Source organism: Globicephala melas, chromosome 10 (assembly GCF_963455315.2).
Source record: "Globicephala melas chromosome 10, mGloMel1.2, whole genome shotgun sequence".
Taxonomy (NCBI): Eukaryota; Metazoa; Chordata; class Mammalia; order Artiodactyla; family Delphinidae; genus Globicephala; species Globicephala melas.
Genome location: NC_083323.1, coordinates 91222412 through 91510769, shown reverse-complemented (window position 1 = coordinate 91510769; position 288358 = coordinate 91222412). Strand labels below are relative to the sequence as shown.

At 37.8% G+C, this 288358-nt stretch overlaps 2 protein-coding genes and 2 pseudogenes across 4 annotated transcripts; 1 reads left to right on the top strand and 3 right to left on the bottom strand.

Moving 5' to 3' along the window:
- Positions 1 to 20563: 20563 nt before the first annotated feature.
- On the bottom strand, positions 20564 to 21221 carry LOC115844327 (small ribosomal subunit protein uS5 pseudogene; annotated as a pseudogene).
- A 52265-nt stretch (positions 21222 to 73486) lies between these two features.
- On the top strand, positions 73487 to 200969 carry ATF7IP (activating transcription factor 7 interacting protein). Of its 3 annotated transcripts, none has more exons than XM_030841349.3 (15): positions 73487 to 73636; positions 123219 to 124768; positions 131919 to 131999; positions 139584 to 139729; positions 141407 to 141544; positions 151946 to 152011; positions 172310 to 172383; positions 172935 to 173023; positions 175270 to 175908; positions 181117 to 181181; positions 189340 to 189418; positions 190996 to 191151; positions 193327 to 193509; positions 195119 to 195231; positions 196352 to 200969. In XM_030841349.3, exons 2-15 carry the CDS (start codon positions 123226 to 123228, stop codon positions 196772 to 196774), a joined length of 3795 nt encoding a protein of 1264 aa, XP_030697209.1. In that variant the 5' UTR covers positions 73487 to 73636; positions 123219 to 123225; the 3' UTR covers positions 196775 to 200969. The 3 variants fall into 3 exon arrangements, with proteins under 3 accessions (XP_030697209.1, XP_030697208.1, XP_060162122.1); XM_030841348.3 differs by lacking the exon at positions 73487 to 73636 and adding an exon at positions 91532 to 91634; XM_060306139.2 differs by lacking the exon at positions 73487 to 73636 and adding an exon at positions 111264 to 111301.
- PLBD1 (phospholipase B domain containing 1) lies at positions 197023 to 269768 on the bottom strand. The gene is made up of 11 exons (XM_030841358.3): positions 269562 to 269768; positions 250838 to 251057; positions 238817 to 238900; positions 237338 to 237476; positions 235055 to 235195; positions 234502 to 234646; positions 209522 to 209722; positions 209274 to 209414; positions 204748 to 204933; positions 203961 to 204067; positions 197023 to 201939 (listed from the first exon to the last, which is right to left on the bottom strand). The coding sequence occupies exons 1-11, from the start codon at positions 269668 to 269670 to the stop codon at positions 201772 to 201774; spliced, it is 1641 nt and encodes a 546-aa protein (XP_030697218.1). The 5' UTR covers positions 269671 to 269768; the 3' UTR covers positions 197023 to 201771.
- LOC115844359 (hyaluronan synthase 2 pseudogene) lies at positions 253704 to 255494 on the bottom strand (annotated as a pseudogene).
- Positions 269769 to 288358: the final 18590 nt, after the last annotated feature.

Here is a 288358-nt window from a genome sequence, read left to right as displayed (position 1 = left end):
AATAAGAAGGCCGATCTAGATTACTTGACCTCCAGTACAGCATACACTACTGTTTTTCTTCCCACAATAATTACTTAAGATGTGTAAATCTCATACAAACAAATTCAATTGATGGATTCACCTTTTTTACATACGTTTTGAAGGCTACCTTAGCCCAAACCCAGTTTTTCTCAGGGTACTGAGTCACTACACAAAGCCAGATGCCCTCTCGTGCAGATAAAAATAGCTTTTCCAGATCTACTGTTATAATTGGCTTTTTTCCAGGGCTTTATGCTCTACTGAAACTAAACACTTAAATGAGCAATATAAATCTGGTTTTTAGCCTAGGAGAAATGACAACGTTTCTGGTTCTGCTGTGAGATGTAGGGGTGAATTTTAAACTGCTGAGTTATAATTAATCCTTTGTAACACTGCAGAAGCAAAACATCTGTGATCCTCGTGCAGTAAAAGAGCCCTGTACCAAGCACGTAAGTAAGTAAAACAAATAAAATGCACACGAAACAAGGCACTGAGGACGATTCTCAGTAAAGCAGCCCGGGATTTGTGCTTCGACATATAATTGAGACAGGCTCAAAAGGCCTTGCGACGTCTTGACACGTTGCTCACTTTGGCCAGCAGAGGGAGACCAGTGAGTCGTCAAGCACCAAATAGAGCCACACCCCGAAAATGGTTGCTTATTATCTGTCTCTGATTTTTCAAAAACCACAAGAAAATGAAAAATTCTTGTCCAGAAACGCTTCAATTTTCAAAACTGAGGTAAAAAGTCACGTAACATAAAATTAGCCATTTTAGAGCGTACATTTAATACCTTCACAGTATTGTACAATTATTCCCTGTCTAGTTCCAACACATAAGAAATGCTTAAGTTTCATACAGAGAGAACTTACAAAAGCCCAGCCCTGTCCTCTCCTCATTCCCTCGCATTCCCGGTTTTGCCTCCACCGGCATCGCGTTGGGAATGGTTCCCGCGCATTCTCCGAACAGCCTTCTTCACTGAACAATCCACAGAACCTGATCCAGGGTTAAAATTACATGTTCGAAAACCAAAACCATCTCAAGTTTTCAGTTCTTTCTCTGGGAATCGCGCAGTTGCAACAGCCAGTATGAGTAACTGTGTAAAAATTCTATACATATTATGTTTTGCCCTTTCTCAACAAAGAAATGAATACATTATTTTGATTTAAATATAGTTACAAAACAGAAATTAACAATGTAATGCACCAACACCTTCCAGCCTTTGATGTGAAATTTAAATTTACTTCCAACCAGAGTGAAAATTTAAGATGTTTCTAGGTTAGAACGAGAGCCAAGATTTTAAGGGCATCATGTCAACTGGTTAGATAACAAATTTGAGAAAAACAGAACTAAACAGTTAATGTAACACAAGCTGAAGGTTTACAACCTAAATCCACTATTTTATTAAAGAATTTAATCTACTTCATGGGGCCTTGGCCCAGGGAAGGGTAAAAAAATGCCAAACTGGAGAGGCAGGGGGGAGGGGAATTGCTGGTGGTGACTGGGAAAACAGGAGGGAGGGAAACTGAAGAGCAAATGAGGCCGGATCCGCCCTCACAAAGAGGCAGAAACTGTCTCAACAGCCACCAAATCCAGTTCAGGGCGGTTTGAGCCAGTTTCTGAGCTGGATTGAGAACAACAGCCTCGGCTGAGACTTGACGAGGGTGAAATGGAAAATACAAAATGGACTTTGCAGAAAGAAGTGGAGTTGGCCTGGGCCCGAAGGAGCCTAAAGCTGCTTCCTGGAGTGGCAAAGTCAGATAAAATATAAGGCCTGGAGCCGGAACAGCGGCCTATTGCAGAAGGAAAAACGACAGAGCAGTGCCTCTGTGCCTGGATCCAGTCCGCATTTTCCCTCTTACTGCCCCTAATTGTGGCTGGTAAGGGAAAAGGGCCTCAGGGTATCAGTTTTCAGAGAAAGCTGGCTCGGGTGTGGGGGAGGGGAGGATTATGTGTCCGGAGGTTTAATGAGGGTGCTGGGGGGGGAGGGGGTAGAATGTGTGTGAGGGTCTGAAGGAGAGGGAAGGACACTTCACACCCTGCAGTTCACACCGCCTTTTCGCACCTCTGCTGCATTATTGCACAACCTCTGTACACACGGCACAAAGGTGTCCTGGGAGCACCCTGCGTACACTTGGCCCTTGTACATATAATTACCAGGCTCCTGCGGCCCTGTGCGTTAACGACAGTGCCGTCCACATGCTCTTTTCATTCGTGCTCTAAAATACATACAAGCTGTACATACCTTCTCAACTGAGGGACATAGCAGTATTAGGTAAGCGTGGAATGACGCCCCTGACCGCGCTTCCCCTCCCCCAGGTGCCGGAACCTGGGACATCTCATTAGCCCCACCCTCAGGTGGCTCCTCTGAGAGCCCAGTCGTCTGAGCTGTGGTCCACATTTGTCGAGGGTGTGCACATCCTGCGGCCAGGTTGGGCTCGGAGCCTTCCCGGACCAGTTACATCCCCTGACCACCCGCCCCACGCCTTGCCAAACTCCAAAGGCTGGCTAGGAATTCTAGCCCAAGTCCCGACCTAGCTGGGGGGGCGGGGCAGGGCAGGGCAGATTTCGGGGTGTGGGGTGCTGAACTACCTTTCCCCTGAGTATCCCAAGGATGTTTAGAATCTTCCAGAGGCACAAGATAAGTGTCTCCAGACCCCAAGGCTTGTTTGAATTGGAAGGCAGCCCTGGTGCGGGGAGGGCTGTGAGGACCCCTGTGAGCGTACGGATCTCTCTCACACACACACACGAACACACACGAACATGCACACTCAATCAAAACCGGCTCTGTGGGGTTTCAAAATGCCCTGACAGATTGGGGGAGGGGAGAGGGAGAAGGTCAAACTAAAAGATGTCTCCGTGCTATCTTAATCTTTATACCATAGACGTATGGGTAGACAATTGGAACACATCCGCTGTGCATTATTTATGTGCAACAATCTTTCATAAACGAAGCTTGTCACTAGCATGTCCTAGTTGACGCTATTACACAAATAAATAACTTACGCAGCACTTTTACATTCATTTCATTAACTGTTAGACTGGGGCTGCTATAGACTCTGCTGGAGGTTTTTTTGTTGTTGAGGGTTTTTCAGTTTGTTTTTTAGTAGGGGACAGTGTTTCTCCCCACAAGAACATGCAGGAGGCTATAGAAGCGATGGCGATAACAGTAATAATCAGAATCATAATACTGAGAGCTTACTATAAGCCAGACACAGTACCAAGTGTTTCATACATTAAATTATCTTATTCAGTACTCACCATATACTCGGAGTTAGACGTTATCGCTCCCATTCTAGAGATGAGGAAAATGGAGCTTGGAGAGATTAGGTATTTCATCAAACTAAGTGGCAGACCAAGATTCTGGTTGAATCTTTGCTTTTAACCCCCTGCTAAACTGCCACCTCACTGGCAAATAGTTACAAACTTTTTTCCAGACCCTACTGTGTGTCAGCCTCCCTTCGGCTGGGGGGTAAGATGGTTACGTGAGAGGCAAGGATTGGTTCAGCGATGAGGACGTGGTTCCTGCCTTCAACAAGCTTTCAATCTAACGGCGGTTTTTTCAAGGACAATTCAGGGCTGCCGTACAAGGGATTATTTTTTTTCTGCCTCTGGGTTCCAGAGGCCATCTGGGAATTATAGTTTGGAATTTCCCTGCCATTTCCATGCTGTGCGGGAGGAACATTTGAAGTCAGGACTGCCCTGGTACTAGCAGACAGCACCGGCAGGCCGGGTGGAAAGGGGCAGGGCGAGGCCTCTGGGGAGCCGTAGCCATGGCAACCCAGCCTGCTTTCCAGAACAAAGTATCTAACCAGGAAAACAGCTCCAGAGAGCTTTCTCTTCATAATCCCCGCGGCCCGTCGGGCCAGGGAACGCACAAAGGGGATCCTTTCTTTGTAGAGAAATGACTCTTTACAAGGCCCAGAACAAAGGAAAACATTTGTTGTTATAAGGTCCGTCTTTGTATTTGGCTGGAATAAAATCAACAAAGCGCAGTTACTTATTTCCTCTCCACTATTCACAGGAAATGAACACAGCTTTGTTGCGCAAGCTTCCTATTTTGGGGTAATATTTGTTTAACTTTTGTTTTATCCCCATTTTACAGATGGGAGATTAGTAATCATGAATGAACTGGCTGTCTGTAAAACTATAATTAAAACACTGTTGCGTCCTTTAAGAACGCCTTGTGAAGCTGGCCCTGCCTTTTTGCCTATTTTATAATAATTCTACAGATAATGTGAAACAGGGTTGATGTCCACGTGCTCAGGGGCCTGGGAGCTACCAGGTCTCCCTGGGCTCAAGTCCTCCCACTCTGGGCTTCCAGCCACTCGCCACCCTCCCCCAGCCAGCAACCAGCAACCGCAGCCTGGAGGGGGAGGTGAAGGAGGAGGCGGCGCAGGGGGAGGGGGAGGAAAGTGAGAGGGGACAGCAGAGGAGAGGAAGGGGGAGGGGAGGAGGAGAAGGAATGAGAAAGACATTCCAGCCCCACCCCTGCAAGTCTCCACTCCAGCAGTTCAGAAACTCCTGCTCAGAAGGCTGAAAGACAGTGTGCCGACCAGTGACTGTACTCCTCCGGGCTTTCAAGTGATCTACAGCCAGACTACACCCGTAGCATTGAAGACTGGCTGTAGCTTCGCTGAGCCAGGGCGTGACCTCCCTAAAGATGACATCAGGACCGTGGTGTCAATCCCTAGCCGCAAGACCAAGAACAAAAGTTACTGTAAACTCAATAACAAACGATCTTCCATAAAAGCCCACACCTATAAATAATGTAATTTGTAAACAGTTATGAACCAGAAAGAGTAAGAGCTCAGCTACCTCACGGTAATGAAGGCCCTGCTACCTGATTCTGGGTGCCCCAAGGGAGCCCAATCCATCATAAAATCTCCAAGACCAAAATCAGATTGGCCTGCCTCAACATTGCCTCTTTGTGCAGTGATGGGGGAGGAAGGAAAATGGGTCACGTTCTCCTCCAGGTGAATTTATAGGAATTGCCTGAGGGTCTTCTTCAAACTACACCTTCTGCCCCATCCCCAGAGATTCTGCTGCCAGAGGATGACTTCATGATAGGTGTCACCCCCCCACCCACCCAACTTGGAACAAAGTTGAGAACCACTGCCAGTGTCACCCTTGTACAGAGTTAATTGGATGAACTATTGATACTAAATTAAGGCCTAAATTTGTTGACCTTTCCCCTGTTAATAATATTTCAGCAGATACTGTTAGCTTACCCTGCTTTAGGAAGTGCAAACAATGGATCTTTACAATGAATTTCTAAAAACTCTGAGAGTGTTGGAAATTCCTAGAACTCAGGGACTTAAAATCCCTCTCCCCAAGTTTGATCCTTGTAGTATCAAATATTCGTTCAACATTCATTGAACACTTCTTAATGATCAGGCACTATGTTACTTTTCACTACACTAAACCTGTGAATTTAAAAAATCATGTAAAACATGAAACTTACTTTCAAAGAGCTTACAGGATGGGAAGGAAGATACCCAGGAAGTCAGCCATTGCAGAATGGTATGATACATGCTTTGTAAAGATGGGAACAAGAAGGTGTGTGTGGGAGGAGAAAAGGACATGAAAAACAGAGTAAGCCTGGGTGGAGCAGTGAGATAATTGGAGAGCTTCTTGTCAAGAGCTGAAAAATGAGATTGAGTTAGCTAGAGTGATACCAGAGCTCAGAGTCAGAAGTTAGTTTTAGCTCCAGATTATCAGTCAGTCAGCTATCAGGCAGACATAAAAAAACTCAAAAGAAAAAGGAATCCAAATTGGAAAAGAAAGAGTAAAACTGTCACTGTTTGCAGATGACATGATACTACACATAGAAAATCCTAAAGATGCCACCAGAAAACTACTGTTGCTAATCAATGAATTTGGTAAAGTTGCAGGATACGAAATTAATGTACAGAAATCTCTTGCATTCCTATACACTAGCAATGAAAGATCAGAAAGAGAATTTAAGGAAACAATCCCATTTACCATTGCAACAAATAGGAATAAACCTCCCTAAGGAGGCTAAAGACCTGTACTCAGAAAGCTATAAGATAGTGATGAAAGAAATCAAAGATGACACAAACAGATGGAGAGATATACCATGTTCTTGGATTGGAAGAATAAATATTGTGAAAATGACTATACTATCCAAAGCAATCTACAGATTCAATGCAATCCCTATCAAATTACCAATGGCATTTTTCACAGAATTAGAACAAAAAATTTTACAACTTGTATGGAAACACAAAAGACCCTGAATAACAAAAGCAGTCTTGAGAAAGAAAAACAGAGCTGGAAGAATCCAGCTCCCTGACTTCAGACTATGCTACAAAGCTACAGTAATCAAGACAGTATGGTACTGGCAGAAAAGCAGAAATATAGATCAATGGAGCAGGTTAGAAAGCCCAGAGATAAACCCATGCACCTATGGTCACCTAATCTATGACAAAGGAGAAAAGACAGTCTCTCCAATAAGTGGTGCTGGGAAAACTGGACAGGTGCACGTAAAAGAATGAAATTAGAACACTCCCTAACACCATACACAAAAATAAACTCAAAATGGATTAAAGAGCTAAATGTAAGGCTGAACACTCTAAAACTCTCAGAGGAAAACATAGGCAGAACACTCTTTGCCATTAAATCACAGCAAGATCTTTTTTGACCCACCTCCTAGAGTAATGAAAATAAAAACAAAAATAAACAAATGGGACCTAATTAAACTTAAAAGCTTTCGCACAGTAAAGGAGACCATAAACAAGATGAAAAGAGAACCCTCAGAATGATAGAAAATATTTGCAAATGAAGCAGCTGACAAGGGATTAATCTCCAAAATATACAAACAGCTCATGCAGCTCACAAACAACCCAATCAAAAAAGGGCAGAAGACCTAAATAGACTTTTCTTGAAAGAAGACATGCAGATGGCCAAGAGGCACATGAAAAATGCTCAGCATCACTAATTATTAGGGAAATGCAAATCAAAACTACAATGAGGTGCCACCTCATACCAATCAGAATGGTCATCATCAAAAAATCTACAAACAATAAATGCTGCCGAGGGTGTGGAGAAAAGGGAACCCTCTTACACTGTTGGTGGGAATGTAAATGGATACAGCCACTATGGAGAACAGTATGGAGGTTCCTTAAAAAACTAAAAATAGAACTACCATATGACCCAGCAATCCCACTCCTGGGCATATACCTGGAGAAAACCGTAATTCCAAAAGATACATGCACCCCAATGTTCAGTGCAGCACTATTTACAATAGCCAGGACTTGGAAGCAACCTAAATATCCATCAACAGAGGAATGGATAAAGAAGATGTGGTACCTATATACAATGGAATATTACTCAGCCATAAAAAGGAACAAAACTGTGCCATTTGTGGAGACGTGGTTAGAGACTGTCATACAGAGTGAAGTAAGTCAGAAAGAGAAAAACAAATACCATATGTTAATGCATATATGTGGAGTTTAGAAAAATGGTACAGATGAACCTACTTGCAAAGCAGAAATAGAGACACAGACATAGAGAACAAACATATGGACACCAAGGGGAGAGAGGGGCTGGGATGGATTGGGAGATTGGGATTGACATATGCACACTACTATGTATGAAGTAGACGGCTGGTGCGTGCCTACTATATAGCACAGGGGAAAAAAAGAAGGTACAATCTGTTTGCAGGACATATATTAAGTTAGCCTTAAAAATGCATTCCAAAAAAAAATGCATTCCAATGTGCATTAGGTGCAGACAAATATTGTTTAATTCCTCTTATATGAGGTACCTAGAATAGTAAAATTCATAGAGTCAGAAGTACACTGGTAGACGCCAGGGGGGTGGGGGAGTGGGGAGTGGGGAGCCAGTGTTTAAAGGGGACAGAGTTTCAGTTTAGGAAGGCGAAAAATTCGGGAGATGGATGATGGTGAGAGCTGCACAACAATGTGAATGTACTTAGTGCCACTGAACTGTAGAGTGAAATATGGTTAAAATAGTATGTTTCATATTATGTGACTTTTACCACAATAAAAAAAAATAAGGGAAAAGAAATACTCAAAAGATAAAGGCAAAGAGGGGAAGCTGAAGTCCAGTAGGTCAGGACCTTTGCAGGACTGGAACTAGAGGACTAGCCTCGCAGGAGAGCTGATCTGTTTCCTTGCCCAGAAGGCTTCCCTGCATCTTGTTAGAATAAGAGCCACTTCACGAGCATGAAGAATCCTGCAAAAAGTGAGCTACTGACCTGCAGATCTCAACACTGCAGCACTTTAACATTTCAACATGTTATTTATAACTTTAGGTTTATTAGCACAATTACACATTATTGGACCTGATATCAGAGTGCAGTTAAATACCTGATGCTGAGTCAATACTGTTTTCACTGAAATTTTCAGTTAGTCTGCTAAGACCTGTTCACACATGCTACGCTAAGATCTAGCACCAGCACTTAAGTTAGGATCTCTCCTGTACCACGTACCTAACATCTGATCTATTCGACCACTTCAGCTCTTAAAGAACAGGAAAGGAGAGATTCCTTAAGAGGTTTGTGAATGTCGGAGGGTAGAGTGTGGAAAGTCTGTTTTCATACTACAACCCCAGTTTCTGGTCCCTCCAGCAAGCAGCTTTTTCAGACACTGCTTTTCTCCTGGTAACTCAACAGTGATGTTCACCAAATATCTCTGCGTTTCCAGTTTCTGGTCACAACATAAGATTGAATTATCTGATCACTGTGAAACTAGGTATACATACTTTGGTCAATAAGATAGGAGAGGAGGTGGTATGTGTCATTTCCAGGAAAAAGCTTTAGGACGCAGTAAACCATTCACCACTTTCCCATCCTGTCTCTGGGAGATCACAGGAGCAAGTGTTGAGCTGAAAACCTCTTTCAGCCGGAGTCTTCTAGCCAAACCACACTGGTAGGTAGGATGAGAGAGAAATGAACTTCTGGTGTGTTAGGCCATTAAGAATTGGTGGCTATTGGTTACACAGCATGCTCTAGACTACCTTGATTGAGTCGCCTCAATATCCATTCCTCGACCCTACTTCCTTCCTAACAGAAGTCACTATCTCTATACAGTCTTCTGTTTGCAGAGACGCTGACTCCAGCTCCAGCTCAGGGTGATGGATCTTGTTCAACATAAGCCAATCATGGTAATATTCTCTTACCAGTCAGTGATTGAGAAATTGGAATGTGACCTAAGTCTGGCCAGTGAAATGTACAAAGAAGTCTGCTGGGAAGCTTCAGAAAAGTTTCTCAAAAGAATTTAAAAAAAGAGAAAGAGAAGAGTTGCTCCTTTCTTCCCCTAACTGTTGTCATATATAGATATGACACTAGTTATCTAGCACTATGTTGCAAGTTACATTTATTATCTCGAATATTTAGTATTCCACAGTGTAAGCAGGAATTCAGGAGCAGCTTAGCTGGGTGGCTCTGGTTCAGGGTCTCTCATGAAGTTATGGTTGAGATATTTGCTAGGGCTGCAGTCTTCTGAAGGCTTGACCAGAGCTAGGAGATTTACTTCTAAGATGGTGCCCTCACATGGCTGTTGGCAGAAGGTCTCAGTTCATTGCTGGTTCTTGGCAGGAGGCTTGTTACTTGCCTTGTGGACCTCTCCATAGGGTTAATTGAGTGTCCTCATGACATGGTAGCTGGCTTTCCCCAAAGTAAGTGATCCGAGAGAAAGTATAAGGAGGAAACCACAATGCCTTTATGTCCTAATTTCAGGAGCAACACACTGTCATTTCCATGACATTCTGTAAAAAGTGCATCACTAAATGAAGCCCACATTTAAGAGGAGGGGGATTATGCTCCACTTTTGCAGGGAGGAGTATTAAAAAATTTGTAGGTATGTTTTAATCCAACACAGATGTAACAGCAGGAAGGCTGTGCTGAGATTATGAGGGGCTCCAGCCTAAGGGTCCTCTCATGCTGAGGAAAACAGAGCAGATATGGAAAGGCCCTTGATGGCATTACTAAGCCTGCAACCTACCCTGGACTACTAGTTATGTGAGAAAAAGTAAATTTCTTTACTGACTATTTTAGCATGTTTGAGGTGAGGTTGGCTGATATTTGCAACTGGAGCTGATATTCAGCATATTTGATCATCTATATGTATTGTAAATTAACATATATATCAATATATAAATGTAAAAAAATTAAATATAATTTCCATTTCTAAATTATAAAAGATATATGTATATATGCGTGTGTATATCTGTATAAAACTTTTTATTTATAAAAATATGTGTGTATATGTGTGTGTGTGTGTGTGTGTGTGTGTGTGTGTGTGTGTGTATCTGTATAAAACTTTTTATCCTTGTATGGATGTGGATGTGTCTGTGTAGAACTGTGCACCATAGGATAAAAGCTGGGTGCAGATTGTTCTTCAAATTATTCTAATTTCCAAGTAATTTGTTGATTTTTCAAAATATTTGGTGTTACTCTTTGATGCAGCTCTCACTAGCTAAAGGATGCTCCAGTATGAATCATGATTCCATGGACAGAACTGCCATAAAATTTTTCCAACATTTTAATTGAATTGATAGACCTCAAGTGGCTTGTAATATAAATAAGTTTCAGTTTTTCTTAGCACCAGCAGTGTTTTTCACGGTGCTGATTTCTCAGTTTCTGCTGAACTAAAAGCCATTCCATTCAAAATTTTTCTAGTAAAACATTTTTAATAATAATTAATTTTTATATGATCAATATAAATATTATCAAAAGTCAGATAGGCAACACCATTTAAAAATAAGACAAAGCTAATCCTTTAGGCCAGATGAAAGGTGGCAATTAATGTGTGCTCATGTGCCAGGTTACGTTGCCCGGGTTCAAATGCTGGCTGGTCAAATAAATCTTAAATTATTTTCTATGCCTCAATTTTCTCATTTTAAAAATATGATAGGGGACTTCCCTGGTGGCACAATGGTTAAGAATCCACCTGCCAATGCAGGGGACGTGGGTTCAATCCCTGGTCTGGGAAGATCCCACATGTCGTGAAGCAACTAAGCCCGTGTGCCACAACTACTGAGCCGGCTCTCTAGAGCCCGCGAGCCACACAACTACTGAGCCTGTGAGCCACAACTACTGAAGCCCGCACTCCTAGACCCCGTGCTCCACAACAGGAGAAGCCACCGAAATGAGACGCCTGTGGACCGCAATGAAGGGTAGCCCCTGCTAGAGAAAACCCGCATGGAGCAATGAAGCCAAAAATAATAAGTAAAATTTAAAAAAAAAAAAGAATTATTTAAAAAAAATATGATTGATGATGATTTCTTAAATGAGTTAATATACTTTTAGACTAGAACCTGACACAGAGAAAACGTATTAGTTAACATTTTTATTGATAAAATTAATGTTCTTGATCAATGGGCAGTCCATGAGTTTTAATGAATTCATCACCTTTAAATGGATATGAAATTCAACATGAATATTAAAAAGTGGTTTCTATGCCTCACATCACTCTTGGCTCCAAACTGACTCCAAGAGCCTTGTCTTTTCCTGCATCTTCCCCTCTGTTTTGAGGGTATCTGCAATGCCAGCAGAAAGTACAGACCTCTATCTTTCCATGGCTACATTTGCCCCTGCTATGACATGCCCACTGCATTTTCCCTCCTTTTTTCGCTCAAAGCTAAGATTCTACAGAGACTACAGCTCCCAAAAGCAGCTGTATGAGGGTCACTCGGGACCATCAACAGGGGATTCTTAGGTGTATCCTGGGTCTTGGATGCTGGAGTGCCAGAGCCACATCTGAGGCCCAGTCTTCCCCACCGGGTTTAGGATCCAGCTCTCACCAAGGCATGTGCCTTGTAGATGTGGACTAGACAAGTGGTGCCAGAGCCCAGCCCAGTAGTGACTGGCATGGACATCAACCAATCAGAAAGGACACTGGTCACAGTTCTGAAGCAGCGTCATTTACCCTTTAGCTGCTTGAATTTAGGAAGGTCTGGGAGGTTCCAAGGCGGGGGCCAGGCTGGTCAGGGCTGCAAGGATGGGGAGAGACTCATGGGCTTAGGGCATTATTCTTATTGCCAAAGAAGTATTTAAAACAAAAAGAAAAAACAGTGCTTCCACACCAGCGCATAATGACTTCATACAGAGCGAAACTCGTGTTTGAGAATGACAGATGTTAATTTACCTTCACAACCCTTCACCATAACTCAGACTACTGATTGGGAAAAACCTGTGTTATGGGAGATATTCTGGAAGACCTCCACATGGGGCTCAGCCCTGGTAATGATTTTTTTTAATGTTTATTGTTTATATTTTTAAAATTTATCAACAAAGAGTACTAAGATGTCATGAATGTTATTCTTAAGCAAAGTAGGTCAAGGTCATGAGAGTCTTTTTATGAAATATGTTTATGTATCTGCACTAAGAAAGAATGAATAATCTATGCAAATCCACTGCCTGAGGTTCTTTCTCTAAGGCAAATATCTTCCCAAAGAGATAAGAGGGAAACTTGTCCCTTTATATCCCAAAGAGAACAAAAGAAAGATGCACAAAGACTTCACTTTGGGCAGAATTCTAACTGAATGTCTCCACTGACGACCTTTACCATTATTACGCAGTTAGGAAAACAAGAACCAATTTAGTTATCTCAACCAGAAGATATTTATTCCTTAAATAAAGGAATTGGTTAAACTTGTTGGGAAGTCTGGAGAGGGGAAGGTGACCTTTGAGTAATCAACACTACCATTCCCAGGCTAGGAGAGCAAAATCATTAAGCAGAGGCCAAGGGTGTGTGCAAGTGAGGTTTCTGTTATTGGAGCCCAGCTGCCTGAGCTGCAGCCCAGGAACCCGCAACCATCAGCCGCTGATTGAGTCACTGCAGCTTTCCCTGCCCCAGACATCACTGCTACTGTTGCCTCTGCCACCAGTACTATTGCCACCTCCATTCTTTTATCACTGGTGCAGTCTTTGTTGTTTCAACCACTGTTTGAAACTGGAAAAAGAGAGTTACATCTCCCTTCCTCTTGCTTTTAATCTCCCTCCATTGGCAGGATCTGACCAAAAATCATCAGCTATATGTAGGTTACAGAATATAAGCACCTTACAATGTCCAGCAGAGCACACAAGTGTGAGAATGAGGGCTGAGAACAAATAAGTAAATCACCAGTCTGAGAGGTTGTAAGGCAGTTACACCACGTGGACCTAACATGGTCGAGACACTCTCTCACCTCCCTTGGAAGCTTCTCTGAAGACACTCAATAGTAAAGCTGCAGGCAGCCACTCAAGCGTCTTCAGCCTTCAGACACTGATGGTGCAGAACTATATTAGGAGACTAGGAAACTTCACACAATTGTAGATTCCCACCTTCAAGCAAAGGATAAGGGACAAAAGCAGTACTGGTAAAATCTAAATATTGTTTTTGTGAGTAAATCTGGCGGGAAAAGGACATGTGAAATCCCATGACCTTTTTCTCTTGGTGTCCTAAAATTCTGTCTCGCTGAGATTAAAGTGCAATCTTATCTAGGGATGAAAAGCATCATTATATTTGGAAGTTTAAAACTGCAAGCCATTGATATTAGGGCAATATAGATGGAGAGGATAAGGAATAACTTCAAACACTAGCCCCACATAGAAAGTTACAAGGGTGGGCATTCTGTGGAAATAAAAACAAAGACCTATAGCAAGGGAGTCAGCCACTATCACTCGTGTTTTGGCAAAGACTCAAAGGCAGGCAGAGGAGTGGGAAAACTTCATAGTGAAAAAAAAGGAAGGCTTCAAATATGCCCCAAATAAAGGCCATTGGCATAGGGAAACTGTAGGCAAGCTAACTAGAAGTGGGGCATCCTCCATGATAGGTTAGGGTGCATATTGGCTTTTTCTGGTTGGTCCTAAGTTGGAAATGGAAACAAAAATTAGGGAAGCTATCAATTATTAACCAAATCTTGGCCATATGGGGCTAGTTGTCACAGGGGTTATTGTTTGGTTTCCTGGACTATCACTAGAGATAGCAATCTGACTTCTTCAAGTCTGACTTGCGAGCTGGCTTTCTGAGCTGGTTATTGTAAATAATGGATTGGTTTCTGGGACAGGTAGCTTCAGGTTATGGGTGTAGGGGAGAAAAGACTTTTCTCCTACCCTCTTAGGTTCAGTGCCTGTGCTCTGAGAATTAAGCTGACAAAAGACCAATCAAGAGGAGGCGGGCTTCCCTGGTGGTGCAGTGGTTGAGAGTCCGCCTGCCGATGCAGGGGACACGGGTTCGTGCCCCGGTCAGGGAGGATCCCATATGCCGCGGAGCGGCTGGGCCCGTGAGCCATGGCCACTGAGCCTGCGCGTCCGGAGCCTGTGCTCCACCATGGGAGAGGCCACAACAGTGAGAGGCCCGCGTACCGCAAAAAAAAAAATAAAAAAAGATAACAAATAAAAAGTGTTGGTGAGGGTGTGGAGAAAAGGGAACCCATGTGCAGTGTTAGTGGAAATGCAAATTGGTGTAGCCAATATGGAAAACTGGACGGAGATTCCTCAAAAAATTAAAAATGGAAATACCATAGGATCCAGCAATTCCACTTCTGGGTGTTTATCCGAGCAAACATTATGTTCATTATTTATAATAGCCAAGATATGGAAGCAACCTAAGTGCCCACCAATAGATGAATGAAGAAAGAAGATGTGGTATATTACTCAGCCTTAAAAAAGAATGACATCTTGCCATTTGCAACCACATGGATGGACTCAGAAGTTATTATGCTAAGTGAAATAAGTCAGACAGAAAGACAAGTGCTGTACGTTATCACTTATACGTGGCATCTAAAAAACAAAACAAATGAACATAACTAAACAGAAACAGAGTCATATATACAGAGAAGAAATAGGTGGTTGCCAGAGGGGAGGGGATTCAGGGAGGAGAGAAAGTGGTGAGGGAAAATAGAGGCACAAACTTTAGCTCAGGTACTCCAAACAAAGTGGTATTGGAATAAGGATAGCACAGATCAATGGAATAGAACAAAGGGTACATCAATAGAACTGCACATATCTGCTCACGAAAAAGGAGTAAGCGTAACTCAATGGGGAAAGGGTAGTGTTTTCTACAACTGATGTTGGAAAAAACAGACACAAGGAAAAGAACAAAACCATACAAAAACTAACCTGAAGCATAAACCTAAACAGAAGAGCTAAAATTAAAACAGTGCTATCCAATACAATTATAATTTGAGCCACATTTGTAATTTGACATTTTCTAGTAGCCATGTTTTAAAAAATAAAAAGTAATGGATGAAAATAATTTGAATATTTTATTTGATGAAAAGATTCAAAATATTATAATTTTGACATGTAACCAATAAAAATATTATTGGGGAGAAAAAAATATATAACTTATTTCTGTCTCATCTAAAAACAGCCTATCAGTAGTCAGTCCACAGCAACAAGAATCTAGCTCTTCAGCTCTTTTTGCACTGCTATCCACAGCAGAAAACTTTATAGTGTAATACGGGTAATAAAACTCCAAAACTCATGTCCTCATTCCAGCCAGCAGGAAGGAGAAAAAAAGTAAAGTAGCGTTTGTTCATTCTTTTTAAAAACACTTCCAAGAAAAGTCACACAGCTACAAGGGATTCTGGGAAATGAAATCTTTATTTCAGGAAATCTTATATTCAGCTAAAACTTGAAGGAGTGAGAAGGCAGGTATCAGGGGGCAAATAGCTATCCTTGCCACAGACCACTCATCCACACGCTCCTTCTTTCCACATAGAGACCTTGTCTCTTTGAGATATAAGTGCAAAGTGCCATTGGTTACTGCATTAAGCTCAAAGTCTGCAAACTCTGGGTGATATCCAGTCATCCCTATCATGGCAGGTTGCAGCCACTCACAGTCCAGAAATCCATAAACTAAAAGTCATTTTCCCTCCCCCCTCACTCATACTCGATATATTGATATAATGGTAAAACAGGAATGGAATAACCTTAATTAAAATTCCAATTGGGGGCTTCCTTGGTGGCACAGTGGTTAAGAATCCGCCTGCCAATGCAGGGGACATGGGTTTGAGCCCTGTTCCGGGAAGATCCCACATGCTGCAGAGCAGCTAAGCCCGTGCGCCACAACTGCTGAGCCTGCGCTCTAGAGCCCGTGAGCCACAACTACTGAGCCCATGTGCTACAATTACTGAAGCCCGTGCGCCTAGAGCCCGTGTTCCACAACAAGAGAAGCCACTGCAATGAGAAGCCCACGCACTGCAACAAAGAGTAGTCCCTGCTCGCCGCAACTAGAGAAAACCCGCGCGCAGCAACAAAGACCCAATGCAGCCAAAAATAAATAAATAAAATAAATTTATTAAAAAAAAGAAAAAATTCCAATTGGATAAGGAAAAATAGGAAACAGCACTCACTCGCACCTGTCCATAGAAATGATCAAACCCTGTTGGGCAGGAATTAGGAGATTCCCTGGCCTGGGAACGGAGTTCCTTGATTAGCCTACTGGTATTCCCTGGTTCTGCTCTTGGTGATGAACTACTTCACTTGCTATCCTTGTTATGCACTGAGCTGTGTTTTCCCCAAATTTGTATGTTGAAGTCTCCCAATGTGATTGTATTGGAAATAGGGCCTTTAAGGAGGTAATCAAGGTTCAGAGGGTGGTGCCTTAATCCAATATGACTGGTATCCTTCAAAAAAGAGAGAGACACCAGAGGCAAGGCCACGTGAGGACACAGCAAGAAGGTAGCTGTCTACACACCAAGGAGAGCTGCCTCAGAAGAAGCCAAACCTGTTAACACCTTGATCCTAGGCTTCTCGCCTCCAGAACTGTGAGAAAATACATTTCTGTTGTTTAAGCCCCCGTCAGTGGTATTTTGTTATGGCAGCCCTAGAAGACTAATACCGTCCTCATGGCCCCCAGCTTTGCTCTCTCAGAAGTTCCTCCTTGCAGGCAGTATAATTCTTTCAAATAGGAATTCCTTTTTATTTACTTTCAGTCATTCCCTGTCCTTGTAATCACAGCCAAGATCTTGTTTAGACATTGTTTTTTTAAGCCTGAATACTGGTCTTTTACTTATTGGTTGTATTATTCTGCCCATCCATTTCTCTCTAAATTTAATGGAGTTACTGCATAGTCATTTAAAACAGATGAGTCAGAAGAAAGAACCCTTAATCTGCTGTTCGCTAGCAATTGATCTGCTAAAACTGCTGGATTTTAGCCACTGCTTATAACTGGCTCAGTTTGGGGTGCAGAAGTAGTTTTATCCCTGCAAAGTCACATACTATCAACTCAGATTGCAGGCCTCAGACAGAGAGCAATTCTTTTAGCAAAGCTGTAGTCCCGTCAATCTCTGTTTCTATACTGCCCATCTCTAGCCTGTAAGGCTTTGCTCAAAGTGTCAAGAAGCAGTCAAGACACACAGAAGCATTCATCTTTCCTATCATTTCCCCTAAAGCTATAGCCTCAGTCAGTACATGGTCTCCTTTTCAGGCTAAAGCAGGGGAATGTTTGTCACCAAAGGTCAGCCTCTGCCATACTGAGTCTATAGCACCTGCTGCTCACCTTCTAAGCCAGTACCATTTATGATATTTATTTTCTGTTCGATTCAGTACCCCACTTCTAAGTATTTAATCCTGTGTTTATTGTGAATCCATTTAGCATGAAACACAGAAACCTAAAAACAATAGATAGTTCAGTCAGATGGAAGTTTTTTCTCTTTCATGTATATTATGTTGGAAGTAAATGGGGCAGGGTCTGAAAGCAGTTCCAGTCCTCAAGGACCCATTCTTCTATCTTGTTGCTCTTCCATCCTCAAAACCTTCTCAAAATCTGGAGCTTTTAGGGCTTCCCTGGTGGAACAGTGGTTAAGAATCCGCCTGCCAGTTCAGGGGACACGGGTTCGAGCCCTGGTCCGGGAGGATACCACATGCTGCAGAGCAACTAACCCCATGCACCACAACTACTGAGGCTGCGCTCTAGAGCCCGCGAGCCACAACTACCGGAGCCTGTGATCCTAGAGCCCGTGCTCTGCAACATGAAAAGCCACCGCAATGAGAAGCCCACGCACTGCAGTAAAGAGTAGCCCCCGCTCGCCGCAACTAGAGAAAGACTGCGCACAGCAACAAAGACCCTATGCAGCCAAAAATAAATAAAATAAATTTAAAAACTTGGAGCTTCTAGTGAGTAGAAAAAAGAAAGGTGTGAAGAAGATCATGCCTCCTCTTTTTAAAGACGATTTTCCAGAAGTGTACGTGAAACTACTTTTGATGTCAAAAACTTGGCCTCTGTGCACCTGTCCTAAATCAAATCTTGGAGACAGAGTTTTGGATGAAGTAGAAAAGAATAGCTTTATTGCTTTGTCAGGCAAAGGAGGACACAGCAGGCTCATGCCCTTAAGAACTGTTTGTCCCCACCTGGGGGGATCTGGTGAGGAGTTTTATAGCAATGGTTCAAGGGCAGGTTTGCTGATAAGGATCAAGGTGTGTGCAGGGCCTGCATTCCCTTAATCTGGCCTCAGGTGGCCTCCTGATGAGCTTGTGTGGTTTTTGAGGTTATTAAACTGTGACCTCTCTGGAGTGAAGAATGGTTCATCAAGTAGTTAACATCTTCCATTTGTTGGGGGGTGTTTTTTTGTTGTTATTTATTTATTTATTTGGTTGCACCAGGTCTTAGTTGTGGCAGGTGGGCTCCTTAGTTGCAGCATGTGAACTCTTTTAGTTGCGGCATGCACGTAGGATCTAGTTCCCTGACTGGGAATCGAACCCCGGGCCCCCTGCATTGGGAGAACGGAGTCTTAATCACTGCATCAACAGGGAAGTCCCTGTTGGGGGTTTTAGTTCTGCAAAAGAGCTCAAAGATATTGTTATGTGTATCCCTTGAGGTGGAACCAGGACCCTGTCCCAAGACTGCACTATTGTTTCTTGACAGCTCCTCCCTTGTCTCTGCCCCCCCTCCCTTGCCTCTGCCTCCCCTCCCTTCCCTGATTAGCGACTGTTTGAATCTGCACTTTGGAACACAGGGAAGGTCATAGAGGCTGAAGCCGATTTCCTACAAAAAAGAAACAGGGACACAGGAGGGCTTCCATGCCCAGGAGCCCCACAGGGTCCTGCTCAATTTCACTTTTGCTTATAACTATTGGTTAAAACTCAGTTCTGTGCAACACTATGAAAGCATTCCTTTCAGCTAGGTGTGGGAGTACGGCAGAATTGCAAAGCTATTAAGAGGAAGAGGCAAAAAGGTATGCTCTCTTCCTTTGAGTACACTGTCCAGAGAAAAAAGTACTCACCAATTCTAGTTGTGCCCTATGGGTAGGCATTTAGTTACTTGGCACACCTACTTGCAAGGGAAGCTAGAAGAAAATAAAGGCTTTATTCAAGGGAACCAAATACCCGGCTAAAAACTGAGAAGAACATATGTGGTGACCAGCTGCAGTCTTGGCTATGGCATGTGAATCACACAGCACAGCATCTATCATATAGTTAAAAACTCAGTAAATGTTAACTATTATTTGTGTCAAAATGTGGTCCAAGGAAGACCCTACATGGGTACCTTGTTTTACTCCTACTTGGATATATTTTTTTAACAGACTTTTTTTTTTTAAGAGAAGTTTTAGGTTTACAGAAAAATTGAGCAGTAAGTACGAGAGCTCCCATGTACCTCCTGCCACACACAGGCAGAGTCTCCCCACCGTCCATGAATAATCTTTAATGTTCACTCTACAGAAGTGAAACCCAACCTTCCACTTTTTTTAATTTAATTTAATTTTTTTATACAGCAGGTTCTTATTAGTTATTTTATCCACATCAGTGTATACATGTCAATCCCAATCTCCCGATTCATCCCACCACCCCCCCCTCCACTTTCCCCCCTTGGTGTCCATACATTTGTTCTCTGCATCTGTGTCTCTATTTCTGCCTTGCAAACCACTTCATCTGTACCATTTTTCTAGATTCCACATACATGTGTTAATATATGATATTTGTTTTTCTCTTTCTGACTTCACTCTGTATGACAGTCCTAGGTCCATCCACGTCTCTACAAATGACCCAATTTTGTTCCTTTTTAGGGCTGAGTAATATTCCATTGTATATATGTACCACATCTTCTTTATCCATTCGTCTGTCGATGGGCATTTAGGTTGCTACCATGACCTGGCTATTGTAAATAGTGCTGCAATGAACACTGGGGTGTATGTGTCTTTTTGATTTATGCTTTTCTCCGGGTATATGCTCAGTAGTGGGATTGCTGGGTCATATGGTAATTTTATTTTTAGTTTTTTAAGGAACCTCCATACTGTTCTGCACAATGGCTGTATCAATTTACATTCCCACCAACAGTGCAAGAGGGTTCCCTTTTCTCCACACCCTCTCCAGCATTTGTTGTTTGTAGATTTTCCTTTTTTTTTTTAACTAGTTTCATTCACTTTATTTTTCTCATAGAAAACTATGGGGTGGCTACAGCTGGAGCCTGGGTCCTCTGCATGGAAACTCTGTGTGGGTCTTTACAGGATGGTCAGTGGATTCCTGATATGGAGACTTGGTGAACACCATCTCTTTCCAGAGATCAGGAGTGAGATAACTGTAGGTCTTGGAAATGGCATTAGAAGTGGCCTTGGCAAAGTTGCCCAGCGTGGCAGTGCAGTCCCTGGCAGAGGTGTAGCAGTCGTCAATTCCAGCCATCATCAGTAGCTTCTGGGGCACAGGGGCTGAGACAATGCCAGTGCCCCTGGGGGCAGGGATGAGGCGCACCAGCACAGAGCCTCAGCGGCCAGTCACCTTGCAAGGGACAGTATGGGGCTTGCCCATCTTGTTCCCCCAGTAGCCTCGTCGCACCGGGACCATGGAGAGCTCAGCCAGAATGACGGTCGCACAGATGGCAGTGGCTACTCCTTAGAGCAGGTCACACCCAAACCAACACGTCCGTTGTAATCCCAGATGGCAACAAATGCCTTGAACCTGGTCCGCTGGCCAGCAAGTGTCTGCTTTTGCACAGGCATGATCTTCAAAACTTCCTCCACGAGGGATGACCCCAAGAAAATGTCAGTGATCTCAGATTCCTTGATGGGCAGAGAAAAGAGATAGATCTCCTCCAGGGATTGATCTTCATGTCCTTGACCAGGCGGCCCAGCTTGGTGACGCGGAGACACTCCTTGTCCTCGGCCTTGCCTCCGTGAGCTCCGCGACCCCGGCCCTGGCCATGGACGCCGCTGCTGAAGCCTCCGCGGCCTCCCATTCCAGGGCCCCTGGGGCCTCCGGGCCCTCTGGGCCCTCTCACAGCACCGGTGTCACTTGCCATTTGGTGTTTTTACAGAAAAAAAAAAAGAAAGCTTTACAGAAAAAATTAAAAAGCTAGATTTTCTGATGATGCCCATTCTAACCGGTTTGAGGTGATACCTCATTGTAGTTTTTTTTTTAACCTCTTTATTGAAGTATAATTGCTTTACAATGGTGTGTTAGTTTCTGCTTTATAACAAAGTGAATCAGCTACACATATACATATATCCCCATGTCTCCTCCCTCTTGCGTCTCCCTCCCACCCTCCCTATCCCACCCTTCTAGGTGGTCACAAAGCACTGGGGCTGATCTCCCAGTGCCATGCGGCTGCTTCCCACTAGCTATCTATTTTACATTTGGTAGTGTATATATGTCAGTGCCACTCTCACTTCATCCCAGCTTACCCTTCCCCTCCCCGTGTTCTCAAGTCCATTCTCTACGTCTGCGTCTTTATTGCTGTCCTGCCCCTAGGTTCTTCAGAGCCATTTTTTTTTTAGATTCCATATATATGTGTTAGCATACGGTATTTGCTTTTCTCTTTCTGACTTACTTCACGCTGTATGACAGACTCTAGGTCCATCCACCTCACTACAAATAATTCAATTTCGTTTCTTTTTATGGCTGGGTAATATTCCATTTTATATATATGCCGCATCTTCTTTATCCATTCATCTGTTGATGGACACTTAGGTTGCTTCCATGTCCTGGCTATTGTAAATAGAGCTGCAATGAACATTGTGGTACATGACTCTTTTTGACGCATTGTAGTTTTTTTTTTTTTTGTGGTACGCGGGCCTCTCACTGTTGTGGCCTCTCCCGTTGCAGAGCACAGGCTCCGGACGCACAGGCCCAGCGGCCATGGCTCACGGGCCCAGCCGCTCTGTGGCATGTGGGATCTTCCCGGACTGGGGCACGAACCCGTGTCCCCTGCATCGGCAGGCGGACTCTCAACCACTGTGCCACCAGGGAAGCCCCTCATTGTAGTTTTGATTTGCATTTCTTTAATAATTAGTGATGTTGAACATCTTTTCATGTGCCTCTTGGCCATCTGTATGTCTTCTTTGGAAAAATGTATACTTAAGTCTTCTGCCCATTTTTTGATTGGGTTGTTTGTTTTTTTAATATTGAGCTGCATGAGCTGTTTATATATTTTGGAGATTAATCCTTTGTCCATTGATTTGTTTGCAAATACTTTTTCCCATTCTGAGGGTGTCTTTTGGTCTTGTTTATAGTTCCCTTTGTTGTGCAAAAGCTTTGAAGTTTCATTAGGTCCCATTTGTTTATTTTCGTTTTTATTTCCATTCCTCTAGGATATGGGTCAAAAAAGATCTTGCTGTGATTTATGTCATAGAGTGTTCTTTCTATGTTTTCCTCTAAGAGTTTTATAGTGTCCGGTCTTATATTTAGGTCTCGAATCCACTTTGAGTTTATTTTTGTGTATGGTGTTAGGGAGTGTTCTAATTTCATTCTTTTCCATGTAGCTGTCCAGTTTTCCCAGCACCACTTATTGAAGAGGCTGTCTTTTCTCCATTGTATGTTCTTGCCTCCTTTGTCATAGATTAGTTGACCATAGGTGCGTGGGTTTCTCTCTGGGCTTTCTATCCTGTTCCATTGATTTATATTTCTGTTTTTGTGCCCCAACTTTCCACTTCTTAATATTCTTCTATTGTCATCACCAGCACAAAAAAATTCAGCTGATATCTGCAGTGTGAAGCTACTTCACTACAACTAGAAAAAATCTTGGATTACAAACCACACACCCAGTTTAAGGAATAAAACCAATCTTCTCTATAAGTTTAACCAATCTTCTCTTTAAGTTTATATTGTTAGCATATTTCAGGAATGTTGAAGAATGAAAGCAAAGCACAGATCAATAGTACATTTATTGTACCTCTGAAAATATGTGCAGTGTGAATAAGTATATTCCATATTATAATTTTCTATTTGGAGAGCAAATAAAAATTAATATTGCTTTAATAACACAAAGAACAACATGTTAAACTTGACCAAATCTTTGTTAATGATAAAATGGAAGATTTAGTGATTCTCAACTGGGTACAATCACAGGATGGAGACAAGTAACATTTCAGGGGCCATGGGAGGGTTACCCTGCTCACTACTCCACTCCTCAAATACTCTTCTCCCTCTCCCTTGACACCTGAAATTCCTTTGAAAAGAGATAAAAGAAAAAATAAATATTATTAGAGACCAAAGATTGAGAGCTCAGTGAAAGAGTGTTACTAAATGGGATAATATTTGAAGTCAAAAGATCATAAACTATATCTGCCCATACTAGGAAAGGAAATACTCTGAGAGATATCATTGGCTACTGATTCCTAGCTCTATCAGCTGTATAAGCACTGAGCTGGTTGGAAATGATCCATTGTGCCTTTGGTACCCATCTCGAGATTACAGCATCCAGCTGCCTCTGCTGAGCCCTGCTCTCCTGAAACCCCACTGTGGGATTAGAGTGTGTAGCTTTCATTTGGCATGAATCAGGATTATTTTCCTCAGTCAAGTCTGTATCAGGGTCATGGGCTAGGTGTCCAGGTCTCTTAGATGAAGGTTTATCAAAAGTAAAAGGTAAATGCAATTAAATCTGGGCGAGGCAGACAATGTAAATAAGCTTCAGTTAAGGTATAAGTAATTGATGATAGATCCTGACATATTTTGCTTGAAAGAGAAGAAAGGAAAATAAGAATGTAACAAAATTTCAATACTTTAAATAGTGAGTCAGTAGCAATTGCAGTTGTGTGGTAGTGAGTAAGTAAGCATATCTCAGTAGAAACAAGAGGCAGAAAGGAGGATCGCTCACGAATTAGAATATGTATTCAGATAGAGCTATCTCTCCTGCAGGCTGCCATGTTGCCAGAATTCCACCATTTGTCTTTCCTTCACCTCTCTAAATTCCTAGCCAACACCAACTGCAGAACTCTTCATTTGATTCAGTTATTAGAAGACAATTTTAAGTATGTTAGGAACTTGAGTATATGAATTTATTTTTTCAACTATAAATTTTATGAAATCTAAATACAGATCAAGTCTTTCTCATGAAAGGTTAATGTTCATACTGAGACTCTAAAACACTGGATTTTGAAGACAACACCAAAAAAAAAAAGTAAAATATCTTATTGTTAAAAATATTTACTGGTTGAAATAGTATTTTGTATATAATGGATTAAATAAGACATTAAAGTGAAAAAAATCCACTTTTAAATTACTAATAACTTAAAAAGGAATAACACAAATAGAAATTAGCTAACTGAGAAGGACATGGAACATAAAAGATGTTGGATAGTAAAGAAACTTGAAAGAGGTGAAAGCATTAGAAAGGGAAAGATGGCCAGACATAAGCTTCACCCACTTCATGACCCAATCTACAGCATTCCTAGTAGTTAAGTTACAGTCTTGAATTACTAAGTTTTCCTTTGCTACAAAATCACACAAAATACAGTTTTCCTGTTATTCAAGTATCAGGTAGTACCAGAGTAATTTCTTTAGTCACAAAAAATAAGGTCTTTTCTGGACTCCAAACTGAGTCCCCTTTGTCCCAAAGGAAAGTGCTCTTCTGATTATGTACTCAGAGCCCAACTTCACCTCAGTTTGTGAGGAATCTCCCATATAACTTAAATGAAATTCTCATATTACCGGGCAAAATTTCCCAAAGTTAGCGTTCTTTTTTTTTTTTTTTTGCGGTACGCGAGCCTCTCACTGTTGTGGCCTCTCCCATTGCGGAGCACAGGCTCCGGCCCGTGCAGGTTCAGCAGCCATGGCTCACGGGTCCAGCCGCTCCGCGGCATGTGGGATCCTCCCGGACCGGGGCGCGAACCCGCATCCCCTGCATCGGCAGGCGGACTCTCAAACCACTGCGCCACCAGGGAAGCCCCACTTCAATATTCTTGATCAACAAATGTGTCTGTTGTGTGGATTCTCCTTTGAATCTGTTGTAACACCTTGCTGGTTTCCCCATTTAACTATAGAGTTAGTAAAATCTTCAATACATGTTATTTTTATATTTGTAATGAGAATCATGATTTTATCATTAGAAAATTACCCTTAAACACTAGACACAAAATCTACTCAAACTAACTTGGGCAAATGGGAAAATGTAAAGGGAATACACAGGTGCATTTCAAGGAAAACCAAAGCAGGATGTATAAGGGCCTCACTAGGTCTGGAATAGGAAAATCTTTAGGAGTCCAAAGTGGTTATCTCACCATCCTTCCCAATCCATGCGATCATTTTGCCTCTGCTTCTCACTTTTTTCTGTTTTCCATGTATATGGGGAAATGGCCCTCTCAAGCCCTAAAGTTACAGAAACCTCTTTCATGTAGTCATTCAACAAAAATCTGTTGGGTACTTACTATGCCAGATACCTCCTGTGGTGTGCTCCAAGGACAAAGAACGAGACAAACTCAAAGGGCCAAAATTGCCGGAACAAAGGGTTACAGGACTCCTATCACTCTGTCACAATGAGACCATTGCTATGTCCCAGAGCATGCCCTGTCCCTTTCCCATCCCATATAAGGAAAGACATTTGCCCCGTTTTTCTCCCACTCAGCACACTGAAAGTATACATACTCTGCCCAGTCAGCAGATGACTTGCAGGTTCCCTGGCTATAAAAACAGACAAGCAACCCATGCTCATTGTCGACCTTCCCTGGCTACCGGGAAGTTGGCCTGCTGTTCTTGCAGTGACCCTTCTCTTCAATAAACTCTGTCTTCCTTACATTCTGCCTTGTGTCTGGAAATTCTTCTCCAACCCGTGCTTGGACCCGACACCTCCTGCTCCAGCACCACCACCACCAGATTAACATTTCAGTGTTTCTAGACACATTCCATGCACATGTCAATAAGACAGACTCTTATTGGTTCATATAGTTCATACACCCACTCTGATCAGATCAGCTGTACTCAAAAGGCAAAAATCACATAGTCCACTGCCATGGGAGAGAATTCCTGAGAAGACGGCTGGATAAAGCAGACAAATGTATTAACATGCTTTCTCCATACATGAAATGTCAACTATTAACATACAGTGTTAGATATACACTCCAATCCCAACTGGGGTATACTGCAATACAGTTCTGACACTAATCACCACCAGTGTCAGTGCAGATTCCAAAGGTTAAGAGTTCAGTCCTCCACAGACTGCTCTTACTAGAGCCGCCAGCCACAACTTCCACTTCTGACTGCCTTGGCTATAAATTCAGGGGTCCCCATAGCCTCCTCAGATTTGATAATTCACTAGAACAACTCAGAAAGTACTCTATTTACAATTAGTTTTATTATAAAGGATACAACTCAGGAACAGTAAAATGAAGATACGTATAGGGTGAGGTCTGGGAGGGAATGCAGAACTTCTGTGCCTTCTCCTCATGGAATCCAGGCAAGTCATCTGCCCAGCACATCAATATGTTCACCAACCAGCAAACTCCACTGGGCTTTGGTGTCTAGAATTTTTACTGGGGATTCACTATGTAAGCATGATTTAGTAAGTCATTGACCATGTGATTAAACTCAATCTCTAGCCCCCTGCTGCCTCTCTGGAGGTCAGGCTGGCTCAAAATCTTTTTTTTTTTTTTTTTGGTGGTACGCGGGCCTCTCACTGTTGTGGCCTCTCCCGTTGCGGAGCACTGGCTCCGGACGCGCAGGCCCAGCGGCCATGGCCCACGGGCGCAGCCGCTCCGCGGCACGTGGGATCCTCCCGGACCGGGGCTCGAACCCGCATCCCCTGCATCGGCAGGCGGACTCTCAACCACTGCGCCACCAGGGAAGCCCTGGCTCAAAATCTTAAGCATCTTATCCTCTAATCACATGGTCGGTCTTCTTGGTGACCAGTCCCCACCCTGAGGCTATCTAGGGGCCCATGATGAGTCACCCATTGGTATAACAAAGATACTCCTCTCCAAGAGTTTTTGAAGCTCTGTGGCAGGAACCAGGAACAAAGACCAGATATATCTTTATTACATCACAGTATATCTTTATTTATGTTGTGTTAAACACTGTAAGAATTCAGGCATTCACTTTCCATGGGGAGTTAATGGCTGACATAAAATGAGCTGGCTTGCTGAAATAGAAATTACAGAGGGGAGGAGGACAGATAAGGCAATTCAGATGAGATTTTTTAATCTCACTGTTTTAATATGACATATTGGTTTTTAAAAAAGTACTATATTTTTGTTTGACTGGAATGAGAGTTTGTGTGGAAGATAAGGTGCTAAAGGCAACTGGAACTCAACAGTGAGGGATTGTGAATAGCAGGCTGATGACTTTTGGAAACTTATCCTGTTGGTAGGGTGTTTCATCAAGGAGGGGAGTAAGTATCATAAATGGTATTTTAGGAAGAGCAGACTGACAGCAGAATGTAGTTTGAATAAGAATAGGAAAATCAGAGAAGCTATTAGGGAGTGTCAAAGTATTATTTTATTTTAGTTTTTTAATTGTCATTCTCATTTAATATTGTTCTTGAGGTATTAGCCCAAGGAAGCATTCAAAAGGAAATTAACAGGGCTTCCCTGGTGGTGCAGTGGTTGAGAGTCTGCCTGCCGATGCAGGGGACATGGGTTCATGCCCCGGTCTGGGAAGATCCCATATGCCGCGGAGCGTCTAGGCCCGTGAGCCATGGCCGCTGAGCCTGCGCGTCCGGAGCCTGTGCTCCGCAACGGGAGTGGCCGCAACAGTGAGAGGCCCGCGTACCGCAAAAAAAAAAAAAAAAAAAGGAAATTAACAGATATAAAATAGGAAAGAAGGTAAAGTTATCATTATATTCAAACAATATGATTACACATCTGGAGCACCCAAATAAACTGTATTACAAAAAATAAGAGAATTTCATACAATATCTAGGTACAAAATAAATATACAGAATCAAAAATCTTCATGTATACAAACAACAAGCAGTTAACAGATATGGAGATGGGGAAGTCCCATTTACATTAGAAACAAAAAAGGAAAAAGAAAAAACCTAGTTACCAACATAGCAAGAATGTGAAATATTTATTGAAGAAAACTTTAAAATATTACTGGAAGATACAAAAATAAACTTTAATAAATATAAAGGCATACCATGAACTTGGATAGGAAGACTTAACATCATAAAATATAAAGGTCCTAAAATATATATATATATATACACATATATATATGTATATATATATATATATATATATATATAAAAGGCTCTTAAACTAATCTATAAATTTAACATGATGAATAAAATCACCAATGAGATTTGGTGGAAGAGGATATGGAATTAGATAAGCTGGTTTTAAAGTTCACATGAAATATGAACAAACTTGGACAGCCAGGAAACTTCTGAAGAAGAAGGCAATGAGGTGGGACTAACTCTACTAGATATTAAAAGCTAATATAAAGCTACAATAATTCAAACAGTGTGGTACATTAAATGGACAGACAAATTTATGGATCAGGCTAGGGAGTCCAGAGATAGAACTAAATATTTGTGAGAATTTAGTATATGCTAAGAGATGTGGGGAAAAAGAAAGTAGATGATATACCAGATCTGTCTCTCCATGGGAGCACAGAGGAAAAGGCCATGTGAAGACACAGCCAGAAGGTAGCCATCTGCAAGCCAAGGAGAGAGGCCTCAGTAGAAACCAACCTTGTTGCCTCCTCAATCTTGGATTTCTAGCCTCCAGAAAATAAATTTCCATTGTTTAAGCCACCCAGTCTGTGGTATTTTGTTATGGCAGCCTGAGCTGACTAATCCACCAGTGTTCAATGCAGTTCAATAAGTGGTATATACTGAGTACCCACTGTGTGCTTGGCACTGCCATGCATGTTGTGAATTCAAAAATGACTGAGACATGGTCCTTGCCCTTGGGACCTGCCCTGTCTTTGAAGAGCTCATGGTCAGGTTAGGGACACATATCTACTAATAATTTGAATGTCATATAGTAAGGTTAGAGGTCAACGCAGGATGTAATGAGAGCTTGAATGAACCAGTAACCTCTAAGGAGAGGATCTATGAGTGATGAAGGAAGGCATCAGTTGTGTCTGAACTGATTTTTGAAATGGTTAGGTCAGCAAAGAGGGAAGGAAGCGTTTTCCCAGGAGAGGAAATAGAATGCTCAAAAGCCTGGAGAGGAGACACAGGATGGTGTGGGTGGAGAACTATGATGCCACAGCTCCTTCCATGTGGAATGTGGAAAGCAGAGCACGACCCTCTCTCCCATTTTGGAATCTTTGGTCAGAATGAATATTGGGGGAATTTCTTCTCTTAGTTTTTGAAGTTGGCAGGATAATCTTTCTAAAACAGGACCAGGACTAGTGTGCACAAGCAGGAAATTCATCCTAAGTTTGCTCCTTCCTGACTTTTGCCCTGGAGCAGGAGTGTGGTGAGGATGGGGCAACTGCAGGTTGGCAGTTATGGATTAGAGCAGGACACTGCAAACTTTTTCTGTAAAGGGCCAGATAATATATTTTTTTCACTTAGTTATCATTTTTTGTAATAGTTTTGCCTGGCCAGATAATATTTCAGACTTTGAGAGCCATATGGTCTCTTTTTTTTTTTTTTTTTTTTTTGCGGTACGCGGGCCTCTCACTGTTGTGGCCTCTCCCATTGCGGAGCACAGGCTCCGGACGCGCAGGCTCAGCGGCCATGGCTCACGGGCCCAGCTGCTCCGCGGCATGTGGGATCTTCCCGGACCGGGGCACGAACCCGCATCCCCTGCATTGGCAGGCGGACTCTCAACCACTGTGCCACGAGGGAAGCCCCATATGGTCTCTTTTTGCAACTGCTCGACTCTGCCAATATAGCAGAATGCCAATCTACTGACGCTGGGTTGTGGTGAAGGAAAGTACAGCGTTATTGCAGGGTGACAAGGAGAATGGGCAGCTAGTGTTCAAAACACTCATTCCCTAATGGCTTTCAGTGCAACATTAGGGTGAGGGTCCCAGGGTGTGTGATCAGCTCCTGGACATTCTTCTGATTGGTTAGTGGTGAGGTAACAGGGTGAAGTTTCAGGAATCTCAGTCATCAAATCTCTGGCTCCAGCCAGTCTATGGTTTAGCGTTTATGGTCAGCAGTTTCCATCTGGTAGGGGTCCTGGTTTCAGTCTTTGCTGAAGTTATGGTCACTGAAGCTCAGCCAGTTCTGGTCCTGCATTGGGTGCGTAGGCGGTGGGAGGGTGGTGAGAGCAAGTTGAGAAGGGTGGGTCACACAGGGCAGAGCGCACAGCCTCCCCATGTAGGGTCAAAGGCAGCGCTGTCACCCTGGTGACGGTTTCCCAGCTCCGTGCCACCAGGAGCTAAGCCTTCTTCAGGAGAAATACAGGGCCAAGAAGCTTAGGCCATGTTGGTCACCATGTCCTTCTCTAGGGGTGTGCCCTTCTCTGCGGTCGAAGGGTTGTCTGAGACTGAGGAGAACGCTGGGGAGTCTGAGAATACCTATATTCTGTGGCCCATTTTCCAGCAAAGGCGGGAAGCAGACAGGTTGTGGCTGGTCCCACCTGTGAGACTGCTGCTTCCCGCAGGCAGAGCTTGCCTGATAGCATGCGCATCCAAAGTATAATTTTAAAAGAGCATAATTTCTTAAGATATGACTTTTATACAAATATAGAATGAACACGTGTCAATGATTATTATTTAACTCATTAATGAGTTATTTAACTCATTAATGAGTTAAATGGTAAGTTAGTTAAAAGAAGAATTAGAATAATGGAGGATATATAACAGTCCATCTGAAAAGTCATACAGAAATGCATTTGTTAGGTTTGGGAATAAATTTTGGAGTGTTTTTGGGTTTTTTTGTTTTGTTTTTTTGTTTGTTTTCGTATGGGAAAGAAATAATTTGCATCTTTCCCTGAAAAAAATTTACAACTTAATGAGCAACTTCACAAAGTCTGGGGTCTAATCAAGTATTAAGTCACACAAAAGCATATTCCCTAGAAAATTAAATAATCCTGGATGGGGGGGCTGGGGAAGTTTGTTAGACATTAAAGGGACATGCAGTCATTTTTTAATCTTGTTTCTGAGTTTTGGATAATTTTTTTCAATAGTCCTCCTTATGATCATAAAAAATTCTGAAAATTAGACTTGATAACACATATTTTTAAAAGCTGGACTCGTATTGCAACCTGATTCATTTATGTGTATGGTTTCCACAGATTAAGAACCCTACCAGTTTCTTCATGGTAGGCTTTTCATACCTAATGAAATGAGATTCATTCTGTAAAATATACTCCAGTATAGACCTGATAGGACAATTGATGTAACTGTATCTTCATAGAAAGTAGGACAGATTCTTATTGAATGTATGCAAATTATTATGTTGGCAAGAAAAATAAAGTGACTCAGCAGAAGTATTTATTCTTGAATGCCAAGGCATCAGGGAGAACAAAACACCATTTAAAGAATGTTTAATTTCAGTTTGCAAAAGCATAGTCTGCAGGGGGTGGGGGTGGGGGGGTGGGATGAACTGGGAAATTGGGATTGACATATATACACTAATATGTATAAAATAGATAACAAAATAAAAAGCATAGCCTACTATATTTAGGGTTGGAGATAGAATTTGAAGAAATAGAAAAAGGGCTTCCTGATATATCTATCAGAAAATAGAACACTATGAGTAATACAACAATATACTCCCCACCCCAAATAAATGTCCATTATTATTATTAGTTTTTTCTCATCAGTTCACTCAGTTCTATGTAGATCTTGGGTTACTAGGTTTTCACAAAGTCATGATTTTTGATCTGAAAATCACAGTTCAGTCCTCCAGCACAGTATGACAAGGTATAAATAACGCTGGCTCAGAAGCCAATACTGATGAGTCTATTCATTGTTGACAGAGTACCTGGTACAGTCCTGTTCATGAGGCTCTAAAGCTGTCCTTTGCTGAAGATTCAATTTGTACTAGGAGTTTATGGCAAGGCTCTTAGACAAGCATGAGAGGAAAGCAGAAGCCACATGCTGATAATGCTGAATGGCTCTGATTAATAACACTAGCCAATAAAATGGAGAAAAAAATTCTTTATAGGATAAAATACATAACAATTTTATTAAATATTTATCAGTGTTTTCCTGAAGATAACATATTAGGGGCAGTAAGAACACTGACAAATCTTCCTCCAGATAAAGTATACACAGTATCTGAAACATATTTATATTAATAATATTTTACCTGTTCAAAATTAATCAAGTGAAAGGCACTCAACAGCACTACTCAGGAAAATGCAAATCAAAACCACAATGAGATATCACCTCACACCTGTTAGGATGGCTATTACCAAAGACAAAAGATAATAAGTGTTGGCAAGGATGTGGAGAGAAGAAACCCCTGTACACTGTTGGTAGGAATGTAAATTGGTGCAGCCACTATGGAAAACAGTATGGAAGTTCCTCAGAAAATTAAAAATAGACCTACCATATGATTCAGGAATCATTTTTCTTGATATATATATATATATATATATATATATATATATATATATATATATATATATATATATGTAGAATGAAATCAGCATCTCAAAGAGATATCTGTGATCTCATGCTCATTACAGCATTATTCACAATAAGCAATATACGGAAACAATTTGTGTCTATCAACAGATAACTGAATAAAGAAACTGGCATATGCACACACACATACACACAGAAAATAGACTATTATTCAGCCTTAAAAAATTAAGAAATCTTGCCATTTCAACAGTACTATACAACATGGATGAATCTGGAGGACATTATGCTAAGACAAAGAAAGAAGCTAGACACAGAAAGAAAAATACCGCATGATTGCACTGATAAGTGGAATCTAAAAAAGTCAAAATTTCAGAAGCAGAGAGTAGAATGGTGGTTACCAGGGGCAGGGAGGTAGGGGGCAGCGGGGAGATGTAGTCAATGGATAACAAGTTTTTGTTGTACAGATGAATTAGTTCTAGAGATATAATGTATTACATGGTGACTATAGTTAATAATACTGTATTGCATACTTGAAATTTGCTAAGAAAGTAGATATCAGGTATTTATAATACACACACATACACACATAAAAGTAACTGTGTGAGGAGGTGGATATCTTCATTAGCTTGCTGTTGTAATAATTTTATTATGTATTGTATATCAAAACATCATGTTGTACACCTTAAATATATACAATTTTAATTTTAAAAATGTTTAACTACAATTAAACAAGGAAAGTTATGTTTCTATATTGACTGGGAAGTTCTTTCTATGCACCTCTTAAAATAGTGTTGAAATAATTAAAAAATATAGAGCATACCAAACAAACTTCATTTTCAGCTTTTTATTTTTTTTTAATAAGGTAACAGAACAAATCATTTTGATCACCAAGGGGATCTCTGGAAAACCCCTAAGTGTAAAAGATATCTTAAGTTTTATCCCTAAATTTAAGTTCTAATTTTGGATGGAAAAAAATAAAAAAACTATAAGAGGAGATATGGTCATGATTAAGATAGGATCATACATGCCTTAGAACAATAAATTGTTAGAGCTTAGCTGTCTATTAATCAAAATGTCAATAAGGTAATTTAAAAAACATACCAGACAGTAACACAATTACAAGGAACCTTACCTTTTTCAGAAGTGAAACCCTGAAAAATAAAGTACAGTAGAAGGCACAGAACATTATTTTAGTGAGAAAACAAATCTTTTCTATATGAGCAGAAAGTAAAATATAATGTTCTATTTTTGCAGAAATAGAAAAAATTCCATCCTAAAATTTACATGGAATCTCAAGGGACTTCGAATAGCCAAAACAATCTGAAAAAGAACATAATTGGAGGTCTCACACACTTACAGATTTCAAAACTTATTACAAAGCTACAGTAATCAAAACAGTGTGGTCTTGGCATAAAGACAGATATATGAAACAATAGAATAGACAACTCAGAAATAAACCCTCACATATTTGCTCAAATGATTTTTGACAAGGATGCTAAGCCATTCAATAGAGAAAGGACAGTCTTTTCATCAAATAGTGTTGAGGAAACTGGATATGCAAAAGAATGAAGTTACACCATACACAAAAATTGACTCAAAAAGAATCAAAGATCTGAGAGCTAAAACTGTAAAACTCTTAGAAGAATATATGGGGAAAAAGCTCATGACGTTGGATTTGGCCATAATTTCATGGATATATACCAAAACATAGACAACAAAAATAAATTGGACTACATCAGAATTTTAAACATCTGTGCACCAAAGGAAACAACAGAATGAAAAGGCAACCAATGTAATAAGAGAAAATATTTGCAAATCATATATCTGATTAGTAAATACCCTGGATATATAAAGAACTCCTACAACACAAAACCAGCCATAACAAAGCAAATAACTCAAAAAATAGGCAAAGGACTTGAATAGACATTTCTCCAAATAAGATACACAAATGGCCAACAAGCATATGAAAAGACACTCAACATCACTAATCATTAGAGAAATGTAAATGAAAAAATAAAAGCCACTGAGATATCACCTTACACCTATTAGGATGGTTACTATCAGAAATAAACAAAAAACTGAAAATAACCAATCTTAGCAAGGATGTGGAGAAATTCGAATTTTTGTGTTGGTTGGAATGTAAAAAGGTACAGCTGCTATGGAAAACAGTACGGTGTTTCCTCAAAAACAGTTATCATATAATCCAGCAATACCACTTCTGGGTATATATCCCAAAGAATTGAAAGCAGGATCTTGAAGAGAAATTTGTCCACTCATGTTCACAGCAACATTATTCACAATAGCCAAAATGTGGAAGCAACCTAAATATTCACTGATGGTGGAATTGATAAACTAATGTGGTATATACATACAATGAAATATTATTTAGCCTGGAAAAGGAAGGGAATTCCTACATATGCAACAACGTGAATTATGCTAAGTGAAATAAGTCAGTGACAAAAAGACAAATACTGTATGATTTCACTTATATGATGTATCTAGAGTAGTCAAATTCATAGAAACAATAATTAGAATGGTGATTGCCAGGAGGTGGGGAAAAGGCAGAAGGAGGGACTTTTAATGGGTTTCGGTTTTGCATAATGGAAAAGTTCTGAAGATTGGTTACACAAAAATAGGTTATATTTAACACTACTAAATTACACACTTAAACATGGCTGATGAGGGACTTCCCTGGTGGTGCAGTGGTTAAGAATCTACTTGCCAATGCAGGGGACACGGGTTTGAGCCCTGGTCGGGGAAGATTCCATGTGCCACGGAGCAACTAAGCCCATGCACCACAACTACTGAGCCTGAGCTCTAGAGCCCATGAGCCACAACTACTGAGCCCATGTGCCACAACTACTGAAGCCTACGTGCCTAGAGCTCGTGCTCCACAACAAAGACAAGCCGCCACAACTACTGAGCCCGTGTGCCACCACTACGAAGAGTAGTCCCCGCTCACCACAACCAGAGAAAGCTTGCACACAGCAAGGAAGACCCAAGGCCGCCAAGAAATAAATAAACAAATAAATAAATTTATTTAAAAAAATGGCTGATGGTAAATTTTATGTTATGTGTATTTATCACAATTAAAATTTTAAAACATTAAATAACATTTTACTACCTCTCTATCTGCCAAGACTAAACTTTGCCATTTTAATAGAAAGAAAACCAAATTCTACGTTCATTAATATTTGGCAGGAAATGAGTAATAAGCTCTTTTAAAAATTTTGTTTATGGATAGGTACATCAAAAGTGAGGAAACGGGCTTCCCTGGTGGCACAGTGGTTGAGAGTCTGCCTGCCGATGCAGGGGACGCGGGTTCGTGCCCCGGGCCGGAAAGATCCCACATGCCGCAGAGGGGCTTGGCCCGTGAGCCACGGCCGCTGAGCCTGCACGTCCGGAGCCTGTGCTCCACAACAGGAGAGGCCACAACAGTGAGAGGCCCGCGTACTGCAAAAAGAAAAACAAAACTGAGCAAACTTTGTAGAACTTTAAAAAATTTTTTCATTTTATTTTTTTATACAGCAGGTTCTTATTAGTCATCAATTTTGTACACATCAGTGTATACATGTCAATCCCAATAGCCCAATTCATCCCACCACCACCACCACCCCCCGCCTCTTCTCCTCTCTTGGTGTCCATACATTTGTTCTCTACATCTGTGTCTCAATTTCTGCCCTGCAAACTGGTTCATCTGTACCACTTTTCTAGGTTCCACATACATGCATTAATATACGATATTTATTTCTCTCTTTCTGACTTACTTCACTCTGTACGACAGTCTCTAGTTCCATCCACGTCTCAACAAATGACCAAATTTCGTTCCTTTTTATGGGTGAGTAATATTCCATTGTATATATGTGCCACATCTTCTTTATCCATTCATCTGATGATGGGCACTTAAGTTGTTTCCATCTCTGGGCTATTGTAAATAGAGCTGCAATGAACATTTTGGTACATGACTCTTTTTGAATTTTGGTTTTCTCAGGGTATATGCCCAGTAGTGGGATTTCTGAGTCATATGGTAGTTCTATTTTTAGTTTTTTAAGGAACCTCCATACTGTTCTCCATAGTGGCTGTATCAATTTACATTCCCACCAACAGTGCAAGAGGGTTCCCTTTTCTCCACACCCTCTCCAGCATTTGTTGTTTGTAGATTTTCTGATGATGCCCATTCTTACTGGTGTGAGGTGATACCTCATTGTAGTTTTGATTTGCATTTCTCTAATAATCAGTGATGTTGAGCAGCTTTTCGTGTACTTCTTGCCATCTATATGTATTCTTTGGAGAAATGTCTATTTAGGTCTTCTGCCCATTTTTGGATTGGGTTGTTTGCTTTTTTAATATTGAGCTGCATGAGCTGTTTATATATTTTGGAGATTAATCCTTTGTCCATTGATTCGTTTGGAAATATTTTCTCCCATTCTGAGGGTTGTCTTTTCGTCTTGTTTATGGTTTCCTTTGCTGTGCAAAAGCTTTGAAGTTTCATTAGGTCCCATTTGTTTATTTTTGGTTTTGTTTCCATTACTCTAGGAGGTGGATCAAAAAAGATCTTGCTGTGATTTATGTCAAAGAGTGTTCTTCCTATGTTTTCCTCTAAGAGTTTTATAGTGTCCGGTCTTACATTTAGGTCTCTAATCCATTTTGAGTTTATTTTTGTGTATGGTGTTAGGGAGTGTTCTAATTTCATTCTTTTACATGTAGCTGTCCAGTTTTCCCAGCACCACTTATTGAAGAGACTGTCTTTTCTCCATTGTATATCCTTGCCTCCTTTGTCATACATTAGTTGACCATAGGTGCATGGTTTTATCTCTGGGCTTTCTATCCTGTTGCATTGATCTATGTTTCTGTTTTTGTGCCAGTACCATATTGTCTTGATTACCGTAGCTTTATAGTATAGTCTGAAGTCAGGGAGTCTGATTCCTCCAGCTCCGTTTTTTTCCCTCAAGACTGCTTTGCCTATTCAGGGTCTTTTGTGTCTGCATACAAATTTTAAGATTTTTTTTCTAGTTCCATAAAAAATGCCATTGGTAATTTGATAGGGATTGCATTGAATCTGTAGATTGCTTTGGATAGTACAGTCATTTTCACAATATTGATTCTTCCAATCCAAGAACATGGTATATCTCTCTGTCTACTGGTATCTTCTTTCATCAGTGTCTTATAGTTTTCTGCATACAGGTCTTTTGTCTCCCTAGGTAGGTTTAGCCCTAGGTATTTTATTCTTTTTGTTGCAATGGTAAATGGGAGTGTTTCTTTAATTTATGTTTCAGATTTTTCGTCATTAGTGTATAGGAATGCAAGAGATTTCTATGCATTAATTTTGTATCCTGCAACTTTACAAAATTCATTGATCAGCTCTAGTAGTTTTCTGGTGGCATCTTCAGGATTCTCTATGTATAGTATCATGTCATCTGCAAACAGTGACAGTTTTACTTTTCCAATTTGTATTCCTTTTATTTCTTTTTCTTCTCTGATTGCCATGGCTAGGACTTCCAAAACTATGTTGAATAACAGTGGCCAGAGTGGACAACCTTGTCTTGTTCCTGATCTTACAGGAAATGCTTTCCATTTTTCACCATTGAGAATGATGTTTGCTGTGGGTTTGTTGTATATGGCCTTTATTATGTTGAGGTAGGTTCCCTCTGTGCCCACTTTCTGGAGAGCTTTTATCATAAATGAGTGTTGAATTTTGTCAAAAGCTTTTTCTATATCTATTGAGATGATCATATGGTTTTTATTCTTCAGTTTGTTAATATGGTGTATCACATTGATTGATTTGTGTATATTGAAGAATCCTTGCATCCCTGGGATAAATCCCACTTGATCATGGTGTATGATCCTGTTAATGTGTTGTTGGATTCTGTTTGCTAGTATTTTGTTGAGGATTTTTGCATCTATATTCATCAGTGATATCGGTCTGTAATTTTCTTTTTTTGTAGTATCGTTGTCTGGTTTTGGTATCAGGGTGATGGTGGCCTCATAGAATGAGTTTGGGAGTGTTCCTTCCTCCGCAATTTTTTAGAGGAGTTTCAGAAGGATGGGTGTTAGCTATTCTCTAAATGTTTGATAGAATTCACCTTTGAAGCCATCTGGTCCTGGACTTTTGTTTGTTGGAACATTTTTAATCACAGTTTCAATTTCATTACTTGTGATTGGTCTGTTCATATTTTCTATTTCTTCCTGGTTCGGTCTTGGAAGGTTATACCTTTCTGAGAATTTGTCCATTTCTTCCAGGTTGTCCATTTTATTGGCATAGAGTTGCTTGTAGTATTCTTTTATGATGCTTTTTATTTCTGTGGTGTTGTTGTAACTTCTCCTTTTTCATTTCTAATTTTATTGATTTGAGTCCTCTCCCTCTTTTTTTTTGATGATCTGGCTAATGGTTTATCAATTTTGTTTATCTTCTCAAAGAAGCAGCTTTTAGTTTTATTGATCTTTGCTATTGTTTTCTTTGTTTCTATTTCATTTACTTCTGCTCTGATCTTTATGATTTCTTTCCTTCTGCTAACTTTGGGCTTTGTTTGTTCTTTCTCTAGTTCCTTTAGGTGTAAGGTTAGATTGTTTATTTGAGATTTTTCTTGTTTCTTGAGGTAGGCTTGTATAGCTATAAACTTCCCTCTTAGAACTGCTTTTGTTGCATCCCATAGGTTTTGGATCGTCGTGTTTTCATTGTCATTTGTCTCTAGGTATTTTTTGATTTCCTTTTTGATTTCTTCAGTGATCTTTTGGTTATTTTGTAACATATCGTTTAGCCTCCATGTGTTTGTTTTTTTTTTACGTTTTTTTCCCCTGTATTTTAAAAAACATATTCATTACTGGTTTTTCAGACTCATTCCTTCTTTTCAGATATTGCAGGCATTAGAAGCCACAGCAAATAAAGTCCACATTCTGCATATCATTTACAATTTTCTATAATCATTTAAGTTTCATCATTAGCTCTCTTTTTATAGTCTCAATCAACAAGGGACATTAGCCCACAACTATTCACAATTTCCCTTGATAAATAAAATACAACCCATTACCTTGCATACCTGGTTATATTTCTCTGCCACTATTGCCTCTAGAATCGTGCACCAGTTATTAAGTTACTGTCTTCTAGCTCCAAACCCACCATTCCATATTTTGCACTGTGATAGTAAAGCTAAGGTTCTTCATACAACATATCTGCTTTGCCAGATGGCTCCATTTTATGCTCTCTCCATAAGGGATGTTAGAGGGAGACTGCAAGGCTAGAGGACTGCATCCTGTCTGCGTCCTGTCTCCTTGTGGTTCCTATAAGCATCGCCCTGGCAGTGCTTCTTCACCATGGCAGCAGCAGTTCCTTCTTGTAGCAGCAGTTGAATATAGTTTGCAGTTTTTCCACCAGTGGCCGGATGAACTTTAGTGTGCCTTCAATACCCTTAGAGACACCAGCAGTGACTGATGCCCCCTCAGGACCTATTTGATTCCTCAGAAGTCTAGATTTTAGTGTCACGGGAACTTTCCTCTATATTTCTAAGTTTTAATCATTCCAACTGCTTCCCTTTGTTGCTATAGTACAAAGGAAGCGTGTTAGCTGCTTATTGCAAATTGCTACTTCCATGATATGCACAGTGGTCAGTCACCGATAGACCTTGAAAGAAGTGACATCGGTCGCTGACCATATTTACATAGTGATTTTTGTGTTAAAAGATGAACTGAATCATATTAAAAATTTTAAGAGTTTTTTGAGCAAAAACTGATTTGAAGCAGGCAGCGTGCAATTTAGCAGGTAAAAAGGAGATCCGAGGACCTGTATTTGATGAAAGACTTTATAAGCAGAAGAGAGCAGAAGCAAGGAATTTATACTTGGCAAAAAAGCAAGTTGGTTATGGCAAAGTTGCTTTCCTTTAGAGGATCACAGGGGTCTATCAGGCAGATTAGTAACTAGTGCTGATGAGGTAATTCCTAATTGACTAGTTTAAGATTCCATTTCTGGGAGAGCAGAAACTGTAACCCGAGGTTTATTAGCATAAGTGACTCCATTTGGGGTCTGTTGTCTTGTTTTTTAATAAGACCTATAGCAAAGTTTTTACTTTATGCAATTACTTACAATTAATATACCATGATAATTGAAATTTGAAACATGTTATTGGGGGATTGGTGTTATTTAACTAAATGATGGTGTTATAAGTTGAATGATGATCCTAAAAAATAATTTGAAGTCATAACCCCTTGTATTTTAGAATGTGACCTTATTTGGAAATAGGAGTTTTTGCAGATGTAATTGATTAAGATGAGGTCATACTGAAATTAGTCCAGTATGACTGGTGTCCTTATAAGAAGATGACGTGAAGATAGGAGGGAAGAAAATCATATGAAGATGGAGGCAGAGGTTGGAGTTATGCAGCTGTAAACCAAGGGACACCTGGGGCTACCAGAAGTGGAAGAGGCAAGGAATGACGGAGCTGCAACATCAGACTTCTGGCTTCCAGAATAAATTTCTGTTGTTTTAAGCCACCCAGTTTACAGTACTTTGTTACAGCAGCCCTAGGAAACTAATACACATTGTAACTATATTGGAAAACTACATTTCTCCTCCTGCGTCTTTCTCCTTTACTTTCACACAGAACATATCATTTCTGACACTTCTGGTCACCAAATGTTTGGGTTTTTTTTGTTTGTTTGTTTGTTTGTTTGTTTTTTCTTTTTTCCCCACACCAAGCAATTCTGCAACACCAGCTGGGTGTTGTCCTGCAGTTTAGCTTAATTCTGACACTATGGCCCTGGAGATAGTATCACATCCCATAGGTTCATCACATAGGCATGATCGATTATTGACTCCGTTTTCAGCCTTTCTCTGTTCTCAAGAGAATGAGGTGGGGTGGGACAGAGCCGACAATTCCAAGCTTCAAATCATGGCTTGGTCTTTCCAGTGACCAGCCCTCACCTGGGAGTCATCACATTAGAACAAAAGACACTTATCACCCAGGAAATTACAAGGGTTTCGGGAGCCCTGTGCCAGGAACTGGGGGACAGAGACCAATACATATTTTCTACTCTCTCACAGTAACTAAAATTATAAAATGATACACATGGTAAAATAAAATGTGGTAACTAAAATTCATGCATGTCAGAACTGTGCAAAGTGGGGACTACCTGTAGTCTTAATTACCCATATTGCATATACATTTTAAACAAATTAACTAACTGCTATTTCACAAAGAGACCCAGGAGATAGGATGTTGATACTTGTCATATGTAAGCATTTTAGCACGTCATTGGAGCGTATCTATGATGACCCTCATAACCACATACACACATCACTTAAACACTTTCTTAAGGTTGCAAAAATGAACACTTACAGCTGTTTAATAATGTATAAACATAAGAAGGAAAAGTATATATGAAAATACATGTATACTTTATATATACATGCATACTTAATATTATATATATATATTTTTTATATAATGACCAATTTTCAGTATTCTATCATATTTAGAAATTTTCCATGTAATCAAAGATGAACCTTTAATTAGCCAATATTAGCATCTTAAAATTAACTAGGGATCTTGGAGATTTTGTTTAAGTTGACATGCTATGGAACATAATTATTATTGATATGAAGAACTTTATTAGAACTATAATTCAATTTAATTGAATATATAATTTTACATATTTCATAATCTTAAATTCTTATATTATACTCTCTATTGATTAAATCAAGAAGACAGTTTTTTTTTAAAACCAAAACTATCAAACTAGTCCCATATGTCCAAGGACTCACCATAGTCCTGTGAACTTGGATTTTTATATATAAATGCATCTGAGTTAGAAGTTTTCAATGAGAAGATTTGTTTCTTCTTGAAAGGCCAACACATTTACAGTCTTAGAAATTCAGGGGTTTTCCCCTGGAATTCTTATGCTCTTTATAGGTTGTAAGATTTTTTTAGTCTGTATAAACCAACAAAATTGGAGCTCCTTTAACTTTAGAGGCTTTATAATCTAATTTGTGAACAGATTCCAAAAGTAATATATTACCTTGTACTCATGCAATGGGATGTGTATGCTATTTTTAATAACAGTCATAAAGACACACTGAGAGCCCGAAGATTCTCTTCTACAACCTTACCCATGGGCAAAAAGTAAACCCAGAACACAAAAACGCACCAGTCCAGATAGCCAAAGACACGTCTTCTTTCCAGTGGGCACAAAACATTTGCTTAATTCATTTGGATTCACAAAACGTCAAATAAGTGAGCAAAATGACGAATAAGCCAAAATTCTCTGCCATGTCCCATTAAACAAAGAATAGATTCCCACCAAATCAATAGAGATCACCAAAGACTCATATCATAAAATCAGATTTCTAATTCTTGTTGCTACCAATGGGAAACAATTTATCAGCTATGTGCACACCAAAACTGGAACCAAACCTGGCCAAGAACCAAAAATAAAAACAAAACAGGGCTTCCCGGGTGGCGCAGTGGTTGGGAGCCTGCCTGCCGATGCAGGGGACACGGGTTCGAGCCCTGGTCTGGGAGGATCCCACGTGCCGCGGAGCAACTGGGCCCATGACCCACAACTACTGAGCCTGTGCATCTGGAGCCTGTGCTCTGCAACAGGAGAGGCCGTGACAGTGAGAGGCCCGCACACCGCGATGAAGAGTGGCCCCTGCTCGCCGCAAACAGAGAAAGCCCTCGCACAGAAACGAAGACCCAACGCAGCCAAATAAATAAAAAAAAAACGAATTAAAACAAACAAACAAAAAAACAAAACAAAACAGAGTCGCACAAAAAAGGAGATACAGGAGAGTCAATGAAAGTAAAATTATATTGCTGCCTAGAATTCACTCCAAAGGCCAAAAAGAGAAATGCCTTGAGTATTCCATGTGGTATACTTCCTCAATTTCACTGGCTGTAGTTGGGTGAGTCCAGGTTGGCATCTAGGTAGAATAGCTTCCATAACTGTGAAAGTATAATTTTATTTCTAAAACGTTTAAAATGACTCAACCACGCATAGAATGACACCATCAACAATTTTCATTAATGAGGGGACTAGCAGGATTGTAAAGTTGATTTAAAGGAGAATTAGAGAAATTAAGGACTATTAAAACCTTCAAGAAAGACATACAGAAAAAAATGTTACATTTGGTACAAAAGTGATTCAAATCCGACTGGTCCATAATGCTATAACCTATGATGATATCTTTTTATACAACATTTATTACTTATATATCTGCCAGAAAAAAAAAATCTGCATGGTGATATGTACCTCTACAGTCCTAAACCATAGTACTTAATCTTAGAACTAGAGACAACCTGTTAACAGGATGAAGTATAACATTGAAAGGACATACATTAACCTTTTGCTTTAGTTCCAAGTGTTGGATAAATTTTCTTAACAAGAATGAGAGTAAAGTGTGAAAAAAATTAGTTCAAATTTACTTCTTCTCTAGACTTTCATTTATTTCTGTTACTTCTGCCACATTTTTGCATTTTGCTGCGATCCCAAGCCAGGGGGCCCTGCAGGTCACCTAAAACTGCTTTCACTGAGAATTTTTCCCTAATTTATTAGCAAAAGCAAGAATTGTAATACCTTTACTTTCCTTTTAAGCAAATAAATGCTAATATTTCTTTAATAGGAACACTTTTAGCTGAATTTCTAAAAATGGAGAAATGGAGTTTGAAGCAGATCAAGTTCTAATATAACTTCCACATTTCAGGCCGCCTCACAAATAATTATGAATAATTTTTTTACATTTATTTATGCCTGTATAATATGCAAAACTTACTTTTGGCTCTTCCACTCAATTACAACTTAGTTATATGTTTTGAGGTATTTATTCTGTGGTCTACTCCAAGACCTTATGTCTGTCGCATAGGACAGGGGTTTAAGAAAGCAGCATAACTCCTTCTAGCTTGTGATCTTAGATAAATACATTAACTCTTTTTGCCTCACTTTCTTTATCTGGTTTTATGTTGAAAGGAAATGTAAATTCTTTCCCAAGAAGGAATATTTTACTGGTTCTTCACTGTCCCAACCAATTCATCAATCAAGATTCAATTATCCACCCCTCTCTCTATCCATTAGGATTCAATTGATAACAGAAGGCCAACCAGGCAATGGTTCTTATTGTAGACTTACCTAAGAAGCTTGTTAAAATGAAGATTCCTGGCCTTGTACTCAGATATTCTGATTCTATAGAACTGAAATCAGCTCAGGAGTCTGAATTTTTACTCAAGACCTCCCAGGGAATTCTTAAGCACAAGGTCCTTAGAACACATTTTGAAAATAGGCTTTGAAAGCTAATTTTCCATACCAACTGATATGGAGGCAAAACCCAAAATACAATTGGTAACTACAGTGTTAGGCGAAATTGGGGTTGACCTAGACCAAGTGGCAACTATTAAGAAAATAAAACGGGTGTAGTGGTCCAGGCACAGCAATCGCAGAAGTTAAAAGAAAAGCAGTGGGTAATTAGACACTGTAATATGAGTCCTGCCAAAAGATGCCTCACTCCAGATATCAATGGTTTTAACTTTAGAGCAGTGGGATTTGCAAGAAAAATCTGACAACCAGCTTACTAAGAGGTTGCTTAATGTGTACTTCAGAAAAACACTAGACATAACAAAGAATGGTTTAAACCACAGTAATAGAATTACAGGCAGTTGGGCAGTTCTCTGACAAGTTTAAAAGTGAAATATCTGAATATATGTGAGATGAGAAACCCCACAGAAAGGATGATATAACATCACACAGCGGGAGAGGGCAAATAGCAAAACTTTTTGATATTGGCTGTGACCTAACATACCAAGTTCTTAGGACCCAGGACATCACTAATTCCACTTGTCAGAATATGGGCTTAGAGATATGAGAGTTAGCAATGAATTTGTTGCCCAGTTGGCTCAGTCTGATTCTGAACTCATTCTTCCTTAAAACATGATGGCTAATTATTTAGCTGGATGATACGACCCATATTGTGATTGTCAATCATCCTTGGCCTTGTTCTTGCTCAATGGGCCCATGAGCAAAGCAGCAATGGTGGCAGTGAAGGAGGCCATCATGCGTTTATCACCTGGACTTCACTTCACCAAGGCTAATTCATCTGCTAGCACTGCTAAGGATTTAATCGGCAAGCCACAGTGATCAGTGAACAATTAAGAGGAAAATAGAGAGAGAGCCCATCCATGCTTTAAGGGGAAGCAGTCTACCTGATTATAAGTCAACTTCATCAAGCTCTCCTGACAAGTAGAGGACAATGTCTTGTCCTCACCTAGACTCACTCTGGTTGTGTATTCAGTTCCATAGTTATAGTGACATCATATATAAAGTTATTGGATGCATTATGCATCATTATGACACTCCATCCACATTGTCTCACATAGTTCTTCACAGCAAAACAAATGAGGCTGAAGCCCAGAGTATTGTTATCATACTTTGTTGTGCCCACAAGTTGGCTTTAGAAGAAAGAAGAATATTTTATTGAAAATCCAACCAGGGTATCAAATTGGGAACCCCATTTTGAAAAGTTAGAGTCCTGTCTTGTAGAATGTGATAAATGTACTGAACCAGTGACCAACAAAGATACTTTCTCTCCTATAAGGAAGAATGAATCTAGGAAACAAGCAGTGTACTTGAGAGTGGCACTGCTCATCATGGCACCTAATAATTGTTTCAGAATTTTTGTTTCCTGAGCTTGAAACAATGGACTTCTCAGCTCTCAAGCCTTAGTAACCAAGAAGATGGGATGTAGTAATAGTGGAAATAAGTTTGAAGAAGAAGCTACCATCTGGCTAATTCAGGCTCCTATGACACCAAAGCAAGAGGCAGAAAAGGAAGTAATGGCTTTAGCTGGATGATGGATCATGATTATAAAGGAGAAATGAAGAGTACAGCAAGAATCCTAGGGAACTCCTGGGGGCATCTCCTCTTACTGTTACCTAGTGGTACCAGAGTACCAGAGGCATGCACAGGCAGGATCACAAATGATTCATTGCTCTCAGAATTAAAGCTTTGAATCACTCAACTGTGGGTTGGGTGAGTAGGCGAGGGAGGAGAGGGAAAGGAGGAGTAGACTCCTACAAGCTGAGGTGCCGCCAGAAGGCAAAGCACACACAGTCTAGGTAAAGGGAGGGGTCAGTTACTAAGCGTCAACACTACCTAGTGCCTCATGACCAGTTGCAGACGTGACAGCTTTAGCCATAGTCTCTACATCATATTTATTATTATTGCTACTTTGTCTTTTTACTAATTGTAATAGAAATTACAAATTTTCCTTCACTATTCCTTTCTTCCTTTCTTCCTTTGTAACAGAACATTCAGTTTTTATCTAGGTACATGACTACTCAAAATAAAGACTGCTTTTCCTCATCTCTCTTTAAGCTAGGTATGTGCACGTGACCCCATTCTCACCAGTGGAATATAAGGAGAAATGCTGTTTGTGAAAGTCCTTAAGTGGGGGTAGTAGGGACATACCATTTTCACTTCCTTCTTTTTCCTGCTGACTGAAAGAATGTATGTGTGTCATCTTATTTGAGAATATTCAATTCTTACATTCAGGATAAGACAAACAAATGAGATATTTGAAACTCCTAAGAAGTACTAAGCGTAAACACCAGGTAAGCTAGTAGCCTATGAAATACAGGTGAAACTTGTGGAGGGTGTTAACTACAGATAATGTGTAAGCACGTAGCTTGTGAGACATGGGCAGAATTTATAAAATGTGTTAAATATAGATTTTAGGTAAGTTAGTAACTTGTAAAACATGTTGAAGTTACATATAATAAATGGAGTATAGGGACTTCCCTGGTGGTCCAGTGCTTAAGACTCCGTGCTTCCACTGCAGGGGGAGCGGGTTCCATCCCTGGTGGGGGAACTAAAATCCCACATGCCGCATGGTGTGGCCAAAAAAAAAAAAAAAAAAAGGAGTGTATGACAGGACAAACAAGAATGCTAGTCACAGGTAGAAAGGGGTAAAAAGGTCAAGTCACGAGGTGTAGATACATCTCTAGGCTAACAGCGAGGCCATCCTTCAGGCGGCTGCTGTGGTAGGCGGAATTGTAAAATGGCCCCCCAAATTTCTGGCCCCTGGTTATCTACACATCTTCACTTAGTTATTCATCAAACATTGATTTAGATGTTGCTGTGAAGGGATTTTGCTGATGTATTTGAGATCCTCAATCAGTTGACCTTGAGATAGGGGGACTATTCAGGTGGGCCTGACCTATAACTACTAGAGCCCTTTACACACAGGCCTAGAGATCAGAGACGGAAAGCCAGAGATTCAAAGCAAGAGGAATTGATGCACCATTCCTGCCTTGAAGATGGAAGGGGGACACGTTGCCAAGAATGTCAGCACCCTGCTGGAGCCAAGAGCAGCCCCTAGCTCACAGTCGCTGAGGAAAGGGGACTCCAGTCCTGCAACTTCAGGAACTGAATTGTGTCAACAAGAAGAATGAGCTTGGAAGTGGTTTTGTCCACAGAGCCTCAGACAAGAACTCAGCCCAGCTGAACCTTGACTTCAGCCTTGTGATGCCTTGAGCAGAGAACCTAGTCATGCGGTGCCAGACCTCTAACCTACAGAGCTGTGACTACTAAATGGGTATTGTTTTAAGCTGCCAAATTGGTGGTAATTTGAGACACAACAACAGGAAAGGAATACAGCTACTCATTAGTGATATTCATTATGGTATCATTCTGGCCTCACATGTGCTCTACCCTACAAACATAGATAACACACATAATTGTTCAGCAGGCTAATTAGGGAGCTACACTGGTAGCCAGGCATACTCACCCATTTCTTGCTGATAGAACACATGAGTGTGTTGGTTCCAGACACCTCCTGTCTGCCAAGCTCCCTTGCTCAAATCCTAGCTCTGCTCGTCAAAATCACACCATCAAAGGGGAAGATATGTGTGGTAGAGAGAAAAAGAGAATATATGAACGTTATGTAACCCAGGGTTCAGATAATGTGGTCCTTCCATCCCACTTGCATCCTATCTTAAATGTGCAAAATTGTTATCCCATTTCATTTTCCTTGTTTTTCATTCTGTTTTAAATTGATTTAATAAACCATATAATTTGAGCATCTTTACTTGGTCTGCAGACCTTTTTGTTTCATGACTTCTGTGACAGCTTGCATGGTAGTGTACTTAAAGTCTACTGTTGCATCAAGGTAATTTCCCATAGGACAAATGTGGACATAATGGCTGGCACTCAAGCAGCCATTTTGGTCCCATGAGGCAAAAGGTCCATGCTGAGGATGATATTGCTGTCAGATACAAGGAGAAACAATTAAGAAGAAGACTGAATTTCTTATATAATGGAGGGCTGTGACAGCCCTGGATTGCCTACCTCTGACTATTTTTTATGTGTGAGAGAAATAAACTTCTATCTTTTAAAAGTCAGTATTATTGATTTTCCATCACTCACAGCTGAGCCTGACTTTATGTAGTAATGTTTCATGTTTCCTCCACTATTTCAAATAATTGGTTTTTTAAATGTGGTCTGGGCTTCCCTGATGGTCCAGTGGTTAAGACTCTACACTTCCATTGCAGGGGGCATGGATCTGATCCCTGGTCAGGGAAGTTCCGTGTGCCGCGAGGTGTGGCAAAAATAAAAATAAAAATAAAATGTGGTCCAAGGCCTATCAAAATGATCTGTGCTACTTGTCAAAAAATTTAGTTTCTTAGATGCTTAGGTTCTTAGATTCTAAAGACTACGGTAGAGTCCAAGAATCTTTATTAGTGATGAGTGAAGATTGGGTATTCCTATGCCACCAGTATTTGTAAACCACTGATCAACAGGGAATGTTTGTGGTATTTACATTTAGAATTTAGTCCAAAGACTAAAGAAGAGCAAGGAGTAAAACTTGGAGAGGTCCCCAAAGGAATCAGAGGGCTAACATAAAATGCCTGGAGATTTTGAACTGAAGGGGAAAAACCAACTTTGAAAATTACCCCGTGTATTAGTTTAGTGTGGCTGCCATAAAAAAATCACCACACATTTGGTGGCTTAAAACAAACACACCTTTATTCTCTCATAGTTCTGGGGTTCGGAAGTGCAAAATCAAAGTGTTAGCAGGGTCACACTCCCTCCAAAGGCTCTGGGGGAGATGTGATTCCTTGCCTCCTTTCGCTACTTGTGGTTGCCTGCCATTCCTTGGCATTCCTTGGCTCTTGGCCACATCACTCTGAACTCTGCCTCTGTTTTTACATTGCCTTCTCCTCTGTGTGTCTTTCTAATATCTCTCTACCTCTCTCTTATAAGGATACATTTGATTGTATTTCAGGCCCACCCAGATAATACAGGATAGACTCTTCCTTTGAAGATCTTTAATTTAATCACATCTTTTGCCATACATGGTAATATTCATTCTTTGGTCATATAAGTTAGTATTAACAGGTTCTGAGGGTTAGGAAGTAAATACACCTTTTAGGGGAGGGGACATTTTTTCTCCTACTACACGTCTTAATATCACTTTTAAAAACAAATTAATTAATTAATTTATTTTTGGCTGTGTTGGGTCTTTGCTGCTTCATGTGGGTTTTCTCTAGTTTCTCTAGTGGCCAGTGGGGGCACTCTTCATTGTGGTGCGTGGGCTTCTCTTTGCGGTGGCTTCTCTTGTTGTGGAGCGCTGGCTCTAGTTGTGCGGGCTTCAGTAGTTGTGGCACGCTGGCTCAGTAGTTGTGGCTCACAGGCTCTAGAGCGCAGGCTCAGTAGTTGTGGCACATGGGCTTAGTTACTCCACGGCATGTGGGATCTTCCCAGACCAGGGCTCTAACCCATGTCCCCTGCATTGGCAGGCGGATTCTTAACCACTGTGCCACCAGGGAAGTCCAATATCACTTTTTGATAGAGTAGTTAAACCGTGTATTAACAACAATTTGAATACATTTATAGTTTTTCACATGATAGATCATAAGGAGACGTTTCATGCATTACACCCAAAAAGTGAAATATACAGGACATAAAGTCATACTAGCTACCATCCCCACTATCCTCTTTTAACTCAAGCCCTACTCAGGGAAGCCACCTTGAATTGCATTTCAGGATTAATGATTAGATCAGGGTAGGTACATGATTGGAGGGAAGCTAGTTTATAACCTATGAGATTACCTGTTAAACATGTGATTGTAAACATCTAAGACAAACACCCTAGCTTCCTCTGTAATTTTGACTAAGGAGTTTGAAATGTGGCGAAGATTACCAGTTAGCAGAGAGATTTGGATTTAATAGTCTGGGGGCGGGCCTGCGATTTTTTTCTCTCTCTTTTTTTAATCAGCTTTCTACTAGTTCCTATGTACTTCATAATTGGAGACCTCAGTTGTATTGAAAAGATTATGGTATATTGAGTCAAGTATTTAAATCTTGTCCCTACCACTTACTAGCTTTGTGGTTGTCTCTTAATCTCTCTGATTCCTAATTTCCTGCACTATGAAGGTTATGTCTACCTATCATGGTTGTAAAGACTGCATGACACAAAATATTTAAAATACCTGGCACAGTACTAGGCACACTGGAAACCCTCAGTAAATGGAATGTACTAAGGGCTTTAAGGCAGTAAAGAAACAGATAAGGTGACTAAAACTACAAACATGGTCAAGTCACAAATTTTAAGGAATTTGACAAAGTTCTCACGGTCTTTTGCATCTCTCTATATGAAATGTTATCAGGAGCCCACTGGATACCTGTACACCAGATTCAGTCTAGCTTAACATATGTAATTTTGTTAAAATTTCTCTTCCTACCATATGTGATTATATAATGATAATAAGGGATAATTAACTTTTGTTCAGAAATCTCTTTATCTCTGGTTAGAAATTTGCATTTCTGACCATCTGTAGATTGCAGGCCCCATGAGACTGTATCCTGGTCCTACTGGGGCATTTCTTGTTTATATATGGTAATGATGTTATATTTCAACACTAATTGACATTAACAAGACTATTTTCATATAGTGGGAAGGTATATTCACATGAGTCTGGCAAAATGGAAGTCTTCAAAGATAGGCAGAGTTCAACATCACTAATTATCAGAGAAATGCAAATCAAAACTACAATGAGTTATAGCCTCATACCTGCTAGAACAGCAGTGCACTGTTGCTGGGAATGTGAGTTGGTACAGCCAATATGGAAAACAATATGGAGATTCCTCAAAAAATTAAAAATAGAACTACCATATGATCCAGCAATTCCACTTCTGGGTATTTATCTGAAGAAAACAAAAACACTTGAAAAGACATATGCACCCCATGTTCACTGTAGAATTATTTACAATAGCCAAGATATGCAAACAACCTAAGTGTCCATCCACAGATGAACGATAAAGAAAATTTTGTATGTACAAACAATAGAAAATTATTCGGCCATAACAAAGAATGAAATCTAGCTATTTATGACAACATGAATGGACCTCAAGGGTGTTATACTAAGTGAAATAAGTCAGACAGAGAAAGACAAATACCATATGATCTCTCCTATATGTGGAAGCTAAAAAACATAAAGAAAATGAAACTTATAGATATAGGGAACAGATTGCTGGGTGCCAGAGACAGGGGGGTGGAGAGGGTGGGCTAAATGGGTGAAGGGAGTCAAAAAGTACAAACTTCCAGTTTAAAAAAAAAAATCGATAATCCCTGCCTCCCTTTTCCTCCTTTTGCCATTTGTTTGCTTAAAAAGCTGGTTTATTTGTATGTAGAATTTCCCATTTTATAGATTTTGCTAATTGCAAACATGTTCTTCTATTCCTTGTATTTCCTGTAAACTTGTTAAATCTAGAAATTTTATTAGATTAGGGTTCAATATTCTTTGGCAAGCATGTGTCAGAGATGATGCTGTATACTTCATATTGTATTGCATCATGAGTCAAACAATGCCCTTTTTTGTGTGGACAAGATTGGCTTTGAGTTCAGGTATTGCTAGCCTAATTCATTCATCATCAAGTTTCCTAACAATATTTCAGCTAATGCCATAGTTTTCAAATTGTAGTCCATAAACTCTGGGGATCTCTGAAATTCTTCCAGGGAGTCTGCAAGGTCAAAATTTCAAAATAATAATAGACATTATTTGCTTTTCCTCTTTATATTCTCACAAGTGTACAGCAGCGTTTTTCAGATGCTACGTGACATTCTTGTGTTTTAAATTTTTCTCAGTTTTAATTTCTAGTGTAATTAATATTGAGATATATAACTTTCAAAAAGAAAACCTCCTTGTGGTGTCCAATAATTTTTAAAAGTGTGAGGCATCCCTGAGAAAAAGTTGGAGAACAACTGAGCCTATGAATTTAGTAGCCATTGATGATTATTCCCCGAATTTATTATTTCATTAGAGGTTGTAAAATATTAATATTAAAATGTAAATCTGATCTTCTCCCTCTTCTGCTTAAATCAGTTCTGCTTGTTCTTCAGTTAAAGTGAAACATCTGAGGGACATGATAGAGTATCCTATTATAGATTGATGATGTCTATTGGTGCTTTTGCACTGAGGAAGTTTCTATTTCTGGACACAAAGCAAGAGATTGATATTCCAGGATTTACCCAGAGAGACAATACTGGAGAACAGAGAAATTAACAGAGCTTTGTCACAGTTTTTGCTAGAGAAACACAATTGAAGGCATGAGGAGCTAAGATGCCAGTAAGAAGAGAGGAATGGAGAATTGAGGTTGACATGCAGACAGTTTCCCCTTGTCGTTTGCTAAATTCTTAAGTTGTAAAATTCTTAAGCTAAGAAACAAAGTAGAGTGCTTCCAAAAATTAGAGTGGAGAGTTTTGCAATCTCAAGGTACTAAGGAGGTAAAGATTAGAATTTAGAACTTTCTGGGGAAGGGCTCAGGGTAACATATCAGGCATTTCGTTGAAAGCTCTGGAGAAGTATACCATAAGCATAGGGGAAAAAACAAGGGCAGACAAAAATCCTTACCCAAATGATGACCCCTTGATTAAAGGAGCACCTATTGTCTTCAAAGAAAAAGGGAGGGTAAATCTTCTCTGAAGGAAACAATATCATCTGGAGATTTTACAACTTCTATACATGATATCTAGCATCCAGTCAAAAATTACTAGGTATGCCAAGAGACAAGAACATAAAATAGATAAGTGAAGACAAAATAGAGGACAGAAATAGATCCACAGCTGATCCAGATATTGAAAACAGCAGACAAGAACTTTAATGTGTTCAAGAAAATCACAGTAGAGATGGACAAAACTGATGAAAGAATGGAGAATTTAATCAGAAAACTGGAATCTATATAAGGGAATCAAATGGAATTTCTAATTCTAAACTGTAAAATCTCATCTCAGTGGTAACTGAACTTAACAGCTTAATGGAAGGGTCCCACAGTAGACTAGCACAAAAGAGATCATTAGTGAACTGAAAACAGAAAAATTTTCTGAAGCACAGAAAGAAAAAAAGAATGAAAAATACAGAAAAGAGCATAAGAGAAATGTTAGCATAATGAAAAAGTCTAATATGAATCTAAATGATGTTTCAGAAGGAGAGGAAAAGTAAGTGTCTGAAGAAATATTTGAAGAGATAACAGCAGAGAATTTTCCAAAATTCTTCCAATTGTTCTCTTCTCCTTTACTTCTTCCCACTCTCTCATCTTTTTTTTTTTTTTTTTGGTGGTACATGGGCCTCTCACCGTTGTGGCCTCTCCTGCTGCGGAGTACAGGCGCCGGACGCACAGGCCCAGCAGCCATGGCTCACGGGCCCAGCTGCTCCGCGGCATGTGGGATCTTCCTGGACCGGGGCACGAACCCATGTCCCCTGCATCGGCAGGCAGACTCCCAACCACTGCGCCACCAGGGAAGCCCTCTCATCTCTTTTTTCTTCTTCTTTTCCCTGTGTTTTAGCTTGGATAATATATATTGATTTTCTTCAAGTTCACTGATCCTTTATCCTACATCCAGTATGCTGCTAAGCCTATACAATGAATTCTTAATTTCAATTATTGTATCTTTCAGTTCTAGAATATATACTTGCTTGTTTTTTAGAAATTTATTTTTATTAAGTTCTCTATATTTTAACTGTTTTTTTTTTCTTGTGGTACGTGGGCCCCTCACTGTTGTGGCCTCTCCCGTTGCGGAGCACAGGCTCTGGATGCGCAGGCTCAGTGGCCATGGCTCACGGGCCCAGCCACTCCGCGGCATGTGGGATCTTCCCAGACTGGGGCACAAACCCGTGTCCCCTGCATCGGCAGGCAGACTCTCAACCACTGTGCCACCAGGGAAGCCCTATTTTAACTGTTTTATATGTCTTTTCCCCTGTTTTCCTTAACACATTCCTAATAGTAATTTAAAAGTTCTTGTTTGCCAGTTCCAACATCTGGGTAATCTATGGTTCTGCTTTTAATGGCTATGTTTTCCCTGTTGACCAGTCACACTTTCCTTCATATTTGCATGTCTCATTTCTTTTTTTTATTGTACACTGAACATTATATATCTAAAAATTTATGGGAACTGAAATATTATTTTGTCCCAGAGAGTGCGTGTCTTTTCTACTGTCAGGAAGCTAGACTGAGAAACATTACTTTGATCCAATCAGGATTATGCTCTGTTGGGTTTAGATTACAAGTTTATTTTGTTTGAGTTCACCTCAGGTTTCAAACATCTTGAGGGTGAAATCTGGAGTTCTCTCCTGTGTATATAACATACCCATTCCTCTGGCAGGACTTTTAGACTAGGCATTGTGAGACTGGCTACATCTTACCTGGAAGCATAACTCCTACAATTAACAAATTTATTATTGCTTATGAAAGATAATTTGGAAAATAATTCCAAATAGAAAGACAAAACTCAATCAAAATGCCATCACTTCAATAAAGCTACATCATTATTTTGATGTATTTTCTTACAGAACTTATCCTGGGGCTAGATAGTTTACAATTATTTCATTATTTAATTGAAATTCTAAAAGTAAGTATATATTTTGATTGAGGTGAGGTTACCTGAAAAATATTTTTTTTTGTCAAATCCTAAAGCAAAATAATATTTATAATGAGACTGCTTGCTTTTAAATTTTGTCCAATTTTCTTTGAGAAGGAGGCATCCACACTTTTGCATTCTTGCAAGATCATTAGGATGGTAAAGTCAATTCATTATGGCTTCTTAAATTATTATTCTCAGAATTTTTGTTGGGAGTTGTGTGCTGTGCCTATAAATAGTTCTTTTAAACAAATCTTTTTAACTAATACCCAAACCTTCTAATTATGGAGGTATTAATTTTGGTGACTCTCTTAGATAAATAGGTCTATAAATGTCAGTAGCTCTTCTAAAAGGGTAGATAGGTCATATATTTTCTGAACCTTTGCGTATCAAAGAATAAAATTTGTTACTTTTCTACATGAAAGACAATTTAAACATAATTTCTAATGGCCCATCCTTTCCCTCCCAAAACTCTTACGATATTGCTCAATTAAGTATTTGGTATTTAATATAACAGAGGAGAAGTCTGATGTTAATTTGATTTTTGTTCTTTGAAATATAGCATATTGTATCTCCATTTTTCACCCACCCACCAAATACCCACCACGGCATATATACCCTCTTAAGCCCATACCAAGCTGAAGTGAAGCACTGGCCATTGCTCTCTGAAGGTTATCTTAGTCAAATGTGGTGATGAACAGACAAAGAGGTCATATATTGACCTTGACAAGTTCCAGATGGTCCTCACTCTCCTTCACTTCACCTCCAACTTGTCTTCCTATCTGCCAAACCTGTTGATGAGCAACAGACACTTGGTTTAAACACAGAGGCAATAACTAACTACACAGAGGCAATAGCTTTCCCTTTGCAGTCCCACTTAGGCAGCTACATATGCTTTACTTTTCTGATTAGTTAGTTGGTGACTCCTTCTCTGTTCCTTCAACTAGCCTTCTCTGGCTGTTACTTCCCCAGCTCCTACTACAGGTGTAGAAGGTTTAAATCCTATAGTAAATCTCTTATTCCATAAGACTTATTAAGATCTCTGCTTCTCTCACTAAATTCAGCTGATATTGTTATTGGTACTGAAAATTGTTCCAGGGGAACAGAAACATGATGATGGGACTTTAGAATTGATTCTCTGATCTACCTAAATTTGGGATTAATGACCCTGTTGCCAGTAATAAAATGGTAGCCTATTGCATGAAGTGGCAAAATAGTTACTTAAATTATAACACATGGTCATGAGAAATCAACTGCCTATAGAAATAGCTGATACCATAGATTATCTTAGGGGAAAAACAATAGTGTTGGTTGATTGCTTCCAGATGCATTATAGAACTTGAAGAAAGAAAATGATTAGTTCAGAACTTTAAATTCCCAGTTTTAGATCCAGGTAAGGAACAAGATGGCTTCTATGACTGCCCTAAAATAAACCTTTATTTCTTTTAGCTGCAGTGTCAAGGTTTCTGACCAAGCCCAAAGTCTAGTCATGTGGATGGCTAGGTTACAATGCAAATTAAAATTATAACATCAAATGATCTCTTATATTAATGTTAGAACATTGATTGGAAGGAGTGAGAGAATTGGGGTGGGAACATAGAGGAGACTCCATTTAGGCTAAGAACCCAAATTTTGTCAAGCATCTTTTGCATCAGAAATAGCCTTTTGTACTCTGTCTCTGTAAATTAGTCTCCCCCTGTCTGAAGAACCAGTAATGACCTTTCCTGAACTGGTTGATTTATAGGGTCCAGTGATCCAGGGTATGGACTTGGAAGGTACCCCTTCCAAGATAAAGTGCAAGTTGTTTCATCTGATTCTTCCTACCAGTAAGGATGCCTATTGGGCCTCTTTGGATTTTAGAGACAACATACTCTGATCCACTTACTGGATAACCCAAAAGCCTGCTGGTTTGGTGTGGATCCTGGAAGAATCTCAGCATCAGATTGAGGCTTCTGCACAACCTGCTCTGTCATTTGGGCCATATAACTCAGCAGATACGATTGTGCTTGTGCTTTCTTTGGTATGGATAGGGATACTGTATGAAGCCTTTGGCAGGCTCTTATAGGATTTTGAAACAGAGCTATGCCATCTTCTGCAGATGACTACTGTCCTTTGGGAAATAGCTCTGTCCTGCTATTGGCCCTAATACAGACTGATAGCTTGACCACAAGCCACTAAGTTACCATGTGACCTCAGCTGCCCATCATGAACTGAGTATTGTATGACACATAAAACCCTAAAATTAAGTATGCACAGCAGCACTCTATCATCAATCTAGATTGGTCTTGAGAAACTCCTACAGAAAGTAGTAAGTTTTATGAGTCTGGTTCCATCTCCTGCTACATTGCCTCTTCTCTCTCTTGCACCTGTGAATGCATTGAAAATTCCTATAACTAAGAAAAATTTGGGACTGGGTTACAGATGGTTCTGAATTCTATGCTGGCACCACCTGAAATTGGATGGCTGCAGTCGCACAGCCACACCCTGGGGTGGACCTGAAGAGTACCGGTGAAGGAAAAACCTCATTGGGCAGGATTTCAAGTGGTACATTTAGCTGTCTACTGTATCTGGACCAAATAGTTGGCCAGAAGTATGGATCTACATTCATGGGCATTTGCTGACATCTGGCTGGATGGTCAGGGATGATACAGAATTGGAAGACTGATGACACAGCGTCTGGGGTAGAGGTATGTGAATGGACCTCTCCAAATGAGGACAGGGTATGGAGATATTTGCATCCCATGTGAATATCACCAAAGGGCAACCTCAACAAAAGAGGATATTTATAATAAGGTAGAAAAGATGACCCATTCTGCAGATGTCAGGCATCATTTTTCCTCAGACATCCCTGTCCTTGTTAAATGGGCTTTTGCACAAAGTGGTCATGTGGTCAGGGATGGAGGTTATGCATAGACTTAGCAACATGAATTTCCACTGACCAAAACCATTGCAGTGAGCCCAAGCTACAACAGTAGAGATCAACAATGACCCTCCTGCTTTAGAACCATTCCTGGAGGATAAGCCAACCTTGGTAGGAGGATGATTACATTAGATTAATTCCATCATTCAAAGGGTACACACTGTTCTCACTGAAACAGACTATTTCAGACTAATATAATTTGGAAGCATATTTACCTTCCCTGCCTACAGTACTTCTGCCAAAATCACTACAACCTGTGGATTTACAGAATGCCTTCATCATAATATTCCAAAGAATAGCATTTCCAACCAAGGAACTCATTTTACAGCAAATGACGTATGGTGATATGCTCATCTCATAGAATTCACTAGTCTTACCATGTCCCCATCACCTAAAACAACCGTCCTAATAGAATGGTAGAATGGCCTTTTGCTTTAAAGACTAAGTTGTCTTTTAGAGTAATTGAAAATATTTTCTTTTACCTTCATTTATTGATTTCTGATACTCTTTATTGCTTTATGTTGATCCATGTTTCTCACCTAATATTCTTTCTCCCTGAGAACTTCTTCAACATTTCTTTTAGAGTAGTTCTATTGACAGTGAATTCCCTCAGTTCTGATTTGTCTGAGAACATTTTTATTTCCTCTTCATTTTTAAGGATACTTTTGCCAGGTATAGAATTATGGGTTGATTTTTTTTTTCTTTCAGCACTTGAAAGATGTCACTTTATTGTCTTCTTGCTTGCATAGTTTTTTTTGTTTGTTTTTTTTTTGTTTTTTGCGGTACGTGGGCCTCTCACCACTGTGGCCTCTCCTGCTGCGGAGCACAGGCTCCGGATGTGCAGGCTCAGTGGCCATGGGTCCTGGGCCCAGCCGCTCCCTGGCACGCAGGATCCTCCCGGACCGGGCCACGAACCTGCGTCCCCTGCATCGGCAGGTGGACTCCCAACCACTGTGCCACCAGGGAAGCCCACTTCCATAGTTTTTGATGAGACATATGTTATAATTCTAAGCCTTGCCCCTCTGTAAGTAATGTATCTTTTTCTCTGGATGACTTCAAGATTTTTGTTTGTCTGGTTTCCAGCTCTTTCAATATGATATGTCTAAGTTGTGGGGTTTTGGTATTTATCCTACTTGGTTCTCTGAGGTTTTTGGATATATGACTTATTGTCTGTCATTAATTTTGGAAAAATTTTGCCCATTATTTAGTCAAATATTCTGCCTTGTTCTTTCTTCTCCTTCTGGGATTATAATTATGTATATATCACACCATTTGATACTATCGCACATCTCTTGGTTATTCTGTTCTGTTTGTTCATTCATTCTTGTTTTTCTTTTTGCATTTTACTTTGGGTAATTTCTGTTGGCTTATCTTCAAGTTTATTGGTTCTTTGCTTACCTATGTTGAGTCTACTGATAAACTCATTTACAGCATTCTTCACCTCCATTACTGTGTTTTTTTTTTAGCTCTCCCAGCCATATTGTAATGTTATTTTAAAAGTCAAATCATTTTAGCATGAGGTGGTGGGGAAGGGTGGGGGATATAATGTGGCGATTAAGTCATAGCTTTAAGCAGGCACTGTAAACTTGGGTCTTGGGGTATGGATTTCATAAGTGTTCTGTGTCTCTTGCAAATATATACTAGGCCTAGCATGTCTTCCTGTTCCTCCTATAGGGGTAGAGCATTCTTTTTGTCCTACAGTTAGTTTTTGTTGCTTTTTTCACTGCAAATTAAGTTTTTTGTTCCACAGAGGAGATAGGAGAGACAGGTTTCAGCAGTGGCTGTGTTCCCCTCTCCCAGCCGCAACTGTGAAGCAATCTTTCTCAGGATTCCCCCACTCTTCCTCATGGGAGTGGTTGGATTCCTGGAGGAAAAGCCTGAAAGAGTGTGCAATCCCCTGCATGTCTATGTCCCTCAGGAGCCTCACACTCATTTTAGCCCATACCTGGACTTTAGCCATTTGGTAAAAAATTGCTAGCTGCATCTTCTTACTGGCTTAAATGATATCTGGAAGCATCTGCCAAGGTAAAAAAGTGCTCAGACCTTGTTTTTCTCTGTCTCTCTCCAGATTTCAGGTTAGTTGTTTGCCCTATAGCTGCAGTTCTCAAACAGGTTCAAGAAAAGTCATTAATTTGCACAGATAATTTATTTTGCTGTAAGGGTGACACTCTTTTCAGCTTTCTGAGCTAAATCTGGAAGCCAAGAATGGCCTTTTGAAGGCTTAGTTATGATGTCAACTGGGTGGCAACACTTTGTGGGGCTGAGATAATGTTCTTCAGTTTGTAACATATACTCTGATTCAGTGACAAAAGTAGGATTCATGAGTCTCAAAATCAAAGGCTGGATATGCGAGTGCCGCCTTTTGCAATTACACTTAATGTTCCACTAGTGAATTCTTTGCTTCCTATCCCACAACTTTAGGCTCTGCTGATCTGGAGGTATTTGTTCCCAAGTGAAGACTGTTCCACCAGCGAATACATTGATTTTATTAAACGAGAAATTACCTGGTTTTTAGGCAACTCGTGCCAGTGAATGATACTGTACTGGTTGGGGGTAATTAATACTATTAAGGAGAAATTAGGTTGTTGCTACATAATGGACATAAAGAGAAGTATGTCTGGAACACAGGAGTTACTCTGGGGGTGTCTCTTAGTACACCCATATCCTGTGATAAAATTAATGGGAACACTACAACAAACCAGTAAAATCAGGACCATTAATGGAACAAACCCTTCAGAAACAAAAGTTTGGATCATCACAGGTAGGGAAACAGAACCATTTGAGGGGAATAGCAACATGTAATGAGTAGTAGAAGAATTCAGTTATAAATACCACTTACAACCGTGTGATCAGCTGTTATCACTTGAAAGCATGTGACCAATTGTTATCCTATTCTAACACGTATTAGTGATTATTCTCCCTTCACTGAACCCAGAATGATGTACTTCTCTAACCAGAAGGAGGAGAAATGTCTGTGGACAGACAAAAACAACTATTGTGGGGCTTCCCTGGTGGCGCAGTGGTTGAGAGTCTGCCTGCCGATGCAGGGGACACAGGTTTGTGCCCCGGTCCGGGAAGATCCCACACGCCGTGGAGCGGCTGGGCCTGTGAGCCATGGCCGCTGAGCCCGCGCGTCCGGAGCCTGTGCTCCGCAAAGGGAGAGGCCACAACAGTGAGAGGCCGCGTACTGCAAAAAAAACACAAAAAAACAAAAAAAACAACTATTGTGAACTTTAGGAACTTTCATTAGAAGGGATATGGACTGGCTGGCTTTGTGCTTAATATCTCTAATTCAACCTTACAGTCATACAGATTCAAATTACCACATTAATGCTTATGTTATTTTACCTTGGAAACTAAATGTTTATTATTTAAAATTAGGATAATATCTATTATGTATAATTTGTTATAATTTTTAAAAGCACCCTATATAGGGCCCAGCATATAGTATATTATTTTCTTCATTGCTTCCCCTTTCTAAAAATACTTCCTTGGGCTTCCGTGGTGGCACAGTGGTTAAGAATCTGCCTGCCAATGCGGGGTACACGGGTTCGTGCCCTGGTCCGGGAAGATCCCACATGCCATGGAGCAACTAAGCCCGTGCGCCACAACTACTGAGACTGTGTGCCACAACTACTGAAGCCTGCGTGCCTAGAGCCCATGTTCCACAACAAGAGAAGCCATGGCAATGAGAAGCCCGCACACCGCAACAAAGAGTAGCCCTTGCTCCCCACAGCTAGAGAAAGCCCGTGCACAGCAACAAAGATCCAACGCAGACAAAAATAAAATAAAAATTAAAAAAACTTCCTTGATGAATATATGTATTACCGTCTTTAACATCCCCAAAAACCTTCTTTTTCCCCCTCTAGTTTCCTTTCTTCTCCAACAAACTTTAAATACAGGTCTTCTTCTTCTTAGAAAAAAATATTAATTTGGGTCTTGTAGACTAGAGCTTCCTAACTGATGTACCAAGGTACAATGATATGCTAAGGTTCATTGATGTGCCATGTGTGGGTTACAGATGTATAGATACACTGATCCCCTCAGCTATCAGTACAGTCGGCTTGGGTCTGGGGCAGCTGGAACCCCAGTTATCTTTGTTCTTCACAGACCATAAGCAGCTTCTTTCATTTATCACAGTGTTCCTTCCATACAAAAGCAGTACTGTCATTTTTAAATTTATACTGTGACTGAAAACACTATAATTCTACAAAGGGGGATTAGAGAGATTGATTTCAGGAATTAATTTTCTAAAAGTGATTTTATCAGTACAGATTGAATGAGACCTGGCATATGAAAATTAGCGACAAGATGCTTTGATAATTATTCTATATTCTTTTTTTTTTTTTTGCGGTGCGCGGGCCTCTCACTGTTGTGGCCTCTCCCATTGCGGAGCACAGGCTCCGGACGCGCAGGCTCAGCGGCCATGGCTCACGGACCCAGCCGCTCCGCGGCATGTGGGATCTTCCCAGACCGGGGCACGAACCCGTGTCCCCTGCATCGGCAGGCGGACTCTCAACTACTGCGCCACCAGGGAAGCCTTATTCTATATTCTTCAACTCAATATAATTAATCAAGAATACTGCTTAGCATGTATAAAAGGAAAGAACTAGAAAGATTCTGCTTTAAGAAATTCTTCCCACCAAAGGGTAACTGCTGCATACATAATTTACTGCAGTGCTGTCATTTTACTAGTGATTGTAGAAGCTCTATATTTGTTGATAGCTGAACATTTAATAGTTTTATTCTTTTTTATTCTATCCTATTTATTCTTTTTATCCTATCCTATCCTATCCTTTTTATCCTATCCTATCCTTTTTATCCTATCCTATCCTATCTTTTTATCATATTACCATATTTATCCTTTTATTTGCTGAAGTTATTTATTAACATATTCATTTTAATTTTTACCAAATACAGGTCTATAGTTTAAAAAATCAAATAGTGTTAAAAGTCTTATAGTAAAAAAAGCACTCTTCTATTCCTCCTTTCCCTACTCTAACCCTTTCTCCAAAAACAACCACTTAAAATTTTGATGCTCTATTCTTCTGTTTTTTGGCCACATGTTTCTAAGTGACATTCATATATCACTATCTCTTTGTTCACCCATTGACTTATAACCTACTGGTATGGTAGATCAGAATTTACCTCACTTATACCCCATTCCTCCAAACTACCCTTCCCTTTATTCTCTCAATATAGCTAAAGCATTATGAATTGAACATCCAGTATTTACATTATTAAGACCAGGTAAATATTATTTGTTGTTGAACCAAATAGTACCCTATGATTATATATGCTTGTCTAAGTTAATTTTTCTTATGAATAGTAATTGCCCTGCTTTTCATTTGTTGGTGAGCAGTTTTTTATCGAGGATTATCTTACCCCATCTTTTTTTTTTTTCTTACCCCATCTTTAAACATCCTCTAAAGATAATTTTTCACATGGTTCAATGTATCAGATTATCTAATATTTCCAGTATTTCTCTCTCAAGACCTCTCTCAAGCAGTCTCCTGTCCTGCTCCTATCATGACTTCTTTTCCTTTTTAATTCATCCTCTGAATTTTCTTTGTCTCTCCACTATATTGGGATCTCTTTCCTGGAACCTACTCACTTCTTTTTGGTTAATGTCCTCTTTTTGGTAGATGGCATCCTTGATTAAGATTCCTGTGTAATTGCATATGAGAGGTAAAGTTTTGACATTTTGCATTTCTGAAAATGTCTCTATCCTAGCTTCATATTTGATTGATAGCTTAGTTATAAAATTAAATGTTGAGAAGCAGTTTACTCAGAAATTTTAAGATAATACTTCAAAATTTTCTCTGGCTTCCAATATAGAAGAAGACTAATATCACTTTTATTTATTTTAATATGTGGCCTATTATCCCCCTACACCCACCCTGACATAAGCTTTTACGATCTTTCCTCTCTTCCCAAGATCTTGACATTTCAAAGTGAAGGGCCTAGGTACATGTTCTATGTTTTGTACTGAATTGCAATGAACACTATGAATTAGGACTCTTGTATCGTTTAGTTCTGGGAAATTCTTTCTTCATATATCTTGAAAATTTCCTCCCCTCTCTTGGATCTTTTCTCTCTTTTTTGAACTATTAGTTAGATGCTGGACCTTCTGGAGCAGTCCTTTTTTAAAGAATTCTTCTCCTATTTTCCACTGTTTTTCTTTCTTGAACTTGACAACTTATTCCAAAAATACTTTAATTTTAAAAGTTTGGTGATGATATTTATAATATCCAAGATCGTGTTTTGTCCTCTGTTCTTTTATTTTTTCTATCATGGGAAAATATACATAACATAAAATTTACAATTTTAACCATTTTTAAGTATACAATTCAGTGGCACTAAATACATCCACAATTTTGTGCAACCATCACCACTATCTATTCCCAGAACATTTATCATCATCCCCAAAGAGAAACTCTGAACTCATTAAATAGTAACTCTCCATTCCCCACTTCCCCAAGTCCCTGGTAACCCTTTATTCTACTTTCTATCTCCATGAATTTGCCAAGTTTAGGTACTTCATATAGGTGGAATTATACAGTATTTGTCCTTTTGTGTCTGGCTTATTTGACTTAGCATAAAGTTTTCAAGGCTTACCTATATTGTAGCATGTATCAGAGTTTCCTTCCTTTTTTATAGGTGAATACTATTCCACTGTATGTATATACCATGTCTTGTTTATCTGTTAACCTGTTGATGGACACTTTTTTTTCCCCCACCATTCATCTATTGTGACAAATGCTACTATGAACATGGGTGTACAAACATCTCTTTGATTCCCTCTATCCATTCTTTTGGGTTTATGTCCCAGGAATGGAATTGCTGGATCCTATGGTAATTCTACGTTTAACTTTTTGAGGAAATGTCAACCTGTTTTCCACAGAGGATATACAATTTTACATTCCCACCAGCAATGCATGAGAGTTCCAATTTCTTCACATTCTTGTCAACGCTTGTTATTATTATTTTTTTGTTTTTGGTGATAGCCCTCCTAATTGCTATAATGTGGTATGTCATTGTGATTTTAATTTGCATTTTCCTAATGATTAATGGTGTTGAGCATCTTTTCACGTGCTTATTGGCTATTTGTATATCTTTTTTGGAGATGTGTCTATTCAAGTCCCTTGCCCATTTTTGAATTGGGTATGGTTGTTGTCATTGTTGTGAGTTATAGGAATTCTTTATAAATTCTAGATTTTCATTCAGATTTTCAAAGATTTTGTCCCATTAGGTGGGTTGTCTTCCTATTCTCTTGATATTGTCCTTTGATGCAAAAAAGTTTTAATTTAAAAACATTGAGAAATAATTGACATATAATATTTCATTAGTTTCAGATATACAACATAATTCAATATTTGTATATCTTGCAAAATGAACACCACAATAAGTCTAGTTAACATCCATCACCACACATAGTTACAAATATCTTCTTATGGTGAGAACTTTTAAGATTTCTCTATTATCAACTTTCAAATACATAATACAGTGTTTTAAACCATAGTCACAAAGCCATACACTATATACACATGACTTATTTATAACTGGAAGTTTGTACCTTTTGACCCCTTTCAGTCACCTCCTTACCCCATACCTTTGGCAACTACTTTTTTTTTTTTTTTTTTTGTGGTACGCGGGCCTCTCACTGTTGTGGCCTCTCCCATTGTGGAGCACAGGCTCCGGACATGCAGGCTCGGCAGCCATGGTTCACGGGCCCAGCCGCTCCACGGCATGTGGGATCTTCCCAGACCGGGGCACAAATCTGTGTCCCCTGCATTGGCAGGTGGACTCTCAACCACTGCGCCACCAGGGAAGTCCTACTTTGCTTTTTTGTTGTTTTTTAGATTCCACATGTAAGCGAGATCATATGGTATTTGTCTTTCTCTGACTTATTTCACTTAGCCAAATGCTCTCAGGATCCATCCATGTTGTTGCAAATGGCAGGATTTCATTCGTTTTTTTTTTTTATGGCTGAATAATATTTTGTTCTCTCTATATATACCACATCTTCTTTATTCATTCAGCCATTGATGGGCACTTAGGGTTGCTTCCATATCTTGGCTATTGTAAATAATGCTATAAGGAACATGGGGGTGCATATATCTTCTTGAGTTAGTATTTGAATTTCCTTTAGATAAATACCTAAAAGTGTAATTCCTGGATCATATGGTAGTTCTATTTTTAATTTTTTGTGAAATCTCCATACTGTTTTTCATGGTGGCTGCACCAATTTACATTCCCAGCAATAGTGCACAAGGGTTCCCTTTTTCTCCACAACCTCGTCAACACTTGTTACCTCTTGTCCTTTTGGTACTAGTCATTCTAATAACAGTGAGGTGATATCTCATTGTGGTCTTGATTTGCATTTCCCTGATCATTAGTGATTTGATCACCTTTTCATGTACCATTGGCCATTTGTATGTCCTCATGGAAAAATGTCTATTTAGATATTGTGCCCATTTTTCAATTGGATTTTTTTTTTTTTGGCTATCGAGTGTATGAGTTCTTTACATATTTTGAATATTAGCTCATTATCAATTATGAAATTGCAAATATTTTCTCCCATTCTGTAGGTTGCCTTTTCATTTGGTTGATGGTTTCCTTTGCTGTGTAGAAGCTTTTTAGTTTGATATACTCCCACTTATTTATTTTTGCTTTTGTTGCCTTTGCTTTTGGTGTCAAGTCCAAAAAAATCATCACTAAGACTAATGTCAATGAGTTTAAAACCTATGTTTTTTTCTAGGAGTTTTATAATTTCAGTTCTTACACTTAAGTTTTTAATCTATTTTGAGTTAATTTTTATATATGGTGTAAGACAGTGATCCAGCTTCATTCCTTTGCATGTGGCTAACCAGATTTCCCAACACCATGTATTGAAGAGACTTTCCTTTCCCCATTGTATATTCCTGGCTCCTTTGTTGTAAATTAATTTACTCTATATTTATGGATTTATTTCTGGGATCTCTATTCTGTTCCACTGACCTATATGTCTGTTTTTATGCCAGTACCATACTATTTTGATTACTATAGCTTTGTAATATAGTTTGAAATCAGGGACGATGATGCTTCCAGATTTGTTCTTTCTCAAGGTTGCTTTGGCTATTCAGGTGTGTGAGTGTGTGTGTATGTGTGTGATTCTTTGTGACTCTTTAGGGTTTTCTGTATATCATATCATGTCATCTACATAAAACTGTCATAATGACAGTCTTACTGTTTTCTTTCTGATCTGTACGACTTTTATTTCTTTTTCTTGTCTAATTGCTCTGGTTAGGGCTTCCAATACAGTGTTAATAAAAAAGGCCAGAGTGGGCATTCTTGTATTGTTCTTGATCTTAGAGGAAAAGCTTTTAGCTTTTTACCCTTGAGGGTGATAGTAATTGTGGGCTTGTCGTATATGGCCTTTATTATGTTGAGGTATGTTCTCTCTACACCCACTTTGTTGAGAGTTTTTATCATAAATAGATGTTGAATTTTGTCAAACATTTTTTCTGCATCTGTTGAGCCAACCATATGATTTTTATCCTTAATTTTTTTAATGTGGTGTATCACATTGATTGATTTGCAGATGTTGAACCATCTTTGCATACCTGAAATAAGTTCCACTTTATCATGGTCTATGATTTTAATGTTGTTTGCTAATCAAATTCAGTTTGTTAATATTTTTTTGAAGATTTTGCATCTATGTTCATCAGGGATGTTAGTCTGTTATTTTCTTTGCTGGTGGCATCCTTTTCTGGTTTTGGTATCAGGGTAATGCTGTCCTCCTAAAATGAATTTAAAAGTGTTCCTTCCTCTTCTATTTTTTTGGAAGATTTTGAAGAGAATTGGAATTAGCTTGCCTTTATATGTTTGGTAGAATTCACCAGTGAAACTATCTGGTCCTGGACTTTTGTTGTTGGAAAATTTTTGATTACTAATTCAACCTCCTTACTAGTTAATTGGTGTGTTCAGATTTTCTATTTCTTCATGCTTCAGTCTTGGTAGGTTGTAATTTCTCCTCTTTCATTTCTGATTTTACTTGTTTGAGACTTTTCTCTTGGTGAGTCTAGCTAAAGGTTTGTCAATTTTTTTATCTTTTCAAAAAACTACCTCTTAGTTTCAGTGATCTTTTAAATATTTCTTTTTTAGCCTCTATTTTAATTATTTTTGCTCTGATCTCTGTTATTCCCTCCCTTCTACAAACTTTGGGCTTCATTTGTTCTTGTTTTTCTAGTTCCTTGTGGTATAAAGTTAGGTTGTATGAAATTTTTCTTGTTTCTTTTAATTAATTTATTTATTTTTAACATCTTTATTGAAGTATAATTGCTTTACAATGTTGTGTTAGTTTCTTGTTTCTTGATGTAGGCATTTATAACTATGAATTTCCCTCTTAGAAAATCCTTTTGTTGCATTCCATAAGTTTTGGTATGTTTTGTTTCCTTTTTCATTTGTCTCAATGTATTTTTTGATTTCTCTTTGATTTCTTTTTTGACCCATTGCTCAGGAATGAAGTATTTTTATGAAAATAGAATTACTTATAATTCTAGAACTTAGTGTAATTTAGTTGCTAATTTAAAAACTGAATATCATGTTTCATATATGTTCCATCAACATCTACACGTATGGTATACAAATATAAGAATAACATGGATTATTTAATATTAAATTTTTTCCCCAAATGTTAGGAATACTGCAATAAATTCTGAGTATCTACAGAACCACAAATTGGAACATTCAAAAAAGCAAGAAAATGGAGGTTTGACACTATTGGCAAGTGAATTCACTGTGCAAAAATCTATTAAGTCTGCACTAATAGCAGAGAAGCATCTGAGAAGTTAAAGTTTTTTTCTTACCTATCTTGCTGCTCAAATATTTGCATACTCTAAAGCTGTGTGTGTATCTCTACTCCCTAACCTTCACAACATTCTGATAGTTTCCTTTTGTTTTTGAGGACACAGAGCAAGAAATATGGGGAATCATTCCCCTGAGGCCTTGAAAAGTATTAGGAGAGCAGATATTTAAGATCACAGTTCCCCATGTGGTACTGCTGATTGTCATATTCTGAGTGACAAAGGCATTCATGTGTTCTTTTAAATGTGTGTGTGTATGTTTATTATATGTAGGGGCCTTCTAAAATATGAGGACCCAAACACAGGTCCCTCTTGCCCAGCTATAATTGCAGTACTAGTTCTAGCCTTTTTACGAATGCCAGGCAATATCTTTTACTTAGGACCCATTTTATCCATTTAGGTCACCTATCTACCTTTGAAGATTTTAAGGTATCCCTTCCCTTCTTTGATGACTTCCTGTATTCGTTTTCTATTGCCAAGTAACAAATTACCACAAATTCAGTAACTTAAAATAATGGCATTTATTATCTCAGTTTGTGTGGGTCAGGAGTTTGAGTCTGACTTAGATGGATCCTCTGCTCAGAGTCTCATAAGGCTATAATCAAGGTGTTATTTGGGCTGAATTTTCATCTGAGAGCTTGACTGGTAAAGAATCTACTTCCAAATTCATTTGGTTTGTTGGTAGAATCCATTTCCTTATGGCTATATGATTGAGAGTCTTGGCTTTTTTGCTCACTGTTGGCTAATGCCCACCCTCAGGTTCTAGAGGCTATCCAAAGATTCTACAGGCCACTTGTAGTAACTTTCCATGTGGGCTTCTTCAACATGGCTGCTTACTTCATCAAACCATTAAAGAGAACCTCTCTCCTCAGGGAAGGCCCAGTTCCTTTTTAAAGGGCTTTTTCCAGTTTAGGTCAGGCCCATCCAAGATAATCTCTCTTTTATTTATTCATAATCAATTTTTATGAGACCTTAATTACATCTGGAAAATTCATTCACCTTTGCCATATTCTATTGGTTAGAAGTAAGTCATGGGTTCTGTCCACAGTCAAGGGGAAAGGATTATACAGGGTGTGAATGCAAAGGGGTGGAGATCATCTTAGAATTCTATTTATCACACTTCCTATTCCAGAAAGTTATTTCTTAAGTTTTCCCAGGTTTGCCTACTTAACACCTCAGTAAACTTCTCTGAGAAATGTAGGATAATAATAAGAATTATCAGGTTATGGTTAATTCATTTTCTTTCTTAATGGTAGTATAGGATGTACAGATAGAAACTGCTCAAGCTGATCTATGCCTGTACCGTTACTACTCTGACAAGTACTACTAGTACTAGTACTACTATTACTACTATGATTACTATTAGCTAACACTTATCAAAGTATTACTATATACCCAGTATTCCTTGAAGTGTTTTACCAGAATTTAATCTTTGTAAAAACCTTACCAGATAAGGGCTATTTTTTTCATGTGCATTTGATATTTCTGGAACCATTTGGTTAGAGAAGTTTAGAACAGGCAGTAAGTAAGAAGTAGAGAAAAACTTTTAATTCAGGTAGTAAATCTTCAGAGCCCATTTTTGTAATCACTAAATTAGACTGTCTCATATTATAGTACTTAGAAACTTCAGTTTTCCTCTTCAGTTGTTCCTTTTTCAAGTTTATACTGTTTTTCAAAAGTTCAGTTTTCCTTGCTCAATTGCTACAACTGAAATTCATTTAAAACTGTTTATTATTTTAGGTTTTTTTGCTTTTTGTTTTTGGATTTTTTTTTTTTTGTGATACTGCTTTACTCCAGCACTTTTTTTCTGGAGTCTATTCAGCCTGTATATATAAATAAGCCCACAATGGTGGGTAAAATATGGAAATCCTTCAGTACTGATTGGTAAGTAGCCGCCCTACCGTGAATACCCCTCCTACCAGCCAGTCTGTCTTGGTGCCCAGCTGAAGAACCCCTGGGTTCTCCACAATCCTACAACTAGAGGATTAACATTTGATAAAATAGGGGGTCTTCAAACCTTCTTGTATTCTAATGGACCAGTGTCTGGTACCACAAGGATTGATAAACATTCTGAATATCATCCCACCTATAAATTGAAGCCATGTCTTTTTCTTTTTTCAGTGTCTTTGCATTTCTGTTTTACCTAATTTGGATTCTCCTTCTTTTGTACCTATTCTGACAGCCACTTTAAGTTCTACATTATAAGTCAGATCAAGCATCACCTGTTCTGTGAAATTTTCCTATATTCCATGAGGAAGTTTTAGGTTCTTTTGTTTTACATTTCTTTTATACTTAGTATATACTTAGTATATACCTCCATGATAGTAATGATCTCATAATGTATATCTGTATATATGACTCTTTCCCTACCAGAGGCAGTGTCATTTCCTCTGGGCATCCTCAATGTTTAGAACAGTGTGTGAATAAATAATAAAGGCTGTACTTGTTGAATGAAACAATGAATGATTGGTTAGATTAACCAGCAGGTAGACAGCTAAAGAGACTGTAAACACATGGTTGAGGATATTTGAGGAGATTCAAACACAATAAAACTGTCTAACTGGAGTTTTAGGGAGGCAAGTCTAGAATATGAGCAAGAAAGAAAATTGATCAGTTGGAGTTCATGTTCAATTACTTTCCCTTTGCCATTAGCCAAGACAATTGAGAGTGAACTATTATAAAAATGATTCCTTTCTATTTGCTTATAGAAGACAAAGAGAAACCTAATGAACTCTGTTATTCCTATCCCATTTCTCTTTTTATAGAATGGAATTTTAAATATTGATATTATTTATAATTTGCTGAGCATCTATTTTATAATTGAGCACTACGTACTAAATAAATTACAATACATAATTTGTTATAACTGAGCCTCTATTTGTAATTTATTGAGCACCCATGTACTATGTTCTGTGCTAAGGACTTTACAAAGCTTAGCAATTAAGCAATGCAAATCTAATTGTGTTATTTCCTAACTTAAAACCTTTTAAGTGATTCCTCATTGCTTTCACAATGAAGTCCAGCTTTTAGGCAAGAAATCTATTAAATCAGTTCTCATGTTAGAGATTACTTCTTCTAGGAAGGCATTACTGATTCTCCAAGTCTAAATTAGGTGATCCTCCTAAAAGCCACGCAGTATTTCAACTAAGTTGAAAGCCCCAAATTATAGAAATAAGTATTAACCACCCTGCACTAATTTCTTATTACTTACAAAAATTTCCTGTTTACTTTTCTGTCTCCTTCACTGTAGTAGAGATTTCTTGAGGACAGGCACCTAATATAGGTCTGGAACACCAGCATTGCTAAATAAATATTGAACGAATAGATTAATTTAAGGGAGAAATGATGTTAAAAAACGACAACCAAACCTCACCATATATTTGCCAGGCTGCTTTTGCTTTGCAAAACACACTAATATTTATCCTATCATTTAGCCCTCTCAACTGATTTGAATTATAGCCATTATCACCATTTTAGAGAAGAGAAAACTGAGTAACACACTTATTTCAAGGAACAGGCACGTAAGCAGGAGTCCTTGGACGTAAGCCCAGATATCCCAACAAATACAGAGGCACCTTTTTCATTACACTCTGTGGCCTTCATGAAGGGTTGGCTCCCTAAATAAAACTGAATAACAGGGATACAACAGGTGGAAGGGTATGACTGGAAGCGCTTGCTCTGCCACAGGACGGAAAGAAAAGATGTGTTTGTGCCACTCCCTCGTGACTTACACAGTTTGAGGTATATTTTCTGACTTTTTAATATAAACGATAAACAACCTAACATACTCCAGCCTTTTTCGAAAATCTTTACCTCAGCTCTTTAACTTTCACCTACCTATTTCCTTCCTTCCTTCCTTCCTTCCTTCCTCTCTTCCTCCCTTCCTCCCTTCCTTCCTTCCTGAGGCTCATAGAGGGCGCTCACAAAGCGCTACTCCACTCAAAAAACACACCTCACTGCAACTGAAAGGCGCAGCGCCACCACCTCGGACTTCCTTCTCTTTTCCACGGCAGGAGGCGGGGCCAATTTTTCTCATTCAAATAAAAAACCAGAAGATTTGCATGGGGAACGGCCAGTCCGTGAGCCCATTGGCTAAAAGCATGGTGGGCGTGACCAATATTACGACCGCCGAGCCCCGCCTACGATAATTTGCATAACGGCCCCGGCGCGTGCAAGGGAGAAGCGGGTTTGTTTTTGAATCTGCGGAGGCGGCGGCGGCGGCGGCAGCGGCGGCGGCGGCGCGGCGACTGGAGCGCGCGAGACTGAGGCTGCAGCGGAGGGGACGGAGGCGCGGGACGGCTCTGTAGGAAGGAATTTGGTTCCCCCTCCCTCCTCTCCCACCTCGAAAGGTATATGTGAGTCCCAGGGTCTATTATAACCACATTTTGTTAAATTATTATTGTATTTCTTTAGAGTCGAGACCGCATTATGGCGGCTGCGGGAGCTGTGTTTGCGCCTGCGCGGTTGCGGAGCTGCGGGCGGGCGCTGCATGGGAGCACGTGATCTTGCGGGGTCGGGCTCTAGCTGCAGTTGTGCAGCTGGCGGGGCGGTGGCTGCGCAAGCGCAATATTCATTTTCAAGATAGAATGTTCTTGTTGGACGCCATTCGGGTTCTAGATTTAATTTTCCTCATTCTTGAGGGGTTTCGTTTTGTTACGCTCGAATTCCTATATTTTAAATGGAAAACATTTCTCTTATGTTGTATTCCCGTACCGACCTCAAACTCCTTTCTTGTATTTCTCCGATTCTCTGAGAAGCTGTGGACTTAATTTTGTGTAAAAATGATTCTCCCCTTGTGGTTCTCGATTTTTACTTCACTTTAAGGGTATTGCTGGATTCAAGTTTATATTTAGGGAGCGGAAGATCAGCACCTAGTGGTGTTCTCACGGGAAGTGCAATTATTTGAACTGCATATTTGCAAATACATTTTTAACCCTATCTTTACCAGTTCTGTTGGAATGTTTTCAAACTAGAAACAATTTGAGTTTTGGAAAAATGAAGGGGAGGGGGCATTGGAAGAATCTGTATAATGTCATTTAAAAAGAAATCTCAATCTCCTTGGGTATTTATTTTTTTTAATAAAAAACACCTCAGTCGGTGAAGTTTTAATTTAATCAATGTGTGCCTCTGATCTTGCTTGCATTTGAGTTTTACATTTTTTCTGTTGCTGATCACTTGTCCATTACTGCTTCAGTTAGATTATTTTTGGTACCTTGACTTTTAAAATTAATCATTTCCTTACCATTTTGTTTGTAATGGTATATAAAGTATAGTACTTAAACTTGGTAAATTTTTCTGATAAAGAATTCTACAAAGAACTCCCAACTACACTGAGGCCTTTATGAGGAAATTGTGAATCATTGATAAATCAGTTGATTAAAAAAAAACAAACTGCCATATATACATGTGTGTAAGATACAATTGTGTTAGATTTTAAAAAATTGTATGTTCCTGGTTTTAGTTTCTTAAAGTAGTTATAAGTATGTTACTGATTATTTTACTTTAAAATGGTAGTGTCACTATATTTAAATCTTATACAAACCCCTGGGAGAAGTTTTATACATTTGATATAATTCTACCATTGTGTAAATTATTTCTTACTGAGCTGAAAACTTGTAAATGGTTGTCATAAATTTCATCTGTGGTTTGTATATACAACAATTGTTTTCTTGGTTGGTTATGTAACTCTGAGTTTAAGTCAGTCACTTGTCAGATGAAGAAGTGGCTGTTGCTTTATAATCTTGGTTGGTTTAGGGACTTTATTGCCTACAAGAACGGTTAAGTATCAAATAGATGTAATTGAAGGGAGTACTTTTTGTTGGTGGAGTTTTAAAAAATGACATCACAAAGGAGATAGAATGAAGTGAAGGGAATAATTCTTTTTTTCTCAACAGAAAATATGTTGATATAATTTTTGAACCCCTGAAGTCTTCTACAGAGAAATATATTTAGAGGGCAGTTGTGTAATCTTTTCCCTTTTATGCTTCCAGGGTAATTACCCAGCACACCGCCTCCACCCTCCAGACATTATTTCAGGTGTTGTAGAGTTGGAAATACATTGTATTTTCTGTATCTACGTCTATGTCTGTGTGTATGTGTTAGGTTAAGAAAAGAACTTTGATCATAGGGCATGGTTCATTCTGCACTTCCAAAAAAGTGAAATATTTTGGTTTATATATTTAAGCTTATGTTTTCATTTGCATATACAAATGATTGCCTCTTAGGTTAATGTGGAAGATCATAAGAGGCACTTGAAACACTGAAGAACATAATGTACTATGTAAATATGTATTGGTAGGACAGTTTTGCTGTTACATTTGTTAGAAAGGCAAATATAGTTCTATAAATTTAAAACTAAGATTAATGAATTGTCTGAACATCTACTGTTTGTTCATTGGTACTCTATCAATAACAAGCATGTTGTGGAATTTCAGTTAATATTAAGACTAGGTTACCAAATGAATACCAAGTTACTGGGAGTCATTTAAAATCTTTTTCACTATAGCACATTTGGAAAGTATTGAAAATTAATTAGAAATAAACACTTTTTTGGTGATTTTTGTGACATTTCCATTTATTGATTGATCAATTAGTTTATCATTTGGATCATAATTTCATTCCTGCCCTTTTAACTTAGTATTTTATTGTGGATATTTATCCATTTCGTTATTCTTTTGAAATTTTTTTTAATGATTACATAATAGTTATTTTGTGAAAATATCCCAAATGATCAAATGTTCTTGAAATATATTTTTAAATGGCTATGTAATATTGGTGTCTTTAATAAGAATGTACTGTGACTTACTAAATCTTTCTTTCCATTTTGTTGCCCATTTCTCTATTATAAATAAAGCTGCAGTGAACATCCTTGTACATGAGTCATGATCTACATCTCATAATATTTTTTTGAAATTACTGTTACAAAGGACTTTTAAAGTAATTTACAAAACTGATAAAACCTTAGTTTTATTGAAAAGCATTTCCTATACCACCATCAATTTGGTGGTTAGCATTTTTTTCTGATAACTAGTGAAATTGAACTTTTAAATATTTAATATATATGCAACTTTCTCATTTTTTGTGACTTTGCTGTTTGAGGTTATTTTGTGTATCTTTTTCTGTGGTAAATGTTAATGTCTTCCTTATGTGTAAGTTATTTATGGATATTAGCCCTTTGCTTTTCATATTTTTTGAAGTTTTTTTTTTGTTTGTTTTTGTTTTTCGGTACGTGGGCCTCTCACTGTTGTGGCCTCTCCCGTTGCGGAGCACAGGCTCCGGACGCGCAGGCTCAGCGGCCATGGCTCACGGGCCCAGCCACTCTGTGGCATGTGGGATCTTCCCGGACCGGGGCACAAACTCGTGTCCCCTGCATCTGCAGGCGGACTCTCAACCACTGTGCCACCAGGGAAGCCCTGAAGTTTTTTTTTAGTTAAGATTTTTTTTTTTAATTGCTATGGTTTTACATATTTAGAATTGTTACATTTTTATGAAGTCAAATGCACTGCTTTTTCATGTGTTATTTCTTCCAGGACTTCTCTGCATAAAAAATATTGTAAGATGAACTAAATGTTCGTCTGTTCTGTTTATTTTTTCTAGATGTTTTAATTATCTTAAAAAATACCTTTTGGCCTATATGGAGTTTATTTTGACATTGCGTAAAGATGGGTTGCTAGTTTCCATCTTTTCCTAATTTTCTTAGAATTTTATGTTGATGATACATTTCTTCGTTTGATCATAACTTACTAAGTTTGAGCTATCAATTCTGCTTCATTTACTAGGGATATTTAACTTGAGGTCCATTGACCTTTGGGGGTTCTAGAGATACTTAAAAAACTTCCGTGGATTCCATGATATACGCAATTTTGTGTGAGTGTACATATGTGCTTTTTTTTTCCTGGGGAAAGAGTTACAGTTTTATCAGCTTCTCACAAGAATATGTAATGTAAAATCTAAAAGCAGGTTAACAACCCTGGAACTGGGCCTTGTTTATATAGCAGTACTGCATTGTCTTATTTGCTGTAGTGCTATAGACTATATAAATATATGAAGGGGCAGTAGATATCATTCCTTTTCACAATTTTCTAAGCTAATTTTCCCTCCTTTTGTACATACATTTGGCAAAGTTTAAAAACCAACTATTTGAAGTTTTGTTTAGAATTGCATAAAACCTAAATTAGGGTATGTTTACATCTTTATACTGTTTTTTTTTTTTAATTCACGAATATGATGCATTTTCTGTAGATCCCACAAAAATGTATTGTTTTTAGGAACTCTGAGAAAAATTGTGGTACTGTTACTTTCTATTAAGGTGTTATCTTACTGGTTTCCTATAATGGTATAATGTTAATAGGGATGACATGATAGAGGATATAGGACAACATTTCCAGTTTTAATCTGCTTTAGAATATAGCATCATGAAAATAGTGCAAGTATGAAGTTAGAAATGAGAAAAATAGGTTACCAAGATAGTGTTCTGCAGTATTTGAAAACAGAATTTTTCTTGTGTATTTAACGTAGACCTTTCTTTTTTCTCCAAATTTATTTATTTAATTTATTTTTGGCTGTGTTGGGTCTTCATTGCTGTGTGTGGGCTTTCTCTAGTTGCGGCGATTGGGGGCTACTCTTCATTGTGGTGCACACGCTTCTCATTGTGGTGGCTTCTCTTTTTGCGGAGCATGGGCTTGGCGCATGGGCTTCAGTAGCTGTAGCATGCAGGCTCAGTAGTTGTGGCTCGCTGGCTCTAGAGTGCAGGCTCAGTAGTTGTGGTGCGTGGGCTTAGTTGCTTCGTGGAATGTGGGATCTTCCTGGACCAGGGCTCGAACCCGTGTCCCTTGCATTGGCAGGTGGATTCTTTTTTTTTAACATCTTGATTGGAGTATAATTGCTTTACAATGTTGTGTTGGTTTTTGCTTTATAACAAATTGAATCAGCTACACATATACATATATCCCCATATCTCCTCCCTCTTGCGTCTCCCTCCCACCCTCCCTATCCCACCCCTCTAGGTGGTCACAAAGCACTGAGTTGATCTCTGTGTGCTATGTGGCTGCTTCCCACTAGCTATCTATTTTACATTTGGTAGTATACATAAGTCCATGCCACTCTCTCACTTTGTCCCAGCTTACCCTTCCCCCTCCCCATGTCCTCAAGTCCATTCTCTATGTCTGTGTCTTTATTCCTGTCCTGCCCCTAGGTTCTTCAGAACCATTTTTTTTTTGGACTCCATATATATGTGTTAGCATATGGTATTTGCTTTTCTCTTTCTGACTTACTTCACTCTGTATGACAGTCTCTGGGTCCATCCACCTCACTACAGATAACTCAACTGCATTTATTTTGATGGCTGAGTAATATTCCATTGTATATCTGTGCCACATTTTCTTTATCCATGCATCTGTTGATGGACACTTAGGTTGATTCTATGTCCTGACAATTGTAAATAGAGCTGCTGAACATTGTGGTACGACTCTTTTTGAATTATGGTTTTCTCAGGGTATATGCCCAGTAGTGGGATTGCTGGGTGGTATGGTAGTTCTATTTTTAGTTTTTTAAGGAACCTCCATACTGTTCTCCATAGTGGCTGTATCAATTTACATTCCCACCAACAGTGCAAGAGGGTTCCCTTTTCTCCACACCCTCTCCAGTGTTTATTGTTTGTAGATTTTTTGATGATGGCCATTCTGACTGGTGTGAGGTGATACCTCATTGTAGTTTTGATTTGCATTTCTCTAATGATTAGTGATGTTGAGCATTCTTTCATGTGTTTGTTGGAAATCTGTATATCTTCTTTGGAGAAATGTGTATTTAGGTCTTCTGGCAGGTGGATTCTTAACCACTGTGCCACTAGGGAAGCCTGACCTTTTTTTTTTTTAAACAGAGAAAATTTGAAAAGTTATCTGATTCATTTTTTGGCCAGTGTGGAGCCTAATAAATAATATATAATTAAGGTAAAAAATTTTCATTTTAGTCTCTTTTGGTAACATTAAATATTCCTCTCATAAGGATGTTTCCCTAAGTATTAGTATACATTCATTCTCTATTAAATCTATTCTTTGTGCTGATTGCAGTGAAAAGTATAATCTTGATTGATAGTGTATTTTAGTTGTAATCCTACTTTTTAAAAATTATTTTTATATTAGGTACAGGAAAGAATGTCAGATTATTGTAAAAATATTTTTGTTGAATATAGTTAAACTTGAAAAATTGGTGGTTGTATGTAAAGAAGAAATCAAGGAAGTTAAAGATAGAAATCAAATGGTAAAATATTATTGGCTTTATAAAAATAACTCTAGGAAATAGGTAGAAATTGTGTTAAGATATTATTGGCTTTTCTTCAGCATTTTTTTCTAATGAAAAAATTTTGTCTTTGGATATTTTTCAAGCAAATCCACTTATAGCAGTTTGCATATTTTTATTTTTTTGTGTATGACCTTTGCCCTTACCTGAGAACTTTTCATAGTTCTGATGTATTGTGGTATCTGTGTTTTCAGACTATAATAGTTAATTAGGGACAGGAGAAGTGCTACTAGAAAAATGCATATGGATAGGGGCAAGAAGAGATGGCTGGCATCTTGATAGAGAAGAGCTGTCAGATTCCAAGTGTTAGAACAAGAATTAAAAAACTTAGTTTTGAGGTTACTTAATTTGGGAATTGTTATTCTTAAAGACACATTATTTATAGCATGTTCATTATGGTAATAGATGATCTTATTATGATTCTGAATTATAGGAATATTTAATTATGCTAAATTTGTTCAAGAAGACAAAGAGATGTATGATTTGGTTTAGAAAGATTTCTATTATACTTTTTGTTTTTAAGTTTTGAGGTATATGGAAAATTCATACATTATCATACCAAGTTTTTCAAAGGAGTCACATGTAGAAAGAAGTTTGAGAGTAAAGTTCTTGCTTTTGAGTTCCTAACAGCTGTAGGGCATTATAAATAAAAATAAGGTGATATTTTAATAGTAGATTATAAAAAATATCAAGTAGCTCTGGGGAGCATTGTCCTTGTTAGTTTCCTAGAGTATCTAGAAACTACCTATCCATTAGTGGAGCTTCTTTTTTTAAAATCCTTGCCCATTTGATCTTGTTATGTTCTTTAGAGAGTCCAAGACTAAAAATTACTTCTCAGAGTTCTTAGATTGTCATGCAATCTGCAGAGGAAATCAGTGTTTTTTTTCTGTTATTTTACTTTTTTCAAAACAGAGAAGTGAATTCCACAAAATTAAACCGTTTATATATGCTTCAGGTTGTACGGTGGAATCCATCTTGTATCGGAGACACTATGATTGCTGGGCAGCATTTCCAGTTTTTTAAGTGCTGCAAAGTGAGAAAACCAGGGCGCTAGTGTTTATTTATACAATGTGAACGTTTTCAGTTTTGAATTTTGATCTTTGGGTTTTTGAGTCTTTAAGAGAATGACCCAGGCATCTCCTTGGTCACCTTCCAAAAAATGTGGCAGGCCTAAGGGTACAGTTGATATTATCTTCCTGAGAGTCTTTATAATTGGGCCTATGTAAACATGAATGTCTGGGAAATGAAGATGACCTTTACCATCAGAAATATTAACTTTACCATCAGAAATATTCACTTATTCATGTCTGCAATTTTTCATTGTTTAGAATATTATTAAGAATTTTGTGTTATTTTTTGTTATACAAAAAACAATTATCAGTTATAGTTCTAGTAACTAGGAATAACTAGATATATTCCCTTTAGTTTGGGAGAGAGACCCCTTTTTATGATGATGATGTGAGGTAGTAGTGTTATTATGTCAAACCGTATACTCCTTTCTCCCTTTCTTTGTTGTTTGTGTAGCCCTGTGTTACTTTGGGAACTGTTGTCTTGGTAGGTACCCAGGAATTATGTATATGGCACTTTTACATTCTAATAAGGAACTTGAATTTTATGTTGGAATAGTGGTTCTGAGAACTGACAGGGCTGTAAAAGGATCTCTCCTTGAGCCAGTAATTGTCCAAGATGATGTCTTCCATTTTGTGGAAAGGTAAACTTAGAAGGTAGGAAGAGTTTCTGCTGTTTTGAGGACCAGGAGCAAAAGAAAAAGAGATTTTGGTGAATCAATAACGAACGACTTGACTGCTTCAGCTCATTTTCAACTAAGACTTGCCAGCTTAGGAGTGTACCTGCCCTGTTACCATTATTAGATTAAATGTCTCAAGAGAAGGAAGAAATGGGGAAGAGTATGGAAAAGAGACTGTTTTTGAACTTCTTTTATTTCCTTTTAGGTAGTCAATGTCAGGAGCTGATTGGATTACAGTAAAGGCTAAACTGCTCTGAGACACTCTGTCACTGTTAAGGATGATGTTTATTTCTCTTGTGTAATAATACAGAGAAAAACTCTTCAGGTTTGTAAGTGGCTTTGGCTTAATGTATGGTTTCCATATGTTGAACATGGTTTCTGGGTTGAACATGGCTGCTTTCACCAGCCAGGGGCAAGGGAGAAAGAACAATGGGAGTGCACGCTCATTGTTTTGAGAGCCTCATCTGGAAGTAGTACTATCATTTAGATTCATGTGTTATGGGTGAGAATTTAATCATTGGAACATACTTAGCTGGGAAATGTAGTATCTGGCTGGACAACCATGTGTTCAGCTAAAATTAGAAAATTTTATAAAAGAAGGAGAGAAATGGGTATTAGAGAACAGTTAGCCTTTTCTGCTACTAAAGGCAGCTGGAGAAGTGGTCTCTAATTAATTCATAATTTGATATTGAAAACTGGTTTTCTGTTTTAAGAATTAGATCCAGTTGTAACTATATATCTTCCTTTGAAATGGAATTTTGAGAGCTTTGTAATCATGATTCCTGACAGATTGTAGTTACTATAAATATTTACCTTATTAGGCAGAGTTTTTCCTCTTTCTGCTTGCTTTTGAAAACATTAAATCATGATTAGTTTTGCAAGAATTCAGTGTACTATCTTTGAATCTTGCCAGTTAACTTACTTTAAAAGGATGAAGGACTGTAGGTAAACTCTGACAATTGTTTTAACTGCTTCTTTTAATTTCAAAGTTGAGTTTATGATTTCTCAAGATGGAAAATGTGATTTTTGAGGGCCTTGTAATATACACAGGTAAAAAATAACTGTGGTCATAAATTCTTTGCTTACAAGTAAAACTTATCTGATAAGTAAGTAATAAGTAACTAATTAAAAACAGCTCTTTGTAGATGATAAGTGTAACACAATAGATATCTGTGTAAGGCACAGAAAGTGGGACTCTGTTGGGGGGAGGTCAAGGAAACCTTAGAAGAGTTGTATTTAAAAAAATTTTTTAAAAAAATATTTATTTATTTATTTGGCTGCACCGGGTCTCTGTTGCGGCACGTGGGATCTTCAGCTGCGGCATGTGGGATCTAGTTCCCTGACCAGGGATCAAACCTGGACCCCCGGTATTGGGAGCTTAGGGTCTTACCACTGGACCACCAGGAAAATCCCAGAAGAGTTGTATTTTAAAAGAAGAATTACAAGGATATTCTTAGTAAAGGGAATAAAGAGGGTATTCAAAATCTCAGAGGTGGGAAAGAAAGTATTATGTTTAGGAGAACATATTCTGATATAAATCCTTGATTTTTGTAAATAAAAAATCATTGATGCCATGGTGCCTACATAATGTACCTAATAAAGGATATTGTTATCCTCAGCTGGAAGTTCTCTACTTTCTCTTTTTACTTTGTATCTCTTTTAAAGGCATTTATTCCTTTCAACTTTTATGTTTATAGTTATTTGTGTAGTACTTTATAAGCTTCCTGCAGTTAGGAATTTTATCTTACTGATGTATCTGGCAAATGTCGCATTTTAAGGACAAACCCTTTCTAATTAGGTATAATAAGACTGCTAATAAAAGTATAAAATTGCATTCCACAATACCTACCTTAATATTCAATAAATATTTGCTTATTGAAAGAATAGAACCCCTTTGTTTTAGGTACAAAAAAAAAAAAAGGTAAGATGTTCTAGCTCCTTTCATTTAATGCATGATAATCTACATGTCAGAACTTTTAGTTGTTGTTGTTTTTAAATAATTAACCATGAAGTTTACTTAAGCAAGCATCCACTGGGTAAATTGTCAAAAGATTTGACAGACACTTTGCATCTGGAAAATTATAAATAGTAAAATAACTTGGAAAAAATTCTTCAATCCCATTCATTAAGAAATAGAAAAAATTTAAAAAACACCATTGCTTACCTATTAATAAGAAGTTTCTAAAATATAATTCTGAAGGACATATGTATGAAATTAATAAGGGTTTGATGAAAAGATGGAATGACATAATTATTTTGAGTTGTGTAATTCTCTTCTCCATCAAACATATTTTAAGTGATATAATAGTTGGCAGATTAAAAATATGCAAGCAAATTGACAGAAGAAAAAGAAAGAACAAAAGAAAAGACAAAGAATTTTCCTAAAACCAGTTAGTAATATCATGAAGTGGAAAGTATAGTAATTTTGTATTGGAACCTGGCCAATTTGTGTTTCCCAGCAGTATTTCTTACATATAAAATGGTGATACCACCTACCTGGTAGGCTTATTTTGAGAGATTAAATGAGATTAATTATATAAAATGTTAGCATTTGTTCCTGACACACTTTTAATCTCTGGCTTCAACCAATTGATGAATCTATTAGTAAGACATGAATATTTACTAAGAGGCAGCTACGTGAAGCTTTAGGGAGCCCTGCAGTACAAGGAGATATATGGAAAATGACAGTATTCTTCCTTACTGGAGTTAGAACTTATATACATTTAAAAAGCAACTTAGAAAAGTAGGTTTAATCATGCCCCTTACTAGTAGGAAAAATATGAATTTAGAAATGTAGTTTATTTGCAAAGGTTTGTGAGAGAGTCCAGCTTTAGGACTTATTCATTAAATTAAAACAAAAACAAAACCAAAAAACACTACCAGAGTACTTAAGAATAAAAACCCCTCAAAGATTACTAAATCTCTGAGTCTCATCATGGTGAAAAAGCAGCCATTTTCTCACATTAATTATTTATCTTCAAGGTTTGTCATAATTCTTCAGACTGTCATTATTGCCAAAGTTAGAGATGAAGTCATTTATTTTGGGAGCTAGATCCACATAGAATTATCCTGTTTTCTTTTTGTAATTTTAGGGTGCAGGGTGATCCCTCACCCCTTATTTACCCTTCAGCTATGGAACTTGCTGGGCATGCTCACTTAAAATTGAGGCAAAACAAAGTGTCAGTTTTCTTCCATAACCCTTCCCGTGGCCAAGTTTCTGCCCCTTAAGGTACAGATTTGATCATATAAGTTTGTTTAATAATTTTCTGATTCTTTATTTCGATGTTTTGTTTGACTCGTTTATTGAACTAATGACGTATTGTTAAGTATAGAAAGGCTTCTCTTTGTCTGCTTAACAAAACTATGTCCATTTGATATAAGAGTTAAGTTCTGTCTAGTTTTATAAAGCATAATAATTTACTTATTTATTTGCTTGGTTACAAGATTAGGAACCAAGAGCCATTTAATTTATCTCAATGAGATTTTGCCTGCATTACTTAGAACTGTATGGTATCATGGTTCTCTAAGAGTCCCACATTTGTCAGTGTTCCTTGTCTGTCAGGAAGTGATATTCTTTATTCCTCTTAAAGCTGGGAATCCATAAGTTATGAAAGAGATACTGTATTGATTTCCTGTGAAGACCTAGAAGGCATCATTTCTACATTTGAGATGCAGTCCTTTTTCCCTGTCATAGCTAATTAAGAGAGATTTGTTTTTAAACGTTGCATTTTTCTGTGGTCATGGTTACAAATTTGATTTATCCATTTTATTCTGAAAGGAAGGAAAACAGATTCTCATTGAAACTATGTAAGTGGGTTCATAAAAAGTAGAGAGACTCAGTTATGATACTTTATACAAGATTTAATCATTCTTCTAAGTAGTTTTTAAACAAGGCCAATCAATATATTCAGTATTTTTTTATAGAATTGTTCTTAAAATATTCTCATAGATTATTAACTTAAAACCTGTAGTAAGGTCTTTCATAGGATATTCTGCCCCCCCCCCCCCGGAATTCTGAGGGTGTTGGATCAAGATACTATTTAAATTACTATTTATACAAAATATATCTTAAATTGAGGGTTAAAGGTAGATTAAGAAGAAAGTATTTTTCTTATATGACCATTAAAAAGAAAATGTTAACCACAATTAAATCATTTCATTTAGTCCTAAATAATTCTTATCCTCCTGATCTAGAGTTAAGTAATCTACTTACACAAAGTTGTCTGCCCTGAACTATAACAGAATTATGGAAATCATGACTCATTCTCTTGATACAGTTATGACAGAGGTCCATCCATGAAGGTAATTTTATACCAGGCTGCCTGTATCCATGAATCTCATCCATGTAATAGTAATAGTTGAGATGATTTGGTACAATCCTTTACTAAGGATTTTTTAATGTTTATTTAGAAGACACTTTTTTTCCCCCTCAGGTACAGTGGCAGCAAGGATCGTGACTCATTTTTGTTTCTTGATTTTCATTTTTCCAGGCTAGCCTACTTGCTTTCTATATCTGGTATACCGCTTTCATCCTTAGAATTTTATTCACCATTGTGGGGATTTCTCTCACCCCTCTTCTGTGTAGGACCTTTGTTTTCCATGTGCTATGTCTTTTTATTGACTTATTCTGTCATTAGGGGGAGTGGACCACATTCTCTAGTAGCTTTTTGAGAAAGAATATATAGGAGATATGTTCTTTGAGACTTATGTGTGTCTGAAAATTGTCATTTTATATTTTTAATGCTTGATTGATAGTTTGGCTAGGTATACAAAGCTAGGTTGGAAATCATTTTTCTTTAGAATTTTAAAGGCACTGCTCCATTAGCTTTTTGCTTCTGTTACTACTGAGAAATCTGAAGCCGTGCTTATTTTTGATTTTTTCCCTCAATGGAAGCATGTAGAATCTGTTATTAGTTTCCAGGTGTTCTGAAATTTCACTTTAATTCCTTCATATGGATCTATTTATTATTGTTTGCTGGAATTCATCAGGCCCTTTCAATTTAGCAGCTGTTGCCTTTCAGTCCTGGAATTTTTCTTAAATGATTTCATTGGTGATATTTTCTGCCATTCTATCATTCCAATGTGAATTTTTGGATGGATACTCAAATTTTCTTCTCTCTCTTGTTGACAGCTTTGTCGTTTCGCTCAGGTAGATTTTTTTTTTTTTTTTTTGCGGTATGCAGGCCTTTCACTGTTGTGGCCTCTCCCGTTGCGGAGCACAGGTTCCGGACGTGCAGGCTCAGTGGCCATGGCTCACGGGCCTAGCCACTCTGCGCCATGTGGGATCTTCCTGGACCGGGGCATGAACCCGTGTCCCCTGCATCGGCAGGCAGACTCTCAACCACTGTGCCACCAGGGAAGCCCTCAGGTAGATTTCTTATCATCAGGTCCTTTTATTGAGTTTTTCATTTTTTTCTATCATATTCCTAATTTCTGTTTTGTAATCCTTGCCTGTAGTATTCTATTCTTGACAAATGAATGCAGCATCTTTTGATATATATAGATATTAATTTATTTTTGAAGTTTTCTCCCTGTGTAGTCTGTTGCTTTGTGTTTTTTTTTTATTTCTGTCTTCCATCTTAGACTCTTAGACTTTTCTTAGTTGCCTTTCTCTTCCTTGCCTGACTGTATATAATATGTTGTGGAAGAGTAAAAAGTTGATTAGCATATCTAAATTTGTCAGTTTTGGACTTCATTATAGAGGCTGATCTGGATGGGCTGTTTTTGGAGAGCTCCCAAGACCTTAAGGCCTTGTGTCTTGTGCTTGTTAACTACCCTCAGAGAGTAGTCTTACATTTTCATACATAGTAAGGATCGGATTGCTAGCATTCTGGGAGATTAATGGAGGAAGAGGATTGGATTCTCTTCAGTGAGCACTCAGTCCGTCTTTTTGGTATGCTACTCTCATTTTTAACTGTGGATATTGTTTTCAGACCTCTGCTAGGATTTGGGAGAGCAGGCATTCAGTGGAATGTGATGAGGGACATCTAGGGTATCTTACTGCTTTACAAACAGCTTTCACTGGTATTCTCTTTTTTAGTCATACAATCCTACTATTTGCTCCCTTCACCCCAATTTCCAAAGCGCTTAGTTCTTCTAGTTTCTATGTCTTTTGAAGTTTCTGCCATGTAAATCAAACTGGTTCTTAATTTATCCCCAATGCAGCTTAGAATATAGTGTTTTGGGAACTGCTGACTTAGTTACCAGTGGTTCTGCTTATTTTCCAGCTCCGCAAATCATGTAGCTATTGTCCCTTTTACTTTTCTCTTTGTTCTTGAGGATTTATGCCTTCAAGAAATACCTCCACTGTAGTTTTAGTGGGATTTGAGGGAGTGAAGTTAGGTGTTTTCAGTTTATCATCTTAGTAACCTTCTAATGTTCCTTTTCTCTTTATATATATATATATATATATATATATATATATATATATATATAATGTTGATAGTAACTTGTGTAATTAAAGTGTATCAACTAAATTAATGAAAAGTGTATTTACTTTCTACTTAATACGCTGAAACCATTTTTTTAGGTTCCTAGGTTCCATGGAATTTTCAATATTCTGCATGTGCAAAGTTTTTTTTTCTCTTTTTAAAAAAAAATAAATTTATTTATTTATTTTTCGTTGCATTGGGTCTTCGTTGCTGAGTGCAGGCTTTCTCAAGTTGCTCCAAGTGGGGGCTACTCTTTGTTGTGTGCGGGCTTCTCACTGTGGTGGTTTCTCTCCTTGCGGAGCGCGGGCTCTAGGGCACGTGGACTTCAGCAGTTGTGGCTCGTGGGCTCTAGAGCACAGGCTCAGTAGTTGTGGTGCCTGGCCTTAGTTGCTCTGTGGCATGTGGGATCTTCCCAGACCAGGACTCGAACCCATGTTCCCTGCACTGGCAGGCGGATTCTTAACCACTGCGCCACCAGGGAAGCCCCAGAGTTTTCTAATAGTGTGATATATGATATATAAAAAGTGTAGTAGTTGACTAAACTTAATTCTCCTATAGTTCTTTTTCATTACTACTTGTGTGACCCCTGGCAAATGATTACATTCTCTGGTCGTGAAAAATTTGAGATTATAGCACTATTATTTTACATGGTCATTGTAAGAGTGAAATGAAAAAATTATATGAAAAGGGCTAGTTTTATTTAGGAAGAGGTAAAACATTGAGTAATCATGGAGATGTTTACCTTACATTAGAAATGCCTTCCAAATGTGTTTTGCTTTCACAAATAAGCAATGATTGGGTTTTCTGACTAACCCTTCCAAAACCAAATTTCTTTTAACCTATGACATTATATAATCAAGCTGTACTCTTTCTTAGTAATGTTAAAAACTTTTTAAAGTAAATAATATATTTCTATAATTTTTATAGACATTTTTCAGACTTTATTCTAACACATATTAGCTCCTATGTAGTGCCTCTAAAAACACTTTAAAAACTGAAAAATGCCCTGCAAAAGGTATTTTTTTCCACCTTGGGTTTTGAAGTACAGAGCTGTTTAGGTCAAGACTAAAAACTTAGCTGACTTCTTCTTCTTGCTAGAAAGTAAGAGTTGAGATCCTAAAAATGAAGGTTCCTAAGGATGTAGAATTTTCGGAGATTTTTGTGGTAGAAATGCAAACACAGGGAATTACTTTCAACTCACCATCTATTGAGCAAATACTATTTCACATTATGAAAGTGAGTGGAAAGTGAATTAAGTTGTTTCTGTCCTTTAAGAACTCATATATAAAGATATAAATAGTGAAATATGCTAAGTATAATGATGGTGTATATGAAAGACCTTGAGAGAGCAATTACACCTGGTTTGTGGGTTGGGCATAGTAAGGGGAAAGGAGAGCAAGGAAGAGATTGTCAGTGATAAGATAATTTAGGTTGAATCATGAGTAGGGTTTATTGGGTGAACCGGGATAGTCTCTTTGGGATAAAGAGTGAATGAAACATTGGCAGTGACACCACTTACCTGACTAACAGCCTAACCGTTATTCTTTCCTAAGTTGTTTCCGTGATGCACAGAAACAGAACCAGTGTGGGAAGGGACAGACAAAGCTCCAGTAGGCTTGGGCTGAGTGTAGTCTAGGATGTATTTTAGCTATTAGCACTTTCGTGAAGTTATTTAATTTTTGAGCATGTTTCCTCGATCACGAATTGGAGATAAAACCTATCTTGTAGGGTTAATGTGAGAATTAGTTTAAACAATGTATATAAAAACTTATATGAAGCCTTGATTTATATTAATGGACTTCCCTACTCCTTTGTCTTCTAAAGCCCCTTGCATGAAATAGGCAATCATTATATTGATTTGACTTACGTGCCTTGGGATAATAGAGAGGATATAGTAAATTAGTAGTAAAATGATTGTAGTGGCTGGAGGAGGATTGGTATAAGGAGGGAACTTAGATTATGTCTCTTATTTTGAAGTCTAAATTGGGTGAAAAGGTAGATCTTATAGCCAAGAGCCAGCATCTTAGCTTGCCCGGGAAAGCTTAGACTGAGAAGAAAGTATTTAGTATTTACATTGGAAGGTGTCTGGCGAGACGGGGGAGGCTGAGGGAGGTGTGGGGAGCACCGCACGTTTGAAGGTATATTACATAATTTAAACCTTTGTGGAACAGGCTTCCGAAAGAATCTGCTTTTTGAATATCAGCTGCTCTTCATCAGGCAGCTCTAAATGTTTTGGTTGGTTGTCTCTCCGTTAACCTTAGCCACATTCTAGTGCTCCAGTAATGTCTATCCTGTTCGAATCTTTCCCAGTTTACCTCTTGCTTTTAACAAATAGATTCGGGCCACCCTCAGAGAATCCATTATATTTTTGAAGAATTAATGTGGCTTAGATCAACTATAAACTTTTTTTTCCCTCATACAGTACTTAAAGCAGTTTACGTTATCTGGTTTACCTCAGGGAGAATAAATAAAGACTTTTTAAAAGCTGAGTATTTTTTTTAACTTTTATTATGGAAAAATTTCAAATATATACAGAAATAGAATGAAATAATGAGCTCCATGTGCCCATCACTCAGCTTGAACAATCATCAATTTATGGGGCCAGTCTCCTTTTTGCTGTACCCCTACCACCCCCTTACACCCTTAACGTGTTTTAATAAATACCTACATCTAGTGGTGGATAGAGACAAAACAGCACAAGGCAGCTAAATTTTAGGATGGTAAACCAAGTAAGACAAAAGGAAAAGATGGATTTCCTAGCTGATGTGAGCTATCAAGCAAACAGGTTCTTTCTGTGCTTTTGTCCTTCTCTTGATGGTTGGTTACTGTTAAAACAAATTTGTCTTCTTAATACACCCACTTTCAGACTGAATTTTATTCTTTTGTTCTTCCTATTTGTTTTTTCCCCCGGGGGTGTCTACATTCTTTATTTTATTTGCTTTTCACCCATGTCAGAATGTTGGGAGGTCTGAGCCACGGCATGAAATTTAATTTGCCCTGGGACCAACCACTCACCTGGAGATGTCTTTGTGACCATCTGGACTACAGAAGAGAAGAAATTGTTTTTTATCTTTATGGCAGATTACTCAAAATAAGCTTTGTTGCCACTGTAGCTCTAATGTCTCTAGTCTTCCCCAGCAGTTATTTAAAATTATTGTCAAGATTCAATAATTTGATTGCAAGCTTTAACCATTCGGCTAGATTTGAGCACTTTGGGGCTTAGATTCTGTGGGAAAAACCTTTAATTAGCCTTCTATAAATGGAAATTGATTATCAGGATTTAAACAACTTAACTTTCTAGAAATTATAAAAATTGGCACTCTTTTTATGTAAAAAGTATTATAAAAGAGTAAAAAAAAAAAAGGACCTTGAGCATAGTTTGACTTTTTTTTTTTTTTCTGGACTGAAATGGAGGCTTTCTTTCAAGCAAATTCCCTGATGTTTGCTGTGTGTGATTTGGCTCTATCTCTGTAACTGCTAATATGTGGCATGGACTTCAAGCTGTCTGGGATCAGGATGTGCCCAAACTCTGTATTGCAAGTCGGGATTCACAGGCATTATGTTACAAAACTGGCTTGCTGCCTTCTCTGTTTGCTGTGTTGTGAGTAGCTGCATTGTTTGTTGCAGTATATGCATTAGCTGTTGTCAGTGTTCAGTTTCCTGCAGGCTGACAAAGTGGGAGGGGCTTTGTTTGATACATAGCTGAGTTTCCACTGTGTGAGTTCTTGAGTGCACACTGGAGCCATCTTAATTACACTTTAGTGCAACTGAGACAGTGCAGCTGTCTCAAAATGGCTGCTAACCTAGTCTTTGTAGCTGCTTAGGCAGCTACTATGCCACTGAGGAGGTTTGTCACATGCATCAGGACCAGAGGTAAGAACCACATTACTCTTTATCTCTGAACATTTTAATTAAAAAACATTTGAATTTTACTAAGTTTATATAGGAAGGCGAACTAAGAGCTTGCTTGCTAAGAAGTTGAAATGTTTGCTGATAGAACATTGAAGCCTCTGTTATGGAAACAGTACATAGGATGGTGAGGTCAAAGGTTAAATTCCTGTAATTTCTCACCGTCTTATGTTCTGACATTGCCAGAACAATTGATCACCACAGTAGTGCTTTTCTGGCCCTGATTAACTTAATGTTCCTTTTATGTTGGATATTTTAGTTTGCTTGATATTTATTTGTAGAAATTAAAAACAATATATTATCTCAGTAGATTTTTTTAAAAAGAAGCCATAAGTAAGCCGTGTTTTGCATGAAGATTGTGATTTTTCTGTGTGTGTGTGTGTGTGTGTGTGTGTGTGTGTGTGTGTTTTGGAGGTATTGTTTGGTAGCTTTTTGGGAAGAATGTTAATTCTCTGGATGTAAATCACAGTTACAAAAATAAACAAATTTTTAACATTGTTAGATTTTTTTTTTTTTTTTTTTTTTAACTGGGTTTCAGTTCTTTCTCATTATGCTGCCTCCTCCCAGCCATCCAATTTTTTCACATTTTTGATGGGGCTAACTTTTCATCCTAACTATTTTTTGCTTAAATTGGCATTCAGATTCAGATTTTGAATTTAGAAATAATTCACATCTTCTAGGTCTGGATACCCTTCTTCTTTGTATCTAATGTATGCTTATACAACAGGGCTGAAGTAAATCTCGGTTTTTTAGTTAAGTGATATGAACTGTTGATGTCCACCTTATCTTAGTTAAAATCTGTGATATATTTAAAAGTAATGACTCAATAATTTTGTAAATTTAGTTTCAAAATTTTCAAAAAGCTTTCTTAACATTGTTCTGAAGTATCAATAGAAAAGTTTAGATATTGTAAGTCCATAGTGACCCAGAAAGTAGGAGAATGAAATTTTTATTCACGTATTATTTCAGATAGCAGAACAGTTAGTTATAATTAAAGCACTGATGTTTGGATCGCAGTACTTAATAAAATTTTTTCTAAATAGTATTGTGCATTCCTCTAGCTTTGTCAATAGAGTATTATGAATATATCCCTGACTAATATGACATAGAACAGTAAGTTTTGATCTTTCTGAATACAGAAACTTTTAAAAGACAGCAACTTTTTGCACCTTAAATTCTTATGAAGGACCCCAGAATATTAAAGGGATATATGTATGGTATTTTTTTATTGTGTAATTATTTTATAATGTAAAATTATAACATTTACTTATTAATTTTCTTAATAAAATGAGAACAATTAGGCTGTTACGATGAAAATAAAGGTTTGAAACCAGATCATGTATGACAATTATGATCTTATTATTAGTGTCAGGATCTAGGTCACTTAATTGTAGACATCCAGGCGCTAAGGGACTATGGAATTCAGTTTGAGAAGTATTCTAGAACATATATTCTTCATGTTCTTTTTTGACTTACAAATTTTCATGAAGGTAGTATATAAGTTCTATATTTACATGATTTAACAGTTTAAAATTGCTGCCTTGCCCCAAAATTGTGTTTTTACTTGTTCTTATTTTAAAATTCTTTTAGCAACATTATTGTTTTTCCTAAGTTAATCAGTATTTATTTGTTCGGTGGCCTAAAATGTTTTTGGAATAATTAGCTCAGTTTTATCAACAGCTGTAGTATGCTTATTTTACTTCCATTAACTTATTACTTTGTGACATTGTTAGGACTATTTTATGTGATATAATGGATTCTCATAATCTGAACATTTCTTTATGTAAATGTATATAGGAGCTTGCTCCTGAAAGGGAAAAAGAATAACAAATCCAATATGCATGACAAATCCAATATATGTGAGAGGTTCTATCCATCGTGCATTTCACTTCAGTAAGGTTGTGCCCTAGAGTGAGTATGACATAGGAAAGTGAATGTGCTGTGACTCTAATCACTCTTATTTTTTTTGCCTCTCATAGTATGAACAGCTCACTGGATTTCAAAAATTGCATACCATGTAAACCAGCTACTTGGTTTGATATTCTTTATTGCTGGAGAGAAACTGGCCAGGTTGAAATTATTGATCAATTTATGTTAACCTTCAGAGTAGGACCTCAGGGAAATTTTAATGATCCATTCTTCTTGCCTTCTATTGTGGACTGTAATATTTACATCCACCCTCCCCTCCACAAGATGAATCCACTGATTATTACTTATACATGGGGAAACACCAACACTCTGTGTTTACTCAGGATGTTATTGCTAATTCTTTCAGTGCCATGTTGCATTTTTGCAACTATAAACATAAACTAGACCTCACTGGGATTATTACTTTTGGGGTTGGTGACAGTTTTCAAATTTTCTATGCTGAATTCCAGGTTAGCTATTATGCTGAATAATTGAGGGCATAATAAATCTGGGTGCTGGGTAATTGAGATGTTATGTTATTATTTTGTCACTTCTTGTCCTCCCCATTTGTTTACCCTTTTTCACAAGCCATTTCACTAGCATAAACCTTTAAGAGAGATGTTGAGGTAGTGAAAAGAACACTGACCAAGAGTTCAAATCAAAATTTGAATTCTGTTTTTGCTACCCTTTTCTTATATTGGCCATCCATTTTCTGACTCTCATTTCCTTATGTACAAAATGGAGGAAAAAAATCCTGTCTATTTGGCAAGGATATGTTGATGATTAGTTTATATAATGTTTCTGAATAGTACCAGGAAATACCCTTTTTCACAAGCCATTTCACCAGCATAAACCTTTAAGAGAAATGTTGAGGTAGTGAAAAGAACACTGACCAAGAGTTCAAATCAAAATTTGAATTCTGCTTTTGCTACCCTTTTCTTATATTGGCCATTCCATTTTCTGACTCTCATTTCCTTATGTACAAAATGGAGGAAAAAAATCCTATCTATTTGGCAAGGATATGTTGATGATTACTTTATATAATGTTTCTGAATAGTACCAGGAAATACTCTACAAATATCTGGCATGCTAATTTTCCAGTAGTATTTGAATGCTCTTCAGTTTCTTTGCTTCTCAGATGTCATATACTTTATCAAATGTGATTGGATCAGGGAATGTGGTATGTTTAGAAAGAATGGGAAATTTCTCATAGAACTCATGCTCAGAAGCAAGAAGTAGCAAGAAGCAGAACTCAGGCTTAGAAGCAAGAAGTAATTACCAAGCATCCACTTGGTAATTGATATATTCATGTTTGCACTCCTGGGTTCTACTCTGTTAAATAAATTAGCCATCCTTTGCTGTATGTGGGTAGTGGCAGATGTGTTTATTAAGTAAAGCCAATATAGAATGTTGTCATTACAGAATCAGAGTAGGAGAAATGTTTCAGTTCTAGTCTGGCTGAGTAGTCCAAATATGCAGTGAGAAAATAACTTCTCTAAAGGGATGATGTGAATTCAGGGCCTAGAGTTTTATATGTTTCAGTACAAATGAAAGTCTTTACAGTATAGTTCTCTTTCGCTGGCCACAAACTGGCAGCCAGCAGACTTCTTTGGTCCTTTAACCACTGCCGTATTTCTCTAGTTAACATTTAAAGTGGTCAGATTTTACACAAAAATCTGCATGTCTCATCTTTCAGAAAATAGAATATTGGGCAGTGCTAGAAATGTATTTTTGCTTGAGAAAAATAACCTACAGTTGAGTAGCTACTGTCTCCTTCAGATAGGGCCTACTCCACACAGCTGGTCCTCTTCATTGATTCTGGGCCCCTGAGAGCTGTTCCTTTTCAATCCCTATTCTACTTACTTGACAGATTGTTGGCAACCTTTAATATCTAAAATACAGCTTCTCATCCAGAAGAAAGTAAACATAAGTAAAATCTAACCTACTTCACTTGGTAGGAGAGAGAGCGTATATAAAGTCAGCCTACTCTTTAGAGATACGGCACATTGCTAACGTTTTTCTTGTCCTGATTTTTATATTAGAGTACCATTGGTGGCTGATTGAAGGAGATCCAGTGACAACAGGAAAAACTGACAATTGGTTGAAAGTGAGGCGATTAAAAAAATACAAACTAGAAACATACAAGTTCCTTGAGGTCTTTTAATGTGGTAATAAATTCTCATTTCTTTACATGTTATCACTATTAAAGACATCACTATTTGTTGACTTGATGTTCATAGTGATGATATTGAATAAAAAAATGTTAAATTATATTCAAGATGTGCAGTTTCCTGAACAGGTAAATGAAATGAGCTTTATAAAAGATTTTTGCCTAAATTGATTGAGCTAAGAAATTTTAGCACTTAAAATGAGTAAGTTCCTAAAAGAAAGTGTTCTTAACTGCACTAGACTAGATAATTTCAGAGGCTGTTATTTTTGTTAAAATATCACTCCTGTTTACAAAACATTGACCATCTCAACTACGTGAAGACTACCTTCATGATCCGTGAAACGTTGGCGGTGTATAATAATGATCTGATTTAAATTTGAATTCCACATTTTCCAGAGTAAAAGCCAGCTTCTTAGCATTCATGTAATACCATGACATAGGTAACTCTAGGGAAGTGCTAAAAGAAATTTACTCATTTTTGGAAAATGGCTTTCAAATTAGAGAGAAAGCTTTAGCGAAAATTGAAAAACCGGTTAACTTGCATAGGAAACACTGATGGGCTCCCCTGTCTTCCACTTCTTACACTCCTGAAAGAGAAAGTGATTTGGGAGAAAGCTTAAAGTTTATTCAAAGAAGGGATTTTTAATAAATTGCTCAGGTTAGAACTTTCACTAAGTGTTCTCATTAGTAATTTGTAACAGTCTGTTATTGGACATTAATGTGTGAATATGGAGATGATGAAAATAGTGCTTATTGACTCAACGAATCTTTGAGTTTAATGAAGGAGGGAGTTTTCTTTGAGTTTAATGAAGGGGGGAGTTTAACACCAGAGAAAAGAGTTGCTTCTGCATCTTCCTGAGGGCTTCTACCTTTCCTGCTGAAGTAAACCAGGCACTGCTGCCCAGTGGAGTCATCTGACTGGCGTTTCTTTTGCTGACATACAAGTATCATCGCATGCAAAGTGGAAAGTATTAGTATAGAAGTGATAGTTCTGGTGCTGCTAGTGAGTAGTTGTATAGTTTGGATAAATTATTTAAGCTCTTAATGCCATTCTGTGACCATTAAACAAGGGAGGTGGTTAGACTACAGGGAAGAACACGAACTTTGGAGTCAAGGTGAATTCATGTTCTTCTACTCACTAGTTAGAAGTTTATATGAAAAGCGTATAATAGTGCTCAAAGTATAATGGCTATTTACAGTAAGTGCTCAATAGGTCTTATGCATTATTTTTTATGGGATGAGGCTAGTTGCTTATTTTCAGAACTTTAGCTTTCTTATCTTTAAAATGGGAATAAAGTACCATACAGAGTTGATACTGGGATTTAAATGGGCATAACAAAGTACCTAGTGTATGTGTGATACAAATTAAGTGTGAGTAAGATTGGTTATTCTTCCTCACAAGGTTTCCTCCAGCACAGATTTTTTTTTCTCTGTTTTTTTTCAATCATTATGAAATTTCAATCATTAGGAAATCTGGGGTACTGGATACTTTAGAAAAGGATCTTTAGGGAGAGGGGATTGTTAGGGACCTGGCTGATAATACAGTAAAAATGCCCGAGAGCAAGGTGTTTAAATCTCAAATTGAAGACTTTAAAGAACCTAAAGGGGACAAAACAAGCATTCTTATTTGTGCTAGGGCAGCATGATAGAGTGAGAACAAAAATGGACTGTGAATTGATCAGTTGATTCAACAGATTTAACAAATATTTATTATGCCCCTGTTATTTGCCAGACACTGTTTTGATTGCAGGCACACAATATCCCTTGCCCTCAAGGAGTTTACATTGGGGCAGGGAAAAAAGGACGAGAGAAATAAATATGAGATGCTTAACATGCTGAGAGATTGAGAATGCCGGGGGTAGGATGGGATAAGTAGTGCCTAGGTGAGCCCTACTCAGAATGTGTTCTGTGGATCAGTTCAAGGTCAGTTCTCATCAGTTCATCTGTTCCTGGTTCTCCAGTAGATAACTGAAATTAAGAGTGTCTAGAAAAAAAAAAAGTGTCTAGAAATTTCACATCAGTCTAATAAAATAATTTTATATCAGATCAAATAAGAAAAAGGCTTAATTTATATGCCTTTTTTTCCCCAAATAATTCATTTTCATTGTATTTTACAAGAATATTGGTATGTAATGGATTGGAAATAAAACATTGGGTCTTTACCATTGTTAGTTTGAGAAACGCTCAGCTAGATTGGTAACTTCCATTGTTGGCACTTAAGCAGGCTGTAGAGAATTTGAGCTTCTTATGATTAATTCATTGTGAGGGGATTGTTTAACTTATTTGACTTTCAAAAACAATATCTAAATACTTGTTATTAACATTATATTTTCTGATGGACTAAAGGATTTTAGGTCCTTTGATTTTAAAGTACTTTTATTCAAATAGTTGGGTGTATAAAGTAGAAAGAGAGGAGGAAGCAAAATTAAAAATGGAAGGAATACAATACTTAGATGATTTCCAGCTCTGAGATTTTATGATCAATTGTTGTTTTGGTATAAGACCTTTCCTCCCACAAAGTGTTGCTTATACAGGGTCTACTATGTGAAGTTACACCGTCTTATTATGCATTTGTCCCTGTACCTTCATCTGCTGCTGGTGGGGGCACAGATCCTAAGAAGAGAGTATAGTTGTTTGAGGAAATCTACTACTGCTTATCAAAGATAATGTGGGTAACATTTAAGATTATCCACATATTAGAAGTCCACCAATTCCTGTTGGTATGTAACTTTATCATTCCCCTATCTAGGGCCTTATTATCCTTATTGTGTAATAGGGATAATTTAAGACCTATGTTTTAAGACAGCTGAAAATAAGATTAAAAAATAAGGAACATATTTTGGATAACCCGTAGTTAGCGTATTAAATACTTTTCATTTTATTACCATTTTAGATGTGGCACTAAACTAGTTTCGCATTTATTATTTGAAAATGAAATTTAATATATTTAAACTCAATAAAGTAGTGGAAAAATAGAAGTGGAGGTATAGAACTATTTATTAGTAGGTCATAAAGTAACTATAAAAAAATTTTAAACAGAGGACTTTCATAGATAATGATTCAACTCTTGCCCAGTCAGATCTGGCCAATTAAAACAATACACAAATGATTTAGGTTCAAAAAAGAATATGCCAACAAAATATGTTCTTGTGTAGATATTTGTAATATAACATGCCTGAGTTTTGATATTCAGTGCATGCTTTAGTAGTATTAACTAGTGGTAAATATGTTGAATTATTTAAACATCACAACAGTGATACCTGAAGATGTATTGTCCTGTTATATTTGGTGAAACATAAAGCAATTTGGTTCTAAGAACACATCTATTTAATGATCATTTACTATTTTAGTGATTAGTTAAATTTGAAAGGCAGCTGTAGAGTAGAATGAGGACAGCTTTTAGCTAATATGAATTATAGTTTATATTTTTAATGATTGCTAAAAATAGCGGTCATTGGATTTATGTAATTATATTGGCCCATGCCACAAATAAACTAAGGCTTTTGAATATCTCTGGGGGTTAAAAATATTTTTGGTGGGGTGGAGGTGGGATTTCAGTTATATAAGAGCTACAAGTTGATTTTTTCTTATTACCTGGATTTTAATCATATTAATAAATAGATAACTAGATATATTCTAGAACCAGTCAGTGCCTGTTGGGGAACGAATGGGGGAGGGTTCACTCAGCAGTATTCTTCTTTAGTTTGGTCATGAAATGAGGACTGCTTTATGTAAATTGTTCTTTCTGGCGCCAGCTAGCTGTAACTGCAGTCTGGCTGTACTAGGGCAGCAAATAATATGTGTCATGGATTTTCTGTTTGGAATGTATAAGAATGCAGCCTTTTGGACTGAAAGAGCAGAGTTGATGCATTAGAATAGGAATACTGAGACCTGAACAATTGCCAGTGAATATGTGGAATAGTAAGAAGCTATAAGACTTTTAAGTTTCTATTCTGCTTTTACAGATTCATGCCTATTGATACTATTGGGTAATATGTGGGAGGTACCTAACTGCACACAGTTGCTGCAGACCTAATAGTTGGCAGCATAGAAAGCCATACAAAAGAATTCTGATTCTAGGCATCTTCACTTGCAACAGTCCTTTGGAAGATGTATGTTGAGTGTTCTGTGAGCTTCATTGACACGCTGTCTGATGTCTTCTGGCTTTTGTGGCTGATGGGATGTTTGCTGCACAAACTACATAACAGATGTGAACCACTGTTTGAAAGGAATTTTAATATGTAGCCAATCTACTGTATTCCTATTATTATTATTATTTTTAATGAATATGTACCAAAAGAGGAATTCAGGCTCAAAAAGGCTGATCTAGAAATCTGCATTAGCTTTTAATGCTTATACAGATGAACTGAGTAGCAGTGGTTAACAGAAGAGGAAATCTTTTTCACAGTATCAAGCTGCCCACAGGTAAGAGATTCAGGTCCTTTTTCTGTGATAACCCTTCTGCTCCCCTCCCTCCTCAGGCCTTACATCTGTCTCTCACCTTTGGGAAGTTTTTCTTTGTTAGTTTTAGTAATACCAGGATTACTAGATTGTTTAATGTTAATTTTCAGGAGATTCTGAATGTCATATTTGGATTTGATTTTTAAAAAAATATTATTTTCACCTTCTCTAATTTTCCTCGGGTTCGAATTGAAATTAACAGTGGGTGTCATATGTGAACATTACTCATGCATACAATATATTCACATTACATAGAAATCAGTTTTAGGTCTCTCATCATTATAGTCCTGTTACTGTGTTCTCCGTTGTAGTGACACCAACTGGTACATACGGAGCGATGACATTTTGTAACCTTACTAAACTATAAAGTTTTAGTTTAAATGTACCCCTTTGACTTCATCAAAATCAGAATGCTTATGTTTTTACAAGGGGCTCATTGGCATACATTAGATAATGTGTATTTATATATATATATATATATATATATATATATAAAACATGGTCAAGTTTTCTCTACCACCCTCATCGTTTCCATTTCCACATATTTAAATGTATCACCATTTTACAAAGTGAATTTAAGAATTTAAAACTAACATGAGTGTATTAATTAGAAATTCCATTGAATCTAATATTTTATTTCTTAAGGTAGGTGAAAGGTACATAGGCATTTGTTATATTATTCTTTTTTTGTATGTCTGAAAAATTGCATACAAAAAAATCTCATTGAAATAAAAAACTATATAAAATAAAGAATATATAATTGTTACTGTAAAGATATGAAGATTTATATTTATAAAGAAATGCATACTGATATCAGTATGGCCAATGATAAAATATATTACTGATTGATCTAATAATAATTTTAGGGGGATGAGAGTGGGGAGGTGAGGAAGTTGGATGAAATGAAGGATGGTAGTTTAGAGGCTACCACTCTAGTGGTAGTTTAGAGAGGCTAGTTTAGAGAAGTGGAGGAAATGAATTAGATTAGGCAGTTCTCTGCCTTTGCCTTCTGGGAGTTAAATAGCAGGTTCTTTCTGCAAACTGAAAGTGTTAGTTTTAGGTGGGACTTCAGTTCTCTAGATTCTGAAAGGTAGCTCATCATTTGTTACTACTGTGTAGTTGAGTACTTAAAAAAAACTAGAGGCCAGCTGTGATAGAAGGCACACTCATGTTTCAGGGGCATGAACTATTTCCTGTCGCCCTTTGACAATATTGCTTGGGATTTTTAAAATGATTGTTTTAATGTATGTTCTGTTGAAGTATAAAAATGTATGTTTGTGGGTGTATTTCCTCTAAGTAAACAAATTCACTAGGATTGGAGAAATGCTGATAGTAGAAATATATCAATTTCGATTAATGTGCTTGAGGTTGGATGGAAGAATGAGGTTGGATGTGTTCTCCTGGTGTGGAGAGCATGGTTGGGAAATATTTTCAGACTTTTCTTGAGCCATTGTTTAGGAGAATATTGGGCTGGGAAGATGGTGGAAATAGACTGACTGGTTTATATATATAGGTAAAGAGGCAAGGAGTTGTTAGACCAAAAAACAGAGGAATTTATTGATTGGTATTAGAGTTGGGGGTCATGGAAGAGAAAGATGATGGAAAGTAAGACAGAGGAGTATTCTGTCTATAGAGAAATAAACCTAAAAGGAAGCAGGTAAGACAAAAAAATAAAGGCCATGAGCATAAAGATGTGTAATCTTTGAGACTGCTGAGGTTGAGTGTGCGTGATCCAAAAATCTGGGGGATAAAATTTGCATTTTTAGTTTTTGTGTTCCTCTTAGGCAACAAAATTTATTTAGCAAGCAGTGTAGACTTATGAAATCTTCAGAGTGAAATGGGCCTAAGTGATCTAGTAGTTCTAACATCACACTTTGCATGGGAGTCTACTGTTTGGTATTTCTGACAGGTAATTATCTAGTTTCTGCGTCAACCTTTCTAATGACAGAAGAGAGAGGCTCTAATTTCTTAAGGCAGTTCCTTCTTTTGTTGGATATCTGAAAAAAAATTAACATTTGCAGATTTTGAGACAAAATTGGCCTTTCATTGTTTTGTTCCTGCCCTCTACCTTGTGTATGTCTCTTTCTCTGTGTATCTATCTTTTTTACATGACAGATCTGCACTATTTAAAGAAAGCCATTAAAATTCCCTTGTGTTTTCTAGGCTAAATATCTTCTGTTTTCCAACGTTTCCTCATACACTACATTGTTCGAGGTCCTTCTTTAGCCTGGTCATCCTGCTGTTCTTAAAAGTCTCTCTTTATCTGTGATGCTCATAAGTAAATGTATTACTAAAAAATATCCCTTTCCTCTGACTGTGTACTTCTGTTCTGCAGTTTAACTTTGCATTGACATTTTTGGCAGCCTCCTCCCACTGTTGGATTTTACTGAGTTTGCGGTAAGTTAAAATCCCTCAGTCTTTTTCATGTATTCCATTGATAACATTTAATATACTTAAATATTTGAACCAAGAGTATTACCTTATATTTGTAGTTATATTTTCTTCATGATTTCTAGTATTGTTTATTATGCTTTCTTTAGATTCTCCTTGCTATATTTTCCCCCTTTTAGTAGTCTTTTCAAAGAACTGGCCTTTTGGTTTCATTGATTGCTTGCTGTTTTATTGAGTTTCCCATGATAATTTTCCATTTTTATTGTAATTACTTGTTTTGGGTTTATAACTTTTACTAGCATTTTTGAGTTTGTGCTTTTTTATTAATACGTGCATTTAAGGTTTTCTCCAGAGTATCATTTTAGTTGAATTCCCTGGGTTGTATTTTGTTAATACTTTGTCGTTTTTATTATTTTTACCACTGATTTCCTCCTTAATCCAAAGTTGTTTTGTTTTTCTTTTTAATTTATAAGGAGATAACTTTCCCTCTCATTTCATTTTTGTTTATCTAAATGTATTATGTTATGGCCCAAGAATGTGGCCTTGTGGGAATTTTTTTGGGGGGGGTGGTCTTGGAATTTATAATTTCCTTGTCACCACATGCACAGTCAATATTAATGTATGTTGGTTTTGTTCATAAAAAATTCATATTCTGGGTTTTTTGATATACAATTCTATTTATTTTTCTGTTTTTCTAGCATGTTAATTGAGAAATGCATTTTTTAATATTACTTTTGTTTTTATCTGTAGAGTTTAGAAAAAGGTGTGTCTTTGTGGATTTATTAGTCTTTTCCTGAATTTTTAAAAACGTGTTTTTTCTTTATGTTATTCGAAGCGATATTATTTAGATATATCAAAGATAATGTTTCTAGTGGATTGTACCATTTATTAATTAGAAATATCTTTTTTGTCCCATTACTTGATCTTCAATTTGAACTTTTTTTTTTAATATGTTACATATAGGCTTTATATGTATACTTAACTTTTTTTTTTGTATTTTTGGTTAGCATTTGCCTCATGTATCATTTTTCACCTCTTAGTTCTCAACGTTTTATGCTCTTTTAAGGTATGTCTCTTTTTTATAGCACATATTTGATGATATTTATATTTTACCCAGCTTGAAACCTAAGTTATTTTTAGATGATAGTTTTTTTTATTTTTGTGCCATATTCCACAATCTCTAAGTCCATCAACTCCCATTTTGTAATTATCTTGGATTTTGATTCCAGAATATTTGTTTTAAAGATGGTGGGTCCTCAGTTATTTCAGTCTGCCCATGAGTTTTACTTGTTTTATGGAGCATTGCTGTTTCCCTTATCTGAGTTTCTTCCTAGGGCCTTTTGCTGTCTTGAGTCTGTAGTATATCTTTATATAATTATGTTAGCAATAATCTGTTTCCTCAGACTTTGCTCAGAAGTAATACCTTTAGTTTTTCTATCCTTGTTGATTTTCTGGCAATAGGATTCTAGGCTAAAAATAACTTTTCCCCTGAACTTTGGATATTGTTGTTTCTTTTAGCATTCAGTATTGCTGATGACAAGTCTGATGTCAGTTTAATTCTTACTCCTTTGTAGTTAAAAATGATTTTTTAAAAAATTCTAAGATATTAGTATTTATTCATATTGTTTTTCTGAAATCTTAACACAGTATGTCTAAGTGTTAAAAACTTTTTTTTTCTTATTTTAATTTAGTCTGTTTTGGTAATTAGTAGGCCTTTTCTATGGAAAACTTTTTTTTGGGAGGGGGGATCTGTGAATTTTTTTCTTCTCTCCTTTTTTTCTCAGTTCTTTTTTTCTATAAATCCTCTTTGGTGAAAGTTGTTGCTTCTGGGTGTATCCCCTATGCCTCTTTTCTTTCTGTTTTTCCTTTGTATAATCCTTACCCACCCCCCCGACCTTGAATTTTTAATTGATTACACTCATTTTTGTGTTTGAGTTTTCCTATTTTATGTTGAGTAGATGCTGACCCAAGTGATTGTGAAGGAGGTGGTACTTGCTGCTCATGGCATATGCTGGGAATTTGTGTTTTGAATGGTAGCCTTCCTTTCCTGTCTCTTCTGGGTTTGTGTGGGTCACTACCCTTTCCACATTCATAAATGTCACTGCTGCCCTGGTTTAGCATTAGCATTAAAGAGATTGGGGGAAGTGGAATGAGCTTAACTGTTAAGATAAAAATCACATGAATGTGTTTTCATTTTAAAATTGAAACTGATATAGCAAGTCTAAGTGAAAGTCTATATATTCGACTGTCTTCTCCCTAAGTGAACTGCTGTAACTAGTTTGGCATTTATCCTTCCAGACTTTGAAATATCACTTGAGATATTTCAGAGATTATATATTGAGATATATAAATGTTTAGAAATATATTATTTTGCATTTTAAAACATAATTGCATAAAAACTGGAAATACTTATTGACTACTTATATGTCTGAGAACTTTCTACTTACATTCTCATTTAATCCCCATAACATTTTTATGAGGACAGGCATTATAATAGTCTCAATTTCGTAGATGAGGATACTGAGGCAAGGAGAGAATAAGTATCTTGGACAGGTAACTTAACAAGGAAGTGATCATACCATATACAAAGAGGTATGTCTGGCTTCAGTGTTTGTACTGTTAAGTACTGTGAATTCTGTAGCTGCTTGTACACTTAATATTCATGCCTTTAAAAGAGATCTACCACATTCTTTACTTTTCTTAGCGTTCTTTATTCTTTTTTTTTTTTTTTTTGCGGTATGTGGGCCTCTCACTGTTGTGGCCTCTCCCGCTGCGGAGCACAGGCTCCGGATGAGCAGGCCCAGCGCATGGCTCACGGGCCCAGCCATTCCGCGGCATGTGGACCTTCCTGGACCGGGGCATGAATCCGTGTCCCCTGCATCGGCAAGTGGACTCTCAACCACTGCGCCACCAGGGAAGCCCAGTGTTCTTTATTCTTTACTGTGGATGCTGAAGTTTTTTTTTTTTTTTTTTAACTATTAGTGATGGCTGTTAAATTTGATTGTTTGCTAGTACAGTGCAGCAGTAGGTATCCTGATACATTACCTTTTTAAAACATATTATTAGTGTATTTAAGATACATCTCAAAGTGTCTTTGGTGTGTCAAAGTGATGCACAGTTCCTGCTTATTTGCCCCTGAAAATAGTTATGACAGTGAAGTCTTCTACCAGCAGTGTATGGTGCTACTCATTGCTGTACATTATTGCTAACAATAAGTAGTTGCCAATCTGATGTAAAAAAAAAAAAAAAATGTATTTTCTCTTTGTTTTGTCTTTCCCTGATTATTTTGAAGTTGAACATTTTTTCTAACTTATTTTAATGAGTTACTTGTTTGATTCTTTTTTTACTTTTCTTTTGAATTTTTTGTCCTTTTTATTCACTAATAGATGTTCTTTTTTATTCTGGGAACTAATTCCATACCACTACGCTTTTTTTTTTTTTTTTTTAAACTGGGAGCGGCTCCTCTGTCACTGCGGCTGTGCAGTAGACCCGCCTCCCAACCCCGGGCCGCGAGCCCCGGCTATTCGGTGGCGCAGCCTGGAGCTGGCCACCTGCAGCCCACCAGCACGTGCGAGGCACCCTGAGTGCAGTGCCCGGTGTGCACGGAAGATCTGAAGATCTGAAGATCAGCAGATCAGCACTCACAGAAGACAGGGCGAGCAGAGAGGGAAGGAAGGTCCAGCTGGGAAGGGCTGGAGTGCAACCCCACTATGTTTTTTATCTTTCACGTATTTCTCAAAACGTGTGGTTACTTGTAGTACTTTTCTGTGCCTTTGATATTTTTCTACATTGAGTCATATACCCAACATAGTTTTAATATTTCACATATTTTCATAGCTTCATGAATTTTTTTCTTATATGTTAATGTTTTTAGATACCTTTTTTTCTTGCTGTTCTGAATTAAATGTTTTCTTCTTTATATCTTTTTTTGTTTGAGCTCTTACTGCTTTGGTCAGGATTTCTAGAACAATAAATGTGTGAATATAGTATTACACTTTTGTTTTTGCCTTTAGTGGAAATGCCTATGGTGTTTTACTACTAAATGTGAAGTTTCCTGTTGGTTTGAAGTAGCCACTATCAGCTAAAGGAGCAGTCTTTATGTTCTTAATTTTCATTTTTATCAGTAAATGAGTCTTGAAACATATTCAGTGCCTTTTTAGGTTCTGTTGAAAAATGACAGTTAATTTTTAGGTTGTTAATACATTTCTGAATATGCTTAAGTTTTTAATTATTAGAGGTGTTTAAAATGGAAAAACAGTGCAGTTTGGGGTAGAAAATTTCTCATTTAGTATTTAACCAGGCCTACAGGGATAGAGTACTTTGATGAGAATGTATAGTTTTTTGTCTCTGGGCCTTCAAGATCTAGCGTAGGAAGTCTCAGTCATTTTCCTACAGACTGGGGCTATTCTTTGCACAGTATGTTATTGAGTCAGTTGTTATGCCATTAACAGTGAGGTGGCTAATCACATTTCTTCTGTTCTCCAGTAGAATAGCTTCAGACTCTTTATTCCAACATTTAAAAGATGATAAAAAATTTCCTAGAGAAATATAACAAATATTTGAAAATACCAAAATAAGGTCTTTGATTCTGAATTTGTGAACCCTTGAAAAGAGCTTGGTGGTATATTGCATTTATCATTGTATTTCTTTGGGCTTTTTTTTTATCCCCCACCTCCTTTTTTTTTCCCCTTTCTTTCCTTTCTTCTTTTTTAAATTCTGGAGGCTCTAGGCTCAGTTAAATATTTTAATGTGGCAGACAGCCAGATTTCCAGTAGCCCTGAACTCAGCATGTTGCTGTTTCTAAGCAACTACTTGTGAAGTCTTGTGGATGTAACTAACTGAATTATAAATAGGGTTATGAGCAGAAGTGCAATTGAAATTGAGATTGGTAAGAAAGGCATACTCTTTTTTTCCCTCCCATTTAAATTTGAGTTATTCTTTATGCAGAGTCAGTTTTTAGAAATCTGGCTCATAAAACTTGGGTGTACTAACCCTATCAGGAAGACAGTAAGGGCTTTGTAGAGGTTTTTTTGTAATCACACATCTGAAAGCCTTTTTTTGATTATTAGGATTGAATAGTCTATACTGGACAGATGGCAGTTAGTGGAAAATAGAGTACTTCTCCTAAGTTTCATGGTCATTCATGTGGAAAGATGACCACACATAGTATTACTGCCTATATTTTTTTCCCACATTTATGTTAAAATCTACATGTTGTAACACTTAAATTTTGGCTATATTTTTATACTTTTAATCACATTGTTTCTTTAGTGTCTTAAAAATTGTCCTTTAATAGTGACCATATAGACATTTGATAAATGCATGAATACACCAAGCTATCTTCGCCATTTCTCAGTAGAGCAGTGGACTTTAGAGTGGAATTTATTAAAATTTTATTTAAGAATCAAAATATAAGTATTCTCTCAGGTCTTCTAATTTGTTTTCCATTTATTCCAGATGGAAAACTTTAGACCTAAAGATTTTAAATGATTTGCCTAACCCAAATCTCTCCAATCTGCGTTTTTTCTGCGTTATTCTCTTACTGATACAGATCTAACAGCTTTTTTTTTTTGCATTCATGTTTCATCAGTTTATACGAAGTTTAATTGTATTCTGTAATTTAAATTAGAAACATACAACTGAATTCGGTAACAAGCACAACTAATATGAACAGATTTAGATGAGAGTAGAAGAACATGAGATCTCAGTATGCTTGTGGTTATCAATTGTATGTTCATAGAATGTGTGGAAAACATCAGCTCATTTGGTCTGATGGTTAAGAGGAGAGAGACTAAGAGAGTTTCCAAAGTATAGTGTTTTTTGGTCAGATCTGCAGATTTTTTTAGGTTCTGAAAGAGGAAACAAAGTGATAATCCTTGGTTTTGGGTAAAGGAACTCTGCATTTTCTTAAAATACATCACAAACTTTTGATAGTAGCTTCTGATAGCCCAACCTGTATTAACTCAGCTTTTTAGGAACATTTGCCTGAAGCAAATAGATTATATTCTCACGTATTGTTTGCCAGAAAGATTTCAGACTAGGAACATAATTTTTCTTTTTTTGCTCCCTGTGGGGGGTGGGGGTGGGTGCTGGTCCATTCTGAGTTGTATGCCCAGGAGAGATCTTGTTATCAAAAGCATAACTTTTTTTTCCTGAAATTCTAACTGAAGAAAGATACAGGTTTGCAGATAAGATCAGCTCAAAAAGTTGTGGTAAATAGAATTTTAGTTAGAGCTGCAAAGGGATAATATACTAGCAATATTGCTTTGCTACAGAAGAGAAAAATTATAGGTACATAGAAGAATTTGAGTTTCCTCTGGGATATGAAAGAAGATTAGGTTTCTTCTTTTAGTTTAGTTATATTTGTTATTAAAGTTAGACTTCTGTACCCATAGGCTAGGGCCACAAGAACATCTGGTTCTCAGCTGACATTTTAAATTCCTGTGGGTTGTTGGAGGGGAGGGTCTACAGATGGGGCAGAGAATGGAGAGATGGAGGGTGATGTTTCTGGAACACATCTAAACTTGTCCAGGGCATTTTAGTTGCTGTACTAATTTTTAACACTAAGGTGCCATTGATTATTCAATCCCCCCCAAAATTCCTATTGGTGTGTGATAAAATGTTTACTTTGAATAATATTCTGCAAACCTCATGCTTTTTCTGTTCTCTTGAAATGAAACTGGCTAGTGTAAGTAAAAATAAAAAGTATTATAACTGCTTTAAATAATACCTAAGAAAATATGAAGTGCTGAGATGTATATCTAAAGGGATATTTGACTTACATATCTGGAATTATAAAATACTTTTTCCCACTTGTTGTGCCTTGTTATCAAATTTTGACCCATTTGTTATATTCTCCCCCACTAATTGTAACTCATAGGTTAATTCATACTGCTTTCCTTTGTGATGAAGATCATAGTTTATTTGTTCAGATAAGTAAACAAGATCTATGTACATATAATATTTAAGTTATCTTAAAGATGTGAATACAGTTGTAGTTAGATCTGTATATCCAAGTCACGTGAATACAACGTTAAGAAAAGTGAAGACAATAAGCTGTTACTTTTCATTCAGACGAATGTTTAAAATAATAGTATTTATGTTTTTAAAAAGGCATGGTTAAACTTAATTTTAAAATCTACCTATCTTTAAATGTCTAGATTAAAAGGATATACTGCTCAATAGATTGCTCATTTGATGTTTCTTCATCCTTCACAGGAGCTCTTTTTGTTACTTAAAACTGTTCTGCGTTCTTATATGTTTTAGAGACATTGTTTCTAAGCTTTATTAAAATAAGTCCTTTACATGTAATTTTCATAATGAACTTTTTAAGACTTTCCTAGTATCAAATATATGAATTCATTTTTTGACCAAAGAAAACATTTTAAAGTTAATTTACTACATCACTAAAACATACTGATGGAGGGTTTGATGTAAGAAATGTATAGAACATGAAATTTGATAAATAGCATTTGTTTTAATATGGTTTGATTGTCTAACCAGCCTTTCATTTCAGCAGCTATAATTTAAATTTTTGAAATTAAAAAGTTCTTTTTCCTTTTCTCTTTACTTTCTTTTTATTTATTTTTAAATTTGGTCATTCCTCAGTAGCCCATAATCTTCATAGTTATTACATTAGACTGCACATTGTTTGCCATCTTTAGGAATTAAAATTTCTCCAAAGTAAATTTGTTATGTACGAGGAAACATGCATACTAAGCATACTTAGGTTGGAAAGTTAGAATGATGAAAAACATTCTTGTATTTGGGTGACAGAATAAGAAAAGTCAAGTGTTGTCAACTTTAATATTATCCCACATTAGACAAAATTGAAAAACCAAAGATAGCAGTATTTTACAGATTATATATTTACCTGTTTAACTTTTACTTGACATATACAATAAGATGGTTTGTTTTCCTCACTGACAGGAATTGTTTTAGTTTGATTGAGGAAACAATTATTGAATGTCTACCATATGGAAGACACTACTGTATGTTGGAACAAGTTTGTGTCAAAAATAAATAAGGCATAATCCCCACCCTATTTAGAGATCTGCTTTGATAAATTATTTAATCTTTGTATTTTTAATACACAGTAAATAGTCTTTTACCCTTAAGTAAGATTCTCAAATGATTGCAGGGGAAAAGTGATAGGAAAAAATGCAGTGGTGTTCAGATTTGAGAGATTTTTAGAGGTTTAGAGATGTAAGAACTATGATTAAAGTGCTTAATTTTTCTCCTGACAAAAGAATGCTTAAATATATATGTACATGCACACACATATGTATATAAGTAAAATAATATGGATAATGGCATGTAACTTGAAAGTGGCCCATTAATTTAGCTTAGCATTCATTTTTCTTTAACTGCCACTTAGTAAGAGAAAGTTGCAAGTTTAATATTCTAGATGATGAAATGCAAGGTGCATCTTTTTTCCCCAAGAAAGTAAAGGTTTTTTGCTGGTGGTTTTGCTCTTATAGTCACATCTATTCTGGGATTCATACTAGCATATTGTTTCTATTTTTAGGCTGTTGCCGGGCAGATTAAAAATTTCTCCCCTTATGATTGCCCAATTTCTAGCTTTCTGATTGGTTACATGAACCTGCTTTCTTTAGCCAACCACAGTGACTATGCAAATTGTATTTCAGTTTCTGTTGCAGTGAGAGAACTGATAAGATGGCTGCAGGGGTTTTCCTTTGGGGTATGTTTATTATTTTAGAGGATTTTCATCATTATGTAGTAATAAGCAAAAGTAGATTTCTTTCAAAACGGTATTTTAGTTTTTGAAATGTAAAATCAACTATCTAAACAAGATTTATGAGCCTTGAAAAATGTCTCTCATGTCAGATTAGATTAATTTTAATGGTGCTATGTATTGCACCCTGTCAGAGGCAGCATTTTGTGTAAGTAGGCATATGTTACTTTTTGTTAGTAAATAAGCATTCTGACTCCTCAAAGGAAGGTTGACCTTTGTATGTAAACCTGCTGTATTTGAACATGCCAGCATGTTAGTTTGCAATTCTGTCAGAAGTATTCTAGATTACTACCTTTGCTTTATAAAGAATAATTTAGTTTTTTCGCTTAAGAATTATTTTTGATTTTAGTTGTATGTATATAGCCTATTATTCTTTTAGTCAGTATTTACTAAGTGTATACTATATGCCAGACACTGTGTAGCTCATAAATATTATTCCAGGTTACTTACTTTATTTTTTGTTCTTTCGTTAAATGACCTCTGAAGTACGTCATAATGATACCAGCATATTTTAAGATGTTTTCTGACAACGAAGCTTGGGCACTTAAAATGTATTAATCTTATACTAAATACATGATGAGATGTGCCAAAGTGTTTCATTAAACATAGGTATTTCAGTCAATTTATACTAATTATTTCTTTTTTTAAAAAACTGAAGTATAGTTGACTTACAATTTTATATATTTCAGGTATAAAACATTCGATATTATATGTTGCACACCAAAGTTATTACAATATTATTGACTGTATTCTCTGTGCTGTGACATTACTTCCCTGTGACTTACTTATTTTATAACTTGTAGTTTGTACCTCTTGATCCCTTTCACCTGTTTTACCCATCCCCCCATTACCTCCCCTAATAATTATTTCTAGAAAGATACATGTAAAGTACTGGTAAATACAGTGGCAAGACACTTCATATTGAATAAAGACAGTATTGATAAAATGTGACAAAGCTTTATGTAACTCCAGAAAGTTCAGTAAGTATACCTCATTTATAAATATTATCATTAATTACGTGTAAGGCCTTTTGATTATAGTGCCAGTTTATAATAAAAGGGAATGCTCCTGCTTCACTTAAGACTTCCTAGTCCTTTTGGTAAAGATGGTTAATTGCATTTTCCGTGTGTGGAAGACTTTATTCGTATATGTACCTGGAGTGTTCATTTGCACCATGCTCAGTACTGTTTTTGTTGATAAAATTTGTTTTGTTCGTTTATCTTATATGAGTATCTCATGCCCATTATTACCATCCTGTGAGATAAACATCATAGAATTATGTCCCATTTAGGAAAGGGAAAAAAAGTAATTGGCTTATCTAAGATGAACACGTGGAGAACAAGATTGCTGTTATTTTCTGTATATTGCCCTTTATCACTAGTATAATTACACGTATACTTGTTGGCCTAGAAATGTAAATTCCCTAAAGTAGGAACCGGTACTCAGTTCTTTTGGTATAGTTGTTTTGTCCATCATGAAAGTGTGACTCAGTAAAAGTCATAGGTTAAAAATAAATGAAAAAATACTCAACTCTAGTTTGCTATTTTAAAAAAACAGGTTTATTGAGATGTAATTCACATACCATACAATTCACCCGTTTAAAGTATATAACTCAGTGGTTTTTGAAATATTCATACACTTGTGCAACCATCACCACAATTAATTTTAGAACATTTTTATTACATTATAAAGAAATCCTGTACGCTTTAGCAGCCATTCCTCATTTCTTCCCCAACCCTCAACCCTAGCCAAGGCTTTGCCTTGAATCAGTAGATCAGTTTCGAGAGTAGTGACATGTTAATATTAAGACTTTTGATTCAAGAGGTTAAGTTATCTCTCTGCTTATTTAGGTCTTCTTTAATTTCTTCAATGTTTTGTAGTTTTTTAGAGTATTAAGTTTTGTACATTTTATTAAATTTATTATTTTTGATGCTATTGTAAATGGAATTGTTTTCTTAATTTCATTCTTAAATTGTTCATTGCAAGTATATACAAATACAACAGATTTTTATATTTTATTTATTTTTTTTGTGGTATGCGGGCCTCTCACTGCTGTGGCCTCTCCCGTTGCGGAGCACAGGCTCCGGACGCGCAGGCTCAGCGGCCACGGCTCACGGGCCCAGCCGCTCCGCGGCATGTGGGATCTTCCCAGACTGGGGCACGAACCTGTGTCCCTTGCATCGGCAGGTGGACTCTCAACCACTGCACCACCAGGGAAGCCCTACAACAGATTTTTTAATATCTTGATCTTATATCTTGCAACCTTCTAGACTCATTTACTGGTTCTAATACAATTTTTAGTGGATTCCTTAGGATTTTCTATGTACAGGATTTTATCATCTGCAAGTTGAGGTACTTTCACTTTTTTGTTTTCAAGGTGCATGACCTTTATTTCGTTTTCTTGCCTAATTGTCCTGGCTAGAACCTCTAGTCAGTGCCAAATAGAAGCGGTAAGAGCAGACATTTTGTCTTGTTTTTGATCTTAGGGTGAAGGCTTTCTGTCTTTCACTATCAAGTATGATGTTAGCTGTGGGTTTTTCTTAGATGCTCTGTATCAGATTGAGGAAACTCTCTGGTTTGTTGAGTGAGTTCTGTTGTTATTTGCTTGGGTGACTTAATGAAAAGTTACTTTTAAAAAGATACTTGAATGTTTAAGAACCTCTTGGTAATCCTGTTGGAGCTAATATATGAACCAGTCTGCAGGGTGGTTAAATTGAGTGTGTACTGTCAGAACTCATTTACTGTGTGGATGGGCCTTAGCAATTCTATCAAATGACTCTTCCATTTCAAAGAGATAGAGAAGAAAATTGTGGCAAATACAGTATAGTTTATCGCTTAGCATTTTGAACGCTAGAACACTCCCTGGTTGCAAAATTTAAAGGATGAAATGCATAAGAAATGTTCATATGCAATGGAGACAACTCCATGCTGAAATTGGGTGTCTGTTGACCTTATTAAGTTAATTATTATCTGTGTAATGAGATGAATGATAGCAGCGTGGTTACTGATGTATTAATTCAGATGTAAAGTTGAATTTGTATAACTTGTCACATAAATAAATGGGAAAAGAATATGCCTTGGTTTAGGGCTTGACATATAATTACCCCTTGATAAATGTCAGTTCCTTTTATCCCTTTAAGGTGTGTTGTTTCATTAATGAAAAGGGGAATTTATAGAAAAAGTATAAGGTATGCCTGGGACTAATAAACATCAAATTCAAGAGTATGCTTATCTTTGTGTTAAGGAGTTGGGGATGGGGAAGGAGGAGCATGCTATCTGGTAGTGTTACACAGAGGGCTTTGTATTTAATTTATCTGGATAATGTATACACATGTGTTCATTATATCAGACTTTATATCTTGCATGTTCACTGTATTTCATAATGAAAAATTAATTATAAAAGAGCATCAGTATAGCTAGACATTAGTAAAATAATACAAAATTTGAGCTAGAATCAAACTTAGCACCCATCTGGTCTAACGTCAGTTTTACAGTTGAGCGACGTGAAATCTAGAGAGTTTGGGTGATTTATCCTATGACAACTGTTATGGTAATGCTGGAACATGGAGTAGATTCAGTTTTGTTAGTTTAGAAATCTTTGTTGTGCTAAGCTTTTATAATTATGTATTTTTGAGGTGTGGTAGATTATATAGCTCACTGTTATTCTTGTTCTGGTAAGATTATATATCCCTGCCTTTGCCATGTGACATGAAGTCTTTCCCCATGAGAGCTTTTTTCTTCTCTACCCTCTTAATGTCTAACTTGGCTTTAGCCAAATGGAATGTGAGTGAAAGTAGTGCTATGTCTAAGAAAGTAAGTACTATGTCTAAGAAAAAGCTTTAAAACCATTGTATACTGTATGGTTCTGTCATTGTGGATTTTCTCTCTGCCACAAGACCTAGAATTGCAGGGGGTGGGGGAACAGTTGCTGCTCCTTCAGCCTATGACTTAGAATGAAGAAGAATCTTAGTTATTAGCCAATAAAAATTTTTTTTTCATACTGCATTATCACCTAGTGAAAGCTGACTGACACAGAAAGTAAGCTCTCCGTTCTTTCAACTTAGGTTGGGTCAATAAGAAAAGTAAAAGCTATTTCCTGGCATTTGAAGGATTTACATCTTTCAACTTGTCCTAAATCATTTTGGGTGTTGTAATTCAGCCAGATAAAGTGTGAAAAATTTTGGACAAGTGGTTCTTAAATTCCTGAGGAAATAAAATACATGGCCTTCTGTAACTTTACTCATTGCTGGTGGAATTTGGTGAGTGAGATAAGCTAGTGGGTAGGGCTCTGATGGATAACTGGCTAATTTTCTAAGGGGGTGTAATTTGGTAAGTGTGTTCTAAAATTGCATTTGTTGGATCAGGTCAATTAATTTGACTTTGCCTATATAACAGAATGATCCCCAGAATGCACTTGGAGAAGTGATTTTAAGGTATCTTGCATTTTTTCATGTAGACTACCTTAGAATTTCTCAAAAGATCAATATCAGTGAATGCAACAAGTTAGACTGTAGTGACCATTCTGGTTTGATGTGCATAACCAATATTGATTTGCTCGTGCTTTGTCCAAGGAATTGTTGGTAAAGCAAACTCCCTGTTTCCTAGGGGATATTCCATTACATATTTTTATATCATTAGCTTGATGACAGGCAGAAGGGGTTGTTTGTTGTGTCAAATATTATGAACATTCAATACTTTACTGAATTTGTGAGTATTAGGTAAGGAACAGATTTCACCAATTAATGTTTTTTAAAGTGTGGTAGGATAGCTATTGACAGTGTTTTTATGCATGTGAGAGAAGAACCATAGCATAGTAGAAATGAAGAATTGTGAACTATAAGGGACTCTGGATCCTCAAGTAAATATTGCCAGTGCTTTGTGAGTGGCTGGGAGAGAGAAGTTTGGAAACAAGATGAAAATCTTTGCGGGATTTTTAACAGAAGTAGTGATTTTGTTTCACTACAGTTTTAGAAAAATAATTATTGACAGAGATGACAAGATATCCAGTATTTAAGAGAAAAATTTAGGAAGTCTGTATACTAAATTTGAGCAGATAAGTATCAAGAGGACGAATCACTGCACTAGCAGTTTCACCAGTCTTCATTAATGGGCAGTAAACACACGCAGATTATTAACATTTGCTGTGCAACACACTGATTATTCTTTATGGTTTTATTGCCAGGACTATTGCAGAATTCTCAAGTAAAATTTAGGAGTGCAAAGTAAAATCACACAGCTCTCAACTGACAGTGGGATTCTCAAAGAACTCAGTAGCAGAGCCTCTACAGAGGCTAGGAATCCTCAGCATAAAGTGATTCTTTAGGAGTAAGCCATTATTAGTCAAGCCTATTGACTAATATTTATTTAAGCCATTTAACAAACTCAGATCTGAATAAAAATTATTTTCAGCACCCCATTATTCAGAATAATGTTATACTAATGTCAGTTAACAGCATGAATTTAATTGGAGTAACTGTGTCAAAGATAGAAGTGTCAAGTCCACTTAAGTAGCTTTGCTTAACATTTTGAAAATTTTTGCTAAAGTTTTATTTTTAAATACACTTCATCAAGTATCCATACTTTGAATTAACATAGTGTTTATGTGTGTGCGCGCGTTTTGATCCAACAGTCCTGGTACATTGTTAGTTAAGGCAGTTCTTGGAAAGCAGTAGTATAGATCCTTGTTTATTTACTCAGAAAAACCCCACCATAGTCCTGTTATTGAAGCAAAGAATCTGGGGGTATATTACGAATATGTGTCAGTTTCATCATTCACCTTTAATTTCACACCGTTTGGATTCTTGGTAGAGCACTTGCCCTCATCTGCTTCCCTTGTTGCCGGGCAAGGTACGTGATGCTGATGTCTGATTGGTTTAGGCAACTACGGCTTTGAGCCAATCAGACAGTGAATTTCAGTTCTCTCACAGGACTGAAGCATTCAAGCAGCTGCTGATTTATTTTTCCTATGGGGAGACTATATAAACTAAGAGTATGGCTGCAGCAAGCTCCCTCTTGGGTGTGTTTGAAAAATTACAGGGTTTATCTGTAATTGAAGGAGAAAAACGTGAGGTTTATTTAAAAAACTTGTTTATTACTAAGAAAATTTTATAGGTAGTAAATTTGAGAAAAAAATTCTGATGACAGATTTCCTATTTTTATTTTATAATTTTACATTTAAAGGACTGTAGAATGATGTAATATAGGAAAAATTTGCCTTTAGTTTACATGAGTATTTACTATGTAATATACACATTTGCTTTATTTCTTCAAAAGGGGAGAGCTCATAACCTTTTTGTAACCTGCTGCCAAGGGCAGTTAAGGAGAAAATAATGTAGTAATTGTACTTACAACACTTAATACAGGTTATCAAGAATCACATTTTAATTTCATTAGATGAATCAAACTAAATCAGTTCAGTGCAGTAGACAACAAAACACTTTATAATGCTATCCATAGTAAACCTTTTTTGGGTCCAGAACACAATTAATTTTTGGAATTGGAAATCTGTAACAATAGAGGTAGGTGAGTGTGAAAATAATCTTGTTAGTTGTTTGGATTTAAGGTTTTGCTGGATTTTTAGTATAAATGTTTTATAAACATTAAGGACTATGGAATTTTAAAAAGAAATTTACATTTGAATTTTGCAGATTCTAACCCATTGTGTAGAAAAGTATGTTCTTGTTATGCATTGTCCATGTTTGACTGATTCCCCAGGTAGGGAATGGATTTATATTTCTGGAAACATTCTTTAAATGAAAATAAATAAGATTTATACCTTTTATCTTATTTTAATTTATTTATATGATATATTTAATATATATTATGGACTTAGAATTCTTTGCAATTATGTTCTAGATTACTTTTATCAGACAAAGAACCTCACTGAAGTGTTGTGAATCCAGGTTTTAACTATGTTTTTCTGACCTTATTGTCTGTCTCCTGTTGCTGGGCAGGAATCAGAATGCTGGCTACTGATTGGCTGAGTTTGTGACCAGCTCTTGAATAGCCACTTAAATTCTTGAGCTTTTTGAGCAGGCAGATTGTAGGCTAAGACATTGCAGCTTTTGGTAATACTTCTCTTTGTTGTTTCATAGCTATAATCTCTTTGCTAGAAAGAAGAGTGTGAAGGGAGTGGGTGGAGGGGGATGAAGCAGAATAGAAAATAATGGTTTCACTTAAAGAAGAAGAGGCTCATTGGGCTTTACTTAAAAATAATTTACACAAATTTCAAAAAAAAATTCCAAGCCATAGAGACTTATTTGCAGGTAACACATCCTTCTTGGTTATTTAAATATAAATTCCTTAAGTAAAGGTGAAATCCTTGTTAATGCTGTAGAAAAAGATTCTTTTTTTTTATAGTGATAGTATTTCCCTAGAGTTCTTGAATCTGAATATATAGAGTAAGGACCTAAAAGCACTTTTTTCTTACTGTCTTTCTCATGAAAAAATGTTTTCAGGAGAAAGTAGTTCATCACGTTTTACACATTTACTTCTAGATATGGCAGACATTTTCTGCTGTAAAATATAAATGCTTTTTCCTGTGAAAATAAATTACAGTCTTGTGAGAGCTTCATGATTCTAGTGTTGCCACCTAAAAAAGTAGTATTTCTTTTGTCAAATAGTTTTGTGAATGGCGTCTCAGTTCCAGATGATAGTATTTAAAATGATCTTTAGAAATGTTTTGTTCCGGTACTACAGTCATGGAGACTTGTTTTCAGGTAAACACTTGTTTTCAGGTATCTTTCTTAAATATACATTGCTCACGCAAAATAGATTTTTAAAAACTTAACTGCTGATTGGTTTGCATAGATATGGCTGAACTAGTTTGAACTGGTTGTTCATGCTACGGTTGTTCATGCTACTTCCTTATTGCTTTGTCTGTTATTCATTATACTTAGAACCCATAAAAAATCTTGTAAATGGCTGTAGTGTGCACCCTTGTGGGTATAGGTGGTAGTTATTCTGTAATTCTTTGTATAGGTAGTCCTTTAGTGTACTAAAGGAATTGAATGGCAGTTTTGTTGATAAAACCAGCTTGCTTCAATAACATTTATTTTTATTAAATGTTACTTGGTGGTGGCTATTAACATTGAACGTGATGTTTGCGTGTTGGATTTTCTAATTCATATACAAAAAATCCCAGAAGTATTTAAGAGAAATTTGTTTCGGATTCTCTAGTTTATGCCTAAAGCCATTGTGAATATACATAGACAATTATGATAATAACATTTATTGAGTGCTTACTACCTTCTAGGTGCTTAATGTATAGAATCTCATTTAATCATTATTACAACCTCTATGTCAGGTACTGATACTCCCTTTTTAAGGTGGCTGAAACTAAACATTGAAAGGCTAGGTAACTTGCCGTCTGTCACATAGTATATCGGAGAGCTAGAATTCAAATCCATGTTTCTGTTTGCAGAGTTCATGTTCTTAATGGGATTACTAAAAATTATGAAAATATACTTTTTTTTAAAAAGAGGAGTGTTTGCTTTTACTGCAACTGGCAATAACGGCCACTTCTGCATAATGGTTGAGAAATGTGGCTGTTATGAGGTCAAAGTCCCAAAGAATTGCAGTTCAGTATTTGAAAATATTTAAAGGGTAACCATACTCCTTGTGCTGTAAATTTAATCCTTTTGTATGTTTGGAGTCAGCAAGGAAAAGTGACTAAAAAATTTGCATTGTATCTTTGCAGAAAATTTTTCAGTTAGTGTGAGTTTCAAATGGATGGTAGATGGGAAAAATTTTGAAGTTTAAATTTTAGCTGCAGTTAATAACCCTTAAAATAGTGCCTATGATAATTTTGCGTTGACGTTTCTTCTCAATTTTAAGGTAATTTCTGTAAATTGTTTCACTCATCTCCATAATTTAAATTAAAAACCTAGAAAGACCAAGAAACATAAGTAATTGGCTTAAAGTAAGAGAATGAATGCAGATTTTATACCACAGTCTAGAAGTACTGTGACAAAATAGTTGGTTCTCAGGCTTTATTGGCCTCCAGCAAATAGGCTGGGCCATAGTTTTATGCCTTTCAGCTAGAGGAACAGTGGAACACCAAGAACACACCTGTAATTGAACAAGTTGGGTTTATTGTTGCAGTGAGAGAGAATGTTCACCATGGGGAAACAGCGAGGCATATCGGTAGGAGGATGTTAGAAAAAAACCTGGTAAAAGATTCAGTTATAGTATAGTTGGGGTTTTGGGGGTGGGGGTTGAGGCAGTAGAGCCTTACTCTGTATTAGGTGCTATCAGAAAGCAGGGGCAATTCTATGCTTGTGTATCTCAGCAACTGTTATCTATAGGGAGGACAAACTATAGTGAGGATAAAGCTGCAATTGATAAAAAAGTGTAGCTATCACTTAGTCAGAGAGGGAGATGTTTAGTATTTTACGGGATGCTGGGTTGCACAGTGACCTTGTCTAATTTGAATGGTGAAGTCGTTTTATGTCCAACATGATTTAGCTATAAGCATCAAATCAGTTTATAACAACAGTGAGCTTTGAGCCTTAGATAAGTTCCCAGACTTCCGAGGCTGCTTTTTTCCCTTCTCCAACCAAAGCAAGTATATCCTAACATCATTCCTACTGGTAATGGTGATGTTAAGTGAATATCCAATGTAAAATTAATATTCTTGATTCTGTATATCTTAGTCCTTAAAGGACGTTTGTTTTATTCCACTATAGACTGGCAACATTGTCTTTCTCTAGGACCAAGTCTTTTGTTTGCCTTACTGCACTGACCAGATGTTAACACAGAAACAATGATAGAGAATATCCTTATCTTAGTTCTGATCTTATTTTACCATTAAGTATGATATCTGCAGTTTTCTTTGTAGATAATCTTTATTAGATTTGAGTTGTTTCCTTCTGTTAGATTTCTGAGAGTTTAACTATGAGTCAGTGTTGAATTTTGTCAAATGAATGAATAGTATGCGTCTGTTGAGATGATCTGTTGTTTATTTTCATCCTATATTCTGTTTTTGTGGTAAATCACACTGCTTGAAAAAAATGTTTTTTCTTAAATAACAGAAATGTATTGTCTTACATTTCTGGAAGTTAGAAGTCTGAAATCAAGGTGTTGACAGGGCCATGCCCCCACTGAGGAAGCTAAGGAAGGGTCTGTTCCACACCTCTCTCCCAGCTGTGGCTTGTGGCTAACTCCATTTTTCACACAGCGTTCTCCCGTGTGTGTGTGTGTGTGTGTGTGTGTGTGTGTCCAGATTTTCCCCTTTTTATAAGGCCACTGATCATACAGAATTAGGGCCCACCCTAAAGACCTTATTTTAACTTGATTATCTCTGCAAAGACCCTATTCAAATAAGGTCACAATTTGAGGAATTAGGGCTTAGGGCTCTAATGTATTTTTATCAAGTGGACATCTTGTTTGGGCCTATAATAAAGCTATAATGCTTCGTGTCTCACTCGTAAATCTACATTGCTTAATTTTTTAATATGAAATTGACCTTGTATTTTTTTTAATGAGCTTCATATGGTCATAGTGTATTACCTTTTAAAGAAACATACTTTTAAGTAACTCACAGATGAAAGAAGAAATCACAATGGAAATTAGAAAATATTTTAGTAGAACAACAATGAAAAATATGACACATTAAAATGTAAGATGCAGCTAAAACAGCACTTAGAGGGAAATTTATAGCTTTACATGGATACACTTACAAAAAAAGGGAAAGATTAAAAATTAATGATTAATGTTTAGCATGTTGAGGACCTACCAGACTGTTTTCCCAAAGCAGTTGCACCATTTTACAATCCCATTGCCATTGCAGGAGAGTTTCAATTTGCCCACATTCTTGCCAACATTCATTATTTTCTTTGATATAGCCATCCTGGTGTGTGTGAGCTATTGTCTCATTTCGGTTTTGATTTACATTTCTCTGGTGACTAAATGATGTTAAGCATCTTTTCATGTTTCTTGCTTATTGGCTATTTGTGTATCTTTTAGAGAAATGTCTGTTCAAGTCCTTTGCCCATTTTAAAATTGGTTTTTTTGTTGTTACTTTTCAACTGCAACAATATTTTATATTCTATATTTTCCAGATGCAAGTGTCTTATCAGATACATTATTTGCAAATGTATGATTTGTAAATACAGTTGACCCTTGAAAAATGTGGGGGTTAAGGGGGGCCGACCTTCCGCACAGTTGAAAATCCTCGTATAACTTTATAGTTGTCCCTTCGCATCCACAGATTAAACCAACTGTGGTTCAGGTAGTACTGTAGTATGTATTTATTGAAAAAATTCCAAGTTTAAGACGACCCATGAAGTTCAAACCTCTGTTGTTCAAGGGTTGACTGTATTTCCTTCTATTGTGTCTTTTCACTTTCTTGATAGTAACCTCTTATTAATGTGTTTACAGTTGTTAATTTAGATATTCCTGGTTGCAAATGTAATCTTTCCTTATGTTCCTTAATTCTCCCTTCTTTTTTTCCCCTTATCGCTATACCTCTCTCCCATTCCCCTACTACTTTCATTCTCTTATAATTTTATCTTTCCTTTGACAGCTACTTTTTTACTTCATGTATTTTTTTTAATGCTATCTCCTCCGGACTCTGTGAATCGATTAGCTTACTGAGAATGAAAACTAGAAATTAGTCACTTTTTTCCTAATACTGCCTAGTAATTGATCTCCTGTGAACTGTATCTGCTATCAATTTTATATTATATAAATTCAATAAATGTGAAAATTAACACACAGCAAGGATCATTATGCTTTCTATATGTAATTATTTCAAAATTACATAAAGGGCTGCTTGCTTATAAGATCAGTTTGCAGTAAGTCTGTAATTAGGTGGTTTCGGTTTCAATTGTTAAACTCTGTCTTTCTCTTTCTCTTTTTAAAGATTCAAAATGGATAGTATAGAAGAACCTCAGAAAAAAGTCTTTAAGGCTCGAAAAACAATGCGAGTGAGTGATCGTCAACAACTTGAAGCAGTGTACAAGGTCAAAGAAGAACTGTTGAAAACTGATGTCAAGCTGTTAAATGGCAACCATGAAAATGGAGACTTGGACCCAACCTCGCCTTTGGAAAGTATGGATTATATTAGTGACAAGGATGAGGTGAATGGCATTGAAGAGCTTTGCTTTGACTCCGAAAAAAGTAAATCAGAATGGAAAGAAACACCCTCTACCTTAAACGTTAATGTAAAAAACAAGCAGGATGATGATTTAAAGTGTGAACCTGTGTCTTCTAATAATATAACTCCTGAACTAGCCTCTAAACTGACTGCAGAACCATCTTCCGCTGATACAGCCTCTGGTGCACTAGCTGCTAGAGGTCTGGTATCTGGAGATTCTGCCTCTGGAGACTTGGCCTCTGAAGCAGTAACGTCTGGTGATCCCACCTCTGGTGATCCTGCTTCTGTTGATCCTGTCCCTGGTGATCTTGCCTCTGGTGAACTGGTCTCCAGTGAACTGGTCTCCAGTGAACCGGTCTCCAGTGAGCCAGTCTCTGATGAACTGGTCTCCAATGAACCAGTCCCTGTTGAACCAGTCCCTGGTGAATCGGTCTCCACTGAACTGGTCTCCAGTGATTCAGCATCTGATGATCCAGCCTCTGGTGATCATGCTTTTGAATCACTGGCTTCTGATGATCCAGGCTCTGGTGATCTGGCTTCTGGTGATCCAACTTCTGGTGATTCGGCCTCTGGTGATCCAGCCTCCGATGAACCAGTTTCTGATGAACCAACTTCTGAGTCAGTCTTTGATCCCACCTTTGAACCAAATTCTATACCAGTCTGTGAACCAGTTCCTGAAACTGATAGCACAGAGCCTAGTAGCAATAAAGGTGATGATTTTCTTGAAAAAAATGGAGGTGATGAAAAGTTAGATCAAATTTTCCCATTTGATGAGAAAAATAAAGCTGATAGTAATGTTGATGTTGATGCAGAAGCTCTAGAAACAGATGATACAATTATTTGTTCAGATGTGTCTCCTGAAAAGAAGATAGAAGAAGATGCTATCACAGAATCTGCTCTTGGAGAGGAAGCTATATCTAGCAGTATTGAGATTGACCAAAGTGAAAAGACTGAAGAAGAAAATTCTGCAGACCTTGCAGAAACCATTAGTGAAAATGTTATGAAAGATGACAAAAATGAGAATGTCTTAGAAAATACAGATTCTATGGAGACAGATGAAATCATTCCTATTTTGGAAAAGCTTGCACCTGCTGAAGATGAACTTACTTGCTTTTCTAAAGGTTCTCTCCTTCCAGTTGATGAGACAAATCCAGATTTGGAAGAAAAGATGGAAGGTTCTTTTGGTTCACCATCTAAACAAGAAAGTAGTGAGAGTTTGCCAAAAGAAGCCTTTTTGGTCCTCTCTGATGAAGAGGATATTTCGGGTGAAAAGGATGAGTCTGAAGTTGTATCACAAAATGAGACATGCTCTCCAGGTTAGCATATTATTTAAATTCTAAAGATTTTGATTAGCTTTGATAAACTGCTTAGTAAAACATTCTCTTAAAGTTTAAATTTCTTTTAGTTACAGAAAAAGTGGAGAATGATGGTGACTAGAATGATCTCTTAACTTCACAGCTTCTTAACTTCACAGAATTTAGAATTACAGAGAACCACTCTGAGAGCAGCATTGTGTGAAGTGCTGAGAAGGGAGATAAAATAAGTAGAAAATTTTGCACTTGCCCGTAAGGGACTTATAGACTGGGAATAGAGATAAGATGGACCAGTTTAACACCATGATATAACAATTTCCAGTACATAATTGATCAAAATCCTAGCAATTGTTCATGCTATCACTTAGCAACCAAATAACTTTGAATCTAAAAGCCTACTAGTTTATTTGCTTCAAGTGTAACAAATTCCATTTTACAATTAATTTTCCAGTTGAAATCTGATTCTTTTAATATTCTTTGTCCAGGGAATAGCACCACCATTGCTGGAAGCCAAAAACCTAGAGGTCTAATTATATGTTTGATAAAGACTTTATCCATTTGCTTCCTAAGCCTTCTTGATTCTACCTAACGTACTCCCCTCATTTTCTGAATGATCTCTCAATAACTTAAATCTCTTTTATTTGATTGTGTTCCTCTCTTTCATTAGATCACTGTTATTGGGTTGGCCAAAAAGTTAGTTTGGTTAGTGAATACACTGTTCAATAAAATTCTTGGTGAAAATGAATATTTGTCCTTTATTTTTAGTTAGAATTGAACAAACTTTTTGGCCAACCCAATACTTTTAGGGTAATTTCAAACTCCTTATATAAAAGCTATATAAACTTCATGATTTGGTCAATGCCTGTCTTTTCCATATCTTTTATTATTACTAGAGAAAAAAGAGCGAATGAGAAAAATCCTACTTTGCTTTCATGGTCAAACTCAAACATGTGTGAAACTTGTTTGAAACTTTGTGAAACTTTCTCAGTTACTTTCAGACTGGTGTGAATACCTTTATGTTCCCATCGTGTCACATTCTCTTAGCCTTAGAGCCCTGTGAGTGGAGTGACCTTGTAATAAGAAAAGCAACATCTGGTTTTTAGTTTGTTCAAAGAAAAAAAAAGCCTAGAAGACACAGAGGATTCCCTCCCACCCACCCCCACCCCCAATATGTCATACCTACTTTTGGAGATAGAAACGTTTTCTTATTAAAAAATGACTTCACTTCCAAAGAGCATTCATTCATTTATTAAACCTGTATATGTAGAAAGGCCAAGCTTTTCTTGGCTTGGGGATTTAAAGATAAAGTTCATTACTTGCCCTGAGGATTCTGACAAGAATTAAATTGCAAGCCATTAAATACATGGTTGTGAATACAGTAGTAATGTTAAACTGGTATGCTGGGAGTGTAGAGGAGAGTAACTTTGAGAATATAGATGTATTCAGGGAAGCACTTTCCTTTCACTCTCCGTGTAACATAGGGTTTTAAGGAAGATAATCCCTCTTAATTGCAGCTCCATACTACTTGCTCAGGCCAAAAATCTTGGAGCCATTCTTATTTTTTTCATTCATAGTCCATATCCAATCTGTCAGGAAATCCTGTTGGTGCTACTTTCAGAACAGATCTAGAATGCAGTCTCTTCATACCATCTTCACTGCTGTCACCCCTGCTTTGAGCCATCATAATCAGGCCAAAAAAATGCTTGGGTCACAGTTAGTGCTCAGTAAATGTTTGTAGAATTAATTAATTGGTAATAGAAGAGTGTTATGGAGGACCTTGCTTACAATGCTAAAACATACTAACACCGGGGAGCCATTGAATGATTTCAAGCAGAGAAGAATGACACGATGAAATTTACATTTTGGAAAGATAATAAATAACAATGTTTAAGGAGAACTTCACTCATTTTTCAGTAAGAATATAGAGAGTAATATTGGAGTAAGTCCTTAAAAAAATCTTTTGGTAGTGTGTATAAGAAAGTCATGGCAAATTGAAGCTTAATTATTTAATGAGTTTATACATTTTACCTTTATGTCAGAATCTTGGAGATTGGAGACCATCCCTCCCACCCAGTGGTTAAATGCAGAAAGATGAATATTAAACCATCCCCATTGTATACTTTGAAAATTCAGAGTTCGGTTTATTTTTGGTTACTTTTAGACTTTTATTTGATTGTATGCTGTTAGAGTAGGTTTAGTGATAGATTTAATTTCTTAGCTGGTAACTGAACTTTTATTTTCTGTCCCCTGACCCAAAGGAGATTTTGTGTATTGTAAGTTGAAGTATGGTTTCTTCATTGGTTCTTAAACGGTTCTCTGTTCTGTTTATATGGTAGTAGAATCTGTTACATGTCATATTTGCTGTTGTTCATCTGTTGAGGTATTACTTTCTTCAGATTCTTTATTCTTGAATAATTTTTAATGTTTTCAGAACACAGGATTATAAGTCTGGCTTTTCCCTCTAAGTACTAACATTTATGTGCTGTACTAGTAGGAAAACATAAACCTCTATTATTTCAGATACTTTAGCAAATTTGTTTTAAATATAGCAGTTATGGATATGAGCAGCAGCAAAAAATAATGAAAGGTATCTGAAAACAAATGGAAAAGCGATTTCAGGTTTACAAAGATAGATGAAAGACCTAAAAAACGATTGCAGATATTCCTTAGTAGGCCTGAGGATGCTGTCATATTGTTGCTTAATACTGTATAATACCTGATACTCATTAAATGTTTACAATCATAGTCTGTTTAAGAAGTCTAGGAAAATAAAGGTTTCTCTTTGGGAACATTCAAACAACACCAGAGGAGGTACACGTATTAGTTACCTTCCATGTATTCTCCATACCATATACTCTCCTCTACTACTGTTCCATCTTTCCTCTCTTTCAGTGCCATTCTTCAAGTTATGTTAACAAAGCTAGCACAGTTTCATCTTCTCCTGTTTACTCTTTAACTTAATTGAATTGTGATTTCCACGTTCCCAGCCTCTTTCCTAATTGTTCTCAGTGGAGTGACATTGATGCTCATATTGTTAAATCCAGGGGCATCCTTTATTTGTCTTTATTCTCTCATATTTAGATGACCTCTTAATAACAATTCCTCCCTATTGAGATTCTCCTTAGCTTTCAGTCTACTGCATTCTCTATTTTCTTCCCTTTTGGCCCTTCTCATTTTGTTTCTTATGTAGAAATGAGAGGGAGAGCTCTTTTCTACTCGGCTTTTTAAATTTTTTAAACATTGTTTTTTCTTAATATTTTTGAGGAGAAAAATCTGTTTCAAAGTAAATAAGATTTTACCCTAAGCTCTGACATAATTTCCTTCCAAATATTATTTCAGATTTTAAAAATATCTGGTTGTTTTTCCCTTTCATTGGATCCTTAAGATAAATTAGATGAACGTAAATGCTAATGAGGATAATTGCATGGGAATAGAATTTAAGGTTTCTAATTTTGCTTTAGGTTAATAGTGGTAGAATTGCCATGGTTTACATAATTAAAATTTATTGATATTTTGTTTTCACTATTTAATGTGTTCAGCTAAAATTCTTTATTATCTCAGCCCATTTATATTCAACTGTGTCTTACGTACTTGGATTTTCTCTATGGAATCTTGTATTCCTGTACATTGTTGTAGAAGTTGCAGATTTTTCTTTTCAGAGTTGAGTGAGATCAAAGATGAAGCAAGTTTTGGAAAGGGGAGTGTGGGAGGAAGATCAGTTTCAAATGACGATTGTTGCCTGAGTTAGATATATGTCTGGATTTTAGAGCAGAGGCTTGGACTGTCTAGAAAAAATTAGGGGTAGATACCATATAGACATTAGTCGAAGTTGAGTGACGAGGTGAAATCACCTCAGAGTGAGTATAATTCAGTGAGAGGAGATCCGAGAACTGAGGTCTTTGGCAGTCCTGTATTTAGAGGTTGAAGATATGAGGAAGAACCAGCAAAGGAGACCAAGAAAAAACTTCAGCTAGAAAGAAAATTAGGAGATTTTGTTGTCTTAGAAGTCAAGTAAAGAATGTTTTGAGGAGGAAGGAGTAACTCTATTTGTGTATCAAATGCAGGTGTTTGTTCAGTTAAGATGGAAGAGAAATATTTAATGACCTGGAGATCATTTATGACCTTGACAGGGGGCAGTGCAGTTGAAAGCCTAGTTGATAATTGAGTTTCAGAGAGAAGGGGAGGAGAAGAATTGGAGATAATAAAATGTAACTTACCCCCCAAATTTTGCTTTAAAAGGGAGCACAGAAACTTACTGTGGAAGATACTATTTAGAGATTTGTATTAGTTAAATAAAGTTTTTAAAAATTTTCTGGAAAAGTCACATTGCCAGTAATGCCCCATTTTTCTGATTCCTCTTGTGAGGCTGAGAATCTTACATTTGTATTCCTTATCTATAAATTGCTTCTTCCTCTTCTTTGCCCATTTTTTCTGATGGATATATTGTCTTCAGTTAGTCTGTAGGAATTTTTTGTTTTAAGTATTCTCGTAGAGCCATTAATCTAAGACAGGGGATTGGCAAACTGTGACCTATAGGCCTTAACTGTTTTTGGTCAATAAAGGTTTGTTGGAACATAGCCACATCTATTTGTTTACATATTACATATTGTTTATCATCAATTCCCACCATAAGGACAGAATTGAGTAGTGTGTCAGAGACCATAGAGCCTACAAGATCGAAAATACTTCGTTTTGGCCATTTACAGAAAATGTTTGCCAACCCCTGATCCAGGGCAACGGTTTTGTCTGTATTTTCTTGGAATAAAGTTCTATGTAATTCTGAAAATGGGAAACCAACCCCTAATGTAAATTCTGTCTTCTAATCCTCTACAATACAGTTTTTCCACCTTCATTTAATGAATTTTATTAAAGATAACAGTCATTAGAAAGATATTAAATATCTACTTTGTCTCAGCTCTTCCCCAAAGTTTTTAGGGTTACCAAAATTACAAGGTTTGGTACCTGCTCTTAAGGAGCTTACTGTCTAGTCTGGTTGAAAGGAAAGAATACCACAGATAGAACTGTTTGTGAATGTATGCCAACATATGAGGCTATATTCAAGATGGGAGGAATTATAGCAGAAACTGAATGAAGACAGATTCTAAAAAAGACAGTCTTAACCCAAGTATTTGGATGAGTTTTAGGAGTCCCAGACACTACTTGAAATTATATATATATATAAAAACACCGTGTACCTGAGCCTCTGATTATTATTCTGAGTTGATGGAGGTTCACTTAGATTCTCTACAGGCTCTGTGAACAACAACAACAAAAAAAAATTAAAGAAATATAGGGCCTTACTCCCTTCTGTAGACTCTGTTAGTACCATTTTTTTAAATCCCAACTTCTTTATTATATAAAACTCAAGGCTAAATTTTAATTCTGTTTGTCTATTTCAAACTCCTAATAAGTGTTTTAAGTATTAAGAATCCAGTCATATCTTCTAAACATACCTGGAAAACGGGAATTTGATGATAAGAGGAGTTGTTTGAATAAAATGAAGGAATTGGGAGCTAAGCTTGACATGTCTGTGGGCGGAGAGGGATCTAACATATGCATAAAAGAGGCAGACCAAACCAGGCCAGTTTGCTTTGCTGTTTTCTGATCTGGCTTGAAGTAACCCTGATTGGAGCCAGGGCTAATTTTGTTCTTTGGGTGGAAGGGTGGTTTGCTAAATAAAGACTAAGTAAACCTTCATCTTAAGCAACCCAATTTCTCTGTGTTTCTGGAAACTAGGAAACTATAGGAGTCACCATCCTCAGTATTAAAGGCAGGAAAACTTGGAAAAGTATATATAGGAAAAAATGCTATGTAATGAGTGTGCAGTCTACAGGGGAGCAAAACAAACTTTCATTTCATTGAACTGGTGTTGAGGGATGAGATCTTAAAAAAATTTCTTAATGAGCATAGGGTGGTAAATGGAAAGTTAATTTTTTAATATTCATTTATGTTAAAGTTTAAAAATAGTCTCAGTAATCTCTATATGTACTGTGTAAACGTCCTTTTGTATTACTGTGTTCACGTTTTACAGCTTTATTGTTTATCTTAATGTGAAAAACATTGTAACAGGTTCATCAATGATCCTAGTCTCTGCCTATTTTCACCTAAAAATTCTTTTAAGTTTTTTTAACCTTGGCTTCTACCATCAGGGCTGTTGAAATTAAAACCCTGGTGTTTGGAGCAGAGATGCCATATCAAAATCTTTATATAGTTCTATATACCCATGATTGTTTATTTAATTGTGGTTGTAGAATATGATGAAATACGGCATGCTTTATTGAAGCTGCAGGGGAGCCACTTGCAGGGATGTAAGGGGGAAAAATAGAAACTCAAACATGTTAGTGACTTGTTCTTCTCCCCTAAATGATTAAGTTAGTTGAGGAGCTATAGATTGATTGACCAAAGACCATTTACGGTGCCTCTGGGATTTTATTTGTTGTAACAATGCAACTGTATGGCTATTTTTAGCAATATTTTTTGGTAGCACTCTTTAGTTGTTATATTTTATGTGCCTTTTGTGAAAATTACTTAACATTTCTGAACGTTACTTTCCTCATCTATATATATGATGGCAAAAATACTGTTTATAGTGTAGGATTTTTTGGGGGATAAGTTAGTTGTTGGCACTGGTATCAAAGTAGCTATTACTTTTAAGTAAAAGTTTTATTATCTTTAGGATAGCTTTTCCCTATCCATAACCGTTAAAATAACCTAATGATTCAACCTGTCTGGTCAAAATATTAGGTGTTCTGAGTTCACCAGTAATTTATAATTTTTTTTTGTAATTGCCACAACCACTGTTTTAGTTTTAATAATTGAATGTAAAGGAGTCTGAATGCTTTATAGTAGTTGTTTTCACATTTTATTAATCTATTGATGACAGTAAATTACTAAGATTCTTTGTCTTAAAATCTATATTATTTAATTTTTTTCCATGTTAAGAGTTTATTATGAACTTGCAGAAACATTTAAAACTAGACTTGTCCACTTATTTCCACCAGTTCATGCTCCCTTTTTATTCCCAATATTTTACATTTTGAGACTCTGATTTCCTAAAATATTATCAACTGGATAATTACACCAAAAGTATAAATTATAATGAACTGTTACAAATTCTGATGGAAGAAAATTTCCTTTTCTATTTTTGTTACAGAAGAAGTAGAAAGTAATGAAAAGGGCAGCAAACCTGAGGAAGAAGAGCAAGTGATACATGAAGATGAAAGACCTGAGAAAAGTAAGCATGTACAAACAAACCTGAAATAGTTTTAAAAATTGTTTCTGCTTTTAAGGCTGTGGAAAATACTTTTCTGTCCATGAGATGCTTGTAAAATTTTTCAGTTTAAGTAAGCCACAGTTAAATCGTTTTGTTGATGGCTAACCCAAGGATCTTTGAAAGTATTAATTATTTCATGTATTTTATTGTTTATTTATTCTTTCCATTGCTCCATAGAAAGATTTAAGCTTACTCTTTAGTAAGATGCTATCTGAATATCTTGAGAGAAATTGTTTTAGATTTGCTTTTAGAGCATTGGACCATAGGAATTTTGTCTGGGATGATATAGGCAAATGGAAGTATGTGTCTCAATCTCTACTTAAAGTTCTTAAGCTGTAAAGAGAAGGGGAAATGATGTTACTGAATGTCATTAGGTTGGGTTCTGTAACTCTCCCTGTCATACTGCTCTCCATCTGTGACTATGTAAGTTATTATTTTTTAAAACTTTCAATACTACTACTACTTAATAATAATAAAAGCAACTGTGTTGATAACACTTTATGTACCAGACACAGTTCTAAATTTTTTCCATCTTCTTTTTTTTTAACTTTTTATTTTATATTGGAGTATTTATTAACAATGTCATGGTAGTTTCAGGTGTACAGCAAAGTGATTCAGTTATACATATACATGTATCAATTCTTTTTCAAATTTTTTTCCCATTTAGATTGTTACATAATATTGAGCAGAGTTCCCTGTGTTATACAGTAGGTCCTTGTTGGCTATCCATTTTAATTATAGCAGTGTGTACATGTCAATCCCACACTCCCTAACTATCCCTTCCCTTCACGCTTCCCCCACCCCCTGGTAACAATAAGTTCATTCTCTAAGAATGTGAGCCTGTTTCTGTTTTGTAAATAAGTTCATTTGTGTCATTTCTTTTTAGATTATGTATGTAAGTGATATCGTATGATATTTCTCTTTCTCTGTTGTGACTTACTTCACTCAGTATGACCATCTCTAGGTCCACCCATGTTGCTGCAAATGGCGTTATTTCATTCTTTTTAATGGCTGAGTAATATTCCATTGTATATATGTACTGCAGCTTAATTATCCATTCCTCTGTCGATAGAAATTTAGGTGGCTTCCATGTCCTGGCTATTGTAAACAGTGCTGCAATGAACATTGGGGTACATGTATCCTTTTGGACTATGTTTTTCTCCAGATATATGCCCAGGAGTGGGATTGAAGGATCATATGGTGGCCCTAGTTTTAGTTTTCTAATGAAACTCCATACTGTTCTCCATAGTGGCTGTACCAATTTACATTCCCACGAACAGTGTAGCAGGGTTCCCTTCTCTGCACACCCTCTCCAGCATTTGTTGTTTGTGGATTTTTTTGGTGATAGCCATTTTGACTGGTGTGAGGTGATATCTCATTGTAGTTTTGATTTACATTTCTCTAATAATTAGCAGTGTTGAACATCTTTTCATGTGCTTCTTGGCCATCTGTATGTTTTCTTTGGAGAAATGTCTATTTAGGTCTCCTGCCCATTTTTTGATTGGGTTGTTTGTTTTGATGATATTAAGCCACATGAGCTGTTTGTATATTTTGGAGACTAATCCCTTGTCAGTCACATCATTTGCAAATATTTTCTCCCCTTCTATGGGTTGTCTTTTCATTGTGTTTATGGTTTCCTTTGCTGTGCAAAAGCTTTTGAGTTTAATTAGTCCCATTTGTTTATTTTTGGTTTTATTTCCATTACTCTGGGAGACAGATTGAAAAAGGTATTGCTATGATTTACGTCAGAGTGTTCTGCCTATGTTCTCCTCTAGGAGTTTTATAGTGTTTGGTCTCACATTTAGGTCTTTAATCCATTTTGAGCTTATTTTTGTGTATGGTGTTAAAGAATGTTCTAATTTCATATTTTTACATGCAGCTGTCCAGTTTTCCTAGCACTTGAAGAGACTATCTTTCCTCCGTTGTATAGTCTTACCTCCTTTGTCATAGATTAATTGACCATAGGTGTGTGGGTTTATTTCTGGGCTTTCTATTCTGTTCCATTGATCTATGTTTCTGTTTTTGTGCCAGTACCATACTGTTTTGATTGCTATAGCTTTGTAGTGTAGTCTGAAGTCAGGGAGCCTGATTCCTCCAGCTCTGTTTTTCTTTGTCAAGATTGCTTTGGCTATTGGGGTCTTTTGTGTCTCCATACAAAGTTTAAGATTTTTTTGTTCTAGTTTTGTGAAAAATGTCATTGGTAATTTGATAGGGATTGCACTGAATCTCTAGATTGCCTTGGGTACTATAGTCATTTTGACAGTATTGACTCTTCCAATCCAAGAACACGGTATATCTTCCCATCTGTTTGTGTCGTCTTCGATTTCTTTCATCAGCGTCTTACAGTTTTTGGAGTACAGATCTTTTGTCTCCTTAGATAGGTTTATTCCTAGGTATTTTATTCTTTTTGATGTGATGGTAAATGGGATTGTTTCTTGAATTTCTCTTTCTGTCTTTTGTTGTTAGTGTATAGAAATGCAACAGATTTCTGTGTATTAATTTTGGAAACTGCAAGTTTACCAAATTCATTGATGAGTTCTAACAGTTTTCTGGTAGCATCTTTGGGATTTTCTATGTATAGTGTCATCTGCAAACGGTGGCAGTTTAACTTCTTTTCCAATTTGGATTCCTTTTATTTCTTTTTCTTCTCTGATTGCTGCGGCTAGGACTTCCAAAACTATGTTGAATAAAAGTGGTGAGAGTGGACATCCTTGTCTTGTTCCTAATCTTAGAAGAAATACTTTTAGCTTTTCACCGTTGGGTAAGATGTTAGCTGTAGGTTTGTCGTATATGGCCTTCATTATGTTGAGGTATATTCCCTGTATGCCCACTTTCTGGAGAGTTGTTTTTTTTTTTTTTTTTTTTTTTTTTGCAGTACGCGGGCCTCTCACCCCTGTGGCCTCTCCCGCTGCGGAGCGCAGGCCCAGCAGCCACGGCCCACGGGCCCAGCCGCTCCGTGGCATATGGGATCCTCCCAGACCGGGGCACGAACCTGTATCCCCTGCATCGGCAGGCAGACTCCCAACCACTGCTCCACCAGGGAAGCCCTGGAGAGTTTTTATCATAAATGGGTGTTGAATTTTGTCAAAAGCTTTTTCTGCATCTATTGAGATGATCATATGGCTTTTATTCTTCAGTTTGTTGATGTGGTGTATCACACTGATTGATTTGCGGATATTGAAAAATCCTTGCATCCTTGGATAAACCCCACTTGATCATGGTTTATGGTCCTTTTAATGTATTGTTGGATTCTGATTGCTAGTATTTGGTTTAGGATGTTTGCATCTATATTCATCAGTGATATTGACCTGTAATTTTCTTTTCTTGTGGTATCTTTGTCTGGTTTTGGTATCAGGGTGATGGTGGCCTCATAGTATGAGTTTGGGAGTTCTCTTTCCTCTGCAATTTTTTGGAACATTTTCAGAAGGGTAGCAGTTAGCTCTTCTCTAAATGTTTGATGGAATTCGCCTGTGAAGCCATCAGTTCCTGGACTTTGGTTTGTTGGGAGTTTTTAAATCACAGTTTCAGTTTCAGTGCTTGTGATTGGTCTGTCCGTATTTTCTGTTTCTTCCTGGTTCAGTCTTGGGATACTGTATCTTTCTAAGAATTTGTGCATTTCTTCCAGGTTGTCCATTTTATTGGCATACAGTTGCTTGTAGTAGTCTCTTATGATCCTTTGTATTCCTGTGGTGTCAGTTGTAACTTCTCCTTTTTCATTTCTAATTTTATTAATTTGAGTGATCTCTCTTTTTTCTTAATGAGTCTGGCTAAAGGTTTATCAATTTTGTTTATCTTTTCAAAGAACCAGCTTTTAGTTTCATTTATCTTTGCTTGTCTCTATATTTCTGCTCTGATCGTTATGATTTCTTTTCTTCTACTAACTTTAGGTTTTGTTTGTTCTTTGGTTGCTTTAGGTGTAGGGTTAGGTTGTTTATTTGAGATTTTTCTTGTTTCCTGAGGTAAGATTATATTTCTGTAAACTTCCCTCTTAGAAATGCCTTTGCCATATTGCAAACAGAGCCATTGTGCTTTCATTTTCACTTGTCTCTAGGTACTTCTTGATTTCCTCTCTGATTTCTTCAGTGATCCAGTGGTTGTTCAGTAGCATATTGTTTAGCCTCCACATGCTTGTGTTTTTTACAGTTTTTTTCTTGTAGTTTATTTCTAATCTCATAGCATTGTCATCAGAAAAGATGCTTGATATGATTTCAATTTTCTTAAATTTACTGAGGCTCCCTTTGTGGCCCAGCGTGTGGTCAATCCTGGAGAATGTTCCATGTGCACTTGAGAATGTGTATTCTGCTGCTTTGGGATGGAAAACTCTGTAAATATCAGTTAAGTCCATCTGGTCTAATGTGCCTTTTAAGGCCTGTGTTTCCTTATTGATTTTCTGCCTGGATGATCTGTCCATTGATGAAACTGAGGTGTTAAAATTCCCCAGTATTATTGTGCTACTGTTGATTTCTCCCTTTATAGCTGTTAGTATTTGCCTTATATGTTGAGGTGCTCCTATGTTGGGTGCATATATATGTACAATTGGTATGTCTTCTTAGATTGATCCCTTGATCATTATGTAGTGTCCTTCTTTGTCTCTTATAGCAGTCTTTGTTTTAAAGTTTGTTTTGTCTGAAATTAGTATTGCTACTCCAGCTTTCTTTCGATTTCCATTTGCATGGAATGCCTTCTTCCATCCTCTTACTTTCAGTCTGTATGTGTCACTAGGTCTGAAGTGGGTCTCTTGTAGACAGCATATATATGGGTCTTATTTTTGTATCCATTCAGCCAATCTGTGTCTTTTGGTGGGAGGATTTAGTCCATTTACATTTAAGGTAATTATCGATATGTATGTTCCTATTCCCACTCTCTTAATTGTTTTGGGTTCGTTATTGTAGGTCTTTTCCTTCTCTTGTGTTCCTTGCCTAGAGAAGTTCCTTTAGCATTTGTTGTAAAGCTGGTTTGGTGGTGCTGAACTCTCTCAGCTTTTGCTTGTCTGTAAAGGTTTTAATTTCTCCATCAAATCTGAATGAGATCCTTGCTGGGTAGAGTATTCTTGATTGTAGATTCTTCCCTTTCATCACTTTAAATATATCGTGTCACTCACTTCTGGCCTGCAGAGTTTCTGCTGTGAAATCAGCTGATAACCTTATGGGAGTTCCCTTGTATGTTACTTATTGTTTTTCCCTTGTTACTTTTAATATTTTTCCTTTGTCTTTAATTTTTTCCAATTCGATTACTATGTGTCTTGGTGTGTTCCTCTTTGGGTTTATCCTGCCTTGGACTCTCTGTGCTTCTTGGACTTGGGTGACTGTTTACCATGTTAGGGGAAGTTTTCAATTATAATCTCTTCATATATTTTCTCAGGTCCTTTCTGTCTCTCTTCTCCTCCTGGAATCCCTATAATGAGAATGTTGGTGCATTTAATGTTGTCCTAGAGGTCTCTTAGATTGTCTTCATTTCTCTTTATTCTTTTTTCTTTATTATGTTCCACGGCAGTGATTTCCACCATTCTGTCTTCCAGGTTACTTATCTGTTCTTCTGCCTTAGTTATTCTGCTTTGATTCCTTCTAGTGTATTTTTCATTTCAGTTATTGTATTGTTCATCTCTGTTTCTTCTTTAGTTCTTATAGGTCTCTGTTAAACATTTCTTGCATCTTCTCAATCTTTGCCTCCATTCTCTTCCTGAAGTCCTTGATCATCTTCACTATCATTATTCTGAATTCTTTTTCCAGAAGGTTGCCTATCTCCACTTCAGTTAGTTGTTTTTCTGGGGTTTTATCTTGTTCCTTCATCTGGGACATAATCCTCTGCCGTTTCATTTTGTCTACCTCTCTGTGATTGTGGTTTTCATTCCACAGGCTGCAGGACTGTAGTTCTTCTTGCTTCTGCTGTCTGCCTTCTGGTAGATGAGGCTATCTAAGAGGCTTGTGCAGGCTTCCTGATGGGAGGGGCTGGTGGTGGGTAGGGCTGGGTTGTGTCTCTCTGGTGGGCAGAGTTCAGTAAAACTTTAATCTGCTTGTCTGCTGATGGGTGGGGCTGTGTTCCTTTCCTTTTCGTTGTTTGGCCTGAGGTGACCCAGCACTCGAGCCTACAGGCAGTTTGGTGGGGCTAATGGTGCCTCTGGGAGGGCTCATGCCAATGAGTGCTTCCCAAAACTGCTGTTGCCAGTGTCTTTGTCCCTGCAGTGAGCCACTGCCACTCCCCACCTCTGCAGGAGACCCTCCAGTGCTAGCAGGCAGGTCTGGCCCAGTCTCCTGTGGGATCACTGCTCTTTTCTCTTGGGTCCTGATGTGCACAAGACCCTAAGAGTGCAGTTTCTGGTTCTCCCAGTCCTGTGGAGGTCCTGCAATTAAATCCTGCTGGCCCTCAAAGCCAGACCCTTTGGGGCCTCCTTTTCCCGTTGCCAGACCCCCAGGTTGGGAAGCTTGACATGGGGCTCAGCACTTTCACTCCAGTGGGAGAACTGTGGTATGATTGTTCTTCAGTGTGTGGGTCACCCACCTGGTGGGTATGGGACTTGATTCTATCACGATTGTGCCCCTCCTATTGTCTCGCCATGGCTTCCCCTTTGTCTTTGGATGTAGGGTATCTTTTTTTGGTAGGTTCAAGTGTTTCTTTGTCAATGGTTGCTCTGCAGTTGTGATTCCAGTGTTCTTGTAAGAAGGGATGAGCGTACCTACTTCTACTCTGCCATCTTGACCTTATCTCTCTGTGACTATGTAAGTTTTGATACAAGGGAAATCGTAGAATAGAATTGGATTTTAATAATAGGCTCATAGATAGTGTGGAGATTTTAATATTTTAATATTTCCCTGTTTCTTTATTGAAAAAGAAACCATATAAAATATGTTATGATCTCATGAGTGTTACCAATATTTGAAACAAATTTTCTAAGTGAAGGTCTTTGAATGTTTGTTCTTTACCAAATTTACCTTTATAATGACATTAATTTTATTATTTTTATATATTTGAAATTTATTAGGATATGTTAAGAATAACTAATACTATTTTCCTAAGGCTGGTGATTAAGAAAGAATTTTTCCTAAACTTACTGAGGAAGAAAATTTACTGAGGATGAAGAATTAAATAATTAAAGCTATGCACAGTTAGTAGAAGCATGTGATGTGAGAATAAATACTGAGAAATCTGTGACTTGTGAATGAATACTGTATTTTGTCAGAGAATTCATATACACTAGAGAATTTACTGAAAGGAATGAATTTGAGATGATTTCTTCTCATCCCATATTGTTAGTTGAGCTTCCATCTTAATACGAAGATTTCAAGGAAAAAATGTTCTTTGTTCATGTTGTTTGTACATTTACTTATTTAGTGTTCGGAGGTTCTTATTTAGCATATTGAAAATCATTTCAAGTTTAAGGTAAAAGCTATCTATTTACTTTTCTGATCACAAAAACAATTCATAAAATAATTTATTGAGAGTGCTATTTTGATAGCTAGAAATAATATCTTCCTGAGGATGGAAAGAGGCATTAAGGTCTACGTATAATAAAAACAGCTGACTGGTCATTATGCTTTTTCTTCTCAGGTGAATTTTTTAGAAGAAAACGTTCTAAGTCAGAGGACATGGACAATGTACAGTCCAAACGACGTCGATATATGGAAGAAGAATATGAGGCAGAGTTTCAAGTAAAGATTACAGCCAAAGGAGATATAAACCAGAAGCTACAAAAGGTGTTAGAGATTATAAGTTAAAACCATATTAAACAAAAAACACCACCATCTTTATGCTATTAGATTTTTGACATTACTCTGTATTTTACTGAAATATTCAGCTTTTTCATAGAAAGAAAGAACTTGAAGAAATTGGTTAAGCTTATTACCCTTAATAATTTAATTATAAAATTCCTTATGACTCTTTTGAAGCTAAATAGTTTTTTTGTTTTGTTTTGTTTTTTTAGATATGGTAGTAATTTTAAAAATGGGAGAGAAATTATGGCTTCTTTTCTTTTCTTTTCTTTTCTTTTTTTGTGGTACGCAGGCCTCCCACTGCTGTGGCCTCTTCCGTTGCGGAGCACAGGCTCCGGACGCACAGGCTCAGCGACCATGGCTCACGGGCCCAGCTGCTTTGCGGCATGTGGGATCTTCCCGGAGCGGGTCACGAACCCGTGTCCCCTGCATCGGCAGGCAGACTCTCAACCACTGCGCCACCAGGGAAGCCCATGGCTTCTTTTCTTATTTGCTTTAGTAACAAAACTGAATACCAGTTTTCAGCTTTTATTTTTTCTTCTATATTGAACTTTATTCTAATTGGAAACATTAGAGTCTTAGTGTTAACATTTTAGTTTTTGTAAGTTTTGTCATAAGCTGGTTTCATGGCTATAAGTCCCTATGTTCTAAAATCTTTGTTATGTACCTTAGGCTTAGTATTAAAAATGGTATGGACAAGGCTTTCGAATGACTAGGGAAAGGGAATATTTAAAGTACAGACTTTGGAAACTTCCCCCTATATGTGTTAGACTAGAGATAGAAATAATGAAAATATAAAGTATTTAATATATGTTTTAAGATGTGTTCACAAGTATTGATGACAAATGCCTTTTTAAGAGAAGAATAGAAGACTCAGGTGAAAATTTTTCAAGCTCTTATAGATTTAATGGTGAAATTATAAATACTCTAGGCCAGTGTTCCTCTACTCAGATAAAGTATAAATATCCCCATTAGAGAAAGGAACAGAGAGGCAGTACAAAAGTGGCTTTTTTTTCCTCCCAGTGTCTTTTTTCTTTTAACCATATGGTGATAATAATGCTTGTTTAGTCTTTCTTATAGAGCTATTAGAAATATGAAGATAGCTATGAGAAAGCATTTTGAAATATACTTCTGTGTGTGCTGAGGGTTTACTCCTCTAGAGCAGTGTAATTTGGGGATGGTCTGTGGGCTGCACTGTGTGTCCTGTTTGTTATGGGTCCATAATGAGATAAATATGGAAATTGTGAGCAGGCATTTAGAAATGTTTTATAGGAATTTCATAGTGCAGTGACATTCTTAGTGTCTCACAAAAATATCATCTGTAACAGATTAGAAAATTTAAAATCTGCTCCTTACCTTCAACTGGTTTCTTTTAAATCACAGTAGAGGGTGTGGGAAGAAAATATTAAAACTTCAATTTCAAAATGTTTTAAAAATTTCACCCTCTGGGAATTTTCTATTTTTAGTACATTTTATTGTGTTATAGTAGATATTATATATGTAGAAGTGGAGGATTTCAGCAGATAGCATTGTTATGGATGCCAATATGTTTTTTTAAATTAATATATTAGTACTATCTTATTAGTACTTCAGAATATTTACTGTTTGCTGCTTGCTTGAAATTCCTTTTTTGCTATAACAAAGGAATATGTATTTTTTTAGGTTGTACAGTGGTTGCTGGAAGAAAAATTGTGTGCGCTACAGTGTGGTGTATTTGATAAGACATTGGCAGAATTGAAAACACGAGTGGAAAAGATTGAGTGTAACAAGAGGCATAAAACAGTTTTAACTGAACTACAGGTTTGTACACTGACTTGAATTGCATATCCGTGTGTCATCATTTTTATAACTTACTTTCTGGGATATGTTTTTGAAGTTGACAATAAAGTATATTTAACTTTTAAGTATTAGAAATAAAAGGAGCCTCTATTAGTTTGCTAGGGCTACCATTAACAAAAAGTACCATAAACTGGATGCCTTAAACAACAGAAATGTATTGTCTCATAGTTTTGGAGGCTGGAAGTCCAAGATTAAGCTGTCGTCAGGATTGGTTCTGAGGGCCGTGAGGAAGAATCTGTTCCTTATGTCTACTCTAGCTATAGATGGTTTACTGACAGTCTTTGGCATTCCTTGTCTTGTAGAAGTATCACCCTGATTTCTGACTTCATCTTCACATGGTGCTCTCTCTGTATGTTTGTCTGTTTCCAAATTTTCCCTTTTTACAAGGATACTAGTCATATTGGATTAGGACCCACCCTATTCCAGTATGACCTCATCTTAACTACAGTTGACTCTTGAACAATGTGAAGGTTAGAGGTGCTGTCCCCACCCGCTGCAGTTGAAAATCTGTACACTGGTATCTGCTTCAAAAAATGAAGGAGTTGGGCTTCCCTGGTGGTGCAGTGGTTGAGGGTCCGCCTGCCGATGCAGGGGACACGGGTTCGTGTCCCGGTCCGGGAAGATCCCACATGCTGCGCAGCGGCTGGGTCCGTGAGCCATGGCTGCTGAGCCTGCACGTCCGGAGCCTGTGCTCCGCAACAGGAGAGGCCACAACAGTGAGAGGCCCGCATACCGCAAAAAAAAAAAAAAAATGAAGGAGTTGATAAATGACTCACCCCAGGCAGTAGCTGAAACACTTCAGATAGAATCGGAACTCAAGCCCTAATTCTTTTGATTTCACATCTGTTGATCTCTAATTGAACACAAACTTTTCCCCACACTTAATTTAAAGATCTGTAAAGTGAAAATATAGGTACTATATTGATTGAAAAAAAATCCATGTATAATTGGACCCACACAGTTCAAATCTATGTTGTTCAAGAGTCAGCTGTAATTACCTCTGTGATGACCCTCTTTCCAAATAAGGTCATGTTCTGAGATACTTGGGGTTCAGACTTTCATATACTTTTGAGATACATAGTTCAACCCATAGCAGAGCTTCAGAAATAATCTGACTTAGTGCATCTTAAACATTTCTTCATTCAGTGAAGAAAGGCTGGCATCATCTCAAATGTCATGAGTACTAAATAATATTTGCTGTGATTCTTTTTATTTTAATCTACTTCTCCCATGAATCGTATTTTTTAAAGATATTAGCTTGTTAATCTATATTTATTAATAATTACTACTTTTAATTTTTTATTAAATACATCTGTATGTTAACGTGTACTGCTAGAGCTTCTAATCAGTTGAAATGAGCACACGGTACCATGGTGCAGTAATTCATTTTATTCCAAGACTAAGAAACTGGAAAATTTTATCAGTACATTCATTCTATATAAGCATAGTCTCAGACGCTGACTTGCAAACCACTTATAGAGCCTTTTTTACAAATGAGGGAGAAGTGGTCTGTGAAAATAAAGTCGCTTCTTCACAGTTAAAAGCAAATTGCAACCAAATGTGTCTAGAATTTAGGTATTATATTTGGCAGCCTACAAGTTACTTTTCTAGTTTCATATTGTTAGTTTTGTTTACAGTGAGACTTTACTACAAATACTTTATTATTAATAATTTTGTAATGTATCATTTAGGACACCACTAGTCCTGTTTCTTACCTTTAGCAGGTCCTTATATAGTGTTGGATTGTCTCATCATTAAACTTTATTTTACTAGTACTGTTAAGAATTTTGAATGAGAAATTGAAAATGTCTGAAGATTTAAGAAAGTAATTTCATTCGTTGTTTGTTATCACTCCCGTGGCTGCATCTATGGTTTTGTGTTTCTAGAACCTGAGATTTTGACTCTTATAGTCTTATAGTCTTGCTTAAGATGCAAGTCTGCATCTAACATTTAATAAACCTTTGCACTTGGATATTTCTTTGTAGCCTCAGAATCTTTCCAACATCAAACCAATCATCTTCTCCACAAATAAGTCCCCCTTCACATTGTTCCTCTTACTCACAATTCTTGAATTCTTAGAAAAATCTTCAAGGAATATCTTCCCATTGTTCCTGTTATTCACAATTTTTTAGTTCTTGGAAACTGATTCCTCTGTATCACTTCACATATACACAGTGGGTTGCCAAATTACAACTATTTTTGTTTCTTATAAAAGTCTATCTTTTGCTTCTATCTGCAAGGCCATCATTAGCCAATTTCTTGATTATAGTAACAACCTTTTACATGACCACTTTGGTACTGCTTTTTAAGTCTTTGCTGGTCCTTCTCAAGGATTGTATTCATCTTTCTAAAATACTTCTTGTTCATTCTCTTCTGTGTAGTCCAGTTTGCTCAACTGTGTACCAGTTTAAACCTGTATTCATTCTTCAGTTTGTAATTTGGATCTCCTAGATTTTGATCTACTTTTCCTAATACCCACCAGTTGCTTCACTGTCCTACAGAGTATTAATGTCCATAGTGTTTTTATTTCAGGCCTCTGACTTCATATTGCTTCTCCCGTTCATTTATGATCTGCCCTTACCATGCCATTTATTTAAATTTTACTCAGCCCAATTTAGTCCCCATCTCTTTCTTTGTTTATGGAAGTAAAATTCAGGTAACAATCATTTTAAAGTTTACACTTCAGTGGCATTTAGTACATACACACTGTTGTATGTTCATCATCTCTATCTGGTTCCAAAACATTTTCATCAATCCAGGAGAAGACCTTGTACCCACTGAACAGTCACTTCTCATTTCCCCCTCCCCCTAACCCTCGGGAAGCATGAATCTGCTCTCTGTCTCTACTGAGTTACCTGTGCTGCATATTTCATATGAACAGAATTATACAATATGTGACTTTTGGTGTCTGGCCTGTTTTTCTTAGCATAATGTTTTTAAGGTTCATATATGTTGAAGCATGTATCAATACTACATTCCTTTTCATAGCTAAGTAATATTTATATTTCTGTACTATTGAAAATAAGTAGGAATTAATTCAAGATGTCAACGTGTGTGTACACACATGCACACACATTTTGCTTATGTATTCTTTGGCTGATGAACATTTGATGGGCATTTGGGTTGTTTCCAGCTTTTGGATATTGTAAATAATGCTGCTATGAACATTCATATACAAGTATTTGTTTGAATACCTGTTTTCAAATCTTTTGGGCATATACCTAGGAATGGAATTGTGGGTCATATGGTAATTCTTTGTTTAATTTATTGAAGAACATTCAACTTTTTCCCAGATCAGCTACTCCATTTTATATTTTACTCCCCACCAGCAGTGTGAGGGTTCCATTTCTACACATCCTTGCCAACACTTGTTACTGTGTATTTTAAAAATTATTATTATAACATCCTAATGGTGTGAAGTGATATTTTATTGTGGTTTTGGTTTGCATTTTCCTAATGGCTAATGATGTTGAACATCTTTTCCTGTGTTTGTTGAACATGTGCATATCTTCTTTAGAGAAATATTTATTCAAGTTCTTTTTGTTTTGTTTGTTTTGCCCTTCTGTTGTTGAGCTGTAAGAGTTCTTTACATATTTTGGATACTGAACACTTAGAAATACACGATTTATAACTATTGATATTCTTACCCACTGTGTAAGTTTTCTTTTCACTTTCCTTTTTTGATAATGTCCTTTAATGCACAGAAGTTTCAAATTTTGATGAAATCTTGTAGACAGCATAGAGTTGGGTCATGATTTATTACCCACTTTGCCAGTCTCTGCCTTTTAATTGGAGAGTTTTTTTTTAATTGGAGAGTTTTTGTCTGTTTACATTTAAATTAGTTACTGATAAGGAAAGACTTACTCCTGCCATTTTATTTGTCTTCCACCTTTTTTCCCCTTAATTCCTACATTACTGCCTTCTTCTGTGATTGATTTTTTTCTAGTGAACCATTTTGATTCTTTTTGTCTTTCTCTTTCTGTAAATTTTTTAGCTTTTTCCTTAGTGATTACTCTGGGGATTACACTTAACATCTTGAATTAATACCTACTTATCTTCAATAGTATACAAAACTGTTCCTTTACAGCCCTGTCCTGCTCAAATCTGTTGAACCTCTCTGGTGAATTTCTTAATTTCAGTTATTATACTTTCAGCTCCAGAATTTATATTTGTTTTCTTTATATAATGTCTGTCTCTTTATTGATATTCTCTATTTGGTGAGACATTATTTTCCTTTTTTTTTTTTTTTAAAGTTCTTTTTCTGTTGTGTCCTTTAGCTCTTTGAATAGATTTAAAACCATCTGTTTAAAGTCTTTGTCTAGTAAGTCCTATGCCTGAGCTATATTTCTGTTAATTCTTTTTTTTTCTGTGAATAAACCATACTTATTTCTTTGTATACCTCCTAATTTTTTTTGTTGTTACTGTTGAAAACTGGATATTTTAAATATTGTAATGTGGCAGTTCAGAAAATCAGGTTTTCCTGTCCTGTCCAGGGTTTGTTGTTGCTGCGGTTTGTTGTTTGCTTGCTTAGTGAGTTTTCTCAACTATTTTTGGAAAGTATGTATTCATTATTGTGTGTGACCACTAAAGTCTGTGTTTTATTAGCTTAGTGGTCAGCTTGTGTTTTGACAGTTACCTTAAATGCCTGGAGCTTAAAGAAGGAAAAAAATTACTCTCCCAGGTCTTAGCAGATTGCCTGTTTTGGAGCACTCCTTCCACACTTAATCTAGGCCATTTACAACCTGCTTTATCAGACTTGCCTTATCCTTCTCTTCCTGCTTGCACAGACTCTGAAAGCCAGTCAGAGGTGAAAGCTTAGGGTCTTTTCAGCCCATTTCTGAGCATGCTTTCTGCCCTGGGCATTCAGATATTCTTCTCAATTTCCTGACATGGGTGAGAGCTTTTAAAGCCCCCTTTTGCTGTGTGTCTTTTTTCTGCCCTTTTCTATCCCAGGCTTTTCTTTATATTCTTTGTCCAAATTGTTCTATGCCTCAAGCTGCTGTGCCAATACCAGCACCTTTAAATCTTTTTGGGAAAATCTGTCCGGAATGCTGCCCCAGCCTTGGGAATTACTCAGACTTGGGTGAATCAAAGGCCAGCCTTTGTGCTGGTTCTTGAGGGAGTTGCTAGAGAAAATAAGGTGCATATTGCTTCCTGTGGCACTCATAACTTGCTGCAGGTATCCCAGCTGTCATCCTTATAGCTGCTGCTGATCTGGGTGTGGGGAATCATAAAGGACAATTTTAAAAGACCTCAGTGCTGTCATACTGCAAAGTGCAGCTTTATTATTCCCTAAGTCTTCCCTTAGCTATTGTAAGTTTTTGAATAGATTCCAACAATGCTTGCAAGCTAATTAGTTGCTTTGGGGAAGAGACAACCCTGAATTTCCACTCAGGCATTTTTGGTGATGTCACTTACTCTTTCAATATTTTAATAATTATTGTTTTCAAGTTCTTCAACTTAAAGCCTACTTTATCATATGCTTCAGCAGATAACTGTGTATTTTATTAAATAATTTACTATTTTTAGGTAGAGCTGACAGTAAACTGTTTGAAAATATTGCAGTGTGTATATAGTACTTCCGTATCTCATATCATAGCAGTAGATGAGTACATCTTCCTGATATGCATATATATTCGTTTATTATACCTGACTTCCTTTGGCAGAATCCAGTATAAGTTTTATAGCATTCAAAGTCAAAACACAATTGAAAGCAAATAATTAATCACCCGTGGCTTAGTAGGTATTTTGCTTTAAGGAATACATAATTTAATATTATTAATTTTAGTATTAGTGGCTTCTTCTTTTTTTTAACTCTGCAGTTACAAAAAAATAGACTTTTAAAGGACTTGTGATCCTTTGCCATAAGTATAAAAATTTACCATACATTAAAAACTGTGGTAAGAGGATAGAATTGAGTAATGTGGACTTTACCTCTAGAAGGAACTCATGAAGGTCTCTATTCTGCTATAATTTTTAATGTATAAATTTCTCTATAGATAAAGGAAGTTAGATTTTTATGGATTTTCAAATTAGTTGCCATTCTTATGTATTTTTTCAATGGACTAGTTCTTGATTAAAGTCATTTTTAAGTTTTAAATAATAGTTCACTGTGTATTATGACTTTTGTCCATAAAGCCTGTTTGTAATTATTAGCTTATTTTCTGTGTACTAAACATATTTTATAAGAGCTGAAAAAATTGTCAACATTGGAATATATGGAGAATTCATTATATAATTATTTTCTGTGTTAGTTTAGGGATTGTTGCTTTCTGAATCTTGAAAAAGTTTTATGTATTTTCATTTTTTCAGAGATGTCAAATTGTAAGGTAAATCCAAACAGTTATGTCCACGAGTTTTATTATTTTTTAAGTAGGAAAACATATAATTTTTAGGTTTATATATCTTTAATGCATTGTCACATTAGAAATGTAGTGATTTCTAAGAGCATCTTAAAATGCTAACCACCATCATTTGTTGTGGATTCAGTAGTAACTATGTAGTAAAATTAGAAATTATCGACAGATATTTAGCTTTTCTCCTCTCCCAGATGGTACCTTCCCCCAAAACATACTTCCAGGTAATTACAAAGAGGAATTTAAAAATGGACATTCTCAACTCTTTAGGTCAGAACTATAATAATACATTGCATATTAAAACTTGTAAGTTAAAGCTGATGCAGTATTCAAAAGGAAATTTATAACTTTAATTTATTACTAACAAACAGAAAAATAAAAAAGCATTATATGTGCATCTCCTTTGCTAGGGAAAAATAGCAATAACAAACTAAAACCCAGAGAAGGAGGAAGGAGTTAATAGAAATAGCAAAAACGCCGACCCTTTTTGAAGATTGAGCAATAAAGACAAAAGCTTATTGAAAAGCCTTAAAAGTAGATACATTTTTGATCTACAAAGAAAAGTACAAATAAACTGTATAAGGATTCAAAAAGGCAAGAAATAAAGATCTAGAGGAGATTCTTTAAGTTAAGAGAACATTATTATATACAACCTTATACCTATGAAGTCCATTTTATCTAAGAAGAAAGTAGAAAGCTGAAAATTATGAGGAACTCTGTTAAAATTGTAGTCACTTGTAGTGAAAGATCTGTTTCTGAAGAAATCATTAGGCCCCAAAAGCCTTGCCAGAAAATTCTGACAAACATTTGAGGAACAGGTAATTCACTTCTCATATAAACACTTCCAGAGTATAGGAAAAGATGAGGCCTCATTTTATGAAGCACACCCAACTGTGGAATTCTGTGGTGTTAGAAAAGAACAAATATAGGCCAGTTTTATTTTCCAGCATTGGTTTCTCTCATGAATGTAAGGCTGGTTCAATATTAACCATTATATTTCACTGTACTAACAGAAGAAGGATGTAAATTGTGTGATCATCTCAGTAGATACCAAACAAGGAGGATTTGCTAAAACTGACCAGGTGTTGGAAAAAATAGGAGGGAAGTACCTTAAATCTCATAAAGATGATCAGAAACCTGTTATAAATATCATATTTAATAGTGGATCTTTGGAAATATTTCCACTAGAGTTGAGAATAGGACAAGGATGCCTTATCTGTGCTGCTATTTAGAACTTTGGTGACAGGGCAATAAAATAAAACAGGAAAAAGGCATGAGGAGTAATAATGGTAAATGATAAACTGTAATGCTTAGCAACTAACTGATAAAAGGAAAACATATTCTAGTAGCCTTGCTGTACATCAGCAACAACCAGTGGGAAATTGTAATGAGAAAACGGTTTCACATATGGTAGACATTTAAAAATAAGAAAATACTTAAGAATAAACCGAAAAACAAAATTTCAAGACCATTATGAAGAAAACGGACAGAAAAAGAAAGCATGAGTCAACAGTGATCTACCATTTCCTGGATAGGAAGACTTGATTCCTCTCAAATCACTATGCAAATTCAGGATACTCAATATTTCAACTGGATTTTTTAATGGAAAAACTGTCAACACACTCTGGAATCCAATGTTCCATTGGTTATGATTTATAAAATGCCATTTTAAGTAGTTTTAACTGAAAATAGCTTTTTCAGTTTTTTCTTTCAGTCTCTCCTCCCACTCGCCTCCCTCAATGAGTAAATCTGTGGCTGCCTAATCCACGAGAGAATTTTGAATAATGAACACCATGTGTCTGTTTATTCACTAGCGTTTTTGAGTGCTAACATTTGTTATTAGGCAAACGATATACGATTACTTTTTTTTTTCCCCACACAGAATTATTTCCTGAGATATTCCTTGGTAAATAACAAAGAAATTCTTGGTTTGCGTAGTTTGCTAAACAAGGCCCCAGTGTGTCTGAATCCCAACAATTTATGCAACTTTTATTTAAACAGGTACCATTGTGCCATTATACAAGAAATGATAGATATGCCTAAGAAACCAAGAGCAAATGAAATAGTAGTAGTAATCAAAGATATAGTAATAGAATATTACCTCCTTCACTAAAAAAATGACTTGTTTATAGAGTTTTTTAAAAGATTTCACAGAATACTTGCCAGAAAAAGAGACCCAATCTTAGATATATTATGACAGATATTTTGAATTATAATTAAAAAATTGTAGTTTCCCTAGATTAAAACAACACAAAAAGTCTGCTCTTTGATTTCTTTTTTATGATATTAAATGGCAGAAGAAAGCATGTCTGTGTCTAAATTTTGTTATTTTTTTCCTCTGCCAGTAGTTTAAATTTTGAAGTGATAAAAAATTTTTTTAAGAAATATTTGAATATACTATAGATGTATATGACATGAAATTGAAGCTCTCTTTACACTGCCTGCCAATCATAGCCTCTAGAGGTAACCACCGTTAGCTTTGGTGTTTATTCTTCTAGACCTTTCCCCATATATAACATATACAAAATAATGTTTTAAATTTGCTTTCATTTTTAAGGGCAAATAATAATAGTATACATATTATGCAATTTATAGAATACCTACTAGATAGCCTGCCAAAAGAAAAAATGAAAGACATTCTTGTATAAGTTGGAGTACAGAAAACACTTTCTCATATACCTTTCTTGAAAAAATTACTTGAAATATTTTAGTTACAGGAAGGTAAATCCATATTAAGAATTTAAAAAAATGTGCTGTACATGTCCTTGGGTGTTAATAATATGCATAAATAATTAAGTCCTGAGGAAAATCTTCACCTTGGGAGTCATAGGTAATTGATTGCCTAGCCCATATCGGTGGACTTGAATACTTCTTAAGTTTTGGGGTCTTCTTTAGAAGTGACTATTTTGGGAAAAAAGGGTTTAAAAGTAAATAATATTTTCTTTTTATGATATGATTGTATTGGCTAATTGAAATTATCTGGAAGAGCACTTCCTTAGGCAGGCCTCATGAACGCACTCAGAAGTTTAAAATTCTTAAAAATATATTTATCGTAAAATGACAGCAACAGCCACAAGAAAAACAATTGAGTATCATAGCAATGCCGTGGTAAAAGACTTAAAGGAAATAAATACAAAGAAAATATTCATGTGGTGATGGGGTAATTTTTCTATTTTTTTCCTTTCTGCCTCTGGTATTAAATTTTTATGAATATGTATGTGGGCAAAATATGTGATCAGGCAGTGTTTAATAAGCAGTACAAATGATTAATAAAATAATCTCACTGACAAATGTTAACACTAAGAAGGTAACATTTTTGTCAGTTTTTTAAAGGTTAACACAATATGAAATTAAATACTTCAAAGAGTAATATCGTGTGAACATTTACATACATTGCCATTGAAAGTGTAAATTAACAAAGCCGGTCTGAAAAGCATTTAGATAGGAGCCTTAAAAATACACTCTGTCTCAGGAATTCCACCTCTGTGAATGTAGCTTAAGTAAGTAATCTGAAAGAACAAAATTATTAATTGCATGTTATTTGACTACAGCAGTTAGTTAAGAAACAACTGAACACATCCAGTAGGAAAGAGACTGTATAACTAATGATTCAATATATCATACATATACTCATATGTACTATCAGTAAGGGATTTATAGATATGCTTACTATACACTTCTCAGTGAGAAAATTAAGTGCGGTTACAACTGTGTTAAAAAATAACAAACGCAAGCACACATATTCAGAAATATACTGGTTTGTGAGCAAACAACCACAGTTCAAGGAGGAAAAAAGCCAATCTTACAAAATTAAGAGTGTTTACGTTTTTGTTATGATTTTCTGTATTTTTCAGATATATGTTTTACAGTCAACTTGCCTTATTTCCTTTGCTGTTAGCTATCTTCTGAGGATCCTATTACCTGTGGGTTTCTTGTTATGTATGCATGGGTTTCTTTTTAATACTATAATGCCATTTGATTTCCGTCTCATTTTTGCTCTTTTTAGGCCAAGATAGCCAGGTTAACCAAACGCTTTGGAGCAGCCAAAGAAGATCTTAAGAAAAGACAAGAAGTAAGAATTTCTATTCTTGCATAATTAATATTTAGCCTTAAGTGGTAATATTAGGAAGTGCTGATTTAGGAGGAAACTCTTTATTACAGGTCGGAAATTTGCTTTCATACTGTGCACTTCCTGCATGTTGTTTCCAGAGCTGCTACTCTAGAACTAATTATTAACCGTTTCTAATCCTCACTGTTTTCATACATCAGTACATATTAATCTATTTATGTAAGGCATTCTTGAAATTGTATTTTCTATCCATCTTTAAAATTGTGTTTTGGGGATTTGCCTTACCTTGTTTCTCTTTTTACATACAGGCATGCCTTGGAGATATTGCAGGTTCAGTTTCAGATCACTGCAGTAAAGCGATTATTGCAATAAAGCGAGTCACAAATTGGTAAAAAATTTTTTCGTTAAAAAAAAAGAAGTTATGTTTACACTACACTATAGTCTATTAAGTGAGCAATGGCATTGTGTCTAAAAAGACAATGTGCATACCTAATTAAGAAATACAAAACAAAAAACAATGAGAGTAATGTCAAAGATCACTGATCACAGATCACCATAGTAATATAATAATAATATAAAATATTGAAATATTGCAAGAATTACCAAAAAATGTGACACAGAGATGCAAAGTGAGGAAATACTGTTGGAAAAATGGTACCTATAGACTTGCTTGATGCACGTTGGCATAAACCTTCAATTTATAAAAAATGCAGTATCTGCGAAGTGCAATAAAACAAGGTATGCCTGTATTTGCCAGTATCCTAGTCTAGACTATTATTTCCTCCAAAATGTTTTAGTATACACTGCCTCAAGTAGCCTGGTTCTCCTCTTCCTTTTTTCCCCCATGTAGTTTAGTCCAAGTGTCATAGCATAGCACACAAACCAGTCTGTAGTCACACTTTTGCTTTTGTTGTTTCCTTAGTTATTCAGTAATATGTATTTTTAGTATAGCACTTGTACATTGCACTATTGTTTTTAGTTCAATTTCTTTCTTTTCCTCCTCTTTTCTTTTTTTTAATCATTTGAGCAAGTTACATGTCTTTGTGTCTTGATATCTTCATTGCCTGGGACATAGTAATTGCCAATAATAATTATTTCAGTAGTAGTCATTATTACTGTAGGATTTTTCTGTCTTGAATCATTTTCATATCTTCTTTACTTGACTTTTTAAAACAAAATTTACTTTGAAATAATGATAGATACATAGGAAGTTGCAGCAATAATACGTAGACTCCTATGAACCCTTCACTCAGCTTCCCCCAATGGTGAAATCTTCTATAATTGTAGTACAATATCAAAACCAAGAAATTGTTACAATTCTATTAAATAGTTTTGTAGACCATACCAGTTTCCACCAGTTTTTACACGAATTAATTGTGTGTGTGTGTGTTTCTACGCAGTTTGATCTCATGTATAGATTTATATAACCTGCCACCACCGTCAAGATACAGAACTGTTCCCTCACCATAAAGGGACTCCCTCATGCTGTTCTTTTACAGTTTCAACCTTGCTTTAACCCTACCCTCACTCCCTGTACTCTGGCAACTACCAATCTGTTCTGCATCTCTGTATTCTTTTTTTTTTTTTTTCCCAGCACCACTTATTGAAGAGGCTGTCTCTTCTCCATTGTATATTCTTGCCTCCTTTATCAAAGATAAGGTGACCATACGTGCATGGGTTTATCTCTCTTCTATTGGTTTTTTTTTTTTTTTTTTTTTTGCGGTACACGGGCCTCTCACTGCTGTGGCCTCTCCCGTTGCGGAGCACAGGCTCCGGACGCGCAGGCTCAGCCGCCATGGCTCACGGGCGCAGCCGCTCCGCGGCATGTGGGATCTTCCCGGACCGGGGCACGAACCCGTGTCCCCTGCATCGACAGGCGGACGCTCAACCACTGCGCCACCAGGGAAGCCCAACTGATAGTTTTTATCTTTGTTTACACAGGCTATTCTCATCAAACCCTCATTTGGCCACAGCCAAAGATTTTTTAATTATGGTCCTCTTCGATGATGTAATTAATTCTCTGATTTTAAACTCCACTTTCTCAGCTTTGTTTTTTTGTCACAGTATAAAAACTAAGCTGTTTTATTTCTTATATTAGAAAATTGGTATAAATCTTTGTTTAACCTTTATTTGCTATGCATCAACCAAATATAGGAGTTTGAAATTTTTCCATTGTTTTGTGCAATATGAATTTCCATTTTTTCCTTTCATCCTGTGTCTGAACTAAGCAGTGCTGCCCACCGTGTACTTTTCCAGTGTTTATGCATATCAAATTTGTTCTCAAATCTACTTTCCAAGTCTTGTTTGTTTAGTTAAAGAAGACAGGCAGAGACCTTAAGGAATAAAAATGAAAATATTACAATCCATGAAAAGTTTGTCTTGAAGGGCTACAACTGGTATGGAAACAAGGACAAATACTGTATAATTCCTAAAGATTGGAAAAGATTAATTTGCACAGTTAGTATATGTGGCACTTGAAGGAAATGTTAAGGTGTAGTATTCAGTTTTTCAAATTTTGTTCCTTCCTTCTTTAGTTTGTGAACAAGGCCAATTTTAAATTTCAAAACTTGGACATCTTTCTAACTCATTCTTGTTAATGTTTTCTTCTTGTGAGAGAGATGTGTAGAAATTTCAAAGATTTTGTTCTTTCGTGTTTAATTCCCTTTAATTATGGTATCCACTGTACTTTTACATCTGTGTCTTGCTGTTTTAAAAATAAGACATGTAGAAAGAATGTTTAGAACTTTATCCTGAAAATAACCAAACAAACAATGGCAGTTCAGATGCTTTTCTTCTATTTAGATTTGTTCCTTGGTCCTTTGATATTAACCAGTTAATAGTGAACCCCACTATTCAGGTTTGTCTTAAAACATTTTCTATTAATTTCGGAAAGAATAGAAAATCCTCATAGGCAGTTTGCTATTAAGACCACACGCATAATCTAATCTATTTTACTCCTCTATGACTGATACCTTTAACTTTCATCCTTTCTAGTTTTTTACTGCAAAATAAATATCAAGATATTTTTCATCCTTTATCTATGAAAATCAATGACATAACTGATTCTCAAACAAATTTTAGATTGAATCTAAATCCTACATTTCAATTTTTTATTAAAAAATATTTTAAATTCTTTTTACTTTAATTATGATAGAAATAGTTAACATAAAATTTACCTTTTTTTTTGGTTGTTGTTGTTCTTTTTTTTTTTATTTTCGTGGTACGTGGGCCCCTCACTGCTGCGGCCTCTCCCGTTGCGGAGCACAGGCTCCGGACGCGCAGGCTCAGCGGCCATGGCTCACGGGCCCAGCCGCTCCGCAGCACATGGGATCCTTCTGGACCGGGGCACAAACCCGCGTACCCTGCATCGGCAGGTGGACTCCCAACCACTGCGCCACCAGGGAAGTCCAAAATTTACCATTTTAAATTCTATAACTCAGTAGTGTTACCTTTGTTAACATTGTTGTGTAACAGATCTCTAGAAATTTTTCATCTTGCAAAACTGAAACTGTACCCATAGAACCCATTTCCCCTCCCTTTTAACCCCTGGAAACTATTGTTCTACTTTGTTTCCATGATTTTGACTACTCTAGATATCTCATAAGTGCAGTCATACAGTATTTGTTGTTTTGTGACTACCTTATTTCACAAAACATTATGTCCTCAAGGTTCATCTGTGTTACAGCATGTGACAGGATTTCCTTTTTTAAGGCTGAATAATACTCCATTGTATGTATATACCACATTTTCTTTATCCATTTATGTATTGATGGATATTTGGGCTGCTTTCAACTCCTGGCTCTTATGAATAATGCTGCAGTGAACATTGGTGTGACCTCTTTGACTTCTTTGAGATCAAAGTCTTGGATATATATATACCCAGAAGTGAACTTGCTGGGGCATATGGTAATTCTGTGACTAGTTTTTTGAGGAGCCTCCAGACTCTTCTTTAGCAGCCACACCATTTTACATTCCTATCAGCAGGACACAAGGGTTCCCATTTCTGTACATTCTTGTCAGCACTTGCTTTTTTTCTGTTTTGTGTTAGTGACCACCCTAATGGATGCGAGGCTGTATCTCAGTGTGGTTTTGATTTGTATTTCTCTGATTAGTGATGCTGAGCATCTTTTCATATGCTTGTTGGTCATTTTGCATATTTTCTTTGGAGAAATGTTTATTCAGGGCCTTTGGCCATTTTAAAATCTGGTTACTTGTATTTTAGTTGTTAAGTTGTAGGAGTTCTTTGTATGTTCTGGACATTAACGCCTTACCAGATACATGATTTGCAGTTATTTTCTCCCATTCCGTAGGTTTCCTTTTCACTCTGTTGATTGTTTCCTTTCATGTGCAGAAAATTTTGTTTGATGTAATCTTCTTTGTCTTTTCATGCTTTTGTTGCCTTTGCTTTGATCCAAGAAATTGTTGCCAAATCCAATGTCATGAAGCTTCCCCCTGTGCTTTCTGTTAGGAATTTCATAGTTTTAGGTTTTACATTTAGGTCTCTAATCCATTTGGAATAAATCCTTGTATATGGTTTAATGGTCTAACTTAATTCTTTTGCATTTGGATATCCAGTTTTCACACCATTTGTTAAAAGACTGTCATTTCCCCATTGTGTAGCCTTGGCACCCTTGTAGAACATCATTTGAGTGTATACATAAGAATTTATTTCTGGGATCTCTATTCTGTTTCACAGGTTTATGTGTCTGTCTATATTCCAGCACCGAACTGTTTTGATTACTGTAGCCTTTTAAAATCAGAAGGTATGAAGCCTTCAGCGTTGTTCTTTTTTCAGATTGTTTTGGCAATTCAGGGTTTCTTGAGATTCCATATGAATTTTAGGATGCTTTTTCCTACTTCTGCAAAAAATGACAGGGATTTTGGTTGGCATTGCATTGAAACTTTTGACCACTTTGGATAGGATGGACATTTTAACAATATTAAGTCTTTCAGTCCCCATGAATATGTCTTTCCGTTTGTTTGTGTCTTTTATTTCTTTCAACAAGGTTTTGTAGTTTTCAGTGTAAAGGTCTTTTACTGTCTTGGTTAAGTTTGCTCCTAAATATTTTATTCTTTCTAGTGATATTGTAATGGGATTATTGTCTTAATTTCTTTCTCAGATTGCTCATGGTTTGTATATAGATGTACATTGGATTTCTTTTTTGTTGTTGAGGTATAGTTGATTTACAATATTATATAACTCTCAGGTGTACAACATAGTGATTCACAGTTTTTAAAAGTTATACTCCCTTTATAGTTGTTACGAAATATTGGCTATATTCCCTGAGCTGTACAGTATATCCTTGTAGCTTATTTATTTTATACATAATAGTTTGTGCCTTTTAATCTCCTATCCCTATCTTGCCCCTCTCCCACTTCCTCTCCTCACTGGTATCCACTAGTTTGTTCTCTATATCTATGAGTCTGTTTCTTTTTTGTTATATTCAATAATTTATCTTAGCTTTTACATTCCACATGTAAGTGATTTTTCGTGTTGATTTTCTATCCTGTAGCATTGCTGAATTCATTTATTAGTTCAGACTTTTTCGTGTGTGTGTGGCTTCTTTAGGGTTATCTAAATATAAGATGTCATCTGTGAACAGTGATACTTTTACTCCTTTCGATTTGGCTGCCTTTTATTTATTTTTCTTGCTTAATTGCTCTTGTGAGGCCCTTCCAGTGCCATGCTGAAGAAATTGGTGAGAGCGTGCAAACTTACCTTGTTCCTTATCTTAGAGGGAAAGCTTTCAGTTATTCACGATTGAGTATGATATTAGCTATGGGCTTTTGACATATGGTCTTTTTAATATTGAGGGAGTTTCCTAACTTGTCGAGTGTTTTTATCATGAGAAGGTGTTGAATTTTGTCAAATGCTTTTTCTGCAACAATTGAGAAAATCATGTGGGTTTTTTTCCCTTTATTCTTTTAATGTGGAGTATTACGTTGATTGTTTTTCATATGTTGAGCTATCCTTGTATTCCAGGGATAAATCCTACTTTGCCATGTTGTGTAATTCTTTTTAATGTGCTGATGAATTTTATATGCTAGCATTTTTTTGAGAATTTTTGTATATATGTTTATCAGGGATATTAGCCTGTAATTTTCTTTTATTTTGGTGTCTTTGGCTTTGGTATCTGGATGATGTGGGCTTCATAAACTGAGTTTGGGAGTGTTCCCTCCACTTCAGTTTTTTGGAAGAGTTGAGAAGGGCTGTTGTTGATTTTCTTTAAATGTCTGGTAAATTCTCCAGTGAAGCCATCTGGTACTTGACTTTTTTGGTTGTTAGGATGTTTTTGATTACTGATTCAATCTCTGTACTTGTTTAGGTCTGTTCAAGTTAATTTCTTCTTGATTCGGTCTTAGTAGGTTGCATATTTCTAGGAAGTTATCCATTTCTTCTAGATTATCCAGTTTGTTGCCACAGTGGTGTCTTATGATCCTTCTCTTTCCGTGACATCAGTTATAATGCCTCCTGTTTCATATATGATTTTGTTTATTTATGCCTTCTTTCTTTTTTCTTAGGTAATCTAGATAAGGTTTTACCAATTAAAATTTTTTTTCTATTGATTTTATATTGTCTATGTCATTTATTTCTGCTGTAATCTTTATTGTTTCCTTCCTTCTTATAACTTGGAGTTTAGTTTGTTTTTTTCTTTTCTAGTTCCTTGAGGTGTAAAGTTAGGCCGTTGATTTGAGGGTTGTTGTTTTTTTTTTTTTTTTTTGTAAGCATTTACGACCACAAACTTTTCTCTTAGTACTACTTTTGCTGCATCAATTTTCCCATAAATTTAGTATGTTGTGTTTTTGTTTATATATATCTCAGATATTCTCTAGTATCCATTGTGATTTCTTATTTTACTCACTGGATTTTTAAAAGTTTTCCACATATTTGTGACTTTTTTCCATTTTCCTTATGATGTTGATTTCAAGTTTTATTCCATTGTGATTCACAAAGATATTTGGTATGGTTTTCATTGTTTTAAATGTGTTCAGGCTTGTTTTGTGACCTAATACATGATCTATACTGGAGAAAGTTCTGTGTGTGCTTGAGAAGAATGTGTGTTGGGTGAAAATTTCTACATTTGTCTGTTTGATCTTTAGTCTTGTTCATTTCTAGGGATTCCTTACTGATTTTCTGTCTGGAACATCTATCCATTATATAAAGTGATGTTCTGAAGACTCCTACTATTATGGTGTTTCTGGTTTTCTGTAAAAAAAACCTAATTTTTACATACTATATTTGGAGGCATAGATGATATGTCCATATATATTTATAAATGTTATATCTGGTCAGTTGACTTTTCATTATGTAGTGTCCTTCTTTGTCTCTTGTAATAGTTTTTGATTTCAAATGCATTTTGTCTTAAATACGTATGGTCACCTCTACTTTGTTTTGCTTACCATTTGAATGGAATATCTTTTTCCTTACTTTTACTTTCAGCCTATTTGTGTCTTTAGACCTAAAGTGTTCCTCTTGTTGATAGCATATAGCAGGATCTTGGTTTTTTTTTGTTTTTGTTGTTGTTTTATTGAATCCATTAAGCCAGGGTATATCTTTCTATGGAGAATTTAATCCATTTGGATTTAAAGTAATTATTGTAGGGACAAACTTATTATTGCCATTTTGTTGAATATTTTCTGTTTGTCTTGGAGCTGTTTTGTCTGTCTTCAGTTTTTTCTTACTTCCTGTGTGTTTTGTTTATTTTCTTAATTAGTTAGTAGTGTCAGTGCTTTAATTCATTTCTCATTTTTTTGTGTATCTTCTATAGGTATTTTCTCTGTCATTACCATGGGGATTACATAAAATATCTTAAGTTTACACCTATTTTAAACTAGTAACAACTTCAGTCACATGTTTCCTCCCACTACTTTATGTTATTGATATCATACATAATATCTTTTTGTATTGTGTATACTTTTTTTTTTTTTTTGCGGTACGTAGGCCTCTCACTGCTGTGGCCTCTCCCGCCACGGAGCACAGGCTCCGGACGTGCAGGCTCAGTGGCCATGGCTCACGGGCCCAGCCGCCCTGCGGCATGTGGGATCTTCCCAGACCAGGGCACGAACCCATGTCCCCTGCATTGGCAGGCAGACTCTCAACCACTGCGCCACCAGGGAAGCCCTGTATTGTGTATACTTTAACATAGATTTACAATTATATTTTATACTTAAATTCTGTACCAGAATTATATGATTTTTGCACCAACTTTACAGTAATGCAGGATTCTGCATTTGTTTGTGTATTTACTTTTACCAGAGAATTTCGTATTTTCATTTGCTTTCAAGTTGCTGTCGTGTCCTTTCTTTTTTTTTCTTCAGTAAACATTTAATCTTCTTTCCTACAGCATTTGTGAACATAATTTATGAACTATAACATATATACACACATATATACACATGTATTCACACATAGATATATATAATATATATTAGCTTGATGAACTTTTACCAAATAAACATACCAATATTACTATCACTGAGATTAAAAACTACATTATTACAACCCTATAAACTTCCCCATTGCTCTCTCCCAGTCATTACCCTTTCCCGAAAGGTAACCTATTCTGTCTTTATATAAGATTTATGTCAGTGGATTCATAGAGCTTTTAATCTTTTGTGCCTGGATTCTGTCTTTCAACATTATGCTTTTCAGATTTTTATGTGTTGTTTTGAATAGCTGTAGTTAATTCATTTTTAGTCTGAATGTAACACAATTTATTTATCCTGTTTGCTGTTGAGGGACATATGTACTGTTTTCAGTTTCTGGCTATTTCACATAATGTGCCATGAGCATCTGTGCAAGTGTCTGGTGCTCACAAGCACGTATTTCTGTGAGCTGTATAACTTGAAGTGGAAATGCTGGGTCAAAGGATGTGCATATCTTCAGACTGAGTGGATAATGACAAACTTTTCCAAAGTGGTTGCACAGTTTGCATCCATACCAGCAATGCTGGAGAGTTTTCATTATTCTGTATCCCCACAAATACGTGCTATTGTCTGTTTTGGAACAGCAACAACAAATAGCCAATATAATGGTGTGTAATGATATACCACTGTGGTTTTAAAGTGAATTTTCCTAATCACTAATGATGTTGAATAGTATTTATCATGGTCTGAGTGTGGGTTGGAAGAAGAATTTCCAGAAACGAAGTATTTTAGAAAAGAGTGAGTTTCTTGAGAACAAAGAGCAGAGTTAGTGAGGGGTGCTGCAAATACAGCGGGCCACGTTCCTGATAGATCAGGGAGAGCCGATCCTCTTTGTGAGCTAGTAGCCAACTTTTGTAGCCTCAGGACAAAGAAAATTCCTGCTGGCAAGATGGCATTAGGTCATTCTTGTCAGGATGCTCTGAGGTTACTACATGGTGATTATTTTGCTTAATACGGAGTCGGGGGCTGTCTGGTTTAGATTAGGAGAGCTCATGGCAACAGTTGCAGTGGGGGCTTGGTTAATTCTGGAATTTTTGTCCTGTGTCCTTGATACAGGGTGTCCTTGACGTAGGGCTCAACAGTATTTCATAAGTTTATCAGTTATTTGGATGTCCTCTTTTATGCCTTTTGTCAGTTATCTAAAACTGGTTGCTGAATGTAAAATGGATGGCTAGTGGGAAGCTATAGCACAGGGAGATCGGCCTGATGCTCCGCGATGACCTAGAGGGGTGGGACAGGGAGGGTGGGAGGGAGACGCGAGAGGGAGGGGACATGGGGACAAATGCATACGCATACCTGACTCACTTTGCCGCACAGCAGAATCCAACACAACACTGCAAAGCAACCACACTCCAACAAAGATACAAAAAAATAAAACCGGTTGCTGTTTTTTCTTATTGATTTACAGTGTGCTTTATATATTTGAAATATAAGTCCTTTGTCTAATATATGGCTTGCAAACATCTTCTACTTTTCACTCCTTAAGTTGTCTTTTGATAAACAGAATAATGTAGTCTTTATGATCTTTCCTTCAATGCTTATTACTCTTTGTGTTCTGTTTAAGAAAGGTTATAAAGATATGTCTTATGCTATCATCTAGGCACCTTATATTTTTACCTTCCACATTTGGATCTAATCTATCTGGAATTAACGTGTGTGTGTGTGTGTGTGTGTGTGTATCCTATGTGACAGAGATTAAGATTCATATTTTAAAATATGGATGTCTCATTCACCCAAGAAATACTTAATGTAAAGATCATACTTTCCCATCACTCTACCAATGTCATTGTTCTTCAGGATTGCTCTGACTATTGTAGAGCCCTTGAATTTTCATATCAATTTTAGAATCACCTTGTCATTTTCCATTAAAAAATTTCAGGAGAACTTTGAATGGGATTGTATGAGATCTATAGGTCAATATGGAGGAAAATTGACATCTTTGCAACACTGAGTCTTTCATTACTTAATTAGGAAATTTCTCTCTACATCTTTAGTTTCTCTCAGTAATGCTTTTTTGCTTTCTATATTGAGTTTTGAACATCTTTGATTAGATTTATTTCTTTGTATTCATTTTCTGGGTATAAGTATCATTTAAAAATAGTGTCATGTTAAAAAGTTTCATTTTCAAATTCTTTTTGAATGATATGTAAAAATACAATTTGTTTTGGTATCTCAGTGCTTTTGCTAAATTCACTTATTAATTCTAATAGATCACATATATTCTTTTAGGTTTCTGTATTATTATGTCACCTGTGTCATCTTCCATTCCTTTTTTTTTTCTTTTTACACCTTTATTGGAGTATAATTGCTTCACAATGGTGTGTTAGCCTCTGCTGTACAACAAAGTGAATCAGCCACACATACACACACGTTCCCACATCTCCTCCCTCTTGCGTCTCCCTCCCTCCCACCCTCCCCGTCCCACCTCTCCAGGCGGTCACAAAGCACTGAGCTGATCTCCCTGTGCTATGCGGCTGCTTCCTACTAGCTATCTACCTTACGTTTGGTAGTGTATATATGTCCATGCCTCTCTCTCTCCTTGTCACAGCTTACCCTTCCCCCTCTCCATATCCTCAAGTCCATTCTCTAGTAGGTTTGTGTCTTTGTTCCTGCCTTACCCCTAGGTTCTTCATAACATTTTTTTTCTTAAATTCCATACATATGTGTTAGCATACGGTATTTGTCTTTCTCTTTCTGACTTACTTCACTCTGTATGACAGACTCTAGGTCTATCCACCTCATTACAAATAGCTCAATTTCATTTCTTTTTATGGCTGAGTAATATTCCATTGTACATATGTGCCACATCTTCTTTATCCATTTATCCGATGATGGACACTTAGGTTGTTTCCATCTCCGGGCTATTGTGAATAGAGCTGCAATGAACATTTTGGTACATGACTCTTTCTGAATTATGGTTATCTCAGGGTATATGCCCAGTAATGGGATTACTCGGTCATATGGTAGTTCTATTTGTAGTTTTTTAAGGAACCTCCATACTGTTCTCCACAGTGGCTGTATCAATTTACATTCCCACCAGCAGTGTAAGAGGGTTCCCTTTTCTCCACACCCTCTCCAGCATTTATTGTTTCTAGATTTTTTGATGATGGCCATTCTGACTGGTGTGAGATAATATCTCATTGTAGTTTTGATTTGCATTTCTCTACTGATTAATGATGTTGAGCATTCTTTCATGTGTTAGTTGGCAGTCTGTATATCTTCTTTGGAGAAATGTCTACTTAGGTCTTCTGCCCATTTTTGGATTGGGTTGTTTGGTTTTTTGTTATTGAGCTGCATGAGCTGCTTATAAATTTTGGAGATTAATCCTTTGTCAGTTGCTTCATTTGCAAATATTTTCTCCCAATCTGAGGGTTGTCTTCTGGTCTTGTTTATGGTTTCCTTTGCTGTGCAAAAGCTTTAAAGTTTCATTAGGTCCCATTTGTTTATTTTTGTTTTTATTTCCATTTCTCTAGGAGGCAGCTCAAAAAGAATCTCGCTGTGATTTATGTCATAGAGTGTTCTGCCTATGTTTTCCTCTAAGAGTTTGATAGTTTCTGGCCTTATATTTAAGTCTTTAATCCATTTTGAGCTTATTTTTGTGTATGGTGTTAGAGAGTGATCTAATCTCATACTTTTACATGTACATGTCCAGTTTTCCCAGCACCACTTATTGAAGAGGCTGTCCTTTCTCCACTGTACCTTCCTGCCTCCTTTATCAAAGATAAGGTGACCATATGTGCATGGGTTTATCTCTGGGCTTTCTATCCTGTTCCATTGATCTATGTTTCTGTTTTTGTGCCAGTACCATACTGTTTTGATTACTATAGCTTTGTAGTATAGTCTGAAGTCAGGGAGCCTGATTCCTCCAGCTCCATTTTTCATTCTCAAGATTGCTTTGGCTATTCAGGGTCTTTTGTGTTTCCATATAAATTGTGAAAGTTTTTGTTCTAGTTCTGTGAAAAATGCCAGTCGTAGTTTGATAGGGATTGCATTGAATCTGTAGATTGCTTTGGGTAGTAGAGTCATTTTCACAATGTTGATTCTTCCAATCCAAGAACATGGTATATCTCTCCATCTATTTGTATCATCTTTAATTTCTTTCATTAGTGTCTTATAATTTTCTGCATACAGGTCTTTTGTCTCCTTAGCTAGGTTTATTCCTAGATATTTTATTCTTTTTGTTGCAATGGTAAATGGGAGTGTTTTCTTGAGTACACTGTCAGATTTTTCATCATTAGTGTATAGGAATGCCAGAGATTTCTGTGCATTAATTTTGTATCCTGCTACTTTACCAAATTCATTGATTAGCTCTAGTAGTTTTCTGGTAGCATCTTTAGGATTCTCTATGTATAGTATCATGTCATCTGCAAACACTGACAGCTTTACTTCTTCTTTTCCAATTTGGATTCCTTTTCTTCTCTGATTGCTGTGGCTAAAACTTCCAAAACTATGTTGAATAAGAGTGGTGAGAGTGGGCAACCTTGTCTTGTTCCTGATCTTAGTGGAAATGGTTTCAGTTTTTCACCATTGAGGATGATGTTGGCTGTGGGTTTGTCATATATGGCCTTTATTATGTTGAGGAGAGTTCCCTCAATGCCTACTTTCTTCAGGGTTTTTATCATAAATGGGTGTTGAATTTTGTCAAAAGCTTTCTCTGCATCTATAGAGATGATAATATGGTTTTTCTCCTTCAGTTTGCTAATATGGTGTATCACGTTGATTAATTTGCGTATATTGAAGAATCCTTGCATTCCTGGAATAAACCCCACTTGATCATGGTGTATGATCCATTTAATGTGCTGTTGGATTCTGTTTGCTAGTATTTTGTTGAGAATTTTTGCATCTATGGTCATCAGTGATATTGGCCTGTAGTTTTCTTTCTTTGTGACATCCTTGTCTGGTTTTGGTATCAAGGTGATGGTGGCCTCATAGAATGAGTTTGGGAGTGTTCCTCCCTCTGCTATATTTTGGAAGAGTTTGAGAAAGATAGGTGTTAGCTCTTCTCTAAATGTTTGATAGAATTCGCCTGTGAAGCCATCTGGTCCTGGGCTTTTGTTTATTGGAAGAGTTTTAATCACAGTTTCAATTTCAGTGCTTGTGATTGGTCTGTTCATATTTTCTATTTCTTCCTGATTCAGTCTTGGCAGGTTGTGCATTTCTAAGAATTTGTCCATTTCTTCCAGGTTGTCCATTTTATTGGCATAGAGTTGCTTGTAGTAATCTCTCATGAACTTTTGTATTTCTGCAGTGTCAGTTGTTACTTCTCCTTTTTCATTTCTAATTCTATTGATTTTAGTCTTCTCCCTTTTTTTCTTGATGAGTCTGGCTAATGGTTTATAAATTTTGTTTATCTTCTCAAAGAACCAGCTTTTAGTTTTATTGATCTTTGCTATCGTTTCCTTCATTTCTTTTTCATTTATTTCTGATCTGATGTTTATGATTTCTTTCCTTCTGCTAACTTTGGGGTTTTTTTGTTCTTCTTTCTCTAATTGCTTTAGGTGCAAGGTTAGGTTGTTTATTCGAGATGTTTCCTGTTTCATAAGGTAGGATTGTATTGCTATAAACTTCCCTCTTAGAACTGCTTTTGCTGCATCCCATAGATTTTGGGTCGTCGTGTCTCCATTGTCATTTGTTTCTAGGTATTTTTTGATTTCCTCTTTGATTTCTTCAGTGATCACATCGTTATTAAGTACTGTATTGTTTAGCCTCCATGTGTTTGTATTTTTTACAGATCTTTTCCTGTAATTGATATCTAGTCTCATAGCATTGTGGTTGGAAAAGATACTTGATACAATTTCAATTTTCTTAAATTTACCAAGGCTTGATTTGTGACCCAAGATATGATCTATCCTGGAGAATGTTCCATGAGCACTTGAGAAAAATGTGTATTCTGTTGTGTTTGGATGGAATGTCCTATAAATATCAATTAAGTCCATCTTGTTTAATGTATCATTTAAAGCTTGTGTCTCCTTATTTATTTTCATTTTGGATGATCTATTGGTGAAAGTGGGGTGTTGAAGTCCCCTACTATGAATGTGTCGCTGTCGATTTCCCCTTTTATGGCTGTTAGTATTTGCCTTATGTATTGAGGTGCTCCTAAGATGGGTGCATAAATATTTAGAATTGTTATATCTTCTTCTTGGATCGATCCCTTGATCATTATGTTGTGTCCTTCTTTGTCTCTTCTAATAGTCTTTATTTTAACGTCTATTTTGTCTGATACGAGAATTGCTACTCCAGCTTTCTTTTGGTTTCCATTTGCATGAAATATCTTTTTCCATCCCCTCACTTTCAGTCTGCATGTGTCTCTAGGTCTGAAGTGGGTCTCTTGTAGACAGCAAATATATGGGTCTTGTTTTTGTATCCATTCAGCCAATCTGTGTCTTTTGGTGGGAGCATTTAGTCCATTTATATTTAAGGTAATTATCGATATGTATGTTCCCATTTCCACTTTCTTAATTGTTTTGGGTTCGTTATTGTAGGTCTTTTCCTTCTCTTGTGTTTCTTGCCTAGAGAAATTCCTTTAGCAGTTGTTGTAAAGCTGGTTTAGTGGTGCTGAACTCTCTCAGCTTTTGCTTGTCTGTAAAGGTTTTAATTTCTCCATCAAATCTGAATGAGATCCTTGCTGGGTAGAGTAATCTTGGTTGTAGGTTTTTCTCCTTCATCACTTTAAATATGTCCTGCCAGTCCCTTCTAGCTTGCAGAGTTTCTGCTGAAAGGTCAGCTGTTAACCTTATGGGGATTCCCTTGTGTGTTATTTTTTGTTTTTCCCTTGCTGCTTTTAATATGTTTTCTTTGTATTTAATTTTTGACAGTTTGATTAATATGTGTCTTGGCGTATTTCTCCTTGGATTTATCCTGTATGGGACTCTCTGTGCTTCCTGGACTTGACTAACTATTTCCTTTCCCATATTAGGGAAGTTTTCAACTATAATCTCTTCAAATATTTTCTCAGTCCCTTTCTTTTTCTCTTCTTCTTCTGGAACCCCTATAATTTGAATGTTGGTGCGTTTGATGTTGTCCCAGAGGTCTCTGAGACTGTCCTCAGTTCTTTTCATTCTTTTTTCTTTATTCTGGTCTGCAGTAGTTATTTCCACTATTTTATCTTCCAGGTCACTTATCCGTTCTTCTGCCTCAGTTACTCTGCTATTGATCCCATCTAGAGTATTTTTAATTTCATTTATTGTGCTGTTCATCGTTGTTTGTTTCATCTTGAGTTCTTCTAGGTCCTTGTTAAATGTTTCTTGCATTTTGTCTATTCTGTTTCCAAGATTTGGGATCATCTTTACTATCATTATTCTGAATTCTTTTTCTGGTAGACTGCCTATTTCCTCTTCATTTGTTAGGTCTGGTGGGTTTTTATGTTGCTCCTTCATCTGCTGTGTGTTTTTCTGTCTTCTCATTTTGCTTATCTTACTGTGTTTGGGGTCTCCTTTTTGCAGGCTGCAGGTTCGTGGTTCCCATTGTTTTTGGTGTCTGTCCCCAGTGGCTAAGGTTGGTTCAGTGGGTTGTGTAGGCTTCCTGGTGCAGGGGACTAGTGCCTGTGTTGTGCTGGATGAGGCTGGATCTTGTCTTTCTGGTGGGCAGGTCCACGTCTGGTGGTGTGCTTTGGGGTGTCTGTGGACTTATTATGATTTTAGGCAGCCTCTCTGCTAATGGGTGGTGTTGTGTTCCTGTCTTGCTAGTTGTTTGGCATAGGATGTCCAGCACTGTAGCTTGCTGGTCATTGAGTGAAGCTGGGTGCTGGTGTTGAGATGGAGATCTCTGGGAGATTTTCACCGTTCGCTATTATGTGGAGCTGGGAGGTCTCTTGTGGACCAGTGTCCTGAAGTTGTCTCTCCCACCTCAGAGGCACAGCACTGACTCCTGGCTGTAGCACCAAGAGCCTTTCATCTACACGGCTCAGAATAAAAGGGAGAAAAAGTAGAAAGAAAGAATTAGTAGAAGTAGAAAGAGAGAAAGAAAGAAAAAATGCAGGGAGCGAGGGAGGGAGGAAGGAAGGAAGAAAGGAGGGAAGAAAAAAAGAATGGAGATAAAGTAAAATAAAATAAAGGAAGATAAAATATAATAAAGTTATTAAAATAAAAAACTAATTATTAAGAGAAAAAAATTAAAAAAACAAACACAAAAAACAGATGGATAGAACCCTAGGACAAATGGTGGAAGCAAAGCTATACAGACAAAATCTCACACAGAAGCATACACATACACACTCACAAAAAGAGGAAAAGGGGAAAAAATCATAAATCTTGCTCTCAAAGTCCACCTCCTTAATTTGGGATGATTGGTTGTCTATTCATGTATTCCACAGATGCAGGTACATCAAGCTGATTGTGGAACTTTAATCCGCTGCTTCTGAGGCTGCTGGGAGAGATTTCCCTTTCTCTTCTTTGTTCGCACAGCTCCCAGGGGCTCAGCTTTGGATTTGGCCCCGCCTCTGCATGTAGGTCGCCAGAGGGCGTCTGTTCTTCACTCAGACAGGACGGGGTTAAAGGAGCCGCTGATTCGGGGGCTGTGGCTCACTCAGGCCGGGGGGAGGGAGGGGTACGGATACCAGGTGAGCGTGCGGCAGCAGAGGCCGGCTTGACATTGCACCAGCCTGAGGCACGCTGTGCGGTCTCCCGGAGGAGTTGACCCTGGATCCCGGGACCCTGGCAGTGGCGGGCTGCACAGTCTCCCCGGAAAGGGGGTATGGATAGTAGGAGTTGTTCCACGTGTAGATGTATTTCTGGTGCATCTGTGGCGAGGAAGGTGATCTCTGCGTCTTACTCTTCCACCATCTTCCCGGAATCCTCCAAGTGTCCTTTCATTTCTACCTAAGGACTCCTTTTAGCGTTTCTTGTATGGTGGATTTAGTGGTGATGAATGCCATCAGGTTTGTATTTACTGGGACAATCTTAATTTTGCCTTCATTTCTGAATGATAGTTTTGCTGGTTATGGTATTCTTGCTTGGCAGTTTTTTTCTTTCAGCACTTTGAGTATGTCATTCCACTCCCTTGTGGCCTGCTAGGTTTGTGCTGAGAAAACCATTGATAATCTTATGGGAGCTGCCTTAAATGTGATGGGTCGTTCTTCTCTTGCTACTTTTAAAATCTTTGTGACTTTTGACAGCTTGACTATAATGTTTCTTAGTGTAGGTCTCTGAGTTAATTCCAGTTGGAAGTTTTTCACCTTCTTGAATTTGTCAGTTTTTTCCCTCAAATTTGGGAAGTTTCTGGCCATTATTTAAGTAGGCTTTCTGCCCACTTTTCTTTCTTCTCATTCTTGGTCTCCCAAATTTGTATATTGGTCCATTTGATGGTGTCTAATAAATCCCTTAGTCTGTCTTTACATTTTTCGTTCTTTTTTCTATTTGGTGGTCTAACTCAATAATTTCAAGTGACTTGTCTTCAGGTTTGCTGATTCTTTATTCTACTTGATAGTCTTTTTTTTGTTTTGTTTTGTTTTGTTTTGCGGTATGTGGGCCTCTCATTGTTGTGGCCTCTCCCGTTGCAGAGCACAAGCTCCGGATGCGCAGGCTCAGCGGCCATGGCTCACGGGCCTAGCCGCTCCGCGGCATGTGGGATCTTCCTGGACCGGGGCACGAACCTGTGTCCCCTGCATCAGCAGGCGGACTCTCAACCACTGCGCCTCCAGGGAAGCCCTACAGTCTGGTTTTGATCCCCTCTCTTAAAAGTTTCAATTCAGTTATTGTACTCTTCAGCTTCAGAATTTCTATTGGTTCTATTATAAAGTTTCTTTTTCTTCTTGCATTGTTTTCCTGATTTCATTTCATTTTCTGTCCTTTCTTATCTCATTGAGCATCTTAATGTTAGTCATTTTGAATTCTCTGTTGGGTAGTTCATAGATCTGTTTCTTCAGTTTCTGGAATTTTATTTCTTTGATTGATCCATATTTCCCTGTTTTTTTGTATGTCTGGTTCTCTTTTGTTGAAATTAGGGCATTTGAAAAAATAACCTCCCCATCTTTTTGGAATATCTGTGTACAGATGAAGACCTTTACTAGTCAGTCTGGGTAGATACTCTGGTGTCCTCTCAAACCTATTTTTAAAGATGCATTTTCTTGGAGCTTGTGCATGTATCTTTCATCTGAAGAGGTTTATCTCTTTCTACTTGGGAACTTCCCATCCCTCACCTGGTATCTACTTTCCATATTGCAGTCTTGTGCTGCTTTAGCAAGCCATGACTGGAGTTACCCCTGTTTTCTGTCTGTGTTACTGCAATTTTTCTGGTTTGGTACCAAGCCAAGGGGTTCACGTTTGTTCTCATCTAGTCCCCAGACATCCAGCTTGTGCTGCTTTATCCAAGTCAGGTGAGACTGAAGCCAGTGCCTTATCAGTACCCCAAAAAGCCAGAATATTGCCTGCAAATTCCACTCTTCTCTTTCCTTCCCAAAGGAGAGGACAGTTGTTGGGAAGTTTTTCTTGATTGCACCACACTGTGCGAGGAAGGGGATGGAGCATGGTGGGTAGGAGCAGCAGACTTTCCTACCCACTACCATATGTCTCCTGGGGCTTGCTTTCACTTGCGGTTCTATAATCTCTCAACAGGTTTCTGGACTTCTTACCAGTGAAATTTGTTCTTATATTGCTAAATCATTGTCCTCATGAGGTAAGGAGGGCATAGGATTTCCAGTTCTGCCGTCTTGCTGATGTCACCGCACTGTAGTGTTTAAGGTCCTCCCTCTGATGACTCTAAGCCCTGTTATACTTATTTATTATGCTTATACTGCTCCTTTTTTGTTTTCCCTGCAATGTTGTTTACCTTCATTTTAACTATTTTGAGTGTACTAATTACTCAAAGACTTGTTAGAAGATGCATTTCTTTCCCCTAAAATTTTTAAACTTTTTCGAGTAATACTACAGTGTTACTTTCATTTGCTTTTCTATTTATTTCAAATGTTTTTGCATCCACAGCCAGGTTAGAAGTTTATCTTAATTCTTTATCTTTTGTCTCCTCTACACAGATAACTAGTACAACACTATACTGTTCGGTTAAAATCATCCTTTTATCCTATAAAAAGCAGCAAGATATATTTGTTGTTGAGAAGAGTGATTAGTGGCATCTGCTTGATGTGATCCTAAGCACTTACCACCTTTTGTTTAGTATTATATGTATTATTATACTTAATTAACTCTTTGAGTGGAGTTATTTATTTTTCTTAATTTAAGAAATAAATGATGATAGTGTCATTAATGATGGAGGCCCAAATAATGGTGATTAGCATATAAATATTAGAATTCTCTTTCTATATTCCCTGTTTTGGGGAGCCGAAAAGGGTTAAATTAGTTTGTTCTGAAGTTTAGAATTGGGACATCTTTTTATGAAATTGTAAGTCACATAGTGGCAAGTATTTATTTTTTAAGCAAAAATTGTAAAAATAATTTTGATTTGTGACCTAGGATACCACTTAATTGGCAATCAATTACTTCTGGGGAAAAATAAATACTTACCTTGTTTGTTGAGTTTCTGCCTGTAATCGTGCCTGATCTGCCTGATATATAGTAGGCATTCACTAGATATTTATTGAATGAGTGTCTAATTTTTCTTTAGATTCATATTAATGTTTACTGAACCGTTAGAACATATAAGCTACTTTCGTATTCTCTATTTTATTTACTCATATCAAAAACTGAGGTTTAAGAGTTATTCTATTCACTTTTCATATGATAAGCCCTTGTGTCAATAGACTAAGTAATTTGTGTAAGGGGTTTAACAAGTGGCAATGCCAAGATTTAAATTTTTTTCTCAGTAAGATTTTCCACTATATTAGAGAAATAACAGATAACATATTGACAAGGCATTTAAAGGTCTTATTTTAAAAGATCCCTTGTGAACTGGGTTTTATTTTACCTTGGTATTTTTCTCCCCCAGAATCCACCAAACCCACCTGTATCACCAGGAAAGTCTGTAGTTGATGGCGGCAGCAATAACAGTGTGCCCTACAGGTGAGAGTTGTAAACAGTCTATTTATCAAGTTTTTAATTAAGCGAACAAGGTTCTGATTTTCTTTGCAGAAAAATCTTGGAACGTGATTCTGTGTATTTATGTAGAAGTTTGGTACAGTGGGATAAGTATATTTGCTTCCTTTTTGCTTTGTTGTAACTGTTCACCTATGAATATTGATTTTGCTAATTTATTATAAGGCTTTCTTTAACCACTTGTGTTAAATAGTATTATCTTAAGTAATTGAGAAATGCTCTCGTCAGGGGTGATAAAATCTAATGTGTGCAGACATTCGGACCTACATTTGGTTCTCAGGTTCAAGTATTGAAGACATAGAATATAGAAGGAAGACTCTCCCCTAATGCTGTAGACCCCAGCATTCCAAAGTCTTTGTGCCAGCTTTGCTTCACTGCCTTCACTCTCAGTTTAATGCTTTAATATCCAAGTCTAGCCACCCTTTTTTCCAAGGGGCCACTGCTTTCTCTATACATAAATAGATATTCCCTAGAATGGCAATATCAAGTGACCATTTGTGTGTATATATATTTCATAGAAATGCAAACACGGTGAGACAGATGTTGGAGTCCAAAAGAAATATAAGCGAGAGCACACCGCCATCCTTTCAAACCCCTGTGAATACAGGTAATATTCTTAACACTGAAATACATTTTCTTAGGAATTGAAGGTTTTGGTTCTCTTTTCTTACGTTCTTTTGAGGTTGAAATGGACTAAGAAACTGAGCACAGTTATGTAAAACTGAGTGCTAAGCACAAAGTTTATTTAAAAATCAGGATCGCAGATATGCGTGAAAATACAGAAATTCAGATCTCTAGTCTAGTGGTTCTCAAACCTTTGGATCTTCACATCCCCTTATAATCTTAAAAATTATTAAGAATCCAAAGAGCTTTGTTTATGTGGGTGTACTAATTGGTATTTACTATGGTGAAAATTAAAACATAAAAATTTTTAATGTTTGTTTATTCACTTTAAAATGATTACAAACCTATATTATGAACCATAAGTAACATGTTTTGATGAAAAGTAGCTCTTTTCCAAGCTTTAAAAAAATTAGCAAAAAGAGTGTTATTGTGTTAAATTTTTATAAATCTCTTTTATACCTCACTTAAAACATTAAGATGGCTGAAGATACCTGGATTCTCATATCTGCATCTGCATTCAATCTGTTGCAGTTTGTTGTTATAGTTGAACTATGTGAAGAAAATTCAGCCTCATACCAATATGTAGTTGGAAAAGGCCTAGCCCTTTTAGTGAGTTGTGGATATTCTTCTTTGATACAGCAAGTAGTAGTTTCTTACAGGTTAGTTGCAAAGTGGAATCAGAAACCACACCAATAAACTTCTCTAAATTTTTCATTAAAATTCATTTGTCTTTTCTTGTACTTGGATGGATCTTTTACTAATATCATTGATCATTTGGAAAATATTCACTGAGTTTTCTGAGTGTTCCAAATGTTGACACATTTCATTAATAAATTTTTTTTAAAAATCGTATTTATTTATTTCACTATCAGTTCTTCTCAGACAAGTCTTTAAAGATTTGGGAAGCTGTCATGCCCTCAGTGGCAGGTAGACGTATTTTCCAAAGTTCTAATTTTTTTTTTTTCTTTTTTTTTTGCGGTACGCGGGCCTCTCACTGTTGTGGCCTCTCCCGTTGCAGAGCACAGTCTCTGGACGCGCAGGCTCAGCGGCCATGGCTCACGAGCCCAGCCGCTCCGTGGCATGTGGGATCTTCCCAGACCGGGGCACGAACCCGTGTCCCCTGCATCGGCAGGCGGACTCTCAACCACTGTGCCACCAGGGAAGCCCCATAATGAACATTCTTAAATGAAACTGATTTTGTTTGGCTTTTACTGTGCACATGTGGTGTTAAAGAGTGCAGTGATGGTTTGGTACGACTACCTTGATTTTTATACTGAGACATCAAACGTTTTACTCACCATTGCTTTTGCTCCATCATTGTAAATATCTACACAGTGAAAAAGTCAAATAATGTTTTCTTATTGTTATGGAAATTGTTTGGACATTTCAAACTTCCTGAAAGGGTCTCAGTAATCCCCAAGTGTCTCCCTAGACTGCACCTTGAGAATTGCTGCTCTAGCGTGCCTGTGATTTTGGAAAGACTACAAATCATTGAGAAGAAACTTGGTCATTGATTTTAAACCTGTTCAAATGAGAATAAACACAAATGATTGAACTAAAATGACTGTAAAACTACAGTGACAAGCATTTTGATTTTCTCTGCTCTTTGTTATCTACTCCTTAATTCATCTCCCATCTTCACCACGCTATTTTCCATATCACATAATGTCAATAGAGTGTTAATAGAGACAGCCTCTCCTCACCAGTTCCTCCCCGGGGAATCCAGTAAAATTTTTGATCCACAGATAGAGGTTTCACATTGTCCAAATGACAAAATACCATCACCAGGTTTACCTGTTATTCATTAATGGTACTCTTTCTAGATTTTCTATTTGAGTTTATGTATTGCCAGTGTTCTAAGGCATTTATAATATATTTAATGTACTTTCAAAATTGTCTATACAATTTTACCTAGTTTTCAGTGTTTTTTAGTTGTTTTTCCAACTAGTTACTCTGAACTAAGTATAATAATTTTCAGAGACTCCTTTTATACAGAGACAGCAGTCCTCTGCCTTAATCATAAAACATGTGCTATTTTCATAATGTACCAAATACAGATGCAAAAATGCTTCTACAGATAATCTGAGAGTTCAAGGATTTAAATCTTGAATTAAAAATTTAATTATGAGAGACTTTCGTGTATATACTGCAATACATCAAATTTGTATTATATTATCTTAGCTGATAAAGATAGCTATTTAAACTGAGACTTCTTTTTTCTTTTTATAGTATCTTCAACCAATCTTGTCACTCCTCCAACAGTTGTCAGTAGTCAACCTAAATTGCAGCCTCCAGTGACGTCGGGTTCTCTGACAGCAACGTCAGTTCTTCCTGCACCCAACACAGCTACAGTAGTTGCTTCTACTCAGGTGCCTAGTGGAAATCCCCAACCTACAATCTCTTTACAGTCTTTACCAGTGATTTTGCATGTACCTGTTGCTGTATCCTCCCAACCTCAGCTCCTACAGAGCCATCCAGGGACTTTAGTGACCAATCAACCATCTGGCAACGTTGAATTCATTTCTGTACAAAGCCCACCTACAATGAGTGGTCTAACCAAAAATCCAGTATCTTTGCCATCCTTGCCAAACCCCACTAAACCAAACAACGTTCCTTCTGTGCCCAGTCCTAGTATTCAAAGGAATTCTCCTGCCGGTGCTGCACCATTAGGAACAACACTTGCTGTACAGGCTGTTCCAACAGCGCACTCTATTGTACAAGCCACAAGGACTTCTTTACCCACAGTAGGCCCATCAGGACTCTATAGTCCATCAAATAATCGAGGCCCTATACAGATGAAAATTCCAATTTCTGCTTTTAGTACTTCATCTCCTGCAGAACAGAGCAGCATGGCCACCACAAGAATTGGTAAGTCAATATGGAGGTTTAATAATAGAAATGCAAGCATGTTAATAGTCTATAGGTAATTGAACATGTGTGAGTGAGTGAGTGTGTGTGTGTGTGTGTGTAAGTGACTAGCATTACTGGAAGAACAGAGTAAATAGAATTTTCAGGGAGATTATTTTTAGTAAGTTTTTTGTTACCTAAGAGAAATGATGTTGTTACAGTGGGATTTGAGAGAGAGTTTATTTTGAGTGAGAAGTTAGCATTTGTAATTTATCTTTTACTAGTTTTCCTAATCTGTGCGAATCTTTAATTTAGGCTTTGTAGCAAGCATTATGAATTACTTTTCTAATACATTTTTCAGATATATCTGAATAGAGCAAGTATATTTTAAAGGATCTAATTGACATAATATATGCTAATAAGAAGAAAATAAAAACCACATATCTTCCCTACCCATTTGGAAAAATCCTCTGTGCAATCACTCATATCTTGCAAATTTGAGAGGTTTAAAACTAGGTCTTCCCTCTTTAATTTACTACAGAATGTTTGCTTGCTTTTTGTTTTCTCTTTTATATATTTTTCCGTTATGACATATGATTATGTTTGCATATGTATATATACTTCGAAGTATTGCAAAAAGGAGAACTTGATTGCTCCTGTTTTTAAAATCTGTAAAACTCTATGTCTTCCTTGTTCTTCAAAAGCATACATTTTTTATGCATTCTTGAACTTGCTTATTCTTTATTTCTGATTTCACATTTATCCCCACTGCTTTTGGAAAGACAGGAAAGAGAGCCTAGGCATCATGTATATAATGAAATTGCCAATAGTATCTGTCTTACTGATGTAGGAAGTGACCATGGAATATAAGAAACAGATTATAAAGTACAAAATTACTCTTACAAGTGAGATATACAAGCCTTGTTTTTTTTAAGTTCTCATATAGTCTTCAGTAGTGTACTTGCCCTCTGACTATATTTTCTCATAAAATAGTGATGGTGTTTCATAGAGTTATTGAGAGAGTAAATGAATGGCAGCTAAAAATTAATATTGGACTGAACCTGAATATCATCCTCATACAATTAACATCTGAGATATAAGAGTAAATCTGAAATTTCAAATAGAATTATTAGTATTTAAAATTAAATATTTGCATGGTACAGTAACCATATTTTTTTAGCATTATCTGCTATCACATCCTTATATGCTAAAGATGCTTACTTTTAATTGAGGTCAGTGATGAGCAAGATTTTGGGGGGTTACTTCATATTTCTCTAATTTATTTTTCTTCCAGTCATTACTGTTTTTTAATATGTCAGGTGGAAGATGATTATCATGGACATTCTTTTATGAGATTCTGGAGTTTTTCTTCTTTATGAAATTTTGAGCCTAGTTGACATTGTTTCTAGTTCATGGTCGCAAGATAAGATATATTCTTAAATATAGAACTTTCCCTGAAAGACCATGGCCTGAAAAGAAATAAATAACTTAAAAGATTATTTTGTTTAATGTTATGAATGCAAGTACCCTAAATAATTCTACAGTATCAGAACTGTAATTCAGTTTCATTATCCTATTAACATTGTATGAACATCTGTTGACACAAAAGGTATGTTTTTCCCAAAGTTATCTAGCTTAGTGCGCTTTATTAGTTGTAATGAGTGTTAGTCTGTTTTGTATTTATTTAATTACTTGACTGTCCTTGATTATTTTTGTATATAAAATTAATAGTTTTCCCCATTATTATTAATTAGAACATCACTCTGCTTTTGTGATAATATACATTTATACTTACACTTAAAATTTTATATTTTAACATATATTTAACACATTTATCTGTACTTTAATACATAAATTATATTAAGGAGATCTTCATTTTGAGTTCTATTTAGAATGCTTACCTACTTTTGAAAGTAAATTATTAGATATTAACCAAAAATGTTAATGATAAGCTTTGTTTTTATGTTGTTCATAATGTTAATTAGAATGAGATCCTATGAGATGATATGTTCTTTGATCATGCATAATTTTAGGGGCGCCATAAATGGCATTAAAGTAGGCGTTTAGCTGTTGAGGCTCGCCAAAGCCTAAGCTGAAGCCAAATAGCAAATTTTGGCTAAATATGAATGTTGAACCAAACTTTAATACATCCCTAATGTGATAAAGTAATTAGTTTTAAATCCTATGCTTATGTAGGTTTTATTTACTTAATGAGAACATATACTGTATAACTAGACATGCATTTATATGTATTTTATATACATATATCCCCATAGAGTAAGTCAATATTTTTTGTAAAATGTAAAGTAAAAATTGTTCTAAGGACTACTTGGAAATTTAGAGACCAAATTATAGCTTATATCATTTATTCATAAAATATCAAATGCTTGTATTGTTCTAAAATCCTGCAGATACACAGAAATGTACAAAATAGTCCCTATTCTAACCAAGCTCATAATCAAATTCGGAACTTGGATATTAAATAAATAATTAATTATCAATGTGATGAGTGTAAAGATATGACGGTTTCTGTGAGAGGATATGGGAGATCTGGGATGGTATGAGAATGGAGTGAATCGAAAGATGGTGGGAAATAAGGTTTTAAAGGATTTTTACAGAGAGGAAGGAGTGTGACATCCATGAACACTGGCTGCAGTGAGGGGAATGGATTAGAGGGGGAAAAACAGAGTTAGGGAGACCAGTTAGGAGGCTCTTGGAGTGATCTGAATGAGAGATGGTGTTGTAAAAATGATTTAAAGGTCTTGCATTGCATTCATTTTCATACCATTATCCAGCACCTACTGGGGTATACTACTAATTGGCACTCCTGTAAAACCTTTTTATTATTCTGGTAAAAATGCAGTCTTGGTAAAAAGTGACAATATCTTTTCAACATAAAAAGATAGAGATGTTTCCCATATGACAGAAAGAATTTGAGGTACAATTTTTTTTTTTTTTTTTGCGGTACGCGGGCCTCTCACTGTTGTGGCCTCTCCCGTTGCGGAGCACAGGCTCCAGACGCGCGGGTTCAGCGGGCATGGCTCACGGGCCCAGCCGCTCCGCGGCATGTGGCATCCTCCCGGACCGGAGCACGAATCCGTGTCCCCTGTATCGGCAGGCGCCCCAACTTTAGATAAATTCTGAAAGTAAAAAGTTACAAATCAATCTATCAAGCAATAAAATTGGTAGGGTGGGGCTTCCCTAGTGGCGCGGTGGTTGAGAGTACGCCTGCCGATGCAGGGGACACGGGTTCGTGCCCCGGTTCAGGAAGATCCCACATGCCGCGGAGCGGCTGGGCCCGTGAGCCATGCCCGCTGAACCCGCGCGTCTGGAGCCTGTGCTCCGCAACGGGAGAGGCCACAACAGTGAGAGGCCCGCGTACCGCAAAAATAAACAAAAACAAAAACAAAAACAATTTATTTAAAGTAGATATTATAGTAAAAGAAAACAAAAGATGCAGTGACTATAAAATGATTAAGAATCAAGAAAACAATCTGTAATAAAGGGGTAGGGGAAGTTAACTGAAAATCTAGAATAAGGAATATCATTACAGCTTTGTGAATAATTAACTCTTTTTCCTGAGACAGTTACGTCAAAGAATCACTCTGGATAACAGAACTCTCATAGTTATTAGTATTTGTGTGTGTGTGTGTGTTTGTGTGTGTGTGTGTAAAGAAGTAAAACATTTTATTAAGCAGTCTAAATCTTCTCTGAGTCTTGAGGATAATTGTATGAGGATATTTCAACAGAAAATAAAAATGAAGCTCCCTCACCTACTTTGCTTCTGAATTTACCTTTTATTTTCACATGGAAATGAAAATGTCTTTTAACTCCAAATGAATGTATTGACATTGTATATATGTATTAAAAAAATTGGAAGTAAATTGATGATGTTTTGGTAATATCATCAGTGTAATTTAATACTCAACCATGTAGGATCAGTACCCTGGAATTTGTTTTTTATTAAGTAGTATTTCAAGAACTTCACAGTCCAGAAGAGAAGCTGATTCATTGTAAATGAAGTAATTTTAAGGTATTAAAGATATGTATATATCTTTTTTAAGTTATACACATCTTAAATTATTTCCCTGCGATATTCCTTAGGTTAGAGTTATATATATTTTATATATATATATATATATATATATATATATATAAAATATATATTCTTCCTACGAAAGGAACTAAGATAATTCAGATAGGGTAGGGAGAAATTGTAAGGGCCTCCTTTTACGTGCCTAGCCTAGAAAACCTTCTTTTTTAATAGGTAGATATTTATCCTGATTTTTTTGACATACAGATTTATATGTAGAAATACATGGTTATGTCTCCTGTTTCTGTTTTGTTTTTTTAATGTAAATGGTTTACTGTATATGTGTGTTATGAAGATTTACAGATGAAAGGAATGCCATATTTTGACCAACGTTTTGTTTTTGACAAAAAAGCAAGGATGGAATGTTTCAACATTAGAAAATTCCTATTAATATAATTGACCACATTACCAAAGAGAAAAAACTGATTAATCACCTCAGTAGATGCTCAAGACATTTGATAAAATTTAATACCTTCTCTTAAGAAATTGAGGCAGAAAAACCTACTTGGTTTCTTTTCTGTGCTGTTTTTTCATTCAGCTATCTTTTTTACAACTATATAGTTGTAGTTCTATACATACAACTTTCATGTGTGTGTGTGTACATGCATGCACACACATACATATGCCACAAACTCAACACAAGTTAATTGAAAACTGAATAAAGAAAAATCATCTGTGATTGACCTACTGAGATCATCCATGTATATTTCATCAGAATCACTGTAACTATTTTTCTAGTGAATTTATTACATTTTTGCCATGCTATTAAATTTTTTTTCTCCAAAGGTATATAGTATGGAAGGATTATATTTTATTTAACTATTCATGTTTCAGCATTTAAGTTACAGACGTCTTAAATTGTTTCCCTGCAATATTCCTTAGGTTAGAGTTAAAATTTCCGGTTAATGAGTATGTGAAGTGTTTTGATCTCTATTATGAATTTGTCCTTCTGAAAGGTTTTGTAGTGGTGGTCTATGAGAGGATCTCTTTACATACGTAACATGTTGACAGACAAAAAAAAATTGGAGAAAATTAACATGAATTGTTGTATGTAAAGCAACCCATCCTTTCACATTTTGTAGGTGCCTTTAAGAATAGCTCTGAGTTTTGCTTTGTTTTGTTTTTTGACTCCTCAGAAAACCAGACAAACAAAACAATAGATGCTTCTGTTAATAAGAAAGCAGCTGATAGCACATCACAGGTAAGATTTTTCCTACTGTTTCAAAGTAAAATTCTAATTACAGTCCATAAGAGAATGAATTTCTATCAATATTCTTTGGTAAAATGAAAATTATTCTAAGTCTACTTTTTACAACTGTCCAGAAATTTTCAGTGTCTCTGTGTTGTTTGACAAGAATTGAGTTTTTTTGCTTAGTAGTTCTCTTAGAAATAATATGTTTATTAAATTAACTAACTGCTTGGATTATATATAATCGGCAGTCTAGTTGTTTTTCTTCATATATTGTGAAGTTTTAAGTCTCCATGTGTAATTTCTTCCTGGCCCGTCTTTTTAAGAAGGTCTCACTGGTTTACCTCCCCCGCGGGGATCCCCCCCACCCAGTCCTCTGTCCTGCCATTGCCAACACACACGGAGACATCATTTTAGTTTCTTCAAAGCTGATCAGAGATAGCTTTTATGGAAAGAAAATCTTGGTCTTTCTGATAGCTTATTAGCACTTTGCCAGTCCTGGTACTTTTTCATGTTAAATTTAAATCACTCAGGAATGGAGTAACTACTTTTTTCCTGTATTAAATTGACAATGTTCATCATACTTCTTTTACTATATTGCTTTAGGTGTAATAGATTTATAGGGAAGTCATTACGTTGTTGATAGTCTGATTTTATTTTCTTCCCTTCCTCTTAATCATATCAAGAAATGCATATATTTTTCCTAGAAAAATAAAAAATCTTGAATAAGTCGGGCATGAATAAATTACATGAATTTTAAAACAAGGGCATAATCTTTAATTTTGACTGTTTTCCTTTAAAATGATGGATTTTTAACCAAAGATAGGTGTACACCATGCTTTATAGAAAGCTATTAGGAATATTTTATTTCTTACAAATTTTAGCAGTCTTTTTATATGATATTAAAGATCAGAGTTTTGATTGCTTCTGAGGATGTCTTATAGTAGCTGTGTTTTTAATTAAAAGTATATGGAGTACTTTCTGGAAGACACATGGTATAGGAAATGTTGATATATTCAGTGACTTTTATGGAACATTTATAGGAAGTCTAGCCTTACTTTATAAAGTAAACCTAAAACTAAACAAAGAAATTACAAACAACTTTATTTCCCTCAGTAATTTTTTTTCTTGTTTGTCTAGACATACTAGGTAATGTTTCAAGACACAAAAATGGACATTGTAATGGCTGTGTTTTTATCTTATTAAAAATGATGATTCTTGGGCTTCCCTGGTGGCGCAGTGGTTGAGAGTCCGCCTGCCGATGCAGGGGACACAGGTTTGTGCCCCGGTCTGGGAGGATCCCACATGCCGCAGAGCGGCTGGGCCCATGAGCCTGTGCGTCTGGAGCCTGTGCTCCACAATGGGAGAGGCCACAACAGGGAGAGGCCCGCGTACGGCAAAAAAAAAAAAAAAAAAAAAAAAAAATGATGATTCTTCTAAAGTTGTACTGTCTAATGTGGTAGCCACTAATCACATGTTGGCCATTTAAATTAAAATTTAATTTAATTTAGGCTTAAATAAAAAATTTACTTCCTATATCACAGTAGCCCCATTTCAAGGCTCAATAGCCAAATATAGGTAGTAACTACCATATTGGAAAACAAAGATACAGAACATTTTCATCATTGCAAAAAGTTATACTGGATTGCTGAAATAAAGTGTATGTAATATTGTAAACATCTAGGTGAAATTAAAATTGATGTAAAAGTTTGCTAGACTTTTAAAATTGTTTACTTAAAAATATCCTTTCTAAATTAAAGAAAGACAACAAAGCAAAATAATATAAAATCCAGTAACACCCAGCTGCTTATTATGTTCTAGAAATTCTAAAACATCATGTGTTACTCCCCACTTCACAGGTTTTAGAATCTAAAATGTTTTACTTTACATTGTATTGTATAACTTACATTTTGATGAACCAGTCGATCCAAAAGACGCCTGAAATAGTAAGAGACTGCATCAGGTAGCGGAGAGACAGTGCAGCCAAATATTAAGCTCTCAGTGGTTATCTTATTTGGCTTACAGGAAGAGTAATTCAATACCATTGTATGAAAAACACATACAAGTAGCATGACTAGGGAGCTAACCTGCCAAAGTCATGCCTGGTCAAAAAAAGATTTTCAGCTTTGAATGAGTACCAGTTACGGATTTAAATAATAAATATAATATGCAAGCTTTATTGTATGATAAGAAATATATATGTGCTGCCAGTTATAAATTGATGCTTTACTGGCTCTTTTGGGTTACAAATAAAATTTTTGTTGTTGTGCTGAATACCTTGATTAAGGTAACACTATTTTTTTTAAAATAAATTTATTCATTTTGTTTATTTATTTTTGGCTGCGTTGGGTCTTCGCTGCTGCGCACAGGCCTTCTCTAGTTGCGGTGAGCCAGGGCTACTCTCCCTTGCATGGGCTTCTCATTGCCGTGGCCTCTCCCGTTGCGGAGCACGGGCCCTAGGCGTGCAAGCCTCAGTAGTTGTGGCACGCGGGCTCAGTAGTTGTGGTGCACGGGCTCAGCCGCTCCACAGCACGTGGGATCCTCCGGGACCAGGGCTCGAACCCGCGTCCCCTACATTGGCAGGCGGACTCCCAACCACTGCGCCACCAAGGAAGCCCCAACACTATTGTTTTTTGAAGATATATTAAGAAATTATCGTTAGGTTTTTCCCCTGTATGTTGCTTAGTAGCAAGTAGACTCTGGTATGAAACAGGTAGCTTGTGATTCTTTAGACTGTTAACTTTCTAAGTATACTCTGCCAGCTTCTTTTTTCTCTGCCAAATCTTACTTAGTTGTACTTCTGAACACTTTAAGGCTATTATAAATTAGAAGGAACCTGGATGGCTTGTATGGAAATGATCGTTGTTCAGACATAGCTAATTTGAAAATAATTAAATGTGTAAAATATTCTCTTCGTAGTCCTTGAAGATTTCTCTAATGTCCTCCAAATAAGTATTTATTAACATATTCTATATAATGAGTTATTACTGCATATTTTATTCATAGATCTCATTTCATACAGTACATTACTAATATATTTCATATGGTGAAAAACATTTATTCGAAGTATCATCGCATGTTGTAAAACAGTATAGAAATCTTTTTCTGCCACATCTGTAGTTTTATATTACTTTTTTGAGGGACTCAAGATCAGCCTCAATTTTGTTTATTTGCTATAAGGACTTATAAGACCTGTGACAGGTTATGCTCATGGTTATGGTTTATCACAGCAAAAGGTAGAGAGCAAAAACAGCAGGAAAAATATATGCATCAAGTGGGATTAAGTGCGGTCAGGCTGAGGCCTCCATATTCTCTCCTATCCAGCACTGCACAGGATGTGCTGTCTCTCTGGTTATTAACTGCAGGGACATGTGCCAATAGTCTTTGCCCAGAGAAGACTGACTGAGTATCAGGGTCTGAGCTGACTATACAGCTGCCTCTTTCTTTGTAACCAGCCATGGCAGTCAAAACTCAGGACCCCAACAATGAAACCAGGTGTGCATTGTCAGACTTGATGTCTGTGCAAATCAATCCTGATAAGCCAGTATGACACTGTTTAAGGAGTACATAAGAAAATTATCATTTATTCACGTAAACTTTCTAAGGGTCACATTCCTGGTAGCCAACCAAGCCTGCCTGTAGTTCCCAAGTCCCCTTGGAGAGATGTGTGTGGAGTGAACAACCAGGTCTTCTGTATTTATAACTTCCCTTGCAATTGTTGAAGTGCCCTACTCTAGCCTTTCAAATATGTTCTTATTTGTTTCAGTAAAAAAAAAAAAAAAAAACCAAAAAACCCCCCAAAAAACCTACAAAGCCAGTATCTTTGCTTTCTTGAAATTTTCTTAGTGTTCACTTAATGAGAGTGGTCTCATTTTGCGGGAAGGACACATGATTAAGTAACTTTTTAATAAAATAGATTCTTAGTATTAAAACCTATTTGATACAACTAAGATGTTTTTTAATAGTTTCAAATTGAGTAATTCTGTAATGTGTGTAAATGCAGATATAGGCATGTAATGTCTCTGATTACATAAGTTTTCTCAGAATTGATGGCAGAAAAAATGTGAAGATATATAAATTTGCACCTAGTGGCATAGAAATAATAAGCTCTAGAGTCAGACAGTGCCTCCTGTCACTTAATAATGTGTAAGCCTTGAATAAGTTATCTAACACCTTGATTTCTTACTTATAAAATATGGCTAATGCTGGTCTCAACCTCAGGATTATTGTAAAGGTTAAATTTGTTAATGAATGTATTGATAAAACACTTAGCACAGAGCCTGATGGGAATAGTGCCAGCTATCATGACTGTCTTATAATTGCTGTTAATAGTTATTGAAATAATTCAGTTTTATTTCTCAAGAAGAAAATATAACCAGGAAACTACCTGCAGTATGTGATAATAGATGAGTTTTATCAGTCAGGTTATGGTAAATAAAAATATAATGTAGGTTAGATCATTGATTATAGATCTTCTCTTCCTATTATATTATACATTATAGAAAAATATGCACCTTATAATAGAACATCAAAACATGAGTGAAAACAATAAAATAGACAAATTGACTGTTTTATCGTTATAAGGTTTACCTCTTTATATGTTGTCTAACATTAATGTGATTATAACAGTTTTTTTATGCTTGCTTTTTTTAGTGTTTGTGTATTTGTATTTAAAGTGAGTATCTAGGAGAAGAAAACTAGTTATTTCTTGATTTCTTGATATATTATTTCATCTGACAATCCCTAATTTTGATAGGAAATTTCATTCCATTTAGTCGTTGATATGGTTGAATTTAGGTCTGCTGTTCTGTAATTTAAAAAATATGTCATCTGTTTTTTTGTTTCTGAGTACTTTTTTCCTACTTTTATTTTGTGTTGATTTTTTAATATTCTATCTTAATTTTTCTGTTGTCTTCCTGTTTTTCTCATTTTCTACTTTTGCGATTTCTTATTTGCACATCTGTTAATATCGTATTTTCCTTTAATTCTTTGACATATTTTTTTCATTTTTTAAAAATGGAAGTATAGTTGATTTACAATGTTGTGTTAGATTCTGGTGTATAGCAAAGTGATTCAGTTATACATATGTATATATTCTTTTTCATTATAGATTATTGCAAGATATTGAATATAGTTTCCTGTGCTATACAGTAGGACCTTGTTGTTTATCTGTTTTATATATAGTAGTTTGTATCTGCTAATCCCAAACTCCTAATTTATCCCTCCCCCCCTTTTCCCCTTTGGTAACCATGTTTGTTTTCTATGTCTGTGAGTCTGTTTCTGTTTCGTAAATAAATCAATTTGTATCATATTTTAGATTCCACGTATAAGTGTTATCATATATTTGTCTTTCTGTCTGACTTACTTCCCTTAGTACAATAATCTCTAGGTCCATCCAAGTTGCTGCAAATGGCAATATTTCATTCTTTTTTATGGCTGAGTAGTATTCCATTATATGTATGTATGTATGTATATGTATATACGAGTGTGTGTGTATGTGTGTGTATATATATATAATCCCACATCTTCTTTATCCATTTATCTGTCAGTGGACATTTAGGTTGCTTCCATGTCTTGGCTGTTGTAAATAGTGCTGCTGTGAACATTGGGGTGCATGTATCTTTTTGAATTAGAGTTTTCTCCAGATATATGCCCAGGAATGGGATGGCCGGATTATGTGGCAACTCTGTTTTCAGTTTTTTAAGGAGCCTCTTTTTCTCCATAGCAGTTGAACCAATTTACATTCCCACCAACAGTGTAGGAGAATTCCCGTTTCTCCATACCCTCTCTAGCATTTACTGTTTGTAGACTTTTCAATGATGGCCATTCTTACCAGTTTGAGGTGATACCTCATTGTAGTTTTGATTTGCATTTCTCTGGTAATTAACAATGTTGAGCATCTTTTCATGTGCCTATTGGCCATCTGTACGTCTTCTTTGGAGAAATGTCTATTTAAATCTTCTACCCATCATTTGATTGGGTTGTTGGATTTTTAGTTATTGAGTTGTATAAGCTGTTTGTATATTTTGGAAATTAAGCCCTTGTCAGTCATATCGTTTGCAGATATTTTCTCCCAGTCCAAAGGTTGTCTTTTCGTTTTGTTTATGGTTTCCTTTGCTGTGCGAAAGCTTATGAGTTTCTTTAGATCCTATTTGTTTATTTTTGCTTTTATTTCTGTTGCCTTGGGAGACTGACCTAAGAAAACATTGCTATGATTTATGTCAGAGAATGTTTTGCCCATGTTCTTGTCTTGGAGTTTTATGGTATCATGTCTTATATTTAAGTCTTTAAGCTATTTTTAGTTTATTTTTGTGTATGGTGTGAGGGAGTGTTCTATCTTCATTGATTTACATGTGGCCGTCCAGCTTTCCCAACATCACTTACTGAAGAGACTGTCTTTTCTCCATTGTATCATTCTTGCCTCCTTTGTCAAAGGTCAATTGATTGTAGGTGTGTGGGTTTATTTCTGGGCTCTCTATTCTGACCCATTGATCCATATGTCTGTTTTTATGCCAATACTATGCTGTTTTGATTACTGTAGCTTTGTTTATTGTCTGAAGTTGGGAGTGTTAGGTCTCCAGCTTTGTTTTTTTCCCTCAGGATTGCTTTGGCAATTCTGGTTTTTTTGTGATTCCATATAAATTTTAGGATTATTTGTTCTAGTAATTCTTTGAGCATATTTTTAACAGCTGCTTTGAAGTCTGCTGAATTCAACATCTGGCTCCACTTGGAGTTATTTTTATTGACTATCTTTTTGTCTTTAGTTGGGTTCTACTTTACTGGTGTTTGCATGTTTGTCTAGTAATTTTTGATGAATTTAAAACTTAATTTTAAAAGTGGACCTTAGTTTGAAAAGTGGACCATATAGATCTGTTGTAGCAAGTGGATTCTGTTATATTCTTCAAGGTTTGTTAAGAACTTTTCATTTTGGATTTTTCAGATTTGTGATGTTTGTAAACAAGTCATTTTCTATGAAGTCATTATCAAAGAAAGGTTTATAAGTGTAAGATTTAGAATTACATCATTGTGTTTGGATTTGGCCTGAATATCTAACGTCAAAGAATTATTTAATTTTGCAAAATTGGAGTTTTATAGATGAAAGCCTTAATCATTTGGAGTTGATATAATATATCATAAAGTAATTATGATTAGCATTTATTAAGCAGTTACCATGTATCATGCCTGGTGTTAGGCTCTTTGTATGCATATTTGCATTAATCCTTATAATAGACTTCATATCCAAATTTTGGAAATTGAGGAAATGTGCTTTTAACATAAATTCACATAGCTTGTATGTGTTGGAACTAAAAGATGCACTCAGTCTTTTTGACTTGAAGATCTTGGCTCTTCAGGTCTGTTTTGTACTGCTTTCCTTTTTTGTTGCTATTATGTAGTTAAATTTTTTAATTACATTTCTAATGATTTTGGGCAGTGGGTGGACTTCAGTCAACTTAGATGGCAGTTGATTACAGCACATCACATCCTATCAAACGACAGCATTCTTCAGGGGAAAATATATTATTTTATGTAACCTAATTCTGGCTTTAAAGTTGCCTTTGGTGTTTTTGTGAATTAACGTTGATAACTTAGTGTAGGATTGGTCAGCATTTAAATGTTAGAAAATGGATTGTATGGGACTTCCCTGACTGTCCAGTGGTTGGGACTTCGCCTTCCAATGTGGGGGGTGTGGGTTCAATCCCTCGTCGGGGTAATGGCATCCCACATGCCTCGGGGCCAAAAACCAAGGCGTAAAACAGAGGCAATATTGTAACAGACTCAGCAAAGACTTTAAAAATGGTCCACATCAAAAAAAAAAAAAAGAGAAAAAGTTAAAAAAAAAAGAAAATTTAAAAAAAAGAAAATGAATTGTTTACAGTTAATCTCTTAACACACTTGATCGTCACTTTAATAGCTCTATGCAACTGACAGTGTAATTTAAAAAAAAATTTATTGTGAAAGGATTTCAAAGTTATTTTTTATGTGGCACATATTTAGCTCATGAGTATCCTTGGGTCATTTATCTGACAAACACTCTTTCTTCAGGTGAAGCCATTAGGTGTCCAAACTGAACCAGGCTGTGCATTATCCTTGTTTCCCCTCAGTATTATTTTATTTTCCTCATGTCTGCCAGAGTTTTCTTTGCAAAATGCAGATGTTTTGTTTCTTTCAGAGTGGAAAAGCCACAGGCAACGATTCAGGTGGGGTCATTGATCTGACAATGGATGATGAAGAGAGTGGAGCTTCACAAGGTACTTAAATATAAGTAATCCTACTAAGGAATGCTTTGATACCATTTTTCTCTCTTAATCCATTATATTCAGTGAATACAGATCTCTACCCCATTATTTGTGTCCTTTTTAGAAAGAGGGTTTTTAAGATTAGAATTAAAAAATAGAAATCAAATCTTGAATGTATATGAACAAGGCATAAAGGAAAACAGCAACTAGGAGAATATTTGACTTGTGGAACACCTCTCCTTTTATATCTGTTATTTCACTTGATCCTTACAATAACCCTATACTGCTCATTTTAGAGTTGAGGATAGATTCAGAGTGCAAATTAAACCCAAGTCTTTTGACTTTAAATTAAATGTTTTTTCCATGTGTGTGTGTGTTTTAATGTAGATGTTAAATGAAAGTAATGTTAAAAACCATGCACACCCAGAATTCTCAATATTATTCTGAGTTATAATATTTAGAAATTATATTGGTTAGATATTAACCAATTTTCCCAGTTATTCTTCCACAGTGTTAATAGGTGTTCTGTGATAAAAGTTCATGGTTAAATATGCTTGGAAAATGCTGAGTTAAAATTATATGGATTTTTTCCTTAATACAGATTTCTCCGAGCCTTTGCTATGCTAATTTACAGTGTAAATCTCCAAGAATGATTCAAGCTATAAAGTATTTCTCAAACTTATTTGAGAATAACTGTTCACAGACATATTTGTAAAACTTTGTGGTGGTAATTATATAATACATGTGGAAAATCTAATAGGATCAGGTGCTAATTATTTTACCTTAAAGACATTAAATTTTTTTTAAAACTAAAGATTTTTAAAAATTACGTTTTAGGGAATAAGATAGTTAAGTTGGTTTTAGGAAAACAAAATTAATTAGCTATACAATTCATTATGTGACATTAAAGTCAATTTTTTTTTTTTTTTATAAAACTGATGTAAAATTGGAAGATTTGTGCCATCATTTGTCAGGGTTGAATTCATGCCCGTCTGATTATTGTTTAAAAGTTTCAGATTTTCTGTATTGCTTTTACTATTTTTTTTAATAGAGAAATCTTAATGGAAGGAATTTCCTAGAGCACAAAAATAAATACAGGTTATTTTTGAGAAGACACAGGTAAGGCTGGTTCTAGATAAAAAAGTAAAGTAAGCAAAGTTTGTTATCAGTGCTCTTGTCAGTTCCCTTTCTATCACCCCTGCCTCTTGGAGTCTCTTTCCATTGCCCCACCACTGAGTGTTACTTAAATTCTCCCATCTAAAGTGCATTGTTCTTCATCAACACTCAAGTATTAAAGTAGCAGTTGCTAAAGCCTTAAATTTGTTGTATTGAGTTAGAAGTAGGATTCTTTCGTTAAAAAAAAAAAAAAGTAAAACTGTGTTTTCTTTAAATGTGAATTAGAATCTGTGATAGAGCCAACAGTGAATTGTTTAAGGTCCTGACTTGGTTTTCAAATTGGCAAAAGTACACTTAATTAAAATACAAAGAAATTGTTCTCTTAGGGGTACATGTGACTGAATGGCAAGGATAAACTTGTATTTCTAATTTTTTTCTATCAATAATCATATTGTCTCACTTTTAATTAACAGACCCTAAAAAAATAAATCACACTCCTGTGTCAACCATGAGCTCTTCTCAGCCTATATCTCGACCACTGCAACCCATCCAGCCAGCACCACCTCTTCAGCCATCTGGGGTGCCAACAAGTGGACCATCTCAGACAACCATACACTTACTACCTACAGGTAAATATGCTGAATCACTAAGCTGAAACTTTAGTTTTGCCTGCAGTGAAATATGACTATGAAATTGAATGGAAAGATTAGACAGAAAATTAGCTCATTTAGGTAAATACCAATGAGCGTGATTGCTGGATCATACAGGAAGAATATGTTTGGTTTTGTGAGACACTGCCAAAGTGTCTTCCAGAGTGGCTGTACCATTTTGCATTTCTGCCAGCAATGAGTGTGAGGAACTATTGCTCCACATCCAGCATTTGGTATTGTCAGTGTTTTAGATTTTCACCATTCTAATAGGTGTAGTGGAATCTCATTGGTATTTCATTTGCATCTCCCTAATGACATGTTGAGTATCTTTTCGTGTGCTTGTTTGCCATCTGTTATCTTCTTTAGTGAGGTGTCTGTTCAGATTCTTTGTCCACTTTTTAATCGTGTTGTTCATTTTCTTATTGTTGATTTTTAGGAGTTCTTTGTATGTTTCGGATAATAGTACTTTATCAAATATGTCTTTTGCAGATATTTTGTCCCAGTCTGTGGCTTGTCTTCTCATTCCCTTGAGATGAATTGGATTTTAACCCTAATTATGTTAGTAATAAGTTATAAAAACTATAAAGTATTTTAAAAAAAGATTAGACAGAAAATTAAGAATAGTCCTCATTGTTACTTTGAAGGCAATGTATGTTTTTGAATGCAGTATGACTTAATTTCGTGGACAGTCTCAAGTAGCAGCACTGATACAGAATAGTTATAAAGAAGAGTTCAATTATATATGTCTTTGCCACTGTAAACAGCAGAAATGAATATAGTTTCTCTGGAAGGGATGAGTGTAATGATTCATTCTGATTATAACCAAGAAGTTATAATTGACTGATCAAACAAGAATTTTTAAATGATTCTTAACTAGAAATAGTTTTAACTGGCCTAACACTACTGTCAGAACCACTAATATTTTACCTGCTACCTCTCAAGAAACTATAAATCAGACATTTTCAAGATGTCGCCTGTGTCTCCTAATCTGTTTAGAAGCCAATCAAGACAGGTTGTCTTCTTCAAAAAATAGCCTATTGCGTAAGAGATTTATCTGCAAAATGCTTATATAAGCACTCTTCTCATTAAGGTATACATTGAGCTCACGTGGAATTTGATCCAGTGAAATAAATTAAAATGACAGTCACCTAATTTAGATAATTTAGAAGGAAATGTCATTATGCAAACCCATGAACAATACAGATAGTAAAATGGGGAATAAGGAGATGAAGAGATAAGTATTCCTCCTTGTATACTTTACTTTTTTCCGCTTTTGAAAGACTCACGTTGAAAGTTAGGATATGTAAAGACTAAGCAGTCTCTTTATTATATCCAGTGTTTACCTCCAAATTTATTTTATTATAGAGCCCATTTTTCCATATGAAAGTATATTTATTATTGATTTTTATTATATAGTTAATATGTGGTCATTTATAAAATGAAATTCTAATTCAGAGAGTTATTAACAAGAAACTGTTAACTCCTGAAATCATTACTGTATTTCTATGCTGTCAGTGAACATCTAGGACTCATATTTTGATAAATATGTGTTAATATCACTCAAGGCATTAATGCTCTCTGGAACATAAATTAGGAGGAATGCCACAGTAGAGAAGGAAGCAGCCTGTATTTTAATGGATGTTTTATTGTTTTGAGTAAGAAATGGTTTGGCTCATCTGAAGAAAATGTCAATTATAATAGCCAGTTTTTTTAAACTGGGGGAACACAGAGTTACTCTCTTGGATTTATACCCATCGGTAGAAGGCCTGGAGGGCCGAAAGTTCCACTCTGCTAAGAATAATTTAACACTGAGGAAGGGAAAATTTACTCTTTTAAATCACTCCTATAAGATCATACTCTCAAGGTCTAAACCCTTTCTTCATCTTCACTTGCTTATTTAATCTAGTTAAACTAGAGTAGGAAGGGCGTTGGACCTGGTTGAGGTACTCTTTTCTTCTGAAGCTTGGATTGTAGTAGTATTAATTTTGATTGGCCCTGTCATTCTTACCTTCCACGATTACAAAAGGAGTCGCTTGTCTCTAGTTCTCTTTATTATAGTAAATCAGATTTTGTATAAAATTAATTATCATTTAATACTGTTTACTTAGCATAACATTTACTGCATTTTTAATATATTTTTCTGCTTTTCATTAGCTCCAACCACCGTGAATGTAACGCATCGTCCAGTAACTCAGGTGACCACGAGGCTCCCTGTACCAAGAGCTCCTGCAAACCATCAAGTGGTTTATACAGCTCTCCCCGCACCACCAGCTCAGGCTTCCCTGCGAGGAACTGTTATGCAGGCTCCTGCTGTTCGGCAGGTCAATCCCCAAAATAGTAAGAGACTCTTCCTGTATATGGCTCCAAGTTACACGTAGTTCTTTAGCACTTAGCTGGAGTAGCTTATATTGACATTAGATTTAGCAAAAAGTGCTAAATATCATATTAAAACTATTATTAATTCATTTTTCTTCCCTTAGGAGAGTTAACCAGAAAAATTGGACTTGTATATTATCTGATATGTGTTCTGGGTGTTGTCTTCAATTTAATTACTTATGGCCTGTACTATCACAGTACCCTATTTGATGTTGGTCTGTACTCTGTTGAGACACCTTGCCTAGTTAAAGTGGGAATGATCAATTGTGACTTAGCCCAGATGGAGATAATGGTAAAAGATAGCCTCCAATGAGAGAGTCTTAAAGGTATGGAAAGTGGCTGAGAAATAAAAGATGGGAAAATGTTAAAGGTAACTTGTAATTTCCATATGTATATGTATGTGTATATAAATGGAAAAAAATATATATATATATTTTTTTAGTAGTAAAATATATCAAACAAGTTTCTGTAAAAGATATATTTAAAATTTAAAGAAAAATGGCAAAATGAACCACATATGAACTCCCCACCAGCCTAAGAAATAGAGCTTTATCAGTATCCAAAAGTCTACTATATGCCCGCCTTTAATTGCATCCCTCTCCCTTTCTATCAGAGGTAACCATCATCCTTACTTTGTTTTTCTGCATGGTTTTGCAATCTATATATGTATCACTAAAAATATTTAGTTTTGCAAAATTTAATAGCAAGGGCAAATCCAGCTGTTTAAAGAAACTTCAGTAATGCCATTATTAGGTGATGGCTTCTAGGAGAAAATAAACTAAGCAGAGTCTTTGGTTCACATTCTGGCTTCAGCTTTCTCAAGTTTACAAGAGCTTTCTCTGGGGAGATCAGTCAACTGTGTCATGAATGAATTCTGGGAAACTGGGCTCACCCCAGTCAGGGTACATGGTGGTACTGAATATATGGCAGGAATATGGTTGAGGCATGGGTGGCTTCTAAATTTTCTGCGTTTGTTGCCCTGATGTATGTCAGAAGAGTTTTCTGTTGGATGAAATGAGTATCCTCAGCTGATCAGCAGGGCATGGAAAGAAAGAGGAACCTCATTAACGCAAGGCAAGGATAACTTCCCTGTCCTGGAGGCGGCAGCGATCTCTGTGAAGATAGCTTCAAGCTTTCTCTCTTTAGAGTCACACTGCTCCATTCCGACCTGTTTGCCTTGTACATGTCTACAGCTCCAGTGTTTCAGCGTTCTAGGATTTTCGGTTATAGTCCTTTTGGTAGGGACGGCATTTATTTCTCTCCTGTCCACTAAGTCTCCTGTTCTCCTCTTTCTTGATTTCCTCTCTCATTTGGGGAGCATATATCCTGCAGTGGCTACTTGAGGAAAAGTTCACAGAGGTAGATTTTATTTTGGTAGCTCGCATATGTGAGAGTTTCTTTATCCTCATGCTCAAATAATACTTTAGCTGAGTATAGACTTATGGAAAAATAGAAATATTTTTCCTTTTGAATTTTAAAAACATCACTTTACTGACTTTAAATGTTTAATTCAGTGTTCTACCAAATTTGGAATAGAATTCTAATTTTGTCACTGAATTTTCTTTTATAGGTGTTACAGTTCGAGTGCCTCAAGCAACTACATATGTTGTAAACAATGGATTAACCCTGGGATCAACAGGACCTCAGCTCACAGTGCATCACCGACCACCACAAGTGCATACTGTAAGTGTGGATGCTTGGTTTCACAAAATTCTCACCTGTAAAGCCGTCAAATATCATTGCAGTTGGTACCTTTTTCTTTAAACTGGTTATATCAAAAGGAAATGACAGGTCTTCTGTGTCTCCAGCAGAAGTTTATTGAAGAAAATAGACCTTACCATTGTGAGCAAATGTTTGTAGGGAATGATGGTTGAGGATTACTGAGTCTGCTTGTGGTCGTGAACAGTGTATAGTCCACATCTGGGGCATGCAAAGTGAAATAGACCATTTTAAACTCATGGTTAAATTAAAAAGAGCATTTTGGAGTATTAAAAAGGATATTTTAAAAAATATCTTTTCACGTTCTAACTTTAGTTTTTATTTAATACCTTTATTATAGGTATGGCCGCTAATGTACAGAGGGGTTGAGTAACCAACCCAAGGTCATACCTCATACATTTTCGTCATCTGGCCTTAACTTACCTTTCCAAATGTGTATGTTCTTCTTCACATACCCGATATCTAAATAACATGCTTTTACCTACTGGCAGAAAGGTCTGTGACTATTTCTACATTTCTAAATTCTGTCTTTCACAGTCCAATATAAATGTCACCTTTTTTGTGCTGACCAAGGGAAAAAAAATACACATTCAGCGTTAAATGTGCTTTCTTATGAGAATACGCTGCTGTCTTTATATGGGAAAGCAGTTTGAAAATGAAAGTAGAGTTGATACTCAAATTTTACATGATAGACTGCCACACATGTTATTTAAAAATGTTATATTAAAATAAGTATCTGTAGTACAGATCATCAAATCATAAATTATTTTGTTAGAAGTAGATGCTTATTTCAGTTTTTATCAAGATGATGCTCCATCAGCAAGGGCTTTTGTTTCCCAAGGAAAACTCAGTATTTTAGACCTCAGACGTAGAGTGGGAGGAGCCTTAGCTCTCATCGTGCGGGGCGTTACTGGTTACAAATCATCAACTAGAACTTGCCAGAAATGGCATGGGGTCTGGTGTCTCCCAGGGTTCTTGGTGTAAGGTGAAGCCCCTCTAAATGTTCTCTAGGGTGCTGTGCTCTCCCTTCAGCAGCGGCCCTCTTTGTGGCCATTATAAACTGGCGTGCCTCTTCCTCCTCCAGGAGCCCCCCTCACGCCCTGTGCACCCGGCGCCCTTACCAGAAGCCCCGCAGCCGCAGCGCCTGCCCCCAGAGGCCGCCAGCACATCTCCGCCTCAGAAGCCGCACTTGAAGTTAGCCCGGGTGCAGAGTCAAAACGGCATTGTGCTGTCCTGGAGCGTCCTCGAGGTGGACAGAAGCTGTGCCGCCGTCGACAGCTACCATCTGTACGCTTACCATGAGGAGCCCAGTGCCACTGTGCCCTCCCAGTGGAAGAAGATTGGAGAAGTAAAGGCGCTTCCCTTGCCCATGGCATGCACTCTCACCCAGTTTGTATCTGGAAGCAAATACTACTTTGCAGTACGAGCCAAGGATATTTATGGACGTTTCGGACCTTTCTGTGATCCTCAGTCAACGGATGTGATCTCTTCTTCCCAGAGCAGTTAAACCTTGGGGCCTTTATCTCTTCCTCTTTCTTCAAAAGTTCCACATTTGGGTCTCGCTTTAATCTTGTGCATGATACCCCTTGTAAAATCCACACTGTGCAAGATTTCTTGGACAGATGTGTATATACATTACATTTGTTTATAATCAGAATAAACTCAGCCCATAAAGCAGAATCTTTTCCTGAACAATTCACGCTTCAAGGTTTTGAAATGTAAATTGCACCTTGCTTTAGTTCTGAGGCTGGGGTATATGTGTGGGTGTTTGTGCTTTTCTGTATTTATATGTTTATTGCAGTGGAATCTCCCATTTTCATTCTCAAATTTACCTCTCTTCCAGTGTGAAGTAAGTAGATCAAAGGATCTGAGGTATGTATCTGGCATGATTCTGCTTCTCAGAGATCTGTAGGTTCACAGATAAATGATTTAAACTGAATCTAAATGGAACCCAAAGAAAAAATAAAAAGCAAAATGGTTAAATAGTTTAAAATAGGTTAATTTGAACACAGGAAAGGATCTGTTCATCTTTTCTTTTGTCTCTTCTGGGTTGTCAGTTAGATGAAAAAGATCTGCAATGGGCCCTCCCTTTTCTAATCTGGTTTTTCCATTTATTTTGTGCCTTAAAGATTAACGACAAAAGTAAACAGGGCCGTTTGTCCATTATTATTTACTCTTCCCTGACAGCCTTTCACCCTCATTTCTTTTATCTCCACCAAACGTAGCACATCTCCCTCAAGTAAATTTTAGACCAAGCCTTTTATAAATAGTCTCATCAGTGACATCACTACATTTAACTCCAAAAATTTGACTTGCTCTTTTCTTCCAAGAATATAAATGCTTTTTATTTTTGCACCACGTTGTGTAAGAAAATTTTCCTTCAAATATATTTTGGTATCTATGTTGCACAAGGTTTTAGAGATGATGAAAGCAATTCTAGTTTACCTTATCACCCAAAGCATAGTATTCTTTCAAAGGAAGTAAATAGTAAAATTCACAAAATACAGTGAGTAAACTATCAAAGGGAAAGCTCCGTTTCTTCTTTATTCTCCTGTCATTCTTCCTGTCTTAATCTTTTAACTTTGTTTTGATGGTGCTAAGTTTTGTCTGATTTACTGTATGTCAGCTTTGGATAGGATTTTTAAAGTATATCCTTTGGAGTCATTTTATGTAACAATTAGATATAACTTCTGTGCTTCTCTGTTCTTCTTCAAAGTTTTAATCAAGTTCAGCTTAGGTCATGGATTTTCATTATGAGTGCCAGCTATACGTGGTATCAGGTACATGTTTGAGTGTAGATAGCTTAAGACAGGAGAGGTGGTGTAATTTGGGGGGTGAGAGCGTGGTTGGCCATACGTGGAAAGGAATTTGTGGAGTTTGTGAAACAAATTTTCCAGTCATCTTCCCATATCATATTTGAATTCATACTCCTACCTTCTTAAATAAGTCAGTCATTAATTTTTCCTGGAATTATAAGCAGGAGCTATGGCTTCAATATTAATGCTGCTTTGTTTGCAACTTCGGTGGCTTGTAATAAGGAAGCATTCTAGTTGTAAAGAAACTCTTTAGAGACTTTTACCGGTCAGTGTACTGTCGTGTTGGGTGTGAAGTCTGATTGATGCTGAAGAAAGCCTACAGATTGCCAAAAGTAAATCCAAAATCTTCCTTTTGCTTTCAGAAAATGAGACCACAATAAGAATTAAAGTTTCCACTAATTGTATTTGCCAACCAACTATGTAGACGTTACTCATTCTAGTACTAATGATGATGGTAAAGAAGTTGCCAATGTCATGCCAATGAAACTTTAAAGGGAGAAATTGATGATCTTCTAGATGTGTGTGAGCACCTATCTGATATCTGCATGTATATATGTTTTTACCTGCAATGGTTGCAGTATTAATTATGTGTTCAAGATCATTCCTGTCTACAGAATAGAAAGCCCACGTTCGAAATTGTTCCTTATTGACCGGTTTTGTGGTCACTTGATAATAATTTGCTTACCTAGCCTAGAAAGGTGCCCTTGGTGAACGTTTTTTATTTATATTTACTAATCCTTTTTTTTTTTGTTTAAAGCTTTCAGAGCATTATATAATCAGGTGAAGAAAGCCCAGTAGAATGAAAATATTATTTTAGCCTATATTGTGTCATTTCTGTCAGAGAAAAAAAATACTTAAATAGTAACCCTAAAAATAGATTTTCTACAGTAAAATAAAACTTTATTACAGGTGGTGGAGGGAAGGTACAAAGAGAAATTGTGATTATTTGAGGGAAAAGATATTATGAGATGGTCTCCTTCAGTTAGCCTGCCATGGGATTTATAGGCAGCAGCTATATTGGAGTTACTTATGGGTGCTAGGCTAGAACTCTAGGCTTTTATTTGGGGCAGGTTTTCATGTTGAGGAGTACTTTCTTTTTGTTTGGTTTGTTTCTTTGGGGACAGAGAATGGAGGACTCAACTAGAAATAGCTACTGGTTACAGATTTTTTTAATAGCAGTTCACACTCCATGGTACCTTTTTTTATTTCACAATATCTTTTCACAGAGTGTTATAAATAAACTTGATAATCCCATTTTGGGAATGCAAGTTTGCTACCTTTTTAGCCTGACAATACTTGTGTAAGTATTGCCTCATTGGAAATCCTGGAAACTTCTGATACTTCAGCCTGAAATATAGGATGTTTATATGACATTTAAAGGTAATTGTGATATTTGTTACTCTCTACTTTGCACTTTGTCAGAGTAATCTTCACCCTGTTTTAAGTGTAAGCCTCACATTTTAAAATTATGTTCTTGCCAGTAAATTTATAAATTACATACAAAGACATCTGTTGTTAACAGGTAACTTTATGAGGTAACTATATCCCTCTATTTCTCTGGACTCACTTTTTAAAATATGCAGAAAACTGTGTGCTGTTTAACACAGTAGAAGTTTATGAGAGAAGTGAAGAGTAGAGCTTTCTTCCTTGAGAAGTGAGTGTTTATTGGGATACCATTTGCCTCACAGAGAGGTGTTCCCCACTCTCCTGACCCCCATTGCCAGATAGTAAATGAAAGGTTTAATTGAAAAAAATGACCTAAAGCAAGGAGCTTGGAATCTTAGGACCACCTGTCAGCAGAACTCCTTAGGTGGGCCGCACCATACAGTTCTCTTGCTATATTGGATTAAGTGTTAACGTAGCTTTTTTTTGTTGTTTGCTCTTTTGCTTACACTTTCAAAATGATCATTTATGCAGCAAGGTGTCAATACTGCATACACTTTTGTCTTATTCTGCGAATTTTCCAGTACTGTACAAGATTAAGAAAATAATGCCTGTGGTATCCTCCTCTCTCACCTTTATACACTGTGATCTTAGCACAGTAGGTTACGGCAAACACTTCCAAGTGTTCTCCGGGACTTTCCTTCTTGGGCTATTTCAGTATCCTATGATTTATTCATTACTTTAGCTTTATCATTGGCCTGTTTTATTTTAATTTCCAGAAATACCATGTCCCAGTATTAGATTATTGAAAATAACTCTATCTAAAACCAGTGTATGATTCTGCCTGCCTTACTATTTACTGGGCAAATGAGGCTCCCTCGCCTTTTTTAAAATTTTGGGACAAAAAAAAGAAAAAGATTAGAACAATTCCTATAAGGTGTTTTGTTAGTGCGGCAGGTTTATCCAGTTCCTAAAACTTATTCCCCTTGAGCCAGCCAGTGGGGAGGAATAGGATGATACAAATACATGCTTTGTCTTCTGGTCAAATTATTTTATCATGCTAAATAAGTTTTTCATTTTTTTTTATTTGTAGAGTCAGTTAATACCCATCATTTATATTTAATTGCCATCTTTTAAAAAAATTTTGTTTGTAAATAAGGTAACTGGGCAATCAAACACCTTTTGGGAAATCCTGGCTTTAGTGTTTTATCAACCATTTCAAATTTAAATATAAAAATAATTCCTTTGTAGTAAACTTGCATCCTGATTTTTCTTTATTGCAGTTGAAAGTGTAAATAATAAGACAATGTAAGACCTTCCTAATGTCTAATAGAAACTGGGCTATAGCAAGTTGCCCTATTTTTATTAGGTTTTGAAGGTTTTTGTGGGGTTTTTCTTTTTTAAATGTACAGTAGAGTGTTGTCTGTATAAGTGTTAACTGTAGTGGGATTTTGTTCAGCAAGCCTGAAATTTATACTTTGAAATAAACTGCTGGGTTTTTCACATCCTGTGTACTCTGATTCATTCTGATTATTCTCAGCCCTTGTGTTTCTTTGCTTTTTCTTTTGGGAGTCTTTCACCTTGTTGAGAGTCACTGTTACACCGTTCAGTATGGCTCGTTTAACTTAACTTGACGGTACCACGGTACTCAAACCACATACAGTTCTCCAGCTTTGAAAGAAAAGTTTGTTATGCAGAGTTGCTCCCAGATTGGATATGCTGCTTTTAACTAATGGGAGACAACGTTAAAGTTTGCTGTATTATGTGCCTATCCTGCGCCAGAAAAAGACTCAGCTGTTGCTTCCTAATGACCAGGAAAAGAACACTATTGGAGTATTCCTGTTGCAGGTCCCACCACCCCCTAGAGCTCTGTCATCAAGCACATCCAGCTGGGAGAAGGGGAAACAGCATGAGCAGTACAGGCTGTTAGGGGCCAGGCCTGGAAAGAGTCCACTCGCGAGAACTCCGCCACGTGGCACAGCTGCCCAGGGCAGCCTGGGAGGTGTGGTCTGCGGGGCCAGGCTTAAAAGCAGAGAACGGATTTTGGTGAGCGAGGGAGCAGCTTCTACCATACTTTCTTGTGTATAAGCTTGTGTGCTAAAACGGTATTGTCGTTCATCGTATGTAATGTTTTCTTCTACAGTGCTCCACCCTGTAGTAAATGCTTGTTTTAAACATGACAAAATTGGCAGTGAAAAATGAAAGTGATAAACTGGATTGAATATATTTTAAGACTAAGTTTGAATGGGAAAACGTAGTTAAAATAGTGCCCTTTGTATCTCATCTCCCTCCATTTCATGTCAAGTTACAGAACTGGTTTCATGGTAATAAAATCAAAGTTGTAGGCCTCTGGCATTCCCTCATGGAGAGTTTTGTTGAAACGGCTCCAGTGAAAAACAGGGAGGCCACCTTGTACTGTGGGCCCACTAATGGCATAGGCTGTGTACGCGGACGCCAGGTGGATATCTGCCACCTGCAAAGAGAGGAGAGGGGGACATTTTAGGAAACCGCTGGGCAAAAGCTAGACTACATCCCTGCTGTACTTGTCGTTCCTGCTCCTCGTCCAAAGTCACAATATTAGCTCCCCTTAAAGTGAAATCCTACAGGCTTCCACAATAACGTTCTTCTGCATCTATCTGGCATTCAAATGTGCACTGACTAGTAGAAGTGTGTTAAACGAACCGCCAAAAGTGCGAGATCTGGAATCAGGTTACTCATGTTTGGAATTCTAGCTCCAAAACGTATTTTGACTCCGTTTTCTCATTTGTAAAAAACTCTGCTTCATAGAAGAGTTGTCATAAGGATTAATGAGAGCAAATACTTGAAGCAGTGCCTAGAATAGATTAATTCCTCAGTAAAAGTTGTTATGAATCAGGGCACTAACGAGTATTAAAGTAGAAGGAACTCGATGAAAAGTGAGGTCCGTGGTTCTTAAAAACACTTGAACATTGGGTAGCAGCAGATCTTAAGCCTAGAGGGGAAAGCAAGAAACATCTCATAACTTCTGGTTTTCCTCATATTCAAAATGGCTCAAGAGAAATGATATTTTTAAAGTATATGCTTCAACAGAGACTTTTCTGATGAAAAATTGGCAGGCTCTTGTCTCCTGAAGAAAGTAAAACTTGGCAGATGGAAGCTTGGCTTGGGTTCTCCCCAGTTCAAGTCATTCTCTTTGTGTGTTCTGGAATGGATATAACACTTTTCACACACTTTACTGAATGTTTGCAAATGCCATTAAAAAGAAATAAATGCAAAAGCATTCACTGGGGCTTCATGTGTGCCAGGCTCGCTACATCCACTAAATTTTTCTTACACAACATTTTGAGAGTCATTAAGGCTAAAGCTTGGCTCAAACTCTTCTAAGGCATCTTCTGTTTAGACATTAAGCTGATAGAAAAAATAAGGTATGGGGGGGTTGGCATTCTTAAAGTTACCAGAGCGTCAGATAGAACAGTTAACTCCGCTTGTAACAGATTTCTTCTAGAATTTAGGACTGGAGATGCAAATGAAAAGACATATGCCCAAGCCAAAAGTGCAGAAGGATGTGGTAGAATGATTCCTTCCACCAACTAAATGGCTAACTCACAACCTTGGACATCCCAAATCCTGGTAAATTTTTAACTAACTAGCTCTCTGAGGGAAAAAGACCCCAATTTGTAGTGTTTGCTGATTTCCACGATGTAACTATTCCACCACTTCAAGCTATCAACTGGGTGTCAACTATTTTAACAACTGGTTCTCACAAGCCTATATGAGTGGGCTTCAGCCCCACTGCAAACTTATTACCTATATTGTGGACACATTACGGCACTTAACAATTCTAGCATAGTGAAAAGTCTTTATTGCTTGAGCATCTGGTCCAATACTTGTTCCTTCGGCTACATTCCGTTCCTGTGTAACGTGAAATCACACTGCTCTCGGTATGTTCTCTGGACTTTGGGCCGGCCTGGTAAACCCTAAAACCTCCACAATATCACCACCACCACCACGATCGTGTATGTTTACAACAACCCACTAAGTACTGTTGTGAGCATTTCATAGCTATTAAGTGTTGACTCTTCACAACAACCCTTGAGGCAAGTACTCTTACTTCCATTTTTCAGATGAGGAAACAGAAGCATAAAAGATAATGTGGTTTACGGCTGAGTGGCCGAGCAGGAACTGGAAGTTAGGCAATAGGACCTACCACCAGCATCTCTGAAAAAGCTGATTCCTGAATTGAGTTTGTGTTTAGAGACATTATTGTGTTTTATGCCACAAAAACCTCTGCAGCTCTGCCTTTGAAAAGGCCTAGGTGCTGGTAGAAATTAAATTCAAAAACCAGTAATGACTGGATGGGAGGGGAGTTTGGGGGAGAATGGCTACATGTTACGTATGGCTGAGTCACTTTGCTGTGCGCCTGAAACTACTGCAACACTGTTAATTGGCTGTACTCCAGTATAAAACAAAAAGTTAAAAAAAAAAAAAAAACCAAAACAACCAATAGCGTGTTACCTTGGTGTCATAGCAACCTCCAGGACTTGGATTAAGTGAGTTCAGGTCCTCACGGCAGCAGATGGTATTGCAGGGATCACCGTTACTGTAAGTATCGTTCTTGTAATCTAGGAAACAGTGATGGGGAAAAGAGTGAGCACTGACCATTCTGAGATCCACTTATCCACAGTAAACTGGACCTGTCAAAGCCTAGATGATCAGAGCGTATACCCGAGAGACCTCCTCGGCCCAGCCTGCTCCCATACACAGAAGTCACCTCCGACTTGTACTGGGAAGAGGCAACCGCCAAGTCCCCTGCTCCAGGCTCAGCCTGGTCTCAAGAACCTTGCACAGTGAAGAATGGATGGAAGAAAGGTAACAGAGGACAAATGTACCTACATTTTTTTTTAACAAAATAAATACAAATCTGACTCGATATTGTTCATCAAAAATAAAGTGTTTATGAATAATTGCTGTTTTAGTAGCTGCTTTTCTCCTTGGAAGGAAATCTGTGTTTGGGACGGTAGGGTAAAAAAAGTACCCTACATGGGTTTTTTCTTCTGTGTTTTACATATAACTTTTTCAGTTAAAAAAAAAATGTAGAATCTTCTTCCCTATCATTTTTATAAAAGAGGACAAAATTCTATTTGTTGTGTATATAATATGCATAGTATCAATTGAATACTAAATAATTCAATAACTTCTTATAATTCCTTCTAGTACAGAGATGATAAAATGACATGGATTCTTTATCCATGGGGAAGAAAAGGAGTTTTGAAGAATGATTCGTGAGAAATGTGCTACGTACTGTTGTAGCGCATGATATATTTCATGGATTCCATATCAGTCACTTTCCCTTGGTCACGCCGGAAGATTTTGGCTCGTGAAGCCAGATCGTAAGAGTAGTCCAAACCCAGCTTCTTAACCAACATTGGATAGCCGCTCCAGTTGTAGATTTTTTCATGGAAAGGAATGTTGTAGGAGGGCCAGTAGCCTAATTTGGAGTGGAAGGGAGGGAAGGGTGGGATGGACAGGGAGGAAGACAGAAGAGAGAGGAAACCAAAGAAATGTTATTCGTGGTACTTTCTTTTGAAAATTGGCACAGCTGTGTAATTACAAAATGATACTACATAGAAAATAATGACTGTGAACCCTGGCAATCAAACAGATCCTTTGACATTTACAGACTCAGTAGACCTCTAGATTATTCCATGAGGGGAAGAAAAGCATCAGGGTTCTTTGGGTTTTCACCCCAAATTCTTAAAGCAATCTATTAAGCAGAAGATTATCTGAATTCTAGGCTCAGGGTTGAATAACTAGACCTTAGGCAGTTAACCTCATTCCCCCAACCCCTTTTTTTTAGCAGGAGGAGGGAAAGGAAGAGTTCATAATGTGAGGGGAATGGAGATGGTCTGTATGGTTCCAGTAGGCATTAACTCCTCTGACGCTCAACACTCATAAAGGCTCAGCTGCATTCAGAGCTTCACAGTGTGCCAACGACACTAGGCGTCAAACGTGTGACACAACTTTAGTAAAATCAACATTTCGGGAACAGCTCAGATTACAGTGGCCTAAGGTATTGCCTATAGGACAGTCAGCCTTCAGCATTCGGCGATTAATTCCCACTCCTATATTCTCTTAGCCCTTGTCTGCCTTTTTCCCTTCTTACTGTTTTATAGGATCCCCTACTCGGGGGTGAACTTATTAAGAGAAAACAAATGACAAGACATTCAACCTTGCTGATTCTGGGGCACAGAGCCAGCATCAGGAAGAAGTGAGATAAAGACAACATTGAAAGTGCAGGCTAAAAGTCACATTTATTATTGCAGTGTACCTAGGCTATACAACTTGGGAGTTAGACTGCCTGGACCTTAAGCCTGGTCCTGCCATTATTAGGTATGTGACCTTACACGAAGTTTTTAACCTCTCTGTGCCTCAGTCTATAAAATGTGAACAATGATAGTACTTACCTTATAAGGATCATTGTGAGTGTTAAATGAGTTCAAACAGATGGAGTAGCTTACAACAGGGTCTGGTACTTGGTAAGCACTAGATGAATATTAACTTTTATAATTATAGTTCTCTATGTGAATTCTCTATGTGAATAGCTCAAATGAATAATAAAAATGGCCGCTTTATACTTCACATAAAGCTTCATGACTAAAAAAAGATTTAAAATAGAGTATCTTATATAACAACACAATACCTGCTGATGTATAAATATTGCATCCCTCCTTCTAAAGGAAGAAACAGAGGTTCAGAGAGGTCGAATACCTTCCTTCTGACTAAAATCACCCAGGGCTTCTATCGGCATATCACAGCTGCTTCCAAATACTAGGAGGTTTGCGGGACTTTTTTTTTTTTTTTTTAAATGGCTATATGATATCGCTTAATTATTTAGGAAAATCACATGTTTCTTTCTGAGCCTTTCTTCCCTTACAGTAAGACGGTAACGAACTACTTATCTGGAAATACGTTATGAAGGTCAAACAAAGGAATATAAGTAAAAGGTATGTCAAGTATATAGCAGACACTCAATGAGTTTAACTCTGTGTTCTTCTTGCCTCTGGGGGAAAACAAAACAAAACTACAGACAGATCAGCATCAACTTGTTTTAGTCCCAGGGTAGATTTCTTCGTGGGATCTAGGGATGGGATTGCAAAGAACCTGAATCTACCAGCATATAATCAGCGGCTTCCTGTGATTATCAGGCTCTGAGAACCAAGTCCGACAGCTAGGTTCTCGGTTTTGAACTGCCACGCCAACCAAGTAGCCACCTAACCATCTGCCTTCTCAGGTGGATTTTCCAACAAGAAGAGGAGGTAGGTCCGCTACTTGGTAGCATCTGATCTTCTTGAAGTTGCCACCTTAATTAATTCTGTTTTATGCACATTATTTGCATTTAGCTGGCAGGAGCCACCCTGGAGTGAGGCGGTTCCCTCTGGGTGTCGTTACAAAATGGATTCGAGGACCTGGGAAATGAAGGACCGGCCCTGACCCCCAGGATCCATACCGTATCTTGGTTCTGTTCCTTCTCATCTCTCAGCTGATCTATTTCAAGTTTCTAATTCTCCTCCTGTCTTCTCTCTGACCTGTGCGTTCTCCCTTTTCAAAGACTCCAGTTTTCTAAAGGATAAAGGCTAATTTTTAGTTTTTTAAGGAGCCTCCATACTGTTCTCCATAGTGGCTGTACCAATTTACATTCCCACCAACAGTGCAAGAGGGTTCCCTTTTCTCCACACCCTCTCCAGCATTTATTGTTTGTAGATTTTTTGATGTTGGACATTCTGACTGGTGTGAGGTGGTACCTCATTGTAGCTTTGATTTGCATTTCTCTAATAATTAGTGATGTTCAGCATCTTTTCATGTGCTTTTTTTGGCCATCTGTATGTCTTCTTTGGAGAAATATCTATTTAGGTCTTCTGCCCATTTTTTGATTGGGTTATTTGTTTTTTTGATATTGAGCTGCATGAGCTGTTTGTATATTTTGGAAATTAATCCCTTGTCGGTTGCTTCGTTCGCAAATATTTTCTCCCATTCTGAGGGCTGATTTTTTGTTTTGCTTATGGTTTCCTTTGCTGTGCAAAAGCTTTTAAGTTTAATTAGGTCCCATTTGTTTATTTTTGTTTTTATTTCCATTACTCTAGTAGGTGGGTCAAAAAGGATCTTGCTGTGATTTATGTCAAAGAGTGTTCTGCCTATGTTTTCCCTGCCTATGTTTTCCTCTAAGAGTTTTATAGTGTCCAGTCTTACATTTAGGTCTTTAATCCATTTTGAGTTTATTTTTGTGTGTGGTGTCAGGGAGTGTTCTAATTTCATTCTTTTACATGTAGCTGTCCAGTTTTCCCAGCACCACTTATTGAAGAGAGTGTCTTTTCTCCATTTTATATTCTTGCCTCCTTTGCCGTAGATTAGGTGACCATAGGTTCATGGGTTTATCTCTGGACTTTGTATAAAGGCTAAACTGACTGCTCGTCAGGATCCAAAGGCTGTATTTTCCTCTGACTACCTATCTTCCGTGTCACAGCCTTCTCTCTAGCTGTCTTGGGCTAATAGTTTCTCCGTCACACCATGGTCTTCATGCCTCTATTTGACCTTGTCCTCTTGTCAAATGGCTGAGCTCCTTTCTAGCCTGTAAACCTCCACGCAGACATCATCTTCTCTTTCATTTATTTAACAAATATTCAGTGAGGACTTCTTATGTGTGCTGAGCACTACGTTCAAGGCAAGATGTTAGGACTTGCCGAGTGTCGGCAATGTGCTGAAGAATCCACAAAGCTTATCTCCGTTCATTATCGTGGCAACCCTGTGGGACTGCAAAGGTCTGCACTCCCACATCGCAGAACTCCTGGGGGCCAGATGTGTTTCAGAACTCAGGGTTTTCCAGATTGCAGAACAGCAATGGTGTGTACATTACAGATGATGTTGCAGTCTCTGTGGGGAGCCCCTCATAATCAAAGACATTGATAACTCTGTAGCCTGACGTATAAATTCTCTCCAGAGGAGAGGGAATAAATAGAGGCCATAAATAGTTCAAGTTAGTTTTTGCTGCCGAGTGAGTTCAGATCAGGTCATACTTGGCTACCACAAGTGAGCTAGGACAAAAGACAAAGGAACAAAGAACTTTTAGAGTTTTGAGATTTTGTAATTACGAGTAAGTGACTAGGGACCCGTACCATTACTGTCAGGTTTTACAGATGAAGAAAGTGAGGCTTGGACAGAGTGGATAAGATTTTGAGGAACAGATAGTCCAATCAAGGCAATGTGACTCCAAAGCCAGTACTTCCAACGTCTGGGCTGTGACCCTGCCCTCCAGAACCGCCTTCTCTCATCCCTCCCATTGACGGCGTCACCACCAGGTTTGCTACACCAGAGCGTATCACTGCTGTTGCTTTCTGGGCTCTAATAGCTTCTTTAGGTGCCTTGCTTCCCTATCAGACTGTGTGTTGAGGATTCTACATCCACGCTTTTCCAGTCCCTGGGCCGGAGTAGCACTTCCATAAATAGTTGCTGAACTAAAACTTTACTTGGGAACCCAGCAGAGAAGGTAATACTGGAACCATAAGTAGTCATAAGATTGTGAATGCCTGGCTTCGTCCCAGTCTATGCATAAAGGTAATCATGCTGTCACGTAAGAGTCTGAGGGGCAGGTTTTACATGTTGTGCTGAACCTGGTCATTCTTTTCCCTGTGTGACTAGCAACAGCATTCCCCTCCTTCCTTCCCCACCATATACTCCCCGCATCATACATTCGCACAGCACATATTACCCATCACACACACACACACACACACACACAATCAGACTTCCAGACTTCCAGCATGAAGAAAATACCTGTCCGCAGAACATCGGTTTGTTCAGAATATTCTACATATGCAGGAATTTGCTCCACGATGTACAGAGTGCCTTTACCAAGGCTGTAGTTCAGATTTACCTTCTTCAGGTCCAGGACCATGTACTGATTGTTATACGTGCCTGAAATATCGGGAGACATGAAGACAGGGCATGGGTATGGCTTTACTGGTTAACTCCAGATCTAAACGTACGTACATGCCTAAAAGTTACTCTGCAGGGCCACTTACCAGAGTTGTATTTTGAAAAGACCTCTGCCCACTGCTTGCCTCCGTTTGCCATCATATTGGCCACCCGGACTCTTTGCCAGGCCAGGAGAGACTTGGGTACCACGTGCTGCAGTAGGGTTTTATTATACACGCTGTTTGTGGTCTGCAGCAATACCAAACCACTGCTGAGAAGGTAAAAGTCGTCCAGAGACTCCAAAAACCCTACAGGAAACACGAATATACAAATCAGCGTAACACATATGCAAAATACTGAGCCATCAGTGTTAGCACAGAGCTTCGTGTACACAGTGCATTTTGCAGTGGCTGTTATTATTATCCTCTCCCAGCTTTGGTTCCCCTCTGTGGCAGTTACTCAACTGCCGTTTCTAAAGGTGCCAGTGGACCTCCATCCCTGGATCTGCCATTGAAAATTTTTGATTTTATGATTTGGGATGACAAGAATACATTAACTCGGGACTATTCCAAGTTTCCAAAATGACGAACAGAGTAGATCCTCACTTGCTAGGATTTTCCAGGAAAACTTTTAATTAGGGGGAGATATTAGCAGGATTCATTGTTGGACAGTAAGAATACGGATGCCTTCTTTCTTTCTCCTTTTCTGTATTTTCCACATTTTATGTAATGAGTCTACTTAATTTTTTTAAGTAGAACAAGTATCTACATTTATAAAAGTGAACATGGTTTTGACACTCTGGGTCAACGTGTTTTACAAATGTTGGAAAATCAGCAGAGCCACAAGTCTTCTTTTTAAATAAATTTATTTTATTTGTTTTTATTTTTGGCTGTGTTGGGTCTTTGTTGCCGTGCGCGGGCTTTCTCTAGTTGCGGCGAGTGGGGGCTACTCTTTGTTGCGGTGTGCGGGCTTCTCATTGCCGTGACTTCTCTTGTTGCGGAGCACAGGCTCTAGGCACGTGGGCTTCAGTAGTTATGGCATGCGGGCTCAGTAGTTGTGGCTCGCAGGCTCTAGAGCGCAGGCTCAGTAGTTGTGGTGCACGGGCTTAGTTGCTCCGCGGCATGTGGGATCTTCCCAGACCAGGGCTTGAACCTGTGTCCCCTGCACTGGCAGGCGGACTCTCAACCACTGCGCCACCAGGGAAGCCCACAAGTCTTTTTTAAAGGCCTATTGTGTGATTTATTTTGTGATGAGTGTGGTAGAGATCAAGGAATATCAGACACAGCTGTAACAACGAGAGAGGCTATATTGTCGTCAGTAACTAACAGTGATGGACAAGCTGGCGGTGCTACATTAAGGTCAGAGAAGAGCCCAGGGAGAGTTAAAAGGAACCAGGGTGGTGAGCGCCTCCAGGGCCTCGCAAACTCCCACCGTTTTTATACTACTTTATTATCTTTGCCATGTCTGATTACTACCTGTGCTATGCTTTACGTAATATTTTTCCTTACATGAGCTCTCTTTTTAAACTTAAAATACTTAGCCTTATCACATAAAATAATATCCAAGGAACCATGGGTCTAATGTTTTGGGGGCTTTTCCCCCCCAAAACCAGTACATTTAAGCAAATACATTTCTATTAACATGCGAGAAAATACATTTTCAGGAAGTCCCTAATGTCACCTCACTAGAACTATGCATGTCATGCACTGAGCAACACCAATGGCACTCCGAGAGGAGGCGATGGGATCTATCCAGGATCACAGAGCCAGCTCCTGGCAGACCTGGGCCTGGAATGCAGGTCCTTGATCCAGTCCAGGGCTCTTCTGCTAAGTCTGAACACCTATGCTCAGCCTCCATGGCGCTCCCTCTTCTGGCTTAATGAAGGCTGGAAGAGGAGAGCTTCATGGAGGAAGTGGATCTGAGTCTTGAAGCTTGTGTGAGTGCTGACCAGGTAGAGAGCAGTGAGCATCACAGGTGGGAACAATACTATGCGTGAAGGTGCACAGCAGTAGATGTAGCACAGGAGAGTGCGTGTTCTGGGAAGCCGGGCAAAGACAGTCATTCATTCATTCACTCAACAAACAAGCTATTGTGCATTTACTCTAGACCTGACAGGGATAGGTGGGGTGGGCTAAAATAACGGGATCGCCTAAGACTTCAGAGCGAATATGCTGGGAGTCAGAAGGCCGGCCTTTTAGTTCCCTGCATCGCCACCAACAAATTTAGCACTTCTCTTGCCTCTCTGTTCCTTATTCCCTTCCTCTGATAACCTGGGACTATGTGATGTCATTCACCTCCAATTTTGAATTTTAATTCCTGGAAATTTCTGAGTAGGAAAGTTACATGATGAGAGCAGTGTACAACTAACTCACAATGAGCCTCCACGAGGCTGTCATTAGCCAATACAGAGATTTGCATAAATGACAGAAGGATGCACACTTCAGGTGGTGCAAAGCTTTATGAGGGGATGGCAGCCTTGAATGAAATTTTAATGGGCAACCCCTCTGAGAAGACACAGTCTAGACATAGGAGGCGTGATTGACAAGCAAAGTATGAGATGAATTTCAATGACTGTTTTCTTTTTTTTTTTAATTTTATTTATTTATTTAGACTGCGTTGGGTTTCACTGCTGCACGCGGGCTTTCTCTAATTGCGGTGAGCAGGGGCTACTCTTCTTTGCGGTGCCCAGGCTTCTCAATGTGGTGGCTTCTCTTGTTGGGGAGCAAGGGCTCTAGGTGCCAGGGCTTCAGTACCTGTGGCTCGTGGGCTCTAGAGTGCAGGCTCAGTAGTTGCGGTGCACGGGCTTAGTTGCTCCGTGGCATGTGGGATCTTCCCGGACTAGGGCTCGAACCCGTGTCCCCTGCATTGGCAGGTGGATTCTTAACCACTGCGCCACCAGGGAAGTCCCTCAATGACTGTTCATTCAGCTCTTGGGCTGAGGTTGTTCTGCAGTGTTTGAACTGTACAGCCATACTTGGCAGCCTTGAGCAAACTCTGGTAAGGAATCTCCACAGGAGAGAACTCTGTATTTCTGGCGTGATAAACTTGCTAATTCACTCCTTATTGTAGGAGTCTCTATGGACACAAGAGGGCAGGCGTTCTTTCATATGTGTGAGTGACTAATACTAACATGAAAGGAGCAGTCTTTCACTCAAGAGCAAGACTGTTTGTTGAAGTCAAAAGAAATGTAGGCCACCCAGAGTTCTGAAACAAAGAAGATAAATTGTCTTACAGAAAACTTTAGTCAAGGAGTTTAATTCTATAGTTTAGCGTTTAAGATTAAAAAATGGAAAAGGCCCAGAGAGGGGACAAAGTCCTGGAACAGTGCATTATAAGAGAAACAAATGTTCCTTGACTGTGTAAAGTTGTATTCCTGCTCTTATCTGTCACTAGTAGCTTTGGAAGGCACACTATTTTAGATCAGGGTAAAGTGAAACACTTCAGTATGAAAGCCAGCCAGCAAGTAACATTTCATAGTAAGCTTCTTGCTAAATTTAATCAAGAAATAAGAGAACCCTTACCGTTAATAAAGCATCTTTCAGGACTTAAAAAATATGTAACCGCTTGAATTGTAAACATGAACAAGGACCACTTTCCTCTGATTCCATTTAGACCTACTGCTTAGTAAAACACAGAAAAGTTTACCCTTATGATCCTATCAAATGTATTTAAAATGTGCCCATTTGGAAGAGTGACATCAACATCATGTGGGGTGTGAGACACTCCCTTTGTCTCTCCCCTTCAATCTACGACCAGTAAGTAAAACCAGTAAAACTTCCATGACTCAACAAAGGTTCCTCGGCCCAACACAGCAGCATGCTGGAGAGTTCCACACCTCTGTCATCTGAGGGACTGGACTGGAACACATAAAGTAGGTGGAACCAGAGGGACGGTGAAGGCAGTGCCGGCCATCTCCGTGCCCCAGGTGGCACTGTCAGCAACACCGGCAGCAGCAAGGAACCGACAACCCTGGAGACGGAAATAGTGACAAGGAGGGCACCAGGCGACACCTCTGACACGGACAGTGGAGAGTGGAAAGTGCCAGCTCTCAAAAATAACCAGCGCGGGTAAGAGAAACCAAAAACTTGTGCTATAGCGCCACCTACTGGGAAACAAAAGAAAGGCATCTAATTACTAACCTAGTGAATAGCTACAATCAAGTTAGGAAAAAAAAAAAAAAGCTTTACCTAAAGAAGAAACACGTTCACCACTTCAAATGCACTGGCAGAGGAGCACTCATCAAGCCCCATGAAGAACCATGGTAACACAGTACCACAAAAAGAAAATGACAGTCCTCCAGAAACCAAATTTAAAGTCACGGAATGTTGTGATCTGATAGAGAATTCAAAATAGCTGTCATGAAGATACTCAACCAGCTACAAGAAAACTTTGAAAGGCAGTTCAATGACCTCAGGAATGAAATGAATGAACAGAAGGAATACTTTACCAAAGAGACTGAAATTCAAAAAAAGCACCAAATAGGAATTCTGGAGCTGAAGAACTCAATAAATGAGATGAAGGATGCATTAGAAAGCACTGGAAATAGAGCAGACCACATGGAAGAGAGAATTAGTGAGCTTAAAAATTGAAATCTAGAAATGATACAGGGAGAAGAGGAGAGTGAATTAAGATCTAAAAAGTAAAGAAATCCTACAGAACCATCTGACTCTTTTAGGAAGGGCATCATTAGGGTAATGGGTATCCCAGGAGGAAAAGGGAGAGTGAAGAGTGCAGAGGGTTTATTTAAAGAAATAATAGCTGAGGACTTCCCAAACCTGGGGAGGGAACTGGATGGACAAGTCCACAAAGCCAAGAGAACTTCTAATTACCTCAATACAAAAAGACCTTCTTCAAGACATGGTATATTAAAACTGTCAAAAGTCAATGACAAAGAAAGAATATTCTAAAGGCAGCCAGGGAAGAAAGGATGGTAACCTACAAAGGAATCCCCATCAGTCTATCAGCAGACTTCTCAGCAGAAACTCTGCAGGCCAGGAGAGAGTGGAAGGACATACTCGAAATACTGAAAGATAAAAACCATCACCCAAGAATACTCTATTTAGCAAAGTTATCCTTTAGATATGAAGGAGAAATAAAGACGTTCCCAGACGAACAAAAGCTGACTGAGCTCATCAACATTAGATGTGCCTTAAAAGAAACGTTGAAAGAAGCTCTTCTACCTGAAATGAAAAGGGAAAAGTACTGTACACAAAACTTTGAGTAAAATGGTAACTGGACAGACAGAATAAAAAAATTGCAACTTATTCTGTATCAGAATAGGTTGTTAAAAACTTAATAATAGCATAAAGATTAAAGGGAAAAAAGCAGTAAAAATAACTCTAGCTACTTTAATTTAGTAACAAACAACACAAAAAGGAATAATTTAAGACAACAAAAATGTAAAAAGGGGAGAGGAAAAGGAAGAAACCCATGTAGGCAAATGAAGATAAGATACTATCAGCAGAAAAAGAACAATTTTATCCATGATAAGTTTCATACAAATCTCATGGTAACCACAAAACATAAATCTAGAGCAGAGAGAGGAAACATAAAAACAAGGGGAAATAGGGAAAAACATCATAGAAAACCACCATACTAAAATGGCAGATAGAAACACAAGGAAAAAGGAACAATGGAGGGAAGCAGCCGCATAGCACAGGGAGCTCAGCTCAGGGCTTTGCGACCACCTAGAGGGGTGGGATAGGGAGGGTGGGAGGGAGACGCAAGAGGGAGGAGATATGGGGATATATGTATATGTATAGCTGATTCACTTTGTTATACAGCAGAAACTAACACACCATTGTAAAGCAATTATACTCCAATAAAGATCTTAAAAAAAAAAAAGGAACAATGGAGATACAGAGCAACCAGAAAATAAAAGATAAAATGGCAGTTCTAAGTCCTCATCTATCAACGATCACCTTAAATGTGAATGGATTGACTTTACCAATCAAAAGACACAGAATAACTGGATGGATTAGAAAATAAGACCCAACTATATGCTGCCTCCAGGAGACATATCTCAGCTTTAAAGAGAAACATAGGCTCAAAGTGAAGGAATGGAAGTTGATACTCCAAGCAAATGACAGCCAAAAGAAAGTGGGTGTAGCCATTCTCACATGGGAAAAAATAGACTTCAAGGCAAAAATGGTAGCAAGAGACAAAGATGGACATTAAGTAATGGTAGAGCAGACAATTCGTCAAGAAGACATAACAGTTATTAATATATACTGACCTAACATAGGAGCACCAAAATACATAAAGCAATTATTAACATACCTAAAGGGAGACAACAAAATAACAGTAGGTGATTTTAATACCCAACTTACATCAGTGAATAGATCTAGACAGAAAGTCAACAAGGAAACAGCAGCCTTAAATGAACCTTAGACCAGATTGATGTGATAGACATATATAAAACATTCTATCCAAATGCAGCCGAATACACATTATTCTCAAGTGCACATGGAACATTCTCAGGGATAGACCATATGTTGGGATACAAAACAAGTCTCAATAAATTTAGGAAGATTAAAATCATATCAAGCATCTTTTCCAATCAAAATGGTGTGAAACTAGAGATCAACTACAAGAAGAAAGCCAGAAATATCACAAATATGTGGCAACTAGGCAACATGCTACTGAACAATTATTGGGTCAACAAAGATATCAAAGGAGAAATTTTTAAAAATTAGACACAAATGAAAATGGAAATATGGCTTACCAAAATCTATGGGATGAAGCAAAAGCAGTATCAAGAGGGAAGATTCTAGTAATACTGTAAATGGCAATATTTCTTTTTTATGGCTGAGTAACATTCCATCATATATGTGTGCGTGTGTGTGTGTGTGTGTGTGTGTATATCCCACATCTTCTTTATCCATTTATCTGTTTATGGACACTTAGGTTGCTTCCATATCTTGACAATTGTAAATAATGCTGCTATGAACATTGGAGTGCATGTATATTTTCAAGTTAGTGTTTTTGTTTTTTTTGATATATACCCAGGAATGGAATTGCTGGGTCATATAGTAGTTCTATTTCTAAGTTTTTAAGAAACCTCCATACTGTTTTCCACAGTGGCTGCACCAATTACATTCCCACCAACAATGTACAAGGGTTCCCTTTCTCCACATCCTCACCAACATTTGTCATTTGTGTTCTTTTTGATGATGCCATTCTGACAGGTGTGAGGTAATATCTCATTGTGGTTTTAATTGCATTTCTCTGATGATTGATGATTTTGAGCATCTTTTCATCTGCCTGTTGGCCATCTGTATGTCTTGTTGGAAAAACATCTATTCAAGTCTTCTGCCCATTTTTAATCAAGTTGGGTTTTTTTTAAATGTTGAGTTATATGAGCTGTTTATATATTTTGGATATTAACTCCTTATCAGTCACATCATTTGCAAATATTTTCTCCCATTCAGTAGGTTGTCTTTTCGTTTTGTCAGTGGTTTCCTTTCCTGTGCAAAAGTTTAATTCGGTTCCATTTGTTTATTTTTGCTTTTGTTTCCCTTCCCTGAGGAGACAGATCCAAAAAATATTGCTACAATTTATGTCGAAGAGTCTCCTGCCTATGTTTTTTTCTAGTACTTTTATGGTTTCCAGTGTTACATTTAGGTCTTTAATCCATTTTGAGTTTATTTTTCTGTATGGTGTTAGAGAATGTTCTAATTTCATTCTTTTGCATGTAGCTGTCAAGTTTTTCCAGCACCACTTATTAAAGAGACTGTCTTTTCTCCATTGTATATTCTTGCCTCCTTTGTTGTGGATTAACTGACCATCAGTGTGTGGGTTTATTTCTGGACTCTCTATTCTGTATCACTGATTCATGTATCTGTTTTTTTTGTGTGCCAATACCATACTGTTTTGATAACTGTAGCTTTGTAGTATAGTCCGAAGTCAGGGCGCATGATTCCTCCAGCCCTGTTCTTCTTTCTCAAGATTATTTTGGCTATTCAGGGTCTTGTGTGTTTCCATACAAATTTTTGAATTATTTGTTCTGGTTCTGTGAAAAATACCTTTGGTATTTTGATAGGGATTACATTGAATCTGTAGATTGCCTTGGGTAGTATGGTCATTTCAATATTAATTCTTCCAATCCATGAACATGGTATATCTTTCCATGTGTTTGTGTGGTCTTCAATTTCTTTCATCAGTGTCATAGTTTTCTGAGTACAGGTCTTTTTATCTCCTTAGATAGGTTTATTCCTAGGTATTTTATTCTTTTTGATGCTATTGTACATGGAACTGTTCCCTTAATTTCTCTTTCTGACAGTTTGTTGTTAGTGTATAGAAATACAACAGATTTCTGTATATGAATTTTGCATCCTGCAACTTTATCAAATTCACTGTTGAGCTCTAGTAGTTTTTTAGTAGCATCTTTATAATTTTCTGTGTATAATATCATGCCATCTGCAAACAGTGACAATTTTACTTCTTCCTTTCCAATTTGGATTCCTTTTATTTATTTTTCTTGTCTGATTGCTGTGGCTAGGACTTCCAATATTATGTTGACTAAAAGTGGTAAGAGTGGGCATCCTTGTCTTGTTCCTGATCTTAGAGGACATGCTTTCAGCTTTTCACCATTGAATATGATGTTAGCTGTGGGTTTGTCATATATGGCCCTTATTATGTTGAGGTATGTTCCCTCTATGCCCACTTTCTGGAGGGTTTTTATCATAATGGATGTTGAATTTTGTCAAAAGCTTTTTCTGCATCCACTCTTGCCACTCTTATTCAACATAATATTGCAAGCCCTAGCCAGATCAATTAAGCAAGAAAAAGAAATAAAAGGCATCCAAAATGGAAAGGAAGAAGTAAAACTGTCACTGTTTGCAGATGACATGATACTGTGTATAGAAAACCCTAAAGACATCACCTAAAAACGATTAGAAATAATAAATGAATACAGTCAAGTTTCAGGGTACTAAATCAGTATACAGAAATCTGTTGTGCAGAAAGAGAAATTAAGAAATCAATTCCATTTATAATTGCATCAAAAAGAAAATCCCTAAGAATAAATTCAAGCATGGAGATGAAAGACGTGAACACTGAAAACTATAAGACATTGTTGAAAGAAGTTGAAGATGACACAAATGTAAAGATATTCTGTGCTCATTGACTGAAAGAATTAACATTATTAAAATGTCCATATTACTTAAAGCAATCTATGGATTCAGTACACTCCTTATCAAAATTCCAATGACATTTTTCACAGAAATGGAACAAAAATCCTAAAATTTCTATGGAACTACAAAAGACCCCAGATAGCCAAAACAATCCTGAGAAAAAAGAACAAAACTGGGGGTGTCACACTCTTTGATTTCGCATGATATTGGCAGAAAAACACAGAGATCAATGGAAGAGAATTGAGAGCCCAGAAATAAACTCACATATACATGGACAATCAATTTATGACAAAGGAACAAACAACATATAATGGAGAAAGTATAGTCTGTTTAACAAATGGTGTTGGGAAAACTGGACAGCCACATGCAAAAGAATGAAACTATACCACTATCTTACATTATACACAAAAATGAACTCACAATGGATTAAGGACTTGAATGTAAGATCTGAAACCATAAAACTCCTAGAATAAAACATAGGCAAGATGCTCTTTGATATTGGTTTTAGCAATATCTTTCTGAATATGTCTCCTCAGGAAAGAGGAACAAAAGCAAAAATAAACACATGGGACCTCATCAAACTAAAAAGGTTCTTCACAGCAAAAGAAACCATTAACAAATTGAAAAGACAACCTACCAAATGAGGGAAGATATTTGCAAATCATATATCAAATGACAGGTTAATGTCCAAAATATATAAAGAACTCATACAACTTAACAACAAGAAAACAAACAACCCAATTTAAAAATGGGCAGAGAAGCTAAAAAAGACATTTGTCCAAAGACATACAGATGGCCAACAGGCACATACAAAGAAGTTCAACATCACTCTTATTAGGGAAATGCAAATCAAAGTCACAATGAGATATCACCTCATGCCTGTCAGATATCACCTCATGCCTGTCAAAATCACAATGAGGTATCACCTCATGCCTGTCAGAATGGTTCTCTCCTTCCAGAGTGATGGAGAGAACGTGGAGAAAAGGGAACCCTCATACACTGTTGGTGGGAAGGTAAAGTGGTGCAGCCACAGTGGAAAACAATATGGAAGTTCCTCAAAAAATTAAGAACAGAACTAACATATGACCCAGCTATTCCACTTCTGGGTATTTATTGAAAGAATATGAAAACACTAATTGGAAAAAGATATATGCAGCCCTATGCTCACTGCAGCATTCTTTACAAATAGCTAACATATGGGGCTTCCTTGGCGGTGCAGTGGTTGAGAGTCTGCCTGCTGATGCAGGGGACGCGGGTTCGTGCCCCGGTCCGGGAGGATCTCACATGCTGCGAAGCAGCTGGGCCCATGAGCCATGGCTGCTGGGCCTGCGCGTCCGGAGCCTGTGCTCCACAACAGGAGAGGCCACAACAGTGGGAGGCCCGCGTACCAGCAAAAAAAAAAAAAAGCTAACATATGGAAACAACTTAAGTGCCCCATAGACACATGAATGGATAAAGAAGATGTGGTGTGTGTGTGTATGATGGAATACTACTAAGCCATAAAAAGGTGAAATCTTGCCATTTGTGACAGCATGGATGGACCTAGAATGTATTATGCTAAGTGAAGTAAGTCAGATGGAGAAAGACAAATATCGTATGATTTCACTCATATGTGGAATACAAAAATAAATGAACAAACCAAACAAAAACAAACACATAGATACAGTGAACAGAGCAGCAGTTACCAGAGGGGAAGGGTGGCAGGGGGATGGCAAAATGGATACAGGGGGTCAACTGCATGGTGAGGAATGGAAGCTAGACCTTTGGGAATGAGCATGCTGTAGTATATAGAGAAGTCGAAACATAATATGTAGGTACACAAAAAACTTATATCATGTTATAAACCATTAAAAAATAAAATAAAAAACTTAAAATGTGCTCATTTGCATATCACATGCATTAGCTGCTCCAAACCTCTGAAGACCACACACATTCCTTCCTTCCAAAAGAGTAGATTCAGTGTTGACAAAGGACATAAATGACATACAACTCAGGGTCAGGAGTGTGGATCATGATTGTAAAAATAGCTGTGCTGCATTTCCTCACCCCTCCTTCTATCCATACTCAGCAACGGGACTTTGCAACATCTCCCAGAAAGAGGCATTGTCTGTTTCCCCATCTCTTAGATCTGAGCTGGATCCGGAACTCGCTTCGGCTAACAAAATGCGCCAGTTCTGAGTCTAGGCTTCAGGAGACCTTGCACACTTCTTCTCACCTCTTGTAACCCTGTTACAGCAGTGTAAACCAGCCCAGTCTAATTTAGTCTCTGGGATGGGAGACCACGTGCAGGAGGGCCAGCCTCTAGCTGGCCAGTCCCCCAAAGTGCTACAGAGTTCATCCAAGGTCAGCAGAGCTGCACACCCAACCCCAGCCAACCTCAGACGCACGATGTGCCCAGCGGAGACACCAGAAAGAACCATTTAGCTGACGTGTGGACTCAAAAGCAATAATAATCACGTTTCCAGCACAAAATTTGGAGGTTCAGCAGTAGCTAATATAATAATAGTAATCCAATTATACAACGTATTTTGTTTTGAAATGTCTTACTGCCATTTGATTTTTAAAAATTTTTAATTTTATTTTGATTCTTTTCTCTCTTTTTTTAAAAAAATTATTTATTTATTTCTGGCTGTGCTGGGTCCTCACTGCTGCCGCGGGCTTTCTCCAGTTGCAGAGAGCGGGAGCTACTCTTCGTTGTGGTGCGCGGTCTTCTCACTGCGGCGGCTTCTCTTGTTGCGGAGCACGGGCTCTAGGTGCGCAGGCTCAGTAGTTGTGGCACGCAGGCTCCATAGCTGTGGCTCGCAGGCTCTAGAGCACAGGCTCAGTAGTTGTGGCGCATGGGCTTAGTCGCTCCGTGGCATGTGAGATCTTCCCGGACCAGGGCTCGAACCCATGTCTCCTGCATTGGCAGGCAGATTCTTAACCACTGCGGCACCAGGGAAGCCCTGCCATTTGATTTTAACACAGATGGATGTGACACTTTGGGAACTCTTTTCTTTCTTTTTTTTTTTTAAAAAAGAGAAAAAACAGGGGCTTCCCTGGTGGCGCAGTGGTTGAGAGCCCGCCTGCCGATGCAGGGGACACGGGTTCGTGCCCCAGTCTGGGAAGATCCCACATGCCGCGGAGCGGCTGGGCCCGTGAGCCATGGCCGCTGAGCCTGCGCGTCCGGAGTCTGTGCTCCGCAACGGGAGAGGCCACAACAGTGAAAGGCCCGCGTACCCCCCCCCAAAAAAAAAAAAAAAGAGAAAAAACAAAGTAACATCTTGGCGCCATACTCAGCCTTTCTGCTCAGCTTTTTCCCACAGCTGAAGAGGAACTGTATCACTTCTCAGACCTGTGAAAAGCACCCACCTATGCTGGGCTGTCTGATTTCTCTAAGCCAGTCTGACAGTCAATAAATTTTTATTAAACACTTACTGTATCTCAAGCACTGTGCAATGGGTCTCAGCCCAGAGACTGTATCAGAATTCCCTCAGGAGCTTCTTCAAAAGGCATATGCCCAGACTGCCCTCTCTGCCCACCTCTGCTCCCCTCTGAGTCTCCACCAGAACTCCTATGTAAGGTTACTGTCTACAGCTGGAAAGTCTTCCGCTTCCTGCCTAAGAAAAGGCAGCCTGTGCTCTCCTTGTTATCCCAGGACATGAAATCCTCCAGCCGTTTATTCTGTCTACTCTGCAATGGACTCAGTCTTCCTACCTTCCAGAATGGCATTCATTTACTTCTCTTCCTGCCAAGGTCCTAACTGGAACCAATCAATTTCCCCTTCACTTTCCAGTAATTATTCTTCTATCAAGTATGTATTTTTTTTTTTAGCAGATTTCTGCTTAATCCTGCAATAGGCAGGTGATCAATGAAGGATTCATACTATTAGATATTCAAGCACATGAAGCCATACTTGGGAGTTGGAATATCCTGCAGTGGTCCAAATAAAAGAATTAGTATAATTCTAATTCTAAGATAATAATAATAATCTCTTAAAGACTATAGAAAGTAATTATGAAGAGGTAGCTTACATTTAACCAATATTCTGTTATTATCCACATAAAATTGTTTTTCTTCAATAATAAATTATTTATTTTAGGTTATATTATTTGCTTGTTTACTGTTTCCTTTTCCATCTATCCCATAGCATGTAAGTTCCACCAGGGCAGGAACTTTTTCTGTCTTGTTCACTCTAGCGCCAGAAAAGGATTTGACACATAGTAGGTGCTCAATAAATAACCGTTAAATCCAAGGAAGAAAGAGATGGTGGTCACTAACATTCACTGTGTACCTACGACACACCAGAAACCCCGCTTTAGAAGGATGGATACTATCATTTGATCTTCACAAAAAGAGCACTTAGATGAGCTAATTTAAAAAATATTTAGCTATTTAAAGCTAATAAACAGCATTGTCAGGAATAAATTTAGGACTGAACCTCAACACATGTCTTTTCCACTACAACATACGCCTGACAGATGTGAGGGAAACAGATAGGCAGTCATGGCAAACAGTGACAACACTTCTACACAATAGAGCAAATGCATTCAAAGCAATTGGGAAGAGAGTGAATCATGGGGGGTTGCATGTTTAGACAGGGTGGAGTTGGGGAAAATCACCTTATGACCAGTCAGTCAAGAAAAGTGTGGAAAATAAGGTGGGATTTCTGGAAAGATAGAAGGCAGGAAGCTTCCTTAGCTAGGTGGGGGAAAGATGTTCAAGACAGCTGTGGCCTGGCAGAAGTCATCAGTATCCTGGGATGGTGCCAAAGAGGAATACAAAACAAAAGGAAGGTACTGATACTTAGGAAAGCAGAAATGAAGTGCTACAAAATCTATCTATGGTCCTTTGGAATGGGTGCCCTAGTTCTACTTTTATTTCTTCTCCTCCTTTGGTTCTACTTTTTAAAGGCAGAAGATATGAATCTTGGCATGTGTTAAATCACAGATTGTTTGTATATATTTCAGCCTTATGATCAAAGGATCTAAGATAAAAGAGGTAACATGAAATTAATAAAAGTAATTATACAATTACATTAAAAATGTTTACAACTACAGAGGCAATTTAATAACACATGAAAGTAATAACATTATGGATTATGAAGGAGACTTGACTACATTTTCTTGGGGCTTTGAGACTATTCTTTTATCTCCCTGTGCACCTACTTTCAAGTATTTGAACTTCAAACAGGAGAAGGCTGAGCAAAGTCATGGCTACCCAGACCAGAAAGACTGCCGGAGTCTGAAAGGACGGGCTTGGACCCAATATGTTAGAATCACCTAGGGTGCTTGTTACAAATGCACCAGCCCCGATCAACTAAATAAGAATTCTTATGGATGGCACTTTAGAATCTGCATTTTTAGCAAGCTCCAGAGGAAATTTTAAGGGGTATGTACATGTGTGTGGGAGGTGATGGGATGCCCAGATGTGATGCAAAGTAGGAACACATGCATGCTTGGTGAAACACAGTACGTTGTGTTCCAGAGAGCTCCACTTACACATAATTAAGCACGAAGCCTCAGCCTCCTAGGGATCATCATTATTTACTGTAATCCTCAATTAAAACACTTTGTTCCCACACAAAAGCTCCACCCACCTGGCATCCCAGGAGGTCCTTTGAGTTCATGGCTCTTTTAGTGTTAGCCATTTAACTTAGATACAAACAGAACCATTTCTGAAAACGAACACTGGGTATTTTATAGTCAGATACGTCGTGTTTGAACCCCAGTGCCCAGCTCCTGAGCTGGGTATTTAACTTCCCTGAACCTGTTTCTTTATTTGAAAAATGCTGATACAATACCCTCCTTGTTAGGTTTTTATGAAAATTAAGTGACATGATACACACCAAATGTGTATTATGCATACACAGAGTGTCAGTTATAATGCCAGGCACATAAATAGAAGCTAAACAAACATTACTTCTTTTCATTTCAATAACAAGTTAAGCACAAACGATTTTAAGGTAACTTACTTAAATCTTGGGTGCTGCCCAATTCCCATAAAACTAGTTGGGTCCTATTCATGTCATTCATAGTCAGGGTGGCTGCAAAGGATTGGCTTCAAGGTCCAATCCCTGTGCTGAACATACAGGTTTGCATCTGAGATGCCTTGATACCAATTCATGAACATCTCGGACTCTTCTTTTCAAATCAAGGGTATAAAAGGGAGGGCAGGATGAAGAGAAAACAATGAGCTTGTGATATGTTGATAGATGATGCTCTCTCAGGCAGCCCCTCCTCCACCTCTCACTGCATTTCCCGTCTGTTTTTCTCCAGTTTCCACCTGTCCACATCAGAAGGGGTTATCTGTAACCTGTCTGCCTGTTTCCTTTCTTTTTTCTTCCCATTATCTTTTCCTCCTTCCTTCCTTTTCTCCTTTCCTCCTTCCTTGCATAAATATTTGTTCAGTGATTACAACGTGCAAGGCTCTGCTGGCCCTGAGGATGCAGACATGAATACAGAACGTGGGCTCTGAAGAAACTGCACAAGGCACCGAGGAAGCTGAAAGGAGGGGTAGCTGACTCAGCCTGAAAATTAGCGAAGGCTTCGACCAGGAGCTCTTGTGATACTTTTGTTAATATGGAAAACATTTGGGTAAAACGCATTAAAAGGCAATAAAAATGCTCATACCAAGGGTGAGTACTCCAATGGCAGCACAAAGAAATTTGATGATTTCTCCCACAAGTAAAAAGGATAAACACTGTATAAAATTATGTAAAATAACTAGTTGAAGGTACTAGAAAATGACCAAAGGCAGGGAAAAACTGAGCACTGATCCTATTAGTTAAGAATATGAGTATGGGGACTTTCTTGGTTGTCCAGTGGCGGAGACTCCACGCCTCCACTGCAGGGGCCACAGGTTCAATCCTGGTGGGGGAACTAAGATCCCGCATGCTGCACAGTGCGGCAAAACAAACAAATAAACATTTTTAAAAAAAGAACATGAGTATGTGGCTTCATTGCTTGAGCACATTCCTTAATCCCCCACTGCCAGCTCTGGTGGTGGGGAACTGCAGCCATAGTGACTTGAGATGGTATTCAAAGTTCAGTGCTGCAGATATCTGAGAAATTAAGGGGGAATTTTTTTTTTTTTTTTTGGCTGCATCACGCAGCATACGGGATCTTAGTTCCCGGACCAGGGATCGAACCCATGCCCCCTGCAGTGGAAGCAGGGAGTCTTAAGCACTGGACCACCAGGAAAGTCCCAAAGGGGGAAATTTTGAAAGCAAGAGAGAAGTACAGAAGGGCAGAGATCCAAAATCTGAACATAAGTTCTGCCCAGTTTCCTGGCTGACCACTAACTATGCAAGGATGTGAGAGATGCCAAAGAGCTTGGGATAAAACCAGAAAGAATTGAGAGATTTACCCTTGTAAGACCGAATTCTTACTGGAGAGATATACAAATCTGCTGCAACTCTGACAGAGGGTGCTCTGCTCCGAGCTCATACACAGCTCAGACTGCTCCAGCTATCAAAGGGCAAAGCCCAGAGCTGGAAGAACAAGTGGAAAGTTAGAGAGAACCTTAGAAACAAGAAAACCACAGGGAGAGCTAGCTCTAAAATCTCAGCTAGTCCCTGCCAAAACCTTTGGCTCTCTATTAAACTACACTGATTAAACACAAAGTAAGCAGAGAAAAAGAAAATCATAAAGATAAGAATGAAAATCAATGAGGAAGAAAAATAGACAATAGGAAACAAATCAATGAAAAGAAAATCTGGTTATTGGAAAATATCAATACAATTTATACACCTCTAGCTAGACAGATAAAGAAAAAAAGACATAATATCATGAATGATTAAAGGTACTTAGCTACAGATCCTACCAACATTAAAAAGTAAATAAAAATATTATAAATAACTTTATATCAATAAACATGATAAATTAGAGTCAATGGGCAAATTCCTTGAAAGACACAAATTTTCAAAACTGACTCAAGGAAGAATTAGAAAACCTGAATAGACCTATATTAATGAAAGAAATTGAACTCATAGTTAAAAACTTTCCAACAGATAAAATTCTATGTCTAGATGGCTTAGTCAATGAATTCTTTAAAACATTTAAAGAAAAAAATAATTGCAGTCCTACACAAACTCTTTCAGAAAACATAGAAGGAAAAAATAATTCTAAACTCAGTTTATAAGAACAAGCTTACCCCAATACCAAAACAATTAAAAGAAAAGGAAGCCACAGTCCAGTATGTTTCATGAATACTAGATGAAAAAATCCTTAACAAAATATTAGTATGTTGAATAAAAAATAAATAAAAAAGAATAATATATTATGATTAAGTGGGGTTAATCCCAGGAATGCCAAGTTGATTTAATATCTGAAAATTAATCAGTGGACCTCACCATGTTAATACAGGATGAATATCATATGATCATAGATAGAAGCTGAGAACTGCACAAAATGCAGCACTCATTCATGATAAAAACATTAAGCAAAGTAGGAAGAGATGGGATCTTCTTTAACCTTATAAAGGGTATCCAGAAAACCTACAATTAACATCATACTTAATGGTGAATGACTGAATACTTTTCCCTTTAAGATCAGGAACAAGGCAAAGATTTCCATGCCACTTCTAGTCTACGGTGTCCTGGAGGTCTTATCCAGTACATTCATGAAAGAAAACAAAGACATACAAGGTAAGAGAGAAGTAATACTGTCTTTATGCAAAGATGGCCTGATTATGTATCTAGAAAAATCCCAAGAAATCTACAAAAAAGCTATTAGATTGATACATTAACTTAGAAAGTTCTCAAGAGAACAAGTAAATATACAAAAAAATAATATTTCTATATTGTGGTGGTGTTTAACTTTCCACAAATTCCTTGACAATTTTCCCTTTAAACGATAGATTCTAATTTCCTTTTCTTGAATGTGGGCTGATCAAAATAACTTCCTTTTAACAAATAGAATGTGGTGGAAGTGAGAGTATATGACTTCTGAGACTAGGTCATAATAGGTATTGCTGTCTCTGCCGTGTTCTTTCAGATCACTTGGTCTGGGGGAAACCAGGAATCCTGCCCTGAGGATACTTGAGCAGTCCTGTGAAGAGGCCCATGGAGGGGAATCAATTTCCCAGCACCATCTTCTTGACCATGGAAGTGAGTCACCTTGGAAGTACATCCTTTAGCTTTGGTTAAGTTACCAGAGATTTCAGCCCCTCAGTCTCTTGAGTCTTCAGCTAAAACTCCAGATATAGTGAAGTAGAGACAAGCTCTCCTCACTGGGCCCTATCTAAGTTCCTTATCCATAGAGACTATGAGATACTAAATGGTTACTGTCATTTCAAGTCACTAATTTTGGGGGTGATTTGTTATGTAGCGATAGATAACTAATGCATATATACAAGCAATGAACAATTGGAAAAAGGAATAAAAAATTGATTCTGATTACAGTAGCATCAAAAATCATTTAGGATTCAAATTAATTTAAGGTATGTAAGACCCATATACTAAAAACTACAAAACATTGCTCAAATTAAAGAAGATCTAAATAAATAGAGAAACAATATTTGTGGGTTGGAAGACTCAGTATTACTGACAGGTTGATTATCTCTGATTGACTTAAACCTTCAATGCAATGGAAATCAGTAGATCTTTTTCTTGACATGAACAAATTTTATTTATTTTTATTTTTTAATACAATTTCTAAAGGTCACATTCCACTTACAGTTATTACAAAATATTGGCTATATTCCCCATGTTGTACAATACATCCTTGTAGCCTATCTTACACCCAATAGTCTGTACCTCCCACTCCCCCTACCCTATAAACCCCTCCCCCACCTCTCCACTGGTAACCACTAGTTTGTTCTCTGTATCTGTGAGTCTGCTTCTTTTTTGTTAAATTCAGTAGTTTGTTGTATTTTTTAGATTCCACATAAGTGATATCACATAGTATTTGTCTTTCTCTGTCTGACATAAGTGAAATAATTAACTTAGTGTAACGCCCTCCAAGTCCATCCATGTTGCTGCAAATGGCAAGATTTCATTCTTTATTATGGCTGAGTAATATTCCATTGTGTATATGTACCACATCTTCTTTATCCGTTCATCTGTTGATGGACACTTAGGGTGCTTCCATGTCTTGGCTATTGTAAATAATGCTGCTATGAGCATTGGGGTGCATGTATCTTTTCAAGTTAGTGTTATTGTTCTTTTCAGATATATACCCAGGAGTGGAATTCCTGGGTCATATGGTAGTTGTATTTTTAGTTTTCTGAGAAACTTCCATACTGTTTTCCACAGTGGCTGCAGCAATTTACATTCCCACCAACAGTGTACGAGGGTTCCCTTTCTCAACATCCTTGCCAACATTTGTTATTTGTGTTCTTTTTGATGGTAAGGAGATCTCTGCACTGCAGTGTTCATGCAGTGGTAATGCCCACCTTTTCAATGCCGTCATTCCCTATGGGATTCTTGACTGCATAGCCAAATCAAGAGTTGTCTGCATACAGTATCCTGGCGGAGGACTGGCCAGGGCTTTTATCTTTCTTTGCCCTATCACCTCTTAGGTAAAACAGACCATGGCTATTCAAAACCTTCTTTTTTTGCTTCAATAATACAGGGCCACCTTTCTTAAGAGTATTCAGAGCTTCAGGCAAGTAATTTTTGCAGGGCCCCTGCCTAAATAAACAATTGGATTAAGAAATAGATGACAAAATTCAAGGGCCCATGTGAAGTGTAGGGATTTATTAATGAAGATTTAGAATAATGACTAGAGAAACATACTAATGTATTTGTCTATCATCCAATCAGTGTACGTGAAGATGCTTTGTAATGTCCAGGTACCACCTCTTTGTATTCTTTATAGTCCGATACGTTATTTTTGGAAAATTTTATGTCTCCCTTCATGAGAAAAAAGCAGCAATACTATTATTACTCTCAAAGCCATGACTCTTTGTAACCTGTTTGCACTGAAACAACATAGATTTCTTTGCCTCTGCAGTTCCTTAACACCATTTACTTAATGACTCTGCAACGTTTATCATGTCGCCTGTGAATACTGAATTCTAATGACTGTCTCAGAAATCATTACTGTGCTTTGTTAATCATGACCACAATGGCAAGTCTTACCCACAGTATTAAGAAAAATGTGAATGATAATTCTTTTCCTGGTCATTAATTACATTCAGAATTTTATAGAGTAAACATACATCAACGTATTTCCAACTTTTGTCTGTCTTCTCTCAGACTTCTTATGCTATAATCAGTGCTCTCCTAGAATGTGATCTCTATCCATGCTGCCTATACCCCTACCTTTGATACACTCCCACCTGTGGGTAGGAGAGGTGAGAAGCCTGAGGCAAGAGGCAGAAGAGCAGCCTCAGCTGCTCCACAGAATATCCATCCAACTTGTAACCGACTCGTGAAAGCAGGAAGTCACCTCATCAGCTGGAGGCATGAGATCTGTTACAAAGGCCTGGTTGTGTTAGAAAGCAAGGTACGCGGGCCTCCACTGTTGTGGCCTCTCCCGCTGCGGAGCACAGGCTCCGGACGCGCAGGCTCAGTGGCCATGGCTCATGGGCCCAGTCGCCCCGCGGCATGTGGGATCTTCCCGGACCGGGGCACGAACCCGCGTCCCCTGCATCGGCAGGCGGACTCTCAACCACTGCACCATCAGGGAAGCCCGAAAGCAAGGTTTTTAAAGCCCTTTTAGGGGCCAGGGCCAGCCCTCCCCACAGCACTGCTGAACACGTGGTGCAGAGCCTGCAGGGGGTGCCGTGACTGCCACAGGGGTCAGTGGGGGAGCATACGGAGTAAAGCTCACTTGTCACCTCCCCTGCTGCCCTTGGGTAGAAAGGAAGCAGCATTGCACTGAGAACACAGGTGAAAGTAGACACTTAAGCCCAAGGGTAAGCGTGACCTTTGGCAGCCTAGGGCCTAGTGACAGTTGCAAAAACTGGGGCTCCAGACAAGTGAATAAGCTTTTTACCTGGGAAGTGTTGCCGAGCTGTAGTGAGGCCAAGGAGATGTACAAGGGTGGTGTCTCCCAGCTTATGTCTCCTGGCAATGTCTCCTTAGCCTCTAGATGCATGGGAAACCTGAAGCCTGTCTGAAGCTGAAGCATCAGGCTAAGTAAACAGGTCTTTTTCACAGGGATACTTGGGTTTTATTTCAGCTTGCTGTCTGTGCAGTGCCCTGGGCGTAGTAGCCTGCCAAGAGCTGTCTTTCTGATCGTTACTGTCCTGTGGAGCTCAGGAATGCCAGGGCCCCTGGCGAGCAAGGCTGGGAGATCAAGAGGTGTCCCCTATGTGGACTGAAAGTGCTCACTGGCTTTAGCAGGGCAGCTGGAGAGTGGAGGGGATGGGGCCCGCTCACTGGCTTCAGGAAGGCAGTTCTTCAGCCCCCCCCAGGGGGCAGGGGAGTGTTGCAACCACTGCACGTGCAGACTTCTGCAAGGAAGTAGGACACTGCAACGACCACTCACCCCTGCCTGCTTCGCTAGGCAGTGGGAGGGTGTTGCATCCAGGCTCACCCACCTGTGCTAGCACGCTAGGTGGAGAATGCGCCAATGGCTTCCGCCAGCGCCTCTGCCTGCAGACCGTTTCGGCTGTCCCCGGCCCCTCCAGCCTTTAGATGGGCAAATGAATCTTCCTCACATTTGGCACTTTCCAAACTGTTGCTATTTTGCTGGGTCTTGGGGTGTGGAAGACCACATGCAAATCCTTTACTGGGGGAATCTCAGTCTCCTATAGCACTTTGGTACCCTTGGACATCAGCCCCGTTGGGTTTCTAAGCCAGACATTTTGGGAGCTCATCATTCTGGTGCAGATCGCAGGGGCTGGGGTGCCTGGTGGGCGTCACCAATCCCTTGCTCCTCCTGGAGAAGCACCTGTCTCATGAGATCCCTCCTTATCGCGTGTGGTCCTTTCATTCTCTGTTGTGGGAATCAGCTCATCTCACTTTCAGATCTTTTTCAGAGGAAATGATCCAAATGTAGCTGTAGATTTGGTGTGTCTGTGAGAGCAGGTGAGTTCAGAATCTTCCTACTCTGCCACCTTGGACCCCACCTTAAATCCTTTCCAGATTAAGATGGAGGTTATTATATTATTTCCTTGAATAACTACCTGTATTTTTACGGAGTCAGCTGGGACTCTCGTGAACACAGAGCGTGAGACTGGCTTAGATAAGCCTGGGTGAGCTGGGGTCTGCAAATCCTTTTGCAACATCGATGACTGTATTGTGAAGGATGACTATTGTTCCTCCTATTCTATGCTGGAGCACAGTTTTGGGAGTGCCCTTCCAACAATTCTTATTAGGCAATTATCCCTCAAGGATTCTGGCAAGGACAACAGGAACACTATTACAATATCAATCTTCCATCCGTATATTGACTGACCATCTGCAAAACTTTATGTGGTTTGAGTTGCCTGGACTGTTGCCTCAGGCTTCTCCATGTTCTGTGGGAAGCCTCTCTTGTCCTCCTCTCGTGGGCCAGACATTTTGTAATTCTAAAATGCAAATCTATTAATGTCACTTTCACTTGTCATTTTAATGGTCTTGCACTGCCCTTCATTCCCTCTCCCTGGCCTTCTCCGCACTTCCTCTTGCCCATAGGCCTTTACATGTGCTGCTTGTTCCACAGGGAACATTCTATCACCCCATTATCCCAGGGAATTTACACTGGCCTTTGTGTCTCAACATAAATTTTACTTTCTCTTAAAAGCTATCTATTCATCCCCAAACTAGGCTTCTCTATTATTACACAAATCACACTTTAGTCATTGCTTTTTTATTTGTGTCTATTTTTCACCAGAATGTAAAGTTTGTTAGAATAGGGGCTGCATTTGTCCTGTTTTTCATCACAAATACTCTGCTTAGGACATTTTAATAGAAAATTGTAGCTGAATAAATTATATCATGACTTGATCTATCGGTTCTGACTCAATAACTCTTAATATCCTTGTCCGTATCAGGAAGAGCCTCCAGGTCCTGCCCCTTTGAATACAAAACTGACACCACGCTCCTAACCCACTCTATCTATCACGGTACTCCTGCACCAAAGAAAAACAACAAGCCACCTAGCTTACTTCTGGGATCAACAGCACATACACATGGCATAAAGTTCATGGTAAAGCTTAGTTTTATATCTATGAGATGAATTCCGTGCGGCTGATCCCATAACTAAACAATTCTTTGTAATATAAATAAAATTCGACATGTTTGCTGTTGAGAACAAAGCAGTCCAGTTAGAGAAATTATGAATGACATTGCTCCACTGGCTCCTGCAAAAACATCTTGGAGTTAAAAAAAAAAAAAAAAGTCTTTTGTTTTCTCTCAGTTTAATTGCTCTAAAGAACTCTATTATCTATATGTCTACTTCTAAATCTATCTATTCTGGAAGATATATATGCAAATATGAGCAAGGTCAAAAGTTTCACAGGAAATCCCTCCATGTCCTTCTCCACCACTACCTTTGGGATTCAAGACTATTAAGACTATGGAAGAACACCATTCTGCAGAGATTTCAAAGCAAAAGTTTCAGGTAACAGCTGGACTTTGCATTCTATCACAAACAAGAGGAAGAGTACGAATATTTGACTGTCTCAGTATCTTGCTGTCGTTACATTTCAGTGCAAAGGAACACAGAAGAATCAAAGCACAGTTTAACTTGGAGAAAGGAGTTCTCAGTCCCCCTCAGTACTAAAACAATTAAGCAAACTACGACAAAGATGAAATCAAAGTGGTCTCAAAGGAAGGATCAGGTCACAAGGACAGAAAGACATCACTTTATTCCCCTGGTCAGAATTCCCAATAGGGTGATGTTAATATTATCAAGAACAACAGTGCCAGAAGGGACAATAATACTCTGACACAAATACTCTTACAAAGCTAGATACGACAGGTGGTTGGTATAACCGCCCTGTAAGTTGCATATATGTAATTAAAGGTCAAAAGTGTCCACATCACATCTGCATTGGACACTTAGATGTTTGGTAAGAATTTCCCCCTTGCCTTTGCTCATAATGTTTCCTGAAGAGGTTGCGAACCTGCAGTTGAGGGCAATTCCAGCTAGCAGACACACGTTTTGGGGTTTTGTTTTTCAAATCCATATTTCTCTCTTGAGAAGCTAGAGGACATGGAAATACTGATCTCCACATGGCTGGGTGACAATAGTCAGTGGGAACTGACTGGCTCCCTGTCAGTGGACCATGTATTTGCTACAATTGTTTCCATTTCTATTTTCTTATACCAGCCCCTTTATTCATTTGCATCATCTTCTGTCTCCTTTAGGTATAGGAGTTTGCAATCCCAACTCTACAAAGACCATCTTTCCCATTCATCTCTACCTGCTCAAACTCTATAGTCATCGCTCATGGTTCATCTCAAATGTCCACCTTTTTCCTTTTCCCAACAATCAGATGTGAGTTGTCCCTATTTTGAATACTCACAACATTTCTTACACTTCTTTTGTAGCCTAAACAGTATCCAGTAATAATATTGTTCTTATCTGTATAGTACTTATCTTGTCTGTGTAAGATCTATAAGCTTGTACATTCATTCACCCATCCATTCAGCAAAAATTTATTAAGTACTAGGTGCCACATACTAGGTAAACTGCTGTGGATATTGCAAAGAATAAGAGAAATGCATAAATCACCTACACTCCAATTAAAAAAAAGAAATCATAAAAAAAGAGAACTGGAGACAGGCTCTCAAGGAGATGCTGAGACAGGATCTGCCTCGTTCATCTTTGATTCTACTGCAGAGCCTAGGCCAGTGCCTTGTGCTTAAATACTCAATTGGCATTTGTTGAAGTGAAGTTTTGTCAACCCTATTAACATAGTTTATGACATTCTATTAAATACAAGTATTAGAGCTATATTTCATAGCACTCTAAAAACCAATTTTGATTAATGTATGCTAATCACTAAACATTTCTTCTTCCATTCCAGTTAAATCACTAAGGTTTTATCCTGAAATAGTACTCAGAGTACTCAGATGTCTCTCTAAATTTATTTACCTGGGTAACTGCTGAAAGAGAGGCGACTACTCCTGGTGTCTTTATCAATGATGTTGAAGTCCCAGTGTTTATATATCCTGAGCATGGCAGCATACGTGTACCAGCTTGAGTGAGCAAAAAAGATGTTCTCAAATCCAGGAAGAACCTATAGCCAGAATCATAGTGAAGTATACAGATAACTGACTACAAATGTAGGAAGTGTAGAGGGATTATGTCTATTAAGGCGTTTACTGCTGTTTTTGTTACTGGAAAATTAACCTTTAATGTGCACAAAACAGAGTCTGTCCTAGCTTCCAAAATGGAAGATTCTGGATGGTGGGAGTGGCAGGTACATAGAGCATGGGAAAAATGATGGAAGAAACGGGTAACATCATGTACATCCAATTCCCTCCATCAGTTCCTTCTAGTTCTTAACTTCTATGACAGAGGAACCCATGAGCTGATATATAACTATAGCTGGGAGTGATGAGATGTTACCATACTTGGGTGACATATAGAAAAAGTCCATATGGACCAGAAGAAGGACGAAGAGAAAGGCTGTCGCATGTCTCACCTTAATAAGAGCAGAGCAATGTCCCATGTCCCATCTCTTAAAAGCCTCCAGGCCGGAGTTTTTTGTGGGAGAAAGTGAGGGAATCAGGTCCAGCAGATCTCCAACAGCATTCAGGAACTGAATCTGGAACAGGGTCATGGGCTGGGAAAAGAGAGAGACTGCACTTAACATTGATTTCAGACACTCAGATGTCATTTTCTATTGTGAGGGCTCCTGTTGCTAGGTATCCATTACATTATTCCTTCGTGAAGGTTCCCTAATGTTACAGATACACTAGATTTTATTGTAGTTTATAAAATGATTTTTATTACTTTATAGTTTGTGAGACATTTTAGCCTGTTAGCCACAGATTTGGGGAGTGGGTCCTATGAGAGTGAAATAAACAGAGCCCTCTGCTTGCATTCCTCTACAGCAGGTTTTTTCAGTCTTGGCACTAGTGATATTTGGGGCCAAATAAGTCTTTCTTGTTGGGCAGGGGGGCTGGGCATTGTAGGAAGTTTAGCAGCATCCCTGGCCTCTACCCACTAGATATCAGTAGCACCCTCCCAATTTTGACAACCCAAAATGTCTAGGCATTGCAAAATGTCCTCTGGTGAGAAGTCATCCTTAGCTGAGAAGCACTGCTTTACAGCGAAAATATTCAACTAAGGTCCTTTTGATTTTGATCGTATGTTTAAAACAGGACTAACAGACTTGACAGCATTAAACCTGAAGCAATTATCAGGCTTGAACATGAACTCTGTGTTAACTAGAGAGCACTGCTCCAGCAAGATTCAAACCACCAGAGTCGCCCAGGACTAGGCATCTACAAACAAATTGGTTTTCGGGCAGAGGTGGTGAGAAGACAAATACACATGACAATTTTAACAAAAGCAAAAGCAAGAAAAAAAAAAAACACCTGATTATTTATTTATATAAACATTCTCTTTGTTTTGTTTTTGAATAAGTAATCCATTCATTATTCAATATTTTTTTTAATTATAAGATCTATAGTGGAAATTCTCTTCATTCCTATCCTCTGTTCACTCAAGACCCACCCTGTCTCCAGCTTACTACCACTTTTATTGGTTCTTGCGTATCTCTAGACTTCTAAAAATGTCTTACAAATACATTTTTTAATATAAACGATAGTGTGTTATATGTACTTCTCTTCACCTTGATTTTTTTCTCTTAATATCTTTTCATATCTTGGGGACCTTTCCATATTTGATATAAAAATCTTCCTCATTCTTTTAAATAGTATTCCAATGAATGGATGCATTATAATATTTTTAACCAGTATTTTATTGGTAGACTTTCAGGTGGTTTCTAGTCTTTTGCTAATATAAATAATGTAACAATAGTCAGACTTGGACACATCATTTTGTATGTGTGTGAGTCTGTGTGTGGGACAGAGCTCTAGAAATGATTTTGATTTTAATAGATATTTCCAAATTGTCTTCATAGGGCTTATTTCAATTATACTATTACAGCCTAACAACATATTAAACAATTAGTTTATTTCCAGTTTGATAGGTGAAAAACAGTATCTCATTGTAGTTTATACTGGCATTTCTTCTACTATGAGCACTGCTGAGCATATGTTTAAAAATCTTTGGATTTATTTTTTGTGAACTGTGAATGTGCTTTATCTGTTTTTCTACCAGGTTATTCTTGTTTACCTACTTTTAAGAGTTCTTTAAGTATTAGAGAGATTAGTTCATTGTCTCCGAGATGAATTGCAATATATCTTTCAGTTTGTAATTTGCTTTTAAATATTTTGCCTTTATTTTAAAAATTAAGAATGATACCATACATATGAAAGAATAAAGATGTATATGCACAGTTTAAGGAAAAATAATAAACTCCTATTACCCACCTCACAGTTTTTAGAAAATAGAATATTATACATAATAATATATAATAATATATAATCATAGAATATTATTGTACATTTTATAAAACTTAGACATTTTTCTTAACAAACGTATTGTCTAAAACACTTGCTTTATTAGGTTAATTAAATAGCCAGTACATTCATATGGGGCTCTTTAACCTACCCCAGAGAATAGCATGAATGAGACTGAAAGAACACAGCAACAAGCTGGTTTATTTGTGAGTTAACCTGACACTGAGTCAGGTGCTAGCAATGAGATAGATAAGACAGTTCTTCTGTGCAAGAAATTTATTCTCTAGTCCTAATTTGATCTTCTCCTTAATTGGAATGTATCAATAATTTTAAAGATAATTTTCAATATTCTTGCCATACCATATAAATCCTGAGTAGCTTTTAAAACATCTTACCTTTGTTCCTTCTACTGTAGCCCTCTTCTTTGCCCCTACATATAGCCCATCCATTTGTGCCATAACATAGCCTGTGTGTCTCCAAAACGGGTCATCCTTGTAATTTTTGATGTTAGCCCGGGCCCACTGATCTTGCTTCCTGGAAGACAAATTAGATTTGTACTAGAGGTCTCCATGGTTGTTCATCCAAAGCTAAATTAAACCCAGGTATTTAGAGATTATATATTCAGATACTTATGTTAGCTAGTATAATTTAAATTCTGGATCTTATAACATTCCAATCACTTTGAAAGGATATCAGAGCAAATCCTAAGTGATTTTCAATTTCTCCCAAGGACTAGGACTCTTCCATTGTAACTTCCCCCATGCTCTATCTAGAACTATCTAGAAACACAGGTGTAATATTTACTTATCTGTGATACTGAGACCTAAGAAAGTTGAGGATAGACTGGTTCAAATATATCTTATATAAAATCATGTTTCACTAAATCGGTAAGGACAAGTTGATTAACTTTACTTTGTAGATAGAAGTGATAAACAACAGGAAAAAAACAAAAGCTCTTAAGGACAGGGTGGTTTGTATTTGTATTTCTCTCAGATCATTTTCATAGTTTATGGTTTGCCCTATTCCAGTTGTCGCTAATAACAGCCTCAATGCCTCTGTCCTAGGAAAAAGTCTTTTTTTTTTAATAGTCCTTTCATTCTCTCTTCTCTTTTTGTTGTCTGCACTTTATGCAGGATGAGTTGATATAAATTTGTATACTAAAAGCTATTTCTGATGTGTTCAGGCTATCTCTAGATCAATTTAAAAATACAGTGTCACTGCTTCATGGGATCTAGCCCAGATGCTCTGTAGGACCTTAGCATCCGATGAAGGGGTTGCTTAGTATATAATTTGGAGGGCCAAACCAAGAGCTCCTTTATCCCCAAATTAGTCTCATAGTCTGTCATCCCACAAATATAAAACATATTTTCTGAATATTGAGAATTATTAGTCTTCAGAAAACTTTACTAAAATGGAAATATTCTCAGAGGATGTTAAGAATTATAACTTTAGATATGAGCTAACTTCCCAGCTAAGAAGAGTCACCAGGTCCATGAAATGGAAGCACCTTTCAGAGGGAGAAGGAATGATTTCTGCATGGAGAGGAGCCCCCAGGTGGAAGGGATCCAGGGATTTGACTTTGCCTGTCTTGCACTGGTGAGATCTTCCTCTAGCTGTGTCAGCAATTGATAATGGGATATTCAACCTGACCTCTGAAAGAGCACAAATTAGAAGGCATTTGTCCACAACCAGTTTTCATGCCATCACCAAAAGGTGCTATACTTAACTACAAGAATTACTCCAGAGTCCTGCCTAAGAGATGGAAAAGAAATTGGTGAAGGAGAAATTGCTGTTTGAAATGACAGATTCAAGCCCTGAAGCCTCAACAGCAATGAGAAGAGGAAAGCTTACGTTAAAGAAAGAGGAATACTTACGTTAAAAACTCCTGTACTTTATCCAACACGGAACGTTCCTTAATCAGCTGTGGGTAGAGGTTTGTGAAGTGGTCAAACATATGTCTGAAAGGAGAGATGAAAATTGTTACATTTCCATTTTTCTTCTTGGATTTTCCCATCACAGTAAATTATCCAGTATTTTGGCTAACTGGGATGTTCCCTATGGCAAACCTTCCCTATCTTCTTTTATAAATCAAATGCACAATTTAAAATGGGGAAATATTGGGACTTCCCTGGTGGCGCAATGGTTGAGAATCCTCCTGCCAATGCAGGGAACAAGGGTTCGATCCCTGGTCCGAGAAGATCCCACAGGCCGTGGAGCAACTAAGCCTGTGCGCCACAGCTACTGAGACTGTGCTCTAGAGCCAGGTCTCCGCAATAAGAGAAGCCACCGCAATGAGAAGCCCGCGCACCGCAGCAAAGAGTAGCCCCTGCTCGCCGCGCCGCAACTAGAGAAAGCCCGCGCGCAGCAGTGAAGACCCAGCGCAGCCAAAAATAAATAAATAAATAAATTTTTAAAAAATAAAAAAATAAAATTGGGAAATATTCCCAACATATAGAAAAGCATAGAATATAACAAACACCCAAGTATCCACTACCCAACTATATAAAATCATTATATTTTGCCATATTTGCTTCATATTTTTAAAAAAAGATATAAAACATAAGATAGAGTTCAACCGCTGACACTAACTGTCCTCCCTTCTCCCCAGAGGCAACTGCAGTCTTGAATGAGTGATTTATTGTTCTCATGCACATTTTTATACCATCTCTCTCTATATATATTTAATCATAAATAATGTATATTATTATTAATAATGTTTCAGGACAAATATAAATAAGATCATACTATCTACCACCCTAACTTGTTTATTTTTCTCCACATATTTTAAAAGAATTATCTGTTATCATCTGCAGCTTAAACTTATTCTTTTCATGTGTTGATGGTATTCCATGTTATGACTATATAAAAATTCATTTATGCAGTCCTATGATAGACATTTAACTGGTTTTTAATTTTTCGCTATTACAGTGCAACTTCATTGTTGTAAATGTTTCTTTTTACACATTTGTTTTTCTAGTATGTATGTGTATATATACATATACATATAAAAGTAGAATTTCTGGGTTGAATATTCTATACATCTATAGTTACTAGATACTGCCAAATTGTTCTCCACAGTGATTGTACCAAATTACGTTCTCCCCAACTACATGTTAGATCTCTCCTTGCTCCTTACCCTCGCCAACACTTGGCACAGTCAGACTTTCAAATTTTCAACAGTCTGTTGTATGTGAAATGATTCTGTGTTTTAATTTCCATTCCCCTCAGCATTACTGGCTATTTGAGATTTTTTAAAACTTATTTAAAAAGTTAAATGTCCCTCATACGCTATACAGTAAACATTTTTGGTGAGCTATAATTGACATACAACATTGTATAATGATTTGATACATTTATATATTGCAATGTGATTATCACCATAGCATCAGCTAACACCTCTACCATGTCACGTAATTGTAATTTCTTTTTGGTGGTAAGAACAATTAAGATCTAATCTCTTAGAAACTCTGAAGTTTATAATACAGTATTGTTGACTATAATCACTATGCTGTGTGTTGGCTCTCCAGGGCTTATCTACTAGCTGCAAGTCTGTATCCTTGAACAACATCTCCTCAATTAAACGTTTTTGAATTGATGAAAATAATCCATTTACATCTGTTGTGATTTTCATATACTTGGATTTATTTCTGCAGTCCCTTCTGTTTTCCATTTACCATCCCTTTTTTTTGTCTCTCTTTTATGGTTTCTCTGTTTAAATAACATTTTCATTATCCTTCTTTTTACTTCTGCTAATTTAGAAGCTTTATATAAAATGTACAATTGACTCTTGAACAACATGACTTTGTACAGCAAGGGTCCACTTATACATGGATTTTTTCAGCAAATACATACTCTTTGGATATGGAGGGCCGACCATAAGTCTACATGAGGATTTTTGACTGTGCAGGGTTGGGGGTGAGGACTCAGCGTCTCTAACCCCAGCATTGTTCAAGGGTCAGCTGCATTTCTATTCCATTAGTGATCATCATTAAAAATTGTGAAAACATTCATTATTATGCATTTTATTATAAAATATAAATGACTTTTTTTGGGGGGGCAGTACCACGTGGCATGCAGGATCTTAATTCCTCGACCAGGGATCAACCCGTGCCCACTGCAATGGAAGCATGGAGTCCTACCCACCGGACTGCCAGGGAATTCTTATATAAAATCTAAATGAATTTTCTATTTCTCTCCTCCTCCAAACATACATATTTTAGCAAGCTTTACCCATTGACATCACCCATCATGTTATTGTTCGAAGATTTAGTTTTACCTTTTCAATTAAAAAAATATTAAAATAATTTTTATTGTTTAACTTTTACAATCAAATTTTATTAACTTCTTTGTTTTTTGTGTTAACTATTGTTCCTTATATCCCAAATGTTCCCTCTTGCTATTTTTGTTAATGTATGTCCTATAATAGTTTATTAGAAGTCTGTGAATGGTAAAATATTTTAACTTATATATCTAAAAATATCCTTGTTTTGCCCTTGCTCTTGGATAATTTAAACGGTTTTAAAACTCTAGTTAGTTATTCTTCCTCAGTACTTTAAAAATATCATCCTCACCTTCTAGGTCTATTGTTGCTAATGAGAGGTATGCTGGCAGTCAAGCTGAGATGCCTTTGAAATCAATGTTTTTCTTTCTGATAGCTTTTAAAAGTATTCCCTTTATCCTCAAATTTCTGTAGTTTCATCCTGTGTTGCAGCAATTTAATAGGCTGTGTATTCCAACTAAGGACTTGTGTCTTTCTCAATTTTGATCAATTCTCACTGTTACCCTGTCAACTATTGCTTATCTGCAATTCCCTCCAGTTTCTTTTTCCGGGACTCTTAATAGACATATGTTGGAGTTGCTTTCTCATTATTTTTACCCCTTTCTCTTTTGGGGCAGTGTACTGTATAAATCCCTCAATACTAATGTCTGATTCAGAAATTATTTCTCTGAGTTGGTCTAGACCAGGGTTTGCCCACTTATTGATATTTTTAAAAATTAATTTCCATAATTTTCATTTATGATATTTCAAGCAGTTTCTTTTAAAATATCTACCTGTCTTATTTCTTCCTTTTTGTTCCATAAATTTTTCAAGTTTTCCTTCATATGTGTGTGTGTGTGTGTGTGTGTGTGTGTGTATACATATATTTTGTTGTCATTGTTGGGACCTGCAGCTTGAGTGATCCTAGCTCCCCAATCAGGGACTGAACCTGCGCCCTCGGCAGTGAAAGCGCATAGTCCTAACCACTGGACCACCAAGGAATTTCCAAGTTTTCCTTCATTTAAAACTTAGAGTACCTTAAGCATATTTAAAGTCTTTGTTAAACCATCTACAAAATTCATCTGGAGTGTATTAATGACTTACTTTATTGATTTTGCTTTTTCTTAGCATTCAGTTTCTTTGTGCTTTTTTTATCATTTTTTTTTACATCTTTATTGGAGTATAATTGCTTTACAATGGTGTGTTAGTTTCTGCTTTATAACAAAGTGAATCAGTTATACATATACATATGTTCCCATATCTCTTCCCTCTTGCATCTCCCTCCCTCCCACCCTCCCTATCCCACCCCTCCAGGCGGTCACAAAGCACCAAGCTGATATCCCTGTGCTATGCGGCTGCTTCCCACTAGCTATCTACCTTACGTTTGGTAGCGTATATATGTCCATGCCTCTCTCTCGCTTTGTCACAGCTTACCCTTCCCCCTCTCCATATCCTCAAGTCCATTCTCTAGTAGGTCTGTGTCTTTATTCCTGTCTTATCCCTAGGTTCTTCATGTGTCCATCGTCGGATGAATGGATAAAGAAGATGTGGCACATATATACAATGGAATATTACTCAGCCATAAAAAGAAACGAAATTGAGCTATTTGTAATGAGGTGGATAGACCTAGAGTCTGTCATACAGAGTGAAGTAAGTCAGAAAGAGAAAGACAAATACCGTATGCTAACACATATATATGGAATTTAAGAAAAAAATGTCTTTGTGCTTTTTTGAACTTGGTATTCAGGCATTTTAAGTTATGTGTTTGTTTACATTCTTAAATTCTTCCCCCCCCCACCCCCTTCCTTTCTCCCTCCCTCTTTCTTGCCTCTCATTTCCTTCTAGGTACTTCCATCAGACTCCCTGAGAACCAGGTCTTGTAGCGGCTCTGGGGGACTTCTTTCCTATGGAATGCTGCACGTATATGTGTCCTGGAACCAGCACATGGATGATTTGGTTCTTTTGCCCACCCCGCCTCCCGTCAAGCTCACGGTTTCTTATAAATCTCTACACCAGAGTGCACATCAGCAGAAGTTATTCTGTGGCCTCCTATTTTCCAAAGAGTCCAAAGCAGCAAGGTTACTTCTGCTTCCCAGCCTTGATTCAGCTCCCTCAGGTCACAGAGGCCTTCACCCACCAGCCGGGGTGGCTGTCTCTGCCTGCTTCATGCCAAGGGCCCAGCAGATCCAGACCCCAGTGCTTTTCTGCTTCATTTCTGGTTCAAGAGATCTTTAATCTTGTTTGGGGGGTCCAGCTATATTACCATGATGCTCTCTTTCTATACATTTTATCTACTATTTGCTCTAAGTTTGGAGCAAAGTGGGTCAAATTGTGAGCCCCTTGCACCCTCTGGACTGGAAGTTTACCTAAAGTCTGAGTTCTGGTTTTTATTTGACGCTTTTTATCGACCTAGAGGTCAGCACTGTAAGCAGGAGGTGACTCGGCTTCCAAAAATGGGAATTTGGCCCCCAGCACTGTGGAACTTTAGATATCTTTATCTAATAGTTTCCAGAACTGAAATTGATGCGAATAGAGTTTTATTGCCAGTGAGGCAAAGAACACTAAAATCCTTTGAAATTTTTTAGTTTATGGTCCTTGAATTCAACAAACTTCATGAGTGCTTTTCCTTCAAATTATCTGTAAATATTTTTTTAAAATTGAATTATCATATTTGTTTATATATCTTTTATGCTGCCACACCTATTCTTCTATCAAGTTGGCCCCTTTTCTATCATCTCTAAAACTGAGGGAGAGAACAGCAATAAAGCTAGACAGGTATGTGGCTGACAGGGAAGGGACCCTCTGCCCTGGCCTCATATTTCAGGTGAATGGAATGCAGAAACTCCAGGTGAGTGGGACAGCTTGATTTAGTTGCTTAGGGAAGCAAAAGCCCTTCAGTTTTCCCTCCGAGGTTGCATGGGGAAGTAGAGATGGCTGCCAGGACTGTCTGGGCTCAGAAGCCAAATGCAGCACCCCTGCCCCCCTCCATGAGTTTCAGGGAGCAGCTAAAGGCTTTCTTGTCTGGCCTGGGGTGGAATAAGAGGACATTGGGAGTTGATGGACCTCCTGGGGGCAGAGGACTTATACTTGGGGTGACTACTGCAACCTCAATGGCATTGATTTTGCAACTGGAGACCAGGGAGACCATGGAAGCCTCATCAGGTGTCAGGTGGGGAAACACCCCAGCTAAAGACTCAATGAGACTGTTCCACTTCAGTAAACGTGCCAGAGAAGGACACAGGACAACCACTGCTTAAACATCCCCCCTCCCTCCAAGATGCCTCAGTAACACCAATCCATTCTGGAAAAAAGTGTTTGGAAGAGGACTGGAACATTCTGAATTGGCTCAGTTTCAATGAGATTTTGTCCCTATAGAAATGACTATGGTAACATTTCCTGCCATGAGGAGGAATGGGCTCTTAAAATTAGAATGATTTAAATGGAAATAAAGTTCTCTGTTTTGGGAAAAAATAATTTGTGGGCTATTGACCTACCAATGCGCACTCAGGTAAAGATACAAAAATTCGTACTTTTTACCTAAAGTCTCCATCACTGCACCCTGCCCAGCTCCACCCAGAGCTCCAGATCCTCTCGATTTTTCAGTCTATTTCAATATAGGGCTGTTTCTCAACCGGGGTGATTTTTCCCTCCAAGGGGCATTTGGCAATGTCTGGAGACATATTTTGTTGTCACGATAGGGGGGTGGAAGGTGCAACTGGCATCTAGTGGGTAGAGGCCAGGGATGCCGCTCAACTTCCTACAATGCACAACAAAGGATAATTCAATCCCAAACGTCAAAAGTGCTGAGGTTGAGAAACCCTGAAACAGAGGAACATTCATCCTGACTTGGGGGTGGTTGCTGTGGAGGTCCATGTAACGGTAAAGACAGATGTAGATAAAAGAGGGTAACTAGGCCAGAATTACTAATATTTTTTCTTTCTTTTTTTGGGGGGAGGGGGAGGGGCTAAACTTTTTGATTCTGATATTCAGAGCTGCGGAAGAGAAACCTGCACCTTGAGACCAGAAGTGGAGGCTTCACCTGACCCTGCCCCACCCAGGGGCCCTGAGGAACATAATCCATTCACAGTCCCCTGAGAAGGTTGAGGCCCTTCTCTGATCTTTGAGCCTGGGGCCCTATACCTTTGCGAAGGTTGAGGCCCTTCTCTGATCTTTGAGCCTGGGGCCCTATACCTTAGCGTGCTGGAGCAACACAGGACAGCAGATAAGAGCAGAGGCTTTGAATTCTGAACTCAAAGCTTGATCCACTCCTTGTAGGCTCTACAGCCATAAGCAGGATTCCCAACTTCACCATGCTTCCGAATTCTCATCGAACAGAGCCAAGACCAGTCTCCATGTCAAGGATGTGTTAGATTTCGTTTCAGCTCCTGTGGTGTGTAAAGTCAGTAAGTTTCCTCCTAAGTTGGCCGAGACTTTGCCCATCTTTCCATCTCTCACACACACTTTGTGACAATCACAAAGACATATGGACACCTACTTTTCCCTGCGTCTTTTTGCATTATGTTAATACCATATCATTTAGTGCTTGTCAGGTGATCTCTCCTACTCTTTCCTAGTTGTTTCAACTTCCTACTTCCTGGGTCTGACACCGTATCAGGCTCCTTTAGTATTTCCCATTGTGATTAATCCACTTGTGTGTGTGTGTGTGTGTGCATTTGCACAGACTCCGTAGCTGGACAGCTGGTCTCCAATTCTGGCTGCTGCTAACTAGCTCTGTGACTTTCAGCTACTTATTTTACCTCTCTGTGCCCAAGTTTTCTCTCAGTAATATGGGGATAGTAATAATATATACCTCACAGCGTGGCTGTGGATTAAATAATTTAACATATATAAAATGTTTTGAACAATGCCCGGCATATTTTAAATTATATATATGTGTGTATGTGTGTGTATATATATATAAATATAAGTGCTAGTCGTCATCATCATCATCATCACTATTTTGTGCTTCATGTTAAGTCCCAAATAATTACCAACTGATGGGTCATTTGATAATTTTGAGGGTGTGACTGTGTCTTACTTATCTTTGCTTTGGCTACAGCCTTGACCCGGAGCCATATTCAGTTTCTAATATCAGAAGGAGCAAGTTGGGGGGTACGGAGGAGATTCTTGAAGTATCTCTCAATGGTAAGACAAACGCCCAAAAAGGTTCCGCCTTTGACTAGTCTCTCTACTTGTGCCATAATCTTGCTAGAACCTCTTTTCATCATAGTTTTACCAACTGCTGTGTCAACACATTACCTTAAAACGAGTGGGGAGAGTACTCAGGAACTCACTCCCCACTGTCTCTCTATCCCCAGAGCCCGGCACAAGGTAGTATAACGAGGGTGTGTCGCATTGAATTGTGGCATCCAAACTGGCTAGGTAATTCCAGAGGAGGTCATTTCTACATGTGCCTCAGCAACACAAGAGATCAGCCACTTTGTTAAAAACTAGAGCAGACCAGGTCCTCACACCCCCATCACCATTCTTTCCAGAAAGGTTTCCTGACTTATTTTATTGACTATCAATGACTATTTATCAGGTTTTACATCATTAGTGAGCATCAGAGACTCTTAATTTGCAACTGTTAGGGAGCCACCCAGTAGAGTTAAAAAAAAATGAAGACAGAAATTCCATTTGGCCAAGGCTGCTAGACGATGCATTACATGGAAATACGTAGCTGACACTTCCGATTCATCTCTCATAAAACAGGAACAACAGGATTCAATTAAACTTCATAAGCGTGTAGTTAAGTAACCACTGTGGGGGGGGGGGCAGAAGTGCTGTGCCAGGCGCCTGGGGTATATAAAGATGAATAAGATGGGGACCCTGTCCTCAAGGCACTAACAGGTGGTGGAGGGGAGAGATGGGGCTCTGATCCAGTGGAAATGGAATCAGAAAGAGCTTCATCAAGAAGAGAGCATCATATAACTGATTCAATTTGTTGTACAGCAGAAACTAACACAACATCGTAAAGCAATTATACTCCAATAAAGATGTATTAAAAAAGGTCATTTCTGGGCTTCCCTGGTGGCGCAGTGGTTGAGAGCCCGCCTGCCGATGCAGGGGACGCGGGTTCGTGCCCCGGTCCGGGAGGATCCCACGTGCCGCGGAGCGGCTGGCCCGTGAGCCATGGCCGCTGAGCCTGCGCGTCCGGAGCCTGTGCTCCGCAACAGGAGAGGCCACAGCAGTGAGAGGCCCGCGTACCGCAAAAAAAAAAAAAAAAAAAAAAAAAAAAGGTCATTTCTAACAGCTATATGATGTAGCATCATATTGACACACAATACAAAATATTGTAATTTCAAAAAAAGGCATAAAACAAAAAGAAGAGAGCATCTGAGATGGGTCTTGGAGGTTGAGCAGGATCTTTTTTTTTTTGCAGTACGCAGGCCTCTCACTGTTGTGGCCTCTCCCGTTGCGGAGCACAGGCTCCGGACGCGCAGGCTCAGCGGCCATGGCTCACGGGCCCAGCCGCTCCGCGGCATGTGGGATCTTCCCGGACCGGGGCACAAACCCGTGTCCCCTGCATAGGCAGGCAGACTCTCAACCACTGCGCCACCGGGGAAGCCCTGCGCAGGATTTTGATAGGTGGAGACGGAAGAGGCAGCATCTGGCTCTCAGGAATCACAGTTCTAAGAGATGCTAGGATGGGGCTGTGCGGGAGGCTGAAGGGGCATCACAGCAAGCCTCAGGGGGCCCTCCCAATGCATGTCTGCGTGGTGCATCACGCAGTGAGGGGCTCCTCAGGGGCCGGGGGTGGGGCAGTGGAAGAAGAGGGAGAAGAGAGTGTGAAGAAGAGCAAGACAGCGAGAGAAGCTCCTGAAAATTGTGAATGCCTACCCGAGGCTGTGGCCCTGGTGGATCTGCCTCCGCTGCGCACGGCGAGATAACCCTGCAGGAGCCGCGCAGGTACACCGCCAGGAGCTTCCGGATACAGGACAGAGGGCGGGCCCGGGACGGTGTCGTAAAAGTGTCGTAAAAGCTCAAAGAAGCAACAAATTGCTGCGTGCTTCGAAGGCAGTGATGGAGGATTTGAGCGTATTTCTTTGTGTTTTGATTTGGTCTCTCGAGCGTTTCATAGGTTGGTAAAAGCAAATTATATTTTCTGAGGCCGTCAAACCAACGTCCTTATCTGCCTATCTCAGTCGTTCATCGCACGATGTTCGTCCTTTCACACATCTCCCCCCGAAGTGCGGCAGAATATAAGGCACACCACTGCATTTTAAATGTGGTGATGTGGAAAAACGTGGCAGCCCTATACTTCCCACTGCTCTTGGCAGCTGCCTGAGCAGCTCTGCAAGATGAGAGGAAAACAAGGCAGTTCTTTCTTTTGGCCTCTGGCACAAACTCACCTTCTCTGCCCTGGCTCCAAGGCTGTGTCTTGGTACGTGGAATTGTCCTTTGCAAAACAGTCCCCAGCAGTATATGTCTTAAATTGATAAAATGATGTCTGTATGAAGATGCTATTGCTTCTCATACAACCGTCCCTGTGTAGCTGAAAACAAAAAACTCTAGCCTATGACCTGTATTCTTTCTCCGCCATTGGTTTGTGGCTACAGTCACAACTTCCAGAGGGTTGACATTTTAAGCTCTTCTGCTTTGCTTCAGAGAATGCTGGATACCTTTGCTCGGAGGGAGCCCCACTGCCTCTCTGCTCAGTTGAGACAGTGCACGGGGTGCCTATTGGTGCAGTCCTTCCTGGGTGGCGCCTTGGGTCTGAGAGTCTCAAGCACATGAATTCTTCCAGCCTCCCCTCTGCCCTGTCTCCCTGCCAGAGCTCTTGTCTCTGTGAGCCCTGATTGTTTACTCCATTTGGCATTTCTCCTTCCTCCAAATTAAACTCTTGGGCAACAGAATGTGTAGCAAGCCTTCACCTCCTAGACCATATCAGAAGAGGAAGGCAGGAAACTGGTAACCACTTCTGTCTCTTCCCTCTTCCCCAACCCACTGCCAGGGGTCTGTTTTAAGCTTGCCGGGTCACATCCCACTGTTCTGAGCTTTGAGTGAAGCACAGAGCAGAGCCTTTGAATGCATGCTGATTCAGAAATTCCCCTACTTATTGGACTTTTCAGCAATGCAGTCAGAATGACAGCCTCTGAAAAGGAGCTTCTGGGAAATGCCCTTCTAAAGATCGTTTTGGTTGTATTTCTTTCTTTTTTTTTTTTTTACATAGTAGCATTTATTTATTTATTTAGCCGCACAGCTTGTGGTTATGGACAAAGGAACTCAAGGATAGGTCAGTACTTTATATTATGAATAAGGCAGAAATCATAAAGCTACTTCCCAAAGTGAGATGTTAAAACTTAGGTTTTCCTGAGACATAAGAATAACAGAAGGGTCACTTTTGTCAGAAGTCTCCTCGGTCAAACTCCCTGAGCTCTCTAGTACTGATGCCAAAGTCCAAGGAAGACAAGCTTAGGCTCTCAACGTTCAATCTATGTTAGCATCTCTAACACAGATTAGAGATGTTCCACTCAAGTTACATAGCTTCCCTTAATAACTCATATGTATCTTATGCATGACTTCATTGAATATATTTACGTTCACACAACTTCAATCTGAATTATTTCTCCAAACTTGCAACTCAATTTCAAGAATGCAGTCAGAAACCAGTGGATCCCGAAATAAAGATTTGTAGGGGAAAAGAAGAAGTTCAGATTTTTACATGTTGAATACAGTTTTAAACATGTTTTTTAAATCGTATTTAGTTTATAAAGTTTTCTACATCTCCAAACTGAGAGTCCCCTATTAAGGGGACTTGTATGGTAAGGTAACAAAAATTTGGCATAAAAACAAAACCAGGAATTTTTCGTTTAAATTTTAAAAAAGAGCAGCCAGAGTCCAGCAATTAGTCATTCAACATTTGATACAATTGCCAGTACTCATAAACAGATTAAGATCAGCACTGCATTTACTATGACTAAGATGGTAACAGTGCAAAATAAGGTTTGGTTAAACTGCACTCAACAATCTAGGTCACAGAGCATAAAAGAAGAAAACCACGTCCTCAAGACATTTTATATCAAAGGAAGAATGAGGCTTGTTTAAATGAGTTGCAACTTTCCTTTCCTCAAAGATCTGTTCTCTAAAAAGGATGAGTCATGATTGCATTATTATAAGTACATATTTTGTTATTTCCATAAGACAAGGGAAGAACACAAGAATTAAATAACAATAGAGTTGGAAAGAACATTCATGTTAGACATTAAAATTTCAATTTAAAATCTTCCCCCACTTGAAAGTATTGTTCTAAGATGGTTGAAAATAAATGCTCTTACATTTTATTTTTATTTTGAATTAATCTTCTCTGTTTGTGGTCCTCAAAGAGCCACTCCACCTCCATTTGCTTTCTACCTGACAATAAATGACTAGTATGATGAAATGACTTAGCAGTCTTTTAAAAGAGTTTCATGAGAGGGAAAGATTTTAAAATGTGTCACAATTGGGGGCTTTGCTCCTTCTAGGCAGGTATGACTACTACAGGTTCAAATGTAATTCTGATAATCTTTCTATCGTATGAGAAAAACCATGGCAAATTTTCAATTCTAGTGTACAATGCCAGGAAGAAAAAACCACTGTTGGGCAAAGAAAAGGACAGAGGTTGCCTGGCAGTTCTCCACCACGACTGGGTACTTACGGGGCAGTGAGGTAACCCTCCAAAAAGCCGGCTGCAAACATGACGATCTCATTGCTCAGGGATTGAGAACCGTACCCCGCTCTGATCTCAAGGATGCCCCAGCCTGTGGTTTTCACAGAGTTATTGTAAAAGCCATAGGCATCCCCATTCCTGTCTAGGACATTTTTGACTTGTATTCTCTTCTCAGTAGGCATCCAGTATGCAGTTGCATAGTAGACCCCTGGAAAAAAAGAAAAACGAATAATGATAGGATGTCATTGAACTGAACTGCTGATACATTTTCTTTTCTTTGTAACCAACAATTCCAGCACATTTGCTTTTAAAGAGTTCTGTTCTGTTACAACAGAATTGGGAAATCTGCCACGCTATAGTTTGTCCTTGTTACAAGTGGGAAAATACCAGAGCCTTGACCAAGGGGGATGAGCCTAGAGCACAAAGAACCAGGTCAAAGGTAGGGGCGTAGCTGGAGCATCAAAGAGGTGGGTCTAAGTGCTTCATCCTTAGAGATGGGATTCTGGGCAAGGCAGGAGCTGGAGCTCTCACCCACCTTGTCATTCAACCAAGAATAGGGTTCACATCCCTGGTCTGCAACCCTTTCCATCCCCCTCAATAGTTGGACCAAAGCACCCGTATTCTCTCACTTTCTATCCTATCTCTCCTGCTTAATTCTTTTTGTTTTTCCTTATCAAAAATATCTTATTTACAAAAAAATTCAATTATACTGTACATCCTACACTGGAAATACATTGAATAATTGCTAGAATAAATATAGGCAATTAATTCCATGTTTTATGAGAATGAGAGAAATTGACATTTGAATGTTATCAAAGCTTAACTTAGAACATAAAAAGTCAAAAAGGCAAACTCAAGTTTTAGTCTCATTTAATGGCATGGTCTGTTCGTTTCTCACAAGCTCTCCAATCAGTGAGAGTCTAAGTTGTAGAACATTATGTAAGTTTTTGTACTCTGAAGGTAGAATGTGCAGTTTTTTCTTAAGCAGGATGGATGGAATATAGGTGTCTGCATAAAAAGGAAGCAGAAAGGCAAGAAACACATGGTTGAATACTTCTCCCCATTTATGCTTCCTCACAATACTTTTTATGCGACTCTTCATGTGTTCAATTGTTTTTAAACACAGGTCTACACAGCACCAGCTACAAGGCAAGATGGGTCATGTCAAAAGTCAAACTGGATAACTAAGACCCCAGAGTAGCTAAATTAACAAGGCTGAGGATACCTGGTCCATCAATTTTTTTATGTGCCAATTCTTTTTTTTTTGCGGTACGCGGGGCTCTCACTGCTGTGGCCTCTCCCGTTGCAGAGCACAGGCTCCGGACGCGCAGGCTCAGCGGCCATGGCTCACGGGCCCAGCCGCTCCGCGGCATGTGGGATCTTCCCGGACCGGGGCCTGAACCCGTGTCCCCTGCATCGGCAGGCGGACTCTCAACCACTGTGCCACCCGGGAAGCCCTGTGCCAATTCTTGATATAACTATTAAGCCTTGATATCATGTCTACTATGTAAACACATTTATGTAGGCCAGGAACAGAAGAGATGAAGCAATTATCTGTATAATTCAGAAAAAAATCTTCCCTAGCAAGTTAAAGAGGACATGTGGAGCTTGATTCTTCCAATTTTAAATCTGTATGCCTTAGCCTTATTATAATTTATCCCACTCACCCGTATAAACCTCATACTAACATGTAAAGTGAACTGACAAGCTGGAAAAAAAAAAAGGGTAGGTAAAGTATGTTCAATATATAGACAGGATCCAGTGAATACAGGTCACAGAACAAAATGATGAACTGCTTTGTATTTGTCCAAATTGTACAGATAATTTTTCCCACTTTCCTTTTTACTTAGCCTGGGAAAACACTGTGAGAATCTCCAAAGACTATCTTTAATACCCAGATTTTGTCCACTGCTGGATGCCTAGTGTTTTCTTTTGAGAACTAGCATTCCCTTTTTTTTCAATCTTATGAAAAAATTGTACTTTTCTACCCCTTTGGCCTTGGTTTTCAGTGACTTCTTTTTTGTACACATAAGTATGAATTTCTCCTCCCAAAGTGTGACAGGTATATTGGCCTTTTCTAAAGAAATGAAAAAAAGTTAAAATATTGAAAGTTTAAATACTTTTTCACAGAAACAAACTATTCAATTTTAAAGAGAGAGAGAGAGAGAGAAACATTTTATTCTTTCTATCATGAACAACATAAATCAACCAAGCTTCACATTTTGGGTAGAAATTTTTTAAGTATGAATTTTTTCAGAACCTATTTTATTTAAAAAAAAAGGAAGAACAGGTGTATTTTGGCAGAGAAGTAAAATATAAAGTATACAAAATTTGTTTTAAAATTTGCATACAAAATTTTAAAACACAGTACAATTATATAAAAATATAGCACAGACAACAGCCTGTAAAATTTCCTTCGGCCTTTCATTTGGTAGAGTTAAACAGAAAACCCTTCCTTAAAAAAAAATTAGCATCAACACAGTCCATAAGTTAGGTTGTATATGTTGAAAGAACTTTTCCTTGAGCTTCCAAAATCCTCTTCTTCCATGGTTACCCACATAAAGCATGACTAGTGAGGTATATAGGGCAAAACACTGTTAGGTGGATGTACAATAAGGAAAAAGTGCATAAACAAAGAATTCTTCCCATTTTCATAGAAGTATCAGATTAAATGTGAGTTCTTCTTCATGTATCATGTTACTTTGGCAGAATTAAAATAAACCCATACAAATGTCTTTGTTCAAGTCCCAGCAGCAGTGATGTGTCTCCTTTGGTGGCATTATCTGATGCCACAACCATACAGTCCCTAGAGGAAGTAAGGTTTTGTGTGTGTCTGCATCTGTAACTACAAACATCAAATGTAAGATCGTACATCAAGCACTGTGTCATACTGTTGTCCCTTCTTCCGCCTGCCACAGTTTTTGATGAGAAGCACATACAGTGTCGAAAACATGACCCAATAGCATGCATAGAGCAATGTTCCAACAATTAAAACTGTCTGTTTGGATTCTGAGAATGGCTTTTTAGATTCCTTATAAATGGTGAAAATCACACCACCCAGGAGGACTGTATACCAAACTGATACTGGAATGAGTCCTGTGAAATTAACAATGGATTTCCTTCCAGATGTGCCCCACCCAGCTTTGCTTATTGTTGCAACTGGGAACATCTTGGCGGGAAGTAAACTTGACATGTATAACATTGAGTAGAGGGACATGAAGACCATGATGATATTTCCTCTAAGGCAGCTGGCAGAAGATGATTTTATGAGACGCACTAACTGGACAGTTAACCAGAAAAGGAGGATGTTCCAAATTTTACCCCTGTAGAAGAGCTGGATTACTGTGGCAATGAGAAAGAAAGGGAAGAACCCAGTGATGACTGCTTCATAGGTCATCCACAAGTGATGTTTATGAAACCACATTGCATTGTACAGCCACTCTCGGATGCAGGACTTGCTCCAACAGGTCTGCTGGTTTAACCATCTGAGATATCCCTTAGGTGTTTCAGTAAGGCATTTGGATTGAGCTGTGTATTTTCTTGCATAGCCCAGGCTCAGCACTCAGTTTGTTAGATGCCTGTCATCTCCAAAACCACAATGGCTGCCCATAATTTTTTTAAAATATTTATTTGTTTATCATTTATTTTTGGCTCACGCGTGTCTTTAGTTGCGGCATGCAGGATCCTTAGTTGCAGCATACATGTGGAATCTAGTTCCCCAACCAGAGACAGAACCCGGGCCCCCTGCATTGGGAGCACAGAGTCCTACCCATTGGACCACCAGGGAAGTCCCCTGCCCATAAATTTTTGATTGTACCAGTCTTCCACAAATTCATGCAGTAAGGAGTTTCTGTACATTCCCAGAGGTCCACTGATGCACTGGACGCATCCAAAATAAGACTGACAGGCCCTTTCTATGTTAAAAGCCATCCAGTATCTCACTCTGCTGAGGAAGGAGATCTAGGAATCACACTTGTTTAAAATCTGGACATCTCCCCTGACACCTCCAACCATGGGATCTTCTACAACTTTTACTGTCTCCACTGATGAGGCAGGGTCAAGCATGGTGTCTGAATCACCAACCTGTGCATAATCCACACTTGGTCCCAGTGCTCTGAAAGCCGTGGACATGACTTCTCTTTTTCCACCCCATTTTTGCATGATGCAAATACTCTTGTTGGACAAGACCAACTGGGTGACATGTTGTGAGCTTTCTTTATGTGACTCATCTGTCTCACCAGGACCCTTCATGTGGAAGTTGTTCTTCCAGATCTAAGTGGCTGATTTGTCCCTGCCCATGACTGCAATGAAGATGTCCATCATGTAAAGATCATCTTCTGAATTTCCATCTATGACCATGACAACTGTAATTCCAGGGTAGGTTGGCCTTTTCACAGATTGCAAACATTTCCATAAGTAGTCTGGATCTTCTTGATAAACAGCAATGCAAAGAGTTTTCTCATAGTTTCTGAACTATGAAGAGGCTTTTTTTCCAGGTCTCTCTGACCTTTAAACCATTGTTCATACTTTGCCAGAGTGACCTTTCTAAAATGCAAAACTGATTTGTTTACTTAATTACCCCAAATCTTCAATGGCTTCTACTTCCTAGAATTAAAATTCTTTGACTTACCCTCTTGACATTCATGACCTGCTTTCTGCCTACCTATCTAGTTGCATCCACCACTCCATGCACTTTGTGATCTTGAAACCATTGCACACACAGCTCTCCAACCTGCCATGAGCTGGTCCAGCACCTCTGACTTTGCATATGCTGTTTCCTATGTCTGACATTTTCTCCCTTGTTAAATACCTAGCAATCTCAAAATTGCTATTTAAGACTCAGGAAGCAACACCCCCTTTGTAGGGACTGACTTGCTCTACAAGCTCCATGTACCTTGAAAGCAGGTCTTCTTCCAGTTTTATCACATTGTAATGTAATTTATATGTCTGCCCCTGCTTCTAGCCTGTGAACTCGAGGCCAGAGATTGTTTCCTCAGCACTTGATATGGTGTCTGACCCACAACAGGTGCTCAATAAACATCTGTGAAAGGAAGGAAGACTTAGGAAGAGAGAGAAAAGAAAAAAGAAGAAATGAAGAAAAGAAATGGTATGTAGTGCATTTATTTCTCTGCCTAAGAAACCACTGTACAGCTGCTCAGGTTAAAGACAAACTTATTAAGGTCATCAAAGAGGTGGGAGGAGGCCAGAATGACTCAGATTCTAGGCTGTGACTCAGTGGATGGTTGTTGTATCATCACTGAGAGAGGGAGCAGATGGGAAACAGGTCTGGGAGGGAATATGAGTTTAGTTTCGGACACACTAAGTTTTTAGTGGTTACGATACTATAAAGCTCAGATTAAATATTTATCTATGGTTATCTATTTTCCACATTCAAAACTGACTCAGTATTTTATCTTTTTTGATGCAAAGATTGTCTATGAAAATTAGCACTAAAATTAGAAACTTAATACTAGAGCATCGTGGCACCTTGGCCCAAGAGGGTGATACACTGGGACTTGGTCAAGCTACGCTAATCAGCTAATGCTGATTATGACCCTTAAAGAATGATCTTGAGCAGGAAAGTCAATTTATTCTGAACTGAGTCATGACCATATTGAAATCCATATTGGATTTCTTTAAAAACGGTAACGTGGAAGTAATGGCACTGATAAACATAGGCAGGCGCAGAATACATGTCAACAGGCTGCTGGTGATGAATGAGTCTAACTGTTACTAAGTCAATTGACCACAGTTGGACAATTGTTGGCATCATCCATAGATATGTCCTTTCTTCTCCTCCCAAATATAATAAGTATGTTTTCCAAACTGATTTTGGGACACAAATGCCACAACCTCAGCCCCTCTCCAGCTTTTCTCATGCATTCTCTCCCACCCTCACCTCCAGTGAGCTTTGTAGGAAATGAAAAAGGGTGGCTGTTTCACTGTTACTGGTACTACCTACTTTTCTGACCACAAATAATAAACTTCTGTAAATCTGTGCTTTTTTGACACTCATGTGCCCCCATGCATGGAAAAAAAATCTTTTACCCAGTCCTCAAGAGAATTCAATGAGAAAAATTTACTGCTAACACACTGACCAATTTACTTTTTTTTTTTTTTTGCGGTACGCGGGCCTCTCACTGCTGTGGCCTCTCCCGTTGCGGAGCACAGGCTCCGGACGCGCAGGCTCAGTGGCCACGGCTCACCGGCCCAGCCGCTCCACGGCATGTGGGATCTTCCCGGACTGGGGCACGAACCCGTGTCCCCTGCATCGGCAGGCGGACTCTCAACCACTGCACCACCAGGGAAGCCCCACACTGACCAATTTAGCAAATGCTTTGAGAATTAAGCCAAAATCTGAGTTTCTCCTGCTACCCCTAATTGATGTCCTCCGTTCCTCAATGTTTTCTCCATGTATCAACTCTTCCTGGTTGCCCAGTCCCATGCTTTTTTCTGATTTTCTTAAATCCTCGAATAATTTAAGCCTTATGCTTTTCTATTTTTAAAAAAACATCATGTTGTGAGGCGAATAGTGTGGAAAGGGCAATAGCAAAAAGGTAGAAAAATATCACATAATTCTAATCTCAGTCTAGCTCGATACAAGCTCTGTGAAGGCAGGGACCTCTTCTGCTTATGACCCTATATCCTGGGAGTGCTGTAGCTGGCACAGTAATGTTTCTTTGATGAATCTCGTTTAATTGTGTGTGTTCTTGACCCAAAAGTGAAATTTATCTGAACATTCACGGAAGTTAATCTAAAATAACTCAAGCCGTATGTCTTCATGCTTGGGTAAGGAGCCTAGAGGACGTTCAGATGCCCAAGGGACAAGGGCCACGTGTTGATATTTTCTCTAGAGTCATGAAAATGAAAATGAGATTTAAACTTTTTTTTTTTGGCTGCGTTGGGCCTTCATTGCTGTGCGCGTGCTTTGTCTAGTTGTGGCAAGTGGGAGCTACTCTTCGCTGCGGTGCATAGGCTTCTTATTGTGGTGGCTTCTCTTGTTGCGGAGCATGGGCTCTAGAGTGCGGGCTCTGTAGTCGTGGTGCACGGGCTTAGCTGCTCCGTGGCATGTGGGATCTTCCCGGACAAGGGATCAAACCTGTGTCCCCTGCATTGGCAGGAGGATTCTTAACCACTGCGCCATCAGGGAAGTCCCAGATTTAAACATTTTTAACATTAACATCCTTAGAATCAATGCACTTGATAAATATTTGTTGAATGAATGGGAATATTACTTTCTAAAAGCAGAGTATTTTTCTTCTGTAAATAAAGATGAAAGAGGTCCCATCATTTTCCTATTTCTCTCTAAAAACCCAAACACCCAAATTGAATTTCTTTTATTTACCTGTTTATTCTAATATTTTCTATGAGTTAATTGTTTTCAGTTGAAAAATAATTCCTAACCCTGTCTTAGAATTTGTAAAATAATCATAAGTGGCCTAAATCACTCTTTCCCATATTTGGAACCTAAGTTTGCTAGCACCTCATTTATGAAAGAGGAAGTAGTTTTCAACCCTGAGCAATACAATTTTTGCCTGATGTAGTCAGTCAGTTAGAGAAAAAAAGAAGCATGAGAAAGCAGAGGCAGAATATGTCAGAGAAAAATATAAAAACAATAAAATTGCAACTTAATCTATCCAGATTGGTTTTAGCTAATAGTTTATTGACTGTGATCCTTGAATTGCTTTTCTCTTTTATGCTCAATGAGCATGGTCATTCAGCATCCCTCTGTGTACCTTGGCTTTGCACCTTTCCTTCTTCGAAAGGGCTTTCAGTAAATTGATACCTTGTTTTAGATTTGCTTTGTCTCTTCATCAGAGTCATTAAGAAAATAACTGATTCATGAATAATCAACCTCTAGGCAGCAAAACTGTAAGTAGGTATTTTAGCTCTCACTCCCTCCAGAAATCAGAGCCTGGGATTGTTGATGAAAGGAGAATTATTTGGGGAAGTGCTCCCAGAGAACAGGAGTAGGGGGCCAGGAGAGTGAAACAGGGAGGGAGGGAAAGCAGGAGGGTGCATTTTGAGATGGTCCAAAGAGGTGTGTGCAGAATAAGCCTCTGAAGATCCCATCCCAGGGATGGAAGAGGGAGCATTTATCCAACTGCTCCCATCCCACATAGGTCAAAGGGAGTGTTAAATGAGGTGCTAAATCCTTCACTCTCAGGTTTGCACATGCTCCAGTGCTAAACAGTTATGATTTCGGAGGAGCTCTGAGGTAGAAAGCAGGGGGCTCCTGCAGTCTGGCTGAGGTGAGGTGCCTCAGCTTATATACGGGAAACTAGAATAAAAGGCAGGTGAGAAGATGTGAGGTGGGATGAATAATGTGCCTGATACACAAGGCAGGTTGAAAGGGATTAGTTTTTTAAAAAAAAAAAAAGAGCTTCAAGGAAACAAAATACTAATACATTAAAATGCTGGAGATTTGCTTGGCTCTGGAATGATCTCTTTCCTTCATCTCCTAAAAATGTACCTATTCTTCATTGCTGGCTTAACTCAGAGTTCTTGCCAAAAGTCTTATCAACAGAAAGTCAACTTTGCCCCATTCTGATTCGGCACCCAGCTCACTGCTCATCTAGATCACTCTTCAGTTATATGTATTTGTGTGTATTTGGTCCAATAAATTTCATTACAAACTTCTTAAGAATGAGGGGTAGCATCTTAAATTTCATTGTATTGGCTCCTTTGGGCTTAACACAATGCTTTATTATATGGCCACGTAAATCCCCAACTTTCACACTGGCTGGAGGGTCACCATTGGAGACAGATTCACATCACATCTACAGTATATTAATTCTTAATTTCTAATTGCAGATTAGAATTTTGATATCTTAGGTCTGGTTTGAGTAACTCGACACTACCTTATATTGGAATTGTAGCTGTGTGTGCAAGACTGAAGGACAAATTTCAGAGCAAGCCTGTCTCTCTCAATCAAGAGACTTGCACAATTTTCCCCAAGAAGATGATAACATATCTGTTGCCTATACAGACAGAGAGTTTCAAATTTTCAACGCAAGTTTCCTCATAATTTCACTACCTCTATTAGTTTCATTTTTTAACCACATTAAGTAAATTCCTGTTTCACAGTAGTACAAAAAACCTACATAATAACATTATTAATACATTTTCTAGCCACATCTTAAAGCCAAATTATCAAAAGATTGTGAAATATAAGTTGTAGGAGCAACTGGAATCTTCTCTATTAAAAAAAAAAAGGTGAAACAAATGCATTTTTTTAAAAAACTCTTAAATGTTAAACAAAATTAATCCCTTGAGATTCATTCCATTATTGTTGCTACTACCTTTTTTGCTATTTCAATAGTAATGCTTTGAAATTTGGAATCCAACAAAACATAACAGGTGACAAAAGTAAAAATAATGTCTAAATAAGTGTGAAAACTAAAGTTTCTATTTTGCGTGTCAGAACCAAGACCCAAGATGAAGTTCACGTGATAAACAGTTAATATATCATGGAAAGTAAATCACCATGAAATAGTTACTTAAAATGTTCTACCTCAATTTCAATACTGAAGGAAGATCTTTTAAATTTTCTTCCAGAGAAAGTTTTTGATCTTTGCTATCAGATTCAGGACCAGGAAACAAAATTTAATAATAAAGATTCATAAGTACTTCTCCCAGAAATTCTTCTGGAACTTATCTATTTGAAAAAAAAGTTTTTTGCTAAGGTCTAATCAATAAACGTGGTGTTACGCTTGTCTCTGCCCTGTCAAAGTCTACAATAAATGTTCAGGCAAAATATGTGTAGGTTAATCTTTATGAGAGAACCTCCCTAAATTTTCTCAAAATATTCCAAACTCCATGTGTCCCAAACTAAAGTCACCCTGTTCCCAGTCCTCAAAAAAGTGCCTTTTCCTTTAGTTCTCACCTTGATAAAGGCAAGAAACATCCACCACTTTGATCTGGAAGTCATCCCTCCTGGCCATTTACCAAGTTCTCAGGCTTTTATCTATTTCCTTTTCTTCCCTATGTATCACTTTAGTTGAATCTCTTCCCATTTCTGGAACTTATCTTGTATACATTCTTATAAGCACCCTAGTATAGAGCTTGGATTGGTTCAAGATGGTGGAGTAGAAGGGCATGCACTCACCCCTTCTTGCAAGAGCACTGGAATCACAACTAACTTCTGAACAACATCAACAGTAAGTCGTTGGAACCAACCAAAAAAGATACCCACATCCAGAGACAAAGGAGAAGCCACAGTGAGAGACTCCACTCTTGGAGGGCACACACAAAGGCCTGTGTGCATTTGCACCCAGGAGAAAGGAGCAGTGACCCCATAGGAGACTGAACCAGACCTACCTGCTAGTGTTGGAGGGTCTCCTGTGAGGGGGTTGGGGGGGGACGGCTGTGGCTCACCACAGGGACAAGGACACTGGCACTGACAACAGCACTTCTTGGAAATACTCATTGGCATGAGCCCTCCCAGAGGCTGCCACACCAAACAGCCTGTAGGCTCCAGTGCTGGGTTGTCTCAGGCCAAACAACCAAGAGGGAAGGAACACAGCCACATCCATCAACAGACAAGTGGACTAAAGTTTTACTGAGCACATCCCTGCCCACAAGAGCAAGACCCCATAAGGTTAACAGCTGATCTTTCAGCAGAAACTCTGCAAGCCAGAAGGGAGTGGTAGGACATATTTAAAATGATGAAAGGGAAAAACCTAAAATCAAGATTACTCTACCCAGCAAGGATCTCACTCAGATTCAACAGAAAAATTAAAAGCTTTACAGACAAGCAAAAGCTAAGAGAATTCAGCATCACCAAACCAGCTTTACAACAAATTCTAAAGGAACTGCTCTAGGCAGGAAAACAAGACAAGGAAAAGACCTACAATAACAAACCCAAAACAATTAAGAAAATGGTAATAGGAACATATATATCGATAATTACCTTAAATGTAAATGGATTAAATGCTCCAACCAAAAGACACAGACTGGCTGAATGGATACAAAAACAAGACCCATATATATGCTGTCTACAAGAGACCCACTTCAGACCTAGGGACACAGAGACTGAAAGTGGGGATGGAAAAAGATATTCCATGCAAATGGAAATCAAAAGAAAGCTGGAGTAGCAATTCTCATATCAGACAAAATAGACTTTAAAATAAAGACTATTACAAGAGACAAAAAAGGACACTATGTAATAATCAAGGGATCAATCCAAGAAGAAGATATAACAATTGTAAATACATATGCACCCAACATAGGAGCACCTCAATATATAAGGCAAATACTAAGAGCCATAAAGGGAGAAATCGACAGTAACACAGTAATAGTTGGGGACTTTAACACCCCACCTTCATCAATGGACAGATCGTCCAGACAGAAAACAAATAAGGAAACACAAGCTTTAAATAACACATTAGACCAGATGGACTTAATTGATATTTATAGAACATTCTAACCAAAAGCAGCAGGATATACATTCTTCTCAAGTGCACACAGAACATTTTCCAGGACTGACCACATGCTGGGCCACAAAGAGAGCCTTGGTAAATATAAGAAATTTGAGATCATATCAAGCATGCTTTCCAACCACAACACTATGAGATTAGAAATAAACTACAAGAAAAAAAGAAACTGTAAAAAACACAAACACGTGGAGGCTAAACAATATGTTACTAAACAACCAATGGATCACTGAAGAAATCAAGGAGGAAATCAAAAAACACCTAGAGACAAATGAAAATGAAAGCACAATGACCCAAAACCTAAGGGATGTGGCAAAAGCAGTTATAAGAGGGAAGTTTACAGCAATGCAATCTTACTTCAGGAAAAAAGAAAAATCTCAAACAACATAATCTTACACCTAAAGCAACTAGAGAAGAACAAACAAAACTTAAAGTTAGTAGAAGGAAAGAAATCATAAAGATCAGAGCAGAAATAAATGAAATAGAGACGAGCAAAGATCAATGAAACTAAAAGCTGGTTCTTTGAAAAGATAAGCAAAACTGATAAACCTTTAGTAAACTCATTAAGAAAAAAAGGGAGAGGACTCAAATCAATAAAATTAGAAATGAAAAAGGAAAAGTTACAACTGATACCACAGAAATACAAAGGATCATAAGAAACTACTACAAGCAACTGTATGCCAATGAAATGGACAACCTGGAAGAAATGGAAAAATTCTTAGATGGTACTGGCACAAAAATAGACATATAGACCAAGACTGAACCAGGAAGAAATAGAAAATATGAACAGGCCAATCACAAGCACTGAAATTGAAACTGTGATTAAAAAACTCCCAAGAAACAAGTCGAGGTCCTGATGGCTTCACAGGCGATTTCTATCAAACATTTAGAGAAGAGCTAACACCTATCCTTCTGAAACTGTTCTGAAAAATGGCAGAGAAAGGAAAATTCCCAAACTCATTCTATGAAGCCACCATCACCCTGATACAAAAATCAGACAAAGATATCACAAAAAAAGAAAATTACAGGCCAATATCACTGATGAACATAGATGCAAATATCCTCAACAAAATACTAGCAATTCGAAAGCACAATTCATTAAAAGGATCATATACCACAATCAAGTGGGATTTATTCCAGGGAATGCAAGAATGTTTCAATATCTGCAAATCAATCAGTGTGATATACCACATTAAGAAATTGAAGAAAAACCATATGATCATCTCAATAGATGCAGAAAAAGCTTTTGATAAAAATTCAATATCCATTTACAATAAAAACTCTCTGGAAAGTGGGCATAGAGGGAACCTACCTCAACATAATAAGGCCATATATGACAAACCCATAGCTAACATCATACTCAACAGTGTAAAGCTGAAAGCATTTCCTCTAAGATCGGGAACAAGACAAGGATGTCCATTCTCACCACTTTTATTCAACATAGTTTTGGAAGTCCTAGCCGCAGCAATCAGAGAAGAAAAAGAAATAAAAGGAATCCAAATTGGAAAAGACGTTAAACTGTCACTGTTTGCAGATGACATGACACTAGGCATAGAAAATCCTAAAGACACTACCAGAAAACTACTAGAGTTCATCAATGAATTTGGTAAAGCTGTAGGTTACAAAATTAATACACAGAAATCTGTTGCATTTCTATACACTAACAATGAAAGATCAGAAAGACAAATTCAAGAAACAATCCCAGGCTTCCCTGGTGGCACAGTGGTTGAGAGTCCGCCTGCCAATGCAGGGGACATGGGTTCGTGCTCCGGTCCGGGAAGATCCCACATGCTGCAGAGTGGCTAGGCCCGTGAGCCATGGCCGCTAGCCTGTGCGTCCGGAGTCTGTGCTCTGCAACGGAAGAGACCACAACAGTGAGAGGCCCGCGTACCACCAAAAAAAAAAAAAAAAAAAGAAACAATCCCATTTACCATCACATCAAAAAGAATAAAATACCTAGGAATAAACCTACCTAAGGAGGCTAAAGACCTGTACTCTGAAAACTATAAGGCACTGATAAAAGAAATTGAAGACGACACCAACAGATGGAAAGATATACCGTGTTCTTGGATTGGAAGAATCAATATTGTCCAGATGACTCTACTACCCAAGACAATCTACAGATTTATTGCAATCCCTATCAAATTACCAATGGCATTTTTCACAGAACTAGAACAAAAAATCTTAAAATTTGTATGGAGACTCAGAAGACCCCGAATAGCCAAAACAATCTTGAGAAAGAAAAACGGAGCTGGAGGAATCAGGCTCCCTCACTTCAGACTACACTACAAAGCTATAGCAATCAAAACAATATGGTACTGGCACAAAAACAGACATATAGATCAATGGAGCAGGATAGAAAGCCCAGAAATAAACCTATGCCTCTATGGTCAATTAATCTATGACAAAGGAGGCAAGACTATACAGTGGTGGAAAGACAGGCTCTTCAACAAATTGTGCTGGGAAAACTGGACAGCTACATGTAAAAAAATAAAATCAGATCATTCTTTAACACCATACAAAAAAATAAGCTCAAAATGGATTAAAGACCTAAATGTGAGACCAAACACTATAAAACTCCTAGAGGAAAACATAGGCAGAACACTCTCTGACATAAATTGCAGCAATATCTTTTTCGATCCATCTCCCAGAGTAATGGGAATAAAAACAAGAATAAAAAAATGAGACCTAATTAAACTCAAAAGCTTTTGCACAGCAAAGAAAGCCATAAACACAATGAAAAGACAACCCACAGAATGGGAGAAAATATTTGCAAATGATGTGACCGACAAGGGATTAGTCTCCAAAATATACAAACAGCTCATGTGGCTTAATATCATCAAAACAAACAACCCAATCAAAAAATGGGCAGAAGACCTAAATAGACATTTCTCCAAAGAAGACATACAGATGGCCAGGAGGCACATGAAAAGATGTTCAACATCACGGAGTTTTAGAGTAATGCAAATCAAAATTATAGTGAGAGATCACCTCACACCAGTCAAAATGGCTATTTTCCAAAAGTCCACAAACAATAAATGCTGGAGAGGGTGTGGAGAGAAGGGAACCCTCCTGCACTGTTGGTGGGAATGTAAATTGGTACAGCCGCTATGGAGGTTTCTTAAAAAACTAAAAATAGAGCTACCATATGACCCTGCAATCCCACTCTTGGGCATATATCCAGAGAAAAACATGGTTCGAAAGTATACACACACCCCAATGTTCATTGCAGCACTGTTTACAATAGCCAAGACATGGAAGCAACCTAAATGTCCATCAACAGAGGAATGGATAAAGAAGGTGTGGTACATATATACAATGGAATATTACTCAGCCATTAAAAAGAATAAAATAATGCCATTTGCAGCAACATGGATGGACCTAGAGATTGTCTTACTGAGTGAACTAAGTCACAGAGAGAAAGAGAAACATTGTATGATATTGCTTATATGCGGAATGTAAAAAGAAATGATACAAATGAACTTATTTACAGAACAGAATCAGACTTAGAGAATGAAGTTATGGTTACCAGGGGCTAAGGGTGGAGGGAAGGGATAAGGGTGTTTGGGATTGACATATACACACAGCTATATTTAAAACCAGTAACCAGCCAGGATCTACCGTATAGCACAGGGAGCTCTGCTCAATGTTATGTGGCAGCCTGGATGGGGGAGTAGTTAGGGGGAGAGTGGATACGTGTATGTCTGAGTCACTTTGCTGTGCACCTGAAACTATCACAACATTGTTAATCAGCTATACTCCAATATAAAATAAAAAGTTCAAAAAAAAAGATACCACATTAAAAAAAACTAGTATAGAAAGAGCACAAGAAAATGTTTGAGTTCACGCAGAGCACTGTCTTCTTTTGGGTCTAAAACACTAAGACAATGGGAATGAGCTGTAGGAAGACTTAGTGAGTCTCAGAAAGACAGAAAAGTGTTGGGAAATTCTAAAGCAGCCATGGTTAATAAAAATTGCACTGTGGCAAAAATAATCAAGATGATTTCAGACAGTTATAACCAAGGAAAGTGTTTCCTGAAACAGCTGCTTAATGTGCTGGTATGGACCCCAATGTTAGGCCATGATTAAGAAAAAATTCTGTTTTTATAACAATCTTTTTGCAATCCTTTTGCCTTATCAAGAGATCCACGATGCCTTTTCAGAGAAAAGCAATTCCAATGGCTGGTCAATTTTATAGCCCCTACTATGTGCCAGGCACTGTTCCTCACAACAAACTTATAATATAGATATTATTATAATACCCATTTTACAGATGAGGAAATTGAGGCATGGAGAGGTTAGGTAACTGACCGAAGGTCATGTGGTTAGTAAGTATTGAAGCCAGGATTCAAACATAGGCAGTCTGGCTCTACAGCTTCTGTCTTGGAATTCCATCATATCTCTCTAATACTTGACTTCCAAGAATGAAGACCTGCCATAGAAAGAGTGAACATATGGAGCAACTTCCTCAGGGAATCTGGAAACAAGAAAGTTCTCAGAGATAAAGGATCAATTGAGATTGGCCTCAGCCATAGGTCTGCTACATCAGTTAAGGAGACTGAACAACTCCCAGGACTGTATAAACTCCTCGACAGCCACATAAAGGATTAGCCTCTTTAGAGAGGCAATCTGTTAGTCTCACGTGGCACTGGTGAGTCATGGGAGAGTGGAAAAGGAGTTGGTGACCAGGTTTTTGGGCAAGCAGTGTCTGGTAAGGAGGACCCATGGGCTGACTGAAGTGTCCAGTCCTAGTGAGATGCAGATGAATCAGGTCCCCAGCCTAAGAATCCCTGATATTCTTTTATCTTGTGTAGTTTGATTGCAGTGAGGATGTGCCTGGAGCAGGCTACACAAATAACCAGTCTGATAAAAATGAACAACAATTAGTATTTTGATGAATAGACGTGTGTTTATCAGGACAAATCAGCTTCCTTGTTTCTGATCAGCTCTGGAGAACTGGAAAGAATGAATTTCTGGAGTCTAGCCCTGCAAGTCCCAGGGCCAGATCTGGAACCTGTTTTACAAGGCACATGCCACCTCACGAGTCTCTTGGCAACCAACCCACCTCTTTCCCTGGTGACAACCTGACTGCACTATACATACGACTTAGAAAAACTGGTAATTCCCTGGTGGTCCAATGGTTAGAACTCCGAGCTTTCACTGCCAAGGGCTCGAGTTCAATCCCTGGTAGGAGCTGCAAGCTATGCAGCAAAAAAAAAAAAAAGAAAAGAAAAGAAAAGAAAAATTATGCAAGACATCCTAAAAACACATGTGGGGCTTGAAAGTCTGGAAAGAGAAAGGCAATGCAATTATACGTCTGAAGTCTTTAATAGTTTGAAATATATGGCTAGGATGAATTGGTAGTTGTTTGCCGATTTCTAGAATAATGAAACTACAACGTAACTTTCAAAAATTAAGGAAGTTGGTTTTGGATAAAGAGGTGTATGTTAGCAGATACAAAATTCATTCCAGGGGGTTGAAAATACAATCCCTTTAGTGTTTATTGGGCACTCGTTAAATGCTGAGTACTGAGCTGGGCATTTCAGAGAGAACATGGAAAGCAAGGGGTAGCAAAGGCCCCATTTTCTGCCCAAAAGTTGTTGGCAGTCCAGCAGTTGAGGGTAAGACAAAGACCCCAAAAGCTGCACTAGAATACAGGTTAATATGGGTGGAACAAAGGAAACAGAGATCGCATCTTTTGAGACAGTCGGGGTGGGCATCACCAGTCATTCCTCAATGCCATGATAAGACGTCTTTCTGGATGGCTGGGCACAGTGCCATCAGGACCAGTTGCAGCAGAAGTGCCCTCACTCTTTGCCTTGACTCCCTCCACCTGGCATGGCTTCAGCTTCTTATTTGGGGAGCTCAGTTTAAGAAGCTGTTCCTTGTTGGCTGATATTTTCTTGAATAAACGGTGCCCCATCTTCAGAAAAACAACGTCTCCACCTCACTCCTTAGGCTGCCCCTCACATCTACAGAAACATTTAAAACAATCCCAATAATCCAAAAGAACAGAAAAGGGAGAGAAGATTCCGCCAGCACTCCAGACACAGAAGCCATTTCCATTTCCAGGGCGCTCCCTAGCCTGTCCCAGGTGTGTCCTAATGAGCAGTCTCAATGGGCTAAGGGGTGGCATGGGGACTCCACCACTTCCAGACTGTGCAGGCAAATCATGGGTCAGGAGCCTGGGATTGGTCACTTCTGAGCGCAGAAGCCCAGGCAGCTTCAAAGACTGGAAATATTTAAGAATGATAAGTGGGCAAGTTGCGAAAGCAAAGGTCTTGAAATTTGGACTGCACACACTTGCTGAAGGAAGGTGGAGGAACAAGAACCAGTAGGTGCTTTTAGGAAGGGGTTGCTCTCCCAAACCCCACCCTAGTCTTTCACAAGGTCAGCACAGAAAAGGGATTAGGAAATAAAATGAAATGAATCCTCTCTTAATATTACTTTTCAAGTCTTTCAAGTTTTTTTTTTTTAACTTAATGTTGGTTTTACTCATTGGGAATGAAAGTGACAAAGCCCAAACTTTTTTTTTCTTTTTTAGGCAAAGGGTCAGTGTCCATACCTGTAGGAATAGAACAGTTTTAAAACCTGTTTTACTAAGAGGGGAGTAGTCAAGTAAATGGCCTTTTGCACTTCAGCTCTGCCTTCACTGGCTGTGTATCTTTATGCAAATTACTGAAATCTCTCAGTCTCAAACTTTCTCATCTGTATTATGGGGATAATAAGCCTACTTAGGATTGTAGTGAGCATTATATGAAAGAACACACATCCTTCCGCACGCTGCCTGGCACATATCAAACTGACAATACCAGGCTGCACTTCTCATCATTTTAAACCAAAGTCATTGTCAATTAAGGAAAAAAAAAAAAAGTGGCATTCTGGGATCATACCTCTCTATGGTGCGAATAAATATATTCAGATGTCCTTTGGCTGACGCTTTTAGGACCAGCCAAGGCTCAGCAAAGCCAAGAGTCGTGCAGGAGCGAGCCGATTTGTCTGCCAGGAATTCTGGCCAGCGCTTCTTAAGCTCGCAGAAGCACACACCCTATGCCCTCGTCTGGGGCCATCCCCGAGCTCCAGCAGGGCTGGAGCAACCGCGGCAGAAGCGCGTTCCTTGGCGTCCACCCAGAAGCCAGACGAACACACCCGCGGGAAGTAAACTTGACCCGACTCTGGAACTCACCGAGCGGCATGGGCTCAGCGTGGAGCGCGCGGGCGTCCAGGGCCCCTCCCGGCGCCCCCCGCCCGGGCTGCCCGCGGGGCGCGCTGCTCACCTGCCAGGCCCGACGGCACCACGGCGGCCAGAAGCAGCAGCAGCAGCAGCAGCAGCAGGGCCGGCGGCGAGAGCAGCCCGAGGCTCCCGTCCGGGCTGCGGCGGGACATCGCTCGGCGGCCGCGATCTCCGCTCGGCTGGACCAGGCGGCTGTTGGCAGAGCGGTTCTGCTGCCGGTGGTGGGGCGCAGCGATGCAGAGGTTGGAGCGTCCTTAACTTTCCTCTCTCATGAGCCCGACCTGTTTGGGGCTTTTAGAGGCGAGGAAGGCTCACGTGGCCTTGACGACAACCTTCGCCCTGCTGGGCCCCAGTCGGGGAGGGCGGGACCTTTCTGACCCTCTAGCGCCCTGTGGGCAGGGCTGGGACAGTTCCCCTGCTCAACTTCTGGGGCCTGCCGAGGCTACGTGCTGCTTTCCCCTCACTCGTCGGGCGGTTTGGCGGCCCTGGGCTGGAACAAATCAGTTCATGTCCACACGGCTAGCCTCTAGGGCCGGCCCCTCGTCTGCAGCAGCTGGGAGGAGACCCCCTGGCCGTGGAGAAATGCATACCCCTGCCTACACGCAGCTCCGATTCTTCGCCATTCTGGAGAGGTCTTCACTGGTCCTTCTAACTCCAGGTCAGTGCCCTTCCATCTCAGGCTGTTTAACCTAAATCCGTTGACTGTTGCTCAAGACTTTGGATCGTTTGCTTTTCTCTTCATTGGCTGGATCCACCACTGGCGAGTGATTCAGATGGGTCTGAAACCAGATATATCTCCAAACCCCCTGTGAAGTCCCCATTTCTGTGCAGGACCAGTTGAAAGAGACATTGTGAAGTAGGCAAAACTATGCCTTGGGTAACATTATGAAGTCGGCAGAGGGTGCCCTGGGTGACACTGTGAAGTAGGCAAAAGGCATTTTATTTATTCAGTAAGCATCTGTTGAGCCCACCTTTTGTGTCAGGTACCAGTGATATAAAGACCATTAACAGCATGTCTATGACAGGCAAGTAGGGATAAAACTGTATAAATAAACAGGTACCGGAAGCTGACGTTATTGCCGCAATAAAGCTCTGCTTAAGGGTCTGTGAGGGAACCCAGCTGGGGGCCTAGACACTCCCTTCTTCTCCATCTTTCTTCCAAGCTTAACTGAAGTGTTAATGGGAAGGGAGGAAAAGAGGCACATTTCCTAGAAGGGGAAACACATTTGTAATCGCTAGAAAAGATACAGAACAGTTACATCAACTCTCTGCAAAATGTTAAACACGAGTCCTAAGTCATAATTTTGTTTGGTGACAACACCTATCACAGTACTTGGATGATAATATCATGTAATGAATAGACATGAATGAAGGAATTGAGGACACTGTAAAAATTGCAATGTCCGTTTTTCTTTAAGTTAGAAAATAATAGTGAAGGAAAATGATGAACATTTTGATTGTGCCATGTCGAGAAGAGAGCTACAATAGGACATTCAGGGAAGTCAGAAAGTAAGTCAGAAAGAGGAAAACGAATATCGTATATTAACGCATACATGTGGAATCTAGAAAAACGCAAGGCAGAAATAGAGACGCAGTTGTAGAGAACAAACATATGGACACCAAGGGGGGAAAGCGGGGTGGTGGTGGTGGGATGAACTGGGAGATTGGAATTGACATATACACACTAATATGTATAAAATAGATAATAAAAAAAATTTAAAAAGGAAGTTGTGTCACCCCAAATATTTCAGTCATGCTACCCTCCACCACCCTCCTTCACCTTATAACCCTTCCAATCCAAGAAGCAAGTGGTTGGATGCGATCATGTGTAAGACGCAGAGACACTCATTCATCTATTATTTAGTCATCAAATACTTGCTGAATTCCACGTTCCAGGCACAGAACAGTAAACAGGACCAAGTCCCTGCCCTCACAGAGCTTGCGTTCTAGTGCGGGAAGCAAGTTATACATGTAAACAAATTAAGTGGATCAGGGTTTAGCAGCCTCAGTGCCGAGACATTTTGGACCACTGCAATTCTTCGTTGTGGGTGTGGTCCTACGCATCCTCTGGTCTTTATGCACTGGAACCTCCCTCTAAGTTGTGACTATCAGAAACGTCTTCAGTCATTGCCACACGTTCCCCTAGGGAGCAAAGTTGCCCTCAGTCGAGAATCACTGAATTCGAGGATGATAGATCTTGCCTTCTTTAAATTGTCAGTTTACATATCCAGGAGGGAGATGAGCAGCTAAACTCAGCAAAGCTGAGGGGAGGGGGACCAAAGAAGACGTTGACTGTGCAATGTTTTTATCACTTCTGTAGCAGATAGACACGTGCGGTTTGGGCTACTCACCACTCATTACCCAGTTCCTATTACCAATTTTTCATGAATCTGGACCCTATTGGTTTTGAAGTTTCAGTGAGCAAGGGAGGAGATATGTTTCCACCAAGAGACACAATAACTGTTTCACTGAATTGGAATTTTAAATTTCTGCCTGGCCTTTATTGGGCTCCTGTGAAAGAAACGGGCAAGAATAGGATTGTAGTGTTGGTCAGAGTGAGTGAGCCTGACAATTGAATGAATATAGCACTGCTACTCAGCAAGAGGGGGCAGTAGAAGGAGCTCAGGAGAGTCCCTTGTATCACCATGTCCTCCTGAAAAGGTTAACTAGAGTGCTGTCACCTCTCCTAGGCCGCCCCTCCAGTGACTCAGGCCCCTCACTCCAATAGGCAAAGAACGCCAACCAGCTGGGATGCTGGCCCAAAGCAAAGGGAACAGGAAAAGAGAAGTCATGAATAACTAGAGCTGGGGGACCAGTTGTAGAAACAGAGACAGTGGCCTCTGTCTATGTTTCTTCCCTTGCTGTAACATATATGTGGTGGATTCAAAATCTTACAGTTCCAGAATAAAATGTACATCATGTAAATTTGTTTTTTTTCCAAAAGGTATGATTAGCTTAGCATTCAAACACTTATCCATCGATGGTAGAAATTTGAGAATACCAAACTTAAGGTTACTCCGTCTCATTTGGGCTAAATTCTAAGCAAACTTCACCTCCTCCTTATTCTTTCCCCCTTTCCTGAGGCTGATCGTCATTTCAGGGGCTTATGTATTGACTGGGCATTGAATAGGAGGCATCTATTCTGTGAGCCATCTTCTTGGCTTGGTGGACTCCAGTGAGATGAAGTTCATCTCTTCCGTCCTCCTTGTGGTACAACAGTGGCAGGAATCCACTGTTGACATCTGAGGCTCTTGGCCTCAGGCCTGGATTCCTATGTGCTCTGTGTATTAGTTAGGTAATGACAAAGTTCAATGGATTAATGCAACCAAAATGTATTTCTGACTCATATTCCAGACCAATGTGGGAGTTGCTTAGTTGCTGGCTTTCTTTCATGTAGAAATGTAAGAATCCAGTGTCCTTTCACCTGTGGTTCCACCATTCTCTAAGGCAGATGTTCTAATCTTTCCTCGCTCATATAGTGCCCCGAGCGTCTCAGTAATACAATCTTGGGGCTGCAGGCCCAAAGAAATATCTAACAGTTTCTTTCATTAATTAGTTAGGGCCAAACAATTTAGAAGTAGTAATGTACTCGGTGTCCCAGATGGTACTATGTTTTCCTCAAAGATTTATAATATCTCAGGTGCCCCCTTTAGTTCCCTGTGGTATGTCCTGCTGATAACATTATTTCCTGTGAATATTTAGTATATCCTAGGTACCCCTTGTGAATTCATTGTGGTTGTCAAACTGTATGCAGGAACAATCACTCGGGGTCTTGGAATGTTTTCTTCCAGCCAGAGAAGGGGAAAGAATATGGGAAAGTTCTCCTGCTTCATTTCACTGGCGATAATTAGACATACTGCCACACCTAGATGCTGAAGAGGCTGGGAAATGCAGCCTCCAGCTGGGATGTCACCTCTCAGTACGGAAATAAAACACACATTTTTTTGGAAGTCAGCCAGCTGTTTTTGGTACTCTTGGCAACCTCTCCAACCAGACTTGGATTCTTCTGGGCCCTCTGGCTCACTATCAGACCCACCTGAGCCCTGTGGGGGAGTGTGTGGAGTAGGGAGTCAAAGATACTCTGACTTGGTGTGTGTCAGCCAGTCTCCCCAGATGCCACCTTCGGTCATTGCTTTTCTACAACTCAGATGTCATGTAGGAGACCTAACTCCTTGCAAGTTCATGAGCTACATTCTGGAAAGTTTAAACATAACCTCCTCTGCTCTGGTAACTCTAGACCTAACTGGAGTTCCTATTACCAAATGTTCCCACATCCTACCCCACCCATCAAATAGGCAACTCAACTCCTAGGGGAAGGATGGCGCTGGTCCTTGCATCAAACTGCTGTGTATTTCTCTTAACCACTCTTCAAACATTTTAGTTGCTTGGATAAGAGTTATTATACATCCTTATAAATTATTACCTTACAAACATTTATTATCTACTAAATACCTTATTATATGTCCTTATTCCACTTTATTGCTCTTGAATATACTTTATGCCCTTTTATTTCAACTGTGCCTTTTAAGCGTCCAAGCCAAGCTTTTGAATATTTCAAAACATTTTTCTTTCTCAGGTGCACAGACCTTACATTTTAATGGCTTTGAAGATTATGGTTTGTGTCTACGCAAGACCACAAATTTTACTCTTTGGTCTTTTTGTTTTCTTCTTCCTTGAGCAATAAGCCTCAGCCTCTTGGAATTAATCTAGTAGTGCAAAATTTACTAAGTTAAACATGAATTTCTCAGAAGAAAAATGTGTAGGGTAATATTTTAGACTACTATTCAACTTCTCTTCTGTGTATTTACTTCTGTAGTTAATTTTCCCTTTCTTTTTTGTTCTTTCCTCCATTTGTGTGTGTAGGTTGTTTTGGTAGTTAAACTGATCATTTGGTACTTGGGGATCAGAATATTGAGTTCAAATTGCTGCAGAACCAAAGAAAAAAATGGACATTCCTCAGAAATCCTGGGCTCAAGCCTGATGCCTGCGGAGCTTGTTTTGGTGACTTTTTTTTTTTTAATTAATTGATTTATTTATTTTTGGCTGCGTTGGGTCTTCTTTGCTGCACACAGGCTTTCTCTAGTTGCGGCGAGCGGGGTCTGCTGTTTGTTGCCGTGCGTGGGCTTCTCATTGTGGTGGCTTCTCTTTGTTTCGGAGCACAGGCTCTAGGCGCATGGGCTTTAGTAGTTGTAGCACGTGGGCTCAGTAGTTGTGGCTCGCGGGCTCTAGAGTGCAGGTTCAGTAGTTGTGGTGTACGGGTTTAGCTGCTCCACGGCATGTGGGATCTTCCCGGACCAGGGATCAGACCCATGTCCCCTGCATTGGCAGGCGGATTCTTAACAACTGCGCCACCAGGGAAGTCCCTTGATGACTTATAGTGCAATTCTGTGCTGTCTGCCTATCCTCTCTTCGACTCATTTGCTCGTGCTTTAAAAAGGCTGCAATCCATTATAATTTCCAGACTGCAGGTGTCTTGTAAATTGGGTACAGAAAAGTGGGGCTGCCATTGATTGGTCAGTGATCGTAAGGCCACTAGCATGTCTTGGCTTTGGGACAATGGTATAGGGGCGAGATGTGAATCAAGCGTGGGCTGACTGAAGCAGAAGGAGCAGAGGTTAAGAGAGAAGTTTCTGTACAAGCTGAATACTAATTAGATGGTTTATTATTTTTTTTTTTTTTCTACAGATGACAACTATACACTTTCTACCCTGCTGATAGGCATCTTGGTCTCCATCTTTACTTCCAAAGAGGCTGAGAAAGGCACTCCTGAATACTTTTGGGGCCAAGAACATTTTCTGCATTGTTTAAGGGATGTAATCTTTTTTTGCCTGACAGCTCTTTTTTTTTCATGATTTCTCTTTTTCTACCTCTTTTCTAAATTAAATGGCTATATCCTGGAGTAGCTGCCACCAAGTTCCTCAATTTACGTTTCTTCTCCCACTCTTAACATCTTAGCATTTTCTCCTCATTCTACAGACAGAAGTACAAATGCCAAATAAAAACAATTAGCAAAACACAACCCCTTCTTAGTGGTGTTTAACCTTGACTACGGATGCAAAATATTCCTGTGTTAAATGTCCCCGATCTTCTTTCAGGTTATAAGGAAGGATTTAAGCCTGAATGGTGTGTAACAATGAATAAATGAAAAGTGCTTGATCAATATTTGGTGAGTCCAGTTTGCTATTGATAATTTTCAAACGAAGACAGAAAGAACACAAATCATAGGCAGTTAATTCTTGGAAAGTGGCTACAAATTAACATGTAAATATAACCCGGGGTCAAAACTCAAGATAATGCTACTTGGAAAAGATCCTAATTCAGTCTAGCTGAGTAAATTAGATGAACATCTCCTGGATACAGGGAATTTTGATATAAACTGTGCATATCAATCTTTCAGAAAACTGCAGTTTGAGAAGGGAGTTCTGAGGAGTGTTGCCAAGAGAAATTTGAATACTGTCTCTGTTGAGAAACATACACTGTCTGCTAGCTCTTTCAATGTAAAGATTTCAATTTAAATCAGAAACAAGAACCAGAACTCCACAACATGGAGTCTGAAAAATATTGCAGACCGAGGGGAAAGGAACATCACCCTGAAAGCTCAGATTTCTAGAAGTTCCCAATTTTAGGCACCCAAAGGAATTTTAGAAAAAAAATTTAGCATATTCTATAGGATATGAGAAAATAGCCTCTCTTTCCCAAGAGAAGAATGTTTATAAAGAAAAACAGGTTGAGAAGAAAATGCATGAGATGAAAGGGGAGATGGATAGAATAAGAAAAGGTTGATAGAAAACTAAAAATTTCATAGTAGAATTGATATTTCCATTGGAGGCTAATAGCAAAGAGCAGGAATTGACACTGTTGAAAACTGAGTCAGTCATTTGAAGGAAAAATTGATGAGGCCCTCCAAAAATTAGAGGGAAAAGATAAAAAGGAAAAGGAATGTCAAGGTGAGAGACACAAAAGAATTTAAAGTCCAGCCTAAAAATGATATTCTTACTGAAGATTAAATCAAATTAAATATTGAATAGAAGCACTGATCAAAACACGATCAAGAAAACTTTCCTGAACTGAATAAACAAACCTTAGTGTTTTTTCCTGATATGATGTGATGGGAGGTGCACAACATCACCTACGTAGTAGTCTTGGCAAAAATGTTTCACCTAAATCAAATCATGGGGATCACATTTGGCTGGGGCTAGCTTCATAGGCACATGACATGTTCAGTCAAATATACCCCATCTCTCAAGCCTAAACCCATCAGTCTATGGGCCCTGGTCCTGGAGGTTAAACCTTTACGTTTTAGGCTTATCAAAACCTTTGCTCAACAAAGGTAAGTCTCTCCCTAGGGGTAACTGCATACCAACTATTAAGAAAATAGTAGTCTCTGAATTGGTACATAAGGGGGAAAAAAAAAAAAAAGGAACTGTGAACGTTCCAGTGAAGGGAAAGTGGAAAATGTTACCTGCAAAATAGTAAAAATCAGATTGATGTGGCCGTTGAAGAATCATCTGCAGACTCTGTTGAGAGAAAACGTTGTGACCATGAAATTTTATACTGAGTTAATTTTAGTTCATGTGTTATGGTAGCAAATGTTTAAGGACTTAGAAAATAGAACTTCTAGGAATCATTTTTGAAAGAATTACTTTGATATACTTAGAGAAGAATTTAGAGAAGAATCTTTCAGTCAGTTTAATAACTTCAGCACCCCACATTTAGGAATTGAGTGGGTTCTGTATTCTCGGGTGGAGTCTTCAACCTAGGCAGCAGCTTGCCCTTCAGTGATTCCATTAGCAAGACTGTGTTTTTTTCTGCTTCCCCTTCTTGCCCAGTGACACAAGGTGTATTTCTCAAGCTGCATTCTTCACAGTACAACCCAGATTGAGTCCTTGCTGTGGTTGATAACTTGTAGGTGCTTTCCTGCTCAGCACTTGCTACCAAGTAATTTGGTTGAAACAGTATTTCAACAAGAATTATATAACGGAAGCAAAGTTGCATAAAAACCATAATGGCCATTTTCATCGCCAAGTAAACTGAGCAATGATTTTCTACATCCTGACAACCCCTCTTGAATAGTGCATCATGTTTTTAAAAATTGGCTATGAAAAGCAAGTGACTCAGGGGCAATCTATCAGCAGTCATGAAGCTCATTCTCTCACTGTTCTTCTAGGGAATGATCAATATTTTAAATTATGCTTAGGTAGTGTGGGTCCTTTGGCTGAGCTAAACTAGGATTCATGTTTGGATGTGTCTGGTGAATGCATGAGTCCACATGTACCCATCTGCCTGAATCGGGCTGTACTGAGGAAGGAAACTGGAAAAGCAGGTTTGTGTGTGGGCAGCTGGGGGAAAGCAGAGCAGGTGGAGAGAAGGATGAGGGGATGGAGAGAAAAGCATGGTGTCTCTTCCATAATTTGCCTGCTTTGTTAACTTGGTTTCAGCTTTTGAAAGAGAAAGGGGTCTCAGGCAGAAGCAGAAGAAACAGATTTCAAGGAGTTTTTGATACTTGGGGCCATTAGAGCTTTGTTCTGATGCCGGATGACAGCATGGGCCATGGAGTGGAGAAAAAAAGCACGGCTTCCACTAAGTAAAAACTGCATGGGGAGCCCAACTGCATTGACACTGTTAAGATAAAGTGGATATATATGGAAACCCTACGGTAATGCTATGAAAAGAGTCCCAAAATGAAATAGTTTAATATCACAGACACCCGTTTGCAAGGTTAATGCAATGAATAATGGTGACCGGGGGGAGGAAGGGAATCAATTGCAAATTGTATGATAACCAGGTTTGTTTTACTGCACACGTTTATATATACATTGTTATCTACCCAAATGGATATCATTGTTAAATGGGGATGGGGAAGCGAAGCTGGCTAAGCAAAGGAAAGAAGGGGGAGGGGATACGGGGACCTGTGTGTGCATATGGCTGTTTGGCTTTGCTGTGCAACAGAAACTAACACAGCATTGTGAAGTAATTATACTCCAATGAAGACGTATAAAAAAATTAGGTGAGCATATTATAATGGATGTCTCTGTATGGTGGGCTTGGGGGTGATTTTTCCCCCCACCTGTCAGTATTCTCCCAAAATTCAATGACAAGAATGTGGCAGCTTTCTCATCTAAACTTTTAATTTTGCAATATCCATAGGAAATATCATTTTATATTAAAAAATACTTGAAGGTGTCTTGACTGAACAAATCCTCTTACTAGATTCGAACTAGAATCAGGAGTTTTAAATTGGCTATTGTACACTTTGACACATAAAGTATATTTCAGATCAAGCCTTTTCACTTTGAATAAACGCTTCAACAGTTCCATTCATATAATTTTCGTAGTTGTTGTTACGCTGTTATTTCAAAGCCTTTCGATGGCCAGAAGCAAAAGCTGGGTGTATGAATCATCTAGGAAGCATTTTCAGAATAATCATGGTTGCTTAATGTCCTGCTATCAACCTGATCTTCTCTGGGCTGGGATTTCAAAAACCTCAGAAGAACTTCCCCTAGCCTGTGTTGTTGAAAGTTACCAGCCCATATGAGAAAGTTGAAATTTCATAACTTAGCCTTAGCAATATGACTCTACATGCCTTTCTATCTCATTTTATCTTTCCTGGGTGAACCCCCTCCTGCTTGACCACTGGATCTGAAATATCTTGCCCTTTCTTTCCATTTTTGATGAGATTGTTCTCCTAGCTTATCCCTTTCCTCTCTTCCTTTCCAAACAATCTATCATTTAAAGGTCAGCTCTAGGCCCAAATCAGACACCTTCAAACAAGCATTTTGGAACACCTGGTAAAAAGTAAGTTTATGCTAGATACTGTAAGAGTTCCGGTTAGAAAGTTTGTGGCTACTGTCTTGGATTAAGAACTCACTATCTTGTAGTGGGATTTAGGTAAGAACACAAATCACTACAATGCAAGACAGAATAATACTAAGTGCCAATGCAAGTAGGAGTTCTATGAGTTTCAGAGAGGGAGGAATGAGCTCTACTCTGAAGCTGCTTTCATCCATATTGACCTTTTCCTTCCCTGAACTATTGTTGCACTTATTATTTATACCACTAATTTTGGCCCTTATTCTCTATTTCATGTGTGTTTTATGTGTTTGTACTTTCCTTAAACACCTTGAAATCAAGGGAAAGTCATAAATGAATTTTGTTTTCCCCCAGAGTAGCCCAAAACAGTAGGGTACCTGGGTTGTATGGAATTGAATTCCAGCTTAGGTGGATTACATAACAGTGTGGAAGACAGTCATGCAATCATTCCACTGGAGTAATGACTTTAAATGCCCCAAGCTTTAAAAAAGAGACTCCACTGAGTCTCTGCAAATAAACAATGAGCTAGGTAAAAGCAATTAGCTTGCTCTTGGATCTCCAAGATTGGTCCCTGGCTCTTCCTCTCAACCACATTTTGCTTCACTAGCTTCACATATGTATTTACATTCTGAAGCTCTTAAGAGAATGACACTCTGCCTTTTGAGCCATTATGTTTTCCATCAAGCAACTCTTGTTGACACTAGGATCTGATGGCCTAGGGAATGACTTATTTTTGCTTCCCTTCTTACCTCCCTTATTCTTTTTTCTTTTCTTTTGGCTGCGCCACATGAAATACAAGATCTTAGTTCCCCGACCAGGGATCAAACCCATGCCCCACGCAGTGGAAGTGCAGAGTCTTAACCACTGGACTGCCAGGGAAGTCCCACTTTATACGTTTTAGATATAGGACTTTTACTAGATATTAGATCTGCAAATGTTATCTTGCAGTCTATGGCTTGTCTTTTCATTCTTTTAACAGTGCCTCTCAAAGAGCAGAAAGTCTTAATTTTGGTGAAGCCCAATGTTTTCATCTAGAAGTTTTATTTACAAATTAACTTCTGTACACTATGCAAATTTTGTACACTATAACAAATTAACTTTTGTACACTATGCAAAATTTGGTGAATGTGTTTCTTTCCTGCCTCCTTCCCTCCTTTTTCCCCTCCCCCGTCCCTGCTCCCCTGCCTTGTTTGTTCATTTTCTTCCTTGCCAACTCCTTCATCGTGGTTATGCCATTAATTTGTAATACATCTAAGTTCCTTTATCACTGTTGTTATTCCAGTTTTAGTCTGTCCTCCCTCCCTAATCCTGGTTTATAAATTATATATATTTTCTGAGTAGATGAAACCTTTACGTGTTTCTAAAGGTCAGGACATAGAATGTTATACTCAGAGCATTGTCACGCCTCCCCTCCCCTCCCTTTTATCTTGCTCCAATTCCCACATGTTTTTACACTCCATCCCCATCTACCCCTGTATATAACCAGTATTATTAGGTTTTGGTTAATCCTTCCTGTTTCTTTTTTTATAAATAAGCTGATATACCCATTTTTTCCTTTTTTCTTACTGAAAGATATCATACTAAATACTCTTTTACACTTTGCTTGTTTCACTTAAAAATATATCCATGAGCTATGGGAACATATGTATATGTATAACTGATTCACTTTGTTATAAAGCAAAAACTAACACACCGTTGTAAAGCAGTTATACTCCAATAAAGGTGTTAAAAAATGCAAATCAAAACTACAATGAGATATCATCTCACACCGGTCAGAATGGCCATCATCAAAAAATCTAGAAACAATAAATGCTGGAGAGGGTGTGGAGAAAAGGGAACACTCTTGCACTGTCGGTGGGAATGTAAATTGATATAGCCACTATGGAGAACGGTATGGAGGTTCCTTAAAAAACTAAAAATAGAATTACCATACGACCCAGCAATCCCACTACTGGGCATATACCCTGAGAAAACCATAATTCAAAAAGAGTCATGTACCAAAATGTTCATTGCAGCTCTATTTACAAAAGCCAGGACATGGAAGCAACCTAAGTGTCCATCAACAGATGAATGGATAAAGAAGATGTGGCACATATATACAATGGAATATTACTCAGCCATAAAAAGAAATGAAATTGAGTTATTTGTAGTGAGGTGGATGGACCTAGAGTCTGTCATACAGAGTGAAGTAAGTCAGAAAGAGAAAAACAAATACCGTATGCTAACACATATATATGGAATCTAAGAAAAAAAAAAAGATCATGAAGAACCTAATAGATAGCTAGTGGGAAGCAGCTGCACAGCACAGGGAGATCAGCTCGGTGGTTTGTGACCACCTAGAGGGGTGGGATAGGGAGGGTGGGAGGGAGGGAGACGCAAGAGGGAAGAGATATGGGAACATACGTATGTATATGTATAACTGATTCACTTTGTTATAAAGTAGAAACTAACACACCTTTGTAAAGCAATTATACTCCAATAAAGATGTTAAAAAATATATATATATATATATATATCCATGGCAGTTCATAGAGACCATTATTTCTTACAGCATTTTCTGGATTACCATAGTTTTTAAAAGAGTTTTCAATGTATGGGCATTTAGGTTATTTCCAATATTTTGCAATTACAGACAAAGGTGCAATGTGCATATCTATTTTCATATTGTTGGAAGTGTATCTTTAGGAAATCCTAGAAGCGGGATTGCTGGGTCAAAAGGTAAGTACATGGGTAGTTTTGTTATACTAACTTGTTTGCCAAATTCCCCACCAAAAGGATGTACCTGTTTGTATTTCCACCACCAAATAAGAAGGTGCCTGCTTCCACAAGCCTTTTCATCAGAATGTGTACCAATCTGACAGCTGAAAATTGGTATCTCAGTATTACTGTAACTTACATATCTCTATGAATAAGTTTGAACATTATTTCATATATTTGAGTCATTTTTATATCTCTTTTTGCTAATTATCTGTTCATAGCTTTTTCTCATTTTGTTATTAGGTTTTTTTGTCATTTGTTCCTCAAATTTTGAGAGGTCTTCATGTATTACGGATACTAGATCTTTATTGGTAATATGTGTTGCAAATATTTTTTCCCAGTTTGTAGCTGTGTTTTGGCTTTTTTTATGGTGAATTTTTTGCCATGCAAAATTTTGTATTTTTGCATAGTCACATTTATGAATCTTTAATTTTATTGCCTCTGGATTTTGATAATTTAATAATTTTGATAATTTCACGTTTTCCCTATACTAATGTTAAAGAAGAGTTTACCCATGTTTTATTCTAATAGTTGTATGTCTTTGTTTTTTATTTTCCTCATGCATTTGAAGTTTACTCATATGCATGAGTAAATGTACTCATTTTCATGAGTAAATGTACTATTCATCATGGATATAATTTTTTTTTCCAAGTGGTCTAGCTGTTATCCCAGAATCATTTATTACAAAAGTCCATCTTTATTACAAATGATTTGAGATGCCGTCTTCATCCATACTAATCTCCATATGTACTTGGTTTTATTCTATGCCACTGGCCTGTCTATTCATCTTCCAATTACCACATTGTTTTAATTATAGAGGCTCTATAATATATTTTAATATTTGATTGAGCTAGTCCTCTTTACTTTTGTTTCTTTTTGTGTTGTGTTATCTATGTTTTTTTTTTTTTTTGGCCATGCCACGCTGCATGCAGGATCTTAGTTCCCTGACCAAGGATTGAACCTTGGCCCCTTGCAGTTGAAGTGCAGAGTCCTAACCACTGGATTGCCAGAGAATTCCCTGTTTTATCTACTCTTGAATGTTTATTTTTTCATATGAACTTTAATAAAACTTAACTTTAATAAAAACTTATCTAACTCCAAAAAACTTTTGTTGGTATTTTACTGAAATTTGAATTTGTTTATTTTTGTGTTCATTTTATGTTACTTTAGAGAGAACTACTATCCTTATGATGTTGAGTCATCTTATCCAAGACCATGGTTTCTAAGAATAATTTTATTATCTCAATAGCAAGTCATATCGTAACATTCATTCACTAAACACTTATTATATATTTAACATGTGTCAGGTAATGTGCTTGGTGCCAGAGACAGGGTGGTAAGATAGTTTAGATTTTATATAACATAGATAAATGAAAGCACAAGTTTCTCCATTAGAGAAACTAGCACACCATTGTAAAGCAGTTATACTCCAATAAAGATGTTAAAAGTATATATATACATGTCAAAGTAGCTGAGTCCTTAGATCTTTGTTGTTTAATGTGGTGAAGGTTTGCTATTGTTCTATTTTATGTTCATACTTTTCTAAATGAAACTCTTTGCATTGTAATGGTTTACCTTGAAAAGGCCTGAACTGGCACCTTTGAGTTGCTGGAGCTTCTGCAGGACGACCGTGCATCACTGTGGACCTAATGAGACATTCTTAAAGGCATCATAATTACCAGCTTAACCCAGTTGACAAAATACCTGGATGAATCCAGCTATATGTTTGGTCTGGGTCTCCACTCCACTGTCTGAGCTCTGAAGGAGAAAACCAACCAGCAGAAAAGTTTGGTGCTGTTAAGTATTCATAAGTCTCAACCTCAAACGGACCCTCAACTCTACCTAGCCAATCTATTATGGTTGTCAGTTTGCTTTCTCCCTTCAAACTGCTGCAGACCTTCTTCACTCTCTTCCTAGTTCCCTTGTTATTTCCCTTGTTCTGAGCAGATGGCCCCACCTCCTACTACAGAGAGAAAGTAGAAGTCAAAATGTCATTTTCCCTCTTGCAAGCTTACACAAGCACCTGGATTTCCGCCCATCTTGTCATTCCAGGCTGTTACAGTAAAGGAGGAATTCTTCCTCTCATCACGTAAGATCAACATCACCACTTGTGTCTGGTCCTTCTGTCTTCTCTTCCCCTTCTACCCCGAATTCAACCTAACGTTATCAAGTGTTTATGCTCTGTTCTCCATCTTTGGCCTCATTCTTGACTCTTTTGGCAAAACATGTAAACCTGCTCAATGGCCATATTTTACTCTTCTCCTTCATAGCCTAATTCCTTAGGTCATAGGATTTTGTGAGCCTAATTAGAGACAACCTTCATGAATGCAACAGTATACAGTATACAGTTACTGAGAAGAGGGAGAGCCTGAAGAAAATATGGGGACAGCTGCAGGCCACCACAGTGTACCGGGGCTTTGGGGCTATATTTGATCTGTGGGGCTCGTGCCATAGGTGAAACAGAAGACTTGCTGGCCTGTGCTGAACTAGGCAATATAAGCAATACAACATATGTGTAGGTCTGAAATCAGTTTCTTTATTTGAAAATTTAAAATAACAATAGCAACCCTGCAGCGTTGTTTTGCGGATTAAATGAGCTAATGGGTATAAAACTACTTACCATGCTACATGTCCAATGAATGTTATCTGTTATTATTTTTGTAAGTGTAATTATGTTATCAGAGGGGCAGGTTTGTGCAACTAAATATGAAAGCATACATATTCAATATGGAAATAAACATAAAGTAATACAGCTGTCTTTGACCTTCAAGTTTGACTAGTGTTTTAGATATTCATTTATTCATTCATAAAGAAACATATGTATCAGGAACTTCGCTAGACCTTACGGATTACAAAGAAGAATAAGACAAAATCTCTGCTTTCAATGATGTCACAGTCTCAGAGCAGTCAAGGCATAAACCTGTAATTATAATACAGTGTGGTAAGCTCAGTGACTGATAAACACGGGGTACTTCTGGAAGTTCAAAGAAGGATGTATATAGCTTGGGGTGAGGTGAATCAATGAAATCTTCCTGATTGAGGTGAAACTAGAGCTGATTCTTAAAGTGAGTAGGTCTGAGCAAAAGAAAGACTAGGCTCCCTTTTATTTCTTTTTCTTCTCTGATTGCCATGGCTAGGACTTCCAAAACTATGTTGAATAATAGTGGTGAGAGTGAACATCCTTGTTTTGTTCCTGATCTTACAGGAAATGCTTTCCGTTTTTCACCATTGAGAATGATGGTTGCTGTGGGTTTGTTGTATATGGCCTTTATTATGTTGAGGTAGTTTCCCTCTATGCCCACTTTCTGGAGAGTTTTATCATAAATGGTGTTGAATTTTGTCAGAAGCTTTTTCTGCATCTATTGAGATGATCATGTGGTTTTTATCCTTCAATTTGTTAATATGGTGTATCACATTGATTGATTTGTGTATATTGAAGAATCCTTGCATCCCTGGGATAAATCCCACTTGATCATGGTGTATGATCCTGTTAATGTGTTGTTGGATTCTGTTTGCTAGTATTTTGTTTAGAATTTTTGCATCTATATTCATCAGTGATATTGGTCTGTAATTTTCTTTTTTTGTAGTATCTTTGTCTGGTTTTGGTATCAGCATGATGGTGGCCCCATAGAGTGAGTTTGGGAGTGTTCCTTCCTCTGCAGTTTTTTGGAAGAGTTTGAGAAGGATGGGTGTTAGCTCTTCTCTAAATGTTTGATAGAATTCACCTGTGAAGCCATCTGGTCCTTGACTTTTGTTTGTTGGAAGATTTTTAATCACAGTTTCAATTGCATTACTTGTGATTGGTCTGTTCATATTTTCTGTTTCTTCCTGGTTCAGTCTTGGAAGGTTATACCTTTCTAAGAATTCATCCATTTCTTCGAGGTTGCCCATTTTATTGGCATATAGTTGCTTGTAGTATTCTTTCATGATGCTTTGTATTTCTGTGGTGTCTGTTGTAACTTCTCCTTTTTCATTTCTAATTTTATTGATTTGAGTCCTCTCCCTCTTTTTCTTGATGAGTCTGGCTAACGGTTTATCAATTTTGTTTATCTTCTCAAAGAAGCAGCTTTTAGTTTTATTGATCTTTGCTATTGTTTTCTTTGTTTCTATTTCATTTATATCTGCTCTGATCTTTATGATTTCTTTCCTTCTACTAACTTTGTGTTGTCTTTGTCCTTCTTTCTCTAGTTCCTTTAGGTATAAGGTTAGACTGTTTATTTGAGAAATAAAAGGAATACAAATCGGAAAAGAAGAAGTAAAACTGTCACTGTTTGCAGATGACATGATACTATACATAGAGAGTCCTAAAGATGCTACCAGAAAACTACTAGAGCTAATCAATGAATTTGGTACAGTTGCAGGATACAAAATGAATGCACAGAAATCTCTGGCATTCCTATACATTAACAACAAAAGATCAGAAAGAGAAATTAAGGAAACAATCCCATTCACCATTGCAACAAAAATAATAAAATACCTAGGAATAAACCTACCTAAGGAGACAAAAGACCTGTATGCAGAAAACTATAAGACACTGGTGAAAGAAATCAAAGATGATACAAACAGATGGAGAGATATACCATGTTCTTGGATTGGAAGAATCAACATCGTGAAAATAACTATACTACCCAAAGCAATCTATGATTCAATGCAATCCTTATCAAACTATCAATGGCATTTTTCACAGAACTAGAACAAAAACTTTCACAATTTGTAAGGAAACACAAAAGACCCCGAATAGCCAAAGCAATCTTGAGAAAGAAAAATGGAGCTGGAGGAATCAGGCTCCCAGACTTCAGACTATACTACAAAGCTACAGTAATCAAGACAGTACGGTACTGTCACAAAAACAGACATATAGATCAATGGAACAGGATAAAAAGCCCAGAGATAAACCCACGCACCTATGGTCAACTAATCTATGGCAAAGGAGGCAAGGATATACAATGTAGAAAAGACAGTTGCTTCAATAAGTGGTGCTGGGAAAACTGGACAGCTACATGTAAAAGAATGAAATTAGAACACTCCCGAACACCATACACAAAAATAAACTCAAAATGGATTAAAGACCTAAATGTAAGACCAGACACTATAAAACTCTTAGAGGAAAACATAGGAAAAGCACTCCTGGACACAAATCACAGCAAGATCTTTTTTGACCCACATACTAGAGTAATGGAAACAAAAACAAAAATAAACAAATGGGACCTAATGAAACTTAAAAGCTTTTGCACAGCAAAGGATACCATAAACAAGATGAAAAGACAAGCCTCAGAATGGGAGAAAATATTTGCAGATGAAGCAACTGACAAAGGATTAATCTCCAAAATATACAAACAGCTCATGCAGCTCAATATCAAAAGACAAACTACCCAGTCAAAAATGGGTGGAAGACCTAAATGGACTTTTCTCCAAAGAAGACAAACAGATGGTCACAAGGCACGTGAAAAGCTGCTCAACATCACTAATTATTAGAGAAATGCAAATCAAAACTACCACGAGGTATCGCCTCACACGGGTTAGAATGGGCATCATCAGAAAATCTACAAACAATAAATGCTGGAGAGGGTGTGGAGAAAAGGGAACCCTCTTGCACTGTTAGTGGGAATGTAAATTGATTCAGCCACTATGGAGAACAGTATGGAAGTTCCTTAAAAAACTAAAAGTAGAATTACTATGTGACCCAGCAATCCCACTACTGGGCATATACCCAGAGAAAACCATATTTCAAAAAGATACATGCACCCCAGTGTTCACTGCAGCATTACTTACAATAGCCAGGTCATGGAAACAACCTAAATGTCCATTGACAGACAAATGGATAAAGATGTGGTACATATATACAATGGAATATTACTCAGCCATAAAAAGGAACAAATTGGGTCATTTGTAGAGATGTGGATGGACCTAGAGACTGGCATATAGAGTGAAGTAAGTCCGAAAGAGAAAAACAAATATTGTATAATAGTGCGCATTTGTGGAATCTAGAAAAATGGTACAATTGAACCAGTTTGCAAGGCAGAAATAGAGACACAGATGTAGAGAACAAGCGTATGGACACCAAGTGGGGAGAGGGGGGTGGGTGGGATGAACTGGGAGATTGGGACTAACATACATACACTAATATGTATAAAATAGATAACTAATGAGAACCTGCTGTATAGCACAGGGAACTCCACTTCGCTGTGCAGTAGCAACTAACACAACATTGTAAAACAACTATACCACAATAAAAAAATAAATAAATAAAACAAAGTAAAAAATAAAAAGAAG

Bases quoted from the DNA above. Each gene is read 5' to 3' on its own strand.
- PLBD1 (XM_030841358.3), bottom strand. From the start codon at position 269,670: ATGTCCCGCCGCAGCCCGGACGGGAGCCTCGGGCTGCTCTCGCCGCCG. The intron at 209,415-209,521 runs GTAAGTGGCCCT...CCGATATTTCAG, and splicing joins CTTTTCAAAATACAACTCTG to GCACGTATAACAATCAGTAC. The intron at 204,934-209,273 runs GTATTTTCTTCA...ACTCCAAATTAG, and splicing joins AACCGATGTTCTGCGGACAG to GCTACTGGCCCTCCTACAAC.
- ATF7IP (XM_030841348.3), top strand. The intron at 191,152-193,326 runs GTAAATATGCTG...GCTTTTCATTAG, and splicing joins CATACACTTACTACCTACAG to CTCCAACCACCGTGAATGTA. The intron at 195,232-196,351 runs GTAAGTGTGGAT...TTCCTCCTCCAG, and splicing joins GACCACCACAAGTGCATACT to GAGCCCCCCTCACGCCCTGT.